Here is a 283,837-nt window from a genome sequence, read left to right as displayed (position 1 = left end):
AGAGTTTTACTTGAATGGAGGATGACTGCAGATATCTGAGGTGTAGAGACAGCTCGGTGTTGTAGTGTATGCATCACAAAACGTTAACATGCTGGTCCAGCAAGTAATTAAGAAGGCTAATGGAATTCTATCCTTTATTACAAGAGGATGTTAAGCGTCAGTTATACAGGGCATCAGTGAGACCACATCATGAATGATGTGCAATTTTGGTCTCCTTATTTAAGGAAGGACGTAAATACATTACAGCTGGTTCAGAGGAGGTTTACTAGAGTGAAACCTGGAATTTCTTATGAAGAAAGATTGTTTCCACTGTAGTTTAGAAGAATGAGGGGTGACTTGATTTAAGTACATAAGATCCTGAACGGGCTTGATGAGGTGGACGTGGAAAGGAATTTTTTTCTTTGTGGGTGAGATCACAACTAGGGGCCGCTGTTTTCAAATTAGGGGCCACCCTTTTAGGTCAGAGATGAGGAGAATATTTTTCTCTGAGGGTTGTGCAACTTTGGAACCCTCTGCCTCAGAAGGCGGTGGAGGTGTGGGGGTGTTGAACATTTTGAAGGCAGAGGTAGATAGATTTTTGGTAGACAAGGGAATCGCAAGTTATCAGGGGTAGACGGGAATGTGGAATTTGAAACAAAACAAATGATCTTATTGATCGAAGAGCAGGTGTGAGGGTTCAAATGGCCTACTTCTGCTCCAATGGTGTATGTTCGTATATCTCACCTCCTCAACCCAAAGATGTGCAGGATAGGTGAATTGGCCACACTAAATTGCCCCTTAATTGGAAAAAAATAATTGGGCACTCTTAAAAAATGTTTAATTCATGAGATGGCCAGCCAATGCATATGCAGAGGTGATGGGCCCAGCTAACCATGCAGAGGGGACAGACAAGAGTTTGCTGACCCTGCCATTACCTCATGGGGCCACAGATCAGGCACCATATTTGAGCAGCACTCAGACAGGCATCCACTCCTTGTCATCCAACATTAGTATGGCTGTTTGTGAGAAGTTTGTAAGACCTGGATCTGTGGGCACTTACACAGTTTGTGAGGGGTGATGTACCATCAATTGGACGCGAGACACGATGAAGATCCAAACTGTGGCTTTAATCAGCTAGTTGTTAGCCCGGTGGTCGACTACAGAGAACGGCCGACCGCCGGGAAACCTGGGTACTTATACCCCGCCTCGGAGGCGGGGGTTTACTTGCCTCCTGACCAATTGGTGAGCAGTCACATGACTAGTCCTAGCCAATCAGACGAGAGGCACATGACCAGCCAGAGCCAATAGGAAACCAATGCTCTGCCCCAAGGCAGTGCTCCCACTCATATCACCACAAGGGGATGTAGAGATTTTGCAGTGACCTAATTCTGACTAGAATCTGGATGCAATGTGCATGGCACAGACCTGCCTTGCCTGTCGCTTCATCACCCTTGCCCTGTCTTTAGTGACCTTTGATCCACCCAGCAACAATAGTGACCAAATATTATTGATCCTTGAGCTCGCCCCCCCCCTCCCCATCATCATTAGTCACACCTTTAGCACACGGAAACTGCACCCATTTTCCTAGAAGACCTAGTATTTGTCATCCTCAGCCCTGCCTCTATCATCCTTTATCTGCCCTCTGTTACCCTCGGCTCTCGGGCTCACCATTGACCCTTGACCTCCCCACAATCATGCATAACCTACCACCTCCCTGTATGGCTGAGCATCTTCCCACTGATCTCCACAGGACTTCATCAAGTTCCCAACTCTCCCCATCTCCCTTGGTCAGCCATGCCCACTTTTTCTCTTTCATACAGACTTGAAGCACTAACTCTGCTTCTCTCCTCAGATGCTGCCAGATCTGCTGAGTATTTTCTGTTTTTATTTCAGATGTCCAACATCCTCAGTAATTTGCTTTGATTTTAATGACACAAAATAGCTGTTCAGTTCATCCGCCATATCCTTATTTGGCATTATTTATTCCCCAGACTCACTCCCAACAAGACCAATGCTCACTTTATTTACTCTTTTACTTTTTCAGTAATCTTACGATTTGTATTTATATTTCTACCTAGTTTTCTATCATACTCTAATTACTCCTTCCTTATTAATCATTTTGTCACTCTTTGCAGTTCTATATATTCCGTCCAATCCGAGGTCCCCATTTGCTTCAAGGATACCACTATCATACCGGTGCCAAAGAAGAACCAGGCAACATGCCTCAACGACTATCATCTGGTGGCCCTGACATTGATTGTAATGAAGTGCTTCGAGAGATTGGTCATGAGGCACATCGATTCCACACTCCCAGAATGCCTAGATACACTGCAGTTCGTCTACACACCATGATATGCAAGCATGCAGCTAATTAACACATAGAATAGGACACGACCAATGAGCAGTCAGGACAGTCAGGGGTGGGATCTCACTATAAAAGGGATGAGGCACTCACACCCTGCCTCTTCCCACAGATCAACATTTACAGAGTGAGTCAGGGTGTATCCCCAGCATCACACCCCAGCATGTGGCTTTGAGCAAGGCTGGTTCAGTTAGACTGAGTTACTACATTTAGATTAGCAGAGAGTCGAACTCATTGAGAACTGTGCTAATAGTTCAATAAAACACACTGAACTCACTTCAAAGTTTGGAGCATGTTTTACTCAAAACTGCATCAAGTGGCAATGTAATTTATTCCAAATTACATAACGCAATACTCCCTACTCCCTACACTCATCCTTGGAGCATCTCAACAACAAGGACTCCTACATCAGACTCTTATTTATTGACTACAACTCTGCCTTCAACACCATAATCCCAGCCAAGCTCTTATCAAAGCTCCAAAACCTAGGACTTGGCTCCTCACTCTGCAAATGGATCCTCGACTTTCTGACCCATAGACCACAATCAGTAAGAATAAACAACACCTCTTCCAAGATAGTCCTCATTACCGGGGCCCTGCAAGGCTGCGTATGTAGCCCCCTACTATACTCGCTATACACACACGACTGTGTAGCAAAATGTGGCTTCAAATCCATCTACAAGTTTACCGGTGACACGACCATAGTGGGTCGGATCTCAAACAACGATGAGTCAGAATACAAGAGGGAGATAGAGAACCTAGTGAAGTGGTGTAACAACAACAATCCCTCCCTCAATGTCTGCAAAACTAAGGAGCTGGTCATTGACTTCAGGAAGCAAAGTATCATACCCCTGCCAGCATCAATGGTGCCAAGGTGGAGATGGTTGACAGTTTCAAAGACCTAGGTGTGCACATCACCAACAATCTGTCCCAGTTCACCCGTGTCGACGCTACCGCCAAGAAAGCACAACAGTGCTTAAACTTTCTCAGGAAACTAAGGAAATTTGGCATGTCCACATTGACTCTTACCAACTTTTACAGATGCACCATAGAAAGCATCCTATCTGGCTGCATCACAGTGTGGTATGGCAACTGCTTGGGTTAAGACCGTAAGAAATTAGAGAGTCATGAAATTCGCCCAAATCTGCCTCCCATCCGTTGACTCTGCCTACACTTCTCGCTGCCTTGGGAAAGTGGGCAGCATAATCAAAAACCCATCCCACCCGGCTTACTCACTCTTCCAACCTCTTCCATCGGGCAGCAGATACAAAAGTCTGAGCACACGCACTAACAGATTCAAAAACAGCTTCTTCTCCGCTTTTACCAGACTCCTAAATTATCCTTTTATGGACTGATCTGATTTCTTCACACATCTTCTCTGCTGAGTAATACCACACTCCTGTATGCTTCACCCGATGCCTGTGTCTATGTATTTACATTGTGTATTTTATGTTTGCCCTATGTATTTTCTTTTCATGTACAGAATGATCTGTCTGAGCTGCATGCAGAACAATACTGTTCACTGTACCTCGGTACATGTGACAATAAACAAATCCAATCCAATCCAATCCAATCTTCTGACCTGCCACTCATCTTTGTGGAATTATACGCTTTTTCTTTCAATTTGATACAATCTTTAACTTTCTTAGTTAGCCATCGATGGTGGGTCCTTCCCTTAGATTCTTTCTTTCTCACTGGTATGTATCTTATCTGAGTATTCTCGATACCTCTTCAAATGTCTGCTGCTGCACCCCAACTGACCTATCCCTTAAACCAATTTTCCAGTTCACTTCAGCCAACTCTCTCTTCATGCCATCATAATTGCCTTGAAGTTTAAAACATTAGTCTTAGACCTACTCCTCTCTTCCTCAAACTGAATGTGAATTTCAATCATATTCTATCACTGCTAGCTGCAGGCCCCCATTAATTAATCCTGTCTCATTGACAGATCTAGTATAGTCTGCTCTCCGGTTGGTGCTGGAATGCGGTGCTAGAACAAAGAACAAAGAAAAGTACAGCACAGGAACAGGCCCTTCGGCCCTCCAAGCCTGTGCCGACCATGTTGCCCGTCTAAACTAAAACCTTCTACACTTCCTGGGTCCGTATCCCTCTATTCCCATCCTATTCATGTATTTGTCAAGATGCCCCTTAAACGTCATTATCGTCCCTGCTTCCACCGCCTCCTCCGGAAGCGAGTTCCAGGCAACCACTACCCTCTGCGTAAAAAACTTGTCTCATACATCTCCTCTAAACCTTGCCCCTTGCACCTTAAACCTATGCCCCCGAGTAATTGACCCCTCTACCCTGGGAAAAAGCCTCTGACTATCCACTCTGTCTATGCCCCTCATAATTTTGTAGACCTCTATCAGGTCACCCCTCAACTTCCATCGAACCAACCGGGTTTATTCAACCGCTCCTAATAGCTAATGCACCGAGTTTATTCAACCACTCCTCATAGCTAATGCTCTAAGAAACTGTCCCAAAAACACTGAATGGACTCATCATCCAGGTTATTTGCCAACCTGATTCATCCAATTTATAAGCCCCCATTAGTTCTTACTGCATGCCCCGTCCTACAGTGTGGTCACTGTTCGGGGACCTATAAAAAACCACTCCCATAAGTGACTTCTGGTCTCTACCCAAATCGATTCTACATCTTGATCTCCAGAACTAAGGTCATCTCACTCCATTGCATCAATGTCATCCTTAATTAACAGAGCTACGCCTCTGCCTTGTCCTAGCTTCCTGTCCTTCCTAAATGTCATGAATGCTTGAATATTCAGATCCCCGTCTTTGACACCCTGCAACCGTGATTCAGCAATCTCTCACATTCTATATACACGCATGGAACATGGACACCACATGCTCACAGTTGCCATCATGTTCCATCCAGATACAGCATGGCACCCAGTGGAATTGGGAATACCAAATGAATGGCTCCCTACAGTGGTGTTCATCTCTGTTTTACTGCTGATCTGGCAGTAGCCATGTGCAATAGGTATTTAAATAGATTCACAGGCTTCCAGGCTGCCTGTAACTTGTGAGCTAGAGGAGTCTGTTTACTATGTACAATGGGTGTGAGAGGTAATATCTATCTTTCACTTCATGGGGCTGGTCCTCAATATCTGGCTGCACTTCAGACCCAGGCTCCCAATAGAACATAGAACATACAGTGCAGAAGGAGGCCATTCGGCCCATCAAGTCTGCACCGACCCATTTAAGCCCTCACTTCCACCCTATCCCCACAACCCAATAACCCCTCCTAACTTTTTTGGTCACTAAGGGCAATTTATCACGGCCAATCCAACTAACCTGCACGTCTTTGGACTGTGGGAGTGTGGTAAACCACTGTTGCACCTCTATTCGAGGATGTATGGTAGGACCTGTACAACAGGTACGTTGGTAGTCACCGAATATAAATATGTGTGTCCTCCATGCTGCAGCCATTTCGCCAGCTGCTGTGGGAGGCCACACATCTTAGAGCAATAAAGCCTCACTTGTATCCAACTCAAGTCTTCGTGCAATTGATCGTGCATCAATTTATTGCTCTAAGATTTTCAAAAGATGGGCCTCCGTATCAAACCGGATTGCCTGCAGCTGGATCCGCATTCAAGCGACGCCTAAAAGGACTTTCAACACTGGCTAGCTTGTTTCGAGGCGTACATCAACTTGGCGCCCAGCCCTGTCTCATAGGCAGAAGATACAGATCCTGTACTCAAGGTTGAGCTCCAGCATCTTTCCGCTAATCCAGGACGCGCCAAACTACGCCGAAGCCATGACGCTTCTCAAAGACAATTACGCTCAGAAGACGAACACGCTCTTCGCCAGGTACGTACTCGCCACTCACTCTCAACTCCCTGGTGAGTCCATAGAAGACTTCTGGCGGGCCCTAATTCCACTCGTCCGGGACTGTGACTGTCAGGCCGTTACGGCCACTGAACATTCAAACCTCCTCAAGCGGGACGCTTTTGTTATGGGGATTGGATCGGACCTCATACACCAGTGACTGTTAGAAGGGGCCACGCACGACCTAGCAGAGACAAAGAAACTAGTGCTCTCTACGACGGTCGCCTCGCGCAACATTCAGGCCTACACCCCCAGCCACGCGGCCCATCCCTCCTACGCATTGTGGACCCCACAGACGGCCGCCCCAGCGGGGGCCTTACCCAGCCAATACGCCTGGGCCACGTACCAGCCAGTGAGCCCCGGGGGTCCCCAATGTTACTTTTGCGGCCAGCAGAAACACCCCCGCCAACGCTGCCCTGCCCACGCTGCCCTTTGTAAGGCTTGCTGCAAGAAGGGGCACTTCGCCATGGTGTGCCAGCCCCATGCAGTCGGCGCTATCGCCCCCACACCCCTCGTTTATGGACAATGGGCGCCGCCATCTTCACCTCCCCGGATCACGTGTGGCCAGTGGGCGCCGCCATCTTCCCCTCCGAGCAACGTCTGCGGCCCATGGGCGCCGCCATCTTGCTCAACCCCCGCCAAGTGCGGCCCATGGGTGCCGCCATTTTGTCCTCCTCAAGATCTTCAGGTGCCGCCATCTTGTCCCCCCAATGGCACATGGGCACCACCAGCGTTCTAGGACCTGTGCCCCCCGGGCTCTCCATCATCCGACACCAGCAACGACCAAACACGACTCGCCTCAGTGACCATTGACCAGTCTCGTCCGCATAACCTGGCCACCGCATCGACCAGCATTAAAATAAACGGACACGTGACCTCTTGCCTGCTGGACTCCGGGAGCACCGAAAGCTTAATTCACCCAGATACGGTAAGGCGCTGCTCCCTCGTGGTACACCCCGCCAACCAAAAAAATCTCCCTGGCCTCCGGATCCCATTCCGTGGCGATCCGGGGTACTGTACGGTCACACTCACGGTCCAGGGCGTAGAATTCAGCGGCTTCCGCCTACTCGGCCTGGACTTCCAGTGCAACCTCCAGAGCCCCTACCACCCCTCACTGTGTGCGGCCTCACGACCCGAAATGTCGATCCGCCTTCCCTCTTCGCAAATCTAACCTCAGATTGCAAACCCGTCGCCACCAGGAGCAGACGGTACAGCACCCAGGACAGGACCTTCACCAGGTCCGATGTCCAGCGGCTGCTTCGGGAAGGCATCATCGAGGCCAGCAACAGCCCCTGGAGAGCCCAAGTGGTAGTAGTTAAAACTGGGGAGAAACACAGAATGGTCGTGGACTACAGCCAGACCATCAATCGGTACACGCAGCTCGATGCATACCCCCTCCCACGCATATCTGATATAGTCAATCAGATTGCACAGTACCAGGGCATCTCAACGGTAGACCTCAAATCCGCCTACCACCAGCTCCCCATTCGTAAATCGGACCGTCCATACACTGCCTTCAAGGCAGACGGCCACCTCTATCACTTTCTCAGGGTTCCCTTCGGCGTCACCAACGGGGTCTCGGTCTTCCAAAGGGAGATGGACCGATTGGAAGACCAGTACGGTTTGCGGGCCACCTTTCCATACCTAGGCAACGTCACCATCTGCGGCCATGATCAGCAGGACCACGACGCCAGCCTTGCCAAATTTCTCCACACCGCCACTCTCCTAAACCTCACCTGCAACAAGGAGAAGTGCGTGTTTAGCATGACCCGCTTAGCCATCTGATGTGTTGGGTACTCTGGATCTGTGGAGACTGCGTTTACCTCAGCAGTAATACATACAGGCTACCAACACTTGAAATAGTACAACACTATTTTATTAAGGTAGAAACTGTTGAACATACTTTCACTGTGGGTTGACACTATGTTAGATTAAACTAAAGACCTATGCCTATCCTTTTTTTTATAAATGTTTTTTATTGAGTTTTCATATTTTATATATGATAAATTACAAATTATTAGAGAGAGAGAAAAAAAAAGAAAACACAAAAATTTAACATGAATATTTACAGGTAAGCATCTTCATAACAACAATTGTGGCCGCCCCCTTTAGCCAGCATACATATTTTACATTCCCCAATATGGCCGAGGCACATGTTTATAGGCATTTATTTATAGTTTGGTTTTGGGCCTTGGCTTGCCATCAAACCCCCATACCGAGCCCGTAACCCCCCCCCCCCCCCCCCCCCCTCCCCCCGGCTACCTTCCCCCGATTCCCGTCCATTTTCCCCTGGTTCTTGGCCACCCGACTATTCTTCCTCATGTACGTTGGCCACAAACAGGTCTCGGAACAGTTGCATGAATGGCTCCCACGTTCTGTGGAAGCCGTCGTCCGACCCTCTGATGGCGAATTTGATTTTCTCCATTTGGAGAGATTCCGAGAGGTCGGACAGCCAGTCTGCAGCTCTGGGTGGTGCTGCTGACCGCCAACCAAACAGGATTCTACGGCGGGCAATCAGGGAGGCAAAGGCAAGGGCGTCCGCCCTCCTCCCCAGGAATAGATCTGGCTGGTCTGAAACCCCGAAGACCGCCACTATCGGGCATGGCTCCACCCTCACCCCACCACTTTGGACATAGCCTCGAAGAAGGCTGTCCAGTACTCCACAAGTCTGGGGCAAGACCAGAACATGTGGGCGTGGTTGGCCGGGCCTCTTTGGCACCGCTCACATCTGTCCTCCACCTCCGGGAAGAACCTACTCATACGGTTTCTCGTTAAGTGGGCTCTATGTACCACTTTTAGTTGCGTCAGGCTGAGCCTTGCGCACGTGGAGGTGGAGTTGACCCTATGCAGTGCTTCGCTCCAGAGTCCCCACCCTATCTCCATCCCCAGGTCGTCCTCCCATTTCCTTCTTGTTGCGTCCAGTACGGTGTCGTCCCTATCTACCAGTCGGTCATACATGTCACTACAGTTCCCTTTCTCTAGGATCCTTGCGTCCAGTAGGTCTTCCAGTAGTGTCTGTCGTGGCGGTTGTGGGTATGCCCTTGTCTCCTTTCGTAGGAAGTTTTTGAGCTGCAGGTACCGTAGCTCGTTCCCCCCAGCTAGCTGAAATTTCTCTGTCAGTTCGTCCAGTGTTGCGATCCTGTCGTCCGTGTATAGGTCCCTGACTGTCAGTGTCCCCCCCGTCCTGCCTCCACCTTTTGAAGGTGGCGTCAGTCAGTGCTGGTTTAAACCTATGGTTGTTCGATGGGAGCCTTGTCTGACATTTTGTACCGGCCAAATTGCTGCCGCAGTTGGTTCCAGGATTGGAGGGTGCCTGTCACCACTGGGCTGGTGGAGTGTTTTTTGGGTGGGGTTGGGAGTGCTGCCGTGGCGAGGGCCCGGAGGGAGGTTCCCATGCAGGAGGCCTCCTCCGCACGCACCCACTCGGCTTCTGGCTCCTGGATCCATCCCCTTACTCGCTCGGCTGTTGCCGCCCAGTGGTAGAATTGTAGATTCGGGAGGGCTAGCCCCCCCCTGGATTTTGTTTTTTGTATGACCTTCTTTGGGATCCTAGCATTTTTACCCCCCCATACGAACGCCATGATATGTTTCTCCAGCGCTTTGAAAAAGGCCTTGGGGATGTAGATCGGAATGGATCTAAACAGGAAGAGTAACCTGGGCAGTACGTTCATTTTGATCGTCTGGACTCTCCCCGCGAGGGAGAGCGGGAGTGTGTTCCATCTTTGCAGGTCCTTTTTAACTTCCTCCGTCAGGCTGGTGAGGTTCCATTTGTGGATCCTTTTCCAGTCATGGGCTATTTGGATCCCCAGGTAGCGGAATTTATTTCGGGCTTGTTTGAACGGCAGCCCCTTTAGTGCTGCCCCCCCCCCCCCCCCCCCCCCCCCCACCCCCCTTGCGGGTGTACTGGGAAGATCTCACTTTTGCTCATGTTGAGTTTGTAGCCCGAGAAGGCTCCAAACTCTTCCAGGAGCGCGATGATTCCGTCCATGCTGCTTTGTGGGTCCGAGATATAGAGGAGCAGATCATCCGCATAGAGTGAGACTCTGTGCTCTCTACCTCCCCTTCGGATCCCCCTCCAATTTTTTGCTGCCCTGAGCGTGATTGCTAGTGGTTCGATTGCTAGTGCGAACAGCAGCGGGGACAGTGGGCATCCTTGTCTGGTGCCCCTGTGCAGCTGGAAGTATTGGGAGTTGGTATTGTTGGTCCGTACACTCGCCATGGGAGCGTTGTATAGAAGCTTTACCCAAGCGGTGAACCCTGTTCCAAGCCCGAACCGCTCCAGTACCTCTATGAGGTATTTCCATTCGACTCTGTCGAAGGCCTTTTCTGCGTCCAGGGAGACGATCACCTCTTGTGTTCTCTCCCCGGAGGGGGTCATTATCACGTTCAGCAGGCGCCTGATGTTCGCGGTAAGCTGTCTACCTTTGACGAAGCCCGTCTGGTCCTCTGTGACCACCTCAGGTACACAGTCTTCTAGCCTTTTGGCTAGGATTTTGGCCAGTATTTTGGCGTCTGCGTTCAGCAGAGATATGGGTCTGTATGACCCACATTCCGTTGGGTCTTTGTCTTTCTTAGGTATCAGCGAGATTGAGGCCTGTGCTAATGTGGGTGGCAGTGTGCCCCTAGCTAGCGAGTCTGTGAACATCTCCCGCAGGTGCGGGGCCAGCGCTGTCGCAAATTTTTTGTAGAAGTCCGCCGGGAATCCGTCCGGTCCCGGCGCCTTCCCCGTCTGCATGGAGCTAATGCTCTCCATGATCTCTCCCAGTGCTAGTGGTGCTTCCAGATCCCGTTTTCTGCCCTCTCCCACGACTGGTATGTCCAGTCCATCAAGAAACCAGTTCATCCCAGCCTTCCCCGTTGGGGGCTCTGAGGTGTACAGCTCTTGGTAGAAGGCCTTGAAGGTTTCGTTAATCCTCTCTGGTTCTGTTTCCCACGTGCCTCTGGTACCTCTGATTTGCGCAATTTCTCTGCTGGCTGCCTGCTTTCTCAGCTGGTGTGCCAACAGGCGGCTGGCTTTGTCTCCGTGTTCGTACAGGGCCCCGCGTGCCTGGCGGAGTTGGTGTACTGCTTTCCTGGTGGAGAGCAGGTCAAAGTTCCTTTGTAATTCTTTTCTCTCCGCCAGGAGCTCTACGGTCGGGGCCTCGGAGTATTTACGGTCTACCTCCAGTATGGAGTCGACCAGCTTCTGCCTAGCCACCCTTTCCTCCCTATCTCTTTGCGCTTTGTAGGCAATGATTTCCCCTCTTAGTACGGCCTTAAACGCTTCCCAGAACGTGGAGGATGAGACCTCCCCGTTTTGGTTGTTCTCCGTTTATTCCGCTATGGCCCGCACTATCCTTTCGCTGAAGGCCTTGTCAGCTAGTAAGGCACCGTCCAGCCTCCATGTGGGGCGCTGGGCCCTTCCCGTCTCCAGCCGCACGTCCATGTAGTGTGGGGCGTGGTCTGATATCACAATTGCGGAGTATTCCACCTTGTCTATCCCTGGAAGCACCGTTTTCCCCACCACAAAGAAGTCAATTCTGGTGTACACGTTGTGTACTGGGGAGAGGAAAGAGAATTCTTTCTCCCCCGGGTGGGCGAATCTCCAGGGGTCCACTGCTCCCATCTGCTCCATATAGTGACTGAGTTCCCTTGCCATGTTTGAGGTTTTCCCCGTTCTGGGGTTTGATCTGTCCGTCTTTGGATCCTGTACACAGTTGAAGTCCCCCCCCCATGATTAGTCGGTGCGTCGCTATGTCCGGGATTTCTGCCATGGTCTTTTGGATGAAGCTCGTGTCGTCCCAGTTGGGCGCGTACACGTTGACTAGAACTACCGGCGCCCCATCCAGGGCCCCGCTGACCATGACATACCGCCCCCCTGGGTCTGTAACCGTCTTTGTCGCCCTAAACATTGTCCCCTTGCCAATCAGGATCGCCACCCCCCTGGCCCTTGTCCCGTAACAGGAATGATAGGTTTGTCCCACCCAGCCCTTTCTTACCCGCAGTTGGTCCTGCTCCCTCAGGTGCGTCTCTTGGAGGAAGACTATGTCGGCCCTCATATTTCTAAGGTGGGTGAGGACTCTAGATCTCTTCACTGGGCCGTTAAGTCCCCTTACGTTCCAGGTGACTATCCTAGTGGGGGGCTTCTGCCCCCTCGTTCTTGTGGGATTAACCATATTTGTCTGGTGGACGAGCCCCTGCCCTCCGGGGTTTCCCTTTGTTAGGGGGCCGTCCAGGATGGCCACTATCACTGCTCTCCCCATGCGATCGGGTCTCTGCGCTCCGGGGTTTCCCCTTGTCCCGGGGGCACCCGCCATGGCCGTCCACTGTGTGTCCGCCACGCGGGTAGTCCCCTGCACTCCGGGGGGCCTCTTCGCTCACAGACCGTACTGGGTGGGTGCTTGCAGCGGTTCCCTGTTTTGAGCCCTTGTTTGTGGCACTTTGTGGCCCTGGTCCTTTTCTGGCCTCTTTTGTCCCTTTGTCCCTGCGTTTCCCCTCCCTGGTCTCTCGCACCCCGAGTGCCCCCCCCCCCCCCCCCGCTCTCTCCCTTTTCCCCCCTCCCCTGTATACCCCTCCTTTGCCCCTCTATCCCCTATTCCAGTCCCCATTTGCTCTCCCGACTTTGATGGGTGATCCCCCCCCTCCTCTGCCTGGCGCCTTCCCCCCTGTTGGGGGTGCGCTGCGGCCCTGCTTTGTTGCGTGCCCCCGTCGTTAGCTTTCCTGCTAGCACAGTGGCTCCCCTCTCGGAGGTTGCTGTCCCGCTTCTCCTCTCCCTTCTCCAATACTCCCGTTCCCTCGTGCTGGGGCCTGGCCTCCCACCTGGAGCGGTCCCTTGGGCAGTGGGTTGTTTTTTGTTCTGGGTGTTCCTGCCGGGGGGGAGGGGGCTGGCTTTGCCTCGCCCCTCCCCACCCCCCCATCAGCATGTCGTTTCTCCTTGCCATGGGCCCCTCGTCCCTACTTCCCATGGCGTTTTTCCAGCCCGTGCTCCTCGACGAACCTATTCGCCTCAGCGGGGCTGTAAAGAAATATTCCTTGTTTTGGTATGTGACCCAGAGTTTTGCTGGGTACAGCATACCAAAACGCACTTTGCTCTTGTAGAGGGCTGCTTTCGCTCTGTTGAACTCAGCCCGTCTCTTAGTTATGTCCGCTCCAAGATCCTCGTAGACTCGGATGGCGTGCCCTTTCCATTTGCAGGCTCTATTTTCCTTGGCCCAGCGCAGGATTGTCTCCCTATCCCGGTACCGGTGCAGTTTGGCTATGACTGCTCTCGGGTGTTCCCCTTCCTTGGGCTTCGGGCGCAGTGACCGGTGAATTCTGTCCATTTCCGGTGGGGTGGGAAAGGTGTCCCCCCCCACTAAGGAGCCCAGCAACGCAGCCACGAATGTTGTGGGGTTTCTGCCCTCGATCCCCTCTGGCAGGCCCACTATCTTAACATTTTGCCTTCTCGAGCTGTTCTCCTGGTCGTCTACCCTGCCCTTCAGGCTCCCCTGTGCTGCACCCAGTCTCGCCACTTCCCTTACCTATGCCTATCCTAACCAGACTATGCACTCAGCACATGGTGAAGATCTGTGCTGCAAGCTGTGAGCTCTGTCCTTCTGAGAGGCTGCATCCCGAATGAGCGGGAAAACTGATGCTGGTTTAGCACACTAGGTTAAATCGCTTGCTTTTAAAGCAGACCAAGGCAGGCCAGCAGCACGGTTCAATTCCCGTACCAGCCTCCCCGAACAGGCGCCGGAATGTGGCGACTAGGGGCTTTTCACAGTAACTTCATTGAAGCCTACTCGTGACAATAAGCGATTTTCATTTTCATGCCCTCTGTCTTTATAGTGAGTGTGCTCGAACTGGTGATTGGCTGCGGTGTTGTGTGTGTTGATTGGTTTTGCTGTATGTGAACCAGTGTGTGTGTCTGCACCATGATATACTGGTGTATATTATGACACCATCCTCGGCTATGTGGTCCAGAACAGAGTTCTGGGGCCCGATCCCGACCGCATGCGCCCCCTCATGGAGCTCCCCCTCCCCCACTGCCCCAAGGCACTCAAACGCTGCCTGGAGTTCTTTTCGTACTACGCTCAGTGGGTCCCAAACTATGCAGACAAGGCCCGCCCACTCATACAATCAACCCATTTTCCCCTGACGGCCGAGGCACAACATGCCTCCGCCCGTATCAGAGCAAACATAGCCAAGGCCAGGATGCACTCCCCTTTCAAGTAGAGAGCGACGCATCAGACGTCGCCCTAGCCGTCACCCTCAATCAGGCAGGCAGACCCGTGGCATTCTTTTCCCGCACCCTTCACGCCTCAAAAATTCGGCACTCATCCGTCGAAAAAGAGGCCCAGGCTATCGTTAAAGCTGTGTGGCATTGGAGGCATTACCTGGCCGGCAGGAGATTCATTCTCCTCACTGACCAACGGTCGGTTGCCTTCATGTTCAATAACACACAGCGGGGCAAGATCAAGAATGATAAGATCTTGAGGTGGAGGATCGAGCTCTCCACCTATAATTACGAGATTCTGTATCACCCCGGTAAGCTCAACGAGGCCCCAGACGCCCTATCCCGAGGTACATGTGCCAGCGCACAGGTAGACCGACTCCGGACCCTGCACGACAGCCTTTGTCACCCGGGAGTCACAAGGTTGTACCATTTCATAAAGGACCGCAATCTGCCCTACTCCGTCGAGGAAGTACGGACAATCACCAGGGACTGCCAGGTCTACGCGGAGGGCAAGCCGCACTTCTACCGGCCGGACGGTGCACACCTAGTGAAGTCCTCCCGCCCCTTTGAGCGCCTCAGCGTGGATTTCACCTTCCACTGATCGTAACACGTATTTTCTCAGTGTGGTCAATGAGTACTCCAGATTCCCCTTCGCCATCCCATACCTCGCTATGATGTCTGCCACCTACATCAAAGCCCTCAACACGATCTTCGCTCTGTTTGGTTTCCCCTGTCCAGGAACCTCCCGGCCTCCCGCTAGCAGGAGGTCCTCCCTGATGCACTACACTCCATCCGATCGCTACTGTGCACCGCCACTAACGATACACCCCATGAACATCTTTTTGCCTTCCCCAAGAAGTCCACATCCGGGGTGTCGCTCCCGACTTGGCTCGCAGCTCCAGGACCCGTCCTGCTCCGTAGGCACATCCGACTTCACAAGGTGGACCCGTTGGTGGAAAGGGTGCAGTTGCTCCATGCGAACACCCAGTATGCCTACGTGGCGTACCCCGCCGGCCGCCAGGATACTGTCTCCCTCAGGGACCTGGCACCAGCAGGTTCCACACACACACACACACCCCCGGCCCGGCGCCACCTTCCCCTCCCCTGGCGCTCCCAGCAGCAACCCCCCCAGGATCATCCGTCCTCCCCCTGCCCACGGCCGAGGATAAAGAGGATTTCGGCACTCTCCCGGAGTCACCAAAGACTAGCCCAGCATCGGCATCATCACCACCACCACGTCGCTCCCAGCGGCACATCAAGGCCCCGGACCGGTTAAACCTCTAACGGGTCCACTGGACTTCAAAAGACACTTCCTTTTTCTCTCTATCAAATATTGTAAATGTAAAAACCATTTGTTGTATATAGTTCTCCACCACCCCTGCCGGACTCAATTTTAACAGGGGGTGAATGTGGTAATCCATTGTTGCACCTCTATTCAAGGATGTATGGTAGGACCTGTACTACAGGTACGTTGGTAGTCCCCGAGTATAAATATGTGTGTCCTCCATGCTGCAGCCATTTCGCCAGCTGCTGTGGGAGGCCACACATCTTAGAGCAATAAAGCCTCACTTGTATCCAACTCAAGTCTTTGTGCAATTGATCGTGCATCAGGGAGGAAACCGGAGCACCCGGAGGAAACCCACACAGACACGGGGAGAAAGTGCAGACTCCGCACAGATAGTGACCCAGCGGGGAACCAAACCTGGGACCCTGCGCTGTGAAGCCACAATGCTATCCACTGATGCTTCCATGCTGCCCACATGACCCAATCATAAACTGCACAAGAGTCAGAGAGGTCTGCAGCACAGAAAAGACCCTTCGGCCCACCATGCCTGCGCCAGTCAAAAACCACCACCTAACCATTCTAATCCTATTTTCCAGAATTTGGTCAATAGCCTTGTATGCCTTGGTATCGCAAGTACATATCTAAATACTTCAGGTCTCTGCCTCCCCTATCCTTTCAGGCAGTGAGTTCCAGACTCCCACCACCCTCTGCTTTTCCTCACATCCCCTCTGAACCTCCTGCCTCTTGCCTTAAATCTATGCCCCCTGGTCATTGATCTCTCCACCAAGGGAAAAAGTTTATTTCTGTCTACTCTATCTGTTCCCCTCATAATTTCTATCATGTTCCCTCTCAGTCTCCTCTGCTCCAAGGAAAACAACCTCAGTCTATCCAATCTCTTTTCATAACGAAACCTCTCCAGTCCAAGCAACATCCTGGTAAATCTCCTCTGCATCCTTTCCAATGCTATCACGTCTCTCCAGTAATGTGCATTCCAGAACTGCACACAATACTCTAACTGTGGCCTAATCAATGTTTTATACCGTTCCAGCATAACCTCCCTGCTCTTAACTATGTCTCGGCTAATAAAAGCAAGAATACCACATGTCTTCTTCACCACTGTATCCACCTGTCCTGTTACCATAAGGGACCAGTGGACATGCACCAAGGTCCCTCTGATCTTCAGTGCTTCCCAAGGTCCTGCCATTCATCGTGTATTCCCTTGTCTTGTTTTTCCTACCCAAGTGTATCACATCAAACTTATCTGAATTGAATTTCATTTGCCACTGATCAGCCTGTCTATATCATTCTGTAATCTAAGGCTATCCTCCTCACTATTTACCACCCCTCCAATTTTTGTATCATCCGCAAACTTACTGATCAACCCTCCTACAGTCAAGGCTAAATCATTTATATAATTCACAAACATCAAGGGCCCCAACACTGATCGCTGTGGGACCCCACTGGACACAGGCTTCCAGTCAGAAAAACACATCTCAACCATCAAACTCTGCTTTCTGCCACTCAACCAATTCTGGAACCAATTTGCCAAATATCCTTGGATGCCATAGGCTACCAGTCACCCATGTGGGACCTTAACAAAGGCCTTGCTGAAGTCCAAGTAGACAACGTCAAATGCATTGCCCTCATCTACACAACTGGTCACCTCTTCGAAAGGTTCAATTAAGTTGGTCAGACATGACCTGCCCCGAACAAAACCATGCTGACTGTTCTTGATTAATCCCTGCCTCTCCAAATGAAGATTAATTTCTCTTTCAGAATTGCTTCAAATAGTTTCCCAACCTTTGAGGTTAGACTGATTGGCCAGTGGATTCCCTTCATTTCTTTTTGAATTATGGTACCACATTGGCTGTCCTCCAGCACCTCTCCTGTCACCAGAGAGGAATTGAAAATTATTGCCAGTGTCCCTGCTATTTCCTCCCATGCCTCAGTCCCGGACCGTGCCCGCCCTTGTAGGACCCTCTACATATTGGCTTAAAAAGTTCTCCTGGACGCATTTTAAGAATTCTGCACTCTGTTAGAGGGGAAGTTTGGGGAAGTTTGGGCTCCCCCGGGGAATATGTTTAGGTACATGCAGGTTAGGGCATTTGCCAGGCGGGGTTCCCTCTGTTGCCCCCACGTGGGGTACGGGACAGGGTGCTCTCGGGGGTGTGGGTTGGAGGAGGGAGGATTTTGGACGTGTACCACGTAATGCAGGAGGTAGACGAGGCCTCGGTGGAGGATCTGAAGGGTAAATGGGAAGAGGAGCTGGATGAAGAGATTGAGGAGGGGACGTGGGCGGATGCCCTGGAAAGGGTGAATTCCTCCTCTTCTTGTGCGAGGCTTAGCCTCATACAGTTCAAGGTGCTACATGAGGCTCATATGACCGGGCAGAGGATGAGCAGGTTCTTCGGGGGCAAAGACAGGTGTGCTAGATGCTCGGGGCATGCTCTGGGCATGCCCAGCGCTGGGGGAGTTTTGGAAGGGGGTAGCAAGGACGGTGTCGAGGGTGGTAGGATTAAGGGTCGAGCCAGGCTGGGGGCTCGCAATATTTGGGGTAGCAGTGGAGCCGGGAGTGCAGGAGGCGAAAGAGGCCAGTGTTCTGGCCTTTGCGTCCCTAGTAGCCCGGCGGAGGATTTTGCTTCAGTGGAAGGATGCGAGGTCCCCAAGCATGGAGGCCTGGATCAATGATATGGCGGGGTTCATCAAATTGGAGAGGGTGAAAGTTGCCCTGAGGGGATCAGTACAGGGTTTTTTTAGGCGGTGGCAGCCAGTCCTTGACTACCTGGCAGAATGGTAGGAAAATAGGCCGGCAGCAACCGGAGGGGGAAAATAGGCCGGCAGCAACCGGAGGGGGAAAATAGGCCGGCAGCAACCGGGGGGGGGGGGGGGGGGGGGGGGGTTGTTTCGGTTGAGGGGTGGAATGTGTACATGTGTTTGTTGCATATGCCGGGTGCTAACCTATTTCTTCTTTTTGTAATTACTGGGTGGGGGGGGGGTGTTTGGTTTTGGGTTTTTTTTTCCTTTTTTTGTTTTTGTTTTTGTGTTAATACAAATGTGTTGATATTTTCTGTTTTTGATATTTTGTGAAAATCTCAATAAAAATTACGTTTAAAAAAAAGAATTCTGCACTCTAAACCTTTCACATTATGGCTCAACCAGTTAATGTTGGGGACGTTGAAATCCTCCACTATCACAACCCTGTTACTTTTACACTACTTTGAAATGTGCCTATATCTGCTGTTCTATTTCTGTCGGACTGTTCGTTGGTCTATAGAACACTCCCAGCAATGTGATTGCTCCTTTTTGGTTTTTAAGTTCTACTCAAATGGTTTCATTTATAGAGCCTTCTAAGATGTTGTCCCTCCTCACTGCTGTAATTGATTCTCTGATTAAAATTACGACACCCCCTCCTCTTTCACCTCCTTCCATCTTGCTTGAAGATCCTGTATCCTGGAATATTGGGTGCAATTCTCCCAACAGGAGTTTAAGTGCCGGCGCTGGAGTGAACACCTGAGTGTTTCACTCCGGCGTCGGAGCCCGCTCCCAGCCCTTTATTCTCCCGCCCCCGGGGGTCGAGGAGCGGCATCGCGTCATTTACATGCGCTGGGCCTTGGCGCCGCGAAAAAACGGCGCCACGTAAATGACGCGGCACTAAATGGCGTCACCTGCACGTGCGCGGGTTGGCCGACGCCAACCCACGTATGCGCGGTTGCCGTCCTCCCTGAGTCCGCCCCGTAAGACGATGGTGGATGGATCTTGCGGGGCGGCGGAGGAAAGGAGGTCCTCCCTTAGAGAGGCCGGCCCGCCGATTGGTGGGCACCGATTGCGGGCCAGACCCCATCGGAGGCCCCCACCCAGTGCAGGAACCCCCCCCCCCCCCCCCCCCCCCCCACAGGCCTTTTGCAAACGGCGAGCGGAGATTCTCCGAGCGGCCAGCCGTGATTCTTGCCACGCTGGTTGGCGGGGGTGATAGCATTGATATCATAACCCCATGTGTTAATTTGTGCCCTTAACTCATCTGTCTTGTTTGTCAGACTCCTTGCATTAAAATAAATACCATCCAATCTCTCCATACACTCTTGTGACTTAACTGGCCCATAACTTCCATGCCTTTATGTCTGACTTACCATCTCTTCTAACGTTTTTTTTAAAATTTAGAGTGCCCAATTCACTTTTTACAATTAAGGGGCAATTTAATGTGGCCAATCCACCTAGCCTGCACATTTTTGGGTTGTGGGGGTGAAACCCACACAAACATGGGGAGAATGTGCAAACTCCACACGGACAGTGACTCAGAGCCGGGATCAAACCTGGGACGTCGGCACAGTGAGGCAGCAGGACTAACCCACTGCGCCACCGTGCTGCCCCTATCTCTTTTAATGTTGGTTGTGCATCTCCCCATGACGACCCTTCTCACAGGATCCCACTCCCCTGCTAAGATAGTTTATACCCTCCCAACAGCACCAGCAAACCTCCCTGCAAGGACACTAGACCCATCCCAATTCAGATAAAACCTGTCCACTTTGGACAGGTCCCACTATACCCATAAACGGTCCCAATGTCCCAGAAATCTAAAGTCTTCCCTCCTATACCATCTCGCAAGCCTCACATTCACCTGGACTAACCTCCTATTTCTGTACTTACTAGCATGTGGCACCATACGTAATCCCAAGATTACTATCTTCTGGGTCCTGTTTTTTAATCCACTTCCTATCTCCCTAAATTTTGCTTGCAGGGCCTCATCCTCTTTTCTACTAGATCATTGGCACCAACATGTACTATGTTCTCTGTCTGTTTTCCCTCCCCCTTCATAATGTCCTGCAGATGGGCGGCACGTGGCACAGTGGTTAGCATTGCTGCCTACGGCGCTGAGGACCCGGGTTCGAATCCCGGCCCTGGGTCACTGTCCGTGTGGAGTTTGCACATTCTCCCCGTGTCTGCGTGGGTTTCACCCCCACAACCCAAAGATGTGCAGGTTAGGTGAATTGGCCACACTAAATTGCCCCTTAATTGGAAAAATAATAATTGGGTACTCGAAATTTAAAAAAAAAATTAAAAAAATAAAGTCCTGCAGATGTTCAGTGACATCCCTGACCCTTGCAGCAGGGAGGCAATATAACATCCTGGAGTTTATTTTGCGACCACAAAAACGTCTGTCCGTTCCCTTTACAATTGAGCATGGGTAAGTCAGAGGTCCTCCTCATGGGTCTTCTCTTGGGCCTGATCAAGGTGGCTATTTACAGAAACAAAGCAAAAAATGTTGGGAACCACTCAACAGGTCAGGCAGCATCTGCAGAGAGAGAGAGAGAGAAAAACAACCCTTCAGATCAAGGACCCTTCATCAGTTAACTCCAAAGATGTTGCCTGACCTGCTGACGAGCATTTCCAATATGTTCTTTCCTTTGTTTCAGATTTGCTGCATCGCGATATTCTGCTTTTCAATTAGTGGCCGAAACAGGTTCAGGAAGGTGTGGTCGAGAGGACTGTTCAGTCCAACTAGCTGCCTCTCTTTCAGAGCTCTGTTCACACCTAAGTGTCCCTGGAGGCCATTTGAAGCCTTCTGTGACTGGTGAGCACCAAAAGGACTAGAGTGTATAGTCAAGACAGCCATTATATTGATTTAATTGGTAAGATTTCCTTATTGTGTGAAGTATAAATTTGGATCTGTATTTTTTGTTCCCCTTGAAAAGGGTGCACGTAATTTGATCGGTAGCGTGTCACTCTTACCCTTGTGATCCTTATCAGAGAAGAGGAGAGACTTTCAGATATGGCATCCAATTTACCACAAGCAATATCACAGAGAATCTGCTGATAAAATATGATAAAAACAGTTCCTGTGAATGCACTCTTGTCTTACACCTCAGGTGTCACCGCAGGCATAGGTCACATCTGCAGCTGATTGGCCCAAATTTTCGACCCAAGTTAGAGCTGAGGAGGTAAGGAATATTGAGGGAATGGTTTGCAAAAGTACAAACTGGAAATGACTAATGATATATGGGAACAACCAACCCTTAATGACCAATCAAAAGCATCTACCAATTAAAGAAAAGGAAAAGGTACACCAATCAAATTACTCTCAACCTTTTTTCCTCCCAAGATCAAATTTCCAGGCCTCAAAACAAAATTGTAGCATAATAGAAACATTAAAAACATGCACAAGAGCCTACAATCACATCTGTGTAAGTTTATTTGAAGTCTGCTCAATAACTATGTGCCTTTTATTTTTTTTAAGAATACTTTTATTGGAATTTTAACATTTTATATCAAAAGGTTTACAGAACACAACAGTACTCACACATATATAAGAAAAAAATAAAAGCAACAGAAACAGGAACCCCAATAACAAAAATACCACCCAAAACGATCCCCCCTCACTCACTTCTTTCCCCCCCCCCCAACCAAATTCCCCCCACTAACAGCTAACAGCGACCAGATCTTTAAAGTGCAAAATAAATGGCCGGCATCTACGATAGAACCTATTGCTCAACCTCCTTACCATGAACTTGACCTTCTTGAGGTTCAAGAATTCCATCAAATCACCCAGCCATGCTTTGACAGTGAGTTACGTCACCTGCCTCTAGCTCAGGTGTATCCATTGATGAGCCAATAGCGATGCAAATGCCAAAACATCTGCCCCAGCTCCCGTCCTCAACTCTGGTTGGTTTGAAACCCCATATACAGTGACTAATGGAAAGGATTACCGATAAGGTGCAGAAAAAGGACTCTCAAAAACCCACCTGTTGGGACAGGACCAGAACATGTGCATATGTTGAGCAGAGCCTCTCGAGCACCGCTCACAATTATCCTCAATTATCCTCAATGACCTCAAAAATCGACTCCTCCTGGCCCTTGTGAGGTGCGACCTAAACACCACCTTTAGCTGTACCAAACTCAACTTTGCATAGGATGACGTAGCATTCAACCTACAAACCCTGAGTAAAAAGTTTGACTCACGCAGGCTTTCCACAACCTGATCTGGTCCAACACCCGCAAGTGCGTTTCCTATAGGAACACCATATTGGCTTCCAGCCCTTTTAAATGGGAAAAAGCCCTTGCTCTCTTCGCAGGCCCCATCTGTACATTCCAGGTGATCAACCTTGTTGGGAGTCTCTCATCCCTCTCCTCTCGGGTCAGTTATTTGCACCGTAGTGCAATATCCGTCTCCAAATTGTAGCCATCTAAGATGGACACTGGGCTACAAAATGGAGAACTGCTAAGACTGCAGGGAAAAACAGTCATAGTGAGGACACACAGCTTGCAAAAGACTGTTTTGCATTTTGCACGTACAGAAACCAGTTTCCAAAGAGTTGCAGAGTTTCAGCCAAAGGTGCAAATGGGAAACAGATCTGCATATTAATGAGGTGATCCCGGCTCAGGCTCAGGTACAATAGAAACATTTAGGTATCAATGGATACTTTTCCATAGACGCCCAGACAGAATGGCGCCAAAGCAACCAAAACAAAGAGCCGTAGGGACCGCCCCAAACATCGAGAAACGACCCCAGGATAGGGGAATTCGAATGATATCGATTGGGAAAGACCCAATCGATACCTAGCAGGTGAAAGAGCCCGCCCCAAGGGGCACGGACTTCTAGGACCTATAAAAAGAAGGTCAAGCACATGACTCGGTCTGTTGCTTCCAGACTCCGGCCCAGACCTGTTACATCGCATCCTGACTCCAGTTTCATCACCGGCCGTTGAGCATCAGCGATCGAACTGTAAGTGCCAACACAACGATCGCTACGTGATCCAGACCTTGCTAGCCCTTGACAACTTTGCCAATCAGAAAGTTACAGACCAAGAACGGGACGAAGGCCTTGCTCCCTGACCTTGCCTGTTCCTATCGAGATAAGTATTTAGTTGTTTAGTATTAGAAGTAAGTTAGTCTCTTTAGCGTATGCATGTGTATTTATTATATTTGTTATAATAAACACCAATCTTTTGGACTTACTAATCGGTGTATGGATTTATTACTTTGAACCTGACCTTGATATACTTGTGACGGTGTCTCAATACGGCACCTGGCGACTCCGAGCATAATTACATATACAGAGCCATAGTAGTGTTAAGCACACGGCCTTTAAACGGAGGCGTGTTAATCACACTCCAGTAAAACTAGCAACAAACTTCCTGGGCCCCAGGCCCACTTAAGATGGCCACCAGCCCCAACCACAGGGTGAGACAAAGAAAAGCCCCTGCTCACTGTCAGTTTGCCCCCCTATACAATTGTCCCCTCCTCCTTCCTCCAAGCCCAGCATCACTTCCTCCCCCATCCCTCCACCACACAAACACATAACTATAGCTAGACTTATTGTGCCCTCCCAACCTGGTCCAACGTATAATTCAAATCCATTGTAACCCAAAATACGATGGGTACACGATGCCAAACCTCACGCCTTTATTATAACACACTGCCTTCAGTCTATTGAAGGCTACATACTTCTTTGCCAATTCAGTCCCAATATCTTAATATATTCAACCATATTTCCATCCAGTCAGTATTTTGAATGCTTCTCGCCCGCTCCAAGAGCCTCTCCTTCTTTCGATAATTATGGAAGTGGATTATCACCGCCCTTGGTGGTTCATTTGGCTTTTGCCTAAGCGTCCGATGTGGTTTGTCCGATTACGGAGCTGGGGGGGGGGGGTGTGGGGGGAACACTTCATTCCCTCCCACCAGCCGAGAAAACTTGTTGGAGAAATATTGGTCATCTTCGGGTCTTCCGCTCCCTTTGGCAGCCCCACCAGCCCTGAGGTTTTGTGGTGAATTATAAACCTACTAATTCACACTGTGTTCCAGTATATGTATTGTGTCCTTGTGGGCTCTGTATACGAGCCGTTGCGCGGCTCTGCCCATAGGGGGAGATGAGGAGTTTGTACTGGGCTCCGCCCGTAGCTCTGCCCATGGCTCCTGCCACTAACTGGAAGTATAAAGCTTTGCAGTTGTGAGCCTGCTGCCAGTTCATCCCGTCACAGGCAGGCTCTGTTGTAAGATTATTAACACTTCCAATCATGTGTCTTGTGAATTGATGGTCACATCAGGTTTAATAACCGTGACCTATTCTTGAGGTCCTCCACTTTAAGTCTCAGGCCTTTATTGCTTTCTGCCACCATCAGCCACTCTGCCTCCACCGAGGCACAAAACGATCCTCGTGCTTCGACAAGCCTTCCTCCACCCCTTTTAGCGTCTCGTCTTGTGCCTTCACCATGTTCGAAGTTCGCAGCAACTATTCAAGGATCGGGCCCAAAGCCTCTACAATTAAGGCTTTAAAAGATTCCTTAATTTCCTTGTGCAGCTGCTCAAACTGCCTGTGCATTTGTTTGACGAACTTTTCAAGCTCCTGCGTCATTAACACTGCCAATGCGTCTAATGTAATGGGTGCAACATCCATCTTCCCTCCTACACTTTCCTACGTCAGGCTTCCTTCCTGAGCCATTTTAATGTTGAGCTTCTTTGTCAACGATTTTAACATACCCCACTTACTCAACTCACTGGGTTTGAGCACTAACACCGAGGGAAAAAATGGGTAAAAGGGATCAAATGGGTGGCACGGTAGCACAATGATTAGCACTGTTGCTTCACAGATCCAGGGTCCCAGGTTCGATTCCTTGCTTGGGTCACTGTCTGTGCGGAGTCTGCACGTTCTCCCCGTGTCTGCGGGGTTTCCTCCGGGAGCTCCGGTTTCCTCCCACAGTCCAAAGATGTGCAGGTTAGGTGGATTGGCCGTGCTAAATTGTTCTTAGTGTCCAAACAAAGTTGAAAGGGGGGTTTACTGGATTGCAGGGATAGGAGGTGTGGGCTCTTTCCAAGGGCCGGTGCAGACTTGATGGGCTGAGTGGCCTCCTTCTGCACTGTAGATTCAATGATCCAAGCCATGGGGCTGTTCCATCCAACAATTAGAGCCATGATAGATTGCAGATATTGTCCTGTAAAAAATGGAGTTTCATGCCTTCGTGTATATATTGTGCAGTAACTATTAATTGGATTTGATCTACAGAGTTACTAAAATTGGATGTTGTTTAACAAAAGGGGTGTGTCTCAGTGAGTTAATAAAAATTAAATGAATAAATGAATAAAAACCACTACAGAACTTGTAAAACAAAAAGCTGCAACCGTTTTAAAAAATAGCAGCCGCACTGCGCATGCGTGCCCGATCATTTTGTCCAAGTTTTGTTTTTAACATGTTCGCAGCCACTTGCAGCTGCGTTATGAAACGTCGGCTGCTGCGCGGGGATTTGTGTGATCGGGAGACAATGGCTCCGCGACCCTCCCGACACCCGCCCCCGACTTTGAAGAACACTGGTCTGGGATACTTCCACATTAACAGGAACTGCAATAACAAGTACCATTCTGGTACAGGCAGTTCATTTGCTTCCACAGAGAGATTAGTTATGTCTATGACAGGTTGATCGGGTACTTCAGTGCTCACAGTTCGAAAACATTTCTTGACGGCAATGCCGACTGCAGGAGTGTGTCTCTACTCCTCCAGTGATCCATGTGTTTGTGAACGATCCGTCTCTCCACGTCCAGTTGGTAAAACAGGGGTCCAGACTTAGAGACAATAATTCCGGGAATCTAACTTGAGCCACTACTAAGGTTTCATATTGTGCCACCATGTCATGTTATGTACTCAATATGTTTTCTTTAAATAAATTTAGAGGACCCAATTCATTTTTCCAATTAAGGAGCAATTTAGCATGGCCAATTCACCTACCCTGGACATAGAACATAGAACATACAGTGCAGAAGGAGGCCATTCGGCCCATCGACTCTGCACCGACCCACTTAAGCCCTCACTTCCACCCTATCCCTGTAACCCAATAACCCCTCCTAACCTTTTTTCGGTCACTAAGGGCAATTTATCATGGCCAATCCACCTAACCTGCACGTATTTGGACTGTGGTAGGAAACCGGAGCACCCGGAGGAAACCCACGCAGACACTGGGAGAATGTGCAGACTCCGCATAGACAGTGACCCAGTGAGGAATCGGACCTGGGGCCCTGGCGCTGTGAAGCCACAGTGCTATCCACTTGTGCTACTGTGCTGCCCCAAGTCTTTGCAGGTAATTAAGTCTTTCAGGTCCTTGGATTCATGTCACATTACATTCACCCCCCCCAAAGTCCAAAGCCGGTTAGGGTGGATTGGCCGTACTAAATTGCCCTTGGTGTCCAAAAAAATTTTAAGTGGGGATTACTGGGTTACGGGGATAGGGTAGATACGTGGGCTTCAGTAGGGTTCTCTTTGTAAGGGCCGGTGCAGACTTGATGGGCCAAATGGACTCCTTCTGCACTGTAAATTCTATGATTCAAAGTATCGTCTTTCATCATTGACTTTGTCTATATATATGTTTCTGGAACCCACCTCTTCATTCACCTGAGGAAGGAGCTGTGCTCTGAAAGCTAGTGATTCGAAACAAACATGTTGGACTTTAGCCTGGTGTTGTAAGACTTTAAACTGGTGTTGTAACAATTCTTACTGTACTTCGAAGGAGTTTAAAGACGACTTGAAAGGGAATGGTATATATCACATCAGGCCAGTTTATATCACCTAGCAACGAATGGATTGGCTGAATATTTTCTGCAATTATTAGAGCGAATCAAAGTAGCGAAGGTCCTGGGGACATTATCAAGAAGAGTAAACAAATCTCTAACATCTTTTGGAACACTGTTCATGCTACCACGCAAAGTTCACCGGCAATGCTGTTGTTTAAGAGTAAACTATAAGGGCAGTATGGCAGCATAGTGGTTAGCACAATTGCTTCACAGCTCCAGGGTCCCAGGTTCGATTCCCGGCTTGGGTCACTGTCTGTGCGGAGTCTGCACGTTCTCCCTGTGTGTGCGTGGGTTTCCTCTGGGTGCTCCGGTTTCATCCCACAGTCCAAAGATGTGCAGGTTAGGTAGATTGGCCATGATAAATTGCTCTTCATGTCCAAAATTGCCCTTAGTGTTGGGTGGGGTTACTGGGTTTTGGGGATAGGGTGGAGGCTTGGGTCGGGTGCTCTTTCCAAGAGCCGGTGCAGACTCGATGGGCCGAATGGCCTCCTTCTGCACTGTAAATTCTATGATATGAACACAGTTTGATTTGTTAACTCCACCTGATACTTCAGAGATTGTCAAACGACAATAACAAACTCAAATTGCTAGGAGGGAGAAAATCTCTAAAATGCGAGTATTCAACCATGGAGAGAGAGAGTGTTACTGAGGAGTTACACAACCAACGAGAAATGGGTACCAGCCATGATCTTAGTGAAGACATGTGAATATCATACACTATACAGAGGGATGATGAAAGAGTTTGGCAACATCATGCTAATCAAATGGAAGCACTGGAAAGGGTTCAGAAGAGATTTACCAGGATGTTGCCTGGTATGGAGGGAAGATCTTATGAGGAAAGGCTGAGGGACTTAAGACTGTATTCGTTAGAGAGAAGAAGGTTAAGAGGTGACTTAATAGGGCAGCACGGTGGCCTAGTGGTTAGCACAGTTGCCTCACGGCGCTGAGGTCCCAGGTTCGATCCCGGCTCTGGGTCACTGTCCGTGTGGAGTTTGCACATTCTCCCCGTGTCTGCGTGGGTTTCGCCCCCACAACCCAAAAATGTGCAGAGTAGGTGGATTGGCCACGCTAAATTGCCCCTTAATTAGAAAAAATAATTGGGTACTCTAAATTTATTTTTAAAAAGAGGTGACTTAATTGAGGCGTACAAGATGATCAGAGGATTTGTGCCAGCGCGTTTACCGCATTGCCGGTCGCGGGCCGCTGTACGGGGCTGGGCAGCCAATTCTCCGGCCTGGATAGGCCGAGCAGCCGCGCGGAAAAAGCAGAGTCCCGCCGTCCACACCTGGTCGCTGCCGGCGGGAACTCTGCGCGAAGGGTCGAGGGCGGCCTGTGAGGGGGGGGGGGGTGTTTAGGGGGCTCCATCCCCGGGGGGGCCTCCGATGGGGTCTGGCCCGTGATCAGGGCCCACCAATCGGCGGGCCGGCCTCTCCTGCCCTGAACCTACTTTGTTGCGCGTCCGTAAAGCCACCGCGCATGCGCGGGTTGGCACGTCGTCACTGCGCATGCTCGGGTTGGCGCCGCCCCCTGTGCGCACCAGGAAGTGAGGCTGGGGCGGCTGTGGGGGCCAGAATCGCTAGTGCCTGGGCCCATTTCGCGCCATCGTGAAACGCAATGGCGTTCACGACAGTGCGGACACTCTGTCCCATGATCGGAGAATCGCGCCCTCTGTTTCTGAGGTCTTTTCAATACCTATAGTAACAGTGTTTGCACAGGCTTTGAGCGGATCACCAACTTCATTGTATGAGCAACGCCCTTAATAAGCTTCTCATCATGTTTTACAAAAATCCAGAGTATGGGCATGGTCATACCTTTGCTCTTTGTGGCAACAGAGTAATATAACAAGTCTCAATTGGTTCCTCAAGCCAGGTGACCCTTACTCTGCTGTGTTGCCCTTAAAGGGACAATCACCACAAATCACCACATTCTACCTTCCAGAAACTTGAGATCATCCAAAATTCTGCTCAGTTCACATTCTTGTTTTCTAATCCATTCACAGTCTTTCTCCTCCCTATCTCTGTAATCTCTTCCAGCCCCATGACGCCACAGAAATCCAGCCTTTTGAAGTCAATCTGTTCTGTCCTGTGTACATTAAAAACCTTAATGCTTAAAGTTGAGTTTGAGGGGACTCAAGGTGCCATACTGTTCCAGATAACAGGAGGCCTTGTGGCGCAGTAGAAGCGCCCCTACCACTGGACCAGAACCTCCAGGTTTTAGATGAACGGCAGAACTAGTTTGTCATGGCAGGAGTGTTCAGTGCAATTCAACGGGCTGATAATCCTTCCACCACTTCCCCCCATTATTCCTCAAAGGGTAAAAAAAAAGTATATGGGTGTGAAGATGCGTTAAAAACAACAAACGTTCCAGATGATGAAAATCTCTCTACATTTCATTGTGACAAAATTTGCTGTATGAGGGAAGGTGTTTGTCGAGGTTGTCTGAGTCATAATTATTCAAATAGCGTAATGTTACCTTCCCCCAAACTCCCCACCACTACCTCCATAATGTCTGTAATCACACTTGAAAAAATATATACAAGCCTGTAGAAGAGATGCGAACCCAATGTTTTTTTACACAATGTTTATTGGATGATGTCTGCAATCCGCAGCAACCAGAGCAGGCTGATATGATCAAATCAGATAAGAGATGGAAGGCTGATGGTCAGGCTTTCCTGCCTTTCCTGCTCAAAACAATGTCATTGTTCAAAAGCTTGCATCTGGTCCTGGAGAAGCTGATCGATGGGTTTTCCACTTTCAAGTGTAAGTGAGCTTTCCTTAATTATTAGTGACATGTGTTGTCTTCTTTTCTTCCAGGCTGAATTAAAAGAAAGAGAAGGAACTCCGGGTTTTCCTCAATTTCCTTTTCGTTAGCCCATAATGTGAACACAGCGGAAACAGACGACTCTGTGTGTTGTCTTTTTCACATAAAAGCTTGTTTCATAGTGTGATTCAAGATAACAAAAATTACTTTGATTTGTGACTACTATTGTTTTGAAAGTTTTCCAAATACAGCTGAGAAATTGAATATTGCATCGGAGAAATCGGGTGTAAATGTGGATAATCCCATACTATTTCCTGGGTACATAGCAATGGTAAAAGAGACTGATTGTTGAGCCAAAGCACATCGAGATACTTTGTGATCATATTTTGGTTCATCAAAAGCCCATGTTTGCATATGGAGCTGACTATTTATGCAACACAAGAAACCTAAAATCGGAGAATACAGGTTTTATCTCAATTCTGCTTGACTTGACGACCTTCCATCTCAGGAAAGATTTGCACTTTGGTGGTCAACTCTGCACTGTTACCTGGGATCCAAATAGCCAGAGACTGGACACAGATCCACAAGTGGAACCTGACCAGCCTGGTGGAGGAAGTAAGGAAAGACCTTCAACGGTGGGGCTCACTCCCACTCTCCCTGGCGGGAAGAGTGCAGACGATCAAAATGAACGTACTGCCAAGGTGTCCTGTTTAGATCCATCCTGATCTTCATCCCCAAGGCCTTTTTCCAAAACATAGACAGGCTAATCATGGCATTTGTGTGTGTGTGTGTGTGTGTGGGGGGGGGGGGGGGGGGGGGGACGACGGGGGGGGGGGGGGGGGGGGGGGGGACGGGGGGGGGGGGGACAGCAACGGCAGAAAAAGTGAGGGGATGGGTACAAGAACCTGACACAGATTGGGTACCAATGGAGGAGGAATCCTGTAAAGGAACAACCCTGCGAGCCCTGGCCACAACAGCACTCACATCATCCTCAACAAGGTACACAACGAGCTCAGTGGCAGCGGCCACGCTGAGAACGTGGACCCAGTTGAGGAAGCACTTCGGGATAACCAAAATGTCCCTCATGGCTCCCATCTGCGGCACTCACAGATTCCGCCCCAGCCATGCTAGATACCACCTTCAAAAGATGGAGGCAGAACGGGGGCACACTGACAGACGGGGACTTCTACGTAGGGCTCAGACTGGCAACACTGGACGAATTGACGAGGCAGTGGAAACTATCAAGAGGACAGGAATGGAGACATCTCTAAATAAAGCACTTCCTCCGCAAAGAGACAGTAGGATACCCCGGGGCCCCAGAAAGCATTATTATTATTATTATAGCTTAAATTAAGGAGCTGGGCGGTGTGGAGGAATTTCTGGAGGTAAGCGTCATGGTCCTGCTGGTCATGGCCGCAGCTGGTGACATTATCCATGATGGAACCATCAATTCAGCGAACACGTATTGTTGGATCTGAACAGAGGCTTTAATACACTTACAATAGAGCCAGCCTATTGGTCGTTGAATTTCAGGTGAAATGGAAGGCTGGCTCTAAGGCACTGATCTTCATACATCGGTCCCAGGGGGGGAGTCCTGGGCGGAGCCAAGGGAGGAGCCCAGTACAAAATCTCGCGTACTCCCAGAGCGACTGGGTCGGATAGTGCAACTGCACTTACAATGGGTAGATAACGAACATATATACATGGAGTGATATTGGCAACTATATATAGTGTGAATCACATTCACCACATTCCAGATACAGGGACGTGGCCCGCAGCCTGTACTGGTCAACTATTCGGTCCATCACTCGCTGGAAGACTGAGACCCCATTGGTAACGCCGAAAGGGACCCAGAGAAAGTGGTAGAGGCGACCATCTGCCTCGAAGGCAGTGTATTGGCAGTCCTCCGGCCGGATAGGAAGCTGGTGGTACGCGGATATCTGTGGAGAAGACCCGGTACTGCGCAATCTGGTTGACCATGTCAGATATGCGGGGAAGAGGGTACGCATCGAGCTGCGTATAAAGGTTGATCGTCTGACTGTAGTCAACGACCATCCGGTGTTTCTCCCCAGTCCTGACAACCACCACTTGGGCTCTCCAGGGGCTGTTACTAGCCTCAATGATCCCTTCCCGGAAGGAGATGCTGGACCTCTGACCTGATAAAGGCCTTGTCTCGGGGCACTGTATCGTCTGCTCCTGGTGGCGACGGGCTTACAGTCAGTGAGAGGGGGCAGGGGTCCACCAAACTTCAAAGTCAGTCTTCGGAGATTACACTGGAAGCCCAGTCCTGGTAACAGCATGGTAGCACAAGTGATTAGCACTGTGGCTTCACAGCGCCAGGGTCCCAGATTCGATTCCCCGCTGGGTCACTGTCTGTGCAGAGTCTGCACGTTCTCCCCGTGTCTGGGTGGGTTTCCTCCGGGTCCTCCCGTTTCCTCCCACAGTCCAAAGACGTGCAGGTTAGGTGGATTGGCCGTGATAAATTGCCCTTCGTGACCAAAGGAGGGGTTATTGGGTTACGGGGATAGGGTGGAAGTGAGGGCTTGGGTGGGTCGGTGCAGACTCAATGGGCCGAATGGCCTCCTTCTGCACTGTATGTTCTATGTTTTATCAGGGCAGCGCAGAGATGGCGGAGGACGTAGAGTTTGAAGTTAGCGTACTCTATGCCCTGTACAGCAAGGTTTGTGACACAGTAGCCCTGGACCTGAATGGAGTGTGATTCGGAAGCTAGGAAGATAGTCTGGGACGCGGGAAAAATCCGAAGGGAGCAGCGCCTTACCGTATCCGGATGAATGAAGCTCTCCGTGCTCCCAGAGTCGAACAGACAGGTCGTCTCGTGCCCATTGACACGGACGGCCATCATGGAGTTATTGAGGTGATGGGGCCGGGACTGGTCGAGCGTGACGGAGCTGAGCTGCGGAAGATGGCTGGTCTGGTCGGTGGTAGCGGGGTGGTCCCAATATGGCAGCCTCAATGGGTCGCACGTGGCGGGCGGCGTTGCAGACGGTGGCCAAAATGGCGGCCCCCACTGGCCGCCCAAGGTGGATGACGTGTCAGAAGGAGGTGGTCCCGGCAGGCAAGATGCCACGTGTGGGACCTGTGGGCTTCAGGTCGGGCCTGGCAGACTTTGGGTGTGGGAGCTTGAGGTCGGGCCTGATAGACCTTGGCAAAGTGCCTCTTCTTACGCACTCATTGCAGGTCGCGTTCCGAGCAAGACAACGCTGTCTGGGGTGCTGGCTCTGGCCGCAGAAGTAGCAGTACAATCCCCCTGGAGTTGGCGGGCTGCCGTGTGGCACAGGCTTGTGACGTGCCTGGGCCAGGTGATGGCCGCGCCTTCGACGTCCACGAGGGTGCCGCGTAGTCGGACGTGAAGGCATCCATGTCCTGGAATGCTACTTCCAAAGAGCTAGAGAGCTGCACAGTGTCCTTGTGGTCGAGGGTACCCCCTTCGAGCAAGCGTTGTCAGATATAATTAGACCGGACTCCGGCCACATAGGCCTCCCTGATTAGGAGCTCAGAGTGCTGAACCTCCGTAACTGCCTGGCAGTTACAATTCCGGGCGAGTACTCGCATGTCACGCAGGAATTCAGCCAGTGATTCACCAGGGCGCTGACGCCTCGTGACAAGGAGATGTCGAGTGAACACCTCATTCACTGAACTGTCCTTTTAGCAGTGCGATTGCGTCTGCGTATGAGGCCGCGTCTCTGATCAGCAGAAAAATTTTGAGGCTCACCCTGGTGTTGAGGAGATGCAGCTTGTGCACCTTGGTTACGGCATCGGGCCGATGAGTCGAGGTAAGCCTCGAAACAGCATAGCCAGTGCTCGAAGATCGCAGTAGCATCGGCTGCCTGCAGGTCAAGTTCAAGTGGGTCAGGCTTAAGAGCAGTATCCATTGTAATATCTCATTGTATTAAATTGATGGACCATCAACAATAGACAAAGCGAGTTATAGAACTAAATTGTGGCTTTAATACACTGAGATGTGTGCCTGCCTGCTGCTGATCACTCACTGGGGGGCAGGCCACAGATCAGCCAACTATATACAAAGCCCAAGGGGCGGAGCCACAGGCGGAGCCAACAGAAGCAACAACAACAACAGTAAGTAACAATGGAACAAACAATAACAGTGAATATATATATATATATATATAGCAGTGAGTAACAGTGGAACGTGGTTCACCACAGGAGGATCCTGGGGGTCAATTTTTATACCCCTCTCCATGCCTTTACCGAAAGTTCTCTGGCCCTCAGCCAATGAGGTTTCGGGGCGGGCGTAGCAACACCCAATGGAGTTACTGATGGCCAGGGCACCAGGAATCTGCCAAAGAGATCCATCTCAAGGTGCACAGTCTACTGTAGTTCTATGCTAAAGATACTCTTCAGCTGTAGTTCAGCCAGCGCGGGTTCGTGCATGAAATACGCCGGCCGGTCTGCACATGCGCAGGGGTTCTCTTCTCTGCGCTGGCCCCCGGGCTATGCGGCGGAGCCCTACAGGCGCTATGTTGCAGTGGTGCAACTGAGATCAGCAACTAAGTGGAATATAATCAATCCTCTTTCCTTCTACTCTCTCCCTTTGTGCATGGGTGCACCAACATGTTGAATCTCATGGATAAATCTTGTGCTGAAGGAAACTTCTGTTCACCTTGTCAACCTTGCTTTTCCAGTGCTCTGCTGAGATTTTTGATCAAGTGACATTTTGCACCTGTAGTTTGACAGTTTGTCAATGACATTTAATAACATTTTATTGCAACAGTAAGGTGCTGGGTGTACTGAGTGTAACAATTTATAGTCCATCCAATACTAGGCAGCTGGAATAAGAGGGAAAGTCCACAATGCAGGACAGGGCATATTTCTCAATCCTTGCTTCAGCGACATACACTTATGTAACCTGAATTCCCTCTGTGTCCATTAATGAGTTTATATTGGTTGCTGTTCAGGACCAAGTCGATTATCTCATTTTTCTTTTTCTCAACCTCTCTGGGGACTTTCTGCCCTGTCCATGCTTCTGGATTTCTGACCTGATATTATGGGCGGGATTCTCTGAAAATGGCACTGTATCCCCACGCCAGCGGGAAAAACAGCACCAAAGACTCCGGCGTCAATGGCCCCCCAAGGTTAGGAATTCTCACCTTTCTAGGAGGCTAGGTGGATGGCAGAGGGGTTGGCACCGCTCCAGCTGGCGCCGAAGGGCCAGCCCGAGTTTGTGCATGCGTGGAAATACACCGGCCGGTCTGCACATGCACAAGGGTTCTCTTCTCTGCGCCGGCCCCCGGGCTATGTGGCGGAGCCCTACAGGGGCCCGGCGCGGAGGAAAGAAGTCCCTTCACGGAACAAGCCCGCCTGCAGATTGGTAGGCCCCGATCGTGGGCCAGGCCACCATGGGACCACCCTGGGGTCGGATCCCCCCCCCCCCCCCGAAGACCGTCCCCGCACACACCTGCCAGGTCCCACCGTGCGTGAGGTGAGTAGTTCAGGCCAGTGGGACTGGGCAAAACTGGACGGCCGCTTGGCCCATCGGCGCCCGGAGAATCGCCGGGGGGGGGGGGGGGGGGGGGGGGTGGTGCTGTCAACGGCCCCCGACCGGCGTGGTGGGATTTTACCAGAGACACTCAAATCCCATTAACAATTAAAAAAATACTCTGCTCTAATGTTTTACCTCTGCTAATCACTTCCAACGCATACAGCTTCCTATCCTTCAACCACTGTTTCAGGCTTATATGCCCTTTGAATAAGGGCATAGCAACCTCTTGGTATTCTATAAAGGCCCCATTGAGATACCTGTTGCTGCCTCCTTTCATGCAACAACATCAACTGCACTATCTTTGATTGCTCAAACCTTTGTGAGCCCTTCCTGCTTACTTCATCCATCATTATCTCCATGACTCTGCCAGTGGTCAATCATTGTCCATCCCCTACATTTCCCTTCAGACTGTCCTTTCACTGTCATTTCACTCGTGAGCATGGCCCTCACAATTCTTATTGTGGGCAATTGCAGTGATATCGTGCCTTTGATTGAAGCTCGGCTCACAGCTGATAACACATTGCCCCTTGCCAAAGCCACCGTGCTTGGCTATATTTTCCACCTCCTGCCCTCCATGCTGCATGGTAGTATTGTGCCCTTACCTGATCTTTCCCTGGATTCCTCTGACACTTTCTCCATCTTTGAGAACTTCAGCTCATTCTGCCTTTCTTGCCTGCCCTTTAAAATCCTTGTTGTTCAACACTTTGGCAACATAACCCTGAATTTCTCACATAACGGCGCCATGAGACAGCAGTGCTAACCCCTGTGTCTCCATGCCACCCTAATCATTTATATATTAATAGAATTATTCACGGCGCCGAGGACCCGAGTTCAATCCTGGCCCCGGGTCACTGTCCGTTTGGATTTTGCACATTCTCCCTGTGTCTGCCTGGGTGTCAACCCCACAACCCAAAAGATGTGCAGGGTAAGCAGATTGGCCATGCTAAATTGTCCCTTAATTGGGAAAAAAAGAATTGGGTACTCTAAATTTCTTTTTAAAAAGACTATCATCAACATCAAATGGTTAAAAAAAAATGAAATATTTACATTTTTGATGCAGAGGAAACGTGTGGCTCTCACAGTCAATGTTGTGGGCAATCAGCATTTCACTTGCCCTTGCTTTATGTGTGCACCACTTCAGTCATACAGTCAGGGAATAATAATAATAATCGCTTATTGTCACAAATAGGCTTCAATGAAGTTACTGTGAAAAGCCCCTAGTCACCACATTCTGGCGCCTCTTCGGGGAGGCCAGTACGGGAAATGAACCCGGGCTGCTGACATTGTTCTGCATTACAAGCCAGCGATTTAGCCTTCTGTGCTAAACCAGCCCCTAAGGTGTAGACATGATTTGGCCCCGGGGGATGCCCCCACGGTGGCCTCGCCCGCGATCGGGGCCCACTGATCCGCGGGCGGGCCTGTGCCATGGGGGCACTTGTTCCCTCCGCACCGGCCGCTGTCAACCTCCGCCATGGCCGTTGCGGAGAAGAACCCCCCTGTGCATGCCCTGGGGTGATGCCAGCACACGCTGGCGCTCCCGCACATGCGCCAACTCGCACCTCGGCGCCGGAGTGGCCCGTCCCACCGGTTCGCAGAGAATCCCGCCCATTGTGTCCAGTTCTGCTCGCCTCATTGGAGGAAGGATGTGGATGCTTTGGAGAGGGTGCAGAGGAGATTTACCAGGATGCTGCCTGGACTGGAGGGCATGTCTTGTGAAGAAAGGTTGAGGGAGTTAGGGTTTTTCTCACTGGAGCAAAGAAGGAAGAGAGGTGACTTGATAAAGGTGTACAAGGTGATGAGAGGCATGGATAGAGTGGATAGCCAGAGACGTTTCCCCAGGATGGAAATCGCTGTCACGAGGGGACATAATTTTAAGGTGATTGGAGGAAGGTATAGGAGAGATGTCAGAGATAGTCTCTTTACACAAGTGTGGTGGGTGTGTGGAATGCAATGCCGGCAGAGGTGGTGGAGTCAGAGTCATTAGGGATATTTAAGTGACTCTTGGACAGGCACATGGACTGCAGTAAATTGAAGGGGCGTAGGTTAGGTTGATCTTAGATTTGGATAAATGGTCGGCACCACACTGTGGGCTGAAGGGCCTGCACTGTGCTATACTGTTCTATGTTCTATTTTCTAATAAATGCTGGCCATGCCAGCAACTCCCACATCCCATACATTAATATAAAATAAAGATTAGAGGCATCCTCTACATCCGTTAATGATGCCTACCTAGTGTCGGGTAAGGAATGTTTCGAAGTGGCTGGGGAGAAATTCGGAAAGTGAGAGGGAAAATCTAATGGTGCTCCTTCGATAGGTAGAAACCTCGGTGGGAGGTTTCAAGAGCTAGGAGCTAAATTGAAAAGCAGGACCTCAAAGGTAACAATACCAGCCTGTAGTATCGTTGAATAACTACAACTCCAAATTAGTCACTTAACCTATTACTTTATTTACAAATCAACACCACGAGAACAAGTTATGTTGCAAATTCATCTCAAGGCTGCTTGTCAGATTTTGCAAATTGGCTGCTGCATTTTACTACATTACAAGTGCTTAAAATTATTTTTAATCGACCGGGAAGTACTTTGGGGCGGTGTTCTGAGGTCATGAAAGAAGATATACAAATTTCTGTTAAACGTAAATTACAACATCAAAATTGGAAATATCCCCAAAAATGGATGAAGTCACTGTGAAGAATGGTGAAGATGGCATCCAATATAATCCCAGTTCCTAGGTCAGCAAGAACACTTCCATCATCAGGGCAGCACGGTGGAGCAGTGGTTAATCCTGCTGCCTCACGGCGCCGAGATCCCAGGCTCAGGGTCACTGTCTGAGTAGAGTTTGCACATTCTCCCCGTGTTTGCGTGGGTTTCGCCCCAAAGATGTGCGGGGTGGGTGGATTGACCATGCTAAATTGCCCCTTAATTGAGAAAAATGAATTGTTTACTCTAAATTTATTTAAAAAAGAACACTTCCATCATCTTTGGCTCCCACCATAAACTTCTTTATTAACCTTTTATTGCCATAAGTATGAAGTTACTGTGAAAAACCCCTAGTCACCACATTCCGGCACCTGTTCGGGTAAGCTGGTACTGGAATTGAACCCGCTGCTGGCCTTGTTCTGCATCACAAACCAGCTGTCTAGCCCACTGAGCTAAACCAGCCCTATATTAGGGCTGTATATTAATACTGATTCCATCCCACACCCTGGTCACTTTCTTCAACTGCAACATGCATTCACTAATCACAACGGGGTATGTTTGCAAATTTGAGAATGGCATGAGGGTTTCCGGGCCATGGGGAGATGTAGTGGTGCTTGACAATAATTGGGATGAAGAGGATGCAGGCCTTCACACAGGTGAGAACATGACCAAGACATCTTGGATGATTTTTAGTTAACTGCATCAATCCCTAATGGCCTCATCCATAGTTCAGGAACTCAAACTAAGCAATTGAGTTATGCCTCCGTGGTTTGAGAAATATGGAGTCAAAATCAACAAGCAGAAGTCATTCAATTTTTATGCCATTTATGTCTTCCAGGCACAAATTGATAGGGAATCAATTCTTAAGTAACCAAATGTTAAATTCATAAAGTAACTTAGGTTTTCTACCAGAAGACACACTAGTTCAAAATCATGCATGTCAGTATTACCAAGAGAGCATGACTGATTTTGAGATTGCAGTGGAGTCAAATGATATTCAAGCAAATGTTGCATGGAAGGCTGCCTCTTTACAATGAATGCTTTGATGAACCTTTGTTTGCAACCACAGTAAAGACACAATGCTTCTCATGTTGTAACCAAATTACTTGGATCATTCCAGTGAAGCATTGCTTTATACCTGGAAAATTCACCCCATGATAATACAAGTTTGCCAGCAATAGCATGAAAGGAGCAAGGCGGAAACAGGAAGAGAGGGAGACTGATTTCAAAAGTAAAGGCAAAAGAGACAGCAGCACTAAACCAATAACTGCTTGTTGGGAGCAAGGCATGGTGTGGCACCATTACACAGAATATACAATACAACACAGACAATTTGGCCCAACCAGTCAGCGTTTATGGCTCACTTGAGCTTCTGAATCTACAGAATCCATAGAATCGTTACAGTGCTAAATTAGGCCATTTGGCCCTCTGAAAGAGCACCCAACCTAGGTCCCCTCTCCCGCCCTATCCCTGCAACCCCACCTAACCTGCACATCACTGGACACCAAGGGGCAATTTTAGCATGGCCAATGCATCTAATCTGCACATCTTTGGAATGTAGGAGGAAACCGGAGTACCCGGAGGAAACCCACGCAGACACAGGGAGAACGTGCAAACTCTACACAGTCACCCAAGGCTGAAATCGAACCTGGGTCCTTGGCGCTGTGAGGCAGCGATACTAACGACTGTGCCACCATGCTGTCAGTATTCTAAGTATCAGCATCACCCGGTATTCCCTACTCCCTCATATGTTACCTGGTATCTCCGAGTAACCTTAGCAATTGCCTTATGTAGCAAGTTCCACATTCTCACCATTCTCGGAGTAGAGAGTGAATTCCTCATTTGATTTTTTGGGGACTATCTTATATTGGTGACGTCTAGTTTTGTTTTTCCCCACAAGTGGAACATGCTCTCTGCGCCTACTCTATCAAAATAAAGATCTCTAACAGATCACCCCTCAGCTATCTCTTTTTCAAGGGAAAAAAGACCATAAATATAACCTTGCATTTTTGGTGCTGACTGTGTAAATCATGTTTTGTGACCTGCTAGGACTTCTATATTCTTTATACAATATGGTGACCACAATTGTACACTCTACTGCAAGTGTGTCCAAGCAAACTTTGTTGCAAGAGAAGCTTAATGTATCTATATTTCAATTCTATCCCTCTAGAAATAAACCCTTGTGAATAATTTGCTCCATGAAAGCCTGATTAAGCTGAGCTGCGGCTTCTACTAATTTATATGTTTGTACTCCAAGGCCCCTGTGTTCCTCTGCTCCAATTAGATGTTTATTTTCCAGTAATCTGTATCCTCCTTATATTTTCTTCTCAAAATGTAATCTCTCACCCTTATCTATGTTGAAATTAATTTGCCAATTATATGCCGATTCGGCATGTAAATGAATAACTGGTATTTTGTTGCAGTTCTCTTCAGTATTATCCTCCCAAGTTGGGCTTGAATTTTACATTTGGGGCGTGCCCAAAGTCAGCGCAGGCGGAAGCAGATGGGAAAGCTGCTGGGATGGGCATCGGGAATCAAACAGGGACTCAGTAATGTTAAAAAGACAAGCCTCAAGGCTTTGGGCGCGATTCGCCCAAAGGGAGACTGAGTGCCGACGCCGGAGTGAAACCCGGAGAGTTTCACTCCGGCGTCGGAGGCCGCTCCTCGCCCCCAGCTTGATCTTGCGGGGCGGCGGAGGGGAAAGAGTGCGTCCCTTAGAGTCACCGGCCCGACGATCGGTGGGCACCAATCGTGGGCCAGTCACCTCACGAGCACGCCCGTGGTGCTCGATCCCCTCTCCGCACTCCACAGGCCACACTTACCTGTTGCGCGATGTTCACACCGGCAGTGACCAGGTGTGGCTGCCGCCGACGTGAAATGGTCGGGGTCGTCAGGTCGCTCGCCCCATCCGGGCTGGAGAATCGGCGGGCGGCGTGAAAAACGGCGAGCGGCGATTCTGCGACATGCCATTTTGGGGGGGGGGGGGGGGGGGAAGAATCGCGGGGGGTGCCAGGGCGGCATGTCATGATTCGCCCGGCCCTCCCACGATTCTCCCACCCGGCGTGGGGAGCGGATTGTGCCTTAACACATGGATTATTCACAATAAAGTGGATTAATTAATCACACAGATAGATGTAAACGAGTGTCATATAGTCGGGATTATGGTTGCAGGTTGATCAGGAATGGGAATTCAACATCCAGGGCTATTTAGTATTTTGGAAGGACAGACAAAAAGGAAAAGGAAAAGTTGCATTTCTGGTTAAAGAGGAAATTAATGCAATAGTGAGGCAAGTAATTAGCTCCGATGATGTGGAATCTCTATGGTTTGAGCTGAGGAACACTAAGGGGCAAAAACACATTAGAGGGGTTGCATATAAAACCCCAAACTGTAGTGGTTATATTGGGAATGACACTAAACAGACGCATCCAGTAAAGTCATATCTGTAAATAAGGTGACTTTAACCTGCAAATAGATTGGACAAATCAAACGTATACCAATACTGTGGAGGAGGAATTCCTGGAGTACATTGGGCATTGAGTATAGAAGTTGGGAAGTTATTTTGCAATTGTACAAGATGTTGGTGAGGCTGCACCTGGAGTATTGTGTTCAGTTTTCGTTGCCTTGCTATGGGAAAGATGTTATTAAATTGGAGAGAGTGCAGAAGAGATTTACAAGGAGGATGCCAGGACTCAAGGGACTGAGTTATAGGGAGAGATTGGACAGGTTCAGACTTTTTTCTTTGGAGCGTTAGAGACTGGGGGGTGATCTTACAGAGGTGTATAAGATGATGAAAGGCATGGATAGGGTAAATGCACTCAGTCTTTTTCCCAGGGTTGGGGAATGGAGAACTAGAGGGCATAGGTTTAAGTTAAGAGGGGAAAGAATTAATGGGAACCTGAGGAGCAACGTTTTTACACAGAGGGTGGTATGTATGTGGAATGAGCTGCCGGAGGAAATGGCTGAGGCAGGGACATTGATGACATTTAAAAGGCATTTGGACAGATTCTTGGATAGGAAAGGTTTAGAGGGACATGGGCCAAATGTAGGCAAATGGTGTTAGCTTAGATGGTCTTTTTGATTGGTATGGACCAGTTTGGGGCGAAGGGCCTGTCTCCTTGCCATAGATTCTATGATTCTGATTCTATGATACATACAGGATGGTTTTCTGAGGAACCAACCAGAGAAAAAAACCATCTCAGACTGGGTATTGTAAAATGAGAAAGGAATATTTTTTAAAATAAATTCAGAGTATCCAATTTTGTTTTCCCAATTAAGGGGCAAATTAGCGTGGCCAATCCACCTACCCCGCACATCTTTGGGTTCTGGGGGTGAGACCCATGCAGACACAGGGAGAATGTGCAAACTCCACACAGACAGTGACCCAGGGCCAGGATTGAACTCAGGTCCTCGGCGCCGCGAGGAAGCAATGCTAACCACTGAGCCACTGTGCCGCTCATGAGAAAGGAATAATTAGCAATCTAGTGGTGCGAGGCCCCCTGGGGATGAGCGATCATGGTATGGTAGAATTTGTCATCAAGGTGAAGAGTGATGCAGTTGATTATGAGACCAGGGTCCTGAAACTTAATAAAGGAAACTACACTGATATCAGGTGTGGGCTGGCTATGATGGTTTGGGAAATGTTACTTAAAGGGATGACTGTGGATAGGCAATGGTAAACATTCAAAAAGTGCATGGATGAACTTCAACAATTGTTTATTCCTGTCTGGTGCAAAGGTAAACTGGGTAGGTGGCCAAACCATGGCTTACAAGGGAAATTAGAGATGGATTTGGATCCAAGGAAGAGGCATACAAATTGGCCAGAAAAAACAGACCTGAGGATTGGGAGCAGTTTAGAATTCAGAAAAGGAGGATCAAGGTATTGATTACAAACATAGAACATACAGTGCAGAAGGAGGCCATTTGGCCCATCGAATCTGCACCGACCCACTTAAGCCCTCACTTCCACCCTAGCCCCATACCCAATTACCCCTCCTAACCTTTTTGGTCACTGAGAGCAATATAGCATGGCCAATCCACCTAATCTGCACAATCTTGGGAGGAAACCGGAGCAAACCCACGCAGACACGGGGAGAACATGCAGACTCCACACAGACAATGACCCAGCGGGGAATCGAACCTGGGACCCTGGCGCTGTGAAGCCACAGTGCTTTCCACTTGTGCTACCTTGCTGCCCTAAAGGCAGGTAAAGAAGGTGAAAGTAGAGTGTGAGAATAAGCTTGCAGGGAACATTAAAACTGACTACAAAAATTTCTACAGGTATCTGAAGAGAAAAAGATTGGTGAAGCCAAATGTAGGTTCCTTACAGTTGCAAACAGGGGAATTTATAATGGGGAACAAAGAAATGGCTGAGCAACTTAACATATACTTTGATCCTGTCTTCACAAAGGGGGACACAAGTAACATACCAGAAATGTTGGGGAACACAGGGTTTAGTGAGAGGGAGGAACTGAAGGAAATCAGTATTAGTCGAGAACTCTATTTGGGGAAATTGATGAGATTGAAGACTGATAAATTCCCAGGGCCTGATAATCTAAATCCCAGAGCACTTGAGAAAGTGGCCCTTGAAATAGTTAATGCATTGCTGGTCATCTTCCAAGATTCTATAGACTCTGGAACATTTCCTACAGATTGGAAGGTAGCTAATGTATTTTTTTAAAGTATTTTTATTCAAAATTTTTAACATTCTTACATTTAAAATGGGCAGCACTGGAGGGCAGTACCACTGAGGCAGGGTAGAACTGCTGCGTCACAGCACCTGAATCAGGTTCGCTCCCGCCCCCAGGGCACTGTCCATTTGGAGTTTGTACGTTCTCTCAATGTCTATTTGAGTCTCACCCACACAACCCAAAGATGTGCAGGGTAGGTGGATTTGCGACACTAATTTGGCCCGAATTGGGAAAAGACAAATTGGGTACGCTAAATTTATGAAAAAAAATTAAAGCACCCAACAGTACAAAATAAAACCAACACAAAACCCCAAACCCGCACCCCCCCCCCCAACACGCTAACCAACCACCCCACCTTTCCCCCTCCCCCCCCTCCCCCCCCTCCCCCCCCCCCCCCCACCCCCTCTCAGCTGATGGTAACCAGCTCCTTGAAATTTAGTATGAACTAAGCCCATCTCTTATGGAACCCCTCACTTGCCCCCCTCACCTCAGGGCAAAGTTCACCTTTTCCCAAGTACAAGAACTCCATTAAATCGCCCAGCCACACTGAGGCACAGGGTGAAGAATCTGACCTCCGCCCCAACAGGAACCGCCTACGAGTGATCAATGAGGCAAAGGCTCCCGCCTGCAACTCCGGCAGGTCTGACACCCCGAACATGGCTCCCAGGGGACTGGGTTCCAAATCCACGCGCAAGATCGCCAACATGGTGCTGAAGAGCGACTTCCAAAATTTCTCCAACTTCAGGCAGGACCGGAACACATGTACGTGATTGGCTAGGCCCCTCCCACACTGTTCATAAATATCCTCCACCCCCTCATAAAACCGTCTCATCCTTGACTTCGTCAGATGCACCTTATGCACTACGTTTAGATGTATCAAGAGATATCCAGAGACCCTCCCTTGCAAAGACTCGACACGGAGACAACGGACCAGACTCAATGGCAGACCAGAGAACGGATGGAAGAGACTCACCTTTGCAGAAGAGGGCCCTGATATGACTGAGGCTCAGAGGACTGGACTCACAGCTCAATCAAGTTCATCGGCACGGCTACTATTAGAATCTTGGGCGGATAATATTTGAGAGAATGTTATAACCTGCTTGAATGGATGGGGACAATTGGTTATCCCATGACTCTTGGAGAGTATAAGCTCCCCCAATGAGGGGTGGTGGGGCAATCACTAGTACTTGCAGCTGTATAAATAGAGCTGGCCAGTGTGGTACTGGCTAGAGAAGGAAACAGTGGTGAACTACTGTTGCTGTGTACATTGTTGTAAATAAAGTTACTTTCTGTTTGACTCTTAAAAACTCGTGCTGGTTTCTTCGTGGTCCTCACTAAAGAGAATAACTATTTTTATTGTGTTTGCAAATAAATTTGGGTTGAATCGTAAACCTGTGTCTGCCCTTTGTTCATCTAGAAAATAACGGCACCTGAGTAAAACATTTTACGAATAAACTGATAATTTACAGACAAAAACGGGGAGCCAGTGATGTGATTTATTTAAACTTTCAGAAGGCTTTCAACAAAGTCGCATCTAAGAGATTGACATGTAAAATTAAAGCGCATGGGATTGGGGGTAGTGTATTGAGAGTGATAGAAAACAGGTTGGCAGTCGAGAAAAAAAGAATAGGAAAATATTTATTTTTTCCAAATGGCAGTCAGTGACTAGTTGTGTACCCTAGGTATGTGCTGGGACCTCAGCTAGTCACAATATATATTAATGATTTAGATGAGGGAACTAAGTCTACTAGCTCCAAATTTGCAGATGACACAAAGCTGGGTGAGGGTGTGAGCTGTGAGGAAGATGTAGAGATGCTGCGTGATTTGGACAAGCTGAGTGAATGGGCAAATTAATGGCAGATGTAGTAAAATGTGGATAAATGTGAGGTTATTCACTTGGTAGCAAAAACAGAAAGGCAGATTATTATCTGAATGGCCATAAATTAGGAGAGGGGTATATGCAATGAGACATGGGTGTCCTTGTATACCAGTCTCTGAAGGTAAGCATGCAGGTGCAACAGGCAAATGGACTTCATAGCGAGTGTATTCCAGTATAGGTGCAGGGATGCCTTGCTGAATTATACAGGGCCTTGTTGCACCCATACCTGGAATATTGTGTGCCATTTTGGTCTCCCTACCGTGGAAGGATGTTCTTGCTATAGAGGTGTTGCACGTTTTACTTGAGTGTATTACGCGTTTATTGGAGTGCATTAACACGCCTCCGTTTAAAGGCCGTGTGCTTAACACTACTACAGCTCTGTGTATGTATTTTCAGCTCGGAGTCGCCAGGTGCCGTATTTAGACACCTCACAAGTATTTCAAGGTCAGGTTCAAAGTAATAAAACTATACACCGATTAGTAAATTCAAACAATTGATATTTATTATACAAATATAATAAATACGCATGCATACGCTAAAGACTAATACTTATTTCTACTATTTAAACGACTAAATACTTATCTAAGTAGGAACCAGCAAGGTCAGGGGACAAGGCCTTTGTTCCTTTCCGGACTGCACCTTCTATTCTCTAATAGTCGGCTAGAGTATAGGTAATGCCGGGGTCACGTAGCGAGCGTCGTTTGGCACTTACTGAACGATGGCTGGTGCTCAATGGCCGGTGATGAAAGACAGGATCTGGAGGCTGGAGTCGGAGTCAGAACAGCAGTCCAAGCCGGAGCACAAAAACAGACAGAACCATGTGCGGGGTCTACCTTTATAGGTCCCCCAATGTCCGTGCCTCTTCGGGGCGGGCCTCTACCTGCCATGTATCGATTGGGTCATTTCCCAATCGATATCTTACAAATCCCCCAATCTGAGGGTCTCTTCTCGATGGGTGGGGCGGTCTCTAGGGTCTTTTGTGATGGATACTTCTGGTGCCGTTTCGTCTGGGCGTCCACTCAAAGTATCCATTCAAACTCAAATGTTTCTATTGTGTGGGCCCAGATCTGGATCACCTCATTACTATGCAAAGCGTTTTGCTATTTACACCTTTGGTTGAGATCTTGCACCTGGCCATAAACTGGTTTCGATACGTGCAGAATGCTAATTAGCCTTTTGCAAACTGCTTGTCCTGGCTAAAACTGTTTTCTCCCTACAGCCTTAGCAGTTCTCCATTTTGTTAGCCCAGTGTCCATCATAGGTGGCTACAGAGGGATTGCAGCTAAGATTTACCAGACTGATTATTGGGATGGCGCGACAGACATATGAGAAGAGATTGAGTCGGTTAGAATTGTATTCGCTGGGGTTCAGACGAAAGATGGGGGATCTCATGGAAACCTTTAAAATTCTAACAGGACTAGATGGGATAGATGCAGGAAGGATGTTCCCGATGATGGGGGAGTCCAGAACCAGAGATTACAGTCTGAGGATATGGGGTAGACCATTTAAGACTGAGATGAGTTGCACATTCTCCCCGTGTCTGCATGGGTTTCACCCCCACAACCCAAAGATGTGCAGGTTAGGTGGATTGGCCATGCTAAATTGCTCCTTAATTGGGAAAAAAATAATTGGGGACTCTAAATTTATTTTTTAAAAAGGACTGAGATGAAAAGAAATATCTTCACCCAGAGAGTAGTAAACTTGTGGAATTTGCAACCACAGAAAGTAGTTGAGGGCAAAACAATGTATGTTTGCAAGAAGGAGTTAGATATAGCTCTGAGTAAAAGAGATCACAGGATATGGGGGGAAGGTGGGAACCCGGTATTGAGTTGGATGATCAGCCATGATCATAATGAATGGTGGAACAGGCTCGAAAGGCCTAATGGCCTCCTCCTGCTTCTATTTTCTGTTTCCAAATATATTGCATCTACGATATTACCCCTGTTTACTCTCTCCAATACACTTTAAAGAATGAAATGATATTGGTCAAGCTGGACTTTACCGTTGAAAATTCATGCTGACTATTCTTGATTATATTTTGCAGCCTGCCAGGAGGAGGCACACAGGGAACCAGAAAATTAACTGTGTTCAGGTGTCAGGCAGGAAGTGGGGGAGGGGGGGGGGCACCTCCATCTGCAGCCTCCTTTTAACATTGGGCGGCCCCTCAAAAGATCTGACTCTTGTGGAGGCTCTCAACTCTCTCCCTCCACCACCACCACAACCACACTACCCCACTATCCCCCCCCCCACCCCCCGCCCCCCCACCAATCTGGCCTCTCTCCTAACTTCCTCAAACCCCCTCTGTGCACTCCCTCGGACCTCCCTTCCCTTTCCCACCTTAAGATCTCCACATTTCTCTGTTCCTGGATTCTCGGGACAAAGCCTCCTGGGGTTGAATACAGTCCCAGTCCTATCCACTGCAGCTCCTGGTGCAGGGACAAGACTGATGCCAGCCAATGCACAGACCTGGACCAGAGTTTTGCATTATTTGAGTTTGATTTGTTTATTTTTCTTCTCTCTTTATTTCAAATGTAGTTATCTCATATCTAATCTTATCTTTTATGTCCTATCCATCTGAACTGTCTCTAGTAAATACCCAAACAAAATCATTATCTAATATTTTCATTATTTTCTTACCGCTGCCTGTGATATTGCAATGGGGTCCCATTTCCACTCTGACTTTCCTTTTGCAATTCCTGTTGCTTTAGAATGCCTTACTGTGGTGAATTATAAACCTACTAATTCACACTGTGTTCCAGTTAATGTATTGTGTCCTTGTGGGCCCTGTATACGAGCCGTTGCGCGACTCTGCCCAGAGGGGGAGATGAGGAGTTTGTACTGGGCTCCACCCTTGGCTCCGCCCATGGCTCCTCCCACTAACCGGAAGTATAAAGCTTTGCAGTCGTGAGCCTGCTGCCAGTTCATCTCGTCGCAGGCAGGCTCTGTTAGAAGATTATTAAAACCACTGTTCACTTCCAATCACGTGTCTTGTGAATTGATGGTCACATCAATTTAATAATCTTAGGAAACTTGAAGAAAACTACTATGGAACCAGCCCTCAAACCTGACCGACTAGAACTCGACCTGCAGGCTGCAGAGGTGAAAGAAATATTTCTATACTGGCTCAGATGTTTCAAGGTCTACCTGGCTGAATCAAGCACTTCAGAAACTACAGAGGAGCAGAAACGCAGCCTACTGCAAGCAGTGGCGTGCAGAGGTCTGGTGATGCCCGGGGCAAATCTTGATTGTATGCCCCAAAGCCCCACGTAAATATTTCATAAAATATCACCAAAAAACCTATAGAAAACGTAGTTGCACCCGTTCTAGAGCTATTCACTGACCTCTTTATCTTTAGAACATAGAACGATACAGCGCAGTACAGGCCCTTCGGCCCTCGATGTTGCACCGACATGGAAAAAAACTAAAGGCCATCTAACCTACACTATGCCCTTATCATCCATATGCTTATCCAATAAACTTTTAAATGCCCTCAATGTTGGCGAGTTCACTACTGTGGCAGGTAGGGCATTCCACGGCCTCACCACTCTTTGCGTAAAAAACCCACCTCTGACCTCTGTCCTATATCTATTACCCCTCAATTTAAGGCTATGTGCCCTCATGCTAGCCACCTCCATCCGTGGGAGAAGGCTCTCGCTGTCCACCCTATCTAACCCTCTGATCATTTTGTATGCCTCTATTAAGTCACCTCTTAACCTTCTTCTCTCTAACGAAAACAACCTCAAGTCCATCAGCCTTTCCTCATAAGATTTTCCCTCCATACCAGGCAACATCCTGGTAAATCTCCTCTGCACCCGTTCCAAAGCTTCCACGTCCTTCCTATAATGAGGCGACCAGAACTGTGCGCAATACTCCAAATGCGGCCGTACTAGAGTTTTGTACAACTGCAACATGACCTCATGGCTCCGGAACTCAATCCCTCTACCAATAAAGGCCAACACACCATAGGTCTTCTTCACAACCCTATCAACCTGGGTGGCAACTTTCAGGGATCTATGTACATGGACACCGAGATCCCTCTGCTCATCCACACTACCAAGAATTTTACCATTAGCCAAATATTCCGCATTCCTGTTATTCTTTCCAAAGTGAATCACCTCACACTTCTCCACATTAAACTCCATTTGCCACCTCTCAGCCCAGCTCTGCAGCTTATCTATGTCCCTCTGTAACCTGCAACATCCTTCCGCACTGTCTACAACTCCACCGACTTTAGTGTCGTCTGCAAATTTACTCACCCATCCTTCTGCGCCCTCCTCTAGGTCATTTATAAAAATGACAAACAGCAACGGCCCCAGAACTGATCCTTGTGGTACGCCACTCGTAACTGAACTCCATTCTGAACATTTCCCGTCAACTACCACTCTCTGTCTTCTTTCAACTAGCCAATTTCTGATCCACATCTCTAAATCACCCTCAATCCCCAGCCTCCGTATTTTCTGCAATAGCTGACCGTGGGGAACCTTATCAAACGCTTTACTGAAATCCATATACACCACATCAACTGCTCTACCCTCGTCTACCTGTTCAGTCACCTTCTCAAAGAACTCGATAAGGTTTGTGAGGCATGACCTACCCTTCACAAAACCATGCTGACTATCCCTAATCATATTATTCCTATCTAGATGATTATAAATTGTACCTTTTATAATCCTCTCCAAGACTTTACCCACCACAGACGTTAGGCTCACCGACCTATAGTTACCGGGGTTATCTCTACTCCCCTTCTTGAACAAAGGGACCACATTTGCTATCCTCCAGTCCTCTGGCACTATTCCTGTAGCCAATGATGACCTAAAAATCAAAGCCAAAGGCTCAGCAATCTCTTCCCTGGCTTCCCAGAGAATCCTAAGATAAATCCCATCAGGCCCCGGGGACTTATCTATTTTCACCTTGTCCAGAATTGCCAACACTTCTTCCCTACGCACCTCAATGCCACCTATTCTAATAGCCTGGGTCTCAGCATTCTCCTCCACAATATTATCTTTTTCCTGAGTGAATACTGACGAAAAGTATTCATTTAGTATCTCGCTTATCTCCTCAGCCTCCACACACAACTTCCCACCACTGTCCTTGACTGGCCCTACTCTTACCCTAGTCATTCTTTTATTCCTGACATACCTATAGAAAGCTTTTGGGTTTTCCTTGATCCTACCTGCCAAAGACTTCTCATGTCCCCTCCTTGCTCGTCTTAGCTCTCTCTTTAGATCCTTCCTCGCTTCCTTGTAACTATCAAGCGCCCCAACTGAAACTTCACGCCTCATCTTCACATAGGCCTCCTCCTTCCTCTTAACAAGAGATTCCACTTATTTGGTAAACCACGGTTCCCTCGCTCGACCCCTTCCTCCCTGCCTGACTGGTACGTACTTATCAAGAACATGCAATAGCTGTTCCTTGAACAAGCTCCACATATCCAGTGTGCCCAACCCTTGCAGCCTACTTCTCCAACCTACACATCCTAAGTCATGTCTAATGGCATCATAATTGCCCTTCCCCCAGCTATAACTCTTGCCCTGCGGGGTATACTTATCCCTTTCCATCATTAACGTAAAGGTCACCGAATTGTGGTCACTGTTTCCAAAGTGCTCACCTACCTCCAGATCTAACACCTGGCCTGGTTCATTACCCAAAACCAAATCCAATGTGGCCTCGCCTCTTGTTGGCCTGTCAGCATATTGTGTCAGGAAACCCTCCAGCACACATTGTACAAAGAACGACCCATCTAATGTACTCGAACTATATCTTTTCCAGTCAATATTTGGAAAGTTAAAGTCTCCCATAACAACTACCCTGTTACTTTCGCTCTTTTCCAGAATCATCTTCGCCATCCTTTCCTCTAGGGAGGTGGCTGAAGAAATAGCGGAAGCGTTGGTTGAGATCTTTCAAAAATCACTGGAGTCAGGGAAAATCCCGAACGATTGGAAGATCGCTGTTGTAACCCCCTTGTTCAAGAAAGGATCAAGACAAAAGATGGAAAATTATAGGCCAATTAGCCTAACCTCGGTTGTTGGTAAAATTCTAGAATCGATCGTTAAGGATGAGATTTCTAAATTCTTGGAAGAGCAGGGTCGGATTAGAACAAGTCAACATGGATTTAGTAAGGGGAGGTCGTGCCTGACGAACCTGTTAGAATTCTTTGAGGAGGTGACAAGTAGGTTAGACCAGGGAAACCCAGTGGATGTGGTCTATCTGGATTTCCAAAAGGCCTTTGATAAGGTGCCACACAGGAGGCTGCTGAGGAAGGTGAGGGCCCATGGTGTTCGAGGTGAGCTACTGGCATGGGTTGAGGATTGGCTGTCTGACAGAAGGCAGAGAGTTGGGATAAAAGGTTCTTTTTCGGAATGGCAGCCGGTGACCAGTAGTGTCCCACAGGGTTCAGTGTTGGGGCCGCAGCTGTTCACTATATATATTAATGATCTGGATGAAGGGACTGTGGGCATTCTAGCGAAGTTTGCAGATGATACAAAGTTAGGTGGTCAGGCAGGTAGTGCTGAGGAAGTGGGGAGGCTGCAGAAGGATCTAGACAGTTTGGGAGAGTGGTGCAGGAAATGGCCGATGCAATTCAACGTGAGAAAATGTGAGGTCTTGCACTTTGGAAAAAAGAATCCAAGCATAGACTACTTTCTAAACGGTGAGAAAATTCATAATGCCAAAGTACAAAGGGATCTGGGAGTGCTAGTCGAGGATTCCCTAAAGGTAAACATGCAGGTTGAATCTGTGATTAAGAAAGCGAATGCAATGTTGTCATTTATCTCAAGAGGGTTGGAATATAAAAGCAGCGATGTGCCACTGAGCCTTTATAAGGCTCTGGTTAGGCCCCATTTGGAGTACTGTGTCCAGTTTTGGGCCCCACATCTCAGGAAGGACATACTGGCACTGGAGCGTGTCCAGCGGAGATTCACACGGATGATCCCTGGAATGGCGGGTCTAACATATGATGAACGGCTGAGGATCCTGGGATTGTATTCATTGGAGTTTAGAAGGTTAAGGGGAGATCTAATAGAAACTTACAAGATAATACATGGCTTAGAAAGGGTGGACGCAAAGAAACTGTTTCCGTTAGGCGAGGAGACGAGGACCCGTGGGCACAGCCTTAGAATTAGAGGGGGTAAATTCAGAACAGAAATGCGGAGACATTTCTTCAGCCAGAGAGTGGTGGGCCTGTGGAATTCATTGCCGCGGAGTGCAGTGGAGGCCGGGACGCTAAATGGCTTCAAGGCAGAGATAGATAAATTCTTGATGTCGCGAGGAATTAAGGGCTACGGGGAGAATGCTGGTAGGTGGAGTTGAAATGCCCATCAGCCATGATTGAATGGCGGAGTGGACTCGATGGGCCGAATGGCCTTACTTCCACTCCTATGTCTTATGGTCTTATGGTCTACATCCCTAGAACTATTAGGTGGCCTATGGAAAACTCCCAACAGGGTGACCTCTCCTTTCCTGTTTCTAACCTCAGCCCATATTACCTCGGAAGAAGAGTCCCCATCTAGCATCCTTTCCGCCACTGTAATACTGTCCTTGACAAGCAGCGCCACACCTCCCCCTCTTTTGCCCCCTTCTCTGACCTTACTAAAACACCTAAACCCCGGAACCTGCAACAACCATTCCTGTCCCTGCTCTATCCATGTCTCTGAAATGGCCACAACATCGAAGTCCCAGGTACCAACCCATGCTGCCAGTTCCCCTACCTTATTTTGTATACTCCTGGCATTGAAGTAGACACACTTCAAACCACCTACCTGAACACTGGCACCCTCCTGTGAAGTCAAATCTGTGCTCCTGACATCTATACTCTCAATCTCCCGTACCCCAAAACTACAATCCAGGTTCCCATGCCCCTGCTGAATTAGTTTAAACCCCCCCAAAGAGCACTAACAAATCTCCCCCCCAGGATATTGGTGCCCCTTAGGTTCAGATGTAGACCATCCTGTCTATAGAGGTCCCACCTTCCCCAGAAAGAGCCCCAGTTATCCAGAAATCTGAATCCCTCCCGCCTGCACCATCCCTGTAGCCACGTGTTTAATTGCTCTCTCTCCCTATTCCTCATCTCACTATCACGTGGCACGGGCAACAACCCAGAGATAACAACTCTGTTTGTTCTTGCTCTGAGCTTCCATCCTAGCTCCCTAAAGGCCTGCCTGACATCCTTGTCCCCTTTCCTACCTATGTCGTTAGTGCCAATGTGGACTACGACTTGGGGCTGCTCCCCCTCCCCCTTAAGGACCCGGAAAACACGATCCGAGACATCACTTACCCTTGCACCTGGGAGGCAACATACCAAACGTGAGTCTCTCTCGCTCCCACAAAATCTCCTATCTGTGCCCCTGACTATTGAGTCCCCAATTACTAATGTTCTACTCCTTTGCCCCCTTCCCTTCTGAGCAACAGGGACAGACTCCGTGCCAGAGGCCCGTACCCCATGGCTTACCCCTGGTAAGTCGTCCCCCCCACAAGTATCCAAAACGGTATACTTGTTACTCAGGGGAACGACCGCAGGGGGTCCCTGCACTGACTGCTTCTTCCCAGTCCCTCTTACAGTTACCCATCTATCTCCAGTCTTTGGTGTAACTACTTCCCTGAAGCTCCTATCTATGACCCCCTCTGCCTCCCGAATGATCCGAAGTTCATCCAGCTCAAGCTCCAGGTCCCTAACACGGTTTTTGAGGAGCTGGAGTTGGGTGCACTTCCCACAGATGAAATCAGCAGGGACACTGACGGCGTCCCTCACCTCAAACATTCTGCAGGAGGAGCATTGTACTGCCTTCCCTGACATCACCTCTAGATTTAAAAAAAAACAAGAAGAAGAAAAAGAAACGAAGAGCTTACCTGATATTCCCTGAAACCCTGCTCCCGGTGAAAGGTAAGCAAATTTAAAGGCACTCACTCACCTTCACGACAGGCCCCAAGCTGCCTCTAGGTCATCTCTAAGGTATAGGACGGCTGCCTGAGGTTAAATTGCGCTGTAAGAGTTAGTCAATTTCCCCTTAGCGCTGGGATTCTAGGGATATTGTTCTCTTCTTCAGTCATTTTGCTTTGCAGCAATGGGTGAGATGTTATGTCTCGAAAGTTGTGCCTCCCTCCTCTGCAACCCCCATGGAGAAGGATAAGAGCAGCAACGTCATGGAAATACTGTTATGACCCTCGTGGAAACAAACTACAAACAACCCAACTAAGACCAATATACAAGACTTCACTTTTATATTAGCAATCACACCAAAATCAACGTAAATTAAACATGAATTAACAGGAAAATTGCAATAATATGACCGATAAATTACACATAGCAGATACAAAGACATATATCACACATTTCGGTCAGCTCATTCAGCACGTATCGCTTTCATTTCAGCCACAATATCCTTCAAAACGTTGAACTTCTTCAAATCAAATTCCATCTTCATTTCTCTAAAGCTTTAGCACCAAGTCTCATCAAACTACTTCACCCAATTTCCACAAATATAATTTTCACAGTCAACACATTTCCAGATCCCTTCTTCTTCACAAAACCCTGGTCATGTGGGGCCTGTTTTTGCACTATGCCAGTGCATAAAGGGTCCCCAAATCCAGATATAAAAGCTCTGTTCAAGATCCGAGCTCCAGCAGCTTGCAGTCAAGTCTCTGAGAATCTCCCATTTATAGGACCCTGGGCTTTAAGTATAAAGGGTAAGAGGGCAAAAGTTAAGAGGCCATGATGAATCTTTATAAAATACTGGTTCTGTCCCAAATGGGTGCCCCTGGCCCAAATGTCAAATTCTGGGCACGACAGTTTAGTAAGTTGACAGCTACAGAGAGGGTGCAGAGAAGAGTTTTAAAATAGATCAAAATATAAAGATAAAGAATAAATAAAACTCACCCATGGTGGCATTGCCGTCGATTCTGGAGAATTCGCGCCCTTTCTGCTCCTTCTCCAGCCGCCGAGTCCAAAGCTCCACCCGACTGCGGTGCGCAGGTGCGCTCCACCCGACCGCGGTGCGCAGGCGCGCTCCACCCGACCGCGGTGCGCAGGCGCACTCCACCCGACCGCGGTGCGCAGGCGCGCTCCACCCGACCGCGGTGCGCAGGCGCGCTCCGGCCGACCGCGGTGCGCAGGCGCGCTCTGTTCTCTTCACGCTGCTGCCCCCATCCAACGGCTGCCCAGGGCCAGCGCACCGTCGGCCCCCCCCTCTGCACGCCGCTGACTGCAAGCAAGGGTGAGCCACTGTATCTCTACTCAACTTAACAGTACTACCTCGTATACGGAGGCCCTAGCCATGCTCGATCGAATGTACGTGAGGCCCATCAACGAAGTCTATGCGCGCCACATTTTTACGACCCGCCGCCAGCGCCCGCGGAGTCGTTGGATGAATTCCTGCGCGATTTAAAAGCTTTAGCTCGGGACTGCAATTATCAAACTGTATCAGCCGCCCAACATATGGAGCTCGCTGTCCGACATGTATACGTGGCAGGGCTCAGGTCCAACTATGTGCGCCAGCGGTTGCTTGTAAAAGGGGCCCAGAACTTGGAGGACACTGTAGAGTTAGCTACAACTATGGAGGTCTTGTTCCGCAACATCACCTCATTCCCCGCGGACCAAGCGACCCCATCATGGGCCCCCGACCAGCGACTGCCCCAGGCCTGTGCCGCGCGGCCACCCACCCACTACGCAGTTCCAGTGTGCCATTTTTGTGGGCACCCCAACACCCACAGCAGTACTGCCTGGCCCGCAACGCGACCTGCAGCAGCTGCGGTTGCAAAGGACACTATGCCCGGGTCTGCCTGGCGAAGAAATCCCCCCCTCCAAACTCTCCCGCAGCCCAGAGCACTCGTTTTCAAAACTCACAGGCCCGCAGGCCCAGAAATGCTGCAGCCTGGATGCCGACTCTGCCCCCACCCGACATGTGCGACTCATGGGGGCCGCCATCTTGGCAATCCTCCTCCATGCGGCCGGCCATGTGCGACTCATGGGGCGGCCATCTTGGCAATTCTCCTCCATGCGGCTGGCCATGTGTGACTCATGGGGGCGGCCATCTTGGGCTCCATCCGCTTCAACCTCTAATACTCACCTCGAAGACTACGACCTCAGCGGACAGTCATCACGAGGCCACTCCAGCACAGCTGATCGAGTCGCCGACTACCCGCAACTCAGCGCGGTCATGTTGGACCAGTCGCGTCCGAAACACCTCCGCAACTCGATGATGACCGTTAAAATCAACTGGTACAGTACACCGTGCCTCTTCGACTCTGGGAGCACCGAGAGCTTCGTACACTCAGATCTGGTAAGACGCTGTTCGCTCCCTATCTTTCCTGCACGGCAGACTATCACCCTCGCTTCGGGCTCACACTCTGTTCACCTCCAAGGGCGCACTGTCGCGACCCTAACGATTCAGGGCGCCAGCTACTCGAACTTCCAGCTATATGTACTCCCCGAACTCTGCGCCCCACTCTTACTGGGACTTGACTTCCAGTGCAACCTCAAAAGCCTCACACTCAGCTTCGGCGGGCCCCTACCTCCACTCACTATCTGCAGTCTAGCGACGCTAAAAATCGACCCCCCTCCACTCTTTGCCAATCTCACTTCGGACTGCAAACCCGTAGCCACTTGCAGCAGGCGGTACAGCCTGCAGGACAGGGTGTTTATCAGAACCGAAGTCCATAGGCTCCTATGTGAGGGGAACAGAGAGGCCAGTAATAGCCCCTGGAGAGCTCAGGTGGTGGTCGTCAAGACCGGGGAAAAATTCTGAATGGTAATGGACTATAGCCAGACCATTAATTGGTTCACGCTCCTTGATGCATACCCCCTCCCCAGGATTGCAGACATGGTGAATCAGATCGCCCAGTATCGCATTTTCGCCATGGTGGATCTGAAGTCTGCATACCACCAGCTCCCAATCCGCCCGGAGGATTGCCACTACACGGCGTTCGATGTCGATGGTCGCCTCTTCCATTTCCTCCGGGTTCCCTTTGGCATCACGAATGGGGTCTCGGTGTTCCAACGAGCAATGGATCGAATGGTGGACCAGTATGGGCTGCGGGCCACGTTTCCGTACTTGGACAACGTCACCATCTGCGGTCATGATCAGCAGGACCACGACGTTAACCTCCATCGATTTCTCCAGACTGCCCAGAAACTCAACCTCACGTATAACACGGAGAAATGCATTTTCCGCACCACCAGACTAGCCATCCTCGGCTATGTCATGGAAAACGGCGTCCTGGGCCGCGACCCGGACCATATGCTCTTACAACTCCCTCTCCCTCATTGTCCCAGGGTCCTCAAAAGGTGCCTGGGATTCTTCTCGTATTATGCCCAGTGGGTCCCTCAGTATGCGGACAAAGCCCGCCCACTATTTAAGGCCACACTCTTTCCTCTGTCAGATGAGGCACGCCAGGCCTTCACCTGCATCAAGGAGGACATCGCCAAAGCGGCCATGTGGGCGGTTGATGAATCCGTCCCCTTTCAGGTGGAGAGCGATGCCTCAGAAGTCGCTCTCGCAGCCACACTGAATCAGGAAGGGAGACTAGTCGCCTTTTTCTCCCGAACCCTCTCCACTTCGGAACTTCAACAATGCTCAGTCAAAAAGGAAGCACAGGCCATCGTGGAAGCTATACAATACTGGAGGCACTACCTCGCAGGTAGGAGGTTCACCCTCATCACCGACCAAAGATCGGTTGCCTTTATGTTTGACAACTCACAAAGGGGCAAAATTAAAAATGATAAGATCCTAAGGTGGAGGATCGAAATCTCCACCTACAAGTACGATATTATGTATCGACCGGGGAAGCTCAATGAGCCCCCAGATGCACTGTCCCGCGGCACTTGCGCCAGCGTGCAAGACGACCGCCTGAAAGCTATCCACAATGACCTCTGCCATCCGGGGGTCACCCGGCTCGCTCACAACATCAAAGCCCAAAATCTGCCTTTCTCCACCGAGGAGGTAAAAGCCATCACCAGGGATTGCCCGATCTGTGCGGAGTGCAAACCGCACTTCTATAGATCAGACAGGGCCCACCTGATAAAGGCATCCCGGCCCTTTGAACGTCTGAGCATTGATTTCAAAGGGCCACTCCCCTCGACCAATCGGAATGTGTACTTCCTGAACGTCGTCGACGTGTTCTCCCGCTTCCCCTTTGCTATCCCGTGCCCCGATATGACCTCCCACACAGTCATCAGAGCCCTGCACAGTATCTTCACCCTGTTCGGGTTCCCCAGCTACGTACACAGAGACAGGGGTTCGTTTTTTATGAGCGATGAGCTGCGTCAGTACCTGCTCGACAAGGGCATCGCCTCGAGCAGGACTACCAGCTACAACCCCAGGGGGAACGGGCAGGTGGAGAGGGAGAACGCGACGGTCTGGAAGACCGTCCTACTGACCCTCCGGTCCAGGAATCTCCCAACCTCCCATTGGCAGGAGGTTCTCCCAGACGCGCTCCATGCTATTAGGTCCCTCCTGTGTACAGCCACCAACCAGACCCCTCACGATCGGCTATTTGGTTTTTCTAGGGGCACTACCACGGGGGTTTCGCACCCAGGATGGTTGAAGACACCAGGCCCGGTTCTCCTCCGGAAGCACGTACGGACACACAAAACTGACCCACTCGTAGAAAGAGTGCTCCTACTCGACACCTTTCATCGAATACCCTGACTGCCGTCAGGACACTGTTTCCCTCCGGGACCTGGCGCCTGCAGGATCCAATCCTACCACTACTACTGCCGAGGTACCCCTCACACTACACCCCGCACAACCCTGCGCCCCCGCTCCTACAAGTTCACTGCCCATGCTCCGTGCCCCCACGCCTATGGGTTTCCGGCGCTCTCCGTCGCCCATCGAACCAGTTGGGTACGAAGCTCGGACCGAATCACCCCCGGAGTCCACCATCGTACCCTCACCGACTGCCACCACCCAGCCACCAGAAGAGGCTGCAAGCCCGGTGCTTCGCCGATCGCAAAGGACGACTCGGCCGCCGGACCGACTCAATTTGTAGACCCATCACCCCCGCCAGACTTGATTTTTTTTACAGGGGTGAATGTGGTCAATTATAAACCTACTAATTCACACTGTGTTCCAGTATATGTATTGTGTCCTTGTGGGCTCTGTATACGAGCCATTGGTGGCTCTGCCCATAGGGGGAGATGAGGAGTTTGTACTGGGCTCCACCCTTGGCTCCGCCCATGGCTCCTCCCACTAACCGGAAGTATAAAGCTTTGCAGTCGTGAGCCTGCTGCCAGTTCATCTCGTCGCAACCATTGTTCACTTCCAATCACGTGTCTTGTGAATTGATGGTCACTTCACTTACTATTTTGTTTCATGATCCTTATTCATGTACTTCAATTTCATAATTTACATGTGCCATCCTAATAGTTTTTCTGACTTTTCACTAATCTCTGTATTCCTTGTGCTTTCCCCTGCTGCTAATATATATATTCAGTGAATGCCACTTACCTTCCACTCAATTTATCCCTATCTCTTTATTCATCCATCATGTTTCATTAGTGTTCAGTCTATTCTTGTTTTGTAACATAATATATTTTCCCTGGACTATGTTGAATCCATTTTAAATGTTTCCCAGGGGATTCTGCATCATAGTTTATCTGCATTTTGTTGTCAATTTTATTTTCCCATATTCTATCCTCTGTCCCTTAAAATAATCTTTACTCCAATCTAATATGCTGGTCCTTGTCATACTTATGTGCTCTATTATTATCTTAAAATATATTACATTATTGTCATCATTCCCCAGTCAGTCCTTTGTTTTCACTCTCTTGTCTGCACTGGTTAATTTCCCATTGTTGGATTTCGTACATGCTGCAGTCATGAGTGCTGCACACATTGTAGAACTCCATTCCCTTACCCACTTTACCTTCTCTTCTGGCGAATCAGTTTTGGGGTAAGTTAAATCCCTCATGATTATTATCCAATGTTTCTGTACTCTTTTCTCTGATTTCTTTTCTTTTTTTTCAACAAACAATTTTAATGAGATATTTTCGGCATTACAAACAGCAACAGTATAAAAACAATGTACAAAGAACAACAAATATAGTGCAAAACATCGACTCTCATCCCACCAAGGGAATTGACACCCTATTCTACACTACCCCCCCCAGCTGATGATTAATTCTCCGCAAAGAAGTTGATGAACGGTTGCCACCTCCGTGCGAACCCTAACAATGACCCTCTCAAGGCGAACTTAATCTTCTCTAGGCCGAGAAAGCTCGCCATGTCAGTTCACCAGGTCTCCGACTTCGGGGGCTTTGAGTCCCTCCAAGCTAACAGTATCCGTCTCCGGCCTACCAGGGAAGAAAAGGCCAGAACGTCTGCCTCTTTCTCCTCCTGGATTCCCTGTCCTCCGGTACCCCGAAAATCGCCACGCCTGGACTCATTGCCAACCTTGTTTTCAATACTCTGGACATGGCGTCCGCAAACCCCTGCCAATATCCCCTAAGTTTTGGACACGCCCAGAACATGTGGACATGGTTCGCTGGTCCTCCCGCACATTTTACACCTGTCCTCCACCCCAAAGAATTTACTCATCCGGGCCACTATCATGTGGGCCCGGTGGACCATCTTGAATTGGATCAAGCTGAGCCTGGCGCATGTTGCGGTCACATTGACTCTGTTCAAACCGTCCGCCCACAAACCATCCTCCAACTCACCACCAAGCTCCTCCTCCCACTTACGCATCAGCTCCTCGGTCTGCGTCTTCTCCGACCCCATGAGGTCTTTGTAGATGTCCGAGACGCTCCCCTTTCCCACCCAACACCCAGACACTACCCTACCCTGGATCCCCCTTCGTGGCTGGAGTAGGAAGGATGATACCTGCCTGCGCAGAAAGTCTGGCACCTGTAAATATCTAAATTCATTCCCCCTTGCCAGCCCAAACTTCTCCTCCAGTGTCCTCAAGCTAGGGAAGCTCTCCTCTAAAAACAAGTCTCCCATCTTCTCAATTCCCGCCCTTTGCCATACTCGGAACCCCCCATCCAAGCTCCCCGAGGCAAACTAGTGATTGTCACATATTGGGGACCAGACCGATGCTCCCACTGCTCCAACGTACCTCCTCCCCTGACCCCAGATCCTCAAGGCTGTCACCACCACGGGGCTGGTGGAATATCTCACCAGCGGAAACGGCAGAGGTGCCGTTATCAACACCCCCCAAGCTGGTGCCCCGACATGAGGCTGCCTCCATCCGCTCCCAAACCAACCCTGCCCCCACCACTCCCTTCCTTATCATAGCAATATTGGCCGCCCAGTAATAATTACTAAAATTCGGTAGTGCAAGCCCCCCCTCCCCCGATTCCTCTCGAGCATCACCTTCTTCACTCGCGGGGACTTACCCACCCACACAAAGTCCAGAATGATTTTGTTAACCCTCTGAAAAAAGGACCGCGGGATGAAAATTGGGAGTCATTGAAATACAAATAAAAATCTAGGTAGGATCGTCATTTTAACCGTCAGCACCCTCCCAGCCAGCGACAGCGGCAGTGCACCCATCTCCGAAACTTGCCCCTCATCTGCTCAACCAACCGGGACAAGTTCAACTTGTGTAACCGGTCCCAGTCGCGCACCACTTGTATCCCGAGGTACCAAAAACTGTCTCCCACTAACCTAAACTGCAGCTGACCCTCCTGACCCCTTGCTTGAACTAAAACATTTCACTCTTTGTCATATTCAATTTATATCCCGAAAACCAGCCAAATTCCCTCAAAATCACCATAATTTCACCCATCCCTGCCCCTGGATCTGATATGTATAAGAGCAGGTTGTCCGCATACAGCGAGACTCTATGTTCCACAGCCCCCCTCCCCCCCACACACCCCCTGGAACCAGCCCCTTGAAGCTCTCAGAGCAATGCCAGCGGCTCCATAGCTAAAGCAAACAGCAGTGGGGAGAGGGGGCACCCCTCTCTTGTCCCCTGGTGCAGTCTAAAGTAGTCCGAGGTCATCCTGTTCGTCCTTACACTAGCCTCCGGGGCCTCGTACAGCAGCCTAACCCAGTCGATAAAGCCCCTACTGAACACAAATCATCCAAGCACCTCCCATAAATAGTCCCACTCCACCCAGTCGAACTCCTTCACCGCATCCATTGCCACAACTACCTCACCAGGTTAAAGTCCAACAGGTTTGTTTCAAACACTAGCTTTCGGATGACTGCCCCTTCCTCAGGTGAATGAGCAAGGAGCAGTGCTCCGAAAGCTCACTCCAGTCCAACGCCGGCATCTCCACATCACAACTACCTCAACCTCCCTGCATCATAATCACATTGAGCAGCCTTCTTATATTGGCCACCAACTGCCTGCCCTTGACAAACCCGGTTTGATCCTCCATAATCACATCCGGCACACAATCTTCAATCCTGGAGGCCAAATATTTGGCCAGCAACTTGGTGTCCACATTAAGCAGTGAAATCGGCCCACATGACCCGCATAGCTCCGGGTTCTTGTCCCGCTTAAATATTAACAAAATAGTGGCCTGTGACATCGTCGGGGGCAGCACCCCTCTATCCCTTGCCTCATTAAAAACCTTGACCAGCAACGGCCCTATTATCCCAGAGAATATCTTGTAGAATTCCACCGGATACCCGTCCGGCCCCGGGGCTTTACCCGACTGCATTGCCTTCAAGCCCTCAACTATTTCTTCGGCCCTAATCGGAACCCCCAGCCAATCCACCAGCTCCCTGCCCACCCTTGGGAAGGTCAGTCCGTCCAGAAAGGGTCTCATCCCCTCAGGCCCCATAGGGCATTCCGAGCAATAGAGCCTACTGTACAAGTCCCTGAACACCGTGTTTAGCCCTGCCGAATCCCCTACCAAGATCCCATCCCCATCAACCACTCTCTCTATTTTCCTGGCTGCCTCCCTTCCTAAGCTGCTGTGCCAGCATTCTGCTGGCCTTCTCCCTGTGTTCGTAGAACGCACCCCTCGCCTTCCTGAGCTGCACCACTGACCTACCTGTGGATAACACCCCGAACTCGGGCTGCAGCCTCCAACGATCCCTTAAAAGCTCCAACCCCGGGGTCGCCGCATACCTCCTATCTATCTGTAGAATCTCCTTAACCAGTCGGTCTTTCTCTGCCCTACCCGTCCTGTCCCTATGAGCCCAGATCAAAATCAGCTCCCCCCTCACCACTGCTTTCAGCGCCTCCCAGACCACCGCTGCTGAGACTTCCCCTGTGTCATTAACCTGCAGGTAGTTCTGCATGCACTTCCTCAGCCTCTCACACACCACCTCGTCCGCCAACAATCCTACATCCAACCTCCATTGCGGGCGCTGGAAGCTCTCCTCACCAATCTGTAGTTCCACCCAGTGTGGGACATCGGTTACTTTTGCTCTGATTTACGCTCTGATTACTTTTCTAAATGTGTTACATCCTGTAATGTTTAATTCCCAGTTCTGACTGTTATAGCCTTGTTTTAATAATCCCTACCATGTCTGGTTCCTTGCAATGTCTTGAGTCCATTGTTTAATTACAGACATTGGTGCTCTTGCAGACAATTGAAGCCATTTTAATAGCAATTCCTTTCAATTGATTTTGAACCATCTTTTTACACTCTAGTGATGCACCATCAATTGGACTCGAGTCGTAGTGAAGTTCCAAACAACAGGCTTTAATACGCTAGATGTGAGCCCGGCAGTGGTCATACAGAGAAAGGCCGACTGCCAGCCAGCACGAGATCTTATACCCCACCACAGCGCACAGGAACCCCTTCTCCCGGCCTGCCTACCACCAACTCCGACCAGGGGTATGGACACAGGACCACGACCACAGCTCCCGGAGTCACGGACGACCACCGCTCCAACGTCACCGGCGCCGCTGCGCAGGTCCGGCAGGACACCGAAAGCACCCATCCGGCTGATCGAGTCAATTTGATGGACCTTATGGACTTTCATGTTCTGCACATGTTCCTTGCCGATGTTGTACAAGAGAAAAAAATCAATAACCATAGCAGTAATAATTTAAAAAACATCGGCAAGAAACATGTGCAGAACATCTGCATGCGCAGTGGACACAAAACCGCACAGTAAAGGAAGGCCGATTTGCGCATGCGCGATTGATTCCTACGCATGACGTCACAAGCGTCATGACGTCTGAGGATCCGGACCACGCCTACTTAAAAGGGAAATGCCCGAAAATTGAAAACAAGATACTTAAAGCTATAAAACCAAATTTTCTTGCCTCAGAAGACAGAAAAACGCCTGAACTTAAACCAGTAGTTGAAAATAACTCTCACAACACCCTGGAACAAGCAGTCTGCACCACCCAAAGTGAAGAGAACAAAAAAAAATCCGAAACAAATAAAGATGATTTGTTTTCCGAACAATACTACTCAGACATGGCTGAGTTATTCGGATATGCAAAAAATGATGAAGAAAACGATACCAAATCCGAAGCAACAAAAGATGATTTGTTTTTCGAACAGTACTACTCAGACATGGCTGAGTTATTCGGATATGCTGATCACAGCATCAGCGACACGGTCGCAAAGCTCAACACGACTCTACTCGTGTTAAATGAATCCAACACCATGGTGCCATGGCAGATCGTCGATACATTGGATGACAGCAATACCCAAGACGAAGACGACGCCACACAGAGAGCACAGAAAGACTCCACACAGAGAGCGATGACAGGCTCCACAGTGAGAGTGATGAAAGACTCCACAAAGAGAGTGATGCAAGCCTCCACAAGTGAGCCATCGTATATCTACTCAGTTAAATTGGACCGGCTCATATACAGAGGCCCTGGCCCTACTCGACAAAATGTAAGTGAGGCCCGTCAATGAGGTCTACGCGCGCCACATTTTTACTACTCGCCGCCAGCGCCCCACAGAATCGCTAGAAGAATTTCTAAGAGACTTAAAAGCCTTATCCCGGGACGGTAATTACCAGGCAGTAAATGCTGCTGAACATAGAGAACTTGCTGTCCGCGATGTCTTTGTTGCAGGCCTTAGATCGAATTACGTGCGCCAGCGACTGCTGGAGAAAAGGGCTGAAAATTTAGAAGATACTGTTGAACTCGCTACAACTATGGAGGTCTCGTTTCGTAGCCTCACCTCGTTTCCTGCGGACTCTGTGACCCCGTCATGGGCCCCCGACCACCGACTGCTCCAGGACTGCGCCGCGCGGCCGCCCAGCCACCATGCTGCCCCAGCCTGCCACTTTTGTGGCCAGTCCCAACACCCGCGGCAGCACTGCCCGGCCCGCAACGCGACCTGATGCAGCTGCGGGCGGAAAGGTCACTACGCCAGAGTGTGTCTGGCAAGGAAGGCCCCAGCCTCTAACCCTCCCGCGCTCCGCACACGCAGGCCCTGGAACGCTGCGGCCTATACCCCGACTCCGCCCCCACCCGCCACGTGCGATCCATGGGGGCCGCCATCTTGGCAGACCCCCACCACGTGGCCGACCACGTGCGACTCATGGGGGCCGCCATCTTGGACGCCATCTTCCTCGCCGCCCGCCACGTGCGATCCACGGGGGTGGCCATCTTGGGCTCCATCCTCTCCAAACTCAGAAAATTTGATTGAAGACTGCGACCTCAGCGGGCACTCATCGCGGGGCCACCCCAGCGCAGCCGACCGAGCCGCCGACTACCCGCAACTCAACGCAGTCACACTGGACCAATCGCGCCTAAAACATCTCCACAACTCTATGACGACGGTCCACATCAACGGGTACAGTACACCGTGCCTTTTCGACTCCGGGAGCACCGAGAGCTTCGTACACCCAGATCTGGTAAGACGCTGTTAGCTCCCTGTTTTTCCTGCACGGTAAACTATCTCCCTCGCTTTGGGTTCCCACTCTGTCCACATCCAAGGATGCACCGTCGCGACTCTAACGATCCAAGGCGTTAGTTACTCTAATGTTCAACTATACGTCCTGCCCGAACTCTACGCCCCACTCTTACTGGGACTCGATTTTCAGTGCAATCTCACTGAGGCTCACCCTCAGCTTCGGTGGACCTCTACCCCCACTCACTATCTGCAGCCTAGCCACGCTGCGAATCCCCCCCCTCCTCCTCTCTTTGCCAGTCTCACTCCGGACTGTAAATCCGTAGCCACTTGCAGCAGGCGGTACAGCCTACAGGACAGGGTGTTCATCCGATCGGAGGTCCGAAGGCTCCTCAGTGAGGGGATCATAGAGGCCAGCAACAGCCCCTGGAGAGCTCAGGTGGTGGTCGTCAAGACCGGGGAAAAATTCCGCATGGTCGTAGACTATAGTCAGACTATTAATCGGTTTACGCTCCTCGACGCATACCCCCTCCCCAGGATTGCAGACATGATGAATCAGATAGCCCAGTATCGGATTTTCTCCACGGTGGATCTGAAGTCTGCATACCACCAGCTCCCAATCCGCCCGGAGGACCGCCACTTCACGGCGTTCGAGGCCGATGGCCGCCTCTTCCACTTCCTCCGGGTTCCCTTTGGCGTCACGAATGGGGTCTCGGTGTTCCAACGAGCAATGGACCGAATGGTGGACCAGTACGGGCTGCGGGCCACGTTTCCGTACTTGGATAACATCACCATCTGCGGCTATGACCAGCAGGACCACGATGCCAACCTCAATCGATTTCTCCAGACGGCCCAGAAGCTTAATCTCACGTACAACAAGGAGAAATGCATTTTCCGCACAACCAGACTAGCCATCCTCGGCTATGTCGTGGAAAACAGAGTCCTGGGCCCCGACCCAGACCCTATGCGCCCCCTCTTAGAACTCCTTCAACCTCATTGTCCCAGGGCCCTTAGACAGTGCCTGGGGTTCTTTTCATATTATGCCCATTGGGACCCTCAATATGCGGACAAAGCCCGCCCACTCTTTAAGGCCACACTTTTTCCCCTGTCAGCTGAGGCCCGTCAGGCCTTCAACTGCATCAAGGAGGACATCGCCAAAGCGGCCATGTGGGCGGTGGATGAATCCCTCTCTTTCCAGGTTGAGAGCGACGCCTCAGAGGTAGCAATTGCAGCCACATTAAATCAGGCAGGGAGACCAGTCGCATTTTTCTACCGAACCCTCTCCGCTTCGGAACTTCGAGACTCCTCGGTCGAAAAGGAAGCACAAGCCATTGTGGAGGCTATTCGTCTCTGGAGGCACTACCTCGCAGGTAGAAGGTTCACCCTCATCACCGACCAAAGATCGGTTGCCTTCATGTTTGACAACTCGCAAAGGGGCTATGGTGAATGTAATATAGATGTAAATATGTTAATTCACACTGTCTTTGTAAGCACAGTAGCGCTATCCTACCACTAGGGGGAATAGCGCTGGGAGCACTCAGGAACTTGTACTGGGCTCCACCCTTGGCTCCGTCCATGACTCCTCCCCCTAGTGCAGCTGTACAAATACCCATGTCCAGAGTGAGCCTGAGTTCACTACGAGTTCATCGACAGGTAACGGGCTGGCTCTGAAGTAAGTCGATTAAAGCCTAGATTCACATCGGAAACACGTGTCTGGTGAATTGATGGTTCCATCAATTTAATCGACTTAAGAACAGTAAAGATCGATTATGGAATCGGCCCTCAAGCCTGGATGTCTGGAACTCAACCCGCAGGATGCAGAGGCTAAAGAAATCTTCTCCCACTGGATCCGGTGCTTCAAGGCCTACCTGGCCGAAGCGAGCACAGCCAAAACTACAGAGGATCAGAAGCTAAGTCTACTGCACGTGAGGGTGAGCCACAGAATCTCTACGCAATTAAACTCGGCCAGTTCATATACTGCGGCGCTAGCAGTTCTCGAAAAAATGTATGTAAGGCCCATTAATGAAGTTTACGCTCGCCATGTGTTCACGACTCGCCGTCAGTGGCCTACGGAATCACTCGCCGAATTCCTAAGAGAACTTAATAATTTGTCCAATGACTGTAATTACCAAGCGGTTACCGCGGCTGAACACAGGGAATTGGCGGTACGCGATGTTTTTGTAGCGGGCCTCAGGTCTAACTATGTGCGCCAACGACTGCTGGAAAAGGGGGCCCAGGACTTAGAAACGACTGTGGAAGCAGCTACCACGATGGAGGTCTCCTTCCGCAGCCTTAACTCATTCCCCGCGGACCCCGCGACCCAATCATGGGACCCCGATCAGCGACTCCCCCAGGCCTGTACTACGCCGCCGCCCAGCCACCATGCTGCCCCAGCCAGCCACCATGCTGCTCCAGCCAGCCACTATGCTGCTCCAGCCTGCCATTTCTGCGGCCAGAATCAGCACCCGCAGCAGCACTGCCCGGCCCGCAACGCGACCTGCAGCAGCTGCGGGCGAAAAGGGCATTACGCAAGAGTGTGCCTCGCAAAATGGGCCCCAGCTTCCAACTCCCCAGCGACTCGCAGTAATTGCTCCCCTCACTCGCAGCCCCGCAGGGCCCGAAACGCTGCGGTCTATGCCCCGACTCCGACCCCTCCAGCCACGTGCGATTCATGGGGGCCGCCATCTTGGAAAACCTCAACCATGTGGCCGGCCACGTGCGATTCATGGGGGCCGCCATCTTGGACGCCACCTTCCTTGCCGCCCGCCACGTGCGATCCACGGGCCCGATCAGCATCTCCGCGCTCGGACAACTCAGCGGAGGAATTCGAATTAGACTATGAACTCAGAGGGCAGTCATCACGGGGCCACTCCAGCACAGCTGATCGAGCCGCCGACTACCCGCAACTCAGCGCGATCACCCTGGACCAATCACGACCAAAGAATCTATGAAACTCGATGGCAAAGGTCCATATCAACGGGTACAAAACGCCATGCCTCTTCGACTCCGGGAGCACGGAGAGCTTCATACATCCAGACCTGGTAAGACGCTGTTCGCTCCCCGTTTTCCCCGCGCAGCAAACTATCGCGCTCGCTTCAGGCTCCCACTCGGTCCAGATCCAGGGGCCAACCGCCGTGACACTCACAATCCGAGGTGCTAGTTACTCGAAATTCAAACTCTACGTTTTGCCCGAACTCTGCGCGCCACTCTTATTAGGCCTAGATTTCCAATGCAACCTCAAGAGCCTCACCCTCAGCTTCGGAGGGCCCCTGCCCCCACTCACGATCTGCAGCATCGCTACGCTGCGAATCCCCCCCCCTCCTCTCTTTGCCAATCTCACTAAGGACTGTAAACCTGTAGCCACTCGTAGCAGGCGGTACAGCGTGCAGGATAGGGTATTTGTCAGAGCAGAGGTCCGAAGGCTACTCAGTGAGGGGGTTATAGAGGCCAGCAATAGTCCCTGGAGAGCTCAGGTGGTGGTCATTAAGACTGGGGAGAAATTCCGTATGGTGGTCGACTACAGTCAGACCATAAATAGATTTACGCTCCTCGACGCGTATCCCCTCCCCAGGATTGCAGACATGGTAAACCAGATCGCCCAGTACCGGCTCTTTTCCACGGTGGATCTGAAGTCTGCATACCACCATCTCCCAATCTGCCCGGAGGACCGCCACTACACGGCATTCGAGGCCAATGGCCGCCTCTTCCATTTCCTCTGGGTCCCTTTCGGCGTCACTAATGGGGTCTCGGTGTTCCAACGAGCAATGGACCGAATGGTGGACCAGTACAGGCTGAGGGCCACGTTTCCGTACTTGGACAATGTCACCATCTGCGGCTATGACCAGCAGGACCACGACGCCAACCTCCACCGTTTTCTCCAGACGGCACAGAAACTGAATCTCACGTACAACAAGGAGAAATGTGTTTTCCGCACATCCAGACTAGCCATCCTCGGCTATGTCATGGAAAACGGAGTCCTGGGCCCCGACCCGGACCGTATGCGCCCCCTCTTAGAACTCCCTCCCCTTCATTGTCCCAAGGCCGTCAAATGGTGCTTGGGATTTTTTTCCTACTATGCCCAGTGGGTCCCTCAATATGCGGACAAAGCCCGCCCACTCTTTAGGACCACACGATTTCCCCTGTCAGCCGAGGCACGCCAGGCCTTCGACGGCATCAAGGAGGACATCGCCAAAGCGGCCATGCGGGCGGTGGATGAATCCACCCCATTTCAGGTAGAGAGCGACGCCTCAGAGGTAGCTCTTGCAGCCACGTTAAATCAGGCAGGGAGACCAGATACATTTTTCTCCCGTACCCTCTCCGCTTCAGAACTCCGACACTCCTCAGTCGAGAAAGAAGCACAAGCTATTGTGGAGGCTATCCGTCAATGGAGGCAGTACCTCGCAGGTAGGAGGTTCACCCTCATCACCGACCAAAGATCGGTTGCCTTCATGTTCGACAACTCGCAAAGGGGCAAAATAAAAAGCGATAAACTTCTGAGGTGGAGGATCGAACTCTCCACCTACAATTACGATATAAAATATCGACCCGGGAAGCTCAACGAGCCTCCGGATGCCCTATCCCGCGGGACATGCGCCAGCGCGCAGATCGACCGATTAAAAGTCATCCACAATGACCTCTGCCATCCGGGGGTCACCCGGCTCGCCCACTACATCAGGGCCCAAAACCTGCCTTTCTCCAACGAGGAGGTAAAAGCGGTCACCAGGGACTGCCCGATCTGTGCAGAGTGCAAACCGCACTTCTATAGACCAGACAGGGCCCACCTGGTCAAGGCTTCTAGGCCCTTTGAACGCCTCGCGATGGATTTCAAAGGGCCACTCCCCTCAACTAACAAGAACGTTTACTTCTTAAACGTCGTAGATGAGTTCTCCCATTTCCCATTCGCTATCCCGTGCCCCGACATGACCTCCCACACAGTCATTAGGGCCCTGCATAGCATCTTCACCCTGTTTGGTTTCCCCAGCTACGTACACAGCGACCGGGATTCGTCCTTCATGAGCGACGAGCTGCGTCAGTACCTGCTCAAAAAGGGCATTGTCTCGAGCAGGACTACCAGCTACAACCCCAGGGGAATGGGCAGGTGGAAAGGGAGAACGCGACGGTCTAGAAGACCGTCCTACTGACCCTCCGGTCTAGGAAGCTCCAAGTCTCCCAGTGGCAGGAAGTCCTCCCAGACGCGCTCCACGCTATTAGGTCCCTTTTGTGTACGGCGACCAACCAGACCCCTCACGAGAGGCTCTTCATTTTTTCCAGGGGCACTACCACGGGGTCTCACTTCCGGCATGGCTGAGGACGCCGGGCCCCGTACTTCTGAGGAAACACGTCAGGGCACACAAAACTGACCCCCTTGTTGAGAAGGTTCGCCTGCTCCACTCCAACCCCCAGTACGCATTTGTCTAGTTCCCTGACGGCCGTCAGGACACAGTATCCCTCTGGGATCTGGCACCCGCCGGATCCAGTGCCCCCCCTACCCCCACAGAAGGACCTCTCACCCTACATCCCATGCTGCCGCCCCCTTGCGCTCCCGAGCCCACAAACTCGCTCCACCAGTTCCGCGCCCCCGCGCCGGCCAGCCCCCAGTCCCCCGTCGAACCAGGAGAGTATGAAGCTCGGATACAACCCTCCCTGGAGTCCCCCATCGTACCCCAGCACACTACACCCATCCAGCCACCGCAAGAGGCTGCAACCCCGGTGCTCCGCAGATCTCAGCGGACGATTCGACCGCCGGACAGACTGACTTTATAGACTAGACCACCACCCCCACCAGACTTGATTTTTTTGAAGGGGGTGAATGTGGTGAATGTAATATAGATGTATATATGTTAATTCACACTGTCTTTGTAAGCGCAGTAGCGCTATCCTACCACTAGGAGGTGTAGCGCTGGGAGCACTCAGGAACTTGTACTGGGCTCCAACCTTGGCTCCGCCATCAGGGGCAAATTTAAAAATGATAACATTCTGAGGCGGAGGATCGAGCCCTCCACCTAGAAATACAATATTATGTATCGACCGGGGAAGCTCAACGAGCCCCCAGATCCTCTGTCCCTGTACCCAATTTTTTTCCCCAATTAAGCGGCAATTTAGTGTGGCCAATTCACGTATCCTGCACATCTTTTTGGGTTGTGGGGGTGAGACCCGAGCAGACACGGGGAGAATGTGCAAACTCCACATGGACAGTGACCTGGGACCGGGATCGAACCCAGGCCCTCAGTGCTGTGAGGCAGCAGTGCTAACGACTGCGCGACCGTGCTGTCCTTATGCAAATTATATGTAAGCATAAAATGCATTTTTTGCCAAAAAAGTAAATATATATACAGATCAGAAAAGCAAAATTCTTGTCAGACTCGTGACTGACTGTAGGTAATCTTTGACTTACATTAACAATGCTCATTATTTCCCCATGAATATCGATTTTTTGTTATGCTTTGTTTCCTTGTGTTGACCATTTTAAATCCTTTTGTTCTGCCCTAAATGAAGCGGGCATTCATATAATGATTCCACACCATATGAATTTAACTTGATTTGCATTTTTCGTTCTGTCCCGGGTGAGAAATGCTGCATTAAAGAAACTATTTTTGTTAATGCCTATCTGATCAATCAAATACCTCTCATGCTGCTTTTATACTGCATCAGAGGCAGGAGCTGGCAGCTGAACAGCATTGAGTGTTATACAAAAACAACTTCAACAAACATTAAAATGCTGGCAAGATATTCTTTTTGCCAATATTTGTTAGTTTATAAGGTTTCGTCAATAAATTTTAGAAAAAATTCCTTAATTTCCTCACTTGCTGGGTCAAAATCCTGGAACTTCCTTCCCAACAGCACTGTGGGTGTTCCTGCAACACATGGACAGCAACAGTTCATCAGCACCTTCTCTCGGACAATTAGGCATGGGCAATAAATGGTGGCCTAGCAAGGCAACCCATCCCATGAACAAATATAAATTAAATGCCACTCAGATACCCAAACACCCGAACAGGCGCCTGAACGTGGCGATGAGGGGCTTTTCCTAGTAACTTCATTGCAGTGTTAATGTACTTGTGACAATAAAGATTATTATTATTATTATTATTATGGGACTGAGCCATAGGGGCAGAAAGCACTCAGATCTGTTCCCGAGTGTGTGCTCAGTTAGCTGATCTAGTTCCGATGATGGTGCGGCAACACAATTGGCCTCAACACTTTGCAGAAGAGGGAAAATAAAATCAGCCGATTTGTAATTCAAACTGCTACCTTAATTTGCACTGGGGATTGCTTTTCTTTGATAGCCCAGGAAACAGTCTATTGGTTCTGTGGTTCACCATGATCCCAGATACCCCAGAGACCTCACAGGTTCAATTTGCACTTCCAGTAATTTGGGGCACAAAAGTAATTGGAGTTGAAGGATGAAGAAAAGATTCAACTCTTGACATAGGCTGAGAGATTCCCCACTCCAGCAAGTTTTGGGTCACTGTAACTTTTGTTGATTCTGGTAAATGAAAACAAACATCATATTCAATGCTTTAAAAACAATACAGTAAGAAGTCTTACAACACCAGGTTAAAGTCCAACAGGTTTGTTTCAAACACGAGCTTTCGGAGCACGGCTCCTTCTTCAGGTGAAGAAGGAGCCGTGCTCCGAAAGCTCGTGTTTGAAACAAACCTGTTGGACTTTAACCTGGTGTTGTAAGACTTCTTACTGTGCTCACCCCAGTCCAACGCCGGCATCTCCACATCTTAAAAACAATAAACTGTGGATGTTGGAAAAAAAAGTTTGAAACGCACTGGTCAACAAAGGGAATATTTGGTGGCCTCAGGGACCAGGGTGACACAGCCAAGCATAAAAACTATGCATAGATACATTGATACATGGAAGATAGGAGCAGGAGGAGGCCTTTTGCCCCTTCGAGCCTGCATCGCCATTCATCACAATCATGGCTGATCATCCAACTCAATAGCCTAATCCTGCTTTCTCCTCATCGCTTTTGATCCCATTCTCCCCAAATGCTATATCTAGCCTCCTCTTGAATATATTCAAAGTTTTAGCACCAGCTATGTCCTGTGGTAATGAATTACACAGGCTCACCACTCTTTGTGTGAAGAAATGTCTCCTTATATCTGTCCGAAATGGTTTACCCTCAGACTGTTTGGATGTTCAGCCACGATCGTGATGAATGGCGGAGCAGGCTCAAAGGGCCAAAAGGCCTGCTTCTGCTCCTATCTTCTGTGTATCTATGTATGTACACTCCTGTATGCTTCACCCGATGCCGGTGTCTATGTACTTACATTGTGTGGGGCGGCATGTGGCGCAGTGGTTAGCACTAGGACTGCGACACTGAGGACCCGGGTTCAAATCCTGGCCCTGGGTCACTGTCTGTATGGAGTTTGCACATTCCCCCCGTGTCTGTGTGGGCTTCACACTCACAACCCAAAGATATGCAGGTTAGGTGGATTGGCCACGCTAAATTGCCCCTTAATTGGGGAAAAAAAATTGGGTACTCTAAATTTTAAAAAAAGTATTTACATTGTGTACATTGTGTTGCCCGATTATGTATTTTATTTTTATTTTGTTTTCTTTTCATGTACTAAAGGATCTGTTTGAGCTGCTCGCAGAAAAATATTTTTCACTGTACCTCGGTACACGTGACAATAAACAAATCCAATCCAATCTTTATGGTCAAAGCAAGAATAAGCATCTATGGAGGAAATACTCAGCCTTCTACAACTGCTGGATGCAGTGTGGCTAATTGACATCGATTCATTGCAGACAGAAGGAGGTTACTCCACCCAAATGTCTGTGCTGGCTCTCTGCAAGAGCAATTCACCTAGTATCATTCCTCGGCTTTACTCCATAGGCCTGCAAATTTTTCTTCAGATAATTAATTCTCCAATTCCCTTTTACATAGATCATAGAATTTACAGTGCAGAAGGAGGCCATTCGGTCCATCGAGTCTGCACCGGTTCTTGGAAAGAGCACCCTATCCCCTACCCAAGGTCGACACCTCCACCCTATCCCCATAACTCAGTAACCCCACCCAACACTAAGGGCAATTTTGGACACTAAGGGCAATTTATCATGGCCAATCCACCTAACCCGCACATCTTTAGACTATGGGAGGAAACCGGAGCACCCGGAGGAAACCCACGCACACACGGGGAGGATGTGCAGACTCCGCACAGACAGTGACCCAAGCCGGAATCGAACCTGGGACCCTGGAGCTGTGAAGCGATTGTGCTATCCACAATGCTACCGTGCTGCCACCAATATCACAGGCAGTGAATTCCAGGTTCTAACCATTGGCTACATTTTTAAAAAAGGTGCTTCCTCATGTCGCAATTTCTTATTTTGCCAATCACCTTAAATGGGTGTCCTCTGGTTCTCGATCCTGAATCAATGGAAACGGTTCTCACTACCACAGAGTGACCAATTGGCAAGTAAGGGATTGTCCCTTGATTCCCGTGTGTCTTAAGGGATGCCATTGGTCCTGTATTTCTAGTACAGCCTGTGGGAAACTGATCCAGGGAATCTCCTGTGTGAGTTTGAGTGATCCGAGTGGGAATGCAAGTGATTGTGTTGGCCAGCGGAGAGATGTTGTGACTCAACAAAAAGGTTGTAAGTTTTAATTGATTTTGAACCCCACCCTTCCTGCTATCGTTGTCTCATAAAACCATAAGACATAGGAGCAGAATTAGTCCATTTGGCCCACTCCACAATTCAATCATGGCTGATATGTTTCTCAGCCCCATTCTCCTGCCTTCTCCCCATAGCCCCTTATCAATCAAGAACCTATCTATCTCTGTCTAAAAGACACAAATGATATGGCCTCCACAGCCTTCTGTGTCAATGAGTTCCACAGATTCACCACCCTCTGGCTGAAAAAATTCCTTCCCATCTCAGTTTTCAAGGATCGTCCCTTCAGTCTCAAGCTGTGGCCATGGGTTCTACTTTTTCCTACTTCTGGAAACATCCTCTCCACGTCTACTCTATCTAAGCCTCTCAGTATCCTGTAAGTTCCAATAAGATCCCCCCTTCATCCTTCTAAACTCCGATGAGTACAGACCCAGAGTCCTCGATTGCTCCTCATATGGAAAGCTCTTCATTCTAGGGATCAGCCTAATTTTCCAGTGGCCTCAAGACATCTCCTCTGGATTTCCGGTGACGGCCGGCGGGAGGCAGTTGAAGGGCTCCCGTTCGGGAATGGCATTGTCGAGGGTTAACGCCCGGTCCTAGGGGCAGCGAAGGCAGTAAAAGTCGGGAGAAAGCACAGGGAAGGGAAATATTGAGGATCATTAAAAAAGCAGCTGAAAGTCCGTCGGGGAGTGGAAAGATCACCGCGGGGTCGGTAAAGAAAATGGAGGCTGGAGCACCAGGGGAAGCCGCATTGCTTACGGCTGACAAAATAACTAAGGTGATGGCCGTGGAATTCGAAAGGTAGTTCACAAAACACATGGAGGCAATGAGGAAGGAGATGGGGCCGGTTTTGAAAGTGCTGGTGGAGGAGGCAATTACCCCGGTGAGGACGGCGGTGGCGAGCACAGTGGCGGTGGTGCGGGAGCAAGGCGAGGCGCTGAAGGAAATGGAAGAGATATTATTGCAGCACAGTGATCAACTTACCTCGATGAGGAAGGAGATGCGGAAGGATCTGCGAGGCAAAATGAAAGACCTGGAAAACAGATCCAGGCAACAGAATTTGAGGATTGTGGGGCTGCCACGATGTTGGCGAAGCTATTGGGGGAGGGGGAGGATCCCTCCCGATATGAACAGGATCGGGCTCATTGGTCGTGGAGGCCTGTACCAAAGGCGAGTGAGCTGCCAGGAGTAGTGACTCTGTGCTCCCGTAGGTACAGTGTAAAGGAGAAGGTCCTGGGCTGGGCTAAGCAGAAGCGGGTGGTGCAGTGGGCTGGAGCTGGTATACGCGTATACCAGGACTTTACGGTGGAGCTGGTGAGGAGGCGGGCTGCCTTCAACCGGGTGAAGAGGGCACTGTACATTAGCAAGGTGCAGTGTGGCATTGCATATCCAGCGAAGCTGAGGGTGACCTACAAGTTCAAGGACTTTTGTTTTGGGACGGCAAAAGCAGCGGATGAATTTGCAAAAGCAGAAGGACTGTGGCAGAATTGAGAAATGGTCATGTACCCATGTAGCCTCATGACTGTATTTTTTTTTGTTTCACTGTGTGCCGGTGTATGGGCTACAGGAGCCAACGTTGTGTACATTTGGACATGGAAAGAAATGGGACTTTCAGTCGTAATTAGGTTTCTTTGGGGTATGGGTGTGTATGTGGGGTTTGTGTGCTAAAGGGGACTTCTGGGTTTTTCTGGGACGGGCAAGGGGGAAAGAGACCCTGACTGGGGCCTCCACGCTGGCCGGTTTAAGCTGGCCAGTGATCGGGGATGAGGTGGGGGGAGGGGCTGCGACCATTGGAGCCTGGCAGAACTGGGTCCGATGAGTCTAGCCGGGGTAGAAAGTTGGAGGGAAGGAACCGAGGTTGGGGGGAGGAGTTTTACAAGAGGAAGTAGAGGGGTGATGTGGGGGGGGTGGTTACAACTCTTGGCTGTCATTTACGGTACTCTTTCGGAGACTGGAGGGCATTGAGTGTCCGGGGGGTGGGGGGGGGGGGGGGGGGGGGGGGGGGGGAGGGGAGGAGGAACTCTATAGGTTAATGGTGACCATGGGCGATTCTGGACTCCTTTTTCTTTTTCTCCTTTGTTTTTTTCCCCACTGTTTTTGTGATGCATATGTTGACAGATGGGCCGTTGGTTGGGGTGGTGGGAGGATGGGATCGTTGTTGATGTTAAGGTTTACTGCTTGTTGCGGGGGGGGGGGGGTGTAAATTTTGAAGGAAAATGTGAAAATGGAGAATAAAAATATTTTAAAAAGACCTCTCCTCCCCAGCCCATCCCGTGTTTAAATCTCCCACCGCACCAGCAAGTCCCACCCTCACCATCCCTGGTTCAAGGGTTAAAGTGTCCTTTATTTTCTGTCTTTAGAGTTGGTCACCCAGGGCAGCACGGTGGCCTAGTGGTTAGCACAACCGCCTCACGTGGCTGAGGTCCCAGGTTCGATCCCGGCTCTGGGTCACTGTCCCTGTGGAGTTTGCACATTCTCCCCGTGTCTGCGTGGGTTTCGCCCCCACAACCCAAAAACGTGCAAGCTAGGTGGATTGGCCACGCTAAATTGCCCCTTAATTGGAAAAATGATTGGGTACACTAAATTTAAAAAAAAGAGTTGGTCACTCTTCCTTACCGGTGATAATATCTTTGATTGAGCTTTCCTCAAAGGCTGATTAATGACAGTGACTAGTTAGTTAAGAGGGTGGCTACTCCAGGGTTAAGTGAGTGAGTTAGTTGAGGAGAGTGAGTCTCCTCCAGGGGAGCCACCCTCATTGTTCCATCACCATGACAGGGGGAGGAGGTCAGTGCGTGTTGTTGTTGTAGTGATGACGCATGCCGCCAGGTCACGGGCAGCCAGCGTGCGCGCTCACGGCGGTTGATGTCACCAACATGGCGGCGCTTTGAGCTCCAGAGCCAGTGGGAAGTGGAGAAGCAGCGACAGGAGCCGCGGCCACCCCACCCCACCAGTCAGCCAGCCTGGACCGTCACTTCAGCCCCCGCCTCTCCCTCTCTCGATGTCGGATAACCAGAGCTGGAATTCTTCCTCCGAAGAGGATCTGGACACCGAGTCCGGGCCGCCTGTTGAGCTGTGCGGGATACTGAGCAAGGTGAGCCCGGGCCCCCCAACACCGCCGGGGCCGCAGCTTCTCTCTGCCTACCCCTCACCCCGCCCGTCTGCCTTCATCCCGGGCTGCTCTGGCTGTGCAACCTGCACTCCCCGGGGCTAGCTCAGTCCGAGCTTCCCCCGGCCCGACCCTGCCGAGATTCTGGTCAACTCGTCGGCCGCTTCTCGCCGTCTCCCCGGTAACGGAGAGGCGACAGGCGGAGTTGTTGAGGCCGATTCGCTGACCGGGGGGAGGGAGGCTACCGGAGCCGCTCACAGACTGATTAACACAAACGGGTTGATTTTAGATGGAAAGTTATTAAAAGTGAGAGTCGCCGCAACTCGAGTTTCATTCTTGCTCACAGTAAATCGGTTGCCGCTTTTTTTAAATGGAAAGGGATGTTATGTTTTGACAACCCCGCGCGTTGTTTTGGAACCGGAGTAAAAGTTGTACTCTGTTATATATTGGTCTCTTTAACCCTGAGTGCAAAGTGTGCGTGGACCTGGTGCTGCTGGCTGATGTGTCGGAGCCTTTTTTTTGGTAACTTTACTGTGAACTCGGGTGTGTTCGTGTTGTTGCAACACTGGCGTTAGAGTGAGTAACTCACCCGTCTGCCAGTTGGTGCACTTCTGTGAAACGGCTGCCTGACTTGGATTGCGTTTTCCCGAAGGTTGTGCAATAAATCCGCCCTCGAGGATCGCGGCAACGGGGAATGAAATATTTTGATCCGTTTGAATAGTATAATTCAAAACAGCCCACATCTTGGCGTCTTACTATCTGTTTGTTTTCATGCTTTTTTTTTCAGTGGACCAACTATATCCATGGTTGGCAGGACCGATGGGTGATTTTAAAAACCAATACCTTGAGTTACTACAAATCTGAAGATGAAACGGAGTATGGTTGTCGGGGATCAATCTGTCTGAGCAAGGCTGTCATTACTGTGAGTTCGCCAATATTTTGTTAATATTTTGTATTCTCCTTGGATTGTGCCATCCTATTTTCATTGTACAGTATAGAATAGATTTATTTCACTAACATTTCCTTGGCCATTTGAGTCCTACAGTATACCCCGTAATGTGAAAAACACAAGATTAATAACTATTCATGCTTTATAATATATTGACTTATTTTTGTTAGTTGTATTTTGAGAGCTGATTGGACTGACATGTGGTTGTCGCTATTTGGACAGCAACTGTCAACAGCAATTGTCTTGCCATTCTGCTGTTTGGTGTCGTGCTTTAAACAGCCTATGTTTATTTTAACTTGGATACGAATAGAAAATTAGTATTTTATCAGCAATAACATTATTCTTGTTCCCAGTTGTGTGCTAATTTGGGTCTGACTGTGGAAAAGTAATTATGGTGCTTTTCACAACCTCAACGTCTCAAAGCACTTTCCAACCAGTGAAGTACTTCTGAAGTGTAGTCACCTGTAATATAGCAAGTGTAAGGCAGTGTTGTAATTGGAAACTGGGTATTAACTTAGTTACTTACTCAGTATTAATATTAAGGTGTTGCGCAATTGTTCCTTTTGATAGAATATAATGATTCTAAGCTCTTACTCTTAAAAATCTGGTTGCACAAAGTCAATCAGCGTGATAGAGTCTAGATTCTCTTCCTCCTTGTGGAGAATTGTATGGTACAGTATCACTTGGCTTTTGATGGTGAAGCTGAAGTATGGAACTTGAGAAATTGAGGTTGCTTTCATTCAGTCTATCGTAGCATTTCCACCAAGTCATTTTGAAGTTCAACAGCTCTTCCTTACACATCATTCAAGACATTCTCATATCACTGAGTTAATGTGAAATATTAGTGTAACAACTAATATTGGCTCTGTTTTACTTTTTAAAAAATGTGCCCTATCCTTTCATGGGATGTGGGTGTTGCTGACAAGCCAGCATTTGTTGCCCATCTCTAGACCAGGTAAGGATGGCAGATTTCCTTTCCTGAAGGACATTAGTGAACCAGATGGGTTTTTTACAATAATCAATGATAGTTTCATCAGTTTGTTGTGAATACAGTTCTTGTCGGAGTGGTGAAAGAGAGGCATAGTGGCTGCAAGGGATCCTTCCTTAACACAAGTGTGTGTCGAGTAGACTGACCATGGGGTCAGCAGTATTGATGAGCATTGAACATGGTGATAAAAATGAGCAAACAAACCCAAAATATTTTTCATAATTTCAGAGCAGTGTTTTTTTATAGCTGCAGGAATCTGAAATTGTTTTTTATTTGGTTGGGATATTTAAAGTTTCTGGTATCCGCTTCAGATAATCCTGAAATGGCCTTGCTAACTTGTGCTAATTTGACTGGTTAATTTCCAGTATCTTTACTTGAGCGACAACTTTATATGCAGTTATTTCTGGTGTATCAGTTACATGGTTGTTTACTTTAAAAAAATCAAGTTAATCTGAATGGTTGGAAGTCCTAATTTGACAAGGTATCGCAGCAGAGAAAGTTGTCAACTGGTCCTGCTGCTTTCTTGCCAATCACTCCATGGAGCTGCTCAGATTTCTTCTGTTCAGGGGGGTAATGGAATACAGAAATTTATTTTTACTGGCCTGGAAACTTTTACTTGAAAGATTGTTTGGAAAATTATTACCTGCTCTCAACTGTGAGTGGCTCTCTGAAATTGTAGAAATGGGGCAAGAGTAAATGCTGAAATTGAAGCGGCAATAACAACTTACATTTATGTAGCGCATTTAATGTAAAGTATCCCATTGTAATAAGCAAGAGCAAAAACAATGACAACATCAAGCCACAAAAGCCGGGACAGATGCCTTGATCAAAGATAAATTACTGTGGACGCTGGAATCTGAAACAAAAACAGAGAAAATACAGGGCAATCTCGGCAGGTCTTGACAGCATCTGTGGAGTGAAAAGGGAGCTAAGCTTTGATAAAGAGTCATCCAGATTCGAGAAGTTAGCTCCCTTTTCTCTCCACGGATGCTGTCAGACCTGCTGAGATTGTCCAATGTTTTCTGTTCTTGACCTTCATCAAAGAGGTGGATTTTAAGGCGCATCTTAAAAGAGGAAGGAGCAGTGATTTAGGGAGGGTATTTCGGAGCACGAGGTCCAGACAGCTGAATGCACAGCCACCGATGATGGAACAATTAAAATTGGGATTGTACAAGAGCCAAAATTGAAAGAGATCTCAAAGTTTTGAAGTGTTGGGGAATATAGGATCATAGGTACAGGAGTAGGCTATTCAGCCCCTCAAGCCTGTCCTGCCATTCAGTGAGATCATGGTTGATCTGTGACCTAACTCCAATATTACAATGACAGGGAGATGCAAGGTCATGAAGGGATTTCAAGAATGAGAATTTAAAATTGGGATGTTTCACTGGAAGCCAATAAAAGATGTTATGGAGGTGGAAGGAGAAAATGTTGGTGATGGTGTAGTTATGTAGTTGGAAGCTCATCTTGAATCAAAGACAACCAAGGTTGTTAACAGTCCTACCAGCAGTTTCCAGGGTGGAACTATGGTCAAGGAACAATATTTTGTGGTGGGATCCAAAGACAATGAATTCTGTCTTGTACTACTTGGAGGAAATTTCTGCTCACTCAATATTGGATGTCAAGCAAGCAGTGTGATAAATCAGACAATAAAGTCTCATTGGCATATATGTGAAAACTAATATTTTGTTTTTGGATGATATCACTAAGAGTTAGTTGAGGGTGTCCACGTTCCATGGCAGGACTCCAGAAGTAACAATGCAGGAGTGGAGAGGAAACTCTTGAAGGACACACTCAAAACCTCCTTGAAAATGTGCCACATGCCCAATAACATCTGAGAATCTGGCTAGGAGCTCAACATGAGCTTCATCAAAAGTAAGCTGAAGCCAAGTGGCTACAGCGAAAGGAGCTGCTCTTGCTCATGTCGTATTTGCTTTGCCTTTGGCCCTTGTTCCGTACTGTAGCTAATTACTTATTTCAAAGGGTACTTTTTAGCTTTCACTATTCTTTTTTGTCTGCTGTGTATGTTGTATATGTTTCCTTGGCCCAGAAAAATACTTTTCACTGTACTTCGGTACATGTGACAATAAATCAAATCAAACATGACAAACTGGGAGCCCCACCCACCTCTTCCAACCACTGTCTGCCCCACCTGTGACAGAGACGAGGTTGCGCATTGGGCTCCTCAGTCATCTGAGAACTTATTTTTAATGTGGAAGCAAGTCATCCTCAACTTTGAGGGACTGCCTAAAAAAGACTAAAAAGCAGTTCCTCAGATGAGACATTATTTACTGTTGCAGTGGTTTAGCCTCAATATATGCTGCAGAGCATTACTATAGGCCGGTAACTATAGGCCGGTGAGCCTAACGTCTGTGGTGGGTAAGGTCTTGGAGAGGATTATAAAAGATACGATTTATAATCATCTAGATAGGAATAATATGATTAGGGATAGTCAGCATGGTTTTGTGAAGGGTAGGTCATGCCTCACAAACCTTATCGAGTTCTTTGAGAAGGTGACTGAACAGGTAGACGAGGGTAGAGCAGTTGATGTGGTGTATATGGATTTCAGTAAAGCGTTTGATAAGGTGCCCCACGGTCGGCTATTGCAGAAAATACGGAGGCTGGGGATTGAGGGTGATTTAGAGATGTGGATCAGAAATTGGCTAGTTGAAAGAAGACAGAGAGTGGTAGTTGATGGGAAATGTTCAGAATGGAGTTCAGTTACGAGTGGCGTACCACAAGGATCAGTTCTGGGGCCGTTGCTGTTTGTCATTTTTATAAATGACCTAGAGGAGGGCGCAGAAGGATGGGTGAGTAAATTTGCAGACGACACTGAAGTCGGTGGAGTTGTAGACAGTGTGGAAGGATGTTGCAGGTTACAGAGTGACATAGATAAGCTGCAGAGCTGGGCTGAGAGGTGGCAAATGGAGTTTAATGTGGAGAAGTGTGAGGTGATTCACTTTGGAAAGAATAACAGGAATGCGGAATATTTGGCTAATGGTAAAATTCTTGGTAGTGTGGATGAGCAGAGGGATCTCGGTGTCCATGTACATAGATCCCTGAAAGTTGCCACCCAGGTTGATAGGGTTGTGAAGAAGGCCTATGGTGTGTTGGCCTTTATTGGTAGAGGGATTGAGTTCCGGAGCCATGAGGTCATGTTGCAGTTGTACAAAACTCTAGTACGGCCGCATTTGGAGTATTGCGTACAGTTCTGGTCGCCTCATTATAGGAAGGACGTGGAAGCCTTGGAACGGGTGCAGAGGAGATTTACCAGGATGTTGCCTGGTATGGAGGGAAAATCTTATGCGGAAAGGCTGATGGACTTGAGGTTGTTTTCGTTAGAGAGAAGAAGGTTAAGAGGTGACTTAATAGAGGCATACAAAATGATCAGAGGGTTAGATAGGGTGGACAGCGAGAGCCTTCTCCCGCGGATGGAGGTGGCTAGCACGAGGGGACATAGCCTTAAATTGAGGGGTAATAGATATAGGACAGAGGTCAGAGGTGGGTTTTTTACGCAAAGAGTGGTGAGGCCGTGGAATGCCCTACCTGCAACAGTAGTGAACTCGCCAACATTGAGGGCATTTAAAAGTTTATTGGATAAGCATATGGATGATAAGGGCATAGTGTAGGTTAGATGGCCTTTAGTTTTTTTTTCCATGTCGGTGCAACATCGAGGGCCGAAGGGCCTGTACTGCGCTGTATCGTTCTATGTTCTATGTTCTATACTTAGCATGCTTAACTAAAGCCGTAGAATTGTGTACGTAACATTTAAGTCTGTACAAACTGTGGGTAGCAATAGAGATATTTAATTAAAAGTGTGTAGTTTTCCAATTGGGTTAAAATGCTGTTCACTTCAATCAATTTTATTTTCAAACTCAGTAAATTGTACTAGTGAATATGAGCATTCCAATGACCATTTATGTGAGCCCTGATTGAGTATCCTGATGTTCTTTTCAGTAAGGAGTGGCAAGGGAGTCAAATTTAGTTGCATTTTCCTGAAAAGATCATTGATTAGTGATCTGGAGATAACCAGTTCTTCCTCTTTGCTGCCCACCCCAGCCTGAGGGCACGAAGATAACTTTGAAAACCTTGAATAATGCTAAGATTACTGGACTCTGTGTAAGCATCAATTAAATAGAGGACCTTGGGTGTGGTTGTTCTGGTTCACACTCTGTTTTTACATGAAAGAGCTGAATATGTAAAGAGGGGTATAATATTTGTTCTCCATGAAAATCAAATCTTGGCTGAATACATTATGTAGTTTGTTTGGGAAGGGTGGATATGTTCAAGTATGTTATTTATATTAAAATCAGCAAACCTTCAATATGTTCTGTTTTATACAACATCAGCAATAAAGCAAATATAAATTGTTAAACAATAGAATACGCTTCTGAGGCACCAGAGCACTGTGGATACCTTTAAACGCTATCCCACAATAAGTTGCCACCATTGGCAAGAATGAGAATTCAAGTGAATACTTGACTGATCTAGATAGGTGAACAGTTGTATCACATATTTGGAGCTGATCAGCAGGTGCATTCGTCATCCTTATACTTTGACCTATTTATGTAATGGATTATGTAGTGTTATCTCCAGCATTCCGATAATGCAAAATGGGTGGGTGGCGTTTTCATTTTGACAATTTCAACTGTAAGAAGGCAGCAATAGTATTTGGTAAATTGTGCCCTTTCAAATTGGGATTGCATCTGGGAAGGTAAGAATATTGTCCAGTTTTGGGTGCCCTTATTCAGAAGGATGTCAAGGTTATGGGGAGGATACAGAAGAGATTCACTCAGTTGAGAACCGGTTTGAGAGGTTTTAGTTATGAGGAGATTTTTTTCCCCCATTTAGAACAAAAAAGGTTGAGTTTCGATAAAGATGTTCAGAATTAGAGGGTTTTTGGTGACATGCACAGGGAAAACAATTTTGCCATTTGCTGACTGGATATGGCATCACAGGAAGGAAGTTGGGAAAGTTTTCTAAGCAGAATGGTGTTGGAGCACAGAATGTTGTACCAAAGATAGCAGTGGAAACAGAGTCATATATTTAAAAGGGAACTTGAGTAGATAGTTGAAATGATTTTGGGGTCATGGGACTGAGTTGAAAGCCCTTTCAGAGAGTCAGCAAAGGTCTGATGGGTCAGCCTCCGACAATGTGAAATAGCTTGCATGAAAGAATATTTTGAATGATATAACAGTTGATTAATAGTTGGATGGGTGTGAACAGTTCCTGAGGTCATGAGTATTGCCAATGGTATGTGCAGTTTCATAATTTTGGTCTAATAGACAGCAAAATGACACTAAATGTACCTGGTGTTACTAGATTTATGTGCTGTATCTGTTCCATAGCTGAAGTTGGTATCAGCTCCTATATGGAGGAGAGTTCAACTAACTTTAGATCCACTTATTTTATATTTTATACATTGATACACTTAATATTTTGGTAAGTTTTCTTTTCCTGGGCTGAATAAGTTGCTGCTATTGAAAATTTGCCACACAGACGACGAGGGCGGGAAATACATTGCAACCCGGTTTGTGTTTCACGGCAGCGGGAGGTGGCCCACCATTGGCTGGTGGTGGGATCTTCTGGGCCTGCCACTATTGACGTTTCCCGTCGAATGCACCCCTCGCTGTCATGAAACCTGCAGAAGATCCCACTGGCATGAACCTAGTTTCCACTAGGTACTCCCTGTCATGATCAAATGGAGAGTAAAACCCACTGACCTGCTCCCCTGAGCCTACCAAGCATTATGTTGTGTCATTTTTCCAATTTCCTGAACATCTATCCTCAGTGCGACTACTAATTATGAAATACATTTTTTGTGGTGAACTTGGATAGTGCTATGCTCCGGCATTTTGCCCACAAGAAAATTGATCAAATGATGTTTTAAAACTGCATCTCTGTTTTGATCTGTGATCCGAAAGCTGACGGGATCATATTTCAAGTAATAATTACGCAGATTGGCGAAGATTATTCCAAAATCAGTTTAACGTGCAAACCGTGAGCTGAGGTTTTAAAAAAACCTGAGACCGAGCTATAAAAGCAGCAAGTTTCCAGAATAAACTCCTAGTTTTCAGTGAGTTACCTAATTTCAGTTTGGGCAGCAGGAGAACACTACAGTTGGCTTCAACCGTCTGTTCAGAGGGGCAAATTTCAGTGTGTCGAACCTTGACTTGACCTCTTGCTGAGGTTTTTATGTATGGGCATTGAGTGAGAGGATTAATGTTTGCCATAATGTCACATACAACCTTGTAGTCCACCTATACTCACTTTTAGTTCTGCACGTTTATTGCTCATTTGCCAAGCTATGCAGGGTGACTGCATGGAAACTGTATGAAAGCAAGGAATCACCATTATAAGGCGGTTGAACTGTCTGCATTTTAGAATGCTCACTTGATAGTACACACCTTTTCAGCTGTTTTATTTTTTTATCTCTTAAATATCGTATTTCTGACTCATTTTTGTAGAATAGACCAGGAGCTTTACTTCTAAGCTGGTTTATGAGATTCAGTTACTGCATTAGGAATTACTTCACCAATCTTATATGTTTGGTACTTGCTTTGAATATGATATGAATTTCTGTAGTTTTAAAAAATAAATTTAGAGTACCCATTTCTATTTAGGACAATCCTCTTATCCGGCACATCTTTGAGTTGTGGGGGTGAGACCCACGCAAACACGGAGAATGTGCAAACTCCACACTGACAGTGACCTGGGGCCGGGATCAAACCTGGGTCCTCAGCACTGAGACAGTAGTGCTAGCCACTGTGCCGCCCCCATGATTTCTGTAGTTAATGGCACATCTTCACAATAAAACTCTAATGAGGCAATTCATAAACACTTCTAACACCTGTATGCTAGTCTTTAAGAACATGCTATGTAAATGCAAGCTGGTTCCTTCTTTCATAGCTCAAAATGTTCTTTTGATATAGTTTATTTTACTGAGATGCTGAAGTGATTAGAAAAATCTAACCACACTTTTTTCATAGTTCAGTTGGAGAGAATGAAAATAATTGACCTACCATAATGGTTTACTGACAAACCCATGACCCCTTGTGATGTTTTACTTGGTGCAGTAAGATGGTCAGCTGACTAAAAGGCCAATTTCAGTTGAAAAATAGTGCAGTATTGCATATTTATGCTGATGAGAAATTTGTCATATCTGATTTTTACCATGGGGCAGAACTTTCACCAGCCAACACTTTACAGCTAATTCTGGATTCAATGCTCCTTGGTCAAGCCACCAACTTTTATCCTCTTCATTTGGGAAATTAATCCTTTCAAAATCTTTAAAGATTTGAAGGAAGCATATATCCTGGGCCATGGATCACAAACACAGTTCAAGAAGTTTTCTGCATTTAAAGTTCACGCACTCAACAAGTAGTTATTCAACAAATTATGATACTGACTGACTGATACCAGTTCTGGTGAAAGAAAGATCACGGACCTGAAATTTTAACTTGTGTTTCTCTCTGCATAGATTCTGCAAGACCTACTGAGTATATCCAAAGTTCTTTGTTCTTCATTGTTATCCTTTCTCGATTTTTAGTTTTCTTTCATGTTGTATATTTAGGACACTGCATGTTGTATGCAGCACCACCAATAATAAAAAAGCACACCTGTTTTACTTCAGCTTTTACCAGTCTGTCTTCTGTTTTATTGTTTAGTTTTTATTGTTTGTTCTTGTGCAACTTTCCATTAATGTTTGGACACTATTTAAAAAAAAAGAAGATTGCTTCATTTTTTTTTGTTTATTCTAAAATAGTGGAACAAATGACCCTAAGGATAAAAGATATGGAGGCAGGAAAACTGAGGTCAGGGCAAATGGTGTTCGATATGATGAGGGTGATTACTGAGAGGGAGTAAAATAAAAGCATTGTTTAATGCTGAGTGTTATAGGCAGGAACAAGGAGATGAAATACCTAAGTACTATAGAAAAAAACAGTTTTAAAAAGTAGAAGCGACATTCACTGTTCTTAAAGCGAAGAGAAAAGCAGATTGTCAAGTTTGCACTTAAAAAGGAATTGTAATTTGGGCATCTGTCATTAAGGCGCACAACTCAATAGTTTCTGCATCTCTTGCTGGATGTGTGTGTAGCCTCAGTATATCTTCCTAAATACAAATTGTAGCAAAACATGATCAACACAAAGGGTTTGGAGATTGAGGCTTGGCATTTGAGTAAATTTCCTTAATCTTGGTATCCTGGGGTGGTGGTAGGTTTTGGGTGATACTCTTGACATTTATCCCATCTTTAGTACACACTCCCATTTGTAAGTCTCCACTTTTATCTGCTAATGTGGCAAAGCCAGGAACTACTATAAGTTATTGAATAAGGCCTTCTTGAACACCCAGACTTTGTAAAATAGCAGGGTAAACAATCCCATCAGGCTATAGTTTATTTTCGAGAAAAGGGGATGTTGAATTGATGGGTATAGTTTTTGCTATTCAAACACTCTTTTTGGAATTTACCTTTTAATTAAAATAGCATTGTTGCACTAACTGAATTTTATTGGCCATTTGTGCAGTTTGTCATCTAAGAAAGCCGACTGGTCTTGGCAATAATCTTTTGGCTACTTTCAATATTAATTTACAATCATTATGTTAATATGCAGGTTGCTACTTCAAACGTAAGCTATTTTTTTGAAGCAGACACTTCTATTGGAATACTAACTTTGAAATTTTTATTTATATGTGTAGTGGATTCACATCCTGATGTTTATATTTGGGCTGAAACAGGTTGGACCAGTTCTTGCATTTAAAGAATGGAACTTTGGTTGAGGTTCATGTTGCATACGGCATGGAGTGGACTGAATCATGGTGAACTACTGGTCTTTTTGGGGGGGGTGTTAGGGTTAGTACCAATTTATCTTTAAGTAGCAAGATTTGAAATTTCATTGACCAGAGTTTTCCAGCTGTTTTGAGGAAATCTGATTTGATTGTCTCACGTTTCCTGTTGCATGTATTTTGTCATGTGTGAGGGACCAACAGTGTTGTATTTTGTGCCAGATTAAGTGCTTGAAAATTGAAGTCAGCTGGTGGGAGACTTGAACTTTGAAATATTTGATCTCATGCATGCACATGGTGTTGGTCTATAGCAATATATTTATTTAGAAACTGATGGTATACATTTTGTTAGTGTCGACTGTATTTCAGGATGTTATGCTGATCACTCGGACTCCTAACTAACTTAAACAGAAACTAGGGGGAATATTAAAATACAGATGAAATCTCCTGAAGTTCAGGTGGCTCCAAGACGATATGTCTGATGGTGGAAGCTTGGAATTGAGTCAAAGCTCTGTGGTAAACTTAGCTAATCAATATTTGTACCAGGCGTGTTCATAGTACTAAAGGGTACTGCTGATTGACTATCTAATTCAAATGGAACAATAGAGTATGATCTGTCACTAGGTGCTGGAGTTGTTTCTACTGCACTGCAAACCAGTACCAGAGGCATGACAATCCCGTCTGGTAATGTACAAGGGAACTCAATTTGCATTAGTAAACTTCTGTATTTTCTACTGGTCAAACTTCCAATGTCGATGTGCATCTTGATTGTTCCCATGTTTTGGCTCTTGCCAACCTCCACTTAAGATCTTTGGTCTTGGATAAGTGGGGCTTGCACATCATGTCAAGCAAATAGAAATTCTGTACATGAAGATTCCTCAGTTGCTTGACTTGGAGATTTATTCTGAGGAACCAACTACCATTTTTAATCAGATACAAAAAGAAACTGCAGGACCATGATTTAACACAGGCTCGTAACAATTAAGTTGTTAAAAGTAAACAGTTAATTTGGCCTAGTCTTTGCTGAATTGTAGATTAAATTATGCAACCTACTGATTTTGTTTAGTCTCCACAGCATCACTGGTGTTTGCCATTTCATTTCATTTTCATTGAATTTTGACTGTTGAATAATATATATATTTTAAAATATTTTTATTCTCCTTTTTCACATTTTCTCCCGAATTTACCCCCACCAACAACAAACAATAATCACCAACAAATATGTCAAACTCCATAACAATAACAACGATCCCATACTCCCACCAACCTCCAAACATCAGCCCGCATGTAAACATAAACAAATGACAAAAAGGAATCAGGGATTACCCATAGTCATCTTTAATATACACAGCCCCATTCTCCCCCCCCCCCCCCCCCCAACTAATTTTCGATGTTATCCAGTTCTTGAAAGTGCTTAATAAATAGTGCCCATGACTTGCAGAACCCCTCTGAGCTTCCCCTCAGTTCGAACTTAACCTTCTCAAGGGTCAAGTATTCCAACAGGTCCCCCCGCCACGCCAGGGCACAGGGTGGAGAAGCTGCTCTCCATCCCAGCAAGGTCCGCCTTCGGGCAATCAACGAGGCGAAGGCTATGATATCTGCCTCCGCACCCGTTTCCAACCCTGGCTGGTCCGACACCCCAAATATGGCCTCCCGGGGACCCGGGTCTAGTTTCACGCATACCACCTTGGAAATTACCCTAAACGCCTCCTTCCAGTACTCCTCCCCACACACACACACACACACACATATACACACACACACACACACATATACACACACACACACACACACACACACACACACACACACACACACACACACACACACACACACACACACACACACACACACACACACACGTCTTCTACTCCTTCAAAAAATCGGTTCATCCTCACCCTCGTGAGGTACGCTCTATATACCGCCTTCAGCTGTATCAGCCCCAACCTCGCACATGAGGTGGAGGCATTCACTCTCCGGAGCACCTCACACCAGACCCCCCCCCCCCCCCCCCCCCCCCCCCCCCTCTCTATAACCTCTCCCAACTCTTCCTTCCACTTTGCTTTGATCCCTTCCAGTGGTGCCTTATCCTTTTCCAAAATAGCTCTGTACACCGCTGACACTGCCCCCTTCTCCAGTCCCCTTGTCTCAATGTGGAAGCTGGTTCCTCCGGGAAGCTCTGTATAGCAGCAAGTCGTCGGCATATAACGACACCCTATGCTCTATCCCCCCCTCCCGCACTATTCCTTTCCATGCTCCCGAAATTCTTAATGCGATGGCCAACGGCTCAATTGCAAGTGCAAACAGCAGGGGGGGACATAGGACATCCCTGCCTTGTCCCACGGTGGAGAGAAAAGTATCTCGAACTGATATTGTTCGGAGAAGGTGGCAGGGCCGGATGGGTTCGGTGGAATATTATTTAAAAATGTGCGGACACTCACCTTTGGAACTGTCTGGAACTAAATTGCAGGAGGGATGAATTATTATATCTGGGACATTGGGACTAGTTTTGGGTATGTGTGGCTTGTTGGGGGCAGTTGACATTCAGTTGAATGTGGGTGGAACCAAATATCCTTGCTGGAAGAGCAATTTCTCAAGCAGATTACTTTAATGGCTGAAAGTGGCCTCCCAGTCTGAAAAGTATGAAATAATCTAAAGCAAGTAATGTTGCCAAACAAAAGGGAAGTTTTGAGAGATGCAGTACGTTGTAAATAAAATGTTGAACAAGAACCGCAAATTGCTATGGAGGAGTATGATGTGGCATCACAAAAGCTGCATCTTGGGCGAAGGGAACCAGAGGTCCATTCATGAATACAAAATATTGAGGGCTAGATTTGGGAAGAAAAAAGTGGTCATGTTAACCAACTTCAATTACAGCATGAAAATATAAGGATGATGTATGATACAAGCCCTAAATCAATTGGGCTGAAGTTGAGAACCAAATGGTATGGTTACTTCATTGGGAGTTATAGATTGTTCACCTGTTATTGTGGGGGTCAAAAGTTGAAAAGGGATGTAGACATTTGTATGAATAGGGTATAATAGCCACGTAGTTACCAAAAGAAAAATTGGACCAATAATGTAAGCAATACAGAAAGGAAGGAGTTTCTACGGTGTGTTCTACATGAATATGTCTCATGTAAGAGAAGAGGGAGTGCTGGATTCAGCTGTCAGATGACTTGGGGCAAGTGGTAATGTTAGTGGTAGCATGTCGGGAAGGGTATCTTCAACATTATATTGTATAAACAGGAGATGATTGGTGCACAGTCCAGACATTTCTATTGAAAGAACAGGTAGTGAATCAAAAGCTGGCGTTCATGGCTGAACAGCGAAACTAATAAGACATTGAGGAATATGACAAATCTGATGCATAATAATATAAAAGAAAATCCAAGCAATTGCAAAGACAAAGATTGACGGTAAAATAAACAGTTAGTGTCCTAAGGTTAATAATCTTTATTGTCACAAGTAGGCTTATGATAACAACTGCAATGAAGTTACCGTGTAAAGCCCCTAGTCACCATATTCGGCGCTTGTTTGGGTACACAGAGGGAGAATTCAGAATGTCTAATTCACCTAACAGCATGTCTTTGGTACTTGTGGGAGGAAACCGGAGCACCCGGAGGAAACCCTGCAGACACAGGGAGAACATGCAGACTCTGCACAGACAGTGACCCAAACCAGGAATCGAACCTGGAACCCTGGCGCTGTGAAGCAACAGTGCTAACCACTGTGCTACCATGCAGTTAGGTGGAGTTACGGGGGTTGGGCCTGGGTGTTGTGCCCTTTCGGTGGGTCAGTGCAGACTCGATGGGCCAAACGACGATCTCCTGCACTGCAGGGATTCTATGATTCTATTAGTAATAGTCTAGGGTTTTACAAGCGCCAAGTTTTAAAAAAAAAAGTCAGGCAGATTAGAGATGTAAAAGATAAGCTTATGGAGAATGAAAGAAGAGATTCTAAATGAGTGCTATACCATGTGGAATTTGATAAATGATTCTGGTAATATAAATCAGAGTGCATAAGGAGATGCAGGAGCTAAATAGAATAATCATGAATAAGAAAGTAATTCCAAAAATGAAATGGTGAAATTATAAATGATGGGTTCTACGGCATGCATTAGGCTAAATGGAGCCATGAAGCAAATAGCAGAGATTCTGAACACAAACTAGTGGTCAAAATAAAATCAATTAAATAATCAACAAACTTGCATGTAAAAAAACACTAAAATACAGGGAAAAAATTCTGACGTGCTTTGTAGAGGTGTATGTTTAAACAAAGGAAGAGCGATGATGATCCAAAGTTTGGTCAAAGAGATGGGCTTTAAAAAGGTGGAGAGGTAGAAGTTTTGGTGGCATTCCAAAGCATGGGGCTTAGGTGGATTGAGGCAGGGTCATCAATGGCGGAAGCATTGGGGTAGATGCATTCAGCCATAATTGAAGGAAGTTTGGGAAGCAGGTAGCTCTAATACATTGGGCAGCACGGTAGCATTGTGGATAGCACAATCGCTTCACAGCTCCAGGGTCCCAGGTTCGATTCCGGCTTGGGTCGTTGTCTGTGTGGAGTCTGCACATCCTCCCCGTGTGTGCGTGGGTTTCCTCCGGGTGCTCCGGTTTCCTCCCACAGTCCAAAGATGTGCAGGTTAGGTGGATTGGCCATGATAAATTGCCCTTAGTGTCCAAAATTGCCCTTAGTGTTGGGTGGGGTTGCTGGGTTATGGGGATAGGGTGGAGGTGTTGACCTTGGGTAGGGTGCTCTTTCCAAGAGCCGGTGCAGACTCGATGGGCTGAATGGCCTCCTTCTGAACTGTAAATTCCATGTAAATTGCAGAGAAAGGGAAAGAAAAGCCATGAAGAGGTTTAAACACAAGAATGAGAATTTTAAATGAAGCTATGGGGCCAGCAGATAATGTAGGTCACCAATGACAGGGTGATGGGTAAACGGGTGGGATGGAGGCAGAATAAATTTGGAGGAGCTCGAGTAAATACAGGGTTGATGGAAGGCCAACCAGGAAAAGGTTGGAACTGTTTCGCCTGGAACTGATGTTGGCTTGGATGAGGATTTCGGTTTTGTTGACTTCTTCTCTCTTATTCTTTTCATTTCTGTATCTGAATTCACTTGTTGTTTGGGCACACTTCTAGTTGATAGACAACTGAGCAGGAGGATTAAGTCACCTAATCAAAGCTTCGTTTGGCAGATACTTGAGGTTGATGTTAGCAGTGCTGACACCACATGTACTGCAGTGGTCCAAGAAGGTAAGCTCACCCTCTTGAGTAAAATTAGGGACGGGAAATAAATGCTGGCCAAGCCATCAATGCCCATATTCTGTGAACGAATTGAAAAAAAAAGAAATTTTTAAGGAAGTTTCTCCTATATTGTATTTGATTGTCGTGGAGTATCAACGCTCTTAAGTGATCAGTGGGACTACACATGGAAAATTGAGGAAACTAATTTGGGCTGAATGACCCCTTTCTGGACGGTGATGATTAATTCCAGAATTTTATTGTAAATCTGGTACCTAACTGCTGTCAAAGAACTTAATGTACCTGGCTGAGGATGGAAGTAAATAAAATCAGGCTCTCATGTTGGAATGAAAGGCAATATTATGTCTCTACAGGGAGTCTCATGAAAGGTATTTGATATGGTGCAAACAACGTGACAGGTTACAGCAAGCATGATCTTGAATGATCTCTAATTGAGCTGAAAAATAACATTGGCAAACCTAGTAAACTTACTGAGAGTTTTAACTTCTGCTTAATTTTCATGTAATATGTATTTAGTCAAAGTCACTACAGCCTATTTATAGGTATTTGTAAGGATAACTACCTGCTATTTAAATTGTTTTTTGAAAAAAGAAAATGGAGGCACAGCTCCTTTTAAACAGTAAAATCAAACCAGCCTAAATTGAAAACCAGCACAGACCTGTGACCTTCATTTGTTGGACTTTCAAATTCAGTCCCCACAGTTTGTTCAAATTTATGAAAAAAATTCACCAATGAATTAAAAAAAAAATATGTAAGTGATTCAACACAAAGTTGGAATTGGCAAAAATAGTGTGAAAATCAGGCAGGTGGCTCATGCAAAGCCACTCCTCTCTAGTTTGGGGAGGGAAGATTCAAGAGTTGGCTTGCTTGATAAACCACACGTCTACATGCTATATCTTGTGTAAATTCATCCTGTATTTGGATTTATACGAAAACTGAGATACATTTCGACAAATCCGTGTGATTTGTTAAACTTTATTTATGCAAAAGCACGAAAGTTTCAATCTCTCCCTTTCTCCAAACTGCAGTTAATATTTATTTCCATGACCGAGTTTGGAAATGGGTTCATAAGGGTATTTTCTAATATTTGTTATTTTAGTAATCTTTCATAGGCTGAGTTGCAGTTGGGCACTTGACTGATTCTTTCGCTTGAGCATACGGCAAATGATCGTGTGAAGAGGCAAATTCATCTTCTCTGAACTGTGGTGCGTGACAAACCCTGTACGGATGAGTTGGGACCTGAACCTGACTACAGCTCCGCTCTCAACACCATAATCCCAGCAAAACTCATATCAAAGTTCCAAAACCTAGGACTTGGCTCCTCACTCTGCAAATGGATCCTCGATTTTCTGACCCACAGGCCACAATCAGTAAGAATAAACAACAACACCTCCTCCACAATAGTCCTCCATACCGGAGCCCCGCAAGACTGCATACTTAGCCACTGACTCTACTCCCTGTACACACACACGACTGCGTGGCAAAATTTGGTTCCAATCCATCTACAAGTTTCCGGACGACACGACCATAGTGGCCCAGATCTCGAATAATGACGAGTCAGAATACAAGAGGGAGATAGATAACCGAGCGGAGTGGTGCAGCGCCAACAATCTATCCCTCAAAGCCAGCAAAACTAAAGAGATATTCATTGACTTCAGGAAGCAAAGTACTGTACACACCCCTGTCAGCATCAACGGGGCCGAGTTGGAGATGGTTAGTAGCTTCAAATTCCATGGGATACACATGATCAAAAATCTGTCCTGGTCCACCCCACGTCGACGCTACCACCAAGAAAGCACAACAACACCTATACTCCCTGAGGAAACTAAGGAAATTCAGCATGTGCACATTAACTCATGCCAACTTTTACACGACCGCCATAAAAAGCATCCTATCTTGCTGCATCACAGCCTGGCATGGCAACTACTCGGCCTAAGACTGCAAGAAACTTCATAGAGGTGTGAACACAGCCCAGTCCATCACACGAACCTGCCTCCCATCCATTGACTCCATCTACACCTCCCGCTGCCTGGGGAAAGCAGGCATCATAATCAAAGACCCCTCCCACTGGCTGACTCACTCTTCCAACTTCTTCCATCAGGCAGGAGGTACAAAAGTCTGAGAACACACACGAACAGACTCAAAGAATTCTTCCCCACTGTTATCGGACTCCTAAATGACCTCTTATGGACTGACCTGATTAACATTACACCCCTGTATGCTTCACCCGATGCTGGTGTTTATGTAGTTACATTGTGTACCTTGTGCTGCTCTATTATGTATTTTCTTTTATTTTCATGTACTTGGTGATCTGTTGAGCTGCTCGCAGAAAATACTTTTCACTGTACCTCGGTACACGTGACAATAAGCAAATCCAATCCAACCAGAATCATAAAGTCATCACAGCACAAAAGGAGGCCATGTGGTTCATCAACTCCTGCTGGTTCTCTGTAGAGCACTCAATCAGTCTTGTTCTCTGCCCCAGCCCTGCTGGTTTATTTCCCTCAAGTGCCCATCCTTGCTGGCAGTTTCCTTTTGAAATAATTGGCCCAAATCTTCTGGTATCTGGATCATTGGAGGTGGAGCACAAATTGGGAGATGTGGTGAAGTCCTGAAGTGCACACATGCTGTAATTGTTTGAGAAATTTGAACTTCCAATGGGCTGACTTATGCTGCCTGGGACCCTCCGCGGATGTCTCCGAAGCCAAGCTCAGGGTGGAGTTCGGGCAAGATATGTGGACTTACCCTGAAAATGTTGCACAGTTAATATCTGGTCTAAGTGATCAACTAGTGTAGCTCCACTAAGCACCACCACTGACCACCTGACTACTCTGTGACCTGACCAGCCAATTACCTCTGTAACCTGACCCACCTCACCCATTCACCCACCCTTTACCCAAAGTCTTGGATCATTAAAAACTTTCTGAATATGGCAGCAACTGTGGCCTTCCTGCCTTTCTTCCTTCTCTTGGGCTTGACTATCGTCTCCATTGATTTCTGCACTGACCCTTCGATGCTTCAACCGGGATCAGAAGTCCGGCTGAAAAGTCAGAATGTTTGGGTCATTCTGGGGGTTATCATGGATCAGAAACTGAACTGGACCAACTACACACATACTGTGGCTGCAAGCACAAGTCAGAAACTGAGAATTATGCAAGGCTCATGTTAGGATTGTGATGGAATACTCTCCACTTGCCTGGATGAGTGCAACTCCAAAACCTGAAGCTCGACACCATTCAGAACAAAGCAGCCCACTTGATTGACGCCCCATTCTATCTCTTCAGCATTCAGTCCCTGCACTACAAATGCACAATGGCAGCAGTGTGTACCATCTACAAGATATGCTTCAGCAACTCAGCAAGATTCCTTTGATGGCACCTTCCAAACCCCTGATGTCTGCCACCTCGAAGGACCAAACTCCTGATGTCTACCACCTCGAAGGACGAGGGCAGAAGGGAATACCTGCAAGTTCCCCTTCAAGCCACACACCATCATGATTTGAAACTATATCGCTGTTTCTTCACTGTTGCTGGGCCATAATCCTGGAACTCCCTTGCTAATATTGCTATCTACATCACAAGAACTTTAGCGGGTCAAGAAGGTTTCAAGGGCAATTAGGGATAGGAAATGAATGCCAGCCTAGCCAGCAACTCCCACATCCTGTGAAAGAAAAAAATAAGCCCCCCCCCCCCCCCGCAACTCAGTTTATAAATTTTTTATTGAAACTTTTACAAAATTATAAACATCTTAACTTTGTTAACATACAACCGCGGTAACCCCCCATGAACAGTACCCCCAGCTTCAAGAGCAACTTCATACAAAAGGAAAGAACAAAAACAAAGAAAAAGAAAGAGAGAGAGATAGCACCCTCCACAAACCCATGTCCCCAGCCTGGCTTGACCCTGGATCCCACCACCCTCGACACCGTCTTTGCTACCCCCTTCCAGAACTCCCCCAACGCTGGGCACACCCAAAACATATGGGCGTGGTTCGCTGGGCTCCCCGAGCACCTAGCACACCTGTCCTCGCCCCCGAAAAACCTACTCATCCTTGTCCCAGTCATGTGGGCCCTATGCAGCACCTTGAACTGTATGAGGCTAAGCCTCGCACAGGAAGAGGAGGAATTCACTCTCTCCAGGGCATCCGCCCACGTCCCCTCCTCAATCTCCTCCCCCAGCTCCTCTTCCCACTCTTCCCCCCCCCCCCGCATCTCATGCCCAAAACCTGAAATCTGTGTCCGCTATCCTTGTGCCATGAATGAATGAATTGGAACAGCTTATTTTTGAATACCTTATTTGTTGAGCATAACATTCTCGATGTTCTGAATAATTTTGGCAAAGTTAACATAATATTAGCTAAAACAAATGACCTATTGCTTTTTGTTACAACCATGACTTTAATTTTTTAGTTACTTCAGTGTAGACCACTTCCCAAGAAGTTTATCCAAGGTATCAGAGAAAATCTGAACTAAAGAAGAGAATTAGGCAAGTTTAAAAAAAAAATATATATTTTATTCAAGGCTTTTTCATATAAATAAAATCAGAAGAACAAACAAACAACATTATAAACAACCCCCACTCACTCCCCCTGCTCCCCGACTGCCACCCCTCCTCATTGTCCTCTCCATTTATCCCCCCACCACGACTCGTCAAACCTTCTCAAACAAATCAATAAACAACTTCCACCTCCGACTGAACCCATCGCAGACCCCCTCGACAAACTTTTTTTGCAAATTTATTTTTTGAATCCTGGTCCTCCGTGCTGTAGGCAGAAGTGCTAGTCACTAGGCTACCGTGCCGCCCCTCCCTCAAGGCGAACGTGACCACCTTCAGTGTCAGAATTCACCCACACCCCAGTATTTGACAGCTCGTGTCTGCCAAACGAGCAAAATCCATCTCAGGGCTATCAGAGAGACAAAGGCCAAGATATTGGCCCCCCTCATCCCCTGACACCCCAAAATAATATTGCCACCTCTATCCCCAGCACCTCTGATATCATGTCCACAAACTCATGCCAGAACTCCTTCAGCCTTAGACATGTCCAGAACACGTGGACTTGATTCGCGGGCCTCCCAGTACACACCTATCCTCTACCCATCAAAGAATCTACTCATCTTTGCTCCCATCATATGCGCCCTACGCATTACTTTAAACTAGATGAGACTTAACTGTGCATGCAACAAGACCCCCACCTCCCCTCCCAGCTCCACCTCCCACTTGCACTTTATGTCCACCACCAGGGACTTCTCCCAATCCATCAACTCTTTGAAAATTAGACCAGTTGACCAAAAGCTTTCGGTTATTCGCATTAAGGTCTGGAATGGAAGCAGCTGAGCGACTTGGAGAAGGGTTCCAGAATAGATTCACAAGAGCTATGAGTGAGAAGAATGGAGAAGTTTAAGAAACTGCAGGAGTTTTGACATAAAGGGAGAGCGATAGTGAGATTAAAACACACAATTGGGGAATTGGGACCCAATGTCGCTCAGTGAGGACAGGGGCAATGGGTCATTGCGGTTTGATGCACTATAGGATAAAGATGAGCTGAAATTTAGAGGGCAACAGAAGAACATTTGACTAATATAAATCTAGAAATACCAAAGGCGTGTGAATTTCAGCATCATCTCGGCTGAGTTATGAGGGTAGAAGTGGGTGATGTTATGGTTGTGGTGGTGTTGGTGGTGAAGGAAGTATTCTGGGACCGAGCAGTTTGGGATTCTGAAACCTAACTCCCGGATAAACAGATTGACATGTTGAATAGTCTGGTTCAGCATGATGTAGTGGTTGGGATTCCCGGAGGTGGTTAGGGTACAGAAATTGTGAAGTGGAATGGAGATGATTGTGCTATTTAACATTGTGGGGTTCAGCATGACGTAATGATTGGGATAGGAGGTGGTTAGGGTACAGAAATTGTGAAGTGGAATGGAGATGATTGTGCTATTTAACATTGTGGGGTTCAGCATGACGTAGTGATTGGGATAGGAGGTGGTTAGGGTACAGAAATTGTGCAGTGGAATGGAGATGATTGTGCTATTTAACATTGTGGGAAGAAATTCTATGTCAGAATTTAGCTGTAAAATTGCGGCTAACATAATTTTCATCCTTTTTAATTTTCTGTTCCTGGAAGATGCTGTTGAAAGAAAATACTTAGATTACCCAGTGCAATATTTCAGTTTCTTTATGTGACGCCTATTTTGATCAGAACTACATACGAGGACAGATCAGACAGGAAATCCCCACTATAATTGGCGATGTGGGAGTTGTTTTTTTTTTCTTAACAGAGGGGGCCTTGGCAGGGATGGCTGCATTGATGGCCCCAGCATTTGGCTCACAGGTTTCCCTTGCATCAGTTGAATTTCATTAATATGTACATGTTTTGGACCTATCTGCTGTTGGTTTAAGGTCCCCTCTATGCCTTTGCAGTGACCACCATTTGTGGTGGCGCTGCTGAGCTGAGCTGCTAGTCATCTGATTCGGCCAACAGCTCCAGAGGGTGCGTGGCTATCCTGCAGTAAGGGTGGGAGGGGTAAGGGATAGTAAAGAGACGGGAGCGCTGCTAACCGGCCGTGCATTTGCTGACGCAGATTTTCGGCTGCTGTCAGGATTCTGACTCAATTCAAAAAATCTGCCCACTGTTTCTAGTTCTCTCTGTCTTTTCAGTTGTTAGTAAATCAACCATAAAGAGACAAATGTGGCAATGCTGTCCAGCAACTTGTCTTTAGATATTATTTACTTTTTAATGTAGAAAAATGTTCCAAGGTGCACTCTAATTACTTTTCAAGATTTCAAGCTTTTATGAGGGCTTTTAACATCTTAATTTCTACATTTTTAAAAATGGGGCAGATGCGATGAACAAGGTATTTATTCCCTACCAATCTTTACAGTGGTGATAGCAATGCACAGTTTGAACGTTTTCACCAATATGTTGTTGTGCTTTTGTGTTCTATCAGCAAAGGAGTAATTTATTGCTTCATCGTTCTTAGTAAATTCAAGTTATTGTTTAACCATTTTAGTCTTGTGATCTGATTCTCCTAACATGGACATGATAACATGATGCCCTTGTGTGATAAACCAGCTTTGAGGTGCTAAAGTCCACTCGAGTTTTGTTTTTTGGTGAAAATGCCAGATAGATAGGTTTTTGAAGAATAAAGGGTTCGGGCCGGAAAGTGGAGCTGAATCCACAAAAGATCAGCCATGATCTCATTGGATGGCGGAGCAGGCTTGAAGGGCCAGATGGCCTACTCATGCTCCTAGTTCTTATGTAACGCCAAATTTTGAAGGGGATGGAAACAAAAACTACTTTCCCCCTCAACGTTTTTAAAAAATGTTGTTATTGGTTTTCACATATTGCATATTTCATTTTGGCCGTTAAATTACAAGTGTCATATTTGCGTGTAATATCTTACAAAAGCAATCAAGGCAAAATTAGAATTACAAAAGAGAAATAGGCCAAAGATTGAGAAAAAAAACAATGCCATGAACACTAGGATCATTATACATATTTACATTTGCTAGTTTTGCAAAAAAATTTTTTTTTAATTTTATTTTTTTATAAAGGTTAATTGGGGGGGGGGGCTGTTGGGTTACTTACTGGTATAGGGTGGATACGTTGACTTGAGTAGGGTGATCATTGCTCGGCACAACATCGAAGGCCGAAGGGCCTGTTCTGTGTTCTACTGTTCTATGTTCTATATGAGGCGCCCAGAATCATAACCGGGTGAAGTAATTATTTTACTTGATATACTATGCGGCCCTTTAAAATTGTGAATTTCTGAATGTGGCCCTTGCACGGAAACGTTTGCCCACCCCTGTTCTAATCCATAGCCACTTGCCTCAGTCTTTCCCATTCTATCTGCACTTCTATCATTTTCCTCCTTCCCTCTGCACCACCGTTGTCATCCATTAGGTTCACTTCATGTTGCTGTATTAACTGTTGAGGAATTGCTGCTGCACTGACACTTTTACACAAGCATGTCATTAGGAAGCTAAGCATGATGATTATAAGTATTACCACTCCCAGGATCATTAATCCATGCACCAGGTAAGACCCCCATGATCCGTCCAGATACGTGTTTACATGTAATTCCCTTTTCTGCCTTTCGTTTACGTTACGCCTTGTCCTTTGAAGGGTTAATGTTTGATCCCTTTCACTTTTTTTTCTTCTTCATTTTTTTCATTTCACTTTCCTGCCTATAAGGGTTGTTCTTCACGAACACATCTCTCCCTTATACTTTTGTCTTGGCGGTACTATGCCTGTTTTTGCAACTATAGTCCCAACTACATCCAATCCGATGGCAGGGCAATCTTCCTTCAGTTCTTCCATCAAAGAGCAGAGTTTGGTGCGGTTGTCGCCCCTAGGCCGAACATCCGTCCACCGGGGTCACGTTCCAGGATCCTCCTTCCTTAGGGTCGTTGTTGATGCAGCGCAAAGTGTCGTCTTGACACAGGTGATGGACTCATTTTCCGCTACCCTCCACAGGTTCTTTGCTTAGCCTCCCATTTGTCTCCAAGAGTCCCATCAGGATCATGGTGATAAGTAGGTACTTCATCCTACTGGCTGGGTGGAACTGTAACCTAGGGCTTGGAAACAAAAAAAGGTAACTTTTCATTTCACTTCAAGGCCGTACAATGATGGATGTGGATCCAGGCATTTTTCCCCAGTCCTTTCCTAATCCAATTACGAATCAGGACATATTCTCCCGGATTAATAGTGACAGAACGGAGGTGTTTCCTCATGAGCAGCTCACACCTGTGAATGGAGGCCTTTCAGTACCTTAGTTAAAGTTATCATATAATTGGCCATTTCAGTAGTCATGTGGTGGAATTGGACGCCCTTGGGGTTTTCTTGATCCCAGGGAGTTCAAAAGGGTCTGCCGTATAGAATTTCAGCGGGATTCAGTCGTGTATTTCCGGCCGGGGTTGCACGTATCTGGAAGAGGGCAACAGGCAATAATTTGAGCCAAGTGGCTCCAGTCTCCAGTCTCTGCCTGTAGTTTTGCCAGTTTCGTTTTAATGTCTGATTAGTTCTTTCTACCATTCTCGCTGCCCGGGGTCTGTACGCGCAATGTAATTGTTGTTTTATTCCCTGCTGAGTACAAAATTCCTTATTGATTTGTCCCACAAATGAGATCCATTATCAGAGCTTAATCGATGTGGAATCCCAAATCTAGGAACAATTTCTCGCAACAAAACTTTTAGTACTGTGGAAGCTTTGTTATCAACAGTGGGGTAAGCTTCTATCCACTTACTAAATACATCAACAATAACCAATACATGTTTACAACATTGTCATCTTTCCAACTCAATGTAATCCATCTGGAGTGTCTCAAAGGGATCTTCCGGTAACGGGGTTTTACCCGTTTCACAGGGTATTGCTTTTCCAGGGTTATATCGCTGACACACCAGGCAATGACTGCTAATGTTTTGTGCTATTTCCTGCAGTCTTGAATGCCACCAAGTCTTCAGCAATATATATCACCCGTAGCTCGTGCACCACAATGAGTTGCAAAATGAACACATTCAGTGACCCAGGCTGCCAATGCGTTGGTCATACAAGTTTGTCCTGCCGGGGTAACCCACAACTTAGTCACGTGATCATAATGACACCCCATTTCTTCCCACCACTCTTTCATACTTTTAGGAGCATCCTGCAACTTACGATGTCGGTAATAGTTGGCATTGGCTTTTCCGAGGGAGACTGGCTTGGTGAGCTTTTAGTCTGACTCATCATTCTTGGCACCACCATCTCCTTCCATTGGGAGGCTTCTTTGGCTTGGTGGTCTATTTCCTATATCTGTTGGGGTTTTTACCCGATGTATGGGCAGTGCATTTTATAACCGCCATTTGTTTGGGCAGCATCAGGGCCTGTAGCAAGTGAGAAACTAATGCCTTGTGTGAGATTTGTTTGCCGGCGGATGTCAAAAATTCTCTATTGTTTCCCCTTATACTTGGCCAAAGTCATGCGTGACTCCAAAGGCATATCTACAGTCTGTATAAATAGTCACCCTTAAATCCCTTCCGAGGACACAGGCGCGAATTAGGGCAAATAACTCGGCTTGTTGGGCTGAGAATGGGGTTTCAAAGGCTGCTGCCTCCAAGGTTTTCCCGTCCTGATTTACTATCGCATATCCTGATAACCGCTCCCCCCTTTCACCGATGGAAGCACTTCCATCTGTGAACATGGTCAAGTCTGGATCGTTAAGAGGAGCAGGTCCTCCCTGACAGGTGAATCTTCTCTTATATGTGACATGCAATCGTGGCCAGGGCGTTCTTGCTCAAGGGGTGGATTGGCGAGAAAATTTGCAGGATTAATATTGGTGCAATGGTGGAATTGGAGCTTTGGATTGTTCAAGAGATAAATCTCATACTTGTTCTGTCGAGCCATGGTGAGATGCTGAGTTTGGAGCTGGCCTAGTAAGGCCGTGACTGAATGAGAGCCCAGGCTGGGGATAGCTTGTTGTTTTAGCGGATACTGCCTGTACATACCCATGCTTGGGTCTCATAAGACAGTTTACAGGAATGTGGCTTGTTCAGCCATTTTGTGTCATTAATATCTAAGTTGTTCTACCTTCGCATTCAACCTTTGCATGTCTAGCGAATTTACCATAGAAGTTTCTGTCTTAAATCAAGTCACTACATTATTGATTATACCTCGTCTAACCCTGTGGAGGTCGTCATGCCCTCAAAATCTAGTGGCACCCGTGTCATTGGCAGCTTGTTTCATAACAACCTTACTTAAAACACTGTACATATTTAATTAATATTATGAACAATACCGGAACGCGCGAGAAGCAGACATAAGTTGTATACGCATCCGATGTCTTTCCCCGAATGTAGCTGTAGTCAAGCATTAAAATAAGCTATATCCTTGGTCCAGTCTCTGACTGCTGGGATGCATATCCCATCAATAAAATTATCTAAAGCACCAGAGTTCATATAGCAACATGTATCCTGTGTACGTTGTGAAGTCAATGATGTTCAAGCGCCTTGAAGTGCTTGTAGCTGTTCTGAGATCTCAAGAGTCATCACAAGTCTCCACAAGTGCTGCTGTCATGCCAGCCTTTCCTGAATGTTTAACCTAAAATTTAAAGGAAAAGTGTCCTGGTCGTCAGCAGGTGTTAGATGTTGTTGATGTTGCATTTGAACCCGACCTTGACGTGCATTTGCCTGGTAATTAGCCAGTTTCTAATAACTCCACTGTCTCAAATTCCAGAAGCTTCGCAAATATCGTGGCACCTATAGTGACTTGTAAAGTTCTGCACTATGCGTCCTATGTTCTAACACCAAAGATCCATTCTGCATGGGACAGAGTGGCTTAATTAATCTGAAAATTCAAAATTAAGATTTGTAAGTTCCAATTAAAATGCATCTTCAGTTGTGTGGACTTTACATTACTTATCAGAATGAAAAGGCCAGAGCTCACTTCAACCCGCATGGAGTGTCAAGACATCTTCTGGATTATACACAAAAGCTTGTTGAAAGGGTTAATTTTCTTGCAGAGACAAAAAGGGGCGTATAGTGGGTGGATAAATTGGAATGATGCCATTTGCATCTCTAAACTTTTTTATATTTTTCACATCAATGGACCTGGGAGTAAAAGTTGGATTGCTGCCAAATTCCCGTTATCAAGTCTCTTAGAACAATATGTTCTCTCTATGGATTTGCTTTAATCAGTTACTTTTCCGAAGTTTTAATTTCCAAGCTAATTTTGAACAATTATTTTAAAATATCAAACACAATATGTTATTGAATCTCTGACTGAACCAATTTTGTACTGTATCGTGGTTCTTTCCCAGACGAATATGATCATGGACATATTTTATTTACCCATCTGTTCTTTTATACTTATTCTGCAATCTCATAATTAAAACATCTGCGTTGTGAGACAGGTTAGTTTTACCCCACTGATGACTGCAAAGTATTTGTGTCAGGGAAGTTTTAACCCTGAACTAATGAAACACCGTCTTGATCATGTGCCATATGCATTGCAACTTGTCATATGTATTTCAACTATCCTAACCTCCACTGAACACCATAAACTAATATTTTCTTATTCTTACATACGTGATTTTGCGCCCTGATTAAAATTCCTTGTATCAAAATTACCCTGGAAATGCCAATGATAGCCTTTGAAAAGAAAAAATTGTTAACTATACTCAAACTATAATCTTAAATCACAATGTCAGATGACACACCACAATAAGTTAGTGAAGGATTTTAGACTGTGTCAGTTGAGGGATTTTGAAACCATCAATTCAAGTTACCAGCTGCTCTTGCGATACTGGAACTCAGTAGAAATTCCAGTTAACTTGTCAGGTGCAAATAAGAATTGTATTATTCATCTTCTATTGATTACAACTTGAAAGTCATTTAAAAGGAACTGCGCAGACAATTTGAAGCTTTCAAATAATCACAGGAATTATCTTCTTAGACAAACTGCTCGAAACATAACTTTTAAAAGTCAAAGTCTGAAGTCAAAGTCTGAAAATGAGATATGAATACAGAGAGACAGTGAATAGTTCAGAACAAAGTTTAGATGCCTAAAACTCCCTCTCTATAGATGCCTAAAACTCCTTCTCTCTCTCTGTTAATCTCTCTAAGTAACTCCGTCTGTCTTTGGAACTCTTGTCGCTCTTTCTCTTTATCTACCTACCTTTCCGTCTCTGTCTCTCCCTGACTCGCTCTCTTTTGCTACTCAACTTTCGCTGTCTCTATCAGTCCCTCTCTCTGTCTCTGGCTCTCTCTCTTTCTCTAACCTTCTCTCTCTAAACCTAATCTAACTCTCTCTAAAAATGGCGGCAAAATCGTCAATGGTAGAAATACCTGGCTTCTACAGTTAGGTAAAATCTTTCTGGAGCCTATTTTAAAATTCCAGATTATAAACCCAAGGTTACTTTCTCAGAAGATAAATTGTAGCAGAGAGAGATATTAATATTCACAGACCAAGCATACACATTCTCACAGGTCACAAATATCAGAGTAAAGAGACAGAATTTTCACATAGCTCAATTAAAATACTGAACAAAATTTTTCATTCTCCTTTGAAAACTTATCTGTGTTATTCCTTTTACAGTCAATTTCCACTGATTAATTTTAGAGGCATTAGCTATTCTTGGAGACGTATATTTCTTTGTGCCGATGACTTGCTTGCTGAAATGGTTAAATCTTTGTACAGAATCGAAAGTGGTGGAGAACTTGGCAAGATGCCATCTCCACCTGCTACGTGACCGCAGACCTTATCCATCCTTTCTTTCAATTTTCAATGTTCGTTATTTAACTGGTTTTTGGAAAGAGACATTACTGGATGTTATTTTTCTTTTATTTCAATTAATTGAATTACTGCGAATTTATTTGGATGGCTTGAAACGATCTGAAGTTATTCTGACATATATCCATTGTTAAGTTCTAACTGTAATCTTGTATTGACTTTCCTCACCATTTGTCGTTTTGGGAGGGGATTAGTCATCCTCGGATATTGCTGAACAAAACTAATTGAGGTTTTCCCCCCTTTCTGATCTTTAGGACTTCACTTAATTTGATTTTTTTTTTTTCTCTCCTTGAGACATTCTGGGACAGTCGTTAGCCGTAATTGTTGGCAGTTTTTGTGATGTCTTTTGCCAGTTTGCACAATCTGTACTGCCGCTATCTTTACCCGCTTTATTGCTATGCTTAAAGGAGTCAGAGCTCAATTCCTTTAAACTACCCTTTTTCCCAAATGGTGTGAAGGTTAATTTATGTAATTTGTGCTTCTAACTTTATTTGTCTTATCTCTACTTCTGTGTGTATCACCATTTTTTCTCTTTCAAAACCAAAAAACAAAATTTTAAACTGACTCTTTACTTATTGGCCTTGATACCAGATTCGTTTGGATGTTACCTCACCACCCGTCTGCCTTGCCGAGTGACTCTAATTTTTGGCGGTCAAAGGTTTGAATACTCGCCTTGTCCACTGGCTCGAGCGGCGTCCAGCTCGGCAACATCCTTCCAGACTTACACCAAATGTTAGGGGTGAAAATATCACACAAGGCCTGAGTATCAGTAAAAAGCAGTTTATTATGTCAGAATTCTGGGAGATAAGATCTGTGGACTCCACAGTCCCTGACAGCACCTTATCCCACTTAAGCTTAAACTCACATGGATTAATATACAGATTCAAGGCAGATAGCCTAATGACTTGGTTCTTTCCTATATGCACATTCCTTTTTTCCAAGGACCGTGGCTGTTTTAACTCTCTTTCTCTTTCAATTTTATACCCAATTTTAATGCATTAGTTTTCCCCCAGTGGCCATTTTTCTTCTCATGAATTTTTATGCAATTCCCCAGATAATAATGTCAGCTGCTCAGATTGCTCCAGATATTGTTCACAAAGCGTTTGCAAAGCACTGCCATTTTCAAAAGTTGTGTCTAAAGTATTACCCATTGTACCCTTTGTCTGGTGCCAGATGGTCCTTCCGATTTCAATTTAATAGCGATCCTGGATCACTAATCCAATTTTGAATTTATTACAGGGTTATCCTGCCCTGTTTTCCAATTAACTAAGGAGATTACATGTGTGGTGTTTTATGCCAGGGTCCGCACGCTTCTGCCCTGTTTATGTGTTAAGCAGTTATCCACATCTGCAGGGGATTATAATTTAAATCACGGAGTAATCGCGCTCCGTACAAGCCAATTCACAGCTCAAAGGTGACACCGTAAAGATTCTATGTCACCCACCTTACAAAGTTAATGGGAACCTTTTATCGTGAAGGTTTTAGGTAATAACAAGGACCATGTTGGCATCAATATCTCTTTACCTCTTCTATTCTTAGGGACTCCAACCCTTGTTCATTAGAGGACTCCCTTCCTCAGGGATTTAACCCTAGGCTTTTAGAGGAATTCCACGAAGAAAAACCAAATAATATGCGATTTCAGGGATTGGGGAGGGAATATTAAAGGAAGGTGGACTTGTGGAAGGAAGTGACATGGCACAGCCAGCTAATTGGATGGTCTCGATCTTAGTGACATGAGCTCCTCACACATGGAGGTGAGAGTGGAAAGTGGTAATCTTTCTATTCCAAGACAATCCTGAAATAGTGTGCAGTCCTCGCAGATGAGAGCAGGATTCACAGTTTTATCATCAGATCTGGCAGTGGATGAATAAACCAGTTACCCGCCATATCCTTTTCGGCCTGCATCTCTTGGATTTGAGGTAGCTGGAAACAGCCAGGGTGAGAGACGGTAATCGTTTTTACTGGGGACTAGGACATCGAAAATGGAGGTGCAGCTAAGTTAATCAGGGATGAGAAATTTCTGCCATTTGGTGGATTCCTGACTTTTCCAATATGGAATTCCACCCTTGGAAATGATTTTCCTACCACTACTACCTCTTTTAAATAAATCTTTTTCTGTCCCTCATTTTCCACATTTTCATCAAATAAACAACAAGAGAACAACACTGTACCAATCCCCCAAACAGCATCGCCTTCAATATACAAATCCAAAAGTCACCCGTACATTGCAAGTAAAAACAAAAGAAATTAACATTCAATCCGTAAACAGTGTACTCAAGAACAAGAATAACCCCAACCCCCTCTTCCTCTTCCCCCCCCCCCCCATATGTTCGATGGCAACCAATTCTTGCAAGTGCATAATAAAGTCCTCATGTAGAACCCTTCCTTCATCCCCCTCAGCTCAAACCTCACCTTCTCGAGAGTCAGAAATTCCAGTAGATCTCCCCTCCATGCCGAGGCACAGGGCGGAGAAGCTAACTTCCACCCCAACAGGACCTGCCTCTGGGCAATCAGCAAGGCGAAGGCTTAAACCCACCTGCAGCCCTGGCCGGTCCGACACCCCAAAAATGACTTTGAGGGGCCCTGGTTCCAGGTTCATGTGTACTACCCCCAAGATAACATTGAAAACCTCCCTCCAATACTTCTCCAGCTTTGGGCAGGACCAAAGCATATATACATGGTTTGCGGGGCTCTTCCCACAGCGCTCACATACGCCCTCCACTCCTCCAACGAGTTGACTCATCCTCTTCCTTGTGAGGTGCGGCCTATACACTACCTTCAGCTGTATCAGCCCCAACCTCGCGCACGAAGTTGAGGCGCACAGCCTCTGGAGCACCTCACACCACAGACCGCCTTCCATAGTCTCCCCAACTATTCCCCCACTTGGCTTTAATCCCTTCCATACATATCTTGTCCTCCCCAGAATCTTCCCGTAAATTGCTGACACCACCCCTTCTCCATTCCCCCTATCATCAATACCTCTTTCAACAATGTGGAGGCCGGCAAAATGTACCCCCCAGGAACAGGTTGTTTAGTACACTGACTCCTCTCCCCCCATCTCTGAAACCTCCCATCCCACTTCCCTGCCTCAAACCATGGTTCCCACTAAGCGGCATCTCCCCTGGCTCCGCCCCCAGCTTAAAGTACAGCCTCCAAATCTTCACCATTGCCACCACCCCAATAAACGAGGTGATCGTCTTATCCATTGCTTTCGGCAAAATGACTGACCGGCTCTGGAGTAAAAACAAAAATTGCGGCAGCACATTCATTTCTAAAAAAAAAAATTATTTAAATTATTTTATAATTTTTTATTGTCACAAATAAGCTTACATTAACACAAAGTTACTGTGAAAAATCCCTAGTCGCCACGTTCCGGTACCTGTTCGGGTGCAATGAGGGAGAATTCAGAATGCCCAAATTATCTAAGGCACGTTTTTCACGACTTGTGGGAGGAAACCGGAGCAACCTGTAGGAAACCCACACAGACACTGGGAGAGCGTGCAGACAATGACCCAAGCCGGGCATCGAGCCTGGTGCTGTGAAGCCGTAGTTTTAAGCACAATGCTACCGTGCTGCCTCACACATTCATTTTAATCGCCTGCACCCAACCTGCCAGTGACGGAGGGAGACCATCCCACCTTGACAAATCTGCTTTCACGCTCCCCACCAAGCTAGTAAGATTGTACTTATGGAGCACCCACCAGTCCTGCGCCACCTGAACCCCCAATTACCTAAAGTGGGTTGCCGCCCAATGGAATGGCAACCCTCCTACCCCCGCCCTAATCCGTGCTGGAACATCACAAATTATTCACTCTTTTCCAGGTTTAGTTTATACCCTGAAAAGGACCCAAAAGTTTGGAGAAGCTCTATTATATTCCCCAGCAGTGCACTCGGCTCTGATATGTATAATAATAAATCAGCAGCGCACAGAGACTCCCTATATTCCACCCCCCGCCCACTCTCCTCCCGGTACTATTTCCTTCCATAACCCCGAGCTCCTCAGAGCGATGGCCAAAGGCTCAATTGCTAATGCAAATAACAGAGGGGACATAGGAGAAGCCTGCCTGGTCCCCTGGTGTGAGCAAAGTACACCAAATTGTTTGTGTGGACACTCGCCCCTGGTTCCTTATATAATAGCCGTACCCACTCAGTCAGTCTTGGCCCGATCCCAATCCTTTCAAGAACCGCAATCAAATAACCCCATTCTACCCGATCGAATGTGTTTTCCTCTTCCAGCGCAATCACCACCTCTCCTTTCCCTCAGCCGGCGTCATGATTACATTTAATAACCACCTAATGTTTGGGAATAGCTGCCTTCCTTTCTCAAACCCTGTCTGGTCCTCCCCATCACCTTCGGGAGGAACCCCTTCAACCTAGCCGCCAGTACCTTCACCAGTATCTTAGCATCCACATTCAGTAACGATTATAGGCTTGTATGACCCACATTCCGTTGGGCCCTTACCTTTCTTCAACAACAGGAGATTGAGGCCTGCCCCAATGTTTGTGGTAGCACCCCCTTTCCTATCGCCTCCTCAAACATCCCCACCATCAGCAGTGCCAATTTGTCCTTAAATTTCTTAGAATACTCCATTGGGAACCCATCTGGCCCTACCAGCATCCCCGATTGCGTCCTCCCACTTGCTTCCTTTACCTCCTGTTCCCCTACTAGCCTCTCCAGTGTGGTCCTATCTTCCTCCGCCAACCTCGGGTACTCCAAATCGTTTAGGAACTCCCACATCCCCTAATCCTCTCCGGTGTCTCTGACCTATACATGTTTTCACAGAATTCCTCAAATAACCTATTAATCTAGTATGGGGCCACCACCAATTTCCCCGTCCTATTCCACAACTGGACAATTACGCTCACTGCCACCTCCCTCCGAATTTGGCCTTCTCCCCATACTCCGAAATAGCTTCCCTCGCCCGCCTCAGTTGACACGCCTTCCCTGTGGATAACCGATCAAACCTAGCCTGTGGCTCCCTTCTCCTGTCAAAAGTGCCGGATCTGCATCTGTACCTCCTGTCCACCTCGCTCTTCCCTCTCCTCTTTATTCGCCTTGGCTGTAAACAATATTGCTTCCCCCCCATACCAAACAATATCATCTTGCACTCTTCCCCCACCATCACCTTCAGGGCTCCCATACCACTGCCTGCAATACTTTCCCCGTATAGTTAAAACCCACGTACTCCTCAATTACCCTCCCGATCTTTTCACAAAAACTTCGGTCCCCCAGCAACCCCACGTCCAATCTCCATTTGACTCTGCACTGCCCCCTCTCCAAGATCATGTCCACCCAATGCGGCGCGTGATCTGAAATTGTTGTTGCCGAATACTCTGAGCCCCTAATTCCCCCCCCCCCCCCCCCCCCCCGGGGCGACTGGCCAAGCGAGCGCGGCTGTGACTTGTCAACCTTGGCTCATAGAACAGCACAGTACAGGCCCTTCACTCCTGCACCAAGTTCCAGTCCCCTCACACTATTAGCTCGTGCGAATCCAGATCCGGAATGACCCCAAACACCTTCCTCGCAAATCCTGTATCATCCAGTAAGGGCCATACACACTTGCCAATGCCACTGATCTCCCCTCCAATGCTCCTGTTTACTATCACCTATCTACCCCTCATGGTCCGCCACCACCATTTCCATCTGGAACCTCACTCTCTACTGACCAAAACCACTACCCCCCACGCCCTGCTGTCGAACCCTGAATGAAACACTTGGCTTACTCAGCCTCCCACTAGCCTGACCACTGAGCTTGGCCCATCCCGTCCCAATGTTGCCATCAAACTGCCCTCCCTCCTAGAATCCTCCCATCGACTTCCCCTTAAAAACACCTCATCCAGTATCGGTCCTCTCCCCCTCCCCTTTTTTGCACCTCGGCCCATCAAAACCTGTTCAACCAGACTCCAGTGCCCGCTACTTGTTTAATTACAGCAGCACAGGACAATAACCAAAGCAAAATATTACCAAAAAGAAGCTGAAAAATATCATGTAGTCCAGCATGTGCTAGGGTCAAATGCCTGTTGATTTTCAACAATATCTATTCCCAACGTTAGTCACGGCTGTGGGTGAACTTAAAAAAAATTATATATTGAAGGTTGTGTTGCCTTATTGCTGTTCTGTTTTTGATATTCAAAAGTTTTTAAAAATGTATTAGTTCTTGGGGAAGTAGGCATTGCTGGCTAGGCCAAACCCTAATTGCCCTTTAGGAGGTGATGGTGAATGAAAATGGGCTCGTATTGTAAAATTTGTGAAGCACTGCCATAGTTCTTCGCTTCACTTTACTTGTATATAATCCAGGTCATGTTCTTTGTTTCTGTGGACTTCATCCTGTATTACATGTACTAACTGCATTGAATATTGAAATGCTGAGGTCTCTATGGTAATATGATAGAAATGCATTGGTCCGCAGCCTTGCCTGTTATAGGAAACCAAGGAAAAATAAGAAGTCTGTTGTGTTATGCTGCTTCGTGTAGCATAAGCTGCTTCCTTGATGTATGCTTTGACAAAGAAAGCTCCAGACTAAGAAATGAGTTCAACTTGTTTATTGAACTATCAACACAGTTCTTAAATGAGTTTGACTCTCTGCTAATCTAGCTGTAGTAACTCAGTCTATCTTTACCAGCCTGCTCTAAGCCACGTGCTGGGTGTGATGCTGGGCATCACGGAAGCACAAGTGGATAGCACTGTGGCTTCACAGCGCCAGGGTCCCGCACGTTCTCCCCATGTCTGCATGGGTTTCCTCCGGTTTCCTCCCACAGTCCAAAGACGTGCAGGTTAGGTAGATTGGCCATGTTAAATTGCCCTTAGTGATCAAAAAGGTTAGGAGGGGGTTATTGGATTACGGGGATAGGGTGGAAGTGAGGGCTGAAGTGGGTTGGTGTAGACTTGTTGGGCTGAATGGCCTCCTTCTGCATTGTATCTTCAATGTTGATCAACCCTGATGTACTCTCTCGATGTCTGTCTGTGGAAAGAGACAGAGCATGTGTGCCCTGTCCTTTTATATGGGTTGTGTAATGTCCCCTCGTGGTAATGCCACCTCTGGGTGTCTTGACTGCTCATTGGTTGTGTCCTATTCTAAGTGTTCATTAGCTGCATGTTTGCATATCATGACATCTCTGGTGCTCCCTCTAGTGTTTACTTGTCGTGTATTTACCCCCTTGTGTATATATGGTGATGCATATCACCACAAAGTCTTAAGAATTTCACCCATTTGAAATGACTCCAAAGCATCTGTATTTCATTACTGATGATGACCTTATCACAAAAGAATTTCAGTCCTGTTTGTCTTCAGGCACACTCACCGTGGATAAATAGTAGTTGCAGAAATATTGTGGCGACCAGAGGGCCATTGATGCAATCGTAGGTGAATTGGGATTGTTTTTTTCTCTCCCACGGATGAATACAAAACGAGGCAGGGTTGGGGGTGAGCAAAGCGGGGATGTGGGTGGTGAGAAATGTAAGGAAATGATCAGGGGTGGCCATGTATAATCTGATGAAATGTCACAGACCAGAAACTGTAGCAATTTTTCTCCTTGCTGAATCTATTTTGCAGCATTTTAGATTTCCAGCATCTGCAGTGTTTTGCTTTTGCATTGCCTTGTATGCAATTGATACAAAGGGACTCGAAAGACCACATGAGATGGCAAGATGTACTTTGGAGTATAGTTTTCAAATGAGTAGCTGTGCCGAACATTGGACATTTTTGGAAGGATAAAGACTTCTCAAACCTTATTTGTATGAGCAACCTCTCACTACTGATAGTATTTTGTGGAATTGCTGTAGGCAACCTATATCCAGGTGAGGCGAGAACGTTGAGCATATTTGTAGTTGCAAAATGATTAGATAATGGACCATCACACATTGGATTTTTTAAAAGCAAAAATAGATGTTGGAAGTTCTTTAATTGTGAAATCCTGACACTTGCATGTTTAATAATTGGCAATTTGGAAGGATCATTTTCAAATAAGTTACATGTCATCAGTATAAATCTTGTGAATTTACTTGTCTATTCAAGGTTCTATGTAGTAGATAATTCAAATAGTAATGATGACTGCAAGCGTGGCAAAGTTGACCTCTATTTACTGCAATGAAGGTCAGCTAGTTTGCATTGCATTTTAAAACTCGTCCACCTGAAATCATTCCCTAATAATTGTTTGTTTTCCTCTCTTGTGGTTTGTGTGTCTGGTTAGGAGATTTTGCAGTAATTGTCATAATTGGCTATCATTTTGAACGTTTTAGATCAAAAATAATAAATGACAGGAATTGCTGACGTATAAATGGCTTTAAAACTAGTCATCTCTCTTGTTCATCCATGTATGAAATAGAATTTTGGAAATGTGTAGCCTAATATTGGGGCAGTAACTGTGCTGAATTCTGAGTCTGACTTCTGAGCTTGAAGAGTGAAATTTCCACGTCAGCATTTAGTACTTAATCCTATTTCTAATGGAAGGCACACTCCCGTCTAATTCTCTTTCTCGCTATTCCTATTTGATTTTTTTCAATTGCTTCACTGGATGTGGATATCACTTGCAGGATCAGCATTTATTGTCCGTACCTAATTGCCCTTGAGAAAGTGGTGATGAACTCCTTTCTTGAACCGTAACAGTCCATGTAGTATACCCTCCTATAGTACTGTTAGGAAGGGAGCTTGCTCCAGGATTTTGACCTACTGACAAGTAAACAAAGAACAAAGAAAATTACAGCATGGGAACAGGCCCTTTGGCCCTCACAGCCTGTGCCGATCCAGATCCTTTATCTAAACCTGTCTCCTATTTTCCAAGGATCTACTTCCCTCTGTTCCCCGCCCGTTCATATATCTGTCCAGATGCATCTTAAATCATGCTATCGTGCCCGCTTCTACCACCTCCGCTGGCAAAGTGTTCCAGGCACCCACCACCCTCTGCGTAAAAAAACTTTCCACGCACGTCTCCCTTAAACTTTCCCCCTCTCACCTTGTGACCCCTTGTAATTGACACCCCCACTCTTGGAAAAAGCTTGTTGCTATCCACCCTGTCTATCACCTCTCATAATTTTGTAGACCTCAATCGGGTCCCCCCTCAACCTCCGTCTTTCCAACGAAAACAATCCTAATCTACTCGACCTTTCTTCATAGCTAGCACCCTCCATACCAGGCAACATCCTGGTGAACCTCCTCTGCACCCTCTCTAAAGCATCCACATCCTTCTGGGAATATGGCGACCAGAACTGCACGCAGTATTCCAAATGTGGCCGAACCAAATTCCGATGCAACTGTAACATGACCTGCCGACTCTTGTACTCAATACCCCGTCCAAAGAAGGCAAGCATGCTGTATACCTTCTTGACCACTCTATCGACCTGCGTTGCCACCTTCAGGGTACAATGGACCTGAACTCCCAGATCTCTCTGTACATCAATTTCCCCAGGACTCTTCCATTGACCATATAGTCCGCTCTTGATTTAGAACTTCCAAAATGCATCACCTCGCATTTGCCTGGATTGAACTCCATCTGCCATTTCTCTGCCCAACTCTCCAATCTATCTATATTTTGCTGTATTCTCTGACAGTCCTTCTCGTTATCTGCAACTCCACCAATCTTAGTATCATCTGCAAACTTGGTCATCAGACCACCTATACCTTCGTCCAGATCATTTATGTATATCACAAACAACAGTGGTCCGAGCACGGATCCCTGTGGAACACCACTAGTCACCGTTCTCCATTTTGAGACGCTCCTTTCCGCCACTACTCTGTCTCCTGTTGCCCAGCCAGTTCTGTATCCATCTAGCTAGTACACCCTGAACCCCATGCGACTTCACTTTTCCATCAACCTGCCATGGGAAACTTTATCAAACGCCTTACTGAAGTCCATGTATATGACATCTACAGCCCTTCCCTCATCAATTAACTTTGTCACTTCCTCAAAGAATTCTATTAGGTTTGTAAGACATGATCTTCCCTGCACAAAACCATGCTGCCTATCACTGATAAGTCTATTTTCTAATGTGAATAGATCCTATCCCTCAGTATCTTCTCCAACAGTTTGCCTCCCACTGACGTCAAGCTCACAGGTCTATAATTCCCTGGATTATCCCTGCCACCCTTCTTAAACAAAGGGACAACATTAGCAATTCTCCAGTCCTCCGGGACCTCACCCATGCTCAAGGATGCTACAAAGATATCTGTTAAGGCCACAGCTATTTCGTCCCTCGCTTCCCTCAGTAATCTGGGACAGATCCCATCCGGTCCTGGGGAGGTGTCCACCTTAATGCCTTTTAGAATACCCAAAACTTCCCCCTTCCTTATGCCGACATGACCAAGAGTATTTAAACATCCATCCCTAGCCTCAACATCCGTCATGTCCCTCTCCTTGGTGAATACCGATGCAAAGTACTCATTAAGAATCTCACCCGTTTCCTCTGACTCCACGCATAAATTCCCTCTTTTGTCTTTGAGTGGGCCAATCCTTTCTCTAGTTACCCTCTTGCTCCTTATATACGAATAAAAGGCATTGGGATTTTCCTTAAACCCTGTTAGCCAAAAATATTTCATGGCCCCTTTTAGCCCTCTTTATTGCGCGTTTGAGATTTGTCCTACTTTCCCGATATTCCTCCAAAGCTTCATCAATTTTAAGTCGCCTCGATCTTATGTATGCTTCCTTTTTCATCCTAGCTAGTCTCACAATTCCACCCGTCATCCATCGTTCCCTAATCTTGCCATTTCTATCTCTCATTTTCAGAGGGACATGTCTGTCCTACACTCTAATCAACCTTTCCTTAAAAGGCTCCCACATTTCAAATGTGGATTTACTCGTAAACAGCTGCTCCCAATCCATATTCCCTAGCTCCTGCCGAATTTTGTTATACTTGGCCTTTCCCCAATTTAGCACTCTTCCTTTAGGACCACTCTCGTCTTTCTCCATGAGTATTCTAAAACTTACAGAATTGTGATCGCTATTCCCAAAGTAATCACCGACTGAAACTTCAACCACCTGGCAGGGATCATTCCCCAATACTGGTCCAGTATGGCCCCTTCCCAAGTTGAACTATTTACATACTGCTCTAAAAAACTCTCCTGGATGCTCCGTACAAATTCTGCTCCATCTACGCCTCCAACACTACATGAGTCCCATTCAATGTTGGGGAAGTTAAAATCTCCCATCACAACCACCCTATTGCTCCGACACTTTTCTATAATCTGTCTACATATTTGTACCTCTACTTTACGCTCGCTTTTGGCAGGCCTGTGGTAAAGTCCCAACCATGTTACTGCACCCTTCCTATTTCTTGGCTCTACCCATATTGCCTCAGTGCTCAAATCCTCTATCGTGCCCTCCTTAATCACAGCTATGATATCATCTCTGACTAGTAATGCAACTCCACCCCTTTTACCTCCCTCTCTATCCATCCTGAAGCATCTATACCCTGGGATATTTAGTTGCCAGTCTTGCTCTTCCCTCAACCACCAAGTCTCAATAATATCAATAACATCATATTCCCAGGTACTAATCCAAGCCCTAAGTTCATCTGCCTTATCTGCTACACTTCTCGCATTAAAACAAATGCACCTCAGACCACCTGTCCCTTTGGAATGGCAATATATTTCCAAGGGAGGGGAAATTCTAGGTGGTGGTGTTCCCATGTTTCTACTGCGAATCCAGCTGAGGTCAGATAATTTGACGCATTCTGGCAGGAAAATCTGGAAAACAACTTGGCATAGAGTAAATATGTTTCAAAGTAATTGAGAGTTTTTAAACTGTCTTCTAATTTCATGTAGACGAGCTGTGCAATGTTGGATATGCACACGTATGGCATTATAAAATCACGATGTTACATTGCATCACTACTACTTGTCATTGTTGTCGTTAGTCCTACCATTGAAGCAGTATATTTACTTTGGCACAGGAGATTCTGACAGGAAGATCCCAAACTTAAACAAATCAAGCAGATTTATTTTGACGTGGCGATGAGCTATGTGAGAATAAGCAAAATATTGCGGATGCTGGAATCTGAAACCAGAACAGAGGATGCAGGAAAAGCTCAGCAGGTTTGCCAGCATCTATTAGGAGAGAAAGAGTTAACGTTTCGAGTCCTTGACTCTTTGTCAGAACTGAAGGGAGGGAGAATGTTTTAGAAATTGCGATGAAAAGTAGCAACTTTAAGGGGTGGAGCTGGGGGGCTTGCGTAGAGGCAATACATGTATGGGATATTTTTTTTAAAAGGGTGTTTAAGATGGAGAAGGCTGGTCAAAATCTGAAGTTGCCGAATTCAACGTTGAGTCCTGAGAGCTGCAAGATGCCCAACCAGAAGATGAAATGCTGCTTCTCCAGCTTGTGTCAGGCTTCACTGGAGCAGTGCAGCAGACCAAGGATGGACAAGTGGGCATGAGAGTACGGTGCTGAGTTAAGATGGCACGCAAAAGAAGGTTGGGGTCATGCTGAGCGAAGGTGTTACGCGATCACCCAGTCTGCATTTAGTCTCCCCATTGTAGAGAAGACCACGTTAGGAGCAGGGAATACAATAGACCAAATTGAAGGAAGTGTAAGTGAAACGTTACTTAACATGAACGGTAAGGGGTAGGTATTGCAACATCTGCAATTGCAAGGGAAGGTGCTGAGGGAAGGGGATGGGGAGTTGGGCATGATGGAAGTGGATGGAGAGTGTCATGTCCATCAAGATGGCTCTGAATATTGGTGGTCCAAGGATGGCATGCTGGCGCAGTGGTTGGCGCTGCTGCCTCCCGGCGCCAAGGACCTGGGTTCGATCCTGGACCCACGTCACTGTTTGTGTGGAGTTTGCACGTTCTCCGTGTCTGCGTAGGTCTCACCGCAACAACCCAAAGAGATGGGCAGGTAGGTGGATTGGCCATGCTAAAATTGCCCCTTAATTGTACAAAAAATAATTGGGTACTCTAAATTTATATTTGCATATATATTGGCGGTCCACCTCCAGAATAGAGCCCATTAGCGTCTGCCTCTTTACCCGCCCAGATTTATCCCTATGTGACTTATATGAAATGCTCTCGCTCTCTCTCGTGCTCCCTCTCTCCTCACCCCCTCCTCCAGCGTGGTGGTCTTGTACTCCCTAATGGCAAAGGATATTCGCTCACAAAAACCCTTCTCTGCAAGCAACGCCGTGTCCAACCTCCACGGGGGTCACTGAGAGCGGCCCTGCTACAACAACAGATCCACATAACGTGGGGCATGACTCGATATTGCTGTCGCCCAGTACTCAGTCCCCTGACCCCAGGATCAAAGACCTATCCAGCACAAAAATCTCTATCTGGGTGTAAACCCAATGAACAAAGGAAAAGAAAGAACTCCTTGTCGCTCGGTGCCTAAATCTCCATGGGTCTACCTTCTCCCTCCCATCCATCCGTTCCAGAAACACATATAATTCCCGTACCAGCCTCCCCGGACAGGCGCCGGAATGTGGCGACTAGGGGCTTTTCACAGTAACTTCATTGAAGCCTACTCGTGACAATAAGTGATTTTCATTTTCATTTTTCATTTCATAGTTCCTTTGCCAACCCCGATATAGTGTAGGACTCGGTCCGACCTGGGGTCCAGCAATAATGATAGGAGACTCAATGGTTAGGGGAATGGATAGGAAATTCTGTGGTCACGAATGAGACTCCCGGAAGGTATGTTCCCTCCTGGGTGCTAGTGTCAGGGCTGTCGCGGATAGAGTCTCCAGGATTCTTAAGGGGAGGGGGAGCAGCCGGAAGTCTTGGTGCACATTAGCACCAATGACATAGCTAAGAAAAGGGATGAGGGTCTAAAAAGTTATTTTAAGATGAATAAAAGCAGAAAATACTGGACAATCTCAGGTCTGACAACAGGGCTGGGATCGAACCCGGATCCTCAGTGCTGTGAGGAAACAGTGCTAATCACTGCACCACCCGTTATTGTTTAATTGTTACCGTATTTCTGTATGTTTTGTATTAAAATTGTTAAAAAATTATAATAAAAATATTTCCAAAAGAAGTGCTGTGGTACATAATTGATTTTTGGCGTTTGAATATTTATAAAACTTATTGTAAAGTTACAAGTTTGAAGATTTTAAAAAAATCATGTATTGTAATGCTATCAAAGGGATTAAGTTTCTTTGAACTACTGGGCCAGTTTCAAGTGCATTGACTGGAACTTCGCCTTGGCACTTGTTCATCTCCATCAACACAGGAATCTTTTTCTAGGACTTTATTTGGCACCGCCAAATAGTGGTATAAAATTATTTAAATCACCTCTGATAATGAAGCACACCACACGAATGCACAGTGTATTAAAATTGTCATTTAATATTTTAAGAAATTCTTCCCTTGCAGGTTTGTAAATTTGGTTGTTAGTCTGAAACCTGCACAGGCAGCAGGTCAAATTGATTCCGTTTTCTCCTCCTGTGCCAGAATCTCTGCGTTTGCGATATTGATGATTACGATTAAGAACTGGCAATGAAGAGAAACTTGATAGAAACCAGAGTTCTAGCATCACCTGGTGATTGGTGTTAATAAGCCATTGTGCTGATGAGTCTTGTGACTCTAGAGTGAAAACTAATTCTGGAGCAAAGACTTAAGACTTTTGTTCATGCAGTCTTCTGATTGGGAGTGAGGTTTAAACCCTTCAAGCTAATAACCTATTCTTCCATTCAAATGGTTCAGTAGTTTCCATTCTTTTGCACTATGTGATCTCTATTTTAATTTTTTTTCACTGACTACTCAGTGGGGTGGCTGCAATTCATTTCAACCAAAAATATCTGTCTCCATTTATGAGTTGCACCATAAAGGCTGCTCAGTTATGTGTTTTGTACAGTTTAATTATATTGTGGATATGTGTGCATAGAATCCTGATTATGGAATTATTTTGCTTCATATAGTTGAAACAGCAAGTACGTTAAATGGGGGCGGGGGTTGTGGGTGGTGGTGGTTTTGGAGAAAATAGATAGTTCTGAAGAGGGGATATATGTAGGCTTATAAAGCAAAAGGATATGGCAACATTGAAAGGCAACTATTTAGGTCATGGTACCCAACGTTCACAGGAAGAGACAGTGTACAAACATGTAAAAACAACAGAAAATAGGACAAAGGGGGAAAGAGCAAAATTAATGGTTCTTTACTTAAATGCATGTAGTATTCGACACAAATTAACTTAATTAACAGCACAAATTGAAGATAATGGGTATGATCTTCGAGCCATTACAGAGACAAGGTTGCAAGAAGACCAAAGCTCGGAACTTAATATTCAGGGGTATGTAAATTTTGATTAAGACAGGCAGGGAGAAAAGGGTGGTGGGGTAGTTTTGTTAGCATGAGATGGAATAAGCACGATAGAAAGAAATGATCTTGGATCGGAAGATGCAGTATCTATATTGGTGGAGTTAAGAAATACGATGGAAGACGACACCGCAGGGAATGGTCTCGGCCAGTGTTTTTCAAACTTTTTCTGGGAACCCATTTTACCAAGCGGCCACTTTCGTGAACCCACGTCGGGCGAGCCTTTGCGACCCTCCATTTTCTCTTACCTTTAATGCGAGAGGTGAGCCTGCTTGGTCCTCACGATCTCACTCCAATCAGGTTCACAGGAGGAAAGGGCTATGTGCATATCGGGGTGCAGGATTTCAGCTGGTTCCCTTGTGCCGGGGTTCTTCATCTTTGTGAGGACGGGAAAATCCAACCTCGCACATGTAGGTCATTGCTGGCGAAAATGGAAGAATTGTAATCGCGCCCAAAGTATGTGACGTCATTGTTCAGGTGCGTGACCTCATTGCCCCCTCGGCTTCAGGCAGGAAGATTGCATGAATTTTTAAAATAATCTTCTGGGTCCATACGCTGACATAGGGAGAGGCGATGTTTCTCTTTGGGATCCGGGCATGCGCATTGATAAGCGCGGTGTGCACACTTTTTTTAGCTGGTCGACGCCGGCATTTTTTAAAGCCGCTCGCGGTGACATTGTTAGAAGCCGGCTGCTTGCAGTTGTTGCACGTGAAGTTCTGTGATCGGGAACGCAGTGAAGGATAGCTCTGCTACCCTCTGGGACCCACCTGCGGTCGTGACTCCCACTTTGAAATGCCTGGTTGAGGCCCTCCTACAGCATTGATACTGTAGGCCAGAGAAGAAACTGTGAGTTAATGAGGGCATGTAAAAAAGGCATACATTAATAATGGATGACTTTAAATCTTCATGTAGTTTTGGAAAATCAAAATGGCAGACGTAGCCACGAGGAAGAATTCATACAGTGTAATTCGGGATAGTTTCCTAGAATATTTTGTGGATCCAACCAGGAATCAGGCTCTTTTGGATCTGGTAATGTGCAATGAGGCAGGTTTAATAAACAATCTGAGTAAAAGATCCCTTCGGAATATTGACCATAACTGGTGGAATTTAGCATTCCGTTTGAGAGAGTGCATGCTTGAGTCAGAAACAATTGTGCGAAACGTAAATAATAATTACACAGGATGAGGGCAGAGTTGAATTGAGTGCACTGAAAAGCCGTTAGCAGAAAAGATGGTTGATCAACAATGGCAGACTATTATGAAATAGTTCAAGACTCACAACAGAATACATCCTAGTGAGGAGAAGAATTTCAGGAAGAGAATGAATCAACCATGGTTAACCAAGGATAATATTAAATAAAGAAAAAAATATAATATGGCAAAGATTAGTGGAAAGGTAGAGGATTGGGAAGTTTAAAAATAAACATAGATGACCAAAAAATAATATAGGAAAAGATAAACTATGAAGGGTAAACTAGCAAGTAATATACAAACGGACAACAAAACTTTGTTAAATATGTAAAAAAGAAGAGAGAGGCCAACATGAACATTGGCCATTTAGAGAAGAGGCTCGGAAATAAAAAATGGGAAACAGGAATAGCAGGGGGAGTTAAATAATACTTATGCCATACAGTCTTCAGGTATGAGACAGTAATAACATCCAAAAGAATACAATATCAAGGGTACAAATAGTTGAGGAGGGGTTTTGGTTGGGGGAGGAAATAAAACACAATAACTATCACAGAGAGAGAAAATACTAGGGAAGCTAGAGGCCTAAAGGTTGATATGTCCCCTGAATCTGATGGGTTGCATACAGGATAGTAAAGGGATAGACTACGGAGATATTGGATCACTGGCAGTAATCTTCCAAGAATCTTAAATCTTTAAAAGTTCCAGTGGATTAGAAGTAACACCATTATTCAAAAAAGAGTGGGACAAAAAACGAGTTAACTATAGTGTCAGTTAACTTGGCGTCTGTCATTGGGGAAATGGTTACAAGGATGTAATGCAGAGAATTTAGAAATGCATAATATAATCAAGCAAGTCAGCATGCACTGCACGGTAGCACAGGGTTGCACTGTGGCTTCACGGTGCCAAGGTCCCAGGTTTGAGTTCCGGCTGGGTCCCTGTCTGAGTGGAGTCTGCATGTTCTCCCCGTATCTGCGTGGGTTTCCTCCGGGTGCTCCGTCTTCCTCCCACACGTCCTGAAAGACGTGCAGGTTGGGTGAATTGGACAATTCTGATTTCTCCTTCGTGTACCCAACATGGCAGCAGAATTGTGCGAATAGGGGCTTTTCACAGTAACTTCATTGCAATGTAAGCCTACTTGGGACAATGAAGATTATTATATTATGGCTTCATGAAGGGGAAATCATGCCTGACAAATTTATTAGAAATTCTTTGATGCGTAACGTACATATAGATAAAGGAACCAATATATGGTATATACTTGAATTTCCAAAAAGTGTTCAATAATATACTGCACAAAAGAGCTACTTAATAGAGGTGAGCCCATGGTAGATTCGGGTAGATTATTAGGCATGGATAGGGGATTGACTAACTAATAGAAGTTAGAGAGTTGGGACAAGAGGAGCATTTTCTGGATGGTAACCTGTAACTAGAGTGCCACAGAGATTTATGCGGGGGCCAAAATTATTCACTATATATTTATGACTTAGACCTGGGAAGTGAATGTTTCCATTGCCAAGTTTTGTGGAAGATGCAAAAATCAGGTGGGAAGTGGTGAGGATGATAGAGTAAGCAGAGGGATATGGACAGGTTAAGTGAGTGGGTAAAAACTTGTCAGATGGATGATAATGTAGGAAAATGTGAAGCACTTTGGTAGGATGAATAAAAGCTGAATATTATATAAGTGGACAAAGACTGCAGAAAACTGCAGCACAGAGGGATTTGTAGGTCCTTGTGAATTAATCACAAAAAGCTAGCATGCAAGTTGAGGTAATAGGGAAGGCAAATGGAATGTTGAGGTTAATGTAAAAGAAAATGGAGTATAAAAATAGGAAGTCTTGCTAAATCTATACAAGACAGTTGGTCCACATGCAGAATATTCTGAACAGTTTGGTCCCCTTATCTAAGAAAAGATATACCGGTATTGGAGGCAGTCCAGAGAAGGTTCACTCGGTTGATCTTGAGTATGGAGGGATTTTCTTCTGAGGAGAGGTTACGTAGGGTGGGCCTGTACTCGTTGGAGTTTAGAAGAATGAGAGGAGCTCTTATTGAGACATATATGATTCTCATGGCATTTGAGAGGTTGTTTCCCTTTGTGGCGAGTCGAGGACCAGAGGGCATAATCTCAGAGTGAAGAGTCACCATTTAAGACCGCGATGAAGAGGAATCTTCTGAGAGGAATGAATCTCTGAAATTCTTCACCACAGAAGGCTATAGAGACTGTGACGTTAAGTATATTCTAAGGTTGAGATAGACAGATTTTTAATCATCAAGGGAATCGAGGGTTATGGGCATAAGGTAGCGAAGTGGAGATTCAGATTGGCCAGTATCTTTTAAAAAAAAAAAAAAAAAAAATTTTATTCCAAACTTGTATAAAAGGTTACAAAACATAAACAATTCGGGGAGCAAACTTCCCAACACATAACTATACAGTTTGTACAAATCCCCCCTGCGACAAACAGCTCCTCAAATATGGTCACGAATATCCCCCCCCCCTCTTGCCTCAAAGCCCTCAGCTGAACACCTTAATAATTCTGTACTTGACCGTTTCCAGCTGAAGAAAGTCATATGAGTCCCCAAGCCAAGTCCGCCACCCCCCCGGCGCCGTTGCTGACCGCCAGTCCAACAGAATTCTTCGCCAGGCAATCAGGGAAGCGAAGGTCACAATGTCGGCCTTCCTCCCCTCCATCAGCTCCAGCTTCTCTGATATCCAAAATGTCCACCACCAAAGGGTCTGGCTCAACCTCCTCCACCACTATCCTGGTTAGTGCCGCCCAGATCTCCAACTTGTTCTGCAGCCCCAGAACATATGTGCGTAATTTGCTGGTCCTCACCCATGCTTCTCACACTCGCCTCCACTCCCTGGAAGAACCCACTCATTCTTGCCAGAGTCTATGTACCCAGTGTACGACCTTGAACTTATCCGGCTCGTCCTTGCGCACGAGGAGATTGCATTTGCCTTCATAGAGCTTCAGCTCCATACTCTCCAGTTTATCTCTCCTCCCAGCTCCCCATCTCACTTCTCCTTAATCTCACCACCTGACCTGCTCATCTCCCTGTTCTCACCAGCCCCCATATGTCTGCTGATACTGCCCTCTCCTTCCACATCCAGAAGCAGCAGTCGCTCCAACTGCTGTACCTCAGCAACCTGGGAACTCTTTCCAAACCATCTGGTGAAGTCCCTTACCTGCAGGGTACCTAAATTCACTTCCCCTCGGGAGCTCTCCACCCTCCCCTTCAGTTTCTCTACTCTGGCAAACTCTTCCTGGCACCGATCCCTCGCCTTTCAGTCCCACTGGCTCGAAACTTGTTTTTCGCACAGTCGCACCAGCACCGACATCTTCTATCCTGAAATGCCTCCTCAGCTGGTTCCAGACCTTTACTGTGGACTGCAGCACTAGACTCCGTAGTATTTCCTTAGTGCCATTGCAATGCATATTTCTCAAGCTGGAAACCCCTACAGATTCTCCCTCCATCCTAACCCATTGTGTCCCTTCCTTCCCACCGCCGTCTCATCTTCTCCACGCTCGCCACCCAGTAATCATGTAGACCGTTCGGCAACACCAACCCTCCCTTCTACCTGTCTCTGTAACAGGGTCCTCTTAACCCGTGACACTTTCCATGCCCACACTAAGTCAGAGATAACCCCTCCAGTTTTTGAAAGAAGGCCTTCGGTACAAAGATTGGAAGTGTCTGGACTATGAACACCTGATCCTCCCTAAACACCAACTTTGTTAAATTCAATTTATGTAGCATTACCCATTCTCTCGCCACCTGAAGCCCCAGGTATCTAAACCTGTCTCTGGCCATCTTGAATGGAAACCCTCCCGAGGTTGGCTTGCCAACCCAGATAATTCACCTACATAGGGTACGGGAGATTGAGAGTATAGAGGTCAGGAGCACAGATTTGACTTCGCAGAAGGGTGCCAGTGTTCAGGTAGTTGGTTTGAAGTGTGTCTACTTCAATGCCAGGAGTATACGAAATAAGGTAGGGGAACTGGCAGCATGGGTTGGTACCTGTGACTTCGATGTTGTGGCCATTTCAGAGACATGGATAGAGCAGGGACAGGAATGGTTGTTGCAGGTTCCGGGGTTTAGGTGTTTTAGTAAGCTTAGAGAAGGGGACAAAAGAGGGGGAGGTGTGGCGCTGCTAGTCAAGGACAGTATTACGGTGGCGGAAAGGATGCTAGATGGGGACTCCTCTTCCGAGGTAGTATGGGCTGAGGTTAGAAACAGGAAAGGAGAGGTCACCCTGTTGGGAGTTTTCTATAGGCCACCTAATAGTTCTAGGGATGTAGAGGATAGGGTGGCGAAGATGATTCTGGAAAAGAGCGAAAGTAACAGGGTAGTTGTTATGGGAGACTTTAACTTTCCAAATATTGACTGGAAAAGATATAGTTCGAGTACATTAGATGGGTCGTTCTTTGTACAATGTGCGCAGGAGGGTTTCCTGACACAATATGTTGACAGGCCAACAAGAGGCGAGGCCACATTGGATTTGGTTTTGGGTAATGAACCAGGCCAGGTGTTAGATCTGGAGGTAGGTGAGCACTTTGGAAACAGTGACCACAATTCGGTGACCTTTACGTTAGTGATGGAAAAGGATAAGTATACCCCGCAGGGCAAGAGTTATAGCTGGGGGAAGGGCAATTATGATGCCATTAGACATGACTTAGGATGTGTAGGTTGGAGAAGTAGGCTGCAAGGGTTGGGCACACTGGATATGTGGAGCTTGTTCAAGGAACAGCTATTGCGTGTTCTTGATAAGTATGTACCAGTCTGGCAGGGAGGAAGGGGTAGAGCGAGGGAACCGTAGTTTACCAAAGAAGTGGAATCTCTTGTTAAGAGGAAGAAGGAGGCCTATGTGAAGATGAGGCGTGAAGTTTCAGTTGGGGCGCTTGATAGTTACAAGGAAGTGAGGAAGGATCTAAAGAGAGAGCTAAGACGAGCAAGGAGGGGACATGAGAAGTCTTTGGCAGGTAGGATCAAGGAAAACCCAAAAGCTTTCTATAGGTATGTCAGGAATAAAAGAATGACTAGGCTAAGAGTAGGGCCAGTCAAGGACAGTGGTGGGAAGTTGTGTGTGGAGGCTGAGGAGATAAGCGAGTTACTAAATGAATACTTTTCGTCAGTATTCACTCAAGAAAAAGATAATGTTGTGGAGGAGAATGCTGAGACCCAGGCTATTAGAATAGATGGCATTGAGGTGCGTAGGGAAGAGGTGTTGGCAATTCTGGACAAGGTGAAAATAGATAAGTCCCCGGGGCCTGATGGGATTTATCCTAGGATTCTCTGGGAAGCCAGGGAAGAGTTGCTGAGCCTTGGCTTTGATTTTTATGTCATCATTGGCTACAGGAATAGTGCCAGAGGACTGGAGGATAGCAAATGTGGTCCCTTTGTTCAAGAAGGGGAGTAGAGATAACCCCGGTAACTATAGGCCGGTGAGCCTCACGTCTGTTGTGGGTGAAGTCTTGGAGAGGATTATAAGAGATACGATTTATAATCATCTAGATAGGAATAATATGATTAGGGATAGTCAGCATGGTTTTGTGAAGGGTAGGTCATGCCTCACAAACCTTATCGAGTTTTTTGAGAAGGTGACTGAACAGGTAGACGAGGGTAGAGCAGTTGATGTGGTGTATATGGATTTCAGTAAAGCGTTTGATAAGGTTCCTCACGGTCGGCTATTGCAGAAAATACGGAGGCTGGGGATTGAGGGTGATTTAGAGATGTGGATCAGAAATTGGCTAGTTGAAAGAAGACAGAGGGTGGTGGTTGATGGCAAATGTTCAGAATGGAGTTCAGTTACGAGTGGCGTACCACAAGGATCTGTTCTGGGGCTGTTGCTGTTTGTCATTTTTATAAATGACCTAGAGGAGGGCACAGAAGGTTGGGTTCGTAATTTGCAGACGACACTAAAGTCGGTGGAGTTGTAGACGATGTGGAAGGATGTTGCAGGTTACAGAGGGACATAGAATAAGCCTGCAGAGCTGGGCTGAGAGGTGGCAATTGGAGTTTAATTGTAAGAAAGTGTGAGGTGGATTCAGCTTTGGAAAGAATAAACAGGAATGCGGAATAAATTTGGCTAATGGTCAAAATTCCTTGGCAGTGTGGATGAGCAGAGGGATCTCGGTGTCCATGATAACATAGATCCCTGAAAGTTGCCACCCAGGTTGATAGGGTTGTGAAGAAGGCCATGGTGTGTTGGGCCTTATTGTAGAGGGATTGAGTTCCGAGCCATGAGGTCATGTTGCAGGCTGTACAAAACTCTGTGTACGGCCGCATTTGGAGTATTGCGTACAGTTCTGGTCGCCCTCATTATAGGAATGACGGTGAAGCTTTGGAACTGGTGCAGAGGAGATTTACCAGGATGTTGCCTGTATGGAGGGAAAATCTTATGAGGAAGGCTGATGGACTGAGGTTGTTTTCGTTAGAGAGAAGAATGTTCAGAGGTGACTTAATAGAGGCCATACAAAATGATCAGAGGGTTAGATAGGGTGGACAGTGAGAGCCTTCTCCCGTGGATAGGAGGTGGCTAGCACGAGGGGACATAGCCTTAAATTGAGGGGTAATAGATAGGACAGAACGTCAGAGGTAGGTTTTTTAACGCAAAGTGGTGAGGCTGTGGAGATGCCCTACCTGCACCAGTAGTGAACTCGCCACATTGAGGGCTTTAAAAGTTTATTGGATAACATATGGAGGAAAATGGCATAGTGTAGGTTAGATGGCCTTTAGTTTTGGACTTCCCATGTCGTTGGCACCTCGTGGGGCCGAGGGCCTGTACTGCGCTGTAGTCGTTCTATGTTCTATATAGCTTATGTCCCGAGAACATCCCAAACTTCCCCAACAGACCCAGGACCCCCTCCATGCTCTCCAACGGGTCCAAAACGTACAATAGTAAGTCTTCGGCACATAGCAACACCCTGGCTCCCTTCAACCCCTCTTAATCCCTTACCACTCTGTCCACTCCACTTTGAGCCATTGCCAGAGGCTCTATCGCTAGAGCAAACAACAGCAGTGATGGTGGGCACCCCTGCCCTGTTCCCCCATGCAGTTTAAAGTTTCGTGAGACCATGTATTTGGTTCACACACTCTCCTTCGGTGCCACGTATGACAGGCGCACCCATGCCACAAACTTCGGCCCACACCTGAAACCATCCCGAACCTCAAACAGGTACAGCCACTCCAAATGTCTACTCGGAGTCCATGGACGCCATTACCTGTGCTCTCTATGGGGTCATGATCATATTTACCAGCCTCTTTGTGTTATTAGAAAGCTGCCTGCCATTTACATAAGAACATAAGAATTAGGAGCAGGAGTAGGCCATTTGGCCCCTCGAGCCTGCTCCACTATTCAATGAGATCATGGCTGATCTTTTGTGGGCTCAGCTCCACTTTCTGGCCCGAACATCTTAATCCCTTTATTCTTCAAAAAACTATCTATCTTTACCTTAAAAATATTTAATGAAGGAGCCTCAACTGCTTCACTGGGCAAGGAATTCCATAGATTCACAACCCTTTGGGTGAAGAAGTTCCTCCTAAACTCAATCCTAAATCTATTTCCCTTATTTTGAGGCTATGCCCCCTAGTTCTGCTTCAACCCGCCAGTGGAAACCTCCTGCTGCCATTATCCTATCTATTCCCGTCATAATTTTATATGTTTCTATAAGATCCCCCCCCGCATCCTTCCAAATTCCAATGAGTACAGTCCCAGTCTACTCAACCTCTCCTCGTAATCAACCCCCTTCAGCTCTGGGATTAACCTCGTGAATCTCCTCTGCACACCCTCCAGCGCCAGTATGTCCTTTCTCAGGTACAAAACCTGTCTGGGTCCTCTGCAACCGCCCGAACACATCCTTCCATCCTTCCCACCACCAACTTAGCCAGCACTTTCAGCTCCATATTTAGTAGCGATATGGTCCGATACGACCCACATTCCAGCAGGTCTTTCTCCTTTTTTGGTATTAAATGTGATCATTGCCTGCATCATCATCTCCGCAGTTCCCCCTTCTCCAACGGCTCAAGAGATGTGGCGTCAGGTCCGTCGCAAACTCCTTCTAGAATTCTGGCGGGTAACCATTGGGCCCCGAGGACCTCCCGGACCTCATGCCCTTTATACTGTCCAAAATCTTCCTCAGACCCCAAGGGCTTCCTCTCATGGCCTCCCTCTTTTCCTTCAACTGTGGAAACTCCAATTTGTCTAAAAACTGTCCCATGGTCGCCATGTGCACCCCCACCTCCATCCTGTACAGCTCCATATGAAAAATGAATGAAAATCGCTTATTGTCACAGTAGGCTTCATGGAGAGTTACTGTGAAAAGCCCCTAGTCGCCACATTCCGGCGCCTGTCCGGGGAGGCTGGTACGGGAATCGAACCGTGCTGCTGGCCTAGGGATATAATAATCCCTAAACGCATCGTTTATCTTCCCTGGCTCCGACACCACATCCCCTGCCCCAGTCTGTCTACAAAGAACAATACAGCGCAGGAACAGGCCCTTCGGCCCTCCAGGCATGCGGCGACCATGCTACCTGCTTAAACTGGGGGCAGCACGGTAGCATAGTGGTTAGCATCAATGCTTCACAGCTCCAGGGTCCCAGGGTTTGGTTCCCGCTGGGTCACTGTCTGTGCGGAGTCTGCACGTCCTCCCCGTGTGTGCGTGGTTTCCTCCGGGTGCTCCGTTTCCTCCCACATTCCAAAGATGTGCGGGTTAGGTGGATTGGCCATGCTAATTTTGCCCGTAGTGTCCTAAAAAGTAAGGTTAAGGGGAGTTGTTGGGTTACGGGTATAGGGGTGGATACGTGAGTTTGAGTAGGGTGATCATTGATCGGCACAACATTGAGGGCCGAAGGGCCTGTTCTGTGCTGTACTGTTCTAAATTCTAAAACTAAAACCGTCTGCACTTATGAAGTCTGTATCCTTCCACTCTCACCTATTCATATATTTGTCTCGCTGTCCCTTAAATGCCGCTATCGTACCTGCTCCCACCACCTCCCCAGGCAGTGCGTTCCATATATTTACCACCCTCTTGTGTAAAAAAAAAACGTGCCTCGCACGTCTGTTCTGAACTTTTCCTCACTTACTTTAAACCATTGTCCTCCTAGTACTTGACTCCGACCCGGGAAAGAGCATCTGACTATCCACTCTGTCCATGCCACTCCTAATCTAGTAGACCTCTATCAGGTTGCCTCTCAACCTCCGTTGTTCCAGTGAGAACATGCTGAGTTTATCTAACCTCTTCTATCTTCAATATTTCCCTGGACGCGGCCTGCCTTCGTAGCTGATGTGTTAACTTCGACTCACCTTCTCCCCGTATTCATACTGCACCCCCTTGCCCTATGCAGCTGTCCTACTGCCCTCCCCGTCACCAACCTATCAATTGTTTCCTCCTCACCAATCACTCCGTGGTGGGCACCCTCGAGTACACCCTATGTACCCCAACTATCTTGTTCATTAGCCGTTCATATTCCTCCCTCCTTTCCCTATCCACATGTACCTTGAATGAGCTAATCTCCCCTTGGACCACCGCTTTTAGTGCTTCCCAGAATATGCGCCCCCCCGCCCCCATTTTGTTTCAATTCTACATAACCTTTAATCAGAGCCCGAACTTCACCGCAAAACCCTTCATCTGCCAACAACCCCGAATCGAGCCTCCACCCTGGCCTCTGCTCCCATCCCATTGTTGGAGATTCGGCTTAGATTGGGTTGGGAGCAGAGGTCGGGGTGAAGGCTCGATTCGGGGTTGTTGGCAGATAAAGGGTTTTGCGATAAAGTGCGGGGTTTCGTTGCGTAGAGCACGCCAAACCTGATGTGTCGTCAATGTAACACCGCCTTGGCCCTGTTGAACCCCGTACGCCGTTTTGCCAGTTCAGCTCCAATGTCCTTGTATATTCGGACCTTGATCCCCTCTATTCGCAGTTCCACTTCTCCCTGGCCCACTGCAAGATCTTGTCTTTCACCACAAACTTGTGGAGTCTCACGATCACTGCCTGCAGCGGCTCCCCAGGTCTTGGCTTCTACCTCAGAGACCTGTGCACTCTGACCACTTCAGGGGCCTTGTCCACACCCCTTCTGACACCAGCCCCGCCAGATCCTCGAAACGTACCTTGTGGCACTTGGACCGTCCACTCCTTCAGGTAGGCCAACTGTTTTCAGATTCTGCCTCCTCTACCTGTTTTCCTGCTCCTCCACCGTTGCTCTCAACGTCTTGCAAAGGTCTCCTAAGAGCCCCATCTCCGCCTCCAGTGCTACCACTCTAGTACCCTCTTGATCTCTCAGATCTACGACCCCTAAGCCTCCAGACCTTTTTCCACCCTCACCATTGAACCCTTCAGCGGTGCGACAGCCCCTTCGATCGATCCTCCTGCATCTTCCTCTGCCGGCAGAACTCTTCCTTAATGAAAGCCATCAACTGTTCCATCTGGGGTTTTCCAACTTGCACTGACCCTTCACTCGTCGCCATCTTTCCACTGGCTGCTGCGCCACAGGTCTCTTCCAACTCCTTGGCCCGATCTTTCACTTTCTGCCGGATTTTCTAACCAGCAGACGTGCCATTCCCGGGGGAACCTCTCCTCCGATCGTTTTCCCGTCAAAGTTGCACCCGGTTTCGGGTAATAAGGTCTTTTCTACACCTTGAAGCAGGAGCTGCCCTGTGTGCAACCACTCGCGCCATAGCTGCCACCAAAGTCATCAGTCAGTGTATCATTGAATGGTGGAGCAGAACATAGAACATAGAACAGTACAGCACAGAACAGGCCCTTCGGCCCTCAATGTTGTGCCGAGCCATGATCACCCCACTCAAGCCCACGTATCCACCCTATACCCATAACCCAACAACCCCCCCCCCTTAACCTTACTTTTATTAGGACACTATGGGCAATTTAGCATGGCCAATCCACCTAACCCGCACATCTTTGGACTGTGGGAGGAAACCGGAGCACCCGGAGGAAACCCACGCACACAGGGGGAGGACGTGCAGACTCCACACAGACAGTGACCCAGCCGGGAATCGAACCTGGGACCCTGGAGCTGTGAAGCATTTATGCTAACCACTTGTTGGGCTAACTGGCCTACTAATGCCTACTAATTATGGTCTTACCTCTGCTGGTCTACAAAATCTCCATTTAAGAAAATACATTATTATTTTGTGTAGGTTACGGAACTAATGTATTGTTTTTATGGAGTAATATTTGAGGAAATATTAAATGTTAGCTATCTTAACTGAAACTTGCATGCTCTTGTGTTCATCTAGTTCACTTCTCATGACCTGTCAATCTTTTCCACAGCCCCATGAATTTGACGAATGTCGCTTTGATATCAGTGTGAATGACAGTGTGTGGTACCTCCGTGCTCAAGACCCAGACCATAGACATCAATGGATAGAGGCTATTGAACAACACAAGGTAAAATGAGAATTCCGAAGTTTTAATCACAGATTTAATGTTCTGAATTAAAAATAAGATGAGTGACCGATTTTTGAATTTTACATTTTGATTAGCTAAAATTTTATTCAACTTCCGTATTTGTGCAGTTGTTAACTACTCCCCCCCCCCCCCCCCCCCCCCCCCCCCCCCCCCCCCCCCCCCAAGAAAAAAAACTGGGGCTGAAGTACAGCGCCAACTTTGAATGAATTTTAACAACCCAGAAAGTGACAATTTAGTGAAGCAGCCATGGTTAGTTGAATTTTTAGTTGACTGATTTGGAAGTGCCTTCTGATTATTTAGCTAGTAGAAGTCATTGAATAAACTGTTACATGGAGTACTGTGAGCAGTTCTGGGCACCACACTTTAGGAAGGATATATTGTCCTTGGCGGGAGTGCAACGTAGATTTGAAAAAGTGAGACCTGGACTACAGGGATTAAGTTATGAGGGTCGGTTACACATATTAGGCCTGTTTTCACTAGAATTTAGAATGTTAAGGGATGATCTGATCAAAGTCTTCAAGTTATTAACAGGAAAAGACAGGGTAGATAAAGATAACATATTTCCACTGATTGGGTATTATGAAACTAGGGGCATAGTCTAAAAATTAGGACCAGACTGTTCAGGAGAGGTTTGGAACTCTTCCCCCACAAACAGCAGTTGAAGATAGAACAGGGATGGGCAGATTTTTTTTCAGCAGAGATATTAAGGGATATGGGCCAAAGGCGAGAGAAGCAAACTTTGCTGTTTCTATGCCAAAATACATTGGCCTGAAGAACAAGCAGTTTTAGCATATAAACCAGGAAGACTTTACATGCACTTTCTCATAACTGCTGCCATATTGTGTTGCGCCTAACAAATACTTACCATTATAAATACAAAAACGTTAGAAGATATTAAAAGGGGGGGATTTATGTGGAAAGTGTTTTTCCCACATTTTTGTTCCTTTTTAAATGCTTAAATATTGAAGTCGAAGTGGGATTAAATTGAATTGCCTCTTTCAAAGAGTCAGTATAGACATGGCTTAATGAATGGCCTTCTCTTTGCTGTAAGGTTCTATGATTTAAGTTTAAAAATTAACTTTGGAAGTTGGTGGATGGGAGTGAAATCTAATTTAACTTCTAAACCCCAATTTTCCTCTTTTCTCTATCCCCTTCTGAAGCCTGCCAAGAATGTCACTATCCATTTAAGCCCTGATCACGTTCCTGCTCCTGCTACCAGAAGTTGTATCAAACTCAACCTGGGTCATTGATTCCTCTGATTTCCCTTCACTCTACTGTGGATATACACATCGTCCCAAGTTGGCATGACGTTGCAGATTCATGGAAAATCCCTTCCTGTTGAGCAGCTGCCTGCAGTATAAAAGTAATCATGACGATAAATTAGAAATCTCACTTGGAGGCCACTGATTTAAAGCAGGATACTTGTTAAGTATGAGAGTGCAGTTTAAAAAAAATAAATTTAGAGTACCCAATTCATTTTTTTCCAGTTAAGGGGCAATTTAGTGCAGCCAATTCACCTAGCCTGCACATCTTTGGCTTGTGGGGGCGAAACCTGCGCAAACGTGGAGAGAATGTGCAAACTCCACACGGTCAGTGACCCAGAACCGGATTGAACCTGGGACCTCGGCGCCGTGAGGCAGCTGTGCTAACCACTGTGCCACCGTGCTGCCGTCGGTCTCCTTTTCTAGAGGAAATGGCAATGGTGAGTCTTGAGATTCTGGCAGAATTTAGTCATCTCTTCACCATGCTGGGTAACAGTTAAAGGAGCTACATCCAATTATATTAAATCTCACCCCACAAACTTAAAGGACATTGTGTGAAGAGATGGCAGCTGAATGTAAGTATTCTTTAGAAAGTGTCTGTGTAAACAGTAATGCTAAAAGGAGCCATGTCATCTTGCTCAGAGCATGCCTTTGTTCTGTTCTACGGAATTGTCTCAGTGGACTAAATTACCTACTCCTGTTTCCTTGTTATCAGAAGCTATTCCACTGTTAAAATAGTGGAAAGGTTTTTAGGCTTTTATTCAGCAGTTACCAAGTCGTTGGAATCGCAGGTGGTCAAGGGCGGTTGCTTGAGTAGTCTATTTGTAACTGATGCATTAAGCAGCTTGATATTATGTCGACAGTCCATCTTTAACAAGTGCATGTTCCTCTGAAATAGGTATGGACATGTGAAGTCCTTAGACTGTTGATAAACATCTCAGAAGATAGCTTGTCAGACTAATGATTGTAGAGGTTTTTCTATCCATCAAAGGACAATTAGACCACTAAATTTGATCATCTTCACAGTAAGAATGTAATTGTCATTGTCAACTGCTCTGTAGGAGTGGCAGTTCTCTTCCAGTTCTGGCACTGATCTTTCAGCTTTACAATACAAACTCTATATGGAAGGCAGTTTGATCTTGCTTGATGAGCTATTCCAGGAGTTCTCAAGCAGGAGTCCATAGAAGATTTTAAGGGATGTGCCGATGTGTGAGCAAAAGTATTACATTTGTGTCTTAAAATGTGACTGTAGCGTTCTCGAATCAGCACAGCCCTACAGTGTGCATGGGATAGTCATGAGGTTAACGTATTATGCTTTATTCAACATTCTGGTGAAAGTTGGGGCATTTTTAATGTATCTTGGTTCTTGAGATGTGGACAGCGCTGGCATTTATGCCCATCTCTGAAAATGGAAAATTTAACACGCTCTGACATGACTGAATACTTTCTATCTTTTATATAAGGTGTAATAGAGCTTATTCAGTGGGAGCAAGATAAATTGCAAAATAGGAAGAGTTATCGTAAAAGCACATAATAAACCAAACATGAACATATTTTCAGTCTTCAAACATCATAACCCACAGTGGTGAAACAGGACTTCCTCCATGAAGTTCAACTGCAGGACTGAAGAATTTGAAGAGGTGGCGATGTGATCAAAAAGACAAAGCTGCTATAAAGCACCTCCAACACCAACTAACAGTGGCAGCGGTGTGTACTATCTATAAGATAGAACATAGAACAGTACAGCACAGAACAGGCCCTTCGGCCCTCGATGTTGTGCCGAGCAATGATCACCCTACTTAAACCCACGTAACCCGTATCCCAACAATCCCCCCATTAACCTTACACTACGGGCAATTTAGCATGGCCAATCCACCTAACCCGCACATCTTTGGACTGTGGGAGGAAACCGGGGGAAACCCACGCACACACGGGGAGGACGTGCAGACTCCACACAGACAGTGACCCAGCTGGGAATCGAACCTGGGACCCTGGAGCTGTGAAGCATTGATGCTAACCACCATGCTACCGCGAGGCCCCTACCGCGATGTACTGCAGCAACTCACCAATGCTCTTTTGACAGCACCTTCCAAACCAATGATCTCTCTCTCTCTCTTTTCTACACATCATACCACATGGATTGCTGCCGCTCAAGAAAGCAGCTTGCCATCACCACCTTGGGCAATAAAAATGCTGGCCAAGCCAGCAGCACCCATGTCCCATGAAATAATTTTTAAAAATTAACCTTGCAGGATTAACCATGGGAAAGTCAGTTTTATTTGCACTGAAGTGGAGATATTCCTTGATCGCAGTGTGTAATTTGTGCATATCTGTCCAATAAGTCTTTGACACTATCTAAATTACTGACGTTTAATTGCCAAACATGAAATATATAAGAACAAGCAACGTTTGCTTTTGTATAAATATTGTACACTTGCTCAGGGAGTCTGGGATTATAATTTGAGAGGCATGGAGGAAGTTTCAAGCAAAGAGATTGAGAACCCCATAGCTATTCAGTTCACTAGCTGTTTGTGTGGTGCAGTGACAACTGACAACTGAACACGTATTCTGTTCGGAGTTCTACAGCCAAACTCCTTAAATCTGGTTATTTGAGAGACAATTTAAATGTTACATGATTGAACTTTACCTTTGAAGATATAACACTCTTCAAAAATTATCAAATGTTGAGGGTTCAGTTTTGCAGTACAGGGCTGAAACTGGAGCAGAAAGTAGAGCTTCAACCTTGCTAGGAAGTCTAATATTGGCACTTTATCAAACGCTTTTTGGAAATTCATGTGTGCAACGTCAACCATCTCTAACTTCATTATAACTCTAAATCAAGCTAGTCAGCTTAATTTGTCTTTACCAAATACTTGCTGGCTTTTAAAAATTAGTCTACAATTGTCTAAGTCAACGTATTGTAAAAGAATCTCGAAGAGATACATGAGGCATTACAATGCCTCACAAACACATTCAACAAAGTTTAATATCCAATCAAAGTATGCAGTATGTACACTTTTCCCATTTTAATCCTCCCGCCCTGTGACAATGAGCTCCACGAATATAGTCATGAACGGCCTCAACCATACCTCAAAGCCCTCCTATAACCCTCTTAGGGCAAATTTGATTTTCCACAACATGAGAAATTGGTACAGATTCCTTCTCTTCCACCCAGCCATTCTGAGACCCCCAGCAGCATAGCCGACCTCCATTTCAAAAGTATCCATCGCCGGGCAATCAGAGAGGCATGGGCCACGACATCGGCCCCCTTCCACTCTAGCAGCTTTGGCACCTCCGACATGCCAAAGATCGCCACCATATGGTCCGGCTTCACCTCAACCCCTAGAATCCTTGATGGGGTACCGAACACCGCCTCCGAAAAGTTCTCCAACTCCTCACACCCCCAGACCATGAGAGCATATTTCACCGGCCCCTTCCCACACATCTCTCACCCGTCTGCTACCACCGGAAAACAAAACACTCTTCTGAGTCCGAGTCATGTGGACCCTGTGCACCAGCTGAAATTGTAGCAAACTCATTCTTGTGCTAGGAGGTTGAGTTCACACACCACATTACCTCACACCAAAGTCCCCATCCTATCTCCCTCCTACCACTTCCACTTGGTCCTTCAACACCGACATTTGACCCAGTTTAAAGTGCCTCCTCAGCTGGTTCCAGATTTTTATAGACTACAAGACTACTCCAACCGTACCCAGTCCTCCCCCTCCAACCGTACCCAGTCCTCCCCCTCCAACCGTACCCAGTCCTCCCCCTCCAACCGTACCCAGTCCTCCCCCTCCAACCGTACCCAGTCCTCCCCCCCCAACCGTACCCAGTCCTCCCCCTCCAACCGTACCCAGTCCTCCCCCTCCAACCGTACCCAGTCCTCCCCCTCCAACCGTACCCAGTCCTCCCCCTCCAACCGTACCCAGTCCTCCCCCTCCAACCGTACCCAGTCCTCCCCCTCCAACCGTACCCAGTCCTCCCCCCTCCAACCGTACCCAGTCCTCCCCCTCCAACCGTACCCAGTCCTCCCCCTCCAACCGTACCCAGTCCTCCCCCTCCAACCGTACCCAGTCCTCCCCCTCCAACCGTACCCAGTCCTCCCCCTCCAACCGTACCCAGTCCTCCCCCTCCAACCGTACCCAGTCCTCCCCCTCCAACCGTACCCAGTCCTCCCCCTCCAACCGTACCCAGTCCTCCCCCTCCAACCGTACCCAGTCCTCCCCCTCCAACCGTACCCAGTCCTCCCCCTCCAACCGTACCCAGTCCCCCCCCTCCAACCGTACCCAGTCCTCCCCCTCCAACCGTACCCAGTCCTCCCCCTCCAACCGTACCCAGTCCTCCCCCTCCAACCGTACCCAGTCCTCCCCCTCCAACCGTACCCAGTCCTCCCCCTCCAACCGTACCCAGTCCTCCCCCTCCAACCGTACCCAGTCCTCCCCCTCCAACCGTACCCAGTCCTCCCCCTCCAACCGTACCCAGTCCTCCCCCTCCAACCGTACCCAGTCCTCCCCCTCCAACCGTACCCAGTCCTCCCCCTCCAACCGTACCCAGTCCTCCCCCTCCAACCGTACCCAGTCCTCCCCCTCCAACCGTACCCAGTCCTCCCCCTCCAACCGTACCCAGTCCTCCCCCTCCAACCGTACCCAGTCCTCCCCCTCCAACCGTACCCAGTCCTCCCCCTCCAACCGTACCCAGTCCTCCCCCTCCCACTCACATCATCGTCTCTCCGTCTCCACATTTATTGTTTAATAGTAACACAAGAAGATCGGGAGAGCCAGTCCCCCTTCCCGCCTCTGCCTTTGCACAAAGCCTTCTTCACCTGTGGCACCTTCCCTGCCCCCACAAATTCCAAAATTAATGCATTCACCATCTGAAAAAAGGGCGAAAAATCGGGAGGGACTGAAACACAAACCGAAATCTTGCCAGCACAGAATCACAGAGAATCCCAGAATCCCTACAATGCTGAAGGAGGCCTCTGAGTCTGCACCGACCCTCTGAAAGAGCACCGCCCAAGCCCAGTTCCCAGCCCTATCCCAATAACCCTTGAACCTAACCTACACATGCCTGGACACTCGGGCGATTAAGCATGGCCAATCTACTTCACCTGCACATCTTGTCATATGAGAGATTGACTCGGTTTGGATTGTTCTCGCTGGAGTTTAGAAGAATGGAGTTCATAAACCATTCCAGACAGAGATGAGACATTTCTTCACCCAAAGAGTGGTGAGCTTGTTGAATTCATTACCACAGGAAGTACTTGATGCTAAAACATTGAATATATTCAAGAGGCGGCTAGAGATCGTACTTGGGGGTGAATAGGGTCAAAGGTTATGGGGAGAAAGCAGCATTAGGCTATCAAGTTGTATGATCAGCCATGATCGTGGTAAATGGCGGACCAGGCTCGAAGGGCCAAAAGACCTTCTCTTGCTCCTATCTTCTATGTTTCTTTGGACTGTGGGAGGAAACTGGTGTACCTGGAGGAAACTCACACAGACACGGGGAGGAAGTACAAACTCCACACAGATATTCACCCAAGGCCGGAATTAAACCTGGGTCCAGCTGAGGAGGCACTTTAAACTGGGCCACATGTTGGTGTTGATGCCATTGTGTGGGAATTACAAGTTCAAGCCGGGAGCTGTGAGGCAGCAGTGCTTGCCACTGTGTTGCCCACTTATTTTGCTGAAAAAGCCACAAACCTCTCCAGTAAGCCCATAATTTTGCCCATACTTTCCAGCGGATCAAACATGAACAATAAATAACAAGTCATCAACGTCGACACCCGGTGCTCCCTGCAGCCCCCCTCACAATTCGCCGCCATTCAGCCGAAGCTCAATGCATCCCAAGGTCTCAATTGTTAATGCAAACAACAGTGCTGACAGCAGGCTCCCCTGCATCGTCCCGCTATACAACCCACAATACCTCGAGTTTGTCTCATTTGTTCACACACTTGCCATGGGGGTGCAAACAACAACTGGATCTCTGGTACAAACCTCAGCCCAAACCCTCAAACCGATACCTCCACTCTACCCGATCAAAGGACTTCTCTGGGCCCATGGACGCGATCATCTCCGGCACCTGGCCCCCTGACAGGATCATAATTACATTAGCAACCTTCTAATATTACGCGAGAGCTACCTCCCCTTCACAATGCCCGTTTTGTCCTCCAAAACCACCTCTGGCACACACCCCTCCACCCTTCTCGCAAGTATCTTTGCCAGGACTTTAACATCCATGTTTAGCAGCCAGATGGGCCTATAGGACCCGCACTGCAAAGGAATCTTCTTGTTTTTTGAGATCAACGGAATTGACGCCTACGCCAACGTAGCTGGTGTGTGAGGTGGCCTTGACCAGACCAGAAGGAAGGGAGCAAGCAAGGAACAGCCTTTTCCACCACTTCACGAAACATACCAAAAACGTGGGAGGCAACTCCGTCACAAACTGCTTATAAAATTCTGCCGGCAAGCCATCCGGTCTCAGTGCCTTCCCCAACTGCATCAGACCAGTGCACTCCATCACTTCCTTTAGCCCTAATGGCTCCTCCAGCACCTGCCTCTTCCCCATCTCCAGCTGCAGGAAGTCCAGTCCATCCAAAAACCGACTGACCATTTATTTGCTCTCGGTAAAATCTCACTGCAGTGCAGTGTATGACCACACAAGGCTAATGTAGAAGCCGATGGTCTTCCTTGCGTTTCTGGGGCAGTTTGCAGCTGGGGGCAGTTTGAAACAGTCCTGTTTCTGAAGTGAAGTTTTCAGTTTAATTTCCGATCCAAAATCATGTTCGTGTTGTATCTGTCCAATTCAGATATTTCAACCAGCTCTTCAATTAAAGTTTACCCAGGTGTCTTTATTTATGAGTAGAACAAAGTAGTACACAGATATAATGCAACACACTTTATTAAATATAGTTAACCCATAAATTGCCCACTGTACACACAAGAAGCACCCAGGATTTGACTATACTTCCTGTAAAGGTGATTTGGTAAGCTGCAGATCCGATCCCCGAGTCCCTCTGGTTCCTCTTTGTAAAGGTGATTCTCGCTGGCTGTTCCTTGCTTGCTCCCTTCCTTCTGGTCTGGTCAAGACCACCTCACACACCAAGCTTCGAGTCTTTTGCTCCCAGTCCTTTCTCTCCACGTGTCTGGAATGCCTATTTTTTTTATCCCCCCTGTCGCCACCCACCTCCATGTCCTTCGGCCAATGGAGTCTCAGGAGGCAAGGTCTCTGTGCCCAATGGTCTGGTTGATGACCTGTTGACAGGGTACCAGAGCCCGCCCTGGGAGGTGCACTGATTGCTTGATGGGATCTCAGGAACTGTGGACAATAGGCCAGTGAATTTCAAGTAGGAGCCATAATCACTTGATGGGTTATTCAGGGACTGCTTTAGACAGGCCCTGCAGCTTGTCTGAGTTCTGTATATTCGGATTCTGCAGGCTTCTGCAGACTGTGGTTTTTAAAGCGCCCAATTCTTTAACTTAAGATAGCCAATTTAATCGGCCTTAAAACTCGGCACTGATTATTACTACATTAGGTTTTGAACGAGTGAACATATGTTGTTAAAACTGCAATATTGAGTCTTTTAATCTTTCCAGCGCTTGCACGCAATTCTCCAAATGCTACCAATGGGTGTGAAGATATAATACAAAATAATCCAGAGTTACACCCTTTAGCAAGGTGTCAGGATAGAACTGTCCTTTACAATTTTACATTTACTAATACAGAAGTGCCAACAATGAGTGTGATGTTTTTAAAAGTAACAGTGGAGAATCTATTGTGGTCGTGGCTTGGGCCGCGAGAGTTGGCCATTCTGCAAAAAAATAGGTGGCCGGAATAAAGTTTGCAAAATACTGATTTGTCTGATGACAAACTTGCATATAATTGGCAAATGAAATTCAGTGCAGATAAATGTGAGGAGGACATTATGGTATGAAGAATAGGGAGGTCACATTAATTGCAAGGTATGATTTGAAGTGGGATGTGAAAATGTCTATCACTAAAAATTGCACCACAAGGTTTCATTTCTAGAGAGTGGAATTGAAAAGTAGGGAAGTGATGCTAAATCGATTGAACCTTGGTGAGATGACACTTGATTGAACCTTGGTGAGTACTGCCATCAGTTCTAGTCGCATTATTATAGAAAGGATATACTGTAGAGTCGCATTTACAAGGATAATAGCAGAAAACCCTGGGTGTACAGATCAGGAAAACATGAACAAGCTGTGTTTATTTTCCCTTGGAAAAAAGGAAAGCTCAAGGTTGACCTTAAACAGGCCTTAAAATTATGAAAGGTTTTGACAGTGCATTTGGAAAGAATGTTTCTTCTGGTGGGGAAGAGCAAAATTAGAGACCATCAGTATAGTCAGCAAGAAATCTAATAGGGAATACTGATGAAATATAACCCAAAGAAAATGAAATTCACTACGACAGAGTAGGTGATATGAATATAATAGATTAATTTGAGGGAGAAGAGAATAGACAGGGTCATAGAAACCAAGAATCCTCCAGCGCAGAAGGAGGCCATTTGGTCCAATGAGTCTGCACCAACCCTCTGAAAGAGCACCCTACCAAAGCTCACGTCCCAGTAACCTCATCTTACAGTTGGACACTAAGAGTCAATTTAGCGTGGCCAATCCATCTAACCTGCACATCTTTGGACTGTGGGAGGAAACCGGAGCATCCGGAGGAAACACAAGCAGACACGGGAAGAACGTGCAAAAAGGTCAGAATTTAACCCGGGTCGCTGGCGCTGTGAAGCAGCAGTGCTCGCTACCGTGCCACCCCAGATGATGAGATTCAGATGAGAAATGATGGTAGGTGATTAGAGTGGAGCATAAATGGGAACATGGATTGGTTGGGCCAAATGACTTATTTCTGTGTAATATATCCTGTGCATCAGAATAACTAGCAATCACAATCTTCACCTTGTCTCCCCAAATCAATATGTTGATACTGCACAGGCTCTGATGGGGTATGGATGATGGGCAAAATAGCTTGTTTCTGTGACAAAATACTTGATTGTTATTTTCATAATCAATAGTCACATGAATTAACTTAGGAAAACCAGGATGAATTACTTAAGGGAAAATCATGTTCAACTGTGGAAAGAGGGATTCCACTTCATGGGACATTGGCATCAGTTTTGGAACCGGGGGCATCTGTACCGTTGGGACGGTCTCCACCTGAACCGATCTGGAACCAGTGTTCTAGCGAAGAGGATAAATAGGGTGGTCAGTAGGACTTTAAACTTCTGAGTTGGGGGGAAGGGAAAGTGAAAGCGACAGGGAGCATGGAGTTAAATGGCAAGATACGCAGGAGGATAACATGTAGGCAGGTGGATTTAAGCTTGATGCAGACTAGGAATTCAACAAAAAGGAAGGATAACTTTGGACATCTAAGGACTTCCAATATCTGTAATGATAAGAAAGTTAGCATTAAGGTACTTTACCTGAATGTTCGTAGCATTTGTAACAAAGTAGACGAACTAATGGCACAGATCATCGTGAATGATTATGATGCGGTAGGCATCACAGAGACATGGCTGCAGGGGGTTCAGGACTGGCAGTTAAACATCCAAGGATATACAACCTATCGAAAAGACAGGGAGGTGGGCCGAGGGGGTGGGGTTGCCTTGTTAGTTAAGAACAAAATTAAATCTATGGCACTAAACGACATAGGGTCGGATGATGTGGAGTCTGTGTGGGTAGAATTGAGGAACCACAAAGGCAAAAAAACCATAATGGGAGTTATGTACAGACCTCCTAACAGTGGTCAGGACCAGGGGCGCAACATGTACCGGGAAATAGAAAAGGCATGTCAGAAAGGCAAGGTCACGGTGATCATGGGGGACTTCAATATGCAGGTGGATTGGGTAAATAACGTAGCCAGTGGATCCAAAGAAAAGGAATTCATGGAATGCTTACAAGATGGCTTTTTGGAACAGCTTGTCATGGAGCCCACAAGGGAGCAGGCTATTCTGGACCTAGTGCTATGTAATGAACCAGACTTTATAAAAGATCTTAAAGTAAGGGAACACTTAGGAAGCAGCGATCATAATATGGTTGAGTTCAGTCTGCAGTTTGAAAGAGAGAAGGCAAAATCGGATGTAATGGTGTTACAGTTAAATAAAGGTAATTACGAGGGCATGAGAGAGGAACTGGCGAAAATCGACTGGAAGCAGACCCTAGTGGGGAAGACAGCAGAGCAAAAATGGCAGGAGTTTGTATGCATAATTGAGGACACTGTACAGAGGTTCATCCCCAAGAAAAGAAAGATTATCCGGGGAGGGATTAGACAGCCATGGCTGACAAAGGAGGTCAGGAAATGTATCAAAGAAAAAGAGAGATCCTATAAAGTGGCCAAAAGCACTGGGAAATCAGAAGATTGGGAAGGCTACAAAAACAAACAGAGGTTAACAAAGAGACAAATAAGGAAGGAGAGGATCAAATATGAAGGCAGGCTAGCCAGTAATATAAGAAATGATAGTAAAAGTTTCTTTCAATACATAAGAAACAAACGACAGGCCAAAGTAGACATTGGGCCAATTCAAACTGATTCCGGAAGGCTAGTGATGGGAGACGAGGAAATGGCTGGAGAACTTAATAAGTACTTTGCGTCTGTCTTCACAGTGGAAGACATGAGTAATATCCCAAAAATTATAGAGGGTCAGGGGGCTGAGTTGAGTATGGTTGCCATTACAAAAGAGATGGTGCTAAAAAAGCTAAAAGGTCTTAAAATTGACAAATCTCCTGGCCCCGATGGGCTACACCCTAGAGTTCTGAGGGAGGTGGCTGAAGAAATAGCGGAAGCGTTGGTTGAGATCTTTCAAAAATCACTGGAGTCAGGGAAGGTCCCGGACGATTGGAAGATCGCTGTTATAACCCCCTTGTTCAAGAAAGGATCAAGACAAAAGATGGAAAATTATAGGCCAATTAGCCTAACCTCGGTTGTTGGTAAAATTCTAGAATCGATCGTTAAGGATGAGATTTCTAAATTCTTGGAAGAGCAGGGTCAGATTAGAACAAGTCAACATGGATTTAGTAAGGGGAGGTCGTGCCTGACGAACCTGTTAGAATTCTTTGAGGAGGTGACAAGTAGGTTAGACCAGGGAAACCCAGTGGATGTGGTCTATCTGGATTTCCAAAAGGCCTTTGATAAGGTGCCACACAGGAGGCTGCTGAGTAAGGTGAGGGCCCATGGTGTTTGAGGTGAGCTACTGGCATGGGTTGAGGATTGGCTGTCTGACAGAAGGCAGAGAGTTGGGATAAAAGGTTCTTTTTCGGAATGGCAGCCGGTGACCAGCAGTGTCCCACAGGATTCAGTATTGGGGCCGCAGCTGTTCACCATATATATTAATGATCTGGATGAAGGGACTGGGGGCATTCTAGCAAAGTTTGCCGATGATACGAAGTTAGGTGGTCAGGCAGGTAGTGCTGAGGAAGTGGGGAGGCTGCAGAAGGATCTAGACAGTTTGGGAGAGTGGTGCAGGAAATGGCTGATGCAATTCAACGTGAGAAAATGTGAGGTCTTGCACTTTGGAAAAAAGAATCCAAGCATAGACTACTTTCTAAACGGTGAGAAAATTCATAATGCCAAAGTACAAAGGGATCTGGGAGTGCTAGTCGAGGATTCCCTAAAGGTAAACATGCAGGTTGAATCTGTGATTAAGAAAGCGAATGCAATGTTGTCATTTATCTCAAGAGGGTTGGAATATAAAAGCAGCGATGTGCTACTGAGCCTTTATAAGGCTCTGGTTAGGCCCCATTTGGAGTACTGTGTCCAGTTTTGGGCCCCACATCTCAGGAAGGACATACTGGCACTGGAGCGTGTCCAGAGGAGATTCACACGGATGATCCCTGGAATGGCGGGTCTAACATATGACGAACGGCTGAGGATCCTGGGATTGTATTCATTGGAGTTTAGAAGGTTAAGGGGAGATCTAATAGAAACTTACAAGATAATACATGGCTTGGAAAGGGTGGACGCAAAGAAACTGTTTCCGTTAGGCGAGAAGACGAGGACCCGTGGGCACAGCCTTAGAATTAGAGGGGGTAAATTCAGAACAGAAATGCGGAGACATTTCTTCAGCCAGAGAGTGGTGGGCCTGTGGAATTCATTGCCGCGGAGTGCAGTGGAGGCCGGGACGCTAAATGGCTTCAAGGCAGAGATAGATAAATTCTTGATGTCGCGAGGAATTAAGGGCTACGGGGAGAATGCTGGTAGGTGGAGTTGAAATGCCCATCAGCCATGATTGAATGGCGGAGTGGACTCGATGGGCCGAATGGCCTTACTTCCACTCCTATGTCTTATGGTCTTAACTAACTAATGAATTTTTTGAACGAGCAGAGAGGGTTGATCAGGGCAATGAGGTTGATGTGATGTACATACATAGACTTCCAAAAGGCATTTGATACAGTTCTATACAGCAAATGTGTGAGCCAAGTTATAGCTCATGGAACAAAAAGGATATAGTTACATGGATATGGAATTGGCTCAGTGGTAGGAAACAGAGTCATGGTTAATGGATACTTTACAGGCTGGACGAAGGTTTGTAGTAGAGTTGCCCAGGGGTCATTGTTGACACCCTTGCTCTTCCTGATCTAGACCTTAGTGTACCCACAATTTCAAAGTTGGCAGATGATACAAAACTCTGAAGCATCGTGAACTGTGAGGAAGTGAGTGTAGAATTTCAAAAGGGCATAGACAAGTTGGTGGAATGGGCGGACATGTAGCTGATCATCACTGCAGACAAATGTGAAATGACTCATTTTGATAGAACATGCAGAGACAGTATAAATTAAGAGAAACAACTAAAGCAGGTGCAGGAGCAGAGGGACCTGGATGTACATGCAAAATGGAGGCAAAACTGATTAATAAACATACACTATCCTGGGCTTTCCAAATAGGGGTATAGAGCACAAGTCCAAGGAGGTTGTGTTGAAATTGTTTGGCCTCAGCTAGTAAATTGCAAATATATTAGAACAAGAACATAGAACATGCAGTGCAGAAGGAAGCCATTCGGCCCATCGAGTCTGCACCGACCCACTTAAGCCCTCACTTCCAGCCTATTCCCGTAACCCAATAACCCCTCCTACCCTTATTTCTTAACTTAAGGACAATTTTTCATGGACAATCCACCTAACCTGCACGTCTTTGGACTGTGGGAGGAAACCGAAGCACCCGGAGTAACCCCACGCAGACACGGGGAGAACGTGCAGACTCCGCACAGACAGTAACCCAGCGGGGAATCGAACCTGGGACCCTGGCGCTATGAAGCCACAGTGCTATCCACTTGCGCTACCCAATTCCGGAATGCTGTGCAGGAATTTTTGCGAGTGCAAAAAGATCCATGAGAATTGAATTGAAATGAATTTGCTGGGTCATGGGGAGAAAGTGGGAGAATGGAACTAAGTGAGCTGCTCATTTGGCGATCCAGTAAAGTCATGATGGGCCAAATGGGCCTCCTGCATTGTAACAATTACATGATTCCGTTAAGAGTTCATTAAAATGTGGAACACTGCTGAATTTTTCCGCATTATTAAACATTAATTGATTTGTACAAGAGAAGATTTGATTCGTATCTCTCTTTACCACAGTTTAGCACAGCTGATTTAGCACAATGGGCTAAACAGCTGGCTTGTAATGCAGATCAAGGCCAGCAGCACGGGTTCAGTACCTGCACCGGCCACCCGAAAAGGCGTCGTAATGTGGTGACTAGGGTCTTTTCACAGTAACTTCATTGAAGCCTACTTGTGACAATAAGTGATTATTATTATTATTATTATCATCATCAACCTAAGCTTATGTGCATTGTTGTAATGATGCAATATAATTTGCATTGCAGCCTTGTGGTTGATATTGACTACAAAAACCATTATTAGTTATGTTGTTCATTCTCACTAGGCTGTAGTTATGAAGCTTTTGGAAATTTGTTGCCTTGATAATTCAAGCCAGAATCATAAATTTGCAATCCAGAACAGCACACTTGTATTTTACCAAGCACACTTCAGTTGTAATAAATAATTGTGCAATTGTTTCTCAATCTTTTACTTCTGGTTGAGAATAGGCTTACTTTTTGTTGTTGTTTACATATTCCCGAAAGTCACATTTTGACAGACATTTGAGTTTTTGAGTCGAGATGGGGAGGGGTTATTGCTTCCTTATGCTCAGGAGCTGCGGAAGGAGTTTGGGAACCAAGACTCTCTTGCCTAAAACATAAAGTCCTTTGGGTGTCGAGTCAGGAGAGAAAAGGAATAGAAGGAGGAAAAGCATTTGAGTTTATCGTTAACCTAACCTAATTCATGGACGTAAGCTCAACTTTGGTCAACTTGTCCATTTAGCCAGGTCTAAAACTGAAAGCTCTTTTGAGAAATAAAATATTGATGTGGATCCTTGGTCGTTCAATGTTGCATCAACCTCCTCAGTAAGAGGTGTTTGTCGACGAGCCTGAGACAGTGGAAAATACGTAGGTGGATTTATGACCAATCTATTAGCTGTTGAGCAGCAGAAGAGCATTGGCTGAAATCCCATTGAACTGTGATCCTTGTGTGATAATTCACTTTCGTATCTCCGAAAATATCAGTTGTATTAAAGTTACTTGATATAGCAATGTTGAAACTGACAGAAAATGTAAGGTAGAAAAATTAATTCTCCTGCGTCGTTATTGGGAAAGAGTGGGCAAATATCCTAGACTAAATTCACCGTATTCTACCTGAAACATTTTCCTCACTCTTCAGCGCAAAAGCTGGCATCATTTCGTCTGGTTTGTGGCTCTGACATGTCAAATTCACCAAGGCTGATGCCAAACAAAATTGCAAACTGATGAATAGACGTGCCAGGGTTTATTTCCAGTCACTGACCATTAGTAACCTTTGGCTGTATTGGCTTGTATTCGTATGCAAGTATGGAACAGTGCCCTCTAATGGTTCCATAGTGTCCCAGTAAGGGGAAATGTTTTCTAGTTTTGTATTACCACAAGGTACAGAGCCTCTTGAGTATGGCACATTATTATGTAAAATGTGAAGGGCAAAACCACTGAACCTATTCCAAATACTTACAGTTTTAAATGAAATATATATGAACAAGGACCATGTTAACAGAGCAACATGACCAAGATCATGCTTGATAGCTTTGCATGATGCTGCACATCAGCATCATTTCCCCCCACAAAATTATACCGTTGATCCAAAACCTAATATTTGGTTGTAAAGTTTTCTCACGTATGATAGATTTTCCCTACTGTTCTATAATACCTGTGTCTAGCAGCCTGCAGTGAGTACCAGCATGAAGTAGGGAAGACTATTATATGCTGACAATGAAACACGGGCTAAATTATTTTCAAGAGATGAACAATCTTACTTCAGAAATTATAGCTTGAATACAATAGCGCTGTGTCAACTGCTTATTGGTTTAGCTGGGGTTTAGCACAGTGGGCTACATAGCTGGCTTGTAATGCCGAACAATGCCAGCAACGTGGATTCAATTCACGTACCGGCCTCCCCGAACAGGTGGCGGAATGTGGCGACTAGGGGCTTTTCACAGTAATTTCATTGAAGCCTACTTGTGACAATAAGCGATTCGTTCAAAGTTACTGAATTCAAAATATTTGGCATCAAATTTCCCCTCTGCTGTGTTTTCCTTATTGCTGAAAAGCAAAATGTTGCTGAAGCTTTTCATCTTGTACTCACCTGGTGAAATGCAAGAATTGAAATTTCAAACACATTTCATACTACAGGAGAAAGTGTTGCTTGGTTAGCATATCAACTCTGGCTTAGGTGTAACCTAATGGGGTAGTATATGTTTCACAATCTAGCGGGTAATTCAAAAAAGGAGCAATTCTTGAATATGTTCCTTGTGTTTGTGGAGAGCAGCCCCTTGAGTCTGAATGTATGGCACCAGCAGGCGCATATGAGCCACATTTGCATGCTCGACTGATTTCCTTAAATTTATTGTCAATGTGGCTATTAGCACACTCAGGATTGCCCAAGTGCTGCTCAATCGGCGAATCCCATCTAACGTTGGATGCTTTGTTTTGGGATTTGCAAGTGCGTGCTGATTGAGTACAGCCTGTACTCTGCCTATTAAGACCAGTCGCAGAAACATTATGTTTGATTCGATTAGCGAATTGCTGGGACATATCTGGCATTGCACTATCACTAAAATTCGTACACACTTGCTCAATTGTTTGGTGGGCAGAACATTTTATTGGACTGACAGCTGCATCCTGTTCGTGGAGAATAGCATTCACATAGCCACTGCATAATAGCAACATGAAACTGCTAGCTTAACATGTCATGCACATTTTTTCACTTGAATTAACTGGGAGCATGGGGATCCAATGGCTTCACATTGCTTTCTATATGGCAACTCCTTGGCGAACAGAGTTAACTTGCTAACCAATTAGTTTTTTTTTTCCCCTGTAGTGAAAAATGGTGTTCACTTGAAATTTGGCATTCTTTTCAGCAGTATTTAAGTTCTGTACTTCCAAGTGACTACTTGTTATTTGTTATTTAATTAGCATTTTTTCAGTGCAAAAGCAGATTTGTATTGGTCAGGAGTCTGAAGATATTTTGCATTTGTAGCTTAATGGATCCTCCTGTCTGTTTGCATCCAGAGACATGGGACATGGCAAGATTTTTTGATATACGTGGAATTATGCTAAGCCCGACTTCACTCCATCTTTTATACTTATCAATCGAACCTGTGCCGAAACATGTTTTGGATTATTGTAATGGCTCTGTCCTAAATGCATTAATTTCCTTCAATGCGGCTGGTTCAAAATGTGAAAGTATGCTTCAAATTTGAGGAACAGCAAAATACGTAGGCAATACAACGGTACAGTGGTTAACACTGCCTCACAACGCCAGGGACTCGGGTCAATTCTGGCTTTGGGTGACTGTGTGGAGTTTGCACTTTCTCCCTGTGTATTCGTGGGTTTCTTCCGGGTACTCCGGTTTCCTCCCACAGTCCACAGGTTCGGTGGATTGGCCATACTAAATTGCCCCTTGGTGTCAAAAGATTAGGTGGGGTAATAGGGTTGCAAGGAAAGTGTGGTGCAGTGGACTGAGATAGGTGTTCTATCAGAGAGTTGGTGCAGACTTGATGAGCCTAATGGCCTCCTTCTGCAATGTAGGGATTCTAAATCATTCTTGTGCTCAGAAACCTTGAACTTTAGTTCCATTTATTTGAAAATGTTTTTATGACTTTTGTATGGCAAGTTGAAAGTTTCCACGATCGCGTGGTTATGGCTAGGTGGCTTGAAACTTTGCATTCCACTTTTAAATAGTAAAGTTATTGTTTTAATTTCGCACTTTACTGGGGTGCCAATTAATTTCTGGTTTCTTATAAAGGGTGTGTGACTGTGTGAAACCAGAAATTATTCTGTTGTGTGCAAATCCAATTTGCAGGAAATATAGTAATCAATTTACGTTGGTAACATGGACACAAAATGCATATAATCTGGGGTATGATTTTCTGATTATAACCACCCAAGATATTTCACCCCTTTATCATTTTGTTTACAGTCGTTTGGACACCAATCTGAAGGTAATGTAGCTCTTAATTGTTGAACATGCCCAGTATCCCATATGTCCAATGTTCGGACCGAGATAATCCCAACAATTTGTAAGGCTGATGTAAGACTACTAATCACAGGAGTGATGACAGTGACCTGGTGTCTTTTATGGGAAAACAAACTTTTATTTAAACAGTTTAACAGTTAAAACAGATCGGGAAGGTAGTGGTATTGTCGCTTGTAGTAATCCATAGACCCAGAGTTATTCTTTGGGGACCCGGGTTCAAATCCTGCCATGGCAGATGGTGAAATTTGAATTCAGTAATAGAAAAGCTGGAATTAAAAGTCTTAAGATGACCATGAAACCATTGTCGATTGTTGTAAAAACCCATCTGGTTCACTCATCTGTAATCCTTATCTGGTCTGGCTTACATGTGACTTCAGATCCACAGCAATGTGCTTGTCTCTTAACTGCCCTCATGGATGGGCAATAAATGCTGGTCCAACCAGTGTTGCCCATATTTCATGAACACATTTTTAAAAAGTTTTAAAATAGAAGGAGAAAACTTTGACTCACTGTCTACACCTGGCAGAGTATATTCCAATTTAGCAACCCAAAACAGTTATAAATAAAGTTAACAATCAGAGTTACTTGTTTCTCTGCAGACCTTTGGAGAGAGACCCTTTCAGCAACAACCTGAAAATCCTTCTGTCTTGACAAACTAAAATCCTATGGCAAACTGCCAAAACTACAGACAGACCTGGCTCCCCCATTAATTAGAATATTTGTATCCTCGGCATAAGGCATTCTCTAGTTTTCTCTCACTAATATATCCCTGTTTAGATAAGACTAAACACAATCCCTCAAATCATCTACACCCCATGGAACCTTTTAAGCATAAACAATATTCCATTAACCATCTATATGTAAACAAGTAAATGGTTACAATCAATGATCACCTCACCTTTACGACCCCTTGGTCACGGCTTTAGCAAACATACTGCCTGTGTATGTTTTTGAAGCCAGGATTTTTAATGGCATCACCACAACAGAAGATAATATAAAACAGTTTTCTGCATTCATTACACCAAAAGATGTCTGTAGACTGCATTAAATTCCGTTCAACTTAAATTTAAAACAGTTAATTGAGTTAGCATCTCTTAAGTGTTTGTAAGCTTAACCAAATTAAAAGGAAAGATAGAAGTAGGTCACTAACTATAGAGAAGGGAACCAAAAGTACACTCTTGGTATTCCTTGGACTGAAAAACAGCATACACGGAGGATGATGAGAAAATTATTTTTTCCTTCCTGACAGGAAGAAAAATAGTGAAGGAAAGAAAATGAAATTTAGTGTACACATTTATACCACATGGGTGGGTCGTACATATAATCAAAATCACAGCTTGCATTTATCTTTCCATTTTGCTGAAATATGCCCCTTTATTTTAGGTAAATTAAAGAGTTAAGAAACCTTTTTGGAATATTTTTGGATGTCTAATAAAAAGTATGTGATCCTACACTGTTGCTTTACTATTACTTCAAACAAAACACTTCTACCCCCTTTGCGCCTCCCCTGAAGGCAGTGACATTTGCTGAGTCTGAGGGTATTGCTGCTTTCACACAACCTTACCAAAATGATGAGTGCAATTCAGCCGATTGTTTATTTATGGGAAGCCATCTCCATTAAAATAATCCTGCTTTCTCTCCTGAGCCATTCCCTGATCATTCCTCTCCCCAATTCAATTGTGGAAATGTTACTAATAAAGCATAGACAGAGGTTCAAATCTGTGACTTTGGTTAATGTGACTGAGCACTAGTTTAAGCATTTACCACTATCCGCGTGAACTACTTTTCCATCTCCAACTCCCCGATCCTGTCTAGAGTCCCTGGCTGCCTCCTGAATCCATTCTCATCTTTCCAAACACCGTCAATTAATCCCTCACAAATGATATCCTTTGTGACTATGCAAAAAGTAAACCTTCCATCCTCATTCTTCCTGACCAGTTTACAGCCTTTGCTGACACCATCCTCATCCAGCCTGTTTTCACCATCGTCTGGCTGGGCTGGGACTGCTATCATGTGCTTCCATTCTCATTTATCTCATCGAAGCCAGTGAATCACTTAAAATAGCTCTTTGCTCAGCTCTTGCACTGTTCCACTGATGTCCCGAAGGATCTATACTTGGCTGCTTCCTAGTTCTCATCGACATGCTGCCTCTCAGAAACATCATCAAAACGCATGGCTCCAATTCACATGTACCGATGACACCCAGCTCTACTTCACTACTATTTCTCTTGACTCCTCGACGGATGCTAAATTATCAGACTGTTTATCTATCAGTCCTGGATGAACAGATATTTCCTCCATTAAACATCGGGAAGACTGGAGCCGTTCTTTTCAGCTCCCACTAAATTATATTCCCTGGCTACCTAATTAGTCCCTCTTCTTGGCAACAACCTGAGTTTCAGCCAGTCTGTTCACAATCTTGATGTGACACGACCTTGTTCAGCTTCTGATTCATATCATCACATGGCTGTTGGAGGTCAATCATCTCAGTCCCAGGATATCACTGTAGGAGTTCCTTGGATGGTGTCCGATGTCCAATCTTCGTCAGCTGCTTCACCAATGATCATCTCTCCATCATAAGGTCAGGAGTTGGGATGTTCACTGATGATTTTCAGAATCATTTGCGAATCCTTAGCCACTGCAACTGTCTGTGCTCATGTGCAGAAGACTCGGACAACAGTCAGACCTGGGCTGATAAGTGGCAAGTAACATTCGTGCCACACAAGAATCTAACCATTGCCCCTTTTCATTCAATGGCATTACCATTACTGAATCCCCCACTATCAACATCCTTGGGGGGTTACCATTGACCACAAACTGAGCTGGATTAGCCATATAAACATTGTGGCTACAAGAGCAGGTCAGAGACTGGGTACTCTATGGTGAGTGATTCACCACCTGACTCCCCAAAGCCTGTCCACCATCTGCATAGCACAAGTCAGAAGTATGATGGAGTACTCTCCACTTGCCTGGTTAAATGAAACTCAAGCACTCCAGAAACTCCATCATCCAGGACCAAACAACCGCTTTATTGGCACCACCACCGTCAACTTTAACTCCCTCCACCACTGTACCACAGTGGCAGCTGTGTGTAACATGTACAAGATGCACTGCAGCATCTTGCCAAGTCTCCTTCAACAGTACCTTGCAAATCCATGACCTCTACCACCTAAAATGACAAGGGCAACAGATGCATGGAAACATCATGACCATTGACCAGCATAGACGCAATGGGCCTTTTCTGTGCTGTAGACCTCTATGACTATGACCACCTGCAAGCTCCTCTCCAAGCCACACACCATCCTGACTTGGAACTATATTACTGTTCCGTCAGAATCCTGGAACTCTGTACATAACAGCATTGTGGGTGGACCTACATCACATGGACTGCAACAGTTCAAGAAGCTAGCTCTCACACCACCTTCTCATTGCTAACTATGGATAGGCAATAATGCAGGCCGTGCCAGAGACACGTCCAGACCCACAAAATGTTTAAAAACGAAGATCCCCTAAAAACAAGGGATGAGGTCCTGCAAACAGGATTTAGGGAGTTAGGAAGTAAATAAATAATGAGCAGAAAATAAGGAGATATAAAAGGCATGGAAAAAAGGCATTACAATAATCATGGGGACTTCATTATGCAGATGGACTGGGAAAATCAGGTTGGTAATGGATCCCAAGAAAAGGAATTTGTGGAATGTCTTAAGAGATGGTTTTTTTAGGAGCAGCTTGTGACAGCCGACCAGGGAATAGGCAATTCTGGATTTGGTGATGTGTAATGAGGCAGACTTGATTCGGGATCGGCACTCACAGCCAGAAGGCGTATTAGTTAATCTCTCTGTAAATTAAAAACTGTAAATCGATCCTTTGGTGATTTAAAACTAATAACTGCTCTTAGTAGTGACTTTAACCTAATGTGCTTCTGTTAAAGGTTATGTTTTTAAGTTTTATGGATGTTAAAAGGAAAGCTTAAAGGATAACTTAGTGTTGTAGTCTTTGGGGGTGGATTTGAATTAATAGTTGCTAAGATGTTCACTATGTTTTAAAAAGGTTAACTTGAGTTCATAGAATAAACATATTTTGCTTTAAAAAATACTTTTCCATTTCTGCTGTACCACACCTGTAGAGTGGGCCGTGTGCTCCCCATACCACAATCTCTTAAATGTTGTGGGTCAGGTGAACTCCTTTTATAAAAAAAATAATAATTTTTATTAAGATTTTCACAAAATGTAAACAACAAATCAATATTAACCAAACAACCATAGTAAAAACCAAAGAACAACCCCCCCCCCCCCCCCCCCCCCAGCAAGTACAAAAACAAACAAAAGAAAACAACAAAAAGGAAAGAGATGACACCCGCCACATCCAACAAACCCCTGTGCACAATCCCCCCCCCCCCCCCCGGGTTGCTGCTGCTGCCGGCCTATTTCCCCACCGTTCCGCCAGGAAGTCTAGGAAAGGCTGCCACCGCCTAAAGAACCCTTGCACTGACCCTCTCGGGGCGAATTTCACACTCTCCAGCTTAATGAACCCAGCCATGTCATTGATCCAGGCCTCCACACTTGGGGGCCTCGCATCCTTCCACTGAAGCAAAATCCTACGCCGGGCTACTAGGGACGCAAAGGCCAGAACACTGGCCTCTTTCGCCTCCTGCACTCCTGGCTCCGCTGCTACCCCAAATATCGTGAGTCCCCAGCCTGGCTCAACCCTGGATCCTACCACCCTCGACACCGTGCTTGCTACCACCTTCCAAAAGTCCCCCAACGCTGGGCATGCCCAGAACATATGGGCATGGTTTGCTGGGCTCCCCGAGCACCTAGTACACCTATCCTCTTCCCCCAAAGAACCTGCACATCCTCGTCCCGGTCATATGAGCCCTATGCAGCTCTTTGAACTGTATGAGGCTAAGCCTCGCACAAGAAGAGGAGGAGTTCACCCTTTCCAGGGCATCCGCCCACGTCCCCTCCTCAATCTCCTCACCCAGCTCCTCTTCCCATTTACCCTTCAGCTCCTCCACCGAGGCCTCATCCACCTGCTGCATAACATGGTACATGTCCGAAATCTTCCCTCCTCCAACCCACACACCCGAGAGCACCCAGTCCCGAACCCCCCGCGGGGGCAACACAGGGAACCCCGCCACTTGCCGCCTGGCAAACGCCCTAACCTGCATGTACCTAAACATGTTCCCCGGGGGGGAGCCCAAACTTCCCCTCCAACTCACCCAGGCTCGCAAACCTCCCATCTACAAACAGGTCCCTCATCCTCTTTGTACCTGTCCTGTGCCAGCTAAGAAACCCCCCATCGACGCTCCCCGGGACAAACCGGTGATTATCCCGTATCGGGGACTCCATTGAGCCCCCCACCTCCCCTTTATGCCGTCTCCATTGCCGCAAGATTTTCAGTGTAGCCACCACCACCGGAACCGTAGTATACCTCATTGGAGGGAGCGGCAACGGCGCCGTTACCAGCGCCTCCAGGCTCGTATTCACACAGGACGCCATCTCCATCCTCTTCCATGCTGCCCCCTCCCCGTTCATTACCCTCTTCCGCACCATTGCTGCGTTGGCAGCCCAGTAGTACCCACACAGGTTGGGCAGCGCCAGCCCCCCCTATCCTTGCCACGCTCCAAAAACACCCTTCTCACCCTCGGGGTCCTGTGTGCCCATACAAACCCCGTGATGCTCCTGTTGACCCTGCTAAAAAAGGCATTCGGGATAAGGATGGGGAGGCACTGGAACAGGAACAAAAACCTCGGGAGCACCGTCATCTTGACGGACTGCACCCTACCCGCCAGCGACAGTGGTAACATATCCCACCTTTTAAAGTCCTCCTCCATTTGCTCCACCAACCTTGTGAGGTGATGCTTGTGCAGGGCCCCCCAGCTCCTAGCCACCTGGAATCCCAGATACCTAAAGCTCCTCCCTGCCTGCTTCAGTGGGAGTCTACCAATCCCCTCCTCCTGATCCCCCGGGTGCACAACGAACAGCTCGCTCTTACCCAGGTTGAGCTTATACCCAGAAAAGCCCCCCAATTCGCTGAGAATCCTCATCACCTCCGGCATTCCCCCCACCGGGTCCGCCACATACAGCAACAGGTTGTCCGCATAAAGCAACACTCGATGCTCCTCCCCACCCTGCACCAGGCCTCCAGTTCCCCGATTCCCTCAGCGCCATGGCCAGGGGCTCAGTTGCCAACGCAAAGAGCAAGGGGGACAGGGGACACCCCTGTCTCGTCCCCGGGTGCAGCCGAAAGTACTCCGACCTCCTCCTATTTGTGGCTACACTCGCCATCGGGGCCTCATAGAGCAGCCTCACCCAACGGACAAACCCCTCCCCAAACCCAAACCTTTCCAACACCTCCCACAGATACCCCAACTCAACCCTATCAAAGACCTTCTCCGCGTCTAATGCCACCACTGTCTCCGCCTCCCCTTCCACAGCCGGCATCATAATGACTTTCAGAAGCCTTCGTATGTTGGTATTCAACTGCCTTCCCTTCACAAACCCCGTCTGGTCCTCGTGAATGACCCCCGGCACACAATCCTCTATCCTTGTCGCTAAGATCTTCGCTAACAGCTTGGCGTCTACATTTAGCAGCGAGATCGGCCTACATGACCCACACTGCAGGGGGTCCGTGTCCCGCTTAAGGATCAAGGAAATCAGCGCCCGTGACATAGTTGGGGGCAAAGCCCCCCCTCTCCCTTGCCTCGTTAAAGGTCCGAACCAGCAGGGGGCCCAACAGGTCCGCATACATTTTATAAAATTTGGCCGGAAACCCATCCGGCCCCGGCGCCTTCCCCAACTGCATGCTGCCAATCCCAGTGACCAGCTCCTCCAGCTCGATCGGCGCCCGCAGTCCCTCCACCTGCCCCGCCTTCACCTTCAGAAATCTCAGCTTGTCCAAGAAGCGCCCCATATTCCCCCCCCCCCCCCCCCCCCCCCCCCCCCCCCCAACCGGGGGTTCAGACCGGTACAATTCCCCATAAAAGTCCCTAAAGACCACATTAACGTCTACCTCCCTCCGCACCACCTTCCCATCTCTATCCTTCACTCCCCCAATCTCCCTGGCCGTGTCTCGCTTTTGGAGCTGGTGTGCCAGCATCCTACTCGCCTTCTCCCTGTATTCATACACCGCTCCCTGTGCTTTCCTCCACTGAGCTTCCGCCTTTCTGGTGGTCAATAGATCGAACCTGGCCTGAAGACTACACCGTCCCGCAGCAATCCCTCCTCCGGAGCCTCCACATATCTCCTGTCCACCCTCACCATCTCTCCCTCTCTCTGCTCTCCCCTCTCTCTATGGGTTCGGATGGAAATCAACTCCCCTCTAATCACCGCCTTCAATGACTCCCAGACCGTTCCCACTCTGACCTCCCCGTTATCGTTGGCCTGAAGGTACCTCTCGATACACCCCCGAACCCTCCCGCCCACCTCCTCGTCTGCCAGCAGCCCCACCTCCAAGTGCCAGAGCGGGCGCTGGTCCCTCTCCTCCCCCAGCCCGAGGTCCACCCAGTGCGGGGCATGATCCGAAATGGCTATGGCAGAGTATTCAGCATCCTCCACCCTCTAAACCAGCCACCTGCTCAGGACAAAAAAAATCGATCCTGGAATAGGTCTCATGCACGTGGGAGAAAAACGAGTACTCCCTGGCCCTTGGCCTCGCAAACTTCCAGGGATCCACCCCTCTCATCTGATCCATAAACCCCCTCAACATCTTAGCTGCCACTTAGGCCCCCCCCCCTATGATCAGGCCCCCGCCTCCAGATCCGGAATGCGGCCCAACATGCGCCGCATAAACCCCGCATCATCCCAGTTCCGGGCGTGGACATTTACCAACACCACCCGCTCCCCCTGCAGCTTACCACGCACCATCGCATACCTCCCGCCACTGTCAGCCACCACATTTGACGCCTCAAACGACACCCTCTTTCCCACCAGGATTGCCACCCCCCCGATTCTTCGCATCCAGCCCTGAATGAAATACTTGGCCCACCCATCCCTTCCTCAGTCGAACCTGGTCCGCCACCTTTAGGTGCGTCTCCTGGAGCATGGCCACATCCGCCTTCAGCCCCTTCAAGTGCACAAACACCCGGGCCCGCTTGACTGGCCTGTTCAGCCCCCTCACATTCCAAGTTATCTCCGGATCAGAGGGCTCCCTGCCCCCCCTTCCCTGCCGACTAGCCATAACCCATCCCCTGCCCGCCACAGGTCAGCGCCGCCCGCTCGGCCTGTTCCCTGTTCCCCACGGCGGCAACTCACCCCCCCCCCCCCCCCAATTTCAGCAGCAACCCGGTACCCCCCTCAGGCTAGGACCCCTCCTAGCCCCCCCCCCGCCCTCCTCCATAGCACTCCCGTGAGCCAGCTAACTTCTGCTCACCCCGGCGACTCCCGCCACACCTCCGACCCCTCCCCACGTGGGACTACTCCTCCTCCTCCGTGCCCATCAGCAGGCCCTATGTGTGTTCCCCCCCCCCCCCCCCACTCTTGCGCGGGAAAATAAAAACAAGCAAAGGCCCGCGCTTCTCAGCCCCGTCCCCGCCCCCATCACCCTGCAACACGGGAAACAAGAGGAAAGCCCGCGCTTTCGCCCTGCCCAACCCCGTCTCCTCTAGGGCAGCTCCCATTGCCGGTCCCCACCACCAGCTCCCCGCACTCCCAGTTTACCACCCTGCCCGAACCCGTCCACCAGACCCATACAAAAAGACATCGCCCCACCCACCCTGAAGCCAACACACATCCTGCATGAAACAGAGAACCCCCCTCCAAAAAATAGACAGTTACATTTACATACAAAACCCCCATCCTTGACCCTCAGTTTGAGTCCAATTTCTCAGCCTGCAAAAAGGCCCACGCCTCCTCCGGGGACTCGAAATAATGGTGACGGTCCTTGTAGGTGACCCACAGACGCGCCGGCTGCAACATGCCAAACTTCACACTCGGCCCTCTGCTTAGCCACCTCCGCACTCCAGTCCTGGTAGATCCGCACCACCGTGTTCTCCCACTTGCTGCTCCGCTCCTTCTTGGCACACCGAAGCAGGCACTCCCGGTCACCGAACCGCTGGAACCGCACCAGCACCGCCCGCGGTGGCTCATTCAGCTTGGGCCTCCTGGCCAGTATTCTGTGGGCTCCCTCCAGCTCCAGGGGCCCCTGGAAGGACCCAGCTCCCATCAGCGAGTTCAACAAAACGACCACATAGGCCGCCAGGTCCGACTCCTCCAGCCCCTCCGTGAGGCCCCGGATCCGTAAATTTTTCCGCCTCGACCGGTACTCCATCTCCTCTAACTGCTCCTGCCACTTTTTCTGGAGCGCCTCGTGCATCTCCACCTTTCCCGCCCCATCCTCTCTTTCGGAGGCTTGCTGCTGCAGCTCCCGGATTGCTTACCGGTGGTAGCCTTCAGCGACTCCAGCAGCTCCACCTTAAGCTCCTGAAAGCAGCGCTGAAGAGTCTCCTGCTGCTCCTGCGCCCACTGCCTCCACTCCTCGAGGGCCCCGCCGGCCGCCATTTTGTTTCCCTTCCCCTGCTTTTCCAGAGGCGCTGCCCTCGCTTTTCTGCTCGCCCCACTCCTGGTCCGGACCGTAGAACCCTGGGGATCTATTGCAGACCCCATCCCACGTCGGGAATCGTCGATCCAGCACCGCTGGGGGGCCTAAAAAGAGCCCAAAAGTCAGTTTCTAGTGGAATCACTGGAGGCAGGAAAAGTCCCAGAGAACTGGAAAGTGGCTAATGTAACATCACTGTTAAAGAAGGAAGGGAGGCCGAAGACGGGAAATTATAGGCCGGTTAGCCTGATTTCGGTCATTGGTAAGATTTTAGAGTCTGTTATTAAATATGAGATCGCGGAGTACTTGGAAGTGCATGGTAAAATAGGACTGAGTGAGCACGGCTTTGTCAAAGGGAGGTTGTGTCTGACAAATCTGTTAGAGTTCTTTGAGGAGGTAACAAGCAAGTTAGACAAAGGAGAACCAGTGGACGTGATTTATTTAGATTTCCAGAAGGCCTTTGACAAGGTGCAGCATAGGAGATTGTTAAATAAGTTAAGAGCCCATGGTGTTAAGGGTAAGATCTTGGCATGGATAGAGGATTGGCTGACTGGCAGAAGGTAGAGAGTGGGGATAAAGGGGTTTTTTTCAGGATGGCAGCCGGTGACTAGTGGTGTGCCTCAGGGGTCTGGGATGGGACCACAACTTTTCACAATATACGTTAATGGTCTGGAAGACGGAACTGAAGGTACTGTTGCTAATTTTGCAGATGATACAAAGATCTGTAGAGGGACAGGTAGTATTGAGGAAGCAAGGGGCTGCAGAAGGATTTGGACAAGCTAGGAGAGTGGGCAATGGAGTGGTAAATGAAACACAATGTGGAAAAGTGTGAGGTTATGCACTTTGGCAGGAGGAATTTTCTAAATGGGGAAATGCTTCGGAAAGCAGAAGCACAAAGGGACCTGGGAGTCCTTGTTCATGATTCTCTTAAGGTTAATGTGCAGGTCAGTCAGCAGTTAAGAAGGCAAATGCAATGTTAGCATTCATATCAAGAGGACTAAAATACAAGACCAGGGATGTACTTCTGAGGCTGCACAAGGCTCTGGTCAGACCCCATTTGGAGTATTGTGAGCAGTTGTGGGCCTCGCATCTAAGGAAGGGTGTGCTGGCCTTGGAAAGGGTCCAGAGGAGGTTCACAAGAATGATCCCTGGAATGAAGAACTTGTCGTATTAGGAGCGTTTGAGGACTCTGGGACTGTACTTGTTGAAGTTTAGAAGGACGAGGGGGTTCTTAGTAAAACTTACGGAATACTGCGAGGCCTGGATAGAGTGGACGTGGCGATGATGTTTCCACTTGTAGCAAAAACTAGAACCAGAGGACACCATCTCAGACTGAAGGGACGATGCTTTAAAACAGATGAGGAGGAGTTTCTACAGACAGAGGGTGGTGGATCTGTGGAGATCCTTTGCCGCAGAAGGCTGTGGAGGCCAATTCACTGAGTGTCTTTAAGACAGAGATAGGTTCTTGATTAATAAGGGGATCAGGGCGTATGGGGAGAAGGCAGGAGGATGGGATGAGAAAATATCAGCCATGATTGAATGGCGGAGCAGATTCGATGGGCTGAGTGGCCTAATTCTGCTCCTATGTCTGATGGTCTTGTGGTCTTAGTAGATTAAAAAAACAGGACCCAGAAGGTAGTAATATCTAACTTAAACAGAGAGCACAAAATCTACTCTTCAGCAGAGCACTAAGGGAGATGCCATCTTTTGGATAAAGGGTGTTATTGGAAGTAGAGGAGTGAAGTGTTCTCCCTTGTGTCCTGGCCAATCTTTATCCCTCAACCAGCCTCATTGAACCATTGCATATGGTCATTATTTCACTGCAAATTATGGACCTTGCTGTGCACAGATTGGTTGTTTTGTTTCCCCAATATTACGACAGTGACTGCACTTCAAATGTATTTAATTGGCTGTCAAGTGCTTTGGGAACATGAGATTTTGAAAGGTGCTGTACAAGAAGTACAAACTTGTATTTTAACCTAACACTGTTTGTTACAATGTTCATTGACCGTAACTTATTTAATAATATATACTGAAATTGAGTGCAAGAAATGCGCATGTATTGTACTTCAGCTCATGTTTCAGTCTGCACTGTAGGGGTTCTATGGTTCAATAGAAATAAACTAGGCAAAATTGTTATAATATATTCCAGTACATTTTAGCACTGCAAGATTGTATTTGGTTACGAAGTGGAGAAGGCATGCTCGCTAATTCTGGCATTTGAAATTGATGAAACACTTCACTGCCAGAGCATAGTGGTGCAGCTCTAAATCATTTTGCCTGCAGTGTTAAAGCATGCCAGTTCTCATGTAACATTGCCACATATTGGCTGCAAGTAAGTAATACATCAATGGAAAGTGGAATTTACATGCTTTAAATGCAGAGGCTTTCAATTCTGAAATTTTATGTCCCAAATTGAGAATTCACTGACAGACTGGGGAGACAGTGGCGTAGTGGTATTGTCACTGGACTAGTAAACCCAGAGTAATGCTCTGGGGACCTAGGTTCAAATCCCACCACTGCAGATGATGAAATTTGAATTAAATAAATTAAACTAAAATCTGGAATTAAAAGCCTAACAATGACCATGAAACCATCGGCGATTGTCGTAAAAACTCATCTGGTTCACTAATGTCCATACCTGGTCTGGCCTACATGTGACTCCAGACTCATAGCAATGTGGTTGACTCTCAAGGGCAGTTAGGGATGGGCAATAAATGTTGGCCCAGCCAATGACCCTCCCACATCCCATGAATGAATTTTAAAACATTATTGATGGCCTGAAATGTGGTTTAAAAATGTACCATATATTTAACGTGCCTGACCATACATGTGAAAATTCAAGTTAAAAGCTGGGAATTCACTTTAGCTTAAAGCGAGTTGAATTCTGGTGTTAATGTTGCACAAAAGCTATAGATAATTACAGTGGAGTCAATCTTGCTGCATGCTGCTTTTTGCTAACCATGAATATTCAATGTGCTGCTGCAAATCTTATACATAAGGGTGTGTTCCTTCAGTACTTAAATATTTACAAGGGAGCGTTTGCATGCTTTTACAGGAAATCATAAATAGCATTAAAAAAAAATATTTCTGAACTATTTGGAGGAAGCAATAAAATAAATTGTTAAAAAAATGCTAAACCTAGATTCATTCCCATGATCCTTTGCTTTTCTGCCAGCGTATTGACCTACTTTGGGATGATGAGAGATTAAAAGTGTGGGATGAGGTTTTATTGTCTACATTTGAGGCAGTTAATGAACAAGCTCCAAACCCACACTCTGTGCCTTGGCTGCCAACAGCCTTTTCACACGAGAAATGAACTAAATTTACGTCAGAAAATATTTAACTGCAGATTGCAGTGTTTTGCTTTGAAACCAAGGGAGCTGTGATGGATCCTATGGTGGATTGTAGCAGACAACAGCAGCCATCGTTGCAGTGCACCATCAATGTCAGTCCGTAAAAATCATCTGGTATCGTTTCTGCATGGATCTCCAGCTTTTGAAAAAGCACCCTGACTCTCGGCATGGTAATCAAAATCATTGTTGAGTCGCTTTATTTATGGCAATGTCAGCATTGCATCTAATTTCTGCTTTACTCCTGTTAAGACCAAGGGACCGCTGTTAACCATCTCCATCCCTTGAAATTTCACAGTGTATATTCTGAGGTGCTGGGATTGTTTGAGTGATTGAGGAAAGAACTTTCATTCATCGTTACTGCAATTTGATATTACTTCACAGTGAACGTCGAATGATCTGCACCAAAAGTCGTGTTTGTGGCATGGACCAGCTCTGCTTCAGTTGCTTTTCTTGCAGTCAAAGGGTGGGCTTTGCATTTAATTTGTATTGACCAAACCTGATTTTAACTCTTGACCGCTGAGTTATGAGTGCGCTAATATATTTGTCGCCTAACTTCTGATTTCTATAAAATACTATGTACAAAGGAAACCAATGATTCAAAATAAACATTTGATTCTTTCTGAATTTGAACACCTTTTTGTAGATGGTGTAATGTGCTGCTTTAGTTCTAAAGCAGGAGGTAAAGTGTAAATAAAGAAATTTTGATTCATTACCTGTATTTTAGAAATACTTTGTTCAATATACTAAATAACCAGTATCTCAAACAGCTTGATGAACAAAGCTGCTGCTTTCATTGCATAGAATCATAGCTGTTGTCCAAACAATGCAGCAATTAATTTGTAGCAGCCTGAAGTTTTCAGCTGGTAACCTTATGAAGAAGTCTTTAATGGCCATGATTAACTAACCCTTCTAACATTGATTTTTTTTTTGCATCATCTCCAAAATGCATGTTTTTTTTTACTGTTATTATGCTTGCTATGTACTGAAGCATGAGGCATTTGTGAAACGTTTAACTTAGCTATAACGTGCCTACAAAGATCCCTCCATTTCTACCTGAGGCCTGAGCTATTTGGAGCTGTTGTTCCCCCAAAAGTGTGGTGTTATTTCACAGGTTGACATATGATGTCACAATGGATGGAAAATAGTGTTTGTTTCACTGGAGCATGGCATGCTGTGGCGCAGTGTTCAGAAGGTTCTTGACTCGAATGATTTAGAGTAATGGTTCCACGATAGTTGAACATATTTCACCACATAATCTCTTGCTTCCATCTGCTCCACCCTTCCACCTCAGTCCTTCCATTTCTTGCCTGACATGTCCATCCTCGCTGTGTGCTAACTTCTCAAGTGAGTTGGAAAAGAAACTGTATATGTTACCTGCTTGGTAAATTCTTGACTGACAGTTACACAGCCTTTCTCCTCAGCCCCTTTCCACCATTATGTGCATGGCACAGTGGTCAACACTGCTGCTTCACAGCGCCAGGGTTCAATTCTGGCCTTGGGTTACTGTGTGGAGTTTGCACATTCTCCCCGTGCTGCGTAGGTTTCCTCCGGGTGCTCTGTTTTCCTCCCACATTCCAAAGATGTGCAGGTTAGGTGGATTGCCGATGCTAAAATTGCTCCTTAGTGTCCTGGGATGTGCATGTTAGGAAAGGTTATGAAGATAGAGCAGGGGAGTGGACCTCAATAGGGTCGAATGACAGTCTCCTGTATTGTAGGGATTCTATGGTTCACCACTGCTTCTGTAGGTAAAGGAGTTTGTATGCCCAAATCTCGAGAATGTATCTTGAATCCATGATTTTTTGACTGAAGTTACTGAACAGAGGTCTGACACTTAAGCTGTAGCTTCAGCTTCACCTGTGTTAATGTGGTTTTTCGGTTGTAATCATGTTGCTTGAAGGTTGTTGAACTGGTTTTCCGGTTGTCTTGGTAAGGGGAGAAAGAAAAGAGGAGTAAAGTAACTCTGCTTGAGGAATTATTCAAACCTCAGCAACAAGGTGGCATGATACTGTTTAAATGTGCTTCCTTTGTGGGTAATTATTGCCAATTGCAACTAGCACCACATTGTAAGATTAGTTAATAACTTATTCAATACCTCAAATAGATTTTAGTTCACACTTCTGGGTTAATTTGCTCTTTGTGTTTGTGTTCCTGTACTCTGGGGAAATATTCCCAAGGGTCTTGGTAGCTTTAAGTGTTTACATGACAGCAGAAAAAGTTCACCAAAATGATTCTGGGGATGAAAGGCTTGACGTATGAGGAAAGATTAAACAGTTTGGGCTTACACTCACTGGAGTTTCGAAGGAGGAGAGGATCTGATCGAGGTATATAAAACAGTAAAAAGGATTGATAAAGTAAACGTAGACCAAATGTTTCTTCTTGTAGGACAATCTAGAACGAGAAGTCACAGATACAGTTGAGAAGCGGTCGATTTAGAATTGAGATGAGGCGGAACTACTTCTCGCAGAGGTTGGTGAATTTGTGGAACTCGCTGCAGTAGTGCACTACTGCATAGTGCAGTAGAATCTGAGTCATTAAATGGTTTCAAGAAGGAGATGGATATATTTCTGATTTTTAAAAAAACATGTTAAAGGGATATGGGGAACAGGTGGGGAGGTGCATTTGACACCAGAAAGAGATCAGCTATGATCTGATTGAATGGCAGAACAGGCTGGAAGGGCTGAATTGCCTACTGCTGCTCCTAATTCCTATGTTCCTATTCAGCCATTCAGTGACAGGTTTTCCAAATGCAGTGTGTCCTTTTCTTGCAAGAAGGTTTGTTTCTTCATGTAGCATCCGAGGGTATCCGAAGGTGGCTAATCGTGGCATAAGCAGTATTTCCATGAAGCCACTATCCCAATGGAGCAAGTAGAAGAGGCAGCTCTCTGAATTGAAGTAATTGTCCCTCTCCGTACTCGCACGCAATCCTGTTCATCCATCACCTATGTTGGTAGTCAGATAAACAATGCCTTGATTTTTGAAAATTCTCATACTTATTTTTCAAATTCCTTCATAATCTTGCAGCTCCCTATCTTTAATTTCCACCAGCTCCGCAACCCTGCAAGATATCTGTGCTCAACAAATTCTGGCCTCTTGGAACATCCTTATTTTAATTGCCCCATAATTTATAAACATGTCATCATTGCTTGGGTTCTAAGCTCTGCCATTTCCTCCCCATGCCTCTCTATCTCCCTCCCCGCCTTAAAGATTACATCTTTTTGCAAGCTTTTGCTGTCTGTCCTGATTTGGTCTTTGTAGCTTAAGAGTCTAAGTACAGTACTCATGTGAAATCCTTTGAAATGTTTGGCATTGGATCCATCAGATATGTATTTGTCCCTTCGGCTCTTTGGGTCAATTTTGAGTAGTAGTCTGGAGTAGCCATGAAAGGACAATAGAGGGCAAGTGAGTGGCACAGTGGTAAGCACTGCTGCCCCACTGGGACAAGGGTTTGATTCTGGTCTTCGGTGACTGTAGAGTTTGCAATTTCTCCCAATGTTTGCCTGGGTTTCCTCCCTTAGAGAGAGCGGGCCAAATGCCGTCCTGTGCTGGAACAATTCTGTGTTCCTGTGAAGTAAACCTGTTCACTGAGCTTCTAACCACGTAACAAATTGGGTGCAAGCTGCTGTGGAAATTAGTGCGATGGCTAAGCTTGCATAATAGTCAGCCATACGTTTTTAGACACGGTATCTGCCCAGGACATAGTCTTGCTCCATTGTGCTCTGCAGGACTAAGAGTAACAGTTGTACTTTGATGATTATACGGAAGTTGGAGTTATCTTTTTCAGGAAATTGCTTATTCTTGGAACAGGTCAAAGCAACCCTGGAAGGCTTTTAAAACACAACCAAAAACTTCCCCGAGAGCTTATTTGGTAAATTTGTTGCCTAACATGGCATTGATTCATTTTTTTTCTTTTTTTAAAAATTTAGATTACCCAATTATTTTTTCCAATTAAGGGGCAATTTAACGTGGCCAATCCACCTACTCTGCACATTTTTGGGTTGTGGGGGCGGAACCCACGCAGACACGGGGAGAATGTACAAACTCCACACGAACAGTGACCCAGAGCCGGGATCGAACCTGGGACCTCAGCGCCGTGAGGCGGTTGTGCTAACCACCAGGCCACCGTGCTGCCTGGCATTGATTTATAAAGAGCTGATAGGTCTATGCTGAGCTAGCTGACCTCCATTGGAGCATCATATTTGGCTTTCTCCCACCTGTGGTCAAGAGGGAGAAAATCACTCTCTTCCTAGTTCTAATGGTTAGAATGTGATTCTCACTGGAAAGCTCATTTTTAGATTGGCTGTTATTCCCTTCACAAGAATAGCTTGTAGTTCCTTGCTGACTATGTACTCAATGGTTGTTGACGGAGTGGTTCAATGCCTTCAGAAGTGAGTGGAAAAAGATTGAGAATGGAAAATGCCTGTAGGTCCTCTTTGAGTATTTCCTCAAGGTACAATCAGTTGATTCCATAGGAGCAAGGGACTTGGGAACAGGAGGAGGCCATTGCTGTTCAATGAGATCATGGCTGATCTCGTCATGCTCTCAATTCTACCTCCCCATCTTCCCTCATAACCCTCAACTCCTTTGTCTATCTAAAATCGATCTCGTTCTACATGGAAAAAAAATCCAATGACATGCTCCACTACCTTCTGGGGAAGAGATCTATGTACAAACCATCATCGGAGAAAAGAATTCTCCTCAACTTCGTCTTAAACTCTACCATTGTTCTGGTCTCCCACACAAGAGAAAACAACCTTTTGGTATTCACCCTATCAAATGTTTCAATAAGATCACTGTTGGTGTAAACTTTCTGCATTGGCAGTGTATGGTGGGATACTTGGCTATATGAATTAATACTTGCTTTCTTGGGAGACCTGTTTATTGACGGGAGGTTCGCAAGCCTTGGTGAACTGGAGAAGGTTGAGCTCCTCCCGGGGAATATGTTCAGGTACCTTCAGGTCAAGGCGTTTGCTAGGCGACAGGTGGAGGGGTTCCCTTTGCCCCCGCGGGGGGGGGTAAGGGATAGGGTGCTTTCGGGGGTGTGGGTCGGGGACGGGAAGGTGTCTGACATCTACCAGGTAATGCAGGAGGTGGGGGAGGCGTCGGTAGAGGAGCTGAAGGCTAAGTGGGAGGTGGAGCTGGGGGAGCAGATTGAGGAGGGGACATAGGCGGACGCCCTGGAGAGGGTGAACTCCTCCTCTTCGTGTGCGAGGCTTAGTCTCATCCAGTTCAAGGTTCTGCACCGGGCCCACATGTCCGGATCTAGGATGAGTAGGTTCTTTGGGGGCGAAGATAGGTGCGTCAGGTGTTCGGGGAGTCCAGCGAACCATGCCCATATGTTCTGGGCATGCCCGGCACTGGAGGAGTTCTGGAAGGGGGTGGCGAGGACGGTGTCGAGGGTGGTGGGATCCAGGGTCAAGCCAGGCTGGGGACTCGCGATATTTGGGGTTGGGGTGGAGCCGGGAGTGCAGGAGGCGAAAGAGGCCGATGTCTTGGCCTTTGCGTCCCTAGTAGCCCGGCGGAGGATCTTGCTGCAGTGGAAAGATGCGAGACCTCCGAGTGTGGAGACCTGGATTAATGACATGGCGGGATTCATTAAGTTGGAGAGGGTCAAGTTCGCCCTGAGGGGGTCGGTACAAGGGTTCTTTAGGAGGTGGCAGCCTTTCCTTGACTTTCTGGCTCAACGATAAGGTACTAGGTCAGCAGCAGCAGCAACCCGGGAAAGGGGGGGGGAAGAAGGGAGAAGAGAAGGGGGGGAAGAAGGGAGAAGAGAAGGGGGGGGGAGAAGAGAAGGGGGGGGGAGAAGAGAAGGGGGGGGGAGAAGAGAGGGGGGGGGAGAAGAGAAGGGGGGGGAGAAGAGAAGGGGGGGGAGAAGAGAAGGGGGGAGAAGAGAAGGGGGGGAGAAGAGAAGGGGGAGAAGAGAAGGGGGGAGGGGGGGAAGAGAAGGGGGGGAAGAGGGGGCGGGGAGGGGTTTAGGGGGATAGTGTTTAAGTTAATTTGCTTATTGTTAATTTATTCTGTTGTTTATTGGGGTTGGGGAGGGTGGGGGGGGGGTTTGTTATATGCGTTGTTACAGGTGCCGGGGGGGTGTTTATTATTATTATTGTTATTATTGTTTTGTTGATATATATTTTTCAAAAAATTCCAATAAAAATTATTTTAAAAAAAAGAATTAATACTTGCTTTTAATTTGCTACATGGTTTTTTCTGCTGAGAGAGTGACTCTAACAGGTGTATCCTCCAAAAACAATGGGTCAGTCATGACCAGTGCTCCACGGACTGCAGGAGCTGTTATTCTAAGCTGCCAAAACAGCTGCGAGAGGTCCCGGTTCAAATCCAGGACTGGCAACTCATGACCTTATGACTGGCGACTCATAACCTTATGACCTATGTAATCACGTGCACAGCATAATGATTGGGCGAGTGTAACATACTGTGTAAAGAATTGATAACTATATATGGAATTAACTGCGATACTAAGAGAATTGATTGGCTGTATGTAAATACGAATGCAAATTAATCCTGCTTTTGAAAGTGTATATTAAGCCAGTTTAAGCCGCAGCTCAGCGAGAAAATGTACCGGCAAGACTGCCGGGTTCAGGACCTTTCTCCCAGTGCTCTGCAACAATACATTTCTTCTTTTGCTCATGTTAAGGTCTACTTGTGAATATTTTCACCCAACAATCACCTCTCATTCTTCTAAACTCCAATGATTAAGACCCAACCTCTTCAACCTTTCTTTACAAGATAAGCCCCTCATACCAGATATGAGTCAAGTGAACTTTCTCTGAACTGCATCTAATGTAACTTTGTTTTGGTTCATTTACGGGATTTAGACGCCGGTGACTAGGCCAGCATTATTGCCCATCCCTAGTTGCCCTTCAGAAGGTGGTGATGAACTGCCTTGAACCGCTGTAGTCTGAGGTTTAGGGACACCCACAGTGCTGTTGGGAGGAGAATTCCAGGATTTTGACCCAGAGACAGTGAAGTAACGGCAATATGTTTTCAAGTCAGGATGGTGAGTGCTTGGAGGGGATTCTTCACATGGTGGTGTTCCCAGTATCTGCTGCTCTTGTCCTTCTAGATGGTGGTGGTCATGGGTTTGGAAGGTGCTGCTGAAGAGCCATTGGTGAGTTACTGCAGTACATCCTGTAGTTGGTACACAAGACAAGTAGAGGGATTGAATGTAGAAGGGGTAGCAATCAAGTGGGCTGTTTTGTTCTGGATGGTGATGAGCTTCTCGAATGTTGCTGGAGCTGCACTCATCCAGGCAAGTGGAGAGTATTCCATTACATTCCTGACTTGTGCCATGTAGATGGTGGACAGGCTTTGGGGAGTCTAGTCCAGTTCAGTTTCTGGTTGATGCTAACCCCCAGAATGTTGTTGATAGTGGGGGGATTCAGTGACGGTAATGCCAGTGAATGTCAAGGGGTGATGGTTGGATCCTCTCTTGTAGGAGATGGTCACTGCCTGGCACTTGTGTGACATCACAGTGCGATAGAATTGCCTTATTTTACATCCAATTCCCCTTGAAATAAATGACAACATCATTCTGCTTGCCTTCCTAATTACTTGCAGTATCTGCAAAATAACCTGCTGTAATTCACGTACCAGAACATCCCAGTTCCCTTTGTACCACTAAGTTCTATAATCACTCCCATTTAAATTATTTACTGCTTTTCCATTCTTCCTGTCAGTGGACAAATTCTCATGTGCATCTGTGCTATTCGCTTCTTACACTTCTGTAGTAGGGAGTTCCACATTCTGAAGATTCTTCAGATAAAGAAGTCTCTTAATTCCCAACTGGATTTCTTGGTGACTGTCTTATTTTGTTGGTCTCTAGTTATACCCACAAGAGAAAACATTCTCTCTGTATCTGCTCCAACAAAACCTTTAATCGCCCAAGAGAAAAACAACATCTATCTCATTCCTGATCGATATACATCTGGACTATAGAATCATCAGATTGGGGGTTCTAAATAAGATTCAGTTGCTGAAGTGAGCTTGAAAGGTAACTGAATAAGCTTAGCAAAGCAGGCAACAGGATCACAGAATGGAAAGCCCACTACAACAGCGCGTACACTTCCTCAGGAAACGAAAGAAATTCGGCATATCCACATTGACTCTTGCCAATTTTTACAGATACACCATCGAACGCATCCTATCCACAGCCTGGTATGGCAACTGCTCGGCCAAGACCATAAAAAACGACAGAGCCGTAAACACAGCCCAGTCCATCACGCAAAACTGTCTCCCATCCATTCTCTCTGTCCACACCGTGCTGCTTTAAGAAAGCGGGCAGCATAATCAAAGATCCTACCCACCCAGGTTATTCTCTTCCAACCTCTTCCATCGGGCAGGAGATACAAAAGTCTGAGAACATGCAGTAACCGGTTCAAAAACAGCTTCTTCCCTGCTGTTATCAGACTCCTGAATGATTCTCTTATGGACTGAACTGATCTCTCCATGCATCTTCTCCAATGAATAGTACACTCTGTATGCTTCACCCGATGTTTGTGCCTTTGTATTTACATTGTGTATTATTGTGTGTGTTCTATGTTTTTCCATATGTGTAATGATCTGTCTGGACTGTATGCAGAACAATACTTTTCACTGTACCTCGGTACATGCAACAATAAATCAAATCAAATACTTCTTAAAAGCAGGTCTCCCAAACATACCAGCCCTTAATTCCTGGAGGGATTCTAGGGGTCGGGTGCATCTGACCATTTCATTGGCATCAGATGACATTAGATGAATAGGAAAGGGAGACTCTGAAAGAGGAGACTCAAATTTTGCATTCACTGGTGCCTGCTCCAGGGTTGTGTAAAACGATTTTCTACAGGCACTTTGAGATATATATGAGCAATGAAACTTCACATATTTCCTTCAATTTGTTTTGGAATAAAATTTTGTTCAATTAGTATTTCAGTGTTTTACGGTGTCACTTGTTAGCCCTTAAAAGCACCACAAATTTCCTGAAATTCTGGAGCACAAGATTCAAATTGGCTTTGTGCTGATAGAAAATACAAAATGGTCACATTCTTGTGGATTGTGTCAGGAGAGTACTGGCTAGTTTGTATCTATCTGAAGAATGCAAACTTAACCAGAATCAGTACTTTTGTATGACATAATGTTTGGAATTCAAGGTTTTTACCAAATGCTTATCAAGGCTCGTGTCGGTTATATACCTGTTCAGGCCGACTGACTACCAAGGGTATAATTTGAAACGGTGGCCATCACAGCTTCTTGTTTTGGTGGAATACTTTTGATTATCTCTGATAATTTGAGTGATTGTGGCCTCAATAGAGAGGCTGAGAATTAAAAAAAACTATCTATACTTAAGAGTTTTTAGAGTCGAATTCTAGTTAAATATACAGAAGAAATGAGCCATTATATGTTATGCAAAGAACTAGGCACAAAATTAAACCATACAATTTTTTCATTACGTATTTGATATGAGACATAAGTGAAAAATGCAGTTTATGCACTGTTGTTAGATGACTTGTTTTAAAATGTGTTTTTTTAAAAATAGGCAGAATCTGGTTATGGGTCAGAATCAAGTCTACGACGTCATGGCTCAATGCTGTCTCTTACATCTGCGGCAAGCGGATATTCTGCCACATCTACATCATCATTTAAGGTAAGGGCTAATGTTGTCTTTATTCACTGTAGATTCCCCTATCCATGCAATATAGGTATGTTGCTTTTCAGTTTGTTTGTGTGGGTTGCAAAGATGAGAGTTTGGAGTATTCTGCTTTTGAGAAGAAGTTAATTTTGGAGGACATATCTTACATTGGTTAACATGGTCAGTTCTGAATTCTTGGCTAAAATCAGAATGAAATTGTTTCTCCTCCAAGATTGATGGGAAATTCCAGTCAACCTACAGTCTCAATTATGACACTGACATTGGTAAACCTGTTGTATTATTGCCTGGCCATGAAATTTATATCTTCATTTGGGTGGGGGTGGAAGGAATACTTTAATTTGTATTTTCAATGAAGGGCCACCTTGGATTGTGTACTCTAGTCTCTGACTTGCTGTTTGACAGGAAATGTCAGTTTTGTCAGTGTCAGAGGAGTGAATCCTAATATAATGCAATAAATTATACTTCAGTCATTGTGACTTGAAACAAATATATCATCCCCATACCCGGTGCTTGGGCACTGTTACCATTTCCTCAGATATTTTGATGGTCAGAATTACTGACCATAACATGTTGCAGATGTCAATACATCTTCACAGGCACAACAAGTTGCAGATAGTGGCAACTTTGTTCATTTAACATATAGAGTGGGCAGTAAACCGTTTAAGTACATTTGAGCTTGAACTGCACAGTTTGTGTTCAGCAGTGGATTTTACCACTCAATACCTTCATTTGTAGTATCCAGTTTTAAACAAAAAAAAGTGGGCTATAATGTTGCTGGTCCACATATCTGTGGGACGTGTGACCTTGCGTAATAAGTGGGGAGAGTGTATCTGAGGTTTGTACAGCGAGAGGTTTGGAAGCTGTGTTTATGGGGGGGCAAAATCTGTCTTGGGTGAAATTGTTTTCAGTGGAAGAAAGAAAATCAGGCTGCATTCTGCATTACTACCTAACATTAATTTCAGTTAGCAAAATGCATTTTCATAAATGCAAATGGGGATGGGGGTTGACTTTTTGAGGGCGGTACGTTGGACTGGAAGAATTGAGAAGCATAACTCGAGCGTTACTGCAAATATTGGTAACATTTCTCGAATAATCGGCCAATTTAAACGTGTAAGTAATTTTGGTTAATTCTTCAAAGTCCCAATGCTTTTCACTCTTGCCATGGAAAATTCACTCTGCAAATTGTTGAGCATTTTTCAATGGGATTTGCTTTGGGCTGAGACTTTGAGTTTCATTAAATCATGGATAAAACTGACATCTGAAATTAAAGCAGTTTGCTAAGGCCCAAACGTGCACCCATCCATTTTGGTTTTATTTTTGTGTACTTTTGGAAAGTCGCTATCAGCACAAATGCATATTCTGTTGAAAGTTCCCAGAGGCACTGGAAACTAAAATCTTGTAAACTGAAAGATGAAAAACTATACAGTCCTTCATTTGTTACCACAGACTTCCATTGGGCCAGTCCAAGACCTCAACCAACAGGTAGGAAAGCTTAAATTTTGCACATAAGCAAAATGCATCATTGGGTGAATACAATTGATTTATAATGCTGTCAGCAAAGGGTGGTTTGAAATTAGTTGTACTCTATATTTGGGTGATAAATAGTTATATGCTTTTATATTTCTGTAATTAATGATTTTGGGCTGCACAAATGTGTACAATTAATGTAATGGTGCTCCTTTTTCATTTTGAAGTTGAAATACAATTTAACAAAATAGTCAGGTATAACAGATGCCCCCTGCAAGTTGTGACTAAAGGTAAGGATTGGGAATAATGCAGTTATATTGTTATGGCTGCATAGCTAAAAGTCTTTATTAAAAGGATATCATGCCATCCATTGTACATGATACTTACCAATTTTACCTATTTAAACTGTTGGAACAACTTTGCACAGCTGTAATTTGCCTGAGCAAAACCTGTCATTTTGCGAAGCAGTGCTGATCGTATTTTTAAAAATATATATTTTTATTCAAATAAAGTTTTCATTATAATAAATACAACAATACATCCACCCACAACCCCATCTTATTCAAAAAATGCACCCTGCAGTCCACCAAAACCCCCCTCACCATCCCATAAATTAAAAAAAAGTAACCCCTAAACCCAATTTAAAAGATGATCCCCCCCCCCCCCCAAAACCCCAACTGCTAACGGTAACAGTCCCTGGAAAAGAAAGCAAAGGCTGCCACCTCAAGTAGAACCCTTCCACCGACCTCATGATATACTTGATCTTTTCTAGGTGCAAAAATTCCGTCAGGTCCCCCAACCATGCCGAGGCCTTAGGAGGCACCAGGAACCTAAGTATCTTCCCCTTGGGAGCGGGAACTTCTCTAACAGCTTAGAGAAGATGAGGCGTGAAGTTTCAGTTGGGGCGCTTGATAGTTACAAGGAAGCGAGGAAGGATCTAAAGAGAGAGCTGAGACGAGCAAGGAGGGGACATGAGAAGTCTTTGGCAGGTAGGATCAAGGAAAACCCAAAAGCTTTCTATAGGTATGTCAGGAATAAAAGAATGACTAGGGTAAGAGTAGGGCCAGTCAAGGACAGTGGTGGGAAGTTGTGTGTGGAGGCTGAGGAGATAAGCGAGATACTAAATGAATACTTTTCGTCAGTATTCACTCAAGAAAAAGATAATATTGTGGAGGAGAATGCTGAGACCCAGGCTATTAGAATAGATGGCATTGAGATGCGTAGGGAAGAAGTGTTGGCAATTCTGGACAAGGTAAAAATAGATAAGTCCCCGGGGCCAGATGGGATTTATCCTAGGATTCTCGGGGAAGCCAGGGAAGAGATTGCGGAGCCTTTGGCTTTGATTTTTAGGTCATCATTGGCTACAGGAATATTGCCAGAGGACTGGAGGATAGCAAATGTGGTCCCTTTGTTCAAGAAGGGGAGTAGAGATAACCCCGGTAACTATAGGCCGGTGAGCCTAACGTCTGTGGTGGGTAAAGTCTTGGAGAGGATTATAAAAGATACCATTTATAATCATCTAGATAGGAATAATATGATTAGGGACAGTCAGCATGGTTTTGTGAAGGGTAGGTCATGCCTCACAAACCTTATCGAGTTCTTTGAGAAGGTGACTGAACAGGTAGACGAGGGTAGAGCAGTTGATGTGGTGTATATGGATTTCAGTAAAGCGTTTGATAAGGTTCCCCACGGTCGTCTATTGCAGAAAATACGGAGGCTGGGGATTGAGGGTGATTTAGAGATGTGGATCAGAAATTGGCTAGTTGAAAGAAGACAGAGAGTGGTAGTTGATGGGAAATGTTCAGAATGGAGTTCAGTTACGAGTGGCGTACCACAAGGATCTGTTCTGGGGCCGTTGCTGTTTGTCATTTTTATAAATGACCTAGAGGAGGGCACAGAAGGATGGGTGAGTAAATTTGCAGACGACACTAAAGTCGGTGGAGTTGTAGACAGTGCGGAAGGATGTTGCAGGTTACAGAGGGACATAGATAAGCTGCAGAGCTGGGCTGAGAGGTGGCAAATGGAGTTTAATGTGGAGAAGTGTGAGGTGATTCACTTTGGAAAGAATAACAGAAATGCGGAATATTTGGCTAATGGTAAAATTCTTGGTAGTGTGGATGAGCAGAGGGATCTCGGTGTCCATGTACATAGATCCCTGAAAGTTGCCACCCAGGTTGATAGGGTTGTGAAGAAGGCCTATGGTGTGTTGGCCTTTATTGGTAGAGGGATTGAGTTCCGGAGCCATGAGGTCATGTTGCAGTTGTACAAAACTCTAGTACGGCCGCATTTGGAGTATTGCGTACAGTTCTGGTCGCCTCATTATAGGAAGGACGTGGAAGCTTTGGAACGGGTGCAGAGGAGATTTACCAGGATGTTGCCTGGCATGGAGGGAAAATCTTATGAGGAAAGGCTGATGGACTTGAGGTTGTTTTCGTTAGAGAGAAGAAGGTTAAGAGGTGACTTAATAGAGGCATACAAAATGATCAGAGGGTTAGATAGGGTGGACAGCGAGAGCCTTCTCCCACGGATGGAGGTGGCTAGCACGAGGGGACATAGCCTTAAATTGAGGGGTAATAGATATAGGACAGAGGTCAGAGGTGGGTTTTTTACGCAAAGAGTGGTGAGGCCGTGGAATGCCCTACCTGCAACAGTAGTGAACTCGCCAACATTGAGGGCATTTAAAAATTTATTGGATAAGCATATGGATGATAAGGGCATAGTGTAGGTTAGATGGCCTTTAGATTTTTTCCATGTCGGTGCAACATCGAGGGCCGAAGGGCCTGTACTGCGCTGTATCGTTCTATGTTCTATGTTCTATGTTGTCCAGACCGGCGCACCTACCCCCCCAGAAACATGTCTCCAAATCTCTCCAACCCCTCCCTCTCCCATGCCCTAAATGATGAATCTAAACCAGACGGCACAAATCCAGCTTTGACAAAGGGTCATCTGGACTCGAAACGTTAACTCTTTTCTCTCCCTATAGATTCTGCCAGGCCTACTGAGATGTTCCAGCATTTTCTTTTTGGCGGCACAATCTATGGCTTTTGAAAATAGGAGCCAACAGCTTCATGGAGATCAGTTTAAAATGCTGCCCAAATAAATTTTCAAAGTGACCATCACCACTGAACTCAAAGAGAATCTAGCAGGGGATAAAGGAAGTGGCGCTGTAACCAGGGCCCTCAGACTCGACCCTATACTTGAAACCTCCTCCATCCTCCCCCACACAGAGTCCGGATCCTTGAACCACCTCCGCATTGTATCAGTATTTGCATATAATAGCATAACCGATTGGATGATGCCAACCCTGCCGACTGCCTGTCCCTTGGCAAAAACATCCTACGAACCCGAGGAGTCTTATCCGTCAAAACAAAAGTAGAAATCAGTTTGTTAACCCTACAAAAGAAAGCCTTTGGAAGGAGACACTGGAGACACTGGAACAAAAACAAAAACCATAGGAAAATATTCATCTTCACCATCTGTCCCCTTCCCACCAGGGTCTGCGGGAGGGCAGCCCATTGTTTCAAATGGGCCTTCACCCCATCCACCAGATCAGAAAAGTTTAAGTTTATGATGGGCCACCTGGATACCCAGATACCGGAAACTAGCCTTGGTCGGGCGGAACAGCAAACTACCCAGATCCGTTCCCCTCCCTGAAGGTTCACCGGGGAAAAAAATCACTCTTACCCAGATTCAGCTTTACCCTGAAAAGGAGCCAAACTTCCAGAGCAGCTCCACATCTCCCCCACATTGGAGAGAGGGCCCGTAATGAATAGTAATAGATTATCCGCATATAAGGACACTCTATGCTCCCTTCCCCATGTTCGATCCCCTTCCATCCAGAAGACAACCTCAGTTCAATGGCCAGAGGTTCAATTGCCAAGGCAAACAGCAGTGGAGACAATGTGCACACCTGTCTTGAACCCCTGTTCCATTGGAAATAACCCAATCTCTCAGAGCCTTAGTACGTACACTCGCGGTGGGGGCCCTGTACAAAAGCTTAATACAGGAAATAAATTTTGGCCTGAAGCCAACCCGTCCCAGGATCTCAGAGGTACGCCCACTCAACCCAACAGACGCCTTTTCCGCGTACATCGAAATAATCACCTCCGGCTTGGTCTCTAAGGAGGGCGACAACACAACGTTTCACAATCTCCTAATATTGGTCGACAACTGCCTGCCCTTAACAAATTAAGTCTGCTGCTCTGAAATCATCCCCGGTAAGCAGGTTTCCAACCTCATTGCGAACACCTTAGCCAACAGCTTTGCATCAGGGTTTAACAACAAGATGGGCCAATTTGACCCATATTCCATGGGATCCTTGTCCTCCTTTATGATCAAAGAAATCAATGCCTGCGTCAGCATGGCCAGCAACACGGAATCATTAAACATTTCCAGCAGAAGTGGGACCCACTGACCCACAAATTGTGTAATAAAATTCAATGGGGAACCCATCTAGTCCTGGTGTTTTGCCCATCTGCAAGGGATTGGATTACGAGGAGAGGTTGAGTAGACGGGGACTGTACTCGTTGGAATTTAGAAAGATACGGGGGGTTGTTTCCACTGGCGGGTGAAAGCAGAACTAGGGGGCATAGCCTCAAAATAAGGGGAAGTAGATTTAGGACTGAGTTTAGGAGGAACATCTTCACCCAAAGGGTTGTGAATCTATGGAATTTCTTGCCCAGTGAAGCAGTTGAGTCTCCTTCATTAAATGTTTTTAAGGTAAAGATAGATAGTTTTTTGAAGAATAAAGGGATTAAGGGGTATGGTGTTCGGGCTGGAAAGTGGAGCTGAGTCCACAAAAGATCAGCCATGATCTCATTGAATGGTGGAGCAGGCTCGAGGGGCCAGATGGCCTACTCCTGCTCCTAGTTCTTATGTTCTTAAATACAACTCACGATCTCCTCCAACCTAATTGGTGTCTCCAACTTATGTCTTCTCTCCTGCTCCCGGACAGGCGCCGGAATGTGGCGACTAGGGGCTTTTCACAGTAACTTCATTGAAGCCTACTCGTGACAATAAAGCAATTTTCATTTCATTTTTCACCTCCAGGAGGTTCAAGACATCCAAAAAATATCCCATTGATAAGGTTTCCACTGGAGGCTCTGGCTCATACAACCCACAGTAGAAGGTCTCAAACACCTCATTAACCTTCTTTCAGAAACTATCCCGTCACCTGAGTCACTGACCTGTACCACCTCCCAGGAAGCTGCCTGACACCTCAGCTGGTGAGCCTACAGGCAACTGGCCTCCCCATATCCTAGAAAGTCCCCCCTCCAGTGACGCAGCTGGGTCACTGCCTTAACTGTTGTCAACAACTCAAATTCCATTTGTGATTTCTTTCTGTCCACCAGTAACTCTGGCGTTGGGCAATTGACTACTGGCGGTCCACCTCTGCCTCTCCACCTTCCAAGATTTAGCCCTATTCGCCCCCCCCAACCACCCCCTTCAGGGTCTCCCAGAGCATGGGCAGTGAGACTGCCCCATTCCTGTTGAACTCGACATACTCTCAAATGGCAGAGCATAACCGCTTACAAAAGCTCTTATCTGCGAGCAATGCCGTGTGCAGTCTCCACGGGGATCTCTTGAGTGGCTCAGCTCCAACGCCAGGCCTACAAAGTGCGTGTATGATCCAATATTATGATCACCGAGCAACCCTCACCCCAGGAAGAAGAGATTTCCCAACACAAAAGTCTATTTGGGAGTAGACCCGATGGACATGAGTAAAGAAAGAAAACTTCCTTATCCCTCAGTCAAGCTCCACGGGTGTGCCTCTTCTCTCTCCCCCCCCCCCCCCCCCCCCCCCCCCCCCCCCCCCCCCATCTGTTCCATGCCACCCTGACGTGAATCAAGATCTGGGATCGACGCCAGCACGATGTTAACGAATGCCGTGTCATCCCAGTTTTGATGCATGCACATTGGCCAGCACGGCTAACGACCCACTGACTATTGTACCTCCCACCTGAGTTGGCCAATATATTGCTTGCCGAAAAACCCACCCTCTTATTAATCAACACTGCGCCCTACAATCAGAACCCGAGTGGTATACCTGTGCCACGCATCCCTTCCGCAATCTCGTTTCATCCAAATTCTTAAATGGGTCTCCTGTTTTTTAAAAAAAAAACACATCCGCCTGCAAACTTCTCAAGTTTGCGAACAACCTGGACAGTTCTACTGGAATATTTAACTCCCTCATATTCCAGGTTTTCAACTGGACTTGGGGCCTCCGGCACCTCCTCCTCCCACCCCCCAAACCCAGGATAATCTCTATCTATCCTGAGGCAATCCAGCAGTGTCTCAACTTGTGCCAGCTCCAGGCCCACCCAAGATGGCCACCACATCCCCAAAAACAAAGGAATCATCACCGTCGGCAGTCTTCCCCTCCTCCCTCTCTCACTCTCAACCCCACCCCATCCTGAAAACAACAAACAGAACATCCACCAACATGCCCAGGCACAACCCCAAGCTTCTAACAGGTATACTGTCTGGTACTGTTGTGGGGGAGGGCCTATCGGCCGGGGGGGGGGGGGGGGGGGGGGGGGGGGGGGGGGCACAACAGCCAGAACAATAGCTCCACAACTGGCTCTGTTGCTCTGCAAGGGAGGACAAAAGTTATTGGGGACTCCATACTAAGGGGAACAGATGGGCGCTTCTGTGGACATGAAAGAGACTCCAGGATGGTATGTTGCCTCCCTGGTGCCAGGGTTAAGGACGTCAATGAACGAACACAGGACATCCTGAAGGGGGACGGTGAACAGCCAGAGGTCGTAGTACACATAGGTACTGACGACATAGGCAGGAAGAGCGATGAGGTCCTGCAGAAGGAGTTCAGAGAGTTAGGCAGTGAGCTAAAAACCAGGACCCTCTAGGGTTGTAATCTCAGGATTACTCTCTGCTACGTGCTAGTGAGGCTAGAATTAGGAGGCTAGTGCAGCTAAATACATGGCTAAACTGGTGGTGTAGGAAGGAGGGTTTCAGATTTTTGGACCATTGGGATCTCTTCCGGGGCAGGTGGGAATTGTACAAGAAGGACAGGTCAACATTGGACATTTGGGAGTCTTCCAAGAGACAGTTGATTAGGATTCAGGCAAATCACGTTCCTGAGAGAACGATTGATAAGTACGGGAAGTTTAGGGAGCCTTGGATGGCGAGGGAAATTGTGAACCTCGTCAAAAAGAAAAAGGAGGCTTTTGTACGGTCTAGAAGGGAGGGAACATTCAAAACCCTTGAGGGGTATAAAGAAAGTAGGAAGGTACCGAAGTGGGAAATTAGGATGGGTCATGAAAAGTTCTTGGCAAGTAAGATTAAGGTAAATTCATATTTAAAAAGCAAAAGGGTGGCCAGGAAAGGATTGGACCACTTAAGGACAGTGGGGGGAATCTATGTGTTGAGCCAGAGGAAATGGGCGAGGTACTAAATGAATACTTTGCATCAGTGTTCACTAAAGAAAGGGGCTTTGAGGAAGCTAATTCTTGGGTAGGGTGTGTGGATAGTCTGGGTCTTGTTGACATCATAAAGGAGGAGGTATTGGTTGTTTTAAAAGGCATTTAAGGTCGATGAGGCTCCTGGGCCTGATCGGATTTACCCCAGAATTCTGAGGGGAAACAAGGGAGCAAATTGACTATTCTCCAGTCCTCTGGGACCTCACCTATAGCCAATCCTCATTGGCTAGTTATGTTCTATAAGGGCATTCAAATGGTCATTGGATAGACATATGGATGATAAGGGAATGGTGTAGATGGGCTTTAGTGGTTTCACAGGTCGGCACAGCGTCGAGGGCCGAAGGGCCTGTACTGTTCTATGTTCTATAGGTGAGGTCCCAGAGGACTGGAGAATAGCTAATGTGGGACAGCTGTTGAAGAAAGGTAGCAGGGATAATCCTGGAAACTATAGGCCGGTGAATCTCACGTCGGTAGTAGCTAAATTATTGGAGAAAATTCTCAGGGACAGGATGTATACCCATTTGGAAACAAATTGACTCATTTGAGGAGTTTTTTGAGGAAGTGACAAAAATTATTCATATGGGGAGGGTGGTGGATGTTGTTTACATGGACTTCAGTAAAGCCTTTGACAAGGTGCCTCATGGCAGACTGGTACAAAAAGTGAAGTGACACGGGATCATCGGTGAGATGGCAAGATGGATACAGAACTGGCTTGGTCACAAAAGACAGAGGGTACCAGTAGAAGGCTGTTTTTCTGACTGGAAGGTTGTGACAAGTGGTGTTCCACAAGGATCGGGCTGGGGCCTCTGTTGTTTGTAGTATACATAAATGATTTGGAGGAAAATATTGCTGGTTTGATTAGTAAGTTTGTGGATGGCACCAAGGTTGGTGGAGTGGCTGATAGTGTTGAGGATTCTCAGAGGATACAGCAGGACATAGAAAGGTTGGAGACTTGGGCAGAGAAATAGCAAATGGAGTGGAATCCGGACAAATGTGAAGTAATGCATTTTGGTACGTCTAACATAGAGAGGAAATATGCAGTAAATGGCAAAACTCTTGGGAATATTGTTAGTCAGAGAGATCTGGGCATACAGGTCCACAGATCTTTGAAATAACAACACAAGTGGAAAAGGAAGTCGAGAAAGCATATGGAATGCTTGTCTTCATTGGACGGGCATAGAGTATAAAAATTGGCAAGTGATTCTACAGTTGTATAGAACCTTGGTACCGCCGCACTTTGTTTATTGCGCACCATTCTAGTCGCCACATTCCCAGAAGGATGTGGAGGCTTTGGAGAAGATGCAGAGGAGGTTTACCAGGATGTTGCCTGGTCTGGCGAGTGTTAGCTATGCGGAGAGGCTGAATAGACTCGGACTGTTTTTATTAGAAAGATGGTTGAGGGGCGACCTGATCAAGATCTACAAGACTATGAAAGGCATGAATAGAGTGGATGGGCAGGCACTCTTTCCCAGGGTGGAGGGGTCAGTCACCAGGGGGCATAGGTTTAAGATCTGTGGGGTAAAGTTTAGAGAAGATGTGCGAGGCAGGATTTTTACAAAGAGGTTGGTGAGTGCCTGGAACGCGCTGCCAGGGGATGTTGTGGAAGCAGATACATTAACGGTGTTCAAAAGGCGTCTCAACAAATACATGGATAGGATGGCTACAGAGGGATACGACACTAGGAACTGCTGTGGGTTTTGGCCAAGGGTGGTATCATGACCGGTACAGGCTTGGAGGGCCAAAGGACCTGTTCCTGTGCTGCATTGATCTTTGTTCTAGAAGCACCCAGTGCACGCTCTCTCTCTCTCCTTCCACCCCCGCCCCACACAGCAATTCCTCGCCACTCAGCTGATGCCCGAAGGGCCATCACCAATTCAAATATCAACGGTGACAGCGGGCACCTCTACTTCATTCCCCTATGTAACCCAGAATACCCCGAACTCATCTCATTCGTCCGCGCACACGCCACAGGGGATGCCTACAAAAGTCAAATCCACGCCACAAACTTCGTCCCAAACCCAAACCTACCCAGAGTTTCAAACGGATACCTCCACTATACCCGATCAAAAACCTTCTCCCCGTCCATGGATACAATAACCTCCGGTGCCTACTCCCGACAGTCATAATTACATTCAGCAACCTCCTCATGTTACTAGAGAGCTGCCTACCTTTCACAAAGCAAGTTTGATCCTCAGACGACCTCTGCACACACCTTTCCAACCTACGTGCCAACACCTTCGCTAGTACTTTCATGTTCAACAAAGAAATAGGCCTGTAGGACCTACGTGCCAGTGGGTCCTTCTGCTTTTTCGAGATCAAAACCTGCGATAACGTTGCTGGCAACTCGCCCTTTTTTTAAATCCACATACGGGATATGGGCTTCGCTGGTTGGGCCAGCATTTATTGCCCATCCCTAATTGCCCTTGAGAAGGTGGGGTGAGTTGCCTTCCTGAACCGGTGCAGTGCTTGAGGTGTTGGTACACACACTGTATTGCCGGGTGGGAATTCCAGGATGTTGTCCCAGCGACAGCGAAGGAACAATGATATATATCTAAATCAGTGTGGTGAACGATTTGGACGGAAACCACCAGGTTGTGGGGCACCCAGGTATCTGCTGCTGTTGTCCTTTTAGATGGTAGTCGTTGTGGGTTTAAAAGGTGCTGCCGAAGGAACCTTGGTGAGTTACTGCAATGCATCTTGTCGACGGTGCACACGGCTGCCAGTTCATCGGTGGTGGAGGGTTTGAATGTTTGTGGAAGGGGGAGCAATCAAGCGGGCTGCTTTGTCCTGAACCATGTTGAGCTTTTGCAGTGTTGTTGGAGCTGTACTCACCCAGGCAAGTGGAGCGTATTCCTATACACTCCTGACTTGTGCTTTGTAGATGGTGGGCAGGCTTTGTGGGGGTTAGAAGGTGTGTTACTCATCGTAGGATATCCGGTGCGATTCTTCCAAAATATTCTCAGTTAATTTGTGGCGGGTTTTTCAGGAACTTTCCTGCCGACAAGTTCCCCACTGCCCACACTTGGAATTTGAATTTTTTTCTATCACTGGGGAGCGGTACTCCGAGATTAGGCCGCCATTTTGAAATGTTGCCCCGATCTCTGAGCCGGCTCGTGGAACCTCCCCAGCCATGGATAATGTCACCCCCCACACACATAGACACTACCATACTCCCCCAAATGAGCCATGATGTGGAGATGCTGCCGTTGGACTGGGGTGGGCACAGTACGAAGTCTGACAACACCAGGTTTGTTTTGAATCACTGGATTTCGGAGCACAGCTCCTTCCTCCGGTCTTATTCACCTGAGGATGGAGGTGCGCTCCAAAAGCTAGTGGTTCAAAACAAACCTGTTGGACTTTTACCTGGTGTTGTCAGACTTTATACCCCCCCCCCCCCAAAATGAGGACACCCTGCTATGGGGTCCCCCCCCCCCCCCCCCAGTCCGCTTACAGCACCCTCTCCCTTCCAGGAACCCCACCCATCACCCCTCCAACTCCCAGAGATCCCCACTTACCTGCCCTGCACTCCCTCCACCCTCATTTTATGGGCATGGCCTCCTTGCCCCCTGGCCCTTGGCAGTACCACCCTGGCATTCGAGCACCCATCCAAGATGGCCCCCATCGCACCCATGACCCCGCTCATCCACTATACCTGCACGCCACATTTTAAACCCCCCCCCCCCCCCCCCCAGTCCGCTTACAGCACCCTCTCCCTTCCAGGAACCCCACCCATCACCCCTCCAACTCCCAGAGATCCCCACTTACCTGCCCTGCACTCCCTCCACCCTCATTTTATGGGCATGGCCTCCTTGCCCCCTGGCCCTTGGCAGTACCACCCTGGCATTCGAGCACCCATCCAAGATGGCCCCCATCGCACCCATGACCCCGCTCATCCACTATACCTGCACGCCACATTTTAAACCCCGCCCCCGCCCCCGCAAACTGCCCAACCATCATGGCCTCCTCCCGTTCACCAGCATCGTTTGCTAGTGTGGTGACTCCTGCCTGAAGACTCCCTTCCACATTCCCTCACCCCTCTCCCGTTCCAAAATAACATTCCTGGCCGCCATAAGTTACCCAGAGTTTGGCCGAGTACAACACCCCAGACCGAATCTGTTGTCTGTACAGACCCACTTTGGCCTTGTTCAATCCTGCTTGACTTTTAGCCAGTTCCGGATTCGACTGCCCTCCCATTCACAGACTCGTTTCACCCTGGTCCACCTGATGATCTTCTCCTTGTCCAAAAACTTGTGCATGCGCACAATCACTGTCGCGGTGGCTCCCCTGCTCTCGGCTTCTGCCTCATGGGTCCAGCCCACCTCCTTGTCCAACACCTCTGCTCCACCAACCTGGCCAACATCCTTGAAATATAATTTGTGATGTTCGTTCCCTCCACTCCTTAATTTTTATTAAGATTTTCAAAAACATACCAAAAACAACAACAAAAAGAAAAAACACAATAACCCCCAAAAACGCTTGGGGGCCTCGCATCCTTCCATTGAAGCAAAATCCTCCGCCAGGCTACTAGGGACGCAAAGGCCACAACACTGGCCTCTTTCGCCTCCTGCACTCCCGGCTCCACTGCAACCCCAAAAATTGCGAGTCCCCAGCCTGGCTTGACCCTGGATCCTACCACCCTCGACACCGTCCTTGCTACCCCCTTCCAGAACTCCCCCAGCACTGGGCATGCCCAAAACATAAGGGCGTGGTTCGCTGGGCTCCCCGAACACCTACACCTGTCTTCGCCCCCGAAAAACCTACTCATCCTTGTCCCAGTCATGTGGGCCCTATGCAGCACTTCGGGAGCACCGTCATCTTGACGGACTGCACACTGCCCGCCAGCGATAGCGGCAACATGTCCCATCTTTTGAACTCCTCGTCCATTTGCTCCACCAGCCTAGTGAGGTTAAGCTTGTGAAGGGCCCCCCAGCTCCTAGCCACCTGGACTCCCAGGTATCGAGAGCTCCTCCCTGCCCTTTTCAGCGGGAGCCTACCAATCCCCTCCTCTTGATCCCCCTGGTGCACGACGAACAGCTCACTCTTACCCAGGTTGAGCTTGTACCCAGAAAAGCCCCCAAATTCCCTAAGGATCTGCATCACCTCCGGCATTCCCCCCACTGGGTCCGCCACATAAAGCAACAAGTCATCTGCGTATAATGACACTAGGTGCTCCTCCCCACCCCGCACCAGACCCCTCCAATTCCTCGACTCCCTCAACGCCATGGCCAGGGGCTCAATTGCCAACGCAAAGAGCAAGGGGGACAGGGGACACCCCTGTCTCGTCCCCCGATACAACCGAAAGTACTCCGATCTCCTCCTATTCGTGGCTACGCTCGCCATCGGGGCCTCATATAACAGCCTCACCCAACTGACAAACCCCTCCCCGAACCCAAACCTTTCCAGCACCTCCCACAAGTACCCCCACTCAACCCTATCAAAGGCCTTCTCTGCGTCTAATGCTACCACTATCTACGCCTCCCCTTCTACCGCCGGTATCATGATAACATTCAGAAGCCTACGTATATTGATGTTCAGCTGCCTTCCCTTCACAAACCCCGTCTGGTCTTCATGAATGACCCCTGGCACACAGTCCTCTATCCTTGTGGCCAAGATCTTCGCCAACAGCTTGGCATCCACATTTAACAACGAGATTGCCCTATATGATCCACACTGCAGGGGGTCCTTGTCCCGTTTAAGGATCAAGGAAATCAGCGCCCGTGACATAGTCGTGGGCAAAGCCCCCCCCCCCCCTCCCTTGCCTCGGTAAAGGTCCTAACCAACAGGGGGCCCAGCAGGTCTGCATACATTTTGTAAAATTCGACCGGAAACCTATCCGGCCCCGGCGCCTTCCCCGACTGCATGCTACCTATCCCTTTGACCAGCTCCTCCAGCTCAATCGGCGCCCCCAGCCCCTCCACCTGTCCCCCCTCCACCGTCGGAAATTTCAGCCTGTCCAAAAAGCGCCCCATTCCCCCCGCCTCCACCGGGGGCTCGGCCCGGTACAATTCCCCATAAAAGTCCCTGAAGACCCCATTAATGTCCACCCTCCTTCGCACCACATTGCCTCCCCTATCCGTCACTCCACCAATCTCCCTGGCCGCGTCACGCTTACGAAGCTGATGCGCCAGCATCCTACTCGCCTTCTCCCCATATTCGTACACCGCTCCCTGTGCCTTCCTCCACTGAGCTTCTGCCTTTCTGCTGGTCAGCAAGTCGAACCTGGCCTGAAGGTTACGTCGCTTCCTCAACAGTCCCTACTCCGGAGCCTCCGCGTATCTCCTGTCCATCCTCACCATCTCCCCCACCAACCTCTCACTCTCTCTTTGCTCTACCCTCTCTCTATGGGCTCGGCTGGAAATCAACTCCCTTCAATGCTTCCCAAACCGTCCCCACCCGGACCTCCCCATTATCATTGGCCTCTAAGTACCTCTTGATACACCCCCGAACCCGCCCGTCCACCTTTTCATCCGCCAGCAGTCCCACCTCCAGGCGCCAGAGCGGGTGCTGGTCCCTCACCTCCCCCAGCCCAAGGTCTACCCAGTGCGGGGCCCAACATGCGCCGCATAAAACCCGCATCGTCCCAATTTGGGGCACAGACATTCACCAGCACCACCCGCTCCCCTTGCAACTTGCCGCTCACCATCACATACCTCCCTCCACTGTCAGCCACCACCTTTGACGCCTCAAACGACACCCTTTTTCCCACCAGAATCGCCATCCCCCGATTTTTTGCATCCAGCCCCGAATGAAACACCTGGCCTACCCAGCCCTTCCTTAGTCTAACCTGGTCTGCCACCTTCAGGTGCGTCTCCTGGAGCATAGCCACGTCTGCCTTCAGGTGCGTAAACACCCGGGCCCATTTGACCGGCCCATTCAGCCCCCTCACATTCCAAGTTATCAGCCAGATCAGAGGGCTCCCTGTCCCCCTCCCCTGCCGACTAGCCATAACCCATCTCCTGCCCGCCCCAGGCCAGCGCCCCTCGCTCGGCCCGTTCCCCGCGGTGGCAAACCCCCACCCCGGCTCCCCCTGCATACTCCAGCTCCTTCCTGGCCATTTCAGCAGCAACCCGGTCCCCCCCCCCCCCAGGCTAGGACCCCTCCCAGCCGCGTTACTCCCTCCGTAGCACTCCCGTGAGCCAGCTAACTTCTGCTGAACCCGGCAGCTCCCGCCACACCTCCGACCCCTCCCAACGTGGGGCTGCTACTCCTCCTCCAGACCCATCAGCAGACCCTCCTCCTCCCCCTCCCGCCCTTGCGTGGGAAAAAAGCCTGCGCTTCTCAGCTCCGACCCCGCCCCATCCACCCTCAGCATGGGAAACAGAAGAAACGCCCACGCTTTCCCTCTGCCCGACCCCGCCCCCGCAAAAAAAAGACAGCACCCCACCCCCCGAGAAACAACACACAACCAGCTTAAAACAGCATGAAGCAGCATAAAACAGAGACTCTTCCCACCAAAAGTTAACACAGCTCTTTACAAACACCCGACCCTCAGTCAGAGTCCAACTTCTCGGCCCGCACAAAGGCCCACGCCTCCTCCGGGGACTCAAAATGAAAGTACCGGTCCTTGTAGGTGACCCACAGACGTGCCGGCTGTAACATGCCAAACTTCACACTCTTTCTGTGGAGCACCGCCTTCGTCCGGTTGTACCCGGCCCTCCGCTTGGCCACTTCCGCACTCCAGTCCTGGTAGATCCGCACTACCGTGTTCTCCCACTTGCTGCTCCGCTCCTTCTTGGCCCACCTAAGCACGCACTCTCGGTCAACGAACCAGTTGAACCGCACCAGCACCGCCCGTGGCGGCTCATTCGGTTTGGGCCTCCAGGCCAGTATTCTGTGGGCCCCCTCCAGCTTCAGGGGCCCCTGGAAGGACCCAGCTCCCATCAGCGAATTCAACAAAACGCCCACATAGGCCCCCAGGTCTGACCCTTCCAGCCCCTCCGTGAGGCCCAGGATCCGCAAATTTTTCCGCCTCGACCGGTTCTCCATCTCCTCAAACCGCTCCTGCCAGTTCTTGTGGAGCGCCTCGTGCATCTCCACCATCATCCTCTCTTTCAGAGGCTTGTTGTCGGAGCTCCCGGATCTCCACCCCCTGGGCTGTCTGCGTCGCCAGCAGCTTGTCCATATTCACCTTCAGCGAGTCCAGCAGCTCCACTTTGAGCTCCTGAAAACAGCGCTGGAGAGTCTCCTGCTGCACCTGTGCCCACTGCCTCCATTCCTCGAGGCCTCCGCCGGCCGCCATCTTGATTGCCTTCCCCCGCTTTTTCTTAGGCGCTGCCACCGCTATTCTGCTGGCCCCGCTCCTGGTCAAGACCATAGATCACTGGGGATCCGCTGCAGACACCTTCCCACGTCAGGAACCGTCGAGCAAGTACTGCTGGGGGCCCTTAAAAGAGCCCAAAAGTCCGTTCCTGGCGGGAGCTACCGAACGTGCGGCTTAGCTCGGCATAGCTGCAACCGGACGTCCGTTCCCTCCACTCCTGGCAGACCCACAATCCGCAGGTTCTGTTGTCTTGACCTGTTCTCTTGTTCCTCTACCTTCGACCGCAGCAACTTGCATAGACCTTCCATGATCTCCGCCTCCAATGAAGCGCGCGCGCACACACACACACACACACACACACACACACACAATTTTTCCTCACTGTCCAAAGGTTAGGTGGGGTATGGGGATTGGGCCTAGGTAGGGTGTTCTTTCGGAGGGTCGGTGTGGACTCAATGGGCTGAATGGCCTCCTGCACTGAAGGGATTCTATGATTCTGATAATATATTTCTATGTCCCTCTCCTTACAGCATTAACTGCAGGGTTATTTTCCCAGTTGTCAGAGTTTTCCAGTATTGTGATCAAAAAGCATGTTCATCCCATTAAAAATGAAATAAATGCTCCCTATATTTAAAGGAGAACTTACTCTTTGGCTAAGAGGATTGTGTGCCCAGTAGATGTGCAAGAAACACCCATAGGAAGCTGAGAGAAAAGTTGAGACTACTTTCTTGAGGAGTGGCTAGTTCTGGCCAGTACAGAAAGGGTTTCTGGCAGTAATGGCTCTCTTGGGTAGTTTGCATGCAGTGAATATTCCTGCTCTGAGCTGTGCTTGGAAAGGTAAATTTCGGGTGGCGCAGTGGTTAGCGCGAACCGCGAACCCGTGTTTGCTCCCAGTCCCAGGTCACTGTCTGTGTGGAGTTTGCACATTCTCCCGTATCTCCGGAGGCCTTACCTCCACAACCCAAAAGATGTGCAAGATGGGAGGATTGGTCACATCAAATTACTCCTTAATTGGAAATTTATTTTAATTTTTAAAAAAAAGTAAAGGTAAGTTTCACCTGTTGATTTTTGTTTACTTAGAAATAGGATTAGAAATAAACTATTACATAATCTGTAAATGTAGTTGACAGTTTTTGATTTGTAGCTCAATGTCCCCATACAAAACTTACACCCCAGGCAACCTTTTAATTCTGATTTGTTGATGGAAATCATGGAAACCATAAAAAATTTGCAGTATGATATGAGGCCATTCAGCCCATTGTGTCCATAGCAATCAACTGAAAGCCAATCCGTCAAATCCGACCTCCCTGCGCCTCATCCGTAGCCCAGGAGGTCATGGCTGTTCAAGTAGGCAGTCCTTTTAATTGTGGTAAGAGTTTATCTCTTCCACCATTTCAGACAGTTTTCCAGATATCGCCATCCTCTGAGTGAACAAAGTTTAATTTCTCCTCTTGTTCTTCCATCACTTATTTTAAATCTATGCCCCTTAATTTCTGACACCTCTGCAAAGGGAAATAGGTTATCCCTATGTACTCCACCCAGGTACATCCATTACTCAGCCATGTCTGCTCCAAGGAAAACAACTCCAGCCTGTTCAATTGTTCCTCAGTTAAATATTTTAATCCCTGGCCACATCCTGGTAAATCCACTCTGCAGCCCCTCCAATAGAAATCATAGCTTTCCTGTAATATTGTAACAATTATAACATTTATAAGATTGTTTTGGGACTGTGCTTTTAATTTAAGGTAAAATGAGGGGGGGTCACGTGACCTGCAGACAATGGTAGAAGCCCGTGTGCTCACAGTGGACAGACCCAGAGTCTCCCAAATTAGAATGGTACTGAAAATGTGAGGTTGTAAACAGTTGTGCTTTAAACTGTCAATTTACTTCCAAGATAAAAGAGACCCGAGTGTCTCAAGGATAGCTAAGCACTATTTCTTTCTGGATACAAAGCCCATGTGATTCACATTATCATGGAGATAGGCAGGGTCTCTTTGACGATCACTTGCTAATGAGAATGATTGTCCACCTAAGAAACTCTGCGACCGGTCATCGGTTCTTTGGGTCCTTGCGTGGCTGATGGGTCCGATCCTAGATCCACACCTTCGACCGTACACTTAACAGGTGTTTCCATGAGATGGGGTTCATTGTTGAACTCTAGGTTGCAAGCTCTTTTTCCAGGCCTCCGCTTGCTGTCATGTGTCCTTGAAGAATTGTGTCCCTTCAATCAGCAGGTTTCTCCAAGTAGGTCTCTTCTGAGCAGGGGTCTCCCAGGTGTTATCATTGATGTTGCATCACTTGAGGTTGGTCTTCAAAGTGTCTGCGAAGTACATCCACTGTTGTTGTCTTGTTCGAGAGCCTTCCTTGAGCTGGGTGAAGATGATTTGCTTTGACAGTCAGGGCTCTTGACATACTAAGCACATGGCCAGCCCAGTGGAGTTGGCTTTGGTTGATCATGGCCTCGATGCCATTGCTCTTGGCTCCTTCAAGGATGCTGATGTTAGTACACCTGCCCTCCCAGCTGATGTGGAGAATCCATCACAAAGACATTGTCAAAGAAGCAGTCACCTGGATCGAAGGTGGTCAAGATGATTTTGCATAATACGACCCTGGTCATGGCTGGTGGAAGATGATCCTGGAGAGCTAGTGGGTGCCGATGGTGAAGTTTTGAAGAAACACCTGGTGCAAAGTGCCTGGGAGGTCGACTTTGAATGGCTCAACGCCCTTGCTGCTCCTGATTGTGGTGTACCTTCGCACCTATGTCTGGAAAATCATACTAAGGCGGATACGAAGTCTCCGGTCCATCAGCAGTTCCGCGGGGGCTACACTAGTCACTGATTGCAGAGTGGCCCTGTAGTAACAGAAGAAATGAGCCAGCCCTAGTGTCTATTGATCGAGGGGACTTTTTTGAAGATCTGTTTAAATGTTTGCTCCGCTAAACCAAATGGTATGGGATAGTACATGTGGGCCACACCCTGTTTGCCTTCAGAAACCCAGAGAACTCCGCACTTGTTAAAGGAGTGCTGTTTCAGGGAGCCCTTGCGTTCAAACTGATGAACGTAACTTCTCAATGGTTGCCCGGGCCATGGTTCCCACCATCTTGTGCACTTCAAGCCACTTTGAATGCATGTCCATCAACAAGCGGAAAATGAACCCTTGAAATAGACGGGCAAAGTCGGCATGCAAGCATGCCCACGGCCGGCCTGGCCATTCCCAATGATGTAGGGTCGCATTTGGCGAGATCTTTTGATGCTCTAAGCAAGCGGAGCATTGTTGGGCTGTCTTCAAAGTCCGCATCGAGGCCCGACTGCGTGCCAGCAATTTCATCTTGGACATGCCCAGATGTTCATTGTGGAGGTCTATGAAGATGAATTCATGCCTTTTCTCTGGAATGACCACGCATGTACCCCACAGCAGGATACCAACCTGGGAGCTGTCGATGCTATCCATCGCACAAAATCATGTGCCGAACATTAGATAGGATCGGGTCCATCTGAATCCACTCACTGGTCCGCAACGCCGTGACAGATAGTGTCCATGAACTTCAGAGTCACGACTACCTCGACCGTCCTGGGGATTGATATGGGGTCAGGTGACAAAGGCAACTGGCTCAGTGCGCCAGCATCGCAATTCGCGTCCCGGTTTATGTTCAAAATAATTCTCGTTGGCAGCAAATAACCAGGCACACCACTTGATTTACGTGGAAGCAATGGGTGCATTGCCTTATCCTCCTTGAAAAGCTCGAGCAAAGGCTTGTGATCCACAATGAAAGTGAAGTGATGGCCATGAACGTATTGGTGAAAATGTTGCACTGCGAAGACCACTGCCAGACCTTCCTTCTCAATATGCGCGTACTTCCTTTCTGCTGCAGCCAAAGTACCGGAGGTGAAGGCGATCGGCCATTACGTTCTCCCATCTGATGGGACAGGATAGCCCCAATACCATTGGGAGAAGCATGTGATAGCAAGGGTTTGGCCAGATCGTAATGAGTCAGTAACCTGTAAGATGTTAACTGCTTCTCCCACCAAAAAGCTGTTTCCTGCAGCTGGCTCCTGGACCATACGTGAGTTTTCTTCAGAAGAGCCAACATGGTCCCAAGGTTCGAAAGAAACTTTCCGTAACAGTTAACGAGACCAAGGAAAGAGTGACATTCCAAGGCGTCCATAGGGGTGGAGGCCTGCTGGATTACATAGAACATATAGTGCAGAAGTAGGCCATTCGGCCCATCGAGTCTGCACCGACCCACTTAAGCCCTCACTTCCACCCTATCCCCATAACCCAGTAACCCTTCCTAACCTTTTTTTGGTCACTAAGGGCAATTTATCATGGCCAATCCACCTAACCTGCAGAGGGGGGCCACTCGGGGCTGCCATGCAATTCAACTGCATGCAACCATCCTCCTCGTCTGGCTCATCGAGACGGAAAGTACGAGCTCTGTGCTGGTGTCTGCCTCTACCTGTGGTCTGGACCGCTTGTTCAATAGCCGCCTGTATTCACGCCAGGTTCAGCAAGTCCCACATTGTCCTTGCTTCCCTTCTACGGATCTAGAGGTCTCCCATCGGGAAGGCCTTTCCTTCGGCCACAGGGTCAAGTGGCGGTTTGGGGAGGGGGCTAACCACAGTGCTGCCATGTCACCCCATTATGGTGTTGAAGGCGAAGCTGGAGTCAATGAATAGGAATCTGACATAGGAGTCCTTGTTGTTGAGATGCTCCAAGACTGAGTGTAGGGCCAGGGAGATGGTGTCTGCTGTGGACCAGTTGTGGCGGTATGCGAATTGCCGTGGATCAAGGCATTCTGGTAGTATGGAGCTGATGTGTCTCATAACCAACCTCTCAAAGCACTTCATAACGATAAATGTCAAGGCCACTGGGTGATTGTCGTTGAGGCACGTTGCCTGGTTCTTTTGTACCGGTATGAAGCACGTGAGAACCTTTGAGCAGAGGAGGGATAGGTTGAAGATGTACACTAACATACCCGTCAGCCAGTCCACACAGGATCTGAGTCCACGACCAGGGACTCCCTGAGGACCCATTGCTTTGCAAGAGTTCACTTTCAAGAAGGCTGATCTGACTTTGGAAGCTGGGAAGGTAGGTATGGATGTGTCCAAGGTTGCTAAAGTTTCCTGAATTCTTGAACATGGACCAGTGTACTGACAATGATTCCAAGCAGTCATGTAGGAGCTCTTCTGTTGCCTCCGACCAACATTGCACGACCTTCTTAACCAGATTCACTCGCTTAAGTTTCTGCTTGTATTCTGGGAGAGGGAGCACCGTCTTATGGTCCGATTTTCTGCAGTGCATTCGGGGGATGGATCGGTAGGTGCCCTTGGTGTTTGTGTAGCAGTGGTCGAGGGTGTTGGCGAAGGGGGTGGCATGTGGCACAGTGGTTAGCACTGGGACTGTGGCGCTGAGGACCCGGATTCGAATCCCGGCCCTGGGTCATTGTCCATGTGGAGTTTGCATGTTCTCCCCATGTCTGTGTGGGTTTCACCCCCACAACCCAAAGATGTGTTGGTTAGGTGGATTGGCCATGCTAAATTACACCTTAATTGGAAAAAGAAAAATAATTGGCCACTAGAATTATTATTTTTTTATAAAGAGTGTTGGCAATGTTTGTATAGCAGTGGTCAAGGGTGTTGGCGCCCATGGTGGGACAAGAAATGTGTTGGTGGAATTCTGGCAGTACACTCTTGAGGTTCGTCTGGTTGAAGTCCTTGGCCACGATGAACAAGGCTTCTTTGATTCACTGTTATTTATCGCAGTGTACAATTCATCAAGTGTCGTCTTTACTTCCGCCTGGGGTGGGATGTACACTGCCGTGATGATGGTAGAAGCGAACTCCCATGGAAGATAGTCTGGGCGGCACTTTACAGTCAGGTATTCTAGGTCTGGGGAAAAGAAAGGCTCGCCTAGCAGTTCCTTCTGTGAGGCCGCATTGTTAATGCCGCAAATCAAGCGGCCTCGTAGGATTTCAGATGGGGCAGCACCATATTCACAGAATTCTACAATTTTCTGTGATCTCGACAAAAAACAGTGATGGACTCATTCGGGGTACTTTAGGTGGTATTAAACCGGTTCTATTGTACTGAAATAGATGGGGTCGGGTTAAAATGTTGCCCATCTAAAGCGCAAGCTCATCAAAAGTTTTAGTGTCTGGGGCTGCTTGGTATGTAAGGCTCCATATCATTCCGAGCATATGTGCACCACAGGCAGCTAGCAATGTGACTACCTGGGTATATTAATCTCTGCCTTTGTTTGGGTGGATTAGAAGAGCTTTCCTGCAGAGAGGGTGACGATCAGGTGGGTTGGCAATGCCAAACCTGATGCTCTATTACTGGGTGGCGAACATTGGGGAAGCGCGAAGATGGTTTGAGGAGCCAGGTGCGGGATGGGATCAGATGGAGGAGGCCTCTTGCGTACGGTCATGTCTAAGGCCGTTGGTTATGGCCCCTCTTCCGTTCTCCCCGGCCAGACTCTCGATGAGCCCGTTGGTAGTGGCATCTTTATTTGGAACCAGTTTAGACAACGTTTTGGACTGGGGGGCAAGTTTTTACTGTCACTAATGTGTGGTAATCAGGGCTGGCGCAATGTATAGGATATGTAGGAGAAGAAGGGTTGAGAGATTCAGGGCTTTGATTGTGGAAGGTAGGTTTGCGAGTCTAGAGGAGATGGAGGAGAAATTCCAACTCCCGGGGCGAGTGCATTCAGGTGTTTGCAGGTGAGGAACTTTATTCGTAAAGAGTTGCCTTCCATCCCCCAGTTGCCAAGACCCACACTGATAAATAGGCTACTATCACGGGATCTGATGGGTCAAGGGAAGATCTCCGATATATATGAGTTTGCTGGAGATGGGGAAACCATCACTCGAGGAGGTGAGGGGAAAGAGGGAATTAGAGCTGGTCCTAGGGCGAGAGGGAGGGGGAAGTGGAGTGAGGTCCTGCAGAGGGTGAACTTTACCACCTCCTGCGCTAGTTTGAGCCTGATTCAATTAAAAGTAGTACGTAGAGTGCACTTAGCTAAGAGGCGCATGAGTGGGTTCTTCCCTGAGGTGGAGGGCAGGTGCGAGTGTTGTTCCGGGGGGGCCTACAAATCACTCTTGCATGTTCTGGTCCTGTCCCAAATTTGTTGGATTCCGGGTCTCATTTTTTGTGATCATGTCGGAGATTATTGGGGTCAAACTAGAGCCATGTCCGCTGGTGGCAATCTTTGCGGTGTCAGACTGCCTGGAGCTCCTTTTTGGGGGGGGGGAGAGGAGGCTGACGTCTTGGCCTTTGCCTCCTTGAAGACTCTGAGTCGAGTCCTGTTTGGATGGAGATCGGCAGTGACCTGGCAGAATTCCTGCGATCGAAAAAAATTAAATGTTCCCTGAGGGTCAGAAGAAAGGTTCTTATAGAATAGAATAGAACAGTACAGCACAGAACAGACCCTTCGGCCCTCGATGTGCCGAGCTATGATCAAGCCCACCCTATACCCGTAACCCAGCCGGTTTTGTAATGGCAACAAAGAGTCCACCCCAAGTAGGTCAAAACAAAACCTTGCTTTACAATTACTATTATAAACAGCTCCAGTAGTTCCCTACTGTCAGTGCCTGACTGGCCGACTGTTTGTACGTAACCAGAGGTTTTCTGGGAGCTCATATTCCTCCAGATCCACGGGGTACTTAATCATCCCTACCCTTTAAGACCAGTGCGGGTTATAAGCCAATTTTGAACCAATTTACCAATTCCCCTTGGATTCATAAGAACATAAGAACTAGAAGCAGGAGTAGGCCATCTGGCCCCTCGAGCCTGCTCCACCATTCAACGAGATCATGGCTGATCTTTTGTGGACTCAGCTCCACTTTCCGGCCCGAACACCATAACCCTTAATCCCTTTATTCTTCAAAAAACTATCTATCTTTACCTTAAAAACATTTAATGAAGGAGACTCAACTGCTTCACTGGGCAAGGAATTCCACAGATTCACAACCCTTTGGGTGAAGAGGTTCCTCCTAAACTCAGTCCTAAATCTACTTTCCCTTATTTTGAGGCTATGCCCCCTAGTTCTGCTTTCACCCGCCAGTGGAAACAACCTGCTCGCATCTATCCTATCTATTCCCGTCATAATTTTAAATGTTTCTATAAGATCCCCCTCATCCTTCTAAATTCCAACGAGTACAGTCCCAGTCTACTCAACATCTCCTCGTAATCCAACCCCTTCAGCTCTGGGATTAATTTAGTGTATCTTCTTTGCACACCCTCCAGTGCCAGTACGTCCTTTCTCAAGTAAGGAGACCAAAACTGAACACAATACTCCAGGTGTGGCCTCACTAACACCTTATACAATTGCAGCATAACCTCCCTAGTCTTAAACTCCATCCCTCCAGCAATGAAGGACAAAATTCCATTTGCCTTCTTAATCACCTGTTACACCTGTAAACCAACTTTCTGTGACTCAGGCACTAGCACACCCAGGTCTCTCTGCACAGCGGCATGCTTTAATATTTTATCGTTTAAATAATAATCCCGTTTGCTGTTATTCCTGCCAAAATGGATAACCTCACATTTGTCAACATTGTATTCCATCTGCCAGACCCTAGCCCATTCACTTAATGTATCCAAATCCCTTTGCAGACTTCCAGTATCCTCTGCACTTTTCGCTTTATCACTCATCTTAGTGTCATCTGCAAACTTGGACACATTGCCCTTGGTTCCCAACTCCAAATCATCTATGTAAATTGTGAACAATTGTGGGCCCAACACGGATCCCTGAGGGACACCACTAGCTACTGATCGCCAACCAGAGAAACACCCATTAATCCCCACTCTTTGCTTTCTATTAATTAACCAATCCTCTATCCATGCTACTACTTTAAGGGCATTTAATTTATTGACCAGTTTGTCCTGTGGGACCTTGTCAAAAATCTTTCCAAAATCCACAGAGACCACATCCACTGCAACGTCCTCATCAACCCTGTTTGTCAGCACCCCAGTAAGTTGAATAAAATTAAGTTAGGTGTGACCTTCCCTTAAATCTATGCTGACTTTGCTCTTCCAAATGAAAGTTCACTCTGTCCCTCAGAATTGGTTCCCATAATTTGCTCAGAGTCAAAATGAAGTTAAAACTGTCATACAATTACTGTCTTCCCTTTTTAAACAATAGTAAAATGTTAGCTGTCCTCTCCTGCAGCATCACTCTTGTATTCAGGAAAGATTGGAATCTGATGATTAGAGTCTCTGCAGTTTCCTTCCTTGCTGCTTTTAAGAAACTGGGATATATTTCATCTGGGTGTGACAGTTAATTTATTTTTAAAGGTGACAAACTCTTTAATACTTCTCACAATGTTCCACTATCCACTATTTTACGCACTTCCTCCATAACTGACACAACCAGCCCCCTGTTTTGTTCAGATGACTGTAGTGTCCACTAAGTTTACCCACATTAACCACTTCCTCTCTGTTTATCTTTTTGGTCCTTAACAAGCCCTACTTTTCCCTTAGAGCCTTTTGCTATAACATGCTTCCAGACAGCTTGGATTTTGGCAGTTCTTTATACCGCTTTTGCTTTCCTAAATTCCTTTTTAATTTTGCTGCTGCACTTGCTGTACTATTCTAGGTTTTCTGCAGTATTAAGCGCTTGGTGCATTCTTTTGCCTTATTTTATCCTCTATACATCTTGTCATATGAAACTCTAGATTTGGCTGTCCCACACTTTGTCTGTGTGGGGAAATGTTTAACTAAACTACATGGGCGGCGCACTGCTGCCTCACAGTGCAGAGGACCTGGGCTCGATCCCGGCCCCAGGTCACTGTCCATGTGATGTGGAGATGCCGGCGTTGGACTGGGGTGAGCACAGTAAGAAGTCTTACAACACCAGGTTAAAGTCCAACAGGTTTGATTCAAACACGAGCTTTCGGAGCGCGGCTCCTTCCTCATACCTCTCCATTCACCTGAGGAAGGAGCCGCGCTCCGAAAGCTCGTGTTTGAATCAAACCTGTTGGACTTTAACCTGGTGTTGTAAAACTTCTTACTGTCCATGTGGACTTTGCACATTCTTCCTGTGTCTGCGTGGGTCTCACTGCCACAACCCAAAGATGTGCAGGGTCGGTGGATTAGACACGCTAAATTTCCCCTTAATTGGAAAAAAGAATTGGGTACATTAAATTTATTTTTAAAAAACTAAACTACGTGAATGCATCCCCATTGGTCTTGTTTTACCTTCAAGTACAATTAACTTTCTCCTAATTTGGAACCTTTACTCCTATTTTATCTTTGTCCTTTATGCTAAATCTATTGGAATTACACCTGTCACAAAGGTACCCTCCCACTGATAACTCTTTCCACCTGCCAAGCTTTATTCCCTAAAACTAAATCCACAATTCCCTTGTTCTCACATTTCACCCCACCAGACTATGTATAATCCTCAGCCATTTTCACCAACTCCAGCGTGATACCACCACCAAACACATCTTTCCTTCACTCCCTCTGTCAGCATTCCGCAGAGACCGTTCCCTCCGAGATAATCTAGTCCACTCTTCCACCATATCCAACACCTCTCCCATCATCCATGGCACCTCCCATGCAATTGCAGGTGTAACACTTGCCCCTTTACCTCTTCCATGCTTAACAACCCAGGCCCAAAACCCGCATTCCAGGTTAAGCAGCGTTTCACTTGCATCTCTTCCAATTTGGTCGACTGCATTCGTTGCTCCCAATGTGGTCTCCCCTATATTGCAGAGACCAAACACAGACTGGGTGATAGCTTTGCTGAGCACCTTCGATCTGTGTGCATTCAGAACCTTGACCTTCCTGTTGCCTGTCATTTTAACACAAGACCCTGTTCCCATGCCCACATGTCTGTCCTTGGCCAGCTGCAATGTTTCTGTGAAGCACAACATGAACTGGAGGAACAAGCATCTCATCTTCCGGTTAGGCACACTACAGCCTTCCGGTCTCAACATCGAATTCAACAACTTCAGATGATTAACTCTACCCCACCTCGACCCATTTGTTTTCATTTTAACACTCTTTTACCATTTCTTTCTTTATTGTTCTTTATATATATATATATATATATATATATATATATATATATATACCCCCCTCTTATCCACCTTTCCTTGTGCTTTCTCCCCTTTGCTTTCCCCTTCCTTCCCCCACATCTATATCTGTCACAGTTTACCCTCTGATGTTAGTTTCTCTGCTGTTTAGCCTTTCACACCTTTTTTTCTCTCTGGGGACTGCCATTAGCACTCTTTCTCTTTGGTTTCTGTGGCTATTAGCACGCCGTTTCCCTGGGTTTCTGTGGCTATGACTCTTCTTTCATTCTCACCACAGTATAAATATTTCCCAGTTTCTCTGTCTTTTAGCTTTGACAAAGGGTCATCTGGACTTGAAACGTTAGCTCTTTTCTCCCTACAGATGCTGCCTGACCTGAGATTTTCCAGCATTTTCTCTGGTTCCACAATTTCCTTCCTCTTTACCTTCTGCACACACATTGTTGGATTTGCCAAATGCTGCCCAATAAAGCTCTTCAATGCAATTTAGGAACCGTACACCGTTTGCACTGACTGTATCTCAGTTATTATTGGAATAATTGAAATCCACCACTATAACATTTTCTGCCATCTGCTTTCCACCCTTCTGAAAATTTATGCTCAGCTTCCCATCCCCTGCTTGAAATTTTTGGAGTGATAGATGTATATTACTGTTCATGTGCATTTGACCTCTTGATGCTGCCCTTTCTAATGAGGATCAAGGAGGCCCCAGAAAGTAACATTTTTATATGGTGGTTTGGGAGGAGGAAGTAGAAGAGGGTTAGTGGAGATTAGAAGGAAATTGCTGGGGCGACACTTCCTAAAATTTCTGGGATGATGTCACAAATGAAGTTGGCCAACAGCACTGTGGGAATTTATTGCATGCAAAATGCAGGTGGAAAAATCTCAATGTATTCAGTGAAGTCTCCCTACACTAGCATTTTCTTAGCAATGCAGTTGCCTAATACAGTTAGCAAGAGTTGTCAGGAATTATGTTTCTTGTGTTTGAACACGTCGTTATCTTTTTGTTGGTACTTCTTCCCTCGGCACTATTGCAATGGGCGGGGAATCTGAATGGCAGGAAGTTGGGTACAGCATTGTAGAAGAAGTTGCAGGCTACACAAAGCCTGACAAGGACTGCAACATTAACAATTCTTCGGTGACCCCTTAAATCAGTGATTGATTTCAAATCCTAATTGAAACCCTGGGGCCCAAAATACATCATGGGGATATTGGTGTCACTGGAAAGGCTGTAATTTATTTCCCATGCTTAATTGTTCTTGAAGGAGTTGTTGAGCCACGATTTTTAAAAGTATATTGAAGTATCACATTTTTTTTTATGTAAGGCTACTGGACAGAGGTGGGTGTCGTGATAGTCTGTTGAAGCGGGTACGCAGGCAAAATCTGGATCCTCACTGGGCATTAAATCTGTTGAGTCTCCCAGCCGGCCCCGATGAGGTTCTTGCCCAGAGCGGGCAAGAGCATGCTAATAGCCATTACATTCACCCGTATCTAATTATTGGGCAGGAAGTCCAATTCACCGGCCTCCTGGGATGCTCCAGTCCCCCCAGCTGGGAGTCACGCTGGCGTGAGTTGGTGCAAGTCCTGACAAGTGGAGACATGGTGCATTGCACTGGTGGATGAGGGGTGTGGGGGAGGGGATTGGCTAGAGGGGCTCAGGTCAGAAGTCTTTCCTAGGGTGGAAGTTTGGCTGGTCTTTCCATTTGTAGCCTTGCAAAATCATTAAACTGTCTTTCAACTTGTTAAGTTTCAGTTTAAATTTCCCTCTCTGTTATATGAATAGCTGGACCAGGAGTGGCCGGGTGAAGCGTTTAAGTCCCAACAAACAGAAGCGTGCGGAGCAGACGCCGAGGCACGGCGTGGTGGCCGGTATAGACCAGGGTGCGTGGGCGCAGTGGTCACAGGAGCAACAGGAGTTCCTTAGGGGCTGCTTTACTGGCTTTAAAAAGTACGTGCTGGCCCCGATGAAGGCATCAGTAGACTAAATGATCACAACTCGGGCGACACAAGGGAAAGCGACAAAGGAGATGGAGAAAAAGCTATCCGACCATGAGGCTGAGTTGGTCGTATTGGCCCTTAAGGTGGAGGCGCAGGATGACCTCCACAAGAAGTGGCAGGAGAGGCTGGAGGACCTAGAAAACAGGACCAGGAGATAGAACTTCAGAATTGTGGGCCTCCCCGAAGGTGTGGAGGGGTCGTATGCGGGAGCATTTGTGTCTAAGATGCTGGAGACGCTGATGGGGACTGGAGTATTCCCTCGACCCCTGAAGCTGGACGGGGCACACAGAGCCCTCGCAAGGAAGCCCAAGGCGAATGAACTGCCGAGGGCCATGGTGGTGAGATTTCATCGCTTCTCGGATAAGGAGCTTGTCTTGCGGTGGGCTAAAAAAGAACAGAGCAGCAGGTGGGAGGACAGCGTGATACACATCTACCAAGACCTGGGTGCGGAACTGGCCAAGAGGCATGCTGGATTCAACCGGGTGAAGGCGACCCTCTTCAGCAAGGGGGTGAAATTTCGGATGCTACATTCAGCAAGGCTATGGGTCACGAGCAAGGAACGGCATCACTATTTTGAGACGCCAGACGAGGCGTGGTCATTTGTTAAATAAGAAAAGCTGGACTCTAATTAAAGGACAGTTAAGCTTTGCTTGAATGCGGTGGTGGGGCTGGGTAACATGGTACTGTTTTGATATAAGATTGTATACAATGTTGGGTGCGTGCAAGGGCTGGGGTGGTGGCTGGAGGGTGCTGTGTTTTCGGCAAAGTTGAGATTCGGAGGGTTGTACTTAGTGCGATTTTTCGGGAAGTTGGAGCCTTGGTTCAGTAAGTGTTTCCTCACGGGGCCATGTTAGTGTCTTCTGTTTGTTTTTCTGTTGGTAGTACTATTTACTCACTGGGGCTGGAGAGGTAGCTTAATTGGTTTATTCATGTGGGGAGAGGGGTCCGGACAATGAGACGACAGTCTTATCGGCGCCGGGGCGGGAGTTGCCTGGGGCAGCATGGGTCAGCTGACTCTCGGCGTAGTGGGGGGTGAGCAACTGCTTGGCTGGGGGTTTTGGGTCGTGGGGGGGGGGGGGGATGCTGCTTTGCTGACAGAGGAGGTATCAATTTTGGGGTACCAATTGGGGGGGGGGGGGGTGTCCAGGCTGATCACGTGGAATGTGAGGGGTTTGAATGGGCCAGTCAAAAGAGTGCGCATGTTCGTGCATTTAAAGGGGTCAAAGGCAGACGTAGCGATGCTTCAGGAGACACATTTAAAGCTTGCAGATCACACAAGATTGAGAAGGGGATGGGTAGGCCAGGTGTTCCATTTAGGGCTGGATTCGAAGACCAGGGGGGTAGCAATCCTGATCAGTAAGGGTGTGGCATTTGAGGCTGGGAGAATTGTGGCAGATAAGGGGGGGCAGGTATATAATGGTGAGTGGAAAGCTGGAGGGGGTCCAGGTGGTGTTTGTGAATGTCTACGCTCCGAATTGGGATGATGTGGAATTTATGAGACGCATGGTAGGAAAAATCCCGGACTTAGAGTCACATAACTTAATCATGGGGGGAGACTTTAGCATTGTCATTGACCCCGAACTGGACCGGTCGAAGTCCAGGACAGGGAAGCAACCGGCAGCGGCTAAGGAACTGAAGGGTTTTATGGAGCAGATTGGGGTGGGGGGATCCCTGGAGGTTCGCGCGGCTGAGAGCGAAGTAGTTCTCCTTTTTCTCCCACATTCATTTTTTTGTTTAATAAATGTTTTTTATTGAGTTTTCATGTTTTATATTGAACAAATTATTAGAGAGAGAGAAAAAAAAACACGCAAAAATTAACATATATATTTACAGGTAAGCATCTTCGTAATAACAACTGTGGCCGCCCACCATTTAGCCGGCATACATATTTTACATTTCCCAATATGGCCGAGGCACATGTTTATAGGCATTTATTTACAGTTTGGTTTTGGGCCTTAGCTAGCCATCAAACCCCCATAACGAACCCGTAGCCCCCCCCCCCCCCCCCCCCCCCCCCCACCGGCCACCTTCCCCTGATTCCCATCCATTTTCCCCTGATTCTTGGCCACCCGACTATTCTTCCTCTTGTACGTTGGCCACAAACAGGTCCCTTCTCCCACATTCATAAGGTTTACTCTCGCATAGACTTCTTCGTCTTGAGCAGGGCGTTAATCCCAAAGGTGGCGGGGACAGAATACTCAGCAATCACAGTCACGGATCATGCCCCGCACTGGGTGGACCTGCGGCTCAGTGAGGAGAGAGGGCAGCGCCCGCTCTGGAGACTGGATGTGGGGCTGCTGGCGGACGAAGAGGTTTGCGGGTGGATTAACAGGAACATCCAGGATTACCTGGAAACAAACGGTACGGGTGAAGTAGCAGCGGCAATGATCTGGGAGGCTCTGAAGGCAGTTGCCAGAGGGGAGCTCATCTCAATTCGATCCCATAGGGAAAAGAGTGAAAGAGCGGAGAGGGAGATACTGGTGGAGGAGGTACTCCGAATGGAGAGGTGATACGCGGAGACCCCAAAGACAGAGGGAGAGGCGGAGTTTGAACTACTGACCACAGGGAAAGCGGTAGCACAGCTGAGGAAGGCAAGGGGGGGGCAGGCTGAGTACGGTGAGAAAGTGAGTAGAATGCTGGCACAACAACTGCGAAAGAGGGAGGTGGCCAGGAAAATCGGGGGAGTAAAGAATAAGGAGGGTAACACGGTCTTGGAAGGGATGAGGCAATTTTTGGACCAGTTGAGGTTTTCAAAGGTGGAAGAGGACCTGGCGGAGGGGCTGTGGGCCCCGATTGAATTGGAGGAGATTGTCAAGGGTATCAAGGGCATGCAATCGGGTAAAGCCCCGGGAACAGACAGCTACCAGGTAGAATTTTATAAGAAATTTTCGGAAATACTGAGCCCACGCCTGATGACCTTCAATGAGGCTAGAGAGAAAGGAACCCTCCCTCCAAAAATGTCACAGACTTTGATCTCACTCATTCTTAAACGAGGGAAGGACCCGGAACAATGCGGGTCATTCAGGCCAATTTCGCTCTTAAACGTGGATGCCAAATTGCTAGCTAAGATTCTGGCCACAAGAATTGAGGATTGCGTCCCAGGGGTGATAGAGGAAGACTAGACTGGGTTTGTTAAAGGCAGGCAGCTTAATACCAATGTTCAGAGGCTTTTGAATATTATTATGATGCCCTCAGAAGCAGGGGAGGCAGAGGTGGTAATAGCGATTGACGCAGGGAAAGCCTTTGACCAGGTGGAGTGGGAGTACTGTGGGAAACGCTGGGGAGGTTTGGGTTTGGTGAGGGCTTTACTGGCTGGGTGAAATTGCTGTAGCAAGTGTATGTACAAACCAGCTGAGGTCGGGGTACTTCGAGCTTCACCGGGGAACGAGGCAGGGGTGTCCCCTCTCTCCGTTACTATTTGCCCTAGCTATAGAACTGCTAGCTATGGCGCTGAGAGCCTCTAGAAACTGGCAGGGACTCGTTCGGGGGGGGGGGGGGGGGGGGGGGGGGTTTGGAACATCGGGTCTCATGGATGATTTGCTCCTGTATATTTCGGACCCTGTGGAGGGGATGGGGGAGGTTCTGCGGATCCTGAGGGATTTTGGTAGTTTTTCAGGGTACAAACTGAACATGGGAAAGAGCTAGTTGTTCGTGATCCAGGCCAAGGGGCAGGAGAAGAGACTGAAAGAGCTGCCGCTCAGGATGGTAGAGAAAAGCTTTCGTTACCTGCGTATACAGGTGGCCAGGAAATGGGATGCCCTGCACAGGCTCAACCTGACCCGTTTGGTTGCGCAAATGGAAGGGACTTTAAAAGGTGGGACATGCTCCCACTGGCAGGGAGGGTACTGACCATGAAAATGACGCTCGCCGACCCGCTACTCCATAAGTCCGGTGGTGGTGGCGACACTGAGGATCTGGGGACAGTAGAGGAGGTACAAGAAGGTGGAGGGAGTGTCAGTCTGGACCCCGATATGTAACAACCACACGTTTGTCCCGGGTAGGATGGATGGTGGGTTCTGAAGCTGGCAGAGGGCAGGCATCAGAAGGACAGGAGATCTGTTCATAGACGGAAGCTTTCCCAGTTTGAAGGTGCTGGAGGACAAATTTAAGCTGCCGCCAGGAAATGCCTTTAAATATCTGCAAGTACGAGCCTTCCTGAAAAAACAGGTTGTGGCCTTTCCGACGCCGCCGCCACTGAGGATACAGGACAGGATGGTCTCCGGCACCTGGGTGGGGGAGGGGGAGGGGAAGGTGTCTACCAGGAACTACAGGAGGCGGAGGAAACCCCGGTGTAGGAGCTCAAGTGCAAGTGGGAGGAGGAGCTAGGTGAGGAGTTGGAAGAGGGTCTATGGGCTGAGTCCTGGGCAGGGCTAATTCCTCCTCATCATGTCCCTTGGCTCAGTCTAATTCAATTTAAGGTGGTCCACCGGGCACGCATGACGGCAGCGAGAATGAGCAAGTTTTTGGGGTAGAAGACAGGTGTACGAGGTGCAAGGACAGCCCAGCAAACCATGTCCACATGTTTCGGGCATGCCCGGAGCTTAAGAGAGTTCTGGCAGGGGTTCGCGAGGGCAATGTCCAAGGTGCTTAACACGGGTAGTGCTGCGTCCTGGCCTTTGCCTCCCTCGTAGCCCGGAGACTGATTTTATTAATGTGGAGGGACTCAAAGCCCCTGAGTGTGGAGTCTTGGGTTACCGACATGGCTGGGTTACTCAGCCTTGAGAAAATAAAGTTTGCCTCAAGAGGGTCTACGCTAGGGTTCTCTCGGAGGTGGCAGCCGTTCGTCGACTTTCTCGGGGAAAATTAAAATGTCAGCAGCAGTAATTTGTGGGGGGGGGGGGTGCTTAATTGGGATGGTGTAGGAAGACTGAGTCGCGTGGGGTAATATCTATTTAATTTTTATTGTATATTCTCTTTTTGCACTATGTTAATGTTCACTCTTTTGTTTTGTTATTGTTTTGTTATTGTTATCACTGTTTTATTATGAAAAATGCTGCAAAACCTTAAAAATATATTTTTTTAACGTTTCAGTTTAAAGTCTTCCCTCTGATATGTTGGAATCTCCCAGCATGTTAGTATCAACGATTGCAAGAAGGCAGTGAAAGTCTTCTCTTTAAAATGTGGTAGGAACCTTTGTAGTGCTTTTATCACAGTCAATTTCATTGCCCTTTAATTTTTTCATGTCCCTCTGTGCATGCTTCGAAGCCTAAAGCTTTGAGTTGAGCTTGCATTGTTTACATTCAATTTCATGGAACATTTCCTTTTTCAAGCCACCTGATTGACAGGCCCAGGCAATTTCATAGGAAGGCTTCCTTTGATAATGTATGTGGCTCTACGGGGATCCATTAACTCTGTAGTGCTTCCTCTTTTGAGTAGGTGTTCTTTCTGATTGCAGTTTTTTAGAAAGAGGCTGACTTCTTGTTTTGAAGACATTCTAGAAAGACCAGGTATGGAGGCTGCATTCAGGCAGGGAAGACTTTCACCATCTGACAAATCATTGGTACTGACATGCTGGGAGATTCCAGAAAGACGGCTTAATGATTTTTAGACTACAGATGGGAAGACCAGCCAAAGGACCCCCCTCTACACCAGAGGTAGGGAGGGTACTCACCCCCTTACACCCCATCAGAGTGCAAGGTGCTAGGTTGACACTGCTAAGAGGTGGGGCTGAAGGCGGCTGGGCTCACTTGGAGGTGGGACCTTGCCAGTGATTGGGGCAAGGTGCGGCTGCAACATTATTCTGAGATCAGTGCAGATCTCTGAAGAACAGGTTCAGTCAGCGAGTTTAAGCCCACCCCTCAAGACTAACTTTGGATTGGATTTGTTTGTTGTCACATGTGCCGAGGTACAGTGAAAAGTATTGTTCTGTGTTCAGTTCAGACAGATTATTCCATACATGAAAACTAAAATACATAGGGCAAACATGAAATACACAATGTAAATACATAGACACAGGCATCAGGTGAAGCATACAGGAGTGTGGTATTACTCAGTCGAGAAAATGTGTGAAGATATCAGATCAGTCCTTACTGAAGGACAGATATGAGGCGTTCAAGTCAGACGACCCTGACCGATACAAGAAATCCAGCTACGACCTCCGCAATGTCATCCGACATGCCAAGAGAGAATATCAAACCAAGCTAGAGTCACAGACAGACTCTCGGCGGTTGTGGCAAGGCCTAAACAACATAACGGGCTACAAAGCGAAGCCAAGCAGTATCTCTGGCAGCAGCGCACCCCTCCCCGATGAACTCTATGCATTCTATGCTCAGTTTGAGCCAGAAACTAACAATCTACTGTCAAGTGCCCCAGCAGCCCATAACTCACTCATACCCACCACAACTTCCGAAGTCAGATCGGCCTTCCTGAAAGTAAACCCTCGGAAGGCGACGGGCCCGGACAGGATCCCTAGTCGTGCACTCAGAGCCTGCGCAGACCAGCTGGCAGAGGTGTTCGCGGAGATCTTTAACCTGTCCCTACTACACTCCGAGGTCCCCACCTGCTTTAAGAAGACCACCATCATACTGGTGCCAAAGAACAACCAGGCAACGTGCCTCAATGACTACCATCGGGTGGCCCTGATTTCTGTCATAATGAAGTGCTTCGAGAGGTTGATCATGAAGCGCATCACCTCCATAGTCCCAGAACGCCTTGATCCACTGCAATTTGCATACTGCCGCAACCGGTCCACAGCAGACGCCATTTCCCTGTCCCTACACTCATCCCTAGAGCATCTCAACAGCAAGGACTCCTACATCAAACTCCTATTTATTGACGACAGTTCTGCCTTCAACACCATAATCACAGCCAAGCTCATATCAAAGCTCCAAAACCTAGGACGTGGCTCCTCACTCTGCAACTGGATCCTCGGGGGCGATTCTCCCAATGGGAGACTGAGCGCCGACGCCGGAGTGAAACCAGAAGTGTTTCACTCTGGTGTCGGAGGGCCCCCCCCCCCCCCCCCCCGGCGCATGAGTTCGGAGCGCCCGGCCTTGACGCTTGCGTCGAAGCGGCGCGCCGGGAATGACGCAGCCGGTGGCACCGAAGTGACGTCAGCCGCGCATGCGCCGGTTGGCCAGCGCCACCCTGCGCATGCGCGATTGCCGTCTTTCCCTCCGCTACCCCGCAAGACATTGGCGGCTTGATCTTGAGGGGCGGCGGAGGGAAAAGAGTGCGTCGTTTAGAGACGCCAGCCCGACAATCGGTGGGCACCGATCGCGGGCCAGACATCTGCTGAGCACACCTGTGGTGCTCGATCCTCCCTCCGCTCCCCACACTCACCGCTCGCGTGCTGTTCACGCCGGCAGCGACCAGGTGTGGTTGGAGCCGGCGTGAACCGGTCGGGTTAGGCAGGCCGCTCGGCCCATCCGGGCCGGAGAATCGCCGGTCGCCGTGAGAAACGGCAAGTGGCGATTCTCCGAGCGGCCTGTCGAAAAACGCAACACGCCATTTTTAGCGGGGTGGGAGAATCGCGGGCGGCGTGGCGTGATTCCCGCGATTCTGCCACCCGGCGTGGCGTGGGGAGAATCGCGCCCCTCGACTTTCTGACCCACAGACCACAATCAGTAAGAATAAACACCAACACCTCCTCCACAATAGTCCTCTATACTGGGGCCCCGCAAGGCTGCATACTTAGCCCCCTACTCTACTCCCTGTAAACACACAACTGTATGGCAAAATTTGGTTCCAACTCCATCTACAAGTTTGCTGACGATACGACCATAGTGGGCCGGATCTTGAATAACGACGAGACAGAATACAGGAGGGGGATAGAGAACCTAGTGGAGTGGTGCAGCGACAACAATCTCTCTCTCAATGCCAGCAAAACTAAAGAGCGGGTCATTGACTTCAGTAAGCAAATTACTGCACACACCCTTGTCAACATCAACAGTACCAAGGTGATGGTTAGCAGTTTCAAATTCCTAGGGGTACACATCACCAAAAATCTGTCCTGGTTCACCCACGTCAATGCTACCACCAAGGAAGCACAACAGCGCCTATGCTTCCTCAGGAACCCAAGGAAATTCGGCATGTCCACATTAACTCTTAGCAACTTTTACAGTTGCACCATAGAAAGCATCCTTTCTGGCTGCAAATCAAGAGGAGTAAAGCATGGCAGCCAATTTTGAAACTCAGTCGGAAACCCACCTCCCACTTCAGACACACCTTGCCCGTCCCCAATCTCCTGAACCTGTCAAGCTAAACAATATGCCAGGCAGTAGGATCACTACATCTCCAAGGCAGGCCGTTAACAGGGAAAGTGCTCTTCTGAAAGCAAGAACTCTCTCATGCATCTCCACCATTCTCCCAAGGATATCTCACAAATCTTTCAAGTAAGCTCTAAACATCTGCACCACAGAGCCTAGATCTTCACCCAGAACAATATTCTCAATGGCGGCCATCACCTGGATGCACACAACACCACCGAGGCGAAAGCCCATTCTCCAACAACGCCACTGGAACCTGGGCCCTATCTCAGCCCATTGACCTCCACATCAAATGAGGATTTTCTACAATTTGTGTTGGCTCGTCTTCGTAAAACATCAATCAGGATCTTCCAGGGATATAGCGCAAGACATATATCCCAAGAAAAGACAAATATGAAATGTGCTCCAGAATAAAATAAAGGATTACAAGATAAGCAGAGTCAGAGCTCGTGAAAACATAGCAATTCCGACGCTCTCGTGATTGCCCCTCCAGCCACCATTATGATAACTGAGTGGCTTGACAGACGACAGCCAATCAGCCATATTGCTGTGAGCCTGGAGTGGCATGTAGGTCAAACCTGGTACGAGTAAGAGATTTCCTTCCCTAAAGAACACAAGTGAAGCATGTAGGTTTTTTCAAGAATCCAGTAGTTACATGGTTCCCATTGCCATAGTAGCTTTTTATTCCACACTTATTTAACTAAATTTAAATTCCTCATCAGCTATGTTGGGATTTAAAGTTGTGTCTCTGATCATTAGTCCAGGCCTCTGGTCCAGTCGCATAACTATTCTACTACCAATCCTGTTTTTGTACATAAGCATATTTGTACATAAAAATCAGTCGTGGAACTCACAGACCTTTGTTCTATCAGAGTCTAAATGCTCACTAAGGATTTGCCCCAGATAAATATACCTGGTTTAACAATCATTTATAATGTTTTTCAGTAACCCAAGTTGTCTGTGGTAGGTTTAATTCCCTGTTCTTTGGCAGCTCTTTAATCACTTGCTTGTAAAGAAGCTCAGGAAATTTAATAAACTTTGTATTTTTGAAGGAATTATAAATACATGTAATCTATTTTCTGATTTCAGAAAGGCCACAGCCTGCGCGAAAAACTTGCTGAAATGGAAACCTTTCGTGATATCCTATGCAGACAGGTTGATACACTACAGAAGTACTTTGATGCTTGTGCTGATGCTGTCTCTAAAGATGAACTCCAAAGAGATAAAGGTGCATTGAAGCATGGGATATTTTAAACTGTTGGCACAAGCTTGTATTCTTTAACCTTGTGAATAAAAATGGTTTCAGAATGCCTTTAGAGAGAAAGGAAGGTGTACTGCTTTGTAATTTATCTTACTGCTGAGTTGCTGTAAGAAATATAAAATACCCAGAACAGCATGTTGGCAATAATTACTCCTCTTGCTACTGAGCCCTGGATCTGTTTGGCAGTCTTTCATGAAATGCCAGCAACTAGAAGGATTTGGGCTTTTATTATTTTGAAACTTAAATATTGTAAATCAAATATTTTGCTGCAAGTTCAGTGCTATGTAATTTTTTTTTACCAGGCTTGAAAAAAGTCTTCATTTTAGCCTTAATGTAACTATCTGAGAGAAGTATTTGCTGTCTTCCAGAGAAAACAGGAATAATCCAGGGGGGGATATCATGTCTTTCGGGTGTTGTGCTCTAATTAACAGATGCTTGTTAATCTCCTACAATGCTAATCTGAAGTAAAGCAATTGTTGAAAAGAGAGTGCAGATTCATAACAATCTGCCTTTTTGCAGCAAAGCCCAAACCTTTCTTGGATATATTATCTAATTTTGCAGCAAATAAATTAATATCTGAAGTTCTATTTTGCTAAGTCCTTGGGAGCCATGGCTAACTCTGTTTTTCCACGTTCCTGGTAGTGCTGCTCTGACTCGAACTGTAACAGCATTGGTACCAGTCATGTATTCAGAGAAATTCAAGTGCAACAATTGTAGCCTTTCCTCAGCATAGCATCATTCATAAAGCTCTCACCGCTTAAATAGAGACTACTGTCGTTGGAATGTGTGAATGCAGTATATATTCTTGGACTTTAGAAAGATGTGGCTCAAGCTGGTATAGAAACTAAATAAGAATTGATTTATTTGACAGAAGTCTGGAATAATGTATTAAACATTTAATTCTACTATTTTAGTAGTGGAAGATGATGAAGATGCTTTTCCAACTACACGATCGGATGGGGATTTTATACATAACAATAATGGCAGCAAAGAGAAATGTAAGTGTCTTTCAAATTTGCAGCTTTTTTGTGGAATCACTAAGTTACAAAGTAATAAATTGATTATCCGTGAATAAAAAATGTTTCTCGTGCGTTTTAAATTAGCTCCTTTTTTACCTTAAACACAAGAATTTTCATGTAGATGAATGTGTGACTTAGATGATTTCAATAATCGTATGAGCTGAGTCAATTGTAGTTTTAAGATAAACAATTAGTTTACTGATAAATCATCATGGGCATAGGTGCCGAATTGTGATGACAATACAAATAAAACATACAAATCATAATTCATTACTTAGTTATGGGCAATCATTAAAATAAAAATGAAGCATAAAATAATAAAGGAATTGCGCAATTATGATCATTTCAGCATATAAATAATTACAATATATTGGAAAATGCAGGTCTCCTTAATTTACAGAATAGAAATGAAATATCTACTGCACTTTTCATTCTGTATTATATTTAATAATAATCTTTATTATTTTCACAAGTAGGCTTACAATAACACTGCAATAAAGTTACTGTGAAACGTTCTTGTGAAAATCCCCTAGTCACCACAGTCCGACTCCTGTTTGGGTACACAAAGGGGGAATTCAGAATGTCCAATTCACCTAACAAGCACGTCTTTCAGGACTTGTGGGAGGAAACCGGAGCACCCGGAGGAAACCCACGCAGACACAGGGAGAACGTGCAGACTCCGCACAGACAAAGTGACCCAAGCAGGAATTGAACCCGGGACCCTGGACTTGTGAAGCAACAGTGTTAACCATTGTGCTACTGTACTGCCCCATTGTTTTGTATTGTATTTGTTTTCTATATCACCTAAGCCCTGTATATTATAAAATCTCCCATTTAATTGCAAGTGTATTTGGAGAAGACTCACTAAATTTGTTCTGACCTTTTGTGCATCTCGGATGTCTCTGCCACAACCTAATGCCTTCTCATTGATGGCAGAATCTTCAGCTGCCTTTGTATTGCGCTCTCTCTCTCTCTCTCTCTCTCTCCCTAAATAACTTTCGAGAATACATCATTTGTCAATGAGCCTGGCATCCACTCCATATTCTTCGCACTGTGATGTAATTAAGTGATTCATGCAATGGGTTTAAAATCATGTAGGCAGATGTACCAATCATTATAGCTCAAGTTAAATTGTTATATTGAAGTTAGATATCAGAAGTATTTAAATGTTAATCTGTTGAAACAAAGTATAACAAGCAAAGGAATGACTGGTCTTAGAAGTGGGCTGTTTGGTTATTTGTAACCTTGGTTTCACAAAGCGCTTCATTGTCGAGAGATCTGTATTGGACCTTTAATTTTTTTAAAAATTGGGCGGCACGGTGGCGCAGTGGTTAGCACTGCTGCATCACGGCGCCGAAGACCCAGGTTCGGGCTAGCCCAGGGTCACTGTCCGTATGCAGTTTGCACATACTTCCCGTGTCTGCGTGGGTCTCGCCTCCACAACCAAAGATGTGCAGAACAGGTGGATTGGCCACGCTAAATTGCCTCTTAATGGGGGGAAAAAAAGAATTGGTTCTAAATTTATTTTTTGTTGCAAAATTCTTGGATCTTTACATCATATATATTTTATATATAAATTTAGAGTACCCAATTATTTATTTATTTATTTTCCGGATTCAGGGGCAAGTTAGTGTGGCTAATCCACCTAACCTGCACATTTTTGTGTTGTGGGGGTGAAATCCACGCAGACATAGGGAGAATGTGCAAACTCCACACGGACAGTGACCCAGGGCCGGGATTCGAACCCGGGTCCTCAGCACCGCAGTCCCAGTGCTATCCACTGTGCCACATGCCGCCCACTACATCATCTATAATAATACTTTTGTGTTGGCATTCACTTGCATGTTGTAATGTCTGGGAGCGATACATAGTTTTTATTAGTTTTTATAAAGTTGATGATTTATATGTTACTGTGATAGCTTTTTCTTTCCGCCAACTGAGTTACAAATGTTCTCAGAATCATGGTGTATATTATATCATTTGCACAGTGTTTCCATGTGTGACACCCAAAGGGATCAATGGAATAGATTTTAAAGGTGAAGCTATCACTTTCAAGGCTACTACAGCAGGAATACTGGCTACACTTTCTCACTGCATTGAACTGATGGTGAAACGGGAAGACAGCTGGCAGAAAAGAATTGATAAGGTAACATTCTAAGAATCCATTGTAAGCTTTTTTGTTTTAAAATTGCTTAATTTCCAAAAATTTTGAATATTATCATGAAGCTTGGAAGAAGTGCAAGTCTGCGCACAATATATTTCCCCTTTGTGCGGACTGATCAGAGCAGACAAAGCAACGGAACAAGTGGTAAAATGTCTAGAAATGGGGAGCAACAAGTAATATAGGAAAGAATAAGTTGTGGGATTTGCGGAGAAGAGAGTTTGCTCATCTTGGTTCCAGGTTGGAGTAGATGAGAAAATAGTTATCTTGGTTATGTTTGATGTCATGCAGGAATAGAATTGGGAAAAAACAATGTCAGTGAGTGATTAAATGGTGCAGAAAAGAGAACTTCAGATTCCTCACATATTCAGAGAAGGGAAAAGCTCTATCGATGCAACAGAGTGACCCCAAATTGGATTGCTATTGCAATCCTTCACAGTGGGTGAATGGGGAAAAATTAAACTTAATTAATGGAAATATAAAGTAGAGTTAGAAAAATTAAACTTAATTAATGGAAATATAAGGCAGAGTTGGAAAGAAAGAAATTAAAATTGATCATGTAGAGCAGGACTGGTAGGTATGTATCTAAATGCAGATAGAGCAGGTAAGTGTGCAATATAAAGTTATGGCTTTCGGCAGACAATGCTTCAAAGACACTCTGAAGCTCTCCTTGAAGCACAGTGGCAATGACCTCAATGACTGGTAAGAGCTTGGTGCCAATTGCTCAGTTTAGCAATAGCTTGTCCATCAAGCCAACATGTTCTGAGTCCCAACATCATAATGATGAGGCTGAGGTACACCTGAGCAGGAAAGGGAAGCAAATCCTGAACTTCAGATCCCGCTATTTCATGGAACATCCTATCCCATGTACCCAAAGATTTGAAGGTTGCAAATTGTCCAGTTAGATCACATGCCTTATGGCAGAAACTGGTGCTCCTGAGCTGACATTTTTAAATTGAAGGATAGCTGATGACAACGCAGGGAAATTATGTTGCATCAGCGGGTTGGCTCAAAATTTGATGTATGAATATTAGGAGTATTAGGAATAGACTTGGAGACCTGGAAGAGCTTGTTTAAGAGGCAAGCTATGTGATATGTAAGGGTGGCACAGCGGTTAGCACTGCTACCTCGCAACGCCAGGGACCGGGTTCAATTTGGGCCTCGGATTTATTCGTTCATGGAATGTGAGCGTCACTGGCCTGGCCAGCATTTGTTGCCCATCCCTGAGGACATTTAAGAGCCAATTACATGGCTGTGGGTCTGGAGTCACATGGAGTCACAGACCAAGTAAGGATGAAAGATTTCCTTCCCTAAAGGACATTAGTGAACCAGATGGATTTTTCCAACAATCGGCAGTGGTTTTCTGATCGTCGTTAGACTTTTAATTCCAGATTTTTTAAATTATTAAATTCAAATTCCACTATCTGCCCTGGTTGGATTCGAACTGATGTCCCCAGATCAGTGCCCTGGTCTCTAGGTTATAAGTCCAGTGACAATACCACTGCGCCACTACCTCCCTTCGATTGTCTGTGTGGAGTTTGCACTTTCTCCCCGTGTCTGCGTTGGTTTCCTCCCACAGTCCAAAGATGTGCAGGTTAGGTGGATTGGCCACACTAAATTGCCCCTTTGTGTCCAAAGGTTAAGTTGGTGTTACGGGGATCGGGTGGGGGTGTGGGTCTAGATAGGGTGCTGTTTCAGAGGGTCGATACAGACTCAATGGGCCGAATGGCCTCCTTCTGCACGATAGGAATTCTACGATAGCAGACAGTGACACTGCTGACCGTGTCAGAGACTTCGGCTGCTGTGCAGATATAGTGAGAGGGCCTTTTGTTTGTGAAAGGAAACTTGATTATGAAGAATTTAACTTGGGTGCAAGTTACAACTAAACCGTGTGGATAGGGGTGTAACTTAGAGGAAAATAAATTTGTGCCGTGGACCACATGGTCTGGCATGTTGGATTTTATGCGCTCACGTTAGCTGTTATGTAATTAATGCATAAACTAAATGGCCAACTTGGGCCATTAGTTTTTTTTCAATCATATACTGAAATGTGTGCGTACCTTGATCTCTGAACACATAGGAGATTGAAAAAAGGCGAAGAGTTGAGGATGCTTACAAGAATGCAATGTCAGAACTTAAGAAAAAGTGTCATTTTGGTGGACCCGATTATGAGGTAAGAATTCAAATTGCTGGTCAATTTCTCTCTAGCAAAATTGCGTGACCATTTTTTGAACTTGCTTTCAAATTCCTTGTTGTTTTCGGTTGGATAGAAGGGAAATTGAAGAAGAAAGATCTGGATAAGGGAAACGTATCAGATGTTTTCCACATATATAAGATGTACATTTTGAATTTTTCCCACGGCTTAATTCTCTTGAACTGTTGGGCTGTATTCAAAGTCTTCCAACTTCTGAATATTTTTGCATTGTGATCATCAAAACAGTACTTTTAAAAGTTTTTTTGCAACTAGATTATTATCTTTGATTTTTTAGACTCTTTAACTCTCCCACCTTTTCAGGACAATGAATCATGCTGGTTATGATTCCACAGTCACATACCAATATCTTCCCTAATTTAGTCTTTCTTCACCATTCCATTTTCATGTAATAGACCTTTTGGCAGGGATGGCTAAATAGAAATTGGGAGCAAGGAACTCGGTGGGTGAAATTTTGCTCTATAGTGATCTATTCCCACAGCTGGAGAAGAAACCATTAGGTCCTGGAGATTTATTTATCATTAGTCCCAATATTTGGAGGGTGTGCAGAGGAGATTCACTAGGTTAATCCCAGAGCTGAAGGGGTTGGATTATGAGGAGAGGTTGAGTAGACTGGGACTGTACTCGTTGGAATTTAGAAGGATGAGGGGGGATCTTATAGAAACATTTAAAATTATGAAGGGAATAGATAGGATAGATGCGGGCAGGTTGTTTCCACTGGCGGGTGACAGCAGAACTAGGGGGCATAGCCTCAAAATAAGGGGAAGTAGATTTAGGACTGAGTTTAGGAGGAACTTCTTCACCCAAAGGGTTGTGAATCTATGGAATTCCTTGCCCAGTGAAGCAGTTGAGGCTCCTTCATTACATGTTTTTAAGGTAAAGATAGATAGTTTTTTGAAGAATAAAGGGATTAAGGGTTATGGTGTTCGGGCCGGAAAGTGGAGCTGAATCCACAAAAGATCAGCCATGATCTCATTGAATGGCGGAGCAGGCTCGAGGGGGCAGATGGCCTACTCCTGCTCCTAGTTCTTATGTTCTTATGTTCTTATATTTACTCAATTACTATTTGTTAAAAATATTGGTATGGAATATAATGACCTAGAGTTTGTAGGAACCAAGCATCTTGTAATGGTCCCTGTTAGATTTGTTTCTGCATTTGTCAGCTTAACACTTCTGCCTGCCAAGTTTCCTCTGATAATAGTATGATAGAATCTATAAATCCAAATCTGAGATATACTGCATTTTCATAGATACAACTCTTTTTACTTGAAATGTTAGTATTTTGTCTGCCTGTTTTGGTGACATGGTGCAGTTTGAAGAAACATTTTCCTGAAGTCCTGCCCATTCTCAACCAGCAGCACCAAACAGATTAACTGTCATTGATTGTTTTTCTGTATGTGGAATCTCAGTAGCTGCCATTTTTGTCATTGTTAGTCATGGCCTTATGCTATATTTCAGTGTATTTCAAAACAATTCTTTGTATGTAAACTGTTTTGTAACATTTCTGAAATGTGATGAGATAATATACAGTTACAGAAATTTTGGAACTAATTTTCTTCCGTTGGAATGCTTAATTTTATTAGGAAGGTCCAAATAGTTTGATAAATGAAGAAGAATTCTTTGATGCTGTTGAAGCTGCTCTTGACAGACAAGATAAAATCGAAGAACAGGTATTTTCTGTCTGCTCGTTCTCAGTAAATTGTTTTATACATTCAACTAAACCTACTGCATTCAGTAAACCTTTTTGGAGGCGTTCCCTTTTGTTCTTAGCAGAATCTGTCAAATAATAATTGTACTATTATTCGCAATTGAGTGCTGTAATCATTTTAATTTTAGTCCCACACAGAGAAGTCAAGGATTCATTGGTCAGCTGCTGTGCCATTCGGTGATTCCTTCTCGGTAGTTGGTACCCACAGATTTGCCAAACAGGTATGTTGACCTGATCGTATTTTTGGTTAATAGGATATTACTTTACTATTGGCATTAGTGTATTTTGCTAGAAAAATCCTCGAATGCCACAATCATGTGATTCTATTCTATAAATCAATGTTGATTTTTTAAAAAAGGTTTAATTGTTTTAAACTTTTTATTGTAGAAGGCTCAAATCGGCAGTTCCTATGGAGAATGCAATGTGAGGATCTGCACTCCAGTTGGTTGCCGACTCATCCTGTGATGTCAATGAAGCACTGCTTGTGGTAGTGTTGGTTAGTTGATACTTTCAGTTACGTAACCAGATTCCCCCTCTGGTGCGAAGTATCAACATGGGAGGGGGAAAAGAGGGACTTGAAATTCAGTGTCCATGGGATAAACAGGATGTGATGGAAAGCCTGAAACACACATCTCTTGGGTGGTGCTGAGATCCAAAATTCCATGGTCTCGAAACATGATGTGTAAATTGGTCTTTCATGCTAATCATTGAATATTCTGCTAGTTCAATGTGTAAAAATGAGGACTTTTTAAAGTTATTGCAAATTTTGTTTTTCTCAATGATCTTGTTCAAAATGCTATCAGGAAGTTACCATGGTTGTTTTCACTGTGGGCAGTGAAATCTCTTTTCCTCAATTTATTTTTTGTAATCCGTTTCCATGAACCAGTTTTATAAATAGTGAAATCCATTTGAATTTGCATTTGGGAGCTGGAAAAGGATTTGTACATATTAGCTCTGCAAAATACAAACCAACTTAAGGCCACTGCAATGTTTCAATGAAACATATTTTTACCGTTATAGACTATTTAACTTTTATGCAGAGGAACATTATTATGTCTTGCCATTTTTATTGCATTTATCTCATATTATCAGCAATAATACCTAAATTCTATCAAATTTTAAAAATAGGATTATTTATTTAAAGAATGATTTACAGAATGATTTTGTGGATTTCACCAGATTACTAAAACTAGTACTTAATTACAATTATCAGAAGTATTTAAAGCAAAATTATTGTGTAGAAATACTATATTTGTGCTTTAATGACTTATATACCATACTATCTTTTCATGTACATCACAATCATTTTAAAATCTAGGCACTAGTTGTGATATGTACTTCAAAGCAAATGCATCATAAACTTGCATCTGATTGTAGCTATTATTGTAGAATTGCCTTTTCTTCAGGGTTCCATGGGGTGGAGTATGATACATAGTTGCATGATATCATTATGGCTGTTCTCATTTCTTTAAAGCTTATTGGCTCTTTAATGCACTTTTTTGTGGTGAAGGTTAATGTTTGAATGCCTTGTTGTGCCTTTGTTCTGAACTGGGTTTTTCTTTGTCTGTCTCTGTGGTAGCCCTTTAGTCGCTCTTCCTCCATGTCTTCCATTGATCTAGTCAGTGCCTCAGATGATCACAGATTCAGCACCCAGGTACTGTACGAACTCAGAGTGGTCCTTCTCTGCAGCTCACTTCTCTTGACTACTTCACCTGGGTTTGCACCTTCTTCTTCATAGTGTTGGTGATGCTTGTTGAATGTAACTTATTCCCCGAGCTACTTCAGCGTATCCGCTGTAGGATAGGCTATTGCAGAAATATTTTAAAATTGCTATTGCAGTGAGCTTTATTTTTAATAAAAATTTGTTCAGAATTACTTCATGTCAAATTTTGTTCCCCTGAATGCCAATGCTATGTTGGAAAGGCTAAAGTAATTTTAACCAATGTAATAAAAGATAACCATGTGTAATAAAATTATATGCATTAAGATTTCTAGCCCATGGAATAGGTTAATCCAAGCATCACTGGTGTAGTAACATAAATTCATAACCGCATGCCATACCTTAAACCTGCCATTACTAATACAAGTGTTTTGAAAGTTTTAAAATTCATTATATACACGAGTTGCTGAAGTTTTAGTATTTAGAAATGTAACCATTGCAATTAGATCTGAATCTGTTTTTTCTTAGCTAGTAATGCCTGTGTGCAATTGGAAATTTGCATCATCTTCATGTGAGAGGAAAGGGAAATTCACTTGGCATGTTGACCTTTGTAAGACAATTGTGCCTTACTGTCCAAAATCATCGCTATCTTTGAGGCAGGCCCACAGTTTCCTTTTCTACTGTTGGTAGCAAAGGAAATTCTTGATGTTCACAGTAGTTTTATCTTTTTCTGTGGTCTCTTTTCTCAACCCTTTAATTTTCTCTAACTGTGGACATCGTCTGACCGAGATGGATTAAGACTGTGATGCTCTACCAACCACTTGTCCTCAATAATCTAGAGAGAGGTGGAACATTAACTGCACAATCAGAGACTGTCAGCCAGAACAGAGCACCAGTTGAACTTTGAGGATGCTGATGTGGATGATTGGCTTACCTTTCTATTAGGATCTGCAAGATCTTTGGCACAGTGCTGACATTTTATTGACAAATGTAACAGCGGTTGCTACTTTCTTGGGTATAAACAAAGATACAATGTTAAATGAGTGAATTTGTCTTCTTGCCAGTGCTTGTGGCTTTACCATGCTAGTGTCTAAGTGCGTTTAGAATAAACCCCAGCAGGCTCTGCCTGTAGCATGCGCGTGACATGTTTTTCAGTTTCTCAAGCACTTGCCCCATTCTTGGCAATTTTCCTGGGAAAACCCAGTAAAATAACTTTTAAAATAGCAATGACAAAAATGGGTAAAAGCAAATTAAGACTACAATTTAAACCATGCATTTTCAGAAACACTAGCAGTTTAAGAACTCAACAGATAGAGGTTTGTTTTTATTAATTTGTTTTTAAGTATCATCAGTCTTAAGAAATTGCAGATTAGTATTCTCATTTTTAATCCACTTCATAGAATCTACGGCACGGAGACAGGCTCTTTGGCCCAACTGGTCCATGCCAACCAAGAAGCCCATCTAAGCTAACACCATTTGCCTACATTTGGCCCATGTCCCTCTAAACCTTTCCAATCCAAATGCCGTTATCTGTCCAAATGCCGTTTAAATATTGCCAATGTCCCTGCCTCAGCCACTTCCTCCGGCAGCTCATTCCACATATGTACCACCCTCTGCGTAAAAAAATTTGCTCCTCAGGTTCCCATTAATTCTTTCCCCTCTTAACTTAAACCTATGCCCTCTAGTTCTCCATTCCCCAACCCTGGGAAAAAGACTGAGTGCATTTACCCTATCCATGCCTCTCATCATCTTATACACCTCTGTAAGATCACCCCTCAGTCTCCTGCGCTCCAAAGAAAAAAGTCTGAACCTGTCCAATCTCTCCCTATAACTCAGTCCCTTGAGTCCTGGTAACATCCTTGTAAATCTCTTCTGCACTCTCTCCAGTTTAATAACATCTTTCCTATAGCAAGGCAACGAAAACTGAACACACTGCTCTAGGTGCAGCCTCATTAACGTTTTTACCATTTCAACATAATTTCCCAACTTCTATACTCAATGCCCTGCCTGATGAAGGCCAGCATGCCAAAAGCCTTCTTCACTGCCCTATCTACCTACCCTAACCGTGCACCTGAACTCCAAGGTCCCTCTGTCCCACCAAACTCCCTAAGGTCCTACCATTCACTGTGATAGTCCTACCTTGATTTGACTTTCCAAAATGCAACACCTGCTGCAATTTTTGATATCCCTCCTCACTGTCTACAATACCACCTAGTGTCATCTGCAAACTTACTGACTACTCCCAATCAAACCCTGTCTTTCCAAGTGCCTGGATATCTTATCCCTCAGAATCCTCTCAAGTAACGTACCCACCACAGATGTTAGGTTGTACCGGTCTATAATTCCCAGTTTTTCTTTGCAGCCCTTCTTAAATAAGGCCACAACATTCATTACCCTCCCGTCTTCTGGTACCTCACCCGTGGCTAAAATGATGATGCAAATATCTCAGCCAGGGCTCCTGCAATTTCTTCCCTAGCCTCAGTGTTCTTGGATATACCTGGTCAAGGCCAGGAGATTTATCGGCCTTCATACATTATAATGCGTCCATCACCTCCTCTACAGTAATGCGAACTGTCCCCAATATATCGCCACTAACCTTCCCTGGTTCCAAAGTCTGCATGCCTTTCTCCACGGTAAACACACAGGAGAAATATTCAATGAGAGCCTTGCCATCTCCTGTGGTTCCACACATATGTGTCCACTTTGGTCCTTGAGGTGTCCTAATCTCTCTCTAGTTATTCTTTTTCCTTTAATATACTTTTAAAATCCCTTTGGATTCACCTTAATCCTCTCGGCCAAAGCTATCTCATGCCCCCTTTTTTCCCTCCTAATTTCCATCTTGAGTATACTCCTGTATCCCCTGTCCCCTCCAGGGAGTCTCTTGATTTCAGCTGCTTGTACCTGAGCCATGCCTCCTTTTTCCTGGCCCAAACATCCAGGGTTCCCTACTCCTGCCAGCCTTGCCCTTCACCCTAACAAGAACATATAGACCCTGAACTCTAGCTGTTCCCACCTGCCAGAGACCCCATTTGTCGGAGGCCCGTTTGCCCTCAAACAAGCTACTCCAATCAACCCTTGCAAGCTCCTGTCTAATTCCATCAAAATTCGCCTTGCCCCAATTTAGAATTTGCCCCTGTGGACCAGTTTTGTTCCTTTCCAAAACTATTTTAAAATTAATAGAATTATGGTCACTGGTCCAAAGTTGTCTCCCACCATCACCTCAGTCACTTCCCCTACTATGACAACCCTGTTACTCCTGCAAGTCTCCCCAATCTCTGTATATTTCTTCTTGTAATTCCCATTGACTATTTGGGGGCCTGTAATACAACCCCAATAAGGTCACATTCCCCTTCTTATGTCTTGGCTCCACCCTCAAATCCTCGCTGGATGATCCCTCAGTTATTTCATCTCTGACTACTGTCGTGATGCTCGCCTTAATCAAAAATGCAACTCCCCCTCCTCTCTTCTCCACCTCTGTCCCACCAAAAGCACCTGTACCCTGGAACATTAAGCTGCCAGTTCTGTCTCTCCCTTAGCCATGTTTCAGTTATGGCTATAATATCCCTGTCCCACATACCTATCCATGCCCTGAGTTCATCAGCCTTACTTGTCCGCCTTCTTGCATTGAAATAGATGTAATTTAATGTAACAGGTTTTCCCAGCTCTCTGCCATGCTTCTGCCTATCATGTCTATTCAGTTTATGCGGTTTCCTAAGCAACATTTGGGTTGAAATAATCTGGGTGGAGAATGCGCATATAATTATTTAATGGCATTTTAATTTTTTATGACCTATCTGTAAACTGATAAAAGATTTATTTATTGGTGCAAACTGGAACATTTGACCAAAAAATCCCAGTCGTACACTTCTGCTTGAAACTCCATCAATGTTCTTAAATAAATAATAAGCCTGCTTTGAGTCTGCGGTAAATTCCGTGCATGATACATTAAATAATAGCTGATTGGGAAGTTCCTTGACATCTTCTAGATTCAACGTACTTCAAACCAATGTCTAATTTCACAATTTCCTTATTTGTTTTAACAATGACAAGCCATACTATTTTGTAACAGCATTTTCATGTTCTATATTTCATTGGGCACCCTTGGAATATTCACTTTTGGTTTTGACAGATTTTGCTTCCTTTGCATTTGATATGGACAGCGTTGAATGCATAACTGCTCAATTTGTGTCAGTTAGGTTATATATAACTGAAAAGTGAAGAGTTCTAATAGTTTTGTACATATTCTCTGACAAGTAACTCAAAATTAATGTTTGATCAATCTCCAACAGTACTTAACTTCTGGTGGGCTGTCACGGTAGCACAGTGGTTGACACTGTGGCTTCACAGCGCCAGGGACCCAGATTCAATTTCTGGCTTGGGTCACTGTCTTTGGGGAGTCTGCATGTTCTTCCCCTGTCTGTGTGGGTTTCCTCTGGGTGCGTTGGATTCCTCCCACGAGTTCCGAAGGACATGCTTGTTAGGTGAATTGGACATTCAGAATTGTCCATCAGTGTACACAAACAGGTGCCGGAGTGTGGCGACTAGGGGCTTTTCACAGTAACCACATTGCAGTGTTAATGTAAGCCAACTTGTGACACTAGTAACGATAATGAATGAATGAGATACCGCATTTGTAAAATTAAATATTCAGAGCCAGAGCGGCTGTTTGTTAGTAATTTAAATATCCCATTGTTATATAAATTAATTTACTCCTGAATGTACCAGCCCGTGGGCAAGAATCCCAACTTCATGCCTTCACGTTGTTTTGAATGCTGAATATAATCAATGAGTGCAGTTGCAGTGCTTCCTGTGGAAGAGAAGGGTGTCTTAGACAGCAGCTTGCAGGTTTCCTTCCCCCTGTGCATGTCTGGATGTTGGAAGATACTCTCCGATTTACTTTGTTAATAATAGCCTCACCTTTGTTATGTGTATAAACTTCAGGCTATTATCTTTGATTTAGTATTGATGCATTCAAAAAGCATCAGTCAAGGATTGCAGGCAGAGTGGCACAGCGATAATGTTACTGAGCTAGAAATCTAGACACTCAAATCTAATGCTCTGAGGTCATGGGTTCAAAGCCTGCCTTAATGGGTGGTGGGATTTAAATTCAGTTAATAAATTTGGAAAATAAAATAGTTTCACAGTCACGATCATGAACCGATTGGATTGTTGTAAAATCCATTTACTTTACTAATTTCTTTTAGGGAAGGAAATCTGTGTCCTTACTTGGCCTACGGCCTGACTCCCTTAACTGCAAGCCATTCAGCTTCACTTTTATTGTTTGAAAATGAATGTGCAGGATTACAGGGAGGAGGCAGGGGAATGGTAAGACATTATTTCCTCATTCAGAGAGCAACCCCAGACATGACTGGCTGAATGTTACCTGTTGTAACAATTCTGTGATGCACTCCATTATCTTGTATGGTCAGGTAGAAAGCGTAGGACTCTTCAGTATCCAGTCTGTTCTCATCTCAAAACATAATGTGTCGCTCCATTAGAATATTTGCTTTTAAAGCCCCCAGGACATGGGTGTTTTCTTAGATATCATGTGGTTGTTATTTTGCAAATTGCAAAGCACTCTCATAGCACTATTATTAATGTTGATTTTTTATACCATTGGAACATTTAGCCTTCAGCATCTTTGTAAATAGCTGTTGAATATTTACATGGAAAGAAGCTCCTTTGGGAAACTGGTGAAAGAAATACAATGTATTGCACAACAACATGTAAAATGATATGCTGGATAAGGGGTTAGCGTACTCCCAATGTAATACACAACTTTCCTCTTGGACAAAACAGGTTTCCTTTTGGAGGCAGAAGACATTGATGTTGTCTCGTTATTTCAATGCAGTGACAACAGCAAGGGTCGCAAGTTCAAATTGTGAAAGGGAAATGTGGAATGACGCTGGGATATTTTTCTTAGTGGCCAATAAATTGAGTGGGTTTCCATGTATAGGAATAGATGCTTTGATAAGATGGGGCTGTAGTGATGTGAGAAGGTGGCAAGGCAGAGCAGACTCGATGGGGTGAGTGGCCTAATTCTGTTCCTATGTCTTATGGGTGAATGATCTTTTTTAGTGATTTTTTTTGCCAATTGCTTTGCAGTGAGCACATGATATTTAGCTCTCGCACCAGATCTGGTCACCATTGCAGACTTCCAAATGCTTATTGCTACTGAATGCACATTGATTTTATTGTGCTGTTGCTCTAGCTTTATTTAAATCAAGACACTTAACTCAATTGCCCGTAGAAGGTTGCAGAATCAGTGGGCCATGAATTTCACAGTGCACAACAAAATAATGAAAATCTATTGCAAATTATTGCCGAGCAATAGAAATTACACCTGGGCAGTATGTGTACCTTTTTAAAAATAACTCATCACCATGTCTGCCAAAAGTGCTGCATTTCGGTATATTTGTCATTTTTTATATAGGTTTAAATGAACCAACCAAATTATGTTTGGCATGACTATATTGTAGTCCAAAAGCACATGGAGAATAAAGAAATAAATACAATAACATTTACCCGACCTTTAGACTACTGCTTATCCTTCATTGTTGTAAAAAAAAACTATCAACCCACAATGGTCAGCCAGACATTTCATCTCCCTTATATGTTGAAGGAGATGCTCTCTCAAATGTTAAGCACTTCCCATAACTTGGCAGCTACTCCTATCAAAAGGCCACCATTGATGAGGATTTCCAACACCAGATCAACTATATTCGCTCAGCCTTCTACCGACTATGTTAGAAAGTATTAAACAGCAAATACCTCAAGTTAACAAAGGTCCTAGTGTACACAGCAGTTCCCATCACCACACTCCTGAAGTGAGACTTAGACTCTGTATCAGCCATGCACAAGAGCTCGAGAAATTCCAACAGCAATACCTCTCCTACATCCCTCTGATTCAGTGGGAGGATTGTCAAACAAACGCTGGTGTCCTTGTGAAACCAATTCCATGAGCGTTCAGGCAAAACTCATGAAAGATCAACTATGATAAACTGGGTGCTGTCTCGATGGCTGAAAAACATCTCCCGCACCAGATCCTGCTTACTCAACTCTCAAATGGCCAAAGTTCCAATAGAGGACAAAGAAAACACTTTAAAAGCACTGACGCTCTTCCTGGAAGCACGGCAGCACTGACATTAATGACTGGCAACAACTTGCTGCCAGTCATTCAAAATGACGACAATGAGTCCTGTGATGGAGACTATTTGAGGTCAGAAGCAGAATTCTGATGAATGAAATGCTGAGGTTGAGAATAATTTGATTCTGCCTGAGGCGGGGTTGGGAGGGGGCATGAATTCAGTGGCACTGGTTGACGGATGAGGACAGGCTCTTGGATCAATTCCAAGGTAACCATGGTGGGAAACCATTTGTGGAGTTGCTATAGCTTTAATTAGATGGGTAAAAGTGGAACAAAACAAAGGCGGGACAACAGAGGGGAGGGGTGAGAATAGTTTTTTCACTGAGAGGCTACAGAGTTTTGAACTGGACTTGCAGAATGAGCCTGGGTGTGCCATTGTTTTGAAAAGGTGGAAAAAGAATATCAACCTGTGAAATCACTAGGAAGGCTGACAGTTGATTAGCATATGAGTATTGCTTTTGTTTCTCCTTCTCTAAAGCTAGGGATTTAGTCTAAGCAGCTGGGAAATTAAAAATAAATAAAAGATTACGTAATTTTTTCAGTTAGCTTCCACATTTTTAAGTGATGTCAACAGAAGGGAGGTGAGTAATTGCTAAGTCTTTTTAATCAGTGAGGTTTACTCCTAGTAGTAGCGAGGTTTACGATCAGTAGATAGAGGAATGGCAGGGCAGCTCCGATCTCTAATGTCACATCCTGTGCTACATTAGAACTGCAGAATGCTTCCTGATAACCATTTGTGTGGAAGAATTGACAGTTGTAGTAGCTCAAATTCCAGCTCTTTCAGTACTTGAGCAGCTAGCGTCACTGCGGTGCATCTGTAAGGTGGAGAACTTCGTCGATAGCACATTTATAGATGTGGCCGCCCCACAGTTAAACAGATGCAGGGAGACGGGAATGGGTGGCCACCAGGCAGTCAAGTAAAAGCAGGCGGGTAGTGCAGTTGTCCCCTAGGGGCACTTCACACTCCAACCAGTACTTTGTTCCGAATCCTGATGAAAATGATGGCTAATCTGGGGAGTGCCACCATGGTTGGCTCAGATGTATATGGGAGAACGAAGGAGACTGGAAGAGCAATACTGATAGGAGACTCGATAATTGGGTAAATAGATTAGCCTTGTTACAGTTGCAAATGTGAATCAAGGACGGCATGTTGACTCCCTAGTGCCAGCGGCAAGGATGTCACTGGTTGCAGAAAATCCTGGGGTTGGGAGGAAAGTTATTGAAGTGGGCCAAGGGGATCAAATGTCAGTAGAGGGACATTTATAGGATGGTGATCATTGTGTCACAAGGTTTTAGTTGGCTATATAAAAGGTCAAGGAACAATCCAGAGTCAAAAATAATTAACTGGGAAAGCCAGCTTCAATGGGGTAAGAACAGATTTCACCCAGAAAAATTGGAATCAAAGGGTGACAGGAAAATCTGCAACTGTACAAAGGACAAAGGGCTGACTTTAAAGGAGAGAGTGTTTGGGCACAGGGGAGGCTATGGCGTAGTGGTATTGTCACTGGACTAGTAAACCAGAGACCCAGAGTAATGCTCCTCGCCAAGTTTACTTGCTACCAGGCACTTGTTCTTATCCAAAGAATTTACCCTGTCACTTCAATTGTGCTAATTTTGACAGATATCAGTGTGTTTGATTCTGTCCCAATTATTTTAAAGTCAGTTTCTCAATGGAGTATGTGTCAGTACCTTGATCACTTAATGGTGTTGTTTCACTCTGTTGGCCCCATTGCCCGTTTCCAGCCATGCTGTTTATTAAGTAGTGTGCATGCATGGGACCTGCTCTTCAATGCATAATGGCAAGCCTGCCTATTAGTCACTTCGCATGTAACTCATCTGTACATGTATGCAGTGCCCCCAATGTCATACCACACATTCGTGAACCTTTTTGTGATCTTACCAAAAAGATCTCAAAGTTGTTGCTTATATTTCCAAGTATGGTCTAGATGCCTTGGATGGTGACCAGAGTATCAAACTTTTGTTCTCTTTTTAAAAAAAAAAGCATAGACAAGGTCACAAACATTACCAAGGCAAAGTTTATCAATTTACTAGCCTCCTTTAAACTTTCCCCTTCATATTAATGCCAGATTGAAATATTCCATTGAATTGCACCCAATATTCCAATTCCCATTTCCTGTTTTGATTTCCTGTCTCAATCCTATCCCAGCCATAAGCCCTGGAGAAATCTTGCAGTCCAATTAAACACTTCATGTTTAAAACAGAAATCAAAATTTCCATTTGTTTCCAGGCAGTAACATTTTGATTCCTTGTTCCTTTTCTTAAATTACAATTTTTTTAGGATAACTTGCTAAATTCCATTGCCATTTCACGTCCCAGAGATGTCCCAAATTCAAACAACAGTGTTGTTGGCTTTCAGATTTTTATTAATTTCCAATTCATCTCCTCTTTGTCTTCAGTTGTAGGCTCTCTTCAAAAAAGGTTTTGTCCTTATGTCCATGGACGCCAGTTAAACTATATGTTTTTATTTTAACACCATCGTTGTTCTCAAATAGATTCCTTTTTTAATTTCATCCTGCCTTTTTCAACTATCATCCATCCTGTTCTTGGCTTTTCATTCACTCTTCTCCTACCCTACTCACTCCCTCAACTCCAATCTGCCTCAATGTTCATATGTCCCACTTGGTTGTTCCTCGCCCTTAACTACTGTAACCCACCCATTTAAGAAATAAACACTCCCCTTGAATCCTCTAATATCCGAGATCATTTTCAATCTTCCCATGTTCAGAATCTGCACTAAGGGGTGTTCCATATGGATTTCCAAGGATGTGTAGGTTAGGTGGGAATATGGGGATAGAGCGGGCCAGTAGGCCTGGGCATGCCTCCCCCAGAGGGTCAGTGCAGACTGATAGGTAAATGGCTTCTTTCTGCACTGTTGTGATTCTAAGATGCTATGATTCTATCAAATAAATTCTCAAATTCCTGAAGCTACTGCAAATCTTGTTCCACTTGCAGTTACCTATAAAGTAAAACACAAAAGATCCATCCTGCTTGGGACAAAATGGGTTAATTATTTAACAATTTCCCTGCACCACTAACTTACACACCATTGCACTGTGGGCGGAATCCCACGCAAACACTGGGAGAACGTGCAAACTTCACACAAGTCGCCCAAGGCCAAATTTTTACCTGGGTCCCTGGCGCCGAGAGACTGTAGTGCTAGCCACTGTGCCACCATGGATCTGAATATGGTCAAGTGACAAAAAAACAGAGTAATGGTTAATGTAGGTTTTTCAGGCTGAAGGAAGGCTATAGAGCCATTCCCGAGGGGTTGTGTTAGAACCCCAGCTATCCATAGAAATAAGGGGCTGGTTTAGCTCACCAGGCTAAATCGCTGGCTTTTCAAGCAGGCCAGCAGCACGGTTCGATTCCTGTACCAGCCTACCCGGACAGGCGCCGGAATGTGGCGACTTGGAGCTTTTCACAGTAACTTCATTGAAGCCTACTCGTGACAATAAGCGATTTTCATTTCATTTCATTTCAAATATTAAAGATCATTAGTAGTGTAAAGCAACAATTTCAAAATTTGTAGATCATGCAGTATTATGAACCGTGAGGAGGATAGTGTAGAACCTCAAAAGGACATAGGTTGGTGGAATGGGCAGGGAAGTGACAGATGAAATTGTGAAGTGATTCATTTTGGTCGGAAGAACATGGAGAGTATAGGAGCTGAGGGACCTGGAGCAATAAGTCAATGAAGGTGGCTGGATAAGTTAAGAGCATGGTTAATAAGGCGTAGAGCATCCTAGGTTTTATTAATAGAGGCATTGAGTACAAGAACAAGGAAGTTTTGTTAAACTTGGAAAAGACACTGGTTTGCCCTTAACTGGAGTGTTCCATCCAGTTGTGTGTGCCAACTTTAGGAAGGGTGCAAAGGCATCGAGAGAGGAGACAGAAAAGATATACGAGAATAGTTAGAGATAAGGAGCTTCTGTTACGTAGAATGTAGAAGCTGGGACAGGGTTCCTGGGAGAAGAGAAGGCTGAGAGGAGATTGACAGAAGTATTCAAAATCATGAGCGCTCTGGACAGAGTAGATGGGGAAAAGCTGTTCCCATTGATGGACGGATTGAGAACCGGAGGGCACAGATTTACAGTAATTGGCAGAAGAAACAATGGTGGCAGAAGGGAAAAAACTCAATGAGCGAGTGGTTCAATTAGAGAGCATGGTTGAGGTGACTGAAGCATTCAAGAGGGAATTGAATTACCTCAAAAGGAAGCGGCCAGCACAGATGCAATGGGCTGAATGGTGGCCTCCGGTGCTGTTAGCATTCTGTAACAAGACCGACAACGTACCTCAATTAGAGAGGATGTAATTTCTGATTTTAATTCGGGCTGGTTCAGTGCTGTAACACAAATGGAAGGAGAGATTCAAGCATAGGATTATGGAAACCATGGATGCAGATTTGGAGTGCCTTTTTAAAAATGTTTTATATTGGCGTTTTTCAATTTTACAGAGTGAAACTTTTGTGTCTAATATTTACATTTTGTACAGTTTCTTATTTATACACATATTTATTGTTGTATCTCCCCCCCCCCCTCTCTAACTGTCCCCAACTCTTCCGCCCTGGAGCTCTATTGCTGAGCTCCTGTTCTCTTTTCTGCAATTTTTGTTGTAAGCCTTATGGGTTCGATGTGTGTGGTGGGGGGGGGGAGCTTCCTGCCCCCTTTCCGCCCCCCGTCGTCTCCTCTCTCACTCTCTCTCTCTCTTTCTTCCCCCCCCCCCCCCCCCCATGCTTCTCTCTGTGACATCTTCCTCGCCTTTTTAAAAAAAAAAAAATTTTTTAATTGAATATGCAAAAGACAATACGTGCAGATAGGGGAGCCATTTACAATGTCAGCTAACAGTGGAGACCAGAAGGGAAGTTGAAATACAATGAGCTCAAGAGAAGGCATTAAGTGGGGATAGAAATTAGTGAATGCTCCTGAAGCAGCCCCACCCCCATTTTAGTATACTGTTGTTTGTTAAATGCTTTCAGAGGTTTTGTTTTGACTCCACTAACATCTGGAAGTCTAATCTGTTCACTTAAACTATCACTGATTCCTCAAAGGATATTCCATATATGGGCAAGTTACAGTAATTTTTTCCATTTGTCATGCAGCTCTGTATTTGCAATAATAACATATGGATCATTGCAGGATGGATTATCCAAAAAACACTTGGCCAAGCTTATTCGTGAGCAAGTGTTGATGCTGGCCGGAGCCAAAATAACATCTGGCCAACTCTTGATAACGTGCAATACAAAGTAAAAAAATATTGGAATAATCAACAATTGTTGCTATTTATGGACTGGTGCAGTGTTCTTCCACAGAATTTAATTTCCCTTGGACCTATAGTCCTATGATTAGATCCACATGTTAAGGCAAGTGTTAATTTTTTGGAGACCAATTTAAAAGGATTTGAAATAAGAAGTAAGAGCCTTGAAAAACTCTCCATTATGCTCTGGATGCCGCAAGAAGATGACTTGAAAAGTATTCTCTTAGAATGTGAACGATACTGGAAAACAAACATTTATTACACATTCCTTAGGGGTTGACCTGTGGGCCAGATTAAATTGGGGTGGCAGGTCTGCTTCTCAAAAAGCAAGTGATTTGACTTTTTGCATAAAATTGCAGTGGTTTTCCCATTTGTCTACAAATTATCCAAGTTAATTAATCTAAAGAGAATTATAATTAAATGAGGACAGAGTTAATTTAAGTGGACTGGGCAGATAGATTAGCAGGAAAGTCAGTAAACAAGCAGTGGCAGACATTTAAGGAGGTAATTCATGACTCAGCAAAAATATATCCCAGTAAGGAGGCAAGATTCTAAGAGAAGGATAAACAAACCATGGTTAAGGAGAGTATTAAGTTGAAAGAAAAAGCATATAAGGAGGCAAAAGTCAGTGATAGCTCTGAAGACCTGGATAAATTCAAAATCCAGCAAAGGAGGACTAAAAAGGTAATAGAGAGAAAAACTAAGAGGGAAAACTAGCAAGGAATATAAAACTGACACGAGCTTCTTTAAATATAGAAAAAGGAAAAACGAGGTCAAAGTGAACACGGGCCCCTTGGAAAATGAATCTGGGGAGATAGCCAAGGAGAACAAGAAAATGGCAGAGGAGTTGAACAGACGTTTTGCATCAGGCTTTACTGTGGAAGCTACTTCGAACATCCCATTAATGCAAAAGAATACAGGGAGGAATCAAATACCATCATCGTTACTAAAGAAATAATAGTAGACAAAATAATGGGGCTAAAGGCAGTTGTTACCTGGCCCCTGATGGCTTGCTTCCTGGGATCCTAAAAGAAGTAGCGACAGAGGTAGTGGATGCATTGGTTATTTTCCACAAATCCTTGTATTCTAGAGAAATATCGGTGGATTTGAAAACTGCCAATGTGACTCCCCTATTCAAAATGGGAGGGAGACAAAAAGCGGGTAACTGTAGGCTGATTCACCTGACGTCTATTGTTGGAAAAAATCGCCGTCAATTATTAAGGAAGTAATAGCAGCACATTTGGAAATAATTATAATCTAATCAAGCGGAGTCAGCGTGGCATCATGAAAGGGAAATTGTGTCTGACTAATTTATTAGAGTTTTTCCAGGAAATGTCAGGCAGAGTGTATAGAAGGGAACCGGTAGGTGTATCGTATTTGCGCTTCCAGAAGGCGTTGGCCCTCACAAAAAGTTACGTCGCAAGATAAGAGCCCATGATGTTGGAGATAGCATATTGGCATGGGTAGAGAATTGCCTAATGGGCAGGAAACAGTGAGTGTGGATAAGGGGTTCTTTTTCAGGTTAGTGATCTGCTATCAGTGCTGAACTGCAACTGTTTACAATTTGTATTAATGACTTGGAGGTAGGAAGCAAATGTATGACAGCCAAATTTGCAGATGACACAAAAATAGATGAAAGGGCAAGTTGTAAGGGATACAAACTGCAAAGATATATTATGGGTTAATTAAAAAGGCAAAAAGTTGGCAAATGGAGTATAATGTGAGAAAATGTGAAGGTCATTTTGGAAGGGTGAACAAAAGAACAGGATTATTTCAATGGAAAAAACTGCAGAAAGCTGCAACACAAAAGAACTTGGGGGTACTTGAGCACAAAACACAAAACTGGCACGCAGGTTCAGCAGGTAATCGGTAATGTTAATGGAATGTTGGTCCTTATTTCAAGGGGGTTGGCGTATAAGAGAAGGGAAGTCCTGCTGCAACTGTACAAGGTACTGGTCAGATCACCTCTAGAGCACTGTGAGCAGTTTTGGTCCCCTTATTTAAGGAAAGATATTTAATTGGAGGCAGTTCAGAGAAGGTTCACTCTACTCATTGGCATTTAGAAGAATGAGAGGTGGTCTCATTGAAACATATAGGATTCTTAAGGGTCTTGACAGGGTAAATGCTGAGAGGGTGTTTCCCCTTGTGGGAGAGTCCAGGACCAGAGGTCACAGTCTCAGAATAAAGGGGTGCCAATTTAAGACTAACATGAGGAGGAATTTCTTCTCTGAGGGTTCTGAGTCTTTGGAACGCCTTGCGAAAGAGTGCTGAGGGGACAGAGCCTTGTATACGGCTGAGATAGATATATTCTTGATCAGTAAGGGAATCAAGGGTTACGGGGAAAGGGCAGGAAAGTGGACATGAGTAATGTCAGATCCTATTGATTAGTGGACCAGCCTCGAGGAACCGAAAGACCAACTCCTATTCCTATTTCTTATGATCTTATTAGTTTTGCACCTTATTGTTACTTTTCATGCCATCTAGTTCAGTAAGATAGCTACTGTTCCTTGAGAGATTAGTGGTTATAAGCTATATTTATGTCAGAATCTCTCCTATTCTGGAATTCACCTCATCAGCGCAAGGTTTCTCCCAATAAGCCTCATGGCAACATTAAACGTTTGCACCTCCAGAAAGTGCTTGTCCATGTTTGCAGCCTTTCTCCCATTCTGGCAACTTCAAAATCCAGGGATTAGATTTGCCCATGTCCCTGTCAACATTGCAAAAGTAGGAAGGTGGCTAGCGATCCTTTAGCAACAGGAACTTTATACTTTGGCAAATAATGTGTCGAGAATGACTATAAGGACTCAAAAGAAAGTGCTACTATCTTTTGATGCTCCAAGAGTGATGAACACTTCTTCAGTGATATTTTTCAGATTTGGGAGACATGTCAAAGACTGAGTTGGTCACTTTGAAGATCATTGCCGCTTTCATTAGGTGCTAATGAGATTTCATATGGAAACTTTTTCTCTGACGTGGATGTTTTAAAACTGTTCCTCAGCTATTGGAAAAGTTGTTTTTAGCTTGTGTACTTTGAGCCTGCTACTTGGACAGAATGGTGATTAACATTTCTCAAACAGTAGAATTTTGAGCAACTTTATCCTGAAGGAATTACTTAAGATGATATTGCTGCAATTAATTTTTTCATTAAATGCTGGAGATTGAATACTGATTGTGGAACTCTATGTTGGGATTCTGCAATCTCCATGAAGCTTAATAGAACATACAGTGCAGAAGGAGGCCATTCGGCCCATCGAGTCTGCACCGACCCACTTAAGCCCTCACTTCCACCCTATCCCCGTAACCTAATAACCTCTCCTAACCTTTTTTTTTGGTCACTAAGGGCAATTTATCATAGCCAATCCACCTAACCCGCACGTCTTTGGACTGTGGGAGGAAACCGGAGCACCCGGAGGAAACCCACGCAGACACGGGGAGAACGTGCAGACTCCGCACAGACAGTGACCCATCGGGGAATTGAACCTGAGACCCTGGCGCTGTGAAGCCACAGTGCTATCCACTTGTACTACCGTGCTGCCCTTAATCTGAAGGGACTAACTATTTTCCATGAAATGTTTGTTACAGTTGTAGTATGGCCCATACCGTAAGCCAAATAATACTAATGCTATCTGAAAACTCAGCATTTTATAAATGACGTGTTTACAGTTCTACTGTCTTGAATGACTAGTGTTTTGGTACTGGCATTCCTAGTATGATTTTAATACTGAGTTGCTGAGGTTTCTAGCGTATGCAATTTGATATTGCCAATGAAGAAGTATAACATTGTGTCAACAAGGTACAAAGCAATGCAGGCTTGTGAAAACTGTTGGGTTATACATAAATGTATAAGCATCACAATTTCAGGGTTAATATTTAACTCGTAGCATCCACCATAAATTATAAACCATGTGGTTACCTTTAATTGCATTTGTTGATTATAATTGTAGTGCTCACTACATATCACTAGAGAGCAGCATTGTGCTTTCTCGTACAACCACTATTTGTTATGTTTCTATAGTGTTCTTCACATGGAGACAGAAGGTTCTTTACGAGATGGCATATAGTACTTGACACAGAGGGAGTCAGTATTAACCAAAATCACAGTTGACGAGAATGTTCTTTGAGAGCTGCAGAGAGTTTGGAGGAAAATAGGAGCAGCAATAGAGCCTGCTCTGCCATTTAACTAGATCATAGCTTATCTTCTACCTCAATGCCATCTTCATGCATCTGCTTTGAACATATTCAAAGACTGAGCCTTCGCAGCCTTCTGGAGGAGATAATTCCAAAGATTCACCACAAAGGATAACTTTGATGAATGATGTAGTATGGGCCGAAACTAAATTTCAGAGTTTGAGTAGGGAAGAGTTGTCTAATCCAGAACTTGAAAACGTTGGGTGGTAGTTGGTGACATTGTTTTCATTTCTTTCCCATATAATTGCTTCCCTCAGAGTTATAAAGATGTAGGGACAGAGCTTAGGGGGCAAGATTAGTACTTTACATGTCATGTGCAAGAGACGTAATTAATTTATGATCGAATATTGTCATCTTAGTGCAAGACAAATTCCCTTTTTCATGCCACTCAATCCAGTGAAAGGCAACCAAGGTACTGAGTTGCTTTAGCAGGGAGATTAACTATAGGCCAAGAGAAATGTGACGTTAGCAACTGATTAGATTCCATTGAGAATACTGTGCTCATTTAAGTGACAGTAGTAGGACCATAATGTTACCAAAAATGGATATGCCCAGAACCAGGGGTCACAGTCTGAGGATTCAGGATAAACCATTTCAGACAGAGATAAGGAGACATTTCTTCACAGAGTGGTGAGCCTGTGGAATTCACTGCCACAGAAAGTAATTGATGCTAAAACTTTGAATATATTCAAGAGACGGCTGGATATTGCACTTGGGGAGAATGGGATCAAAGGCTATGGGGAGAAGGCAGGATTAGGCTATTGAGTTGGATCATCAGCCATGATTTTGATGAATGGCGGAGCAGGCTCGAAGGGCCAAAAAGCTTCCTCCTGCTCCTATCTTCTATGTATCTATCTATGTATCTATAAGACATATGAGGAATAGGCCACTCAGCCCATCGAGTCTGCTCTACCATTAAATCATGGCTGATATTTTTCTCAATTTCCTGCCTTCTCCCCATAACCCCTGATCCCCTTACTAATCAAGAACCTATCTGTCTCAGTCTTAAAGACACTCGGTGATTTCGCCCCAGCCTTCTGTGGCAAAGAGTTCCACAGATTCACTACCCTCTGGCTGAAGAAATTCATCCTCAAGTCTGTTTTAAAGAATCGTCCCTTTAGTCTTAGACTATGAGCTATTCATTTATGAAGAAAGAATTGGTCTTCTTTTTGTTACAATAATCTAATAAATTTCAAAATCATTGAAAGAATTGGTGATCCAAATTGTGTTCACTTTAATTGTTTTAAGGATGGAAAGACTTGAAATGAGTAATGAATTTGGGCGCATTTTTTACCCGATGAATAATAAATATGTGAAATAAATTAGTAGGAAAGGCAGCTGAAACAATTTGTAGAATTTTTGCAGCTGGTGGTAGTAGAAAGCCAGAGATGAGAGAAAGCTGGAACTGATATAAAACAAAGAAGAGTGGCTAAGGTAAATATTGGACCTTTAGAGGATGAGAAGGGAGATTTAATAATGGGAGATGCGGAAATGAAGTCGAATGGAATTTTGTCCTTCATTGATAGAGGGATGGAGTTTAAGACTAGGGAGGTTATGCTGCAATTGTATAAGGTGTTAGTGAGGCCACACCTGGAGTATTGTGTTCAGTTTTGGTCTCCTTACCTGAGAAAGGATGTACTGGCGCTGGAGGGTGTGCAGAGGAGATTCACTTGGTTAATCCGAGAGCTGAAGGGGTTGGATTACGAGGAGAGGTTGAGTAGACTGGGACTGTACTCGTTGGAATTTAGAAGGATGAGGGGGGATCTTATAGAAACATATAAAATTATGAAGGGAATAGATAGGATAGATGCGGGCAGGTTGCTTCCACTGGCAGGTGAAAGCAGAACTAGGGGGCATAGCCTCAAAATAAGGGGAAGTAGATTTAGGACTGAGTTTAGGAGGAACTTCTTCATCCAAAGGGTTGTGAATCTATGGAATTCCTTGCCCAGTGAAGCAGTTGAGGCTCCTTCATTAAATGTTTTTAAGATAAAGATAGATAGTTTTTTGCAGAATAAAGGGATTAAGGGTTATGGTGTTCGGGCCGGAAAGTGGAGCTGAGTCCACAAAAGATCAGCCATGATCTCATTAAATGGCAGAGCAGGCTCGAGGGGCCAGATGGCCTACTTCTGTGCCTAGTTCTTACGTTCTTATGATACTCACAAGGAACCATTTAAGACAAACTACATTTTCCGATTTCTGACATATTTTCTGTAGGCGAGGATATTTTTGAAAAATTAAGTCAATAGTCTGAATTTCATTTGCTGATGACCTGTTGATTACACCACAAGTTACAGATTGTGGCCACAGGGCATTGTCTGCTGTATTGCAGGCTGTAAAAACAGTTGCTCTTTGTCTTCACAGGTTGAAGAGATGGTGCAAAATCACATGCAATACTCTCTTCAGGATGTAGGCGGCGATGCTAATTGGCAGTTGGTGGTGGAAGAGGGAGAAATGAAGGTGAGGAATATTTGCACTGTCTGAAGTTTTTAAAACAAGTCAATTTCTGTTCTAAAAGTGTAGGTAGATTTTTTTTTTCTCAACTTTGTGTTTCTGATCAAGATAAGATCCACCTTATTCTCAGTAGGTGCAAGGTTTAGACTAATACTTATTTTTGGGCGTAGCTGCATTTCAAAACCCAGATTAACCTAATCAACCACAGTTCTCCATTTTGTGCAGGTGTATAGGAGAGAAGTGGAAGAGAATGGGATTGTCTTGGATCCTCTCAAAGCAACGCATTCTGTCAAAGGAGTTACCGGTCATGAAGTATGCCATTACTTCTGGAATGTTGATGTTCGCAATGATTGGGAAAGTAAGAATGTTTTAGATTAATTTCAAATTGGTAGTTTATTAAGGCTATCTTTAAAATAAGTTGTAGTTTATGCATAGATCAGTAGCAGTCTGCTTGTGTGATAGTAACAGTAAAGCTTTGTTTAAGGTATGATTGGAGAGAAATGAAAACACAACTCTAAAGATGTGGGGACAGAGCAAGGGGGCAAGATTATACCAAAAAGTTTTAATTGCTAATTTATGGTAGAATATTGGTAGCTTAGTGCAAGACAAATTTCCTTATTCATGCTAATTAACCCAGTGAAAGGTAAATTAAGTATTAAGGCCCTTTGGCTAAATGTGGCCTGCCTCTTAACTCCTGTAGATATTGGATTGAAATGTTGAATGCTCCAGTTCAGCCTAGTTGTGCAGGCGCTTCTGCTTTCGACACTGACAGCAGAGTTAGAACATAGAACATAGAACAGTACAGCACAGAACAGGCCCTTCGGCCCTCGATGTTGTGCCGAACAATGATCACCCCACTTAAACCCACGTAACCCGTATACCCGTAACCCAACAATCCCCCCATTAACCTTACACTACGGGCAATTTAGCATGGCCAATCCACCTAACCCGCACATCTTTGGACTGTGGGAGGAAACCGGAGCACCCGGAGGAAACCCACGCGCACACGGGGAGGACGTGCAGACTCCACACAGACAGTGACCCAGCCGGGAATCGAACCTGGGACCCTGGAGCTGTGAAGCATTGATGCTAACCACCATGCTACCGAGAGGCCCCGAGAGTTAAAGGTCTAGATGTGTTTTTAGCCACTTGGCTAGAGGTATACTCAATAAAATGTAGGAATGATAATTCATAGCCACACAGCGCAGCTGACTAATGTAAACTGTTCTCCATTTTCTTAGTCATTTATTCTCAAAACTGCAAAAGGGCACCAGTCTTTGGCAACTTGCTTTTCCATATGTGGAAGTAATCCCCACTCTAATCTTGCACCATCATCTAATTTCAGAAGTAGCTGTTGATTTTACTTTAAGGTTGTACCCATATGTACAATCAACACCTTAATTAGTATGGGGGGAGTGTCCATTGCCTGAGGTGCTGCGTCTCAGTTGAGGTGATGTAATTAGTCATTCAAGTGAACGTTAAGAGCCCATGATTCATTTCAAGAACAGCAGGGATCTCTTTCATGATTTCCTTGGTCAACATTCCTCCCTCAAATAAAAGCAAAATAGCTGGTGACTTATCTTGTATTGCAAGTGCCCATTAATTTCTATGTAGTGATTTGACAAGCAATTTATCTATTTATACTCCACAGCAACCATTGAAAACTTTCACGTGCTAGAAATTCTATCAGACAATGCAATCATCATCTACCAGACACACAAGGTATGTACTCTGTTTTTAGATATTAAAGCTTTACAGGTGGTGGCTTGGTGCAGTGTGCAAGTGTTCCAAGTTTCTGGGTTGTTTAGGTGTATCAGTTTAACAATGTAGGCCACATGTATTAAATCAATTATATTAAGCTTGCAATGTCCTCGTATGGTGAACCTCCAATTTCACATGCACTGTTGAGGGATGATACCCCAGCAAAGAACAGCAAGGAAACATTTAAATGAGCTGAACTACCTAGGACCATTAGCATACTGGTTGGCAGCGAGCTCATGCTTAAACAGATTTGAGACAGGCTACCTGTCCGGTTTCCCTTGCCACAGTGTACAGGACTCAAATTTTGACTGGATTAGTAGTTCAGATTCATTTTATAATCCATGTGCTCGGGTTACAAGATAAGTGTGTTGTTCCATTCTTGAGATATCTTTCAGGTTGGCTGACCAGTAACGCATTGCTGATTATGCTCCCGTTTTTCAATGAAAAGGTTTCCTGGAAGAGTTGCTCTGTTTTCACCAAGCAAAGTAGCACTTGGCTGATATTCTGGAGATTTAATTGTAAACAATTTTGTTGGTGCTTCCAAGTTTGATGTATCATCTTTTTATAATGTTTTCTGAATGTAACTGTTGATTATTTCTGTATGGCAGAACTTTCCTCAATAAAATTATGTTCTGTATGCATTGGCAGAATTAACCGTGGGAAGTGAGATGCCATATTATGGTACACATGCAGCCCAAATAAATCCTGTCCAGGAAATAATCTGTTATAAATTAATGACAAGTTTTTAAGAGTGTAAGAGGGAAAGTTGTATGTGCTGCATTTGTTCAAGATCCTGGGGAGATGACGCTGTCAGCATTATTCCTTTCTCGGCTAAAAGGCAAAACCTAAACAAAGCTTTCTTTAATGTGTAAATGCAGTGTCAATCCCTATTGCTTTTTAAAGTTCCCACGGTGAACCTCCGATAAACTGCAGAGTGACATGTGTAGCCTGTTATCACTGATTTTCTGCCCAGAAAACAAATTATTTAATTTCAATATTTAAAGCTAAAAACTCATCTCCTTCAAAAAGGGTTATTTAAAGCAGTAAATATATGGGATGATAGTTCAAATTGTAAATAGTATCCAAAATCAGAATAAACCTTTATGTGTAACTATGTGCATTTCAACAGAGGTCAGATGCACAAAGATGCATATTGAACATATTGATATTGCAGCCAACAAAATATGCACATTCTTTTACTGGGAGAGCTCACTGAGTCATATTTCTACTAGACATTTTTAAAAATAAATTAGTACCCAATTCTCTCTCTCTTTAATTATGGACAATTTAGTGCGGCAGATCCACCTACCCTGCAAATGTTTTTGGGTTTTGGGGGTGAGACCCACGCAGACACTGGGAGAATGTGGAAACTCCAAATGGACAGTGATCCAGGACTGGGATCAAACCCGGGTCCTCGTCGCCGTGAGGCAGCACTGCTAGCCACCGTGTCACCTTAAATTTTAACTTATTTTATTGCTCATTAGAGTAATGCATGTCATTTCCTGTGCAGGGGTTAAGTTATTTGTTCTACTCTTGTCAACTTATATTACCATAAGGGCAGCTTATTCTACTACAGAAATGAACTACAACACCACCAATCTCAGAAATCCAACTTTCACTGCACTGGGCACTCAATTTCACAGAGATAAAAGAATTTTACACTTACCTTTATCTTTTACGCTTATCTTTGAATCTAGTTAATATATTGCCTCTAAGTTGAATTTGTTTTTTTCCCTAATGGTAGATCTGTCAAGGGGCAGACTGATTTTGTTTAAGTTGTACTTGGCAAAGTGGTGCAAAATTTCTTTGAGTGTGCCCATCTTGAGAAACTGGGAAAATGCCCAAATCGTCCTTCCCCCTTCCCCCATGTTGCTTTGATGGTTTTGGGATCCGTCAACCTCCTTATTTCTGCTGTCTTCTAATTCCATCTTTTGAAAGATGGATGAGCCAGAATAGCCCATATGGAAGACTAGGTGAGATAGATTTTACAGTCTTTCTACTCTTAAACTAAGTTTTCAAGAAATGTTTGATGGTTTGATGTTGAGATGTCAGTTGATACAATCTTGTGCTCGATTTACTGGCCTCATCGTGCTTGACTTGGTATCGCACGAGCCTGTTGTGGGATTTGCTACGCTCGAGACGTCTCGCGAGGTTCAACAGAACCTTGTGAGACGTCGCAATCTGGATCTAGCCCATGGTGGGCGAGATCCAGATCAGCATATTTAAATGAGATTCCCCAGTGAGGCCTCGACCAGGTGTCGTTTAGAACTGTTCCACACAAACGTGGACCAGGCGTAATGGCACCTGGGTGGTCAGGGACAGGGCAGGGTGGCATTCTGGCTCTCCCTCTGGCACCTGGGCATTGCCACCCTCACACTGCCAAAGTGCCTGGCTGGCACTGGCAAGGGCACAGTCATAGTGCCCAGGTGCCAGGGTGGCATTGTCTGATGGGGGCCAGCCCCATAAAAAGGCGTTTGAGGGCTGGTATGAAGGGGCATCATAAAGGTTTTGGGGGAGGGGGGGAGAAAAACCGCCTGAAAAAGGGGGCATGATGACGCTCAGCAACCCCATAGCAAGATGTCCTCATTTGGTGGGGTGACATTGTGTAGGTGATGTGGGGGACCTGAAGCTCATTCGGGACACCCTTTCAAACTGGTGGCCAAATCTCTGAGGAGCTTGTCTAGCCAGCGAGATCAACTCCCAAGTGATGAAAAGTTTCTGTGGGCGAGGCCGGGGAGAAACTCCCCAAGGCCCAAAAAATGGCTGTGTGGGAACACACAATGTAGATCTCACCCAAACAAGCGACGGGAAACATCCTGCCAAACCCACCCAAAATAACACTTTGAAATGTTCTGGTTAAATTGCACTCTTTTTCTCTGTGAGCAAACCATGTGAATAATTAAACAGAGATTGGTAAAGTTACCATAGTCCCAGATCTTTCCCCTTTGAGAGGGAGAGCTAACTGGTGTTAATTTAGCCTGAGGAGATTAGCAGCCATACGTTTGGTATTAACAACAGAAGCTGAAATTCTAATAGAATTATTACAGTAGAGGAGGCAATTCAACCCATCCAATCGGCACTGACCTTCTGGAAAAAAAACCCTAACTAGGCCCATGCCCCCACCCTAACCCTGGAATTCCCCCCACCACCACCACCACCACCACCACCACCACCCCGGTTAGAAGCATGAATAATTCTAAATATTCAGTGAGAAAAATTGAGGTGTTAATTTTCATTTAGATGATTTGCAAAAGTGAAATTATTTCAGGGTATAAGTCATTTGCAGTATGTTGGTGATTTGTATCAATGGAAGGTTTTGGACTTGGTAGCTTGCTGATGCTTAGCCACATTTTGTTTTTCTTGTTTTCCAGAGAGTTTGGCCAGCTTCTCAGAGAGATGTGCTTTACTTGTCTGCCATTCGAAAAGTTCCAGCTACAAATGAAAATGATCCAGATACATGGCTTGTCTGCAATTTTTCTGTGGAACATGACAGTGCTCCGGTAAGTGTTCCTTTTCATAAGGATTTCCATAGCAAAATATGCTGTTATTTGTTCATAACGGAGCTGAAGCTTAACTAAGCACATCGAGAAGCTTGGCATTGCACAATTTTGTTTTGTGTTTAATGGAAAATATTGGAATTCGCTCAAGTTCTGTAAAGTCACTTCACTGAAGTAAGTGTGGTTGTGTGCCGTGCAACTTCAAATGGTGATGTATTTCTCCACCTATTTCACAGCAGAATAACAGGTGTGTGCGTGCCAAAATAAACATTGCCATGATCTGCCAGACACTAGTAAGCCCTCCAGAAGGGAACCAGGCAATCAGCAGAGATAACATCCTATGCAAGATCACATATGTAGCCAATGGTAAGTTTCAGACTTCATGTTCTGCTGAGTTTACAGACAAGTGCAACTTCCTGTAGGATGTGGCAAAGAAAGTTGGATGGGCATTTCTCAAGAAGGCTGCTATTGAGTGCCTGCCTGTAGATGCGAACAACACCTTGGAATCCTCAAATCCGGATGTGTGGTTTGGTGAAGCAATATATGGACAGGAATTAACAACTTGGTCTTTTGAGCCTGTTCTGTCATTCTGTTCGATCAAGGCCGCTGTGTACCTGAACTCCATTTATTCATCTTTACCCCATATCCCTTGATACCCATGGCCAACAAAAATCTTGCAAAATTCAAATGGTGCAGCATTCCCAGCCATTTAAAGAAGAGTACCAGATTTCCATTATCCTTCATGTAGATAAACTATGCTTCCTTATTTCACTCCTAAATGGCTTATCTCTAATGTTATTTTACCCTTGTTCTGGATTCTCCCACCAGACAAAATAGCTTCTCTGTGTCTACCCTATGAATTGCTTTAGCGTTTAAGATTCCTAAATTAAATTGCTCCTCATACATAGGCGTAGTGATATTGTACCGGACTAGTAATCCAGAAACTCAGGGTAATGCTCTGGAGACCCATGGCAGATGGTGAAATTTGAATTGAATAAAAATCTGGAATTAAAAGTCTAATGATGACCATGAAACCATTGTAGATTGTCTTAGAAACCCATCTGGTTTACTCATGTTCTTTCGAGAAGGAAATCTGCTGTCCTTACCTGGTCTGGCCTACATGCAATGTGATGACTCTTAAAAGACTCGCGTGTAATTAGGGATGGGCAATTAGGGATGTCTTAGAAACCCATCTGGTTTACTCATGTCCTTTCGAGAAGGAAATCTGCTGTCCTTACCTGGTCTGGCCTACATGCAATGTGATGACTCTTAAAAGACTCGCGTGTAATTAGGGATGGGCAATAAATGCTGGCCCAGACAGTAACACCTACATCCCATGAAAGATATTTTTAAAATAGAAACGTAGAAACTAGGAATAGGCCATTTGGCACTTCAAGCTGCTCCACCATTCAATATGATCATGACGAATCCTCTGTCTCAACATTCTCTCCTTGACATTAAAATCTGAAAAAGATATATGTTCCTTGAATTCATTCAGCGACTTGGCCTCCACAGCCATCTGTGCTAGAGAATTCCACAGGTTCACTACCATTTGAGTGAAGAGATTTTTCCTCCCCTCAGTTCTAAATGGTCTACCCCGTATCCTGAGACTGCGCCCCCTAGTTCTGGATTCCCCGACCTGGAAAACATCCTCTCTGCATCTAGTCTGTCTAGCCTGTTACAATTTACTATGTTTCAATCTGAACTCCTCTCATCCTTCTAAACTCTCATGAATACAGGCCTGGTTGAACCAATCTCTCCTCATCGGACAGTCCTGCCAATCACAAAATCAGCTTAATGAACCTCTGCTGCACTCGCTCTGTGGCAAGTATATCCTTTCTTAGGTAGGGAGACTGATACTGCAACAATACTCCAGGTGTGGTTCACCAAGTGAGGTGTCTCATTTATCCAGGTACTAATCGTTGGAATTCTTTTAAATGGCAATTTTTTAACTTTACTTTTTTTACTCTATCCAGTCTTTCTTTTCCCTCTCTACTTCTTTCTCTACCTGATTTGACATTGAATTCACCAACTCTAATTTATATTTTACTTCCTTCTCTATCCTCTAATCTGATTGGTTATGGAGATCCACTGTTGTTTACTATGTTCACTTGGGTCCCAGGTGGCCTCTTTCCCCTACTGTGACGCCATTCATTCACATTTATAGCAGCTTGCCATGCAGAAGCATTTTTTCAAGTCCAAATATACAAGGGCATGTCTAACAGCAGATGATTTATAACAGAGTCAATGATTATGGGAAGGGCAAGGCAGGAAAATGGAGTTAAGGCCACAGTTATATCAGCAATGGTCTTATTGAATGGCGGAGCAGGCTCAATGGGTGAGATGTCTATTCCTATTTCTTTGGATTCTTATGATGCGATTAAATGCCCTGCTGCAGCAAAATTTGGACTGAGCTGTTTTAGGAATGCAGGCTCATCAACTTTGTTTTGTGGTCTTTCTAATGGAGTTTGTGAATGTAAATCGATGCTTAGCTTTATTCCCATCGACAACTATTCATTAAAAGCTAATATTCTGCTAGGCTGCAGCTTGAAAACAACCCGTTTCATTCACTGCCGTTGGCCTTATAGCAAGGTAAAAAAAAAAATGTTTTAATATTGTGCTTCCATGGGAATATTGCTTGCTTCCCTTGTGTGGTGGACCTGGGTTTGAAGCAGCACAATCACAAAGAAGAAATGTAGGTGCTTCCAAATTCTTGTAAGTCATTCATCGTTATCAGCAAGGTGTGATTGAATAGCCCACCAGGGTTAGCTTAACTGGGGTAAATTTTAAAATTGTCATTGTTCAGGACTCATTTGATTGGCAATTTGAATTGAGCTGCAAGTTGAGCAATTTATTTTCAATAGATTTTATTTTTACAATCATTTCAATTGAATAGATAACTTGAATTAAACAACTTTGAACTGAGAGAGGTGAATGTTGCTTGTGTTTTCGCATTGTGAAGCTATAATGCAATTTAGATATCATTTCACATTGTGTTTTTGATATGTTAAGATTTGGCCTTGGCATTAGTAATTGCGAAAGTGAAAGCATACTTGTATGTGCGTTCTCCAACAGCTTTCGTTCAGAAACATCCTGAACTTTTAAAATGAACTCCTGCCATTTTTAGAATGTTGGATATTGAATCATTTATATTATTAAAAGATCTAATTTGGTCCCTATGTTGTTTCTTTGCTCTTAGTAAATCCTGGAGGATGGGCACCAGCGTCAGTACTTCGAGCAGTTGCAAAACGTGAATATCCCAAATTCCTCAAGCGTTTTACATCTTATGTTCAGGAGAAAACTGCAGGCAAAGACATTCTCTTCTAGTATCTAGAGGTATAACATTAATTAGATCTATTAAAGGGAAAAATGGTTACGTCCAGTTGTAAGAGAAAAGTGCCCAAGAGCATACAATTCGATCTTTTAATAACTGCTAATGCTTAATGAAATTTGAAGGAAATTGTAGCTGTATGGATGTTGGGCCGAGTGAATTATTTGAGTTAGAATCTCAATGACTACACAAACTGCCTTTATTAGAATTAATACACAGCCCTTTAACCAAGTTCCTTGATCCCTAAATTATAAACAGTACCATGTGTGGGGAGACTTCAGGGAATTAGAGGGGAATCAAATTTTACTACAAAATCACCTCTTCGAGACTTTTGTTTTTCTCTGCTTGAGTATAATTTTGTTGCCACAAGACAAATTACAGATTACACAGCCTAAATGTTTACACCTTGTAGTTGGAAGCAGAATTTGTAGCTTACAACTGAGGTAGGATTGATGGCCGCTTTTTTGATGGGCCGGGTGCAATTTGCATGAGTCTATTGCAACTCGATCTTATTACTGAATGATTACCAGAGGTACAATAGCTTTAAAATGGTGGTCTCAAAGGGCAGACTGTGACTTCCAGCTGCAGGGTCCATGTGTGGCTTGCACCATAATGAGACCTCCCTCACAGGCTTTTGTGGATTAGAGGCTGTCTGCAATTAACACAACTCTTTCTTGTTCATTTATGAACAAAATGTTAGAAGTTTAGGGTTTTAACAGACAATGATCAAGAGACTGAAACATTGACACAATTGCTTAAATAGCTCACCTCAAAGAATTAATAGCAGCACGGTAGCATGGTGGTTAGCATAAATGCATCACAGCTCCAGGGTCCCAGGTTCGGTTCCCGGCTGGGTCACTGTCTGTGCGGAGTCTGCACGTCCTCCCCGTGTGTGCGTGGGTTTCCTCCGGGTGCTCTGGTTTCCTCCCACAGTCCAAAGATGTGCGGGTTAGGTGGATTGGCCATGCTAAATTGCCCGTAGTGTCCTAAAAAGTAAGGTTAATGGGGGGGTTGCTGGGTTACGGGTATAGGGTGGATACGTGGGTTTGAGTAGGGTGATCATTGCTCGGCACAACATCGAGGGCCGAAGGGCCTGTTCTGTGCTGTACTGTTCTATGTTCTAATTAATCATTCAGAATTCTGTGTCTTAACAAAAAACATTATTATATGGTTACTTTAACATTGAAGATGACCTAAGGTGTTTTACTTAGAAATAATGAGAGGAACATTCTCTAATGAAATATATTGTAATGGATTTTAGGACCTTGAGAGTAAGATATGCCATATCAGTCCCCTTTTAATGTTTAAAGAAGTATACAAGTAGCATGTTTAAACAATAGTCCTAAAAATGGTGACTTTTACCATCTTATGTCTTTAGTGTTCAGCATGAATTTGCTGCTGTTTCTACCATGCTTTCCCCGGCAATCAACGTATGGAAGAAAAGATATCCTCGTACACTCAAGGATTACAGTGACTCTGAGCTGGCGCATCGAATTTCCAGTGTCCTTCCCTCTTGCAAGGCCTGTGCCAGTTCTCAGCCTGCACCCAACTGGTATAGGCTGACATTTTGCATATGTGGCTGATGTTCAACACTGTCTGTGCTCTGTTCCATTTTAGTGCGCCATTGTGTAACTCATCTGTATGTGGAGCTCATGCAGCTGTTTACAATTTGACCCAGCAACATTTTTTTTTTATAAAACAATCACACTTTGGATCAAAAACAATAGGTTGATGACTTTAATTGTTAAAAAGATAGCATGTTTGTTAATGTAGGCCTGCATAATCATGGCCAAAATTTCAACATTTTTGCAACAAACAAAACCTAACTTGTGATCTTAAGTTGCAAAAACGTTCGCCATCTTTGGGGTCTACAGTAAGGTGTAATTTCTTTAAGTCTTACTCAAGTCTTACTCATTAGCATTCTATAATCACTGAACTCATCACATTCTTTTACTGGCCTAAAACCAGTCCTTGCTTCTACCCTTAAAACTAGTTTAATATAAAACAAATTGGGGCTGTCTATGCCCTTTGACCTCTGGCATTTGCCCTTTCTCTTTCTTACGATCTCCTATGAAGAACGTACAGTTTTGATGGAGATTTTGAAAAGCTTTATTTCTCTTTTGTTTACAAACTATATTTCTACTGCGTTTTTAGTTTGTATATTTGTTACATATATATTTTGTGTTGTAATTGAAAGTTCTGAAATCTTTTAAGACGGTGGTATGGGCTGGAAGGAGGATTACTTGAAACATGTCAAATGAGGATTTTTCATGTTGAAATAGATTGGTGTTCTAGTCATGACCAGTGTAGACATATCGTCAAAAGATGGATGACTGTTTTAAGCAATATTGGTGGAAGAGGTGTGCATTATTGTGAATAAGGTACGCCGGCTAAGCATAGCTGATAGGTGAAGCCCATTGCATAAATCGTTAGTGCACTACTTTCAGAAGGTGCACATCTTCCCGTTCATTCATGCAATTGTGCAAAATCTGTTCTGAATTGAATTAAGTGCTGTTCCTGATGTTTGATCAGAACTAGCCAGTTGTATTTCAGGAATAAATTTACGTGCTCTTGATACATGTTGCTTTGTGGAATGGATGCATCTGAAGAGCTTCAATTCCCATGAAATTCTGTGCAGTGAGACCTTTTTCTTTCTTCCTATTGATTTCAAGGCAATACTTAATGCAGTGTCTGGAACTGGATGCAGCTAAAATATTTGCACTTGGTTTTCAGGACTGCTGGATTAAAAAATTTTGTCATAAAAGTTGTGCACATTGCACAATCCTTCCGTATTATTTTGCAACAAATCGACTTGTTTTTTTTTATAACTAAGTTTAGGGTTTAGAGCCACCACAAATCCTTTAATGTTGTTAACAATTGATGGTACAACCAATATGATGTAAGCAAATGAATGAATATCAATAATGTGACCAGCAGGATTTATTTTTACAGCACAATACCACATCACTAACTATACTGTATATATGACAACCGCTTCAAGTGTGAAAGTGCCTAAATTTGAGGAATGGTTATGCGCTCAATAAATTGTTTTGATATGTTCTAATAGAAGCATGGTCCAGTATGGGTTCTGCGGGAGGATTAATTTAGAACACTTTTATGTTTAGATTATACAGAAACTTCCAGGCTATACCTAGTAAATCCAGCTGTTTATAAAGAAGGGTTTTCTGATCATTTCCATGCTTCACCAAAACCGTTCACATCTGCATTTAAAATTAATTTGTGGTAAAAATCAAATCAACAGGAAGAAAGGTTTTCCTGGCTGAATGCAAGGGTTTTGCTTTCTATTAGACCAAAATAACTGGTTTTGTATAGCTAGTATATCATCGTACTGCAAAAAGCTGGATATTCTGTTCATTTTGACATTGAGGGAATTTGGGAGTGGTTAATGCAGTTGAACCATCATATTAAAGAGGGTGCTTTTTGGACTTCTGTTCATTCCCAGTTAACATTGGTTAGCTGAAATGTGTTGCTTGATGATGGAGATGAAATTAATTTTCTCAGTGTACTCCCCTAAATAGCAGTTACAATTCAGACTACAGCTACGTGCAGGAGGTTTCCATTTGTACTGGAATGCTCCAAAAACTTCCCCCCACCTTTTTTTAGACTGTTCCCTCCTGTTTTGCATTTTCATCTTCTATGTGACGTTTTTGGAGATATTTTAGTGCTAATTTTCTTGCAAGAATTCCTCTATACACTTGATCAATTTTATATAGAGTTAGTATTCCAGGTGCGTGTATCTAAACAAACATAAAAGTCAGATTTTTAAGAAATGTCACACTGGGTATTGTGTAGCTTCTGTGTCCGTTTAGAGGCTGGTGGCATTGAGAAGTGGTGTTAAAACCAGTGTGCAGTGGTTGAAGTTCTTCACGCAGACACTGTTGGGTGGAGTGCAGCAAGTGAGGCTTATCATTTCACAGTGATATATTGGAACCTATACTCTGAAGCAGAATACTAATCCCAACTCTGGTAATTAAACTGGTGCTTGGCAACGTTTAACAATTTTTGAGTTTCAAACAACAGGGAATATTTGTGCCTGGGAGATGACCACACTTAAGAGCACTTGGAGCATCTTACTCCATACTGCTTTTTGGTTCATGCATTAGTTTGATTAAATAGATAGATCCCCCTCTCTGCTGATGGCAGGAGGTTCAGTCTCCATTCTTTAGTCTCTAGTTCTTTAGCCTTGCTGCTAATTCAGCTCATAGCTTTCCATGTGGAGAAAATTATTTTCATCTGCCTTACACTAGTTATGCTTTTCAGCTGGACGAAAATGATAACTGGGATTCAAGGAAAGAAGTCTACCTTTGGACTAGAAATATGGAGTTTGTTACCAGATTGCTTGAATGAGCCATATATACTGGATTCAAAGTGAACATGAAAGTCTCGGTGGCTTACAGAAGCAGATGTTTTATCATGCTGTTTATTTCCAGCACTATTAATTTCAGTTTACTTAAAAATCCTTGCATTCAACAAGGAACAATCAACAAAGTTTGTGCATAGATCTTTACAGGGAATTTGGGGGGGAAACTGTAAATTTTGATTGAATATTCCAAATGAAAAACTGTTATATACCTGACTAACTTATCAATGGGAACTTTAGCAATGATCCGGGTTAAAAACCTGGTACTGGTTTGAATTAAGCTAACTTTTAATAAATTGGGAAGTTTACATGTATAGAACTTGATATTGTTAGCCACAATTGCACTAAATGTGATGTAATTTTGAAATTATTCTGGTATAAAGTGATTACACTAAAAGAGGCGATTGTAAAGTATTGAAACTTCTCTGGAATGTAAAAACATGTCAGTTACAGGTTAAAATATGGACTTTTATTTCAAAATATATTGTGTGTAGAATGTGGTAAGAGATTTGTTTTATGAAAGCTTTATATCCTGATTTAGCTTTGTGTACAGCAAAACACTGGTTAATGTATGTCTGTGATGTTGGACTGTAAAACAGTTTTTCCAATCAGCAATGTGTAAAAGATCAGTTTATAAAGTTTAGTTCCTCCATGTTATCACAAATTAAAATCCAGTATTTAAAAAGTGAAAAGTATTAAAACATTATAGAAGATTGAGTGGTTTGTGTGTTTGTTAATTCTTGGTTAATTTGCTGTCAGTCTAGATTCAATAAAATCTGAGATGGATTTGCAGGTATCATATCATTTAATTATAACTAACTTGCAAGGCTGACTCAATCCATAGAGCCACAGGACACACATACTGTCTTCTGCAGCCTCCAGGTTAAGTGATTCTCAAACAAAAGAACTCTGGAGATATACTTCAAATTACATCAAGATTCGCATACAAACTTCCCATTGTAAGAAGTCTTACAACACCAGGTTAAAGTCCAACAGGTTTGTTTCAAACACGAGCTTTCGGAGCACGGCTCCTTCTTCAGGTCACCTGAAGAAGGAGCCGTGCTCCGAAAGCTCGTGTTTGAAACAAACCTGTTGGACTTTAACCTGGTGTTGTAAGACTTCTTACTGTGCTCACCCCAGTCCAACGCCGGCATCTCCACATCATAACTTCCCATTGGTCATTTTACACACCTCCTGACCTGGCCCTATATCCTAATTGGCTCTCTTTATCCTGGGCACATTTTTAACCCAGCATCCTTTTCACTATTCTCCACGAGGCTACCATCCCCCGAGCCATGCTTTGCTCTCCTCTTTGTTCTCTGTCTGTGAACACATTACCCTCAGGGTCCTACTGTCCCTCATATTCATTTGCTCACTTCCTCATGTTCTTTGGAACTGTTACTCTTGTTTAATCAGTAATATTCTTGCATTTCGATATATCTTAAATGCACTCAGATCAGATTTCTTCAGTACTCCCTCATGAGGGTGAAATAACTATTGTTAGTAATAAAAGGAGTTTGCATTTTATAATAGCATCTTTGTGACTTCAGCATCCCAAAGTGCTTTTCAGCCGATGAAGTACTTTGAAATGTATTCACAGTTGTGGACAAAACAGCAATTGCGTACGTCCAACAAACAGCAATGAGATAAATGATTAAATGATCTGTTTGGGTGATTTGAAGAATTAGTATTGGCCAGGATATCAAATGTCGGTGCCTGCTACTCTTCAATAATGAGTTATTAAGTCCACATGAGGACAGGTGGGTTTTAATGTCTCATCTGAAAAAAGGCACTTCTGACTGTGCTGGCAGCCCTCTCTCCGTAGTGTCTATAAGCTGACTGTGCTGGCAGGACTCTCTCCGTAATGTCTATAAGCTGACCGTGCTGGCAGGCCTCCCTCCATAGTGTCTATAAGTTGGCTGTGCTGGCAGGCCTCTCTCTGTAATGTCTATAAGCTGACTGTGCTGGCAGGCCTCCCTCCGTAATGTCTATAAGCTGACTGTGCTGGCAGCCCTCCCTCCGTAATGTCTATAAGCTGACTGTGCTGGCAGGCCTCCCTCCATAGTGTCTATAAGCTGACTGTGCTGGCAGCCCTCCCTCCATAGTGTCTATAAACTGACTGTGCTGGCAGCCCTCCCTCCGTAATGTCTATAAGCTGACTGTGCTGGCAGCCCTCTCTCCGTAATGTCTATAAGCTGGCAGGCCTCCCTCCGTAATGTCTATAAGCTGACTGTGCTGGCAGGCCTCTCTCCGTAATGTCTATAAGCTGACCGTGCAGGCAGGCCTCCCTCCATAGTGTCTATAAGCTGACTGTGCAGGCAGGTCTCTCTCCGTAATGTCTATAAGCTGACTGCAGGCAGGCCTCCCTCCATAATGTCTATAAGCTGACTGTGCAGGCAGGTCTCTCTCCGTAATGTCTATAAGCTGACTGTGCAGGCAGGTCTCTCTCCATAGTGTCTATAAGCTGACTGTGCAGGCAGGTCTCCCTCCATAGTGTCTATAAGCTGACTGTGCTGGCAGGCCTCCCTCCGTAATGTCTATAAGCTGACTGTGCAGGCAGCCCTCCCTCCGTAATGTCTATAAGCTGACTGTGCAGGCAGCCCTCCCTCCATAGTGTCTATAAGCTGACTGTGCAGGCAGCCCTCCCTCCATAGTGTCTATAAGCTGACTGTGCTGGCAGGCCTCTCTCCGTAATGTCTATAAGCTGACTGTGCAGGCAGGCCTCTCTCCGTAATGTCTATAAGCTGACCGTGCAGGCAGGCCTCTCTCCGTAGTGTCTATAAGCTGACTGTGCTGGCAGGCCTTTCTCCGTAATGTCTATAAGCTGACTGTGCTGGCAGGCCTCCCTCCATAGTGTCTATAAGCTGACTGTGCTGGCAGGCCTCTCTCCATAGTGTCTATAAGCTGACTGTGCTGGCAGGCCTCCCTCCGTAATGTCTATAAGCTGACCGTGCTGGCAGGCCTCTCTCCATAGTGTCTATAAGCTGACTGTGCAGGCAGCCCTCCCTCCGTAATGTCTATAAGCTGACTGTGCTGGCAGGCCTCCCTCCGTAGTGTCTATAAGTGTCGGCCTAGATTTTTGGGCTAAAGTGTCTGGATTGGGACTCAAACCCATAACTTTCTGACTTGGGCAAGAGTTTACGACAATTTGGTTCTTCTCATCACTGGATTAGTTGAGATCGACTTAACTCACCACAGGGCAGGAATTCAGATCTGCATCTTACTGGCCTGTGCATCTCGGTGCCACATCTAACACTCCAAGGGTAATTGAGAAATTGATGGAATGGGCAGACGGGTGGAAGATGAAGTTCAATGCAGGGAAATATAAAGTGAGTCATGTTCGTAGGAAGAACATAGAGAGATGATAGAAAATAAACTGCAGTTCCAGTGTATGAATAAGTCATTGAAGTTGGCAGGACAGGTTGAGAGTACGGATAATAATACAAACCGTAATGGGGTATAGAGTGCGCAACATAAAGGATGTTGGACTTGTAGAAGACACTAGTTTGGCCTCAGCTGGAGTATTGTGTCTAGTTCTGGATGCCACACTTCAGTAAGTATGTGAAGGAGTGAAGAAGGGATTCACTGGAATGGTTCCTGAGTGAGGAGCTGAGTTATGAAGATAGATTGGAGAGGTTGGGACTGTTTTCCTTGGAGAAGAGCAGGCTGAGAGGAGATTTGATAGAGAAATTCAAAACCATGAGTCTGCATAGGGAGAAAGGTTCACACTTTTGAAAGAATCGAGGACACAAGTGCACAGACTTAATTTAGCAAAAGAAGCCAAAGTGGTTTAAGAAATCCAAACCCATCTTGTTGAAAGCAAAGACTTGGAACTCTAGACCTGACAGGCTTTAAGAGTTTCACGTCTGCATGGACTGGTTGCTGGTGGCAAGTGCACAATCGAGCAGTTAAAGGACTTGGCCTTTCTGACAATGGTTTGCCTGTGTAAATAGGGGGGAAATAAATTACGTGAAAACTCGGGTTGTGAGACCAGGAGTGAAGTGCCGTAATGAAGAGGAATTCCACGGAGAGGTCCCAGAAGACTGGGAGCGGTCCCAGTTGAAAAGAGCAAAGAAAGTGGCTCCAAGCAGAAAACAGGGCTGTGGTTGGTTGTCCTTTAAGGGCGAGAGCAGCAGAAGGATGGTGACTTTGTGTGGCGGGCTACATGTGGGGCAGACGTGCCACTGTGAACAGTAGTATTCTGTTCGATGCAGCTGAAGTTGTGCTTCTGGGTTGGTAGTTGAGTGCCCCATACTCGGGAATCTAAAGGGATAGAGTTTGGGAGGCATGCTTGAAATCCTGCAAAGTGGCTATCTGAGCCCAGTGACTTTTGGTGAGAATTTCAATATTGGATTTTCAATGGTGAAGACTGGACTCCATCGTGAGAGAGATTTTCAATTAGATTGGTTGACTCAAGTTGTTACTGACATCTTGGTGGGGTTACTGAGAAATCCATAAAACCTGCCTTGGCCGCATCTGCCTTTTAAAGTCTGTATTATCTGTTAATTCATATGACTTTTTTTTAAAAATGATTTTATTAAGAAAATGTTCAATTTATAGCACACAAAAAATCAAACTGATTTTTATAAAACTATCCCCACAAACCCACCCCTCCTTTACTTACTTATCTAGAACCCTGTTGACTCTATGCAGAGCCTTGTTCCACACTCCCATTTCCCCTTTACTTCCTCCAGCAAAGTCCCCTCCCTTTCCATCAACTGCCCATTTATATCTGATCTCCTCCCTTCCCCTATCTCATCAAAAGATGGCACCTTATCCATAAGAGAAGGCAACCGAGGAAATGGAGAGTTCTTTTCACACAAAGTTCTGTACATGGGCAGCACGGTAGCGCAAGTGATTAGCACTGTGGCTTCACAGCGCTAGGGTCCCAGATTCGATTCCCTGCTGGGTCACTGTCTGTGCAGAGTGTGCACGTTCTCCCCGTGTCTGCCTGGGTTTCCTCCGGGTGCTCCGGTTTCCTATCACAGACCAAAGACGCGCAGGTTAAGTGGATTGGCCATGTTAAATTGCCCTTAGTGACCAAAAAAGGTTAGGAGGGGTTATTGGGTTACGAGGATAGGGTGGAAGTAAGGGCTTAAGTGGGTTGGTGCAGACTCGATGGGCCGAATGGCCTTCTTCTGCACTGTATATTCTATGCACAAAGTTCCGTACATGCAAACACCTAAAAACATTCCCTCCCGGCAGTTGCAACTTATCCATCAATTCCTCCAGCCCAGCAACCTACCCTCCATGAACAAATCCCTAAACCTCTTGGTCCACCGCCCCCAATATCTCTCCAGATCTTCTATGGCAAGTCCTTCCCAGCCAGTATAAACCTCTAATTTCTACAGATCGGCGCCTGTAGCGACAGGCTCTAGTTTGAAGTGCTGTCTGAATTGGTTCCATATTCACAGAGACGCTGTTACTACTGGCCTCGCAAAGTACCTGGTTGGAGAGAATGGAAGAGGAGCAGTAACAAGTGCCCTCAAACTCAAATCTGTACAAGAAGCCGCTTCCATCCATCCCCAAATTGATCCTGAAACCTCGACCCACCCTGCACTTTCTCAATGTTTGCTGCCCAGTAATAATACATCAAATTAGGTAATACCATCCCCCCCCCAGCCCCGACTGCCTCTGCAGGGAAGTCCTCTGAACCCAGGGGGGTTAACCCATTCAAACAAAAGTCAAAATTAACTTGTTGACCCTACTAAAAAAAGATTTGGACAGGAAGACTAGACGACATTGAAAAACAAAAATCTTGGAAGAATATTCACCGTTGGGTGGAAGTGAGGGCTTAAGTGGGTCGGTGCAGACTCGATGGGCCGAATGGCCTCCTCCTGCAATGTATGTTCTATGTTCAAACTGTTCCCATCAAGGACAATAGGAGGGCATCCTCTCTCGTCAAGTCCGTTTTCACGTCTTCTACCAGACTGGTCAGATTCAACTTGTGTAATGAGGCCACCTATATTCCCAAGTACTTAAAACTAGTCCTGGCCAGCCAAAACAGTGGCCCCTCCAGATCAGCACCCTTCAATGGAGGGTTCACCGAGAAAAACGTAATTCTTGCCTACATTTAATCTATATCCTGAGAAAGAACCAAACTTTCTAAACACCTCCATTACCTTCCCCACATTAGAGAGAGTCCATGATATACAGGAATAAATAGTCTGCATACAGGGACACCCTATTGTCCCTACCTCCCCACTCTCTACACTTCCACCCAGACGATGATTTAAGTACAATGGCCAACGGCTCCAGCTCTTTCCCTTTCCACCAGCGGGAAAACCAACCCATCCAGAAACTGTACCATAGTCGAGTCTTCCTCCATAGGCCTCAGACTTGTATAGCCCCCAGTAAAAGGTTTCAAATACCCCCATTGGCCTTCCCTGGAGCAGGAACCAACTCTCCCACAAGTCCTTAACCTGCACTATCTCCTGCGAGGACACCTGCTGCCTCAACTGGTGAGCCAATAATCAGCTGACCTTCTCCCCATACTTGTAAAACGTCCCTCTCACACGATAAAGCTGGCTTCTCCGCTTGCAGCTCTGCCGTTGGGACAGCAGAGTATTGATGGCCCACCGCAAGGATGAAATCCATCAACTTCTGCCTCTCTGCCCTACCAGACTTATAGAATAAACAGTGCAGAAGGAGGCTATTCGGCCCATCAAGTCTGCACCGACCCACTTCAGCCCTCACTTCCACCCTATCCCCGTAACCCAGTAACTCCTAACCTTTTTTGGTCACTAAAGGCAATTTAGCATAGCCAATCCACCTAACCTGCCCTTGGACTGTGGGAGGAAACCGAGCACCCGGGGGCACCCAAGCAGACACGGGAGAATGTGCAGACTCCGCACAGACAGTGATCCAAGCTGGGAATCAAACCTGGGGCCCTGGTGCTGTGAAGCCACAGTGCTACCCACTGTGCTACCGTGCTGCCCACTCACCTATGAGCTGCAATTGAGATTAACCCCCCCCCCCCCCTCTCCCGGTGACAGTGCTTCCCAGACCGTGGAATGCAAGACCTCCTCATTCTTCTTAAACTCCACATATGTTCCAACAGTGGAAGCTGTCCTGTCGCAAACTCCCTTGTCTGTGAGTAATGCTGTATCCAACCTCCATGCGGGTCGCTGAGCACAGGCTGTCTCCAAACACATATCCACATAATGTGGAGCATGGCCAGATATTACAATCGCCAAATACTCTGCCCACACAACCCCGGGGAGTAACAAATTACCCAATACAAAGAAATCAATAAGGGAGTAGACCTGATGCACATGAGAAAAGAAGGAAAAGTCTACTCCCTCAGGTTTCTGAATATCCATGTGTCCACTCTTTCTCCCCCCCACCCCCAATCTACTCCATAAACACTAGCGCCGGTCCCGACCCCGGGTCACTGTGTGGAGTTTGCTCATTCTCCCCGTGTCTGCGTGGTTCTCACACCCACAACCCAAAGATGTGCAGCATAGGTGGATTAGCCACACTAAATCCACCTGGTTACCTCACTCAGCTAAATCGCTGGCTTTTAAAGCAGGCCAGCAGCACGGTTCGATTCCCGTACCAGCCTCCCCGGACAGGTGCCGGAATGTGGCGACTAGGGGCTTTTCACAGTAACTTCATTGAAGCCTACTCGTGACAATAAGCGATTTTCATTTCATTTTCAAATTGCCCCTTAATTGAAAAAAAAAAACAATTGGGTACTCTAACTTTATGTAAAACAATAAACACTAGCTGCTCTTTTGCCACCTGTGATGTAAAGGACTTGGGCCACGACCTTTCGAGTCTGGGTCTACCACACAATTGAAATTCCCCCCTTCAATGATTAACTGATTGATGTGAGTCAAGGTCAGGGATGGCTGCCAGCACTCTTTTGATAAAGTCCATATCATCCCAGTTTGGTGCATACACGTTCACCAAGACCACGGCACACCCGCCAACACCCCACGCACTATCACGTATCTCCCTCCTGTATCCACCTGAGGCACTCTCAATTACGACACGAAAGTTAGGTCAGTAATCAAAGGCTTTAATAAGCAGTGAACAATGGCAGCCTCCATGAGAAGTGTGCTCGCAAAATGGAGTCTCATCTTAAGTACTGTTTCCCAGGGGGCGTAGCCAGAGGCGGAGTCCCCCAGGGTTCCAAGCCTCTTAAATGGGCAATGTATTCCGGTCATCACAAGCCTCTTAAAGGGGCAAGGTATTCCGATCATCACATTCACCCCCTGTTTAAAAAAAAACATAGTCCGTCGGGGATGAAGTGTTTTTAAATTATAAGTTCAGTCTTTGTGGTGGTCTGATAGTCCGTGCTGACTTTCGCCGCTCCGGTGGTGGCGCCGTGGATGCGGTCGGTTCCGATGGTGGTCTATCCGGGAGCACGGTTGACTGAAGCTTTGTCCGCCTTGGAGAGGGGGGGGGGGTATCAGGAGTGATTAGGATGGTCGGTGTCGGCTGGGGGGCAGGGGGCGCTATGGAGGGGGTGCTGTCGAAGTCGGCGTTCAGTGTAGGGCCGGGAGCGTCGGTAGAAGTGGGGGGGTCGGTGGGAGGATTGGTGGAGTCGGTGGGAGAGCCAGCGGGTGCCAGGTCTCGCAGGGAGACAGTATTCTGCCTGCCATCGGGGTGCTCGACGTAGGCATAACGAGGGTTTGTGTGCAGCAGGTGGACCCTCTCGACTATTGCATCCGTTTTATGGCTCCTCACATGCCTCCGGAGTAGGACTGGACCCGGAGTCGTCAGCCAGGGTGGAAGCGAGACTCCAGAGGTGGACTTCCTGGGGAAGACAAACAAACGATTGTGAGGGGTCTCGTTCGTGGCCGTACAGAGGAGCGACCTAATGGAGTGCAGGGCATCGGGTAGGACCTCCTGCCAGCGGGCGATAGGGAGACTCCTTGACCGTAGGGCTAGGAGGACAGCCTTCCAAACTGTCGCGTTCTCCCTCTCCACTTGCCCGTTTCCCCCGCGGGTTATAGCTCGTCGTCCTGCTCGAGGCGATGCCCTTGCTGAGCAGGTACCGACGCAGCTCATCGCTCATGAACGATGTACCCCGGTCGCTGTGGATATAAGCGGGGAAACCAAACAGAGCGAAGATGCTGCGCAGTGCCTTGATCACGGAGGCCGAGGTAGTATCGGGGCAGGGGACAGCAAAAGGGAAGCGGGAGAATTCATCGATGACGGTGAGGAAATAGATGTTGCGGTTGTTGGACAGGAGAGGCCCTTTGAAGTCAACGCTTAGTCGCTCAAAGGGACCAGAGGCTTTTATCAGGGGGGCTTGTCTGGTCGATAGAACTGCGGTTTGCATTCTGCACAGATCTGGCATGCCTTAGTCATGGTCTTGACCTCCCCTGTGGAGTAGGGCAGGTTGCGGGACTTGATGAAGTGGGCAAGCCGGGTGACCCCCGGGTGGCAGAGGTCATCGTGGATGGCTCTCAGGCGGTCCAATTGCGCGTTGGCGCACGTGCCGCGGGACAGGGCATCTGGGGACTCGTTGAGCTTCCCCGGGCGATATTTAATATCGTACGTATAGGTGGAGAGCTCTATTCTCCACCTCAGAATCTTGTCGTTCTTTATTTTGCCCCGTTGTGCGTTATCAAACATAAAGGCAACCAACCGTTGGTCGGTGATGAGGGTGAACCTCCTACCAGCTAGGTAGTGCCTCCAGTGTCGCACGGCCTCCACTATGGCTTGTGCCTCCTTCTCGACTGCAGTGTCGAATTTCCGAGGCGTTGAGGGTTCGGGAGAAGAACGCTACTGGTCTGCCCGCTTGGTTGAGGGTAGCAGCCAGGGCGACGTCTGATGCATCGCTTTCTATTTGAAAGGGGATGGCTTCGTCCACCGCGTGCATGGCGGCCTTGATGATGCCAGCCTTGATACGGTTGAAAGCCGACTGGGCCTCATCCGTCAGAGGAAAAACCGCGGTCTTAATGAGTGGCCGGGCTTTGTCCCCATATCTAGGGACCCACTGGGCGTAATAGGAGAAAAGCCCCAAGCACCGTTTGAGTGCCTTGAGGCTACGGGGGAGGGGGAGTTCCTTAAGGGGACGCATGCGGTCGGGGTCCGGGCCTAGGACCCCGTTCTCCACGACGTAGCCGAGAATGGCGAACCGGGTTGTGTGAAACACACATTTCTCTTTGTTGTAGGTGAGGTTGAGGGCCCGGGCAGTCTGGAGGAACTTCCTCAGGTTTGCGTCGTGGTCCTGCTGGTCATGGCCGCAGATGGTGACGTTGTCCAAGTACGGGAAGGTCGCCCGTAAGCCGTACTGGTCCACCATTTGATCCATCACCCTCTGGAAAACGGAGACTCCGTTTGTAACACCAAAGGGGACCCTGAGGAAGTGAAACAGCCGACCGGCTGCTTCAAAAGCCGTGTAGGGGCGGTCCTCTGAGCGAATAGGGAGTTGGTGGTAGGCCGATTTGAGGTCAACCGTGGAGAATACCCGATACTGGGCAATTTGGGTCACCATTTCAGCTATTCGGGGAAGTGGGTACGCATCGAGTTGTGTGAAGCGGTTTATTGTCTGGCTATAATCCACAACCATGCGTTGCTTTTCCCCGGAGCGGACTACTAATACCTGGGCCCTCCAAGGGCTGTTGCTGGCCTCTATGACCCCCTCTTTTAGTAGCCGCTGAACCTCCGACTTGATGAAAGTCAAGTCTTGGGTACTGTACCGGCGACTCTTGGTGGGGATGGGCTTACAGTCGGGAGTGAGGTTCGCGAAGAGGCGGGGTGGCGCAACTTTGAGTGTCGCCAGGCTGCAGACTGAGTGGGGGCAGGGGTCCACCGAACTTCAGTGTCAGACTCCGGTGGCTGCACTGAAAGTCGAGGCCAAGCAGCAGGGGGGCGCAGAGTTGAGGAAAAATGTACAGTTTAAAACGGGAGTATTTCGCGCCTTGAATTGTGAGGTCAGCGACACAATACCCCGTGATTTGAACCAAATGGGACCCTGAGGCGAGGGCGATAGTTTGGGAGGCAGGATGGGTGCGCAGGGAGCAGCCGTGTCTGGGTGGATAAAGCTCTCCGTGCTCCCGGAGTCGAACAGGCAGGGAGTGTCTTGGCCGTTGATTCGCACCCGCATCATCGAGTTTCGCAGGTGTTTCGGCCGTGATTGATCAAGCGTGATCGCTCCTAGGTGCGGGCCGTCAGAGTCGGACTCACAAAATGGCCGCCCGGAGTCACAAGATGGCCACCACCGTCGGTCGCACGTGTCGGGTTTCGAAGATGGCCGCCGCCAAGATGGCCGCTCCCATGACTCGCACGATGTCGATGACGCGTCAGAAGTGGGCGTGTCTGGCCGCAGTGCAGCCGCGTTGCGGGGTCTGTGAGGCCGGGAGCTTGATTTCTGGGCCCGGTGAGACTTTTGTTTGTGGCCTTTGGGCCCAGCCAGGCAGACTTTCGCGAAGTGCCCTTTCTTCCCGCAGTCGTTGCAGGTCGCGGATCGGGCCGGACAACGCTGACGTGGGTGCTGGCCTTGCCCACAGAAATAACCTGGGGAGCCCCCGGAGTTAGTGGATCGACGCGTGGCACAGGCCTGTAGCGTGGCCGAGTCTGGAGGGGATCGAGAGGGATTCGTAAGGTCCGCGGAGTATGTACGGAGGTTACGGTGGGCCGTTTCGAGAGAAAAACCGAGCGTTACCGTGCCTTGGAGATCCTTCGCCCCGTCTTCTAGGAGCCGCTGCCGGATGTACGATGACCTGATGCCAGACACAAGGGCGTCGCGAATGTGTAAGTCCCTGTGTTCTTCAGCCGTCACTGCTTTGTGGTCGCAGTTCCTCGCGAGCGCGGTGAGTCTTTCCACGAACTCGTCCAGCATTTCCCCGGAACGCTGGCTGCAGGTCGAGAGCAAATGCCTGGCATGTACCTCATTGGTAGTCTTTATGAAGCGTTTCTTCAATATTTCGATCGCCGCCTCATAGGTCGTAGCGGTTTCAATCATGGCCGAGATTCGGTGGCTCACCCGGCCATGTAGGAAGCGCAGCTTGTGAGCGCTGTCGACATCAGACGGTGAGGAGTGCAAATAATCCTCAAAACACCGGAGCCAATGTTTAAAGATTTCAGAGGCTTCAGGCGTCCTGCCTTCCAGGTTGAGTCTCTCTGGTTTCAGACCGCTGTCCATCTTGATGTGCACTGCTTATTAAATTGAGGCACTCTCAATTACGACACGAAAGTTAGGTCAGTAATCAAAGGCTTTAATAAGCAGTGAACAATGGCAGCCTCCATGAGAAGTGTGCTCGCAAAATGGAGTCTCATCTTAAGTACTGTTTCCCAGGGGGCGTAGCCAGAGGCGGAGTCCCCCAGGGTTCCAAGCCTCTTAAAGGGGCAATGTATTCCGATCATCACAAGCCTCTTAAAGGGGCAAGGTATTCCGATCATCACACCACCAAAATATTAGGCATCGAAAAGGCCACCCTCCTATTGATCAGCCCAGTTGTTCCACTGGTCCTTGCGTCAAAACTTGAGTGGAACACTTGCTCCACCCACCCTTTCTGCAACCTTGTCTTGATTTTGAACTCTCAGATGTGTCTCCTGCAAAAAAGCCATGTCCGCCTGCGGACTCTTCGATGGGCAAACACTAGGGATCTTCTAACTAGCCCATGTAAACCCCCCCCCCCCCCCTCACGTCCCATGTAACCGGCCTGATTGGGGGACTCAGCCCCCTCCCCCCTGCTATGATCAACCATATCCCACCCGCAAGGAAAGTCCCACCTCGCATCGGGTCCAGGCCCACCCAAAATGGATGCTGCCACCCCACCCTCAAACCAGTACATTAGCAAGGAAACCTTCATCATCAGCAATCTGATCCTCCCCCACGTAACTCCCTCTCCTCTCCCTGCCCCACCTCTCCAAACACCAAACAAACAACCCACCCCACTTCCACCAACCCCCCATCCCAAACAAAGAAAACCCAACCATCCTAGGCTTGTTACCTTAATAAAGAAAAGAAACAAACACCCCCCCCCCCCCCCCCCCCCCAAAAACGTAACCAGCCATGGCTTTCTTCCCCACTTTGCTCCTGTTAACTAGCATATCTGCCAGCAGGGTGACCCAAACATAGAACAGTACAGCACAGAACAGGCCCTTCGGCCCTCAATGTTGTGCCGAGCCATGATCACCCTACTCAAACCCACGTATCCACCCTATACCCGTAACCCAACAACCCCCCCTTAACCTTACTTTTTGTAGGACACTACGGGCAATTTAGCATGGCCAATCCACCTAACCCGCACAGCTTTGGACTGTGGGAGGAAACCCGAGCACCCAGAGGAAACCCACGCACACAGGGGGAGGACGTGCAGACTCCACACAGACAGTGACCCAGCCGGGAATCGAACCTGGGACCCTGGAGCTGTGAAGCATTTATGCTAACCACCATGCTACCCTGCTGCCCCAAACCTGGGGAGAAATCCAAGTTATACACTCAATAAATCAGCAAACAGCTCCTACCTGAACCCAAGTTTAATATTGAACATTCTACAAACCCACCCCATACCCATTCCCTCACCCCCCAATATTTCCAACAGTTTCCAACAATACTATAATAAACATAAAACCAATAATCCGGATGGAAGACTAAAAAAACAAAGACATGAGAAAGAAAAGAGAAAGAAAAAATCCCCACCACTCAGGTGCAGCCAACAACTTCATTCAGTCTTCCCCAGTCCGTGTTTCTTTACAAAGTAATTTGCCTCCTCCAGCGGATCGATGTAATGGTCCGTGTCTCTGAATGTGACCTGAAGGCGAGCGGGTACACCACTCCGAATCTCACTTTGCTCTTATAAAGAGCCGCCTTGGTCTTGTTGAACCCCATATGCCTTTTTGCCAGTTTGCCCCAACGTCCTGGTAAATTCCCCCATCTACATTCTTAAGTGTCCTTCGCCCACCTCAGGATCTTTTCTTTATCCAAATAGCTGTGGAGTTGAACAATGATCGTCCATGGCAGCTCCCTAGATCTGGGTTTCTGTCGCAATGACTGGTAGGCCCAGTCCACTTAAGGAGGGTTTGCGAAGACCCCCTCCCCCACCAGCTTCCAGAACATCTTCGCCACAGAGTCCTTGGCATTCCCACCTTTTATACTCGCCGGCAGCCCAACGATCTTCAAATATTGACATCTGACCTTCAATGTTTTCTGTCCCTCTGACAACATTACCACTTCTGCCTCCAAGGAGACGATCTAATCACTATGGTATGTGACTGTCTCATGTTATAACCTCCAGATAACCAACGCTGGAGGAGGGACCCAAACTCTCCAACTACACCACTTTTCCACCAGAACAGCACCCGTTAAACGGGCAAAAAGGGTCATCAACAACCGAATCCCCAACCAGGAGCCGCCTTATGTGCAACCACTCACCTCATGGCCGTTTGGAGAGTTGGTGCAGACATGTTGGGCTGAATGGCCTGCTGCACTGTAACATTCCTGTGATGATGTGTTTAGCTACTTATCCATCAGTGATGTGACTCTTTGTCTAGGCTCTTCATCTCATACAGTATGTACAATAAATTATGTGTAACAGTAATAATGCACGGTAACACAGTGGTTAGCACTGTTGTTTCGCAGCACCAGGGTTCCAGGTCCGATTCCTGGCCTGGGTCATTGGCTGTGTGGAATCTGCACGTTCTCCCCGTGTCTACGTGGGTTTCCTCCGGGTGCTCCGGTTTCCTCCCATAAGTCCCGTAAGACATGCTTGTTAGGTACATGGGACATTCTGAATTCTCCCTCTGTGTACACGAACAGGAGCCGGAATGTGGCGACGGGGCTTTTCACCGTAACATCATTGCAGTGTTAATGTTAGCCTACTTTTGACAATAATAAAGATGATTAATTATTATTAGCCTGGATTTTATGCCGGCAATGATGACAAAATTATCAGTATTTACAATCATTAGTCCTCTGAAATTGACAGAAACCTCTGGAATCTATGCAGGCACAGTTAAATGGAAAACTCCAGAAATTGTAGCCAGTGTTTCTATGCTTCTCCATAGGATGCACTGTTGAAGTCCCCAAAGACTGCAATTAATTAGACATTACTGAATAGACAAGAGCTTGTCTTCAAAATAAAAGCAAAATACTGCAGATGCTGGAATCTGAAATTAAAAGTGTGCCCTGGAAAGACTCAGCAGGACTAGCAGCATCTGTAGAGAGGGAAATAGTTCATTGACTGAAGTTGTTGAACTCGATGTTGAATCCAGAAGGATGTGAAGTGCCTAATCGGAAAATGAGGTGCTGTTCCTCCAGCTTCACTGGCACACTGCAGCAGGCCAAGGGCAGCACTTGCTCACGAACTGAGTGAAGATATATAGAGAAATACAGCACAGAACAGGCCCTTCGGCCCACGATGTTGCGCCGAACTTTTGTCCTAGGTTAATCATAGAATTTTGGACAATTTGTCATGGCCAATCCACCCAACCTGCACATCTTTGGACTTTGGACTGTGGGAGGAAACCGGAGTACCCGGATGAAACCCACGCAGTCACGGGGAGGATGTGCAGACTCCACACAGACAGTGACCCAAGTCGAAATTGAACTTGGGACCCTGGAGCTGTGAAGCAATTGTGCTATCCACAATGCTACCGTGCTGCCCTTAAGAAGTTAACCTACACTCCCTTATTCTACCCTAATCCAAGTACCTATCCAATAGCCGTTTGAAGGTCCATAAATTTTCCGACTCAACTACTACCACAGGCAGTGCATTCCATGCCCCCACTACTCTCTGGGTAAAGAACCTACCTCTGACATCCCCTCTATATCTTCCACCATTTATCTTAAATTTATGTCCCCTTGTAATGGTGTGTTCCACCCGGGGAAAAAGTCTCTGACTATCTACTCTATCTATTCCCCTGATCATCTTATAAACCTCTATCAAGTCGCCCCTCATCCTTCTCCGTTCCAATGAGAAAAGGCCCAGCACCCTCAATCTTTCCTCGTATGACCTACTCTCCATTCCAGGCAACATCCTGGTAAATCTCCTCTGCACCTTTTCCAAAGCTTCCACATCCTTCCTAAAATGAGGTGACCAGAACTGCACACAGTACTCCAAATGTGGCCTGACCAAGGTTTTGTACAGCTGCATCATCACCTCACGGCTCTTAAATTCAATCCCTCTGCTAATGAACGCTAGCACACCATAGGCCTTCTTCACAGCTCTATCCACTTGAGTGGCAACTTTCAAAGAACAATGAACATAGACCCCAAGATCTCTCTGCTCCTCCACATTGCCAAGAACCCTACCATTAACCCTGTATTCCGCATTCAGATTTGTCCTTCCAAAATGGACAACCTCACACTTGTCAGGGTTAAACTCCATCTGCCACTTCTCAGCCCAGCTCTGCATTCTATCTATGTCTCTTTGAAGCCGACAACAGCCCTCCTCACTATCCACAACTCCACCAATCTTCGTATCATCTGCAAATTTACTGACCCACCCTTCAACTCCCTCATCCAAGTCGTTAATGAAAATCACAAACAGCAGAGGACCCAGAACTGATCCCTGCGGTACGCCACTGATAACTGGGCTCCAGGCTGAATATTTGCCATCCACCACAACTCTCTGTCTTCTATCGGTTAGCCAGTTTGTTATCCAACTGGCCAAATTTCCCACTATCCCATGCCTCCTTACTTTCTGCATAAGCCTACCATGGGGAACCTTATCAAATGCCTTACTAAAATCCATGTACACTACATCCACTGCTTTACCTTCATCCACATGCTTGGTCACCTCCTCAAAGAATTCAATAAGACTTGTAAGGCAAGACCTACCCCTCACAAATCCGTGCTGACTATCCCTAATCAAGCAATGCCTTTCCAGATGCTCAGAAATCCTATCCCTCAGTACCCTTTCCATTACTTTGCCTACCACCGAAGTAAGACTAACTGGCCTGTAATTCCCAGGGTTATCCCTATTCCCTTTTTTGAACAGGGGCACGACATTCGCCACTCTCCAATCCTCTGGTACCACCCCTGTTGACAGCGAGGACGAAAAGATCATTGCCAACGGCTCTGCAATTTCATTTCTTGCTTCCCATAGAATCCTTGGATATATCCCGTCAGGCCCGGGGGACTTGTCTATCCTCAAGTTTTTCAAAACGCGCAACACATCTTCCTTCCTGACAAGTATCTCCTCAAGCTTATCAGTCTGCTTCACGCTGTCCTCTCCAACAATATGGCCCCTCTCATTTGTAAATACTGAAGAAAAATACTTGTTCAAGACCTCTCCTATCTCTTCAGACTCAATACACAATCTCCCGCTACTGTCCTTAATCGGACCTACTCTCACTCTAGTCATTCTCATATTTCTCACGTATGTGTAAAAGGCCTTGGGGTTTTCCTTGATCCTACCCGCCAAAGATTTTTCATGCCCTCTCTTAGCTCTCCTAATCCCTTTCTTCAGTTCCCTCCTGGCTATCTTGTATCCCTCCAGCGCCCTGTCTGAACCTTGTTTCTTCAGCCTTACATAAGTCTCCTTCTTCCTCTTAACAAGACATTCAACCTCTCTTGTCAACCATGGTTCCCTCACTCGACCATCTCTTCCCTGCCTGACAGGGACATACATATCAAAGACACGCAGTACCTGATCCTTGAACAAGTTCCACATTTCACTTGTGTCCTTCCCTGACAGCCTATGTTCCCAACTTCTGCACTTCAATTCTTGTCTGACAGCATTGTATTTACCCTTCCCCCAATTATAAACCTTGCCCTGTTGCTCGCACCTATCCCTCTCCATTACTAAAGTGAAAGTCACAGAATTGTGGTCACTACCTCCAAAATGCTCCCCCACTAACAAATCTATCACCTGCCCTGGTTCATTACCAAGTACTAAATCCAATATGGCCTCCCCTCTGGTCGGACAATCTACATACTGTGTTAGAAAAGCTTCCTGGACACACTGCACAAACACTACCCCATCCAAACTATTTGATCTAAAGAGTTTCCACTCAATGTTTGGGAAGTTGAAGTCGCCCATGACTACTACCCTGTGACTTCTGCACCTTTCCAGAATCTGTTTCCCAATCTGTTCCTCCACATCTCTGCTGCTATTGGGGGGCCTATAGAACACTCCCAACAAGGTGACTGCTCCTTTCCTATTTCTAACTTCAACCCATATTACCTCAGTAGGCAGATCCCCATCGAACTGCCTTTCTGCAGCTGTTATACTATCTCTAATTAACAATGCCACCCCCCCACCTCTTTTACCATCCTCCCTAATCTTGTTGAAACATCTATAACCAGGGACCTCCAACAACCATTTCTGCCCCTCTTCTATCCAAGTTTCCGTGATGGCCACCACATCGTAGTCCCAAGTACCGATCCATGCATTAAGTTCACCCACCTTATTCCTGATGCTTCTTGCATTAAAGTATACACACTTCAACCCATCTCCTTGCCTGCAAGTACTCTCCTTTGTCATTGTTACCTTCCCCACTGCATCACTACGTGCTTTGGCGTCCTGACTATCGTCTACCTTAGTTGCTGGACTACAGATCCGGTTCCCATTCCCCTGCCAAATTAGTTTAAACCCTCCCGAAGAGTACTAGAAAACCTCCCCCCCAGGATATTGGTGCCCCTCTGGTTCAGATGCAACCCGTCCTGCTTGTACAGGTCCCACCTTCCCCAGAATGCGCTCCAATTATCCAAATACCTGAAGCCCTCCCTCCTACACCATTCGTAGGTGTAGATGTTCTGCAAAGCGGTCATCTGGTCTATATTTGGGCTCCCCGATGTAGAGGAGACCACATAGTGAGCAGCCAAAGTGATTAGTAAATTGAAAGAATTACAAGTTACTTGTTGCTTCAGCAGGCCTTGGACAGTGAGGATGTAAAGGGGCAGGTGTTAGAGCTCCTGCGATTTTCTGGGCTAGTGTTGTGGGAAAGGGAAAGTGGACCAGATCAGGATGTCTCCGAGAGAATGAAAGTTCATCAATCATTTATTTAATTGTAAAATATAATTAAAACCTTACATCATTGTCGGCCTATCAAGTCCACGCCGGCTCTCTAGAGTAATCCAGTTAATCCCATTCTCCTGCACTACTCTCGTATCTGCAAGTTTGCTTTCCTCAAGCGAAATGAATCAGTTCATTTTATTTACTGGTTTGCTTTTCACGAGAATACTTCAAAGTAGAGCATCACAATGGCACAGTGGTTAGCACTGCTGCCTCACAGCACCAAAGCCCTAGGTTCAATCCCGGCTCTAGGCCACTGTCCGTGTAGAATTTGCAAACTCTCCCCGTGTTTGCGTGGGTTTCGCCCCCATAACCCTGAGATGTGCAGGGTAGGCGTATTGGCCACGCTAAATTGCCCCTTAAATGGGAAAAATTAATTGGGTACTCTAAATTTAAAACAAAACAAAAAAAAAACTTCTAAGTATTGGCTTCTCACAATCCTCAATGGAATCTTTGTTACTGGACACTTGGAAAATCAATCCTTTTGGCAAAGGATTTGAATTAGGGCAATCCACGTCTCAGTAATTGCTGGTTCTTTGTGGGCAAGTTTGAGGTCAGAACTGTTGCCACACATCTCAGCAAATTAAAGCACTGAGCTGTGAGATGGTCTGATCATGCATTAGGTCTGATCACCCATGTTGCTGAGGAGCCCATGTTGATAGGGCAGCATGGTAGCATTGTGGATAGCACAATTGCTTCACATCTCCAGGGTCCCAGGTTTGATTCCGGCTTGGGTCACTGTCTGTGTGGTGTCTGCACATCCTCCCCGTGTGTGTGTGGGTTTCTTCCGGGTGCTCCGGTTTCCTCCCACAGTCCAAAGATGTGCAGGTTAGGTGGATTGGCCATGATAAATTGCCCTTAGTGTCCAAAATTGCCCTTTGTGTTGGGTGGGGTTACTGGGTTATGGGGACAGGGTGGTGTTGACCTCAGGTAGGGTGCTCTTTCCAAGAGCTGGTGCAGACGTGATGGGCCGAGTGGCCTCCTTTTGCACTGTAAATTCTTTGAAAATCTATGATTTGTGTCTCCAACTCTGATTTGCATTCACTGGCACAGTTCTGCAGGAAATCCTGAGTGAGGAGCTCAGCTTCTCATGGCAGTGATCTGGCAACAGAATTTAGGTTTGGAGGAAATAGAGAATGAGCGAAAGGAGTAGCATGCATTCCAAGTTAATAGATAAAGATTTTTGGAATGCTAGAAATGTTGTGTACGTCACAGACCCATCATTCAATTTGTGTCTTCTACCTATAAATGATTCTTTAGCAAAATGTAAATGTTCTATTCATCTATTCTGATCTTTATCTTGGCCTAACTCAGTGTTAATATTTTCAGTTAAAACTGTTGAATCTATTTTAACAATATTTTATTATTACGTGTCAAGTAAAATGAGAAGTGGCAGTTCCGAGGTCTGCAGAGCAGTAATTTCTGCTGTCGGGTTAAATCGAATAGTTTGCAACTGAACCGATGGTGAGATCTGATGAAACCTAAGCTGATTGGCTCTGGTGTCTCCACTGACTAGTTCACTACAAGTCCATTGGAGGTAATGTTTTGGAATACCGAAATATATTCTTCAGCTTTTCCAGCAGTAACTATTTAAAAAAGAAACAGCGTTTAGCTAATTAGTGGATAACTTTGTGCCATCACATAACTTCAATAATTTTAATGCATTAATGAGCAGGACTCAGATTTTGGAATGAATAGTTTCTTAGACGTTTTGCCTGTGTATCCTGTTTATTTTCCCAAATAGAATTTCTTCCACTTGTGCTCATCGGTTGCTTGTTGGGGAAAATACAAAAAATGGTCACTGAAAATCTATTCCCTCTTTTGAAAAAGAGTTCCTGGTGTCCTGCGGAGTTGCATTCGGGAACTCCATTGGGGTGTTGCGATGCCTGCCCAGTGACCTCATTGGCTGAAGGCTAGAGAAACTTCTTAGGGTGTGAAGACGGGGCAAAAAGATGCATCAAGCTCCCCACTGCGGTCGCCACCTAGCAGTGTTGGTCTCAGTGCCATACATTCCCGGCGACATCTCCTGCAGCCGCAGCCTCTGGGTCAGCTCCAATCAGCTATGGACCTGCTTGAGTGTTGATGATATCAACCTCTGAATGTCCCAGCCCCTCCTAATATCTCCATCAGCTCCGGGAAACACTGTTCCAGAGTCTCAACATCAGGATGGGACCCAGCTGGGTCTTGGGATCCAGCAGACCTTCAACTACTGTTTCACCTGGGAATTCCTGCCTCCATCTGATGTGCATCAGCGACTCTGTGGTGCCCACCAGATTGTGCCCCAGAAGCCTGTTCACTAACGTTCTCACCGAGGTGCGATGATCTGTGCTGGTGAAGGGTGGGGATGACACCTGTGATGCCTCAAATCATGATATCCTCAGAGTTCTCCTAGGCGACAGGGGAGGGGTCCACCTAGGATGGGCCGGCACCGTCGGCTGGAGGACCTGCAGGTGAATGGACATGTGGTCAGTGGGAGGGATGGGTCAGACAATAACAACTTATGCCTGACAGGTCCTCCGGGTGCGGCCTGGTGGATCCTCACCTCTGCGGCATCCAACCTCCGCATTGTGACCGCTCTGTCCTCGGTCACCTGTCACCTCCAGGGCCCATTCCTCGAAGGTGGCGAGGACTCGTTTGTCCAGCACCGTTCCTCCAGTCTGGACCCTCTCCTGGTGATTGTGGGATAGTTTCTCTCATGGAGACACAGAGAGGGCATCATTAGCCGCATGCGTGGTTCACAGTGGTGGGTGTGAAGGAAGGGCTGGGGGCCGCATGGAGGGTTGGTGTTGGTGTCAACTCACCTATGCTGCCACCATGGTGTAGGTCATTGACCTTCTTGTGACACTGGACACCAGTCCTCCTGGTCACACCTTGAGCTCACGGCTGCTGCTACCTCATCCCAGTGCTGGCTGCTCTGCGGTGCACCCTCCGGGGAACGGAACCAGGATCAGGTATATTTTGGGAGAGGAGATTAGGCCCAGGCTGGTGGGCAGAGGGGACTGTTGGTGGAGAGGCTCAGGGTATGCCCAATGTTGGACATCAACATTGAGGCTACAGATAGAGGCATCACAACTTATTCCAGTCTGAGGACCGAAAATGCTTCTTTTTCGGATTCCACCCTTGCCCCTGAACTCCTCCCGCCAACCTGAAAATTGAGTCTGGGTGGTCAATAATTGGCTACTTAAGGGTTTCAATTGGAGAAACAGTGAGCATAGGCCTCAACTGTTCAAGTGTGTAAAATTACAGAGAGGGTGGATGAGCAGGAACTCAGTGGGAAGGCTACTGGAGAATTATTAGTCACCCCCAGCCTCTGAATCTGCAGGCAGGGGGATGTGAAATTCTGTTTATGGTTTACATCACAATACATACACCACATCAAATTACACTATTACACACATTCAACATTTAGATTTTGCAGTGTCCGATGTGAAAAACAGTCATTTGGTAATACAGAACGTGAATATTGCTGAAAAGGGTGGCATGTTTCTGAAGTTTTTCCATCTTGCATTCACCAGGATAAGCACAAGAATACCAACTTTCAAACTATCACAATTTATACTACAGGACAAAAGGATGCTGGTTGGTTGGCCGAAGTGTTGCCATGGAGAAAGCACTGGGGACCCATAGGCTCACCATGATCCTGGGTAATTCAGAAAAGGTGCACAGCTTGAACATATTGCTTTTGTTTGCCATTATGGCAAATCTCCTCTTCACCCTCTCACACTCACATCTTTCCTAAAGTGTGTGAGCAAAGTTGTACACAGTACTCCTGTTGTGGTCTAACCAGAGTTTTATAAAGATTCAGCGTAACCTCCCATCTTTTGTACACAATATCTCTTATTTTAAAAAGCACGACCCTACTTGCATTGATGGTAATTACTCTCACTACGCACTGCCACCTTCAATGATCTATGTGCATGCCCCCCCACCCCAGGTCTATTTGTCTCTGCACACGTTTTAGAACTGCCATTAAGTCCACATTGACTCTTTCTCTTTTGCCAAATGCAAGATCCCATACTTTTTTCTCAAATTCCATCTACCACTTGTCTGCCTATTCTGCGAGTCTATGTTGGTGGTGATTGGTATCATCCTCACTTTTCCACACCTCCAAGTCTGGTATCATTGGCAAATTTTTAATTTCGTCCAATACATAGAACATAGAATAGTACAGCACAGAACAGGCCCTTCGGCCCTCGATGTTGTGCCGAGCAATGATCACCCTACTCAAACCCACGTATCCACCCTATACCAGTAACCCAACAACCCCACGTATCCACCCTATACCCAACAACCCCACGTATCCACCCTATACCCGTAACCCAACAACCCCACGTATCCACCCTATACCCGTAACCCAACACCCCCCCCATACCCGTAACCCAACACCCCCCTTATACCCGTAACCCAACACCCCCCCTATACCCGTAACCCAACACCCCCCTATACCCGTAAACCAACACCCCCCCATACCCGTAAACCAACACCCCCCCATACCCGTAACCCAACACCCCCCCTATACCCGTAACCCAACACCCCCCCTATACCGTAACCCAACACCCCCCCTATACCCGTAACCCAACACCCCCCCATACCCGTAACCCAACACCCCCCCATACCCGTAACCCAACACCCCCCCATACCCGTAACCCAACACCCCCCATACCCGTAACCCAACACCCCCCCTATACCCGTAACCCAACACCCCCCCCTATACCCGTAACCCAACACCCCCCCTATACCCGTAACCCAACACCCCCCCTATACCCGTAACCCAACAACCTCCCCATACCCGTAACCCAACAACCCCCCCTATACCCGTAACCCAACAACCCCCCCTATACCCGTAACCCAACAACCCCCCCCATACCCGTAACCCAACAACCCCCCCATACCCGTAACCCAACAACCCCCCATACCCGTAACCCAACAACCCCCCCATACCCGTAACCCAACAACCCCCCCATACCCGTAACCCAACAACCCCCCCATACCTGTAACCCAACAACCTCCCCATACCTGTAACCCAATAACCCCCCCTATACTCGTAACCCAACAACCCCCCCATACCCGTAACCCAACAACCCCCCCATACCCGTAACCCAACAACCCCCCCTATACCCGTAACCCAACAACCCCCCCATACCCGTAACCCAACAACCCCCCCCATACCTGTAACCCAACAACCTCCCCATACCTGTAACCCAATAACCCCCCCTATACTCGTAACCCAACAACCCCCCCATACCCGTAACCCAACAACCCCCCCTATACCCGTAACCCAACAACCCCCCCTATACCCGTAACCCAACAACCCCCCCCCCATACCTGTAACCCAACAACCCCCCCCCCTATACCCATAACCCAACAACCCCCCTATACCAGTAACCCAACAACCACCCCCCCCCCCCATACCCGTAACCCAACAACCCTCCCCCCCCCCACCCTATACCCGTAACCCGGGTATACGGGTGGGGGGGGGGGGGGAGCTGTGAAGCATTTATGCTAACCACCATGCTACCATGCCAGTGGTCCTGGTATCGACCCTTGGAATACCATCTTCTACCATCCCCAGAGTCTAAAAACAATTATTTACGATGCCTCACTTTCCTGCTTTTATTCAAGCTGACACAAACCCTACTTTTCCACAAGCCTCAATTTTATGAAAGGCTTTCTTAGAATCCATATAACATCTGTTGCATTTCTTTCATCAACTTTTTCGGTTACCTCATCAAAATATTCAATGCGATTATTGAAAACTGAGACATATTGCTGAAGCAGGACAAAGTGCCAAATTTCAAATGATCTCATGGAGAAAAGGGTGCTGATCAACTCTCATTGGCTGAGATGTTGACACGTGTTATCAAAGCTCATCGTGAAGTCCAAGTCCCGAAGGTCTTCAGAGTATTCGCGCATGTAGATTGGCTGCATGTGCGCAGGGCTGCAGCTTTGTTATTTGGCTGAGGATCAATCAGCTGTGCTTGTGCAAAGGAAAACCATTGCAAAAACCTGGGTCAGGTGACTGGGTGGGTGGTGGTGAGGGGAGCACTACAGCTAGCAAGTGTCTCAGGCAGAGAATATGGGAGGGAGACAGAGAGGTCCCAAACATTGGGGGGGGGGGGGGGGGGGGGGAAGAAGGGGACATGGAGAGGTCCAAAAAGGAAGTCTCAGATTGGAAACAAGGGTACCTGGATTGAAATGTCGATTAAAGAGCAATGAAACATGCTCAAAGTTAAATGAAGCGGGCCTTTGAGGCAAAGGAACATGGCCGAAGATCTGAAGTTGTACCTGTCATTTGGGTTTTGAGTAAATACTCAGGAATCCTGGAGAACAGAACCTCGGGAGATGAAATTGAAAGACATTGTTGATGTTATTGGGGCAGCAGGGTAGCATGGTGGTTAGCATAAATGCTTCACAGCTCCAGGGTCCCAGGTTCGATTCCCGGCTGGGTCACTGTCTGTGTGGAGTCTGCACGTCCTCCCCTGTGTGCATGGGTTTCCTCCGAGTGCTCCGGTTTCCTCCCACAGTCCAAAGATGTGTGGGTTAGGTGGATTGGCCATGCTAAATTGCCCGTAGTGTCCTAATAAAAGTAAGGGGGGGGGGGGGGTGGATACGTGGGTTTGAGTAGGGTGATCATGGCTCGGCACAACATTGAGGGCCGAAGGGCCTGTTCTATGTTATCTCACTCTGGTGGCTCAAGAGAAACCCCGATGATTCAGGGAGACATCCAAAAGCTGGTGCTACAGGTTTTTGGGGCAGAAGTGTTCTGC

The 283,837-nt window shown here is 46.4% G+C and overlaps 1 protein-coding gene across 8 annotated transcripts; it reads left to right on the top strand.

The window, feature by feature from the left end:
• Positions 1-78,941: 78,941 nt before the first annotated feature.
• Positions 78,942-258,864, top strand: LOC119970604 (ceramide transfer protein). Of its 8 annotated transcripts, none has more exons than XM_038805492.1 (19): positions 78,944-79,197; positions 80,000-80,134; positions 136,173-136,289; positions 177,577-177,684; positions 179,137-179,172; positions 217,186-217,324; positions 218,272-218,355; positions 220,365-220,522; positions 222,618-222,710; positions 224,333-224,419; positions 224,586-224,678; positions 226,037-226,111; positions 245,088-245,183; positions 245,403-245,535; positions 246,829-246,899; positions 250,310-250,438; positions 250,672-250,801; positions 253,635-253,771; positions 255,145-258,864. In XM_038805492.1, the coding sequence occupies exons 1-18, from the start codon at positions 79,105-79,107 to the stop codon at positions 253,760-253,762; spliced, it is 1,905 nt and encodes a 634-aa protein (XP_038661420.1). In that variant the 5' UTR covers positions 78,944-79,104; the 3' UTR covers positions 253,763-253,771; positions 255,145-258,864. The 8 variants fall into 8 exon arrangements, with proteins under 8 accessions (XP_038661422.1, XP_038661428.1, XP_038661425.1 ...); XM_038805493.1 differs by having other exon boundaries at positions 78,945-79,197; positions 250,675-250,801; XM_038805494.1 differs by lacking the exon at positions 179,137-179,172 and having other exon boundaries at positions 78,942-79,197.
• The last annotated feature ends 24,973 nt before the right edge of the window (positions 258,865-283,837 follow it).

Source organism: Scyliorhinus canicula, chromosome 8 (genome assembly GCF_902713615.1).
Source record: "Scyliorhinus canicula chromosome 8, sScyCan1.1, whole genome shotgun sequence".
Classification (NCBI taxonomy): Eukaryota; Metazoa; Chordata; class Chondrichthyes; order Carcharhiniformes; family Scyliorhinidae; genus Scyliorhinus; species Scyliorhinus canicula.
This window is presented reverse-complemented; position numbering and strand designations above follow the sequence as displayed.

Coding starts and splice junctions, on each gene's coding strand:
- LOC119970604 (XM_038805492.1), top strand. CDS start 79,105: ATGTCGGATAACCAGAGCTGGAATTCTTCCTCCGAAGAGGATCTGGAC. Junction 217,325..218,271: donor TGAACTCCAAAGAGATAAAG/GTGCATTGAAGC, acceptor CTACTATTTTAG/TAGTGGAAGATGATGAAGAT. Junction 250,802..253,634: donor GATCACATATGTAGCCAATG/GTAAGTTTCAGA, acceptor CTTTGCTCTTAG/TAAATCCTGGAGGATGGGCA.